Below are 208300 nucleotides of genomic sequence, written 5' to 3' on the forward strand. Positions count from 1 at the left end.
GACAGAACCCTGGGGATAGCCCCTTTAAATCTGCCTTGTGAGTTTCTGGAATGGCGTGTTGATAGATACAGATCTGTCGAAGAGATAGCTTTTAATGATGCTATAGAGGTTTGTTGGTAAGTTTGCTTTCCGGAGAAGGCCAAGGACGCTCGGCCACCAGAGCGAATCGAACGCTCCAGCGAAGTCAACGGAGATAACAAGAAAGTATTTCTTACTCTAAAGGCAACCAAACTATTATTTTAAGTCTTTAAAAATATTATTTAAGTGAGGTGACGTTAAACGAGATCTCACTGTACCTTGGCCTCCCGAATAATGAAATTCATCTGCCGTCCGTGCTGTGTATCTTATGTCTGTTAATTGCGTGTGTTCTATGGTCGATTTGTCTGTTTTGCTGAACAAAAAACCCCAGTTTCTGGTGGGGGGGACCTTACTATCTACTCCTGAGACCGAATAAATCAGCCACGGAGTGAAAAAAGCCCATTAAAGTTCCTCGCGTCATCGACGGGATTCGAACCCGGGCCTTTTCCACCCGGTGTGATGCACAGACTTACTCTAAAGGCAATAGAATTCGAATATTATCACTAACTGGGGCTTCTGGATAATACGTTTATATTTTGTAGACAATTTTGTGACAGAATGGACGACACGAATTGATACGGTTCAGTCTAACAGAAATATGGACTACAAGGAGACAAAGTACAAGGATATTGTACAAGATACAATGAGATCTCGTTTAACGTCACCTCACTTAAATAATATTTTTAAAGACTTAAAAACGAAGCTAACAAGAAAATAAAGGACACTGTTCTTCGTCAAGATACTGAGTCCATCACAGAGGCCAAATTCCTAGAAAAGCAAAATTTCTCGTCCTGGTTACAAGTTTCACGAAGACAGAATTCCGAACAACAGTAAACACTTTTTTACAACCCATAAAAAATTATGTTGTTATAACATAATTTTTTATGGGTTTTGCTGTTATAGGAAAAACTGCTAACACGAATTCTGTACAGCATTTCAAAAGCAGTTACATCACAGGTCTTTAAAGAGAGTAAAACCACTTCACATTTCGGTTTCGACAGCTGCCATTGTTCAACTCCAGCAGCTCCAGCCCCCTCATTAGCTGTAAGCTTGCTAAAATATTTTAAATGATGTCCAATAAACTGATATGTGTACAGCGCATTTATTGGAAAATTATAGAGGGGATTCAATATTTTCAGATGTTAAAATAGTGAAATTTTAAAATTTTCTTCGTTAGAAATCGATTATTCGAACTAGTCAATAATAATTAGTTCGGATAATCGACGTCCCAATGTAATAGCATAGTAAGGCGATTTTATTAATAAAATCGACGAAGTGTAACAGCAATGCAGCACACGATTGGAGACTCGAACTTAGAATTCTAGAAATTTTAATTTGACGTTGGAGAAGTAAACCCCTGAATGGCGCACTTCTGATTCCATTAATTTCGCTGTGGTGTTCCCTCATAAGAGAAAGCAGCGAGCACGTGGTTGCGTGTCAAACACCTCTACCAGCACGCCACGAACTAGTGCTGTCAGGAGAATCGAGCATTGTAAGGCTTCACTTACTACCTGAGGACGCAGCCTTGATAGCCAACGGCCCCGAAACTTTGATTGGCTCCTTCTCACGGTCAAGGAAGAAGACGACAGCCCGATCGGTGGGGTGTTCACAACTCCCGTGTCTTAGGAATGTGCCGCTACATCTCGGAGAGAAGCTGGTTCATTGCTTACGCTCTCGATTAGTGTTCGTACTTGCCTTGAGCTGGAGAAGTGTTCTCATTCGTATTAGGTGCGTCTTTTCCGATTGCTGTGTTAACTTTTCTGGACGATGGCACTCCGTACCCGCTACAGTGAGCGACACACGGTCTGGGACTATAACTGTACCGATGTCGACATTCTGTGATTCTAATTGTTACGTCATCGAAGAAAGCAATGCGGAAGATCCAGGACTTGAGGTAAGTGAGATAGGTTGATGACCTACGCTGTGACAGTGTTTGGGCCAACAGACTCGGTTCAATGAAAGCAAATTTATTTACGCGCCACATTGAGTTTCTTTTAGTGTATGTTGTGCAATCATCAACTGGTACTTGGGTAAAGGACTTTTGCTCATCCATTTGGATTTTGACTACATTACCTGACTTGGCCACCATTCATTCATGTTTGGTAGCATTAAATTCTTTTTTCAATCACAAGTTGCTCTTTGTTCTCTGGAATAAAAGGCTTTGACAGCTCTATTGAGCGCACCTTAATAACTCCTGACTGATTATCGGTTGTTATTTTCCTCGGGAAGCTTACGATGGCTAGTTCTAATGTCACCTTAGCATTGAGATAAAAGAAACTCGAAAGCTATTCCGGGGATGTGATAAATATCTTTTTAATCTTTATCTGTCGTTGGCCCTTTCTGTCTTTTTTTTTTTTTTTTTTCACCACTGTTCTCTTTCCTTTTTATTCTTTCCTGCATTCTTCCTTCATTTTCTCTTTTGTCCTCCTCACTATTTCTCCTTTTCCCCTTTTACTCCGTCCTTTCTCTCTCGACAATTTTTAGCTAAATTTTTATTATTTATAATCATCCGCATCACGTTTTAAATGAAATAAACTTAAGAAAGCATATATTTTATATAACGCCCTCGCAGTTAGCTTAGGGGTTATGATCACCAATCTTCTATGCTCAGATTCGAACTTGACTTGGCTCAGTTTGGTATATTCTAGAAACCCTTGCGAGTGGCCTAAGTTGAAATCGTTTGGATAAGGCGAAACTTTTTTAATTGTTTTCGTTATTGAGTTACAGTTACAGTGTTCTTTAAGTTACTTATATATTTGTTACAGTGAATTTTCTCTTAAATTGTGGTAATTACTATTTTTTTTATTGTCCCAATGTAGAAATATCAACTCGATTAAAATTGAATCTTTGCTATTATAAAAGTGATTTAATAGTAATAAGGTGATACACGTATGGAGGTTCACTTTCATGGGCAAGTCTTGAACGCAAGTCTTTTCGCTGAAGTCGATCAGGGTGTAGAGTGTAGAGTCTGATCGACTTTAGCGAAAAGACACTAATGGGCAAGTCATGGGCAAGTCTTGCATTCAAGACTTGCCCATGAAAGTGAATCTCCATACATGTATCACCTTAGTGTCTTTTAGCTGAAGTCGATCACTGAAGAATGGATGTTCGATGATGGACTTCAGCAAAAAGAAAGATGCATCATTAAAGGCTGCTTTGCACGCTTAGATGGCAAAGCCTATAAATATGATGTGTAAATTCATTGCTATGAGACCTCGGGATGAAAATTAGTACTCTTCAATCTTCTATATCTCGCGTTTGTTCTTTGCTATGCTGAAAAAAACTCCTTTTTGAAAAGTATTTGGGATTGAATCTGGCCTTACAAAGTTCCAGGAAGCAGCAATCATGTGTAGCATAGAGGGCATCCAAATCAAACTAATGTAACTTAGACAGCTTCATACGTGACACTATGAAGGAAAAACAACTTTCATATATTCCTCAAGGAAGTGTTTTTTCAGTTGAGTTGATAGGCGGAAAACGGTTTAGCGTGATAAAGGCATGTGACCTTGGAACTGCATCTTTGAAAAAAAAATCGAGAAAAATAGCTAGTAAGAGAGTAATAATATTTTCATTATTTGATATATGGATCCTTTCCCGGAACTCAAAAAATTTCTCGACGTAAGAACAATTTGTGGAATGGTGCGCCGTATTCAGTCATTTTTATAATATTATTGTGAAATATGATCCTAACCTTAACTATACAAGCGATGTATTTGGAAGGGGCAGAGAATTCCGCCATAAACATAAATATTGATAACTCAAAGTTACACCACATGCAGTTTCCACTAACACTGCAACTACTATTACTGCGCTTCTGCCAAGTTATATTGAGTATGCGTTAAGCCCAAAGTAACTAAGAGCATTAGTCGTCAGTATATTGTGTCTGTAACTGCTTCGGCCGTTTTGCTGGATGAAAAACCTGAATTTCTGGGAGGAAAACCATACAACGCTTGGCTCAGACTGACTAACTCGGCCATGTTTTGAAAAAACAAAAAAGCCTATGAAAATTCCTCACGTCATTGATGGAACTTGAACTCAGGCTTTTTTTCTATCCACTGCAGTAGGAATGTGATTCTAACCACTGTGCTACCAGCGAGGGTACGTGTGATAGCACTTTTAAGGTATTATTGTCTTGTTTCTAATACGGTTATGGTTTGAAAAGGTTGCATGCCTTTGATATAAAATACTTGGATATGGAGACAAATCAGAAATTAAGGTTTTCAGCGCAATTTTGAACTTTTGGATATTAATGTGCAGTGTTGTATTGAAAATGGTCAATCGTATAGACACACACGCCAAATAAGTGTGACGGGTCATTCGTTTTGGACCGAATTGTTACAGGAGACAAGACATGGGTAAACTTGTTCAGTGAATCAAGGCCAGTATCCATGATGTGGAAAAATGCCATAAACAAAAAGAAATTCAAATGTTTGATGATAGAGTTATCATTTTGCGTGACAATGCACCACCGTACATTTTGCAACCAATTTATTATTTGCACAATTGGTTGCAGATTGGTTGTAACAGGCTAAATGGAACATATCTTCGTAAAGCTCTGATTCAGCGCCATCTTGCAGGAAAACATTTTCTTAAAAATAATGAGGTTACATAAGCAGTACAACAATAGTATCATAACCCAAACCTTCATTAGGGTTTCGAAGATCTCATCAAAAGTTTAATTAAATGTTTTGACTATTCAAGGTGATTATGTAGAGAAATATATTGCATATTGTGAATTACAACTAATTTCTTTTCTGTCTCTCACCAACTTTTGAAAATAAAACTCTGGAAAAGTTGACTTTTCGATTTGCCTTTGTTTGTATAAAAATACAAAATAGATCTGGGGCAACCATCAAAAACCTTCCTACATTACCCTCCATCCATCCGCTCCAATAATTTATTTAGTTCTTCCTTGAATTTATTAAAACTGCCCACTTCCATAACAATAAATGAAAGTCAATTCCAACAATTAACCACCCGCTGACTGAAGTCAAATTTTCTCATCTATTCTGCAACCAACTTTCTCCAATTTGAATTTATGCCTGCTCATGTCCGTAGTCTGAGAAAAAGGAAGAATCCCATCAGCATCGAGACTGCTCAATCCATTAAAGGCCTTAAACATCTCAATCGGATCACTTCGCAGATGTCTAGTCTCCAGACGCTGAAATTTACAGAAATGAAGCCTTTCTTGGTAACAGCATCTCTTTATCCCCCCCCCACCAATTTGGTTGCCCTTCTTTGCATTCGTTTCAACAATACATACTTAAAAGTACAACATTTCCTCCTGTTCAAAAACGATCCGGACCAAGTCCTCTTCCACGGTGGGCTGAAAGAAGAAATTATAACCAGAGTGCTAAGGGCAGAGACAGGAACAAGTTATAGCTCAATGACTTAGTTATATATAAAAATGTAAACAAGAGAAATTACTTGGCTAAACCATCCATATTGTTACTAAATGCATTAAATGTAGACAGAATTATGGATACATCAAAAAAGTATTGTATTTTAATCATTCCGAAAATATCGTTTCTTTAATTTCCAAAGAACTGTGCGATTTCTACGACATAGCTGCATGCGCAGGCTATAAAAGCTAAGCAACATATATATCAAGTAGATAAGCAATCATTAGATAAGAGAAGGAATTAGACAGTAGAATAACTTAAGCCGGAAAATGAAACTCAGTCACATTTGAAGCTGAGGAGATCAATGCCCTGTGGAAGAGGACACGTGCATGCCATGGCTCAGTTCAAAGAGAGAGAGAGAGAGAGATGATTACATTATTATCTGATCATTCCCGCACGCAAGAGGTAAGATTACAATGCCGCATGATGAAGCTAGGAATTAGGAAGATCCATGGAGATCTCTTGGAGATATTTAAAATCACGACAGATAAGAGATGATTAAAAGTAAGCCGATTTTGCAATGCAATTATAGCACCAACTTAGAGCTGCCAAATTAGATTCCTTATTATAAATGAGCTTTCGATAGCAAATGGAATATTAAACTGAGAGATGGAAAATATGCCAGCATTTTTTATTTTTGTGCCTTAGTGTTCAGTTTTAACATTTATGGTAATCCTTTTCTTTCTTTTTGTTGTTAACAGGCACTATTCGTAAACCAGCTTACTGCATTCTACCCTGGATTATTATGGACAGAATAACTTTAAAATGCATATCGGATTTTTACAGGAATGTGCAGTTATACTAAGCGTTTACTAATGATCTTAGATTTTCAAAATTTATTGTTTAAAATTTACAAATCAACAAAGCTGATTACTTTTCAGAAATAATGCTGGAAAACTCTCGAAAATATGTAAATTGCACTCAGAAATCGATTAACCAATTATTCTAAAATTCCACAATTTTTTCCTAAGGCCATTGGACAGATTTATCGACCATCCAAACTTTGCTATTAATAGAATAAATCTTATATTAAAATTTCGGCATTTTTCTGAGCATTGTCTGTAAATCGCGTTTGTTCTGAAGTCGGTTTTCTGTTTACTGGATGAAAAACCCGAGTTTTCGGAACAAAAAACCATACTACCCTCGATTGAGACCGACTAACTACGTTATGAAAAAGGCCCATAAAAATTCCTCACATCATCGACGGGGCTCGAACTCAGGATTTTCCTGCCCGGTGTGGGGAAGACGGAAATCATTAGGCATTACATTAGGTAACAAAAATGTTTGTTTGTATTTAACTGTATACTGTATATTTTGTGTGCTGAATTTAAGGATGTCATTGGCTGTTCTCTAATGCCAATATTTTGGCGGAAATTGAAGGTTTTATATTTTTGCGACATTCATATGTCTTACATAAGTGCGTACCAATAAGGATATAAGGTGGGTTTTTTTTTTTTTTTTTAAAGGGTGCTTTGACTACCAAACGAAGTGTGGTAGCCCTACTAACTCAGCCACATTTTGAAAAAAAAGAGCCGATAAAAATTCCGCGTGTCATTAACGGGATTCGAATTCGGGCCATTCTTTCCGGTGTCAATGATTATATCCATGTGCTACTCACGAGGATAAAACATGGGGACTATTTTCGCGTGCCTATGAGTTATGAAAGCCAGTTGCAGATAAATTAAAAGTCAACATTAGAGGGATCGTTTCGTAGTAGTCGAAGTGTATGCCTTTTGCTACACTTCTCAATATGGTGAGAGCACAAACACCATCATAATGATTGCAACTTTTGTATGGTAGATACACCAAAGTTTAAAAAGTCTGCTGATCGAAAAGCTGCAGTGCATTAAAGCGATCCATTCTCTATTGATCTGGTGCCACACAATGAAAACCAGTTCCCAATCCACCTTCCAGAGAAGAATCTTCAGAATTGGACGATGAATGTCATGAAAAGGATGGTTGGGATTACACCTCAGAAGCTTGTTCAAATAAAGTGCTGCATGTCCCTAATCGGGAAAAGATGACTCAGTGAGGGACTTGCGATAAACCAAATGTAATGGAGAACTCCTGACATCTCACTAACAAGAATGGAATCCATTGCATCCTAGTTTTAAGACTTCCAACCTGCACGAAAAGATGCTACGTATGAGCGGTTTTACATTGTCTCTGAAATCTCTGTTGTTGTTTTGATTTGATTGGTCTTTATGAAGAAACCGATATTAGTCACAATTCAGAAGAGAAATTGATATCTTTTTCATAAACAGTTCAAATTAAAACTATGTCGCACTCTGTTCATATTAAAGAAGTTTCCAGAAATGTGATACATGTATTAGAAATCAAGTATGATCAACACATATGATTTCGAATATATGCTGGTCATACATTAGAAATTGTGGGATGTCGGTGGGAACTTCAAAGTGCTGGAATTCCTTCTGGATTTGCAAGGTAGTTTCACTAAGTTCCATTGCTTTCTTTGCATCTGCAACAGCAGGGCAGTGGATCAGATGGGAACATCTGCCAGAATTGTTTTTCAGCCTGGAGCACACAATGTAGTAAATAGTCCCTTGGTTTTAAGAAACAAAATCTTGCTTCCGCTACTCATATCAAGTTGGGACCGGTCAAACACTCTGTTAAACAATTGGATCCTCAAAGCGACATCTTCAGGAATATACAATCTACTTTTCCAAAGTTGTCTAATGCAAAAGTGAAAGGTAGAACATTTATTAATCTACAAGGTATGCATATGTTGGCCAACTGAAAGATAAAATGACTGATGCTGAGAGAAATTGCTAACAGTCGTTTTGCCTCTTAGTGAATGGCTTTCTTGGTAACGTTAAAAGCGAAAGTTGCAAAGAACTATTTGAACAAGTTGATTGAAAATTACGGAATAATGGGAGTAGGAGTCAATCAATCATTACATGCACTCTCTCACCTCGATTTCTTCAGAGAAAATCTGGACATGGAGACACGTATATTTTTCAGGAAAAATTTTTGATTAAAGGGAAGAGAATTTTTACTTTTTAATTTGTAATTTTTTTTAGCCTGTTTTTCACTTGTACCAAAAATTAATACTCGATAGTGTACATAATTTAGACATCGTTAATAAATTTGACATAGTATAAATGCATATTTACGTTATTCATTTGGCAAAATGTTGATGCTATGCAGAATTAAAGTCACCTTAAAGGAGTGGACAGCATGGTTTTTCTCCCTGAAACTCGAGTTTTCCAGCAAACAGAAAATCAACCACAGAACACACCTCATTTACAGACAGTATACATGGAGCAATATGACCTTAGCCGCTGATGCTCTTAAAACCCCACTGCAACAACGTTTCGAATCAACATACCTATATTCATAAAGATCAATGCAGATAAACAGAACCTTTTTGAAAATTTGTTACAAAGTGTTATAAAAGCAGGCGTTACCTCTGAACAGCAGCTATTTATGATAATTATCATTATTATGTTATTCTCCTGAGGTAACAGTCAACCTGGCTGTATGATTTGTCAATTGGGTCAGGGATTGCATGTAATTTAGTGCATTTAGAGCCAATAGAAAATTTAATCGGGCATTAAATACTAGCATGTCTTCTTCTTGTAATGGTTTCGAAAGAACCAAGCCCGCCTTTATTCATAAAAGCTATTTATCCTATCACTTCGTAACTAACGAATACTGGTACCACATACACATACGGAAAGAAAAGATTTTTCGTCGAAGGTCAAATTATTAAAGAGCAAAAATAAACTTCATTTGAGAGAAATGTATTACATATACGTCCGCTTAGCATTCAACGTTGCAAATGGATACTGAGATTGAATTCAGGGTCGAGAAGAACTCGAAAGCGTAGAATAATAATAAGAAAATAATTCTATGCATTCTGCAACGGAGAATGGTTATTCTTTTTGTTTATTTTTAGAATATTTCGCAATATTCCAAAAGTTAACAATTTCTCAATGTATTAGTTATGTTAAATTATTAATATAATTTATTTCTCATCTGTTTATTATCAGAAATATGTTTAAAAATAATTTTAATAATATCCAGTTGCCACAAGAATTAAAAAATAGAAAATTGGACACTGAATGTCCACAATCGCATTTGTTCTCCTAGACCAGGAGAGCTTAAATTATGGCCTACCGAAGTTCCTATCAGGCTCCCATAAAACATCTGCAATTCGTCCATTGTTCTGGGAACAATTTCAGGTCCGTTTTTCCAATGGAACAACAGAAAGTGTCACGTTAGCCAGACCTTATTAGTCTGCCATTCGCGTTCCACTGTTTTACTACTTATCTATTGCACAAGTCAGTTTTGAGACTGGAACGATTGCAGATTTAAGGAACAGGTTATATTAAAGAACTTGCAGACACACTGGTGTACAAAAAACTTCCTGTTGCCTAGTCTGTATCCTGCCTCGTCGTGCATTCTAAGTCCATATTCGTATTTAATTCGCATTCGAAATATTCTCCAGATCCTGTTGACTGCTTTCTTGAAGCATTCCAAGTGAGTTTGTTGAGGCTTGTATCGCAACGGTCGTGGAAGTCCTAAAAAAATGTCAGCAGTTACAAATTGTGAATATATCGCGTAATCCCGTACAACCATTAAAAGACATGAAGACTTGTTTGGTCATATTCATGGTAAAATGTGCTATCAAAACTTGGTGCTTTGCTCGACTGCATACAATGAAAGTAAAAACATCACAAATACTGAGCAACTGCTTATTTTTTATTAGAGGCATGCATGAAAACTTTGTTCTGTATGAAAAGTATGTCTGCGTTTGCGCAAGTAACACAGTGGTTATATCATTGTCCTCCACAACTGGGTGGAAAAGGCCCGGTTTCAAATCCCGTGATCCATACACATAATAGACATAATATAAACATGGGCAAATAATATACATAATATACACATGGGCTCTTGGGTGGCCCTAATAGGACAGTTTTTTTTTTTTTTTTGTTGTTGTATGATTATGATGAGTTTTCAGATCGTGCATAGCAGAACCTCGGAGAAGTTTTCAAATAACTGGAAGATTGTAGGCTTCCTTGGAAAAAATTGACAGGACTCTTTGCACATAGTGTGTTGGCAATTCGTAGCTGTCACACTGGGCTTGCTGTTTTCATTTCTAGAAAAATAAAACAGAATTGCAACTCTCTCATCACATTTGCGGAGATGAAGCGCTATCATTTCAAACAGTTCCTGGCTGATACCAAAGCTGAGTTCCTTGACCTGTCTTACCATACAGATGTTTATTGGCTGAGTTGTGGCATTGTAAAGTACAAGTTTTACCAGATTCGGAACGAATGCGTTCTTAGACGTAAAGGGAGATCTTTTGACAGATTTGTCAGATGGTAAGGCGGGTCAATTTGGTATTGGATAGTTGTAGTTGACCATGACAGGTCACACGAATGACTTGAACAAGCTCCTTCAAGGCCACGATTGCTAGATCAAGCACTTGCATTCAGTCGCAAAGGCTTTCAAAATGGAACTGTTGCTTTGGGAGCAGCAGAAAGGTTTACCACCCACTTTCTGTGTTTTAGAGAAATGGACAAGAGTACCAACAGGAAAACACTGTTGAGTACCTCTTGTCGAGAAATGCCAATGTCGAGAAATTTCTTGGAAAAATTATCCGTCTTCGCGATGAATTCCAAAAAAAAATTATTTCAGAATTTTCCGAACTTGAAGACTAAATTCAGCTATTTGATTGGTTGCTGTAGGGTTTTTAGGCGCATCAGCGATTTAGGCCATATTGTGCCGTATACAGACTGCGTGCATTGTCTGGTCGATCTTCTGGACAAAAAACCCGAGTTTCCGGACTGGTCTGAGTTCGACTAACTCAGCTGTGTTGTGAAAAAGACCCACAAGACCCTTTTGTTATTATTGAAGGAATTCGAACTGAGGTTTTTTCCACCCGGTGTGGGGTGAGACAGTGATTATACCAACTTTGCTACCTGCGAGGGCTTCAGCTATTCATCTCTCTCTATTATTAATTGAAGAGATTGGGGTTATTAATTAACTCGTCTCTTCAATTAGGGTTAATTATTAATCCCAGTTGAACTCCCAGTTGGATTAAAATTCTATCCTATTAAGAACGTACTTGAAGGCAGCCTGAAAACTCAAGAGGTTTGAGCATCCTTGCAATTGCAGATCGTGTTACAAGGGAACAGCAGAAACACTAACTTCCTGCTTAGACGATAACAAATTTGGAAATATTTTAAACAATATTTGAACAATACAAGTCATTTCAAGAAAAGAAAAAGAGTACTTTGAAACTTATGCGTTAACTTTTTTTTTAAATTCAACCATGTCATCTTTTCCAATTAAAATAAAACAAATGCAAAAATAAAGTCATCTTATTTGATTTATTACCGAAACAATGAACTTCCGAGGCTACCGGTTGAGTCATTTATCTAGATTTAAATCTGTCTTCTTGACATGCCAGTTTGAAAATCGCCCAGAGCTAAACAGGTGTGTGATACGGAAACCACAAACGCAACAAATAACACTGGATTTCCTTCCCTCGCCTATCCCCCTCACCTTTCCCCGAACTCCATTGCATTCACATACGTGAGATTATACAACTGTACTTTTTTTCCTTCTACTTTGCTTCTGATGAGCACTTTAAAGACTCATATTACCAGCTATGGAATTATTTAAATACATTGTACTAAGCAGTGTGGTTGCAAGTCTCAGTTGTTAACTAGGTGACATATTTCCGACTATTTATGTTTGCTAAGTAACCACCGTGTCACGCTTAGTTTCCTGTCCTTATTTAAGATGTGTTGCACGTTTTCCATAACTGCAAAGAAAGAAGTTGACCAAAGGTTTGTAAAACTAGCCATCTGCGAATAAAGCAGATGTTTTTAAACCGTGGTTTCGTAGCGTGACGATGTACCCAAGTTCATCATTGACGATGATAGAAACATGAGAAAGGTCACTGAATATAATTAAACATTTGTCCAATTCGTGTTTGTATAGTACGTATTCAAAGCGTGAAGTATAATTTTAAAAATACTTCCAAACATCTAATAAGGTGTACCTTCATCGTTTCATTAATGTTTATAAATTTTACCTTCGTTCTCACAGTTTTTTTGGCCTTGTTGTTGTTGTTGTAGAGTTTTAGGAGCATCGGCGACTATGGTCACATTTCTCCGTGTATACTGTCTGTAATTTGCATACGTTCTGTAGTTGATTTTCTGTTTGATGGACAAAAATCCGAGTTTCCGGGAGAAAAAAACCTCTCGGAAACTCGGGAGGTTTCTTTGAAAAAGGCCCATAAAAATTCCTCTCGTCATCAACGAGACTCGAACGCAGGTCTTTTCCACGCGGTGTGGGGAGGACGGCGATTCTTCGAACTGTGCTACCCACGAGGGCTTTTAGACCTTCTTCAGCATCTTCAAATCCGACTCGAACTGAGTGTTACCCCAGATCTATATATGAAGCAATTAACGACTGGCTGTGTTCATGTTATAATTAAGGATAAATTATAACAAAAAAGTCGTCTGAATTTTTAGATAATTTACGTACATCAAACAATTTAGTTTTTGGATGTTTCGAGCTGTTCAGTTTATTTACATTAATTTATCAAATGAAGCACATTTATACCTAAAATCTAATGACTTGTAGGTACACATATCAGTTAATAAGTTTCCTTACAGCAGTTGTGGCTTACTTTTCTCTTCATAAAGTATGTGGAACCCTGTTGGGACCAAATGGTGATGGGACCAAACCCTGTTGGGACCAAATGACCAATTGAAAATTCTAAATGGGAAGTGTTCAGGGAAGTATCGTAGAAGCTTCTACACTTTTTATACCAAAAAAGGAGATATTGTTAAAGGTTTAGCCCTAAATGGATTGCGAATCAATTGATGAAGATAGTAGAAAAGAACAAAATTGCATGGGATGATTATAAATTATTGGGGGGGAAGAAAGCTTGGGCAAGATAAAGCAGATTATGAGAAATCTTTGGTTAAGAATGCAAAGAAAAGTAGCAAAGAGCTCTTTGTATATATAACACTAGAAGGAAATGGACCATTGGTCCAACTAGATATGAATGACATAATTATTGTTGATCCTGCACAGGTCGCTGTCAAACTGAATAAGAAGTCTCAGAGATGAGAATACTAGAGGTATATCAAGTTATAACTGGGAGCTAAATGATTTTGTGATAACTGAGAAGAAAGTGGAAGAGAAATTGTTGAAGTTAAAAGTGAATAAGGCACTTGGAGCTGAAGAAATCTGTCCATTACTGTATATTAAAAGAAGCAGCAAAAGTGGTAACCATTTGCCATAATTATAAGATCATTTTCAGTTCAGGAGAAGTACATACAGGCTGAAGATGTGTAAATATCTCTCCAATTAACAAAGGGGATCAAAGGGCGAAGTGAGTAATTATATACCTGTTAATTTGACAACATTCTGTTCCAATTTAAATAATGCTGTATTCTGTTCCAGGGAAAATAATGGAATCGCTGGTTAAAGAAGTATTGCAGTACTATCTAGACAGTAATGCAGTTAAATGACAATCATAGAATAGATTTATTAAGGGTCACAAGATTTACCCTTAATAAATCTATTAAGATAAATCTTGCACAAATGTGGCACTAGGAGAAAGTTACTGCTATGGAGGAAAGGACAATTGAATGGCAGGTGACAGGGAGTTGTTATCAGTGGCTACTGATCTTCATGGACTAATACCATTAGTGGAACCTCACAGGGTTCATTGGTGTACCCCTTATCGTTTTCAATATTTATTGCTATGTTTGAGAAGGAATATCAAGTTTAATATCTAAGTTAGTTGATAATACAAAGTTTAATGCCCTCGTGAGAAGCACAGTTGGTAGGATCGCCGTCCTTCCCCACACCGGGGGAGGGAAAGACCTGAGTTCTAATCCCGTCGATGATGGGAGGAATTTTTATGGGTCTTTTTCACAACGTGGCTGAGTTAGTTGGTCTTAGGCGAGGGCAGCATGTTTTTTCTCCCGGAAACTCGGATTTTTCGTTCACCTAACAGAAATCATCCTTAATTTACAGACAACATACGTGGCCTTAGTCGCCGATGCTCATAAAAACCAAACAACAAAGTTTAATGAACCGGGATCAAGGCGTAATATTGCAACAGGATCGAGAAAATTAGGCAGTTGGGCTGAGAAGTGTTGCAGGACCATCATTCAGATGGTCCTGCAATACTTCTCAATTGAAGTTCTGAAATTGAAGTAAACATTGACAAATGCAAGATACCGCAGATAGATAGTGGTAATCCTAGAATAACACCCCATTTTTCAATGGCAACATATTGAAGATAGTCGAGAACTAAAAATAGCTAAGAATAATTGCACAGTCCGGCATTAAATTCTCTGAGCAGTGCAGCCAATTGTTAGGAATGCTCATGGGATTCTTCTGATAATATACAAGAACAGAGCAGCAAGGACAAGGCAGAGATTACCCGTTGTATAGGGGAATGTTCAGGCCCCATATTGGGTACTGCATCCAGGCCTAGAAGCTTCATTTTAAGAAGGATGTGGATCTATTGGAAGGGTGAAAAGAAGGTCAACGAGATTAGTCAGGGACACAAAAGAGTACTCTTACCTAAGCAGACTTCCATTCTGCAAATTGTAACCACTAGAAACTATGCACTTGCGAGCAAACTTGATTAAAGTGTTTAAGGCTTTAAATAATTTGAGTAACCTCAGTGCTCATGACATTCTTACTACTGCTCAGATAACACACATGAGGGGGCAGAAATTTAAATTGAGGTGGGATGGTTGTGGGATAGATGTGCGGAAATTTGATTTCACTCAGCGGGTAGTTGATTGGTGAAACAAACTTCCATCTAGTTTTGAGAAAATGGGTGCTTTGAATAAATTTATAGAAACATTGAACAAATAATTGGATGTGATAGATCATCTGGGTAGGTTTTTTTTTTTTTTTTTTTTTTGTCTCATCCTGAATACATTGTATAACTCGATTGGATCATTTGCCACTACAAATACTAACGTAACTTTTACCAAAATAGTTTTTCATCAATATACATTGAATGGATTCCGCAGATACACTTAGCGGCCCTTTATTAGGTACACACTAACGAATAGGGAGTACCGTATATTCTGCAGTACGAGTGGACTTTTGAAGAACTAAAATTTTCAGGTCGACTTATGCACCGCTTATATTATCCTAAACTTGAATTAAAGGCCTAGTTGGACCGTTCTTCGTGGAGGAACTTTTCAAGCTCATTCAGTGATGAGGGTGGAGGAAATCTGCTTCTCACTCTCCTCTACAAATATGTTCACAGTGTTTCAATAACGTTTAAGTCTGGTGATTGTGCAGGCCAGGGAGATATTCAGCCTCAGTTTCATATCCCTCAAACCAAGATTGAACACATCTGGCTGTGTGTATTGGAGCATTATCATCTTGAAACATGGCATCGTTTATGAAACACAATGTTCGCATCATGGGATGAACTGGTCACTCAGAATAAACAAGGTAATCAGTAGCAGTAATTCACCCGTTCAGAGTGAAAATAGGACCTAAAAAATGCCAAGCTATTGCTGTTCAAGTCATTGTTGATTCTCCTCCTCCATGTCTGACGGTGCACAAGACAGTCAGGATAATGCACTTACTTTGACATTCGCTAAACGTGAACTCTGCCACAATTCATCCTATGAGATTTTGTTTTTCCATACTCGGTGAACGCACACATCATTTATGATATACAATAGTTGCTCTGGATACGTCAAAAAAATGAGCAGTTTTCGTCGCTGATACTCTGCTAAACGTGCATCAATAACTTTACCTCTTTGGAATTCAGATAGATCGGTGAATTTCTTCATATATCTTTTTATATCACTAAATAACATGTTCATAAATACATCATACATCCATTACAAAAACTACTAATTTCATATCAGGTGTTTCTATTATTTTGTCCACTCCCTGTATATGAACTAAAAGTCAGGACAAGCCAACCAATGTTGGTTAGGTTGAACAGTTACTTTAACAGTACTTGTGAGAAACAGTTGTTTTTGTGTCTTAATATGTTTGTGCAACTCGTTGGCATAAGCACCCATACATTCACAAGCAGATACATTACCTTTCTGCTGCAGAGTACCTATCTGACATGAATTCGGTCAATTTTAGTCCTTGGAGACCATGCAACCCTAATAGAGCATTTAAATGTAATCCTTCATGGTCCTGTTGTATTATCGATCTAACTAACAAACATGTAATAAAGAATTAATAATAAACTAGTTTATACAGCTTTTTCGTGTATTACATTCCATATAATTATGTGTTCGTGGACCCATTTGTATGTTGGTGGTGGTGCTGAAAAATTCCGAATAAATTGCTGGGAAAATCTTACTTTCTCCAACTAAGATCAGCTAAATACAGCCTCGACTGAAGAGTCCTTTAAGAATTCCTCCAATCTCCGATGATGTTTAAACTCGCACCTCTTCAAAGGAGTGACGAAATCATTATACTGTCACGGATGATTGGACTGAGGTGTTAATAATACATACACTTTAAGCAATGACAACCCAGTCGGTATTTCGATTGTCAGCAATTTTAAGTAAACCCATCGACTACTGGAGGTTTCAACAGTCATATTTAAAGTCACCACTACAGTAAAATAATAAAACTACACTTATGGGGAGGACATGAAGGAGATTCAACCCTTCTGCTGTGTGTGTGGCGACCGGATGTGCTCCATCATTCGACAGGAAAAGACTTCATTGCAAGAATGCGAATCCATCACAGGTCCAGGTGAAAAAGTTTACTGCTTGGTAATTATATCTTACGAGAAGGGTTAATATTAAAAGGCAGATAATAAGATATTTTCTCCTCACAATTACAACTATTTTCTTTTTCTCCCCAAGTAAATCGCTACCAAACAACTATATTGAACAATTCTTATAATTGCAACAAAAAATTGTCTCCATTCTTCGACCACAACTAGACTTTGTTTTCAAAGAGACTGTCAAATACGACCTCAGGTTTGTTCAGTTGTCTTGTGGCCCATGTAGCCAATATCGATTTGTTTGCTCAATATTGGCTTGCAGGCTGGCTGTGGCAATTAGTGAAATTCAGGTGCACTACTGTGAGATAATCAGATTCGGTACAAATAACGATGTGTTCCGGTAGAAGGCATGCATAAATGCTTGTGCTATGCCCTAACAAAAACAGAAAAACGATTTTTCAGATTCTGGAACTGCGTTTTTTCATCCTGTCATTCTAGAATAACTGATCAAATAAACAAGGCTAGCTTTCTGACAATAAACTTCTGAGAATCTCTAAACCAGGTATGATTGTAAAAAAAGTTATACCAATGTTTCACTCGAGTATGATTTCTCGTTATTATTGTATCATAACTTTGCATAATATTTGCTCAAGTTTTCAGTTCTGCAGATTATTAGAAATCTTATGTAATATTAGTAAAGATATATATTTCGTAATGTTAATATAAATGTGAAATAAGTATTTATATACGAGTGTACAGTATATCGGATGTAGGACCGTGCAATGTATATGTGGACCTAGTTGTACGTTTCCTTTTAGGACCCTTTTCTTTTGTTAATATAACCATTTAAGAAACGTTTAGCAAACCCTCTGCTGTGTCAAGGCTCGGGTGTTTTGCATCCAATCCTCCCCCTCTCTTTTTCACTACCCTGAAAGGAAACTTCTACCACTGCCTCTGACCAACTAAAAAACAGAAGAAACGCATCTGAAAAACGTTCAATTTTCGAAAAAAGTCACACGGTGACCCTTGTAAATGCTATCGATGTGGAATATGACAAAATTTCTAGGAGCACCACTGCTCCTACGCTTATTTTTTTAGGAGTATTTGTATAGGTTACCACTCGTTAAATCGATGGGGAAAAACTGTGATTCTGTAGTAATTCATTTGTGATAGAATCTCTATGAATATTTAAATAATGCAAAGTCTTCACGATAAAATAAGAACGGACAAAAACCAGCCGTTACTAGAACATACATTTTTCAAAAAGTTCTGATGATGGAATGACTACTCGCAAAGCCCTCGAGATGTAAAGCAAGTGAGCTAATTCAATATTCATTCACTTTATGAAAGAATAAAAAAACCAAAAAATTCAAGAATAGCAACTCGAAGGACAGTCGATCAATATTAGCTAACCTTTAAATCCAACCAAATATAGTAGGTGATCACTGAACAAAAAAAGCTTGAATAGAGAATATTTTCACGAAGTTTATCGGTTAAGTTATAAAAGAGTTGGAGTAAGAAAGAAATAATAAGCTTTCCTGATTAATGTAAATGGATAAGGAATGAGCTATCGAAGATGGATTATTGATTCTTAATTAGTTATGAAATAACAGTAATTAAAAAGTGTTTAATATTATTGAACACTTTTTACTACTTTTCTTTTGATCTTATGGTCTGACCTAAATTCTTCATCCACTTATATTGCACTGCTAACTTTAGTTCTTTATCGTATTCCTTCTTTGGGAACCTTTTCCACCTCTGAAAATTTTGTCATCGTGGGCTCAGTCTGGTCACCGTGGTCAATATGCGTTCTCTGCGAGATAATGTCTTGGGGGTTGTGCATTTCTCACGCATGCATCAACCTGGTTTCTTGGCGTTGTGAAAGTTATACCCTACAAGGATCTTTGGAGGCTATTATACTATCGAATCAGTACATCTATGATCTCGATTTGCCCCCTAGATGTTGACCTGCGGTCGTCTACTTTGTATGTTGGTGTGTGAGTTCCTCGATTGGAACTCGCGAAAGCGCTAGTTCAATCACTCGAGTTTATTTCCCGCTGGCCTGACTGTAAATGTAGCTTAATGAGTTGACGTGGCTTTCTTAAAACATTCCCAACGCAGGAAAACAGGCCGCATATACCTGTCACTGTCAGACACGTCAAACGAACGTGCTCTTAATGTCCGCTCTGTGGTCCTAATTTTTTCTTGGCTCGTTTTAAGTACCCAGAATACTCAGCGATACGAGCATTAAGCAAATTGTACTGCGTCCCACTTCCGCATGAAGAATTAACAGATTGCAAGAGTCTTCCTGAAGTCGTAACCCACAGATTTTCGCAGAATTCTTTTAAGACTTCAGAGGAAAAAAAAATAAGAATAATTGCTTTTAATTCTGGAATAAACTATTACCAATCGGTAATTGACACTAAATGTAGGTAGCGTTTGAAGGAAATATTTTACTGCTGGGGGCCATCATTATGTGATTTACACTCAGTGATCGTTGAATTATGACCATCTACCTAATCGTGTTGGGCCACCGTTCTCACGGGTAACCAGGGCCCCCTCAAGTGGGTAAGCGAGGTAAGTGTCGCTTACGAACGGCAGCTCAGGAGGGCGCCAAAATTTTTTTTTGAAATTGCTTTGATTGGTTAACATTTATTAGTATTCAACATTTAGGGGGGGCAAATTTTATTTCGTCTGCTAGCAGCGCTACTGCTGATAACAGTCGCTATTTGTCTAGGCATTGACTCCAATAGATGTTTGAAGACGTCCATAGGGATCTGCAGGCGTGCTTCCTGCAAGGCTTTCTACTCTGTTGGATTACATGAGGGCACGGCCGCCGCAAGTGGGAAGGTGAGGTAAGTGTCGCTTACGGGCGGCAGTTCAAGTGGGCGCCGAAATTTCTTTTGATATTTTTTTCTGATTGGTTAACGCTTATCAGTATTCAACATTTAGGGCGACAAATTTTATTTTGCTTACTTGTGGCATATAGGAACGCAGCGCTACTGCGTGAGGGTTGCAAGTCCATACGCCTCACTTCCGTTCCAAAACATTCCACTGGTGTTCAACTGGTTTGAGGTCAGGCGAATTTGGTGCCCAATCAAGATTGGTGATATCTTCACTGTGTTTATCGAACCACTGCGACCCGATGATACCGCGTATTATCTTTCTTTCTATCTGTCTTGGAAGATCCCGTTTCTGTACGGGAAAAAAATGCAACATGGCAAGGTGCACATGGTCTCCTAAGAGCTGCCGGTAAACCTCACCAGTGAAACGTTGGTCCATACACCAGGGATTCCAATTCTTGACAGCAAACATGCCCCATATTAAGCAACTACCGCCACCTGCCTGGATAGTGGGCACCATGCATGATAGGATCATGGACTCATGTTGCTTGCACCATACACGAAAGTGTTCATGGGCATTTTTTTTTTTTTCATACATTTTTATTACATATATACACAGATACAAACACTTTCTATTTACAATCGTTGCATTCTGCGTAAAAAAAACAAAACAATTTTAATTATACAGCTTCACTTGCAAGCAATAAAACAATAAAAGATATACTATGTGTGTATGTATGCGGATGTACTTGTTTTGGGTGGCACCTAGACGTTTAGTCGAACTCCACCTTGCAAAGTCTGTGTTGAGAGAGAGAGAGAGAAACTGTCTACACTCTACAGCGATCAACACCCTGTCAATCACTGCCCATTTCTAGGCTTGAGTAGTTGTGCCTGCTTCTATTATCTAGTGCTGCTGCACCAATTTGTCGTCCAGTGGAAGGAGTGCAATACCAAAGGACAGGAGCCCTCAGGCTGCCCAACCCGAGGGAAAAAAAAAAAATAATAATAATAAATAAATAAATAATAAAAAAATAGAAGTAAATAAATAAATAAATAAAAATAATAAAATAATAATAATAGTAATAATAAAAAAAAGTTGAAATAAAATAAAAATATGTATAGTTAATACCATTATATACATTGAATGTTATTACTCATTTAAGAACACAACAGTTAGTTTCTAAGTTAACAGCTGTTTGACCTAGTAAGGTAGAAATATAAGTTCATGAACACATCACTCTACTGTCCACTTCTAGAATTAGTAAACAAGGCGCGTCTTCTTTTAAACACCTTGTCAGAAAAGGATTGGAATGCTGCAAAGTTCTTAGCATCTTGAATCAAAATATCGAGGTTGTCAGTCCTAATAGGTTGAGTGCTGTTAAATAGTTCTTGTCTGAAGTCGTCATAAGCCCGGCAGTAAAACAGAACATGCTTCCAATCTTCTACAGCCCCACAAAAACACAAAGGGTCAGGTTCAAGTCCAAATTTACACAATTTATCCCGTAGTGAACCATGTCCAGTAATTAAATACGACGTTGTCATTGAAGGATAAAACCATCCCATAACTTTCTTATTTACAGCAATTGTTGCATCTTCAATGAACTCCCTGGTAGTGAGTCCTGTTTCACTGGATTGCCATCTGTATTTCCACTTCTCAGTGAATTTTGTCCAAAGATTAATTTTCTCCTGCCGAATGTCCGTGGCCGGATTACTTGCAATGTCGAGGATTTGAGTTGCCAAACCTTTCTTTAAGTTAGAAATCATGCCTCGGTATGCCACATAAAGGTCAATCGGAATACAACCTGAGATCACTTGTAAAGCATTGGTTGATGTCGTTCTGCAGCATCTGTGTGTTGCCAATATCATCTTTCTCTGCAATGATAAAAGTTTGGCCTTCACTGTGACGTGAGTAACCCTAGGAAACCATATGGCAGCCGCATATACTACAATTGGCAAAAATATAGCCTTATAATATAATGCCAAAGTTTTGTGCTTTATACCCCATTCAGCTCTTGAGAGCCTAATCACATTGGCAGTAAACTTGTTAATCTTTTCAGCTAAGTTCTTTACGTGGGGGATAAAAGAAAATTTATCAATTATGAGACCAAGATATTTATTTTGAGAAACGTAAGGAATTTGGACATTGTTGATATGGAGTTTAGGAGGTCTGTTATAATCCAATTTATTGTTGAAGATCATCATTTTAGTTTTCGTCTCAGAAATTTTTGTTTATTCTAGACCATTCCAGCAAATCATCCAGGATTTCTTTCCCATGTGTTTCTAGCATAAGTCTTGACCTGCCTGGTATGCACAGCGCTAAATCGTCGGCAAATGCTATTTTATTGCAAATTTGACTTTCTTTTAGTAGCCACTGGTCTAAAACAGAATTCCAGAGGAGAGGCCCAAGGACCGAGCTTTGTGGGCATCCTCTGGAAATGAATTTTGAAAATACCAAGTGTTGTGAGATGACTTTTATCTGCCTATTTGAAAAATAAGATCTCATAACCTGATATAGTAAATCATCACATTCTGCCTCTCGAAGTGACCTGAGGGCGCTCTCCCACCAGAGTGTATCGAAAGCGCCCTCAAAGTCGATAAAAACAACCATCATGTATTTTTTGTCTGTAGTTTTGCATAGATTCACCAAATTTCTGATGGCATCTTCAGTGGAGGAGCCTTTTTTAAAGCCGAATTGTGAATTAGAACTCATATTACTTGCAGCCAAGACCTTCTGCATCCTAGGCGCTAATAATCTCTCATAAAGCTTTCCAAGATTTCCTAGAAGGGATATTGGGCGATATGCCTTGGGATCCGTTGCCAATTTTCCAGGCTTTCTGAGCATCTTTACTAATGCAATCTTCCAAAAATTTCGAAAAGTCCCCTCTAATAGACATTTGTTGAAAACATTCAACAATATATGTGGAAAATATTGGTGAAATCTTTTGATCGCCACATTTTCAACTAAGTCCATTCCAGGACATTTTGACTGATTGATTTTAGAAATTGCAAGTGCAAGTTCATCTAGACTAAATAGTTCCGTGTCATTTGATCCCCTGTAAGATCCGTTAACGAACCTTATCTGAGTTTGTTCGGTGGTGTCTTGCTCTGGGTGATCATCAGGGAAAAGTCTCTCTATAATAGCTTCAACCGTGGAGAGCCAGTCAGTAGTCAGACTTCCGTTAGAGTAAACAGAACTATATATCTCAGGAGTTGCAAGTTTTTCACGACAAATTTTGTATATTAATCCCCATGGGTCAGAATTTCCTGTCTGGGACACTAGTGTCTGCCATGAGGATCTTTTGGCTTCCGCAATAGCTTCGAAATATTCCTTACGTAATTGACAATAGACTTCTTTTAGTCGCCTAACGTCTGTTTCTGTTAAGTATCTGTGCCTCTGGAAATTCTTCCTTGCATCTATAACCCGTCTTCTCAAAACAGATAACTGGGGATTCCACCATGGGGTGGAGCCAGGTCTCCTAACTTTCCTTTTAGTGGATTCAGTCAAAGCTCTGTAAAGAGTGTTTTGCACAAAGTAAGCATATTCTACTGCAGATAAACTGTTCAATTGTGCAATTTTATCATCTGAAAATTCTTGTTGCAAGACTTGCTTAAATTTGTTCCAGTTCGTGGTTCTCATAGAGAAGCGGTTTAAATCCTGAAGGTGACCTGAAGAACCTCCATCCGTGCCATTTAATACTAAATCAAAAGTGATAGCACGGTGATCGCTATTGCATACATCCGGGCAGACCATCCAGTTTTTTACATGCTGCGACAAGCATGGAGAGGAAAGGGTGAGATCTATGTTAGACCGTCCGTGAACGTTCCAAAAGGTTGTTGGCATGTTTGGAAGATTATGCACATTCCAATGGTTAGTCAATATAAATTCTTCAAACACAGAACCTCTAGCGTTGTTGTTTTCGCTAAACCAAAGTTGAGATTTTGCATTGGAGTCAGTTGAAACCAATATATTTGCACTAGGAAAAGTGCTTAAAATTTCTTCCAAAAGATGCATTGGTACCTCGATATTATCATTTGGAGCGCAATATAAAGAAACCATGTAGAAGTCTAAAAACTGGGTAGAAATATGGATGCAGGTAGAAAAGGATGTACAAAAACGAGATATGACTGTTACAGTTAGAGCTCCATTAAATACAACAATGGCAGTTTTTGGCTGCTTGGATTCATATGCAACGACTCTAGCTACTAACGGGTATCCAACAACGTGATATAGTTTATCCGTTTGTCTATACATCGAGTAGGGCTCCTGAATAGCCAAAACGTCCACTTTATCCTGCAAACATGAAGCTCTTAGTTCATCTGCAACGCAACGTGAACGTTGCGCGTTTACCCGCATTATTTTTAGAAAGTATTTGTTGGTAGATCTATTGTAATTTAGATGGTTTATTTGTGTATTATTCATTAGCAATTTTCAGTCTTGCAAGTTCAGCTGCCTTCTGATATTCTGGGCAGAGTGGATCCCTTACAGAATGTGCATTGTCCCTGTTCCTCCTCTTACAGTTTATACATCTCGGGGGTTGTTCTTTATGGAGGCAATCTGAGTATATATGTCCCCCAGCCGCACAATGACCGCAAGATACAGTCTTGTAGGTGCAAAACTGCGTGAGGTGGCCAAATCCCAAGCAACGGAAGCATTTTGTCACTATTGTAAATTTCCTGTATTTATGGGCTGAGAATCCCAAGAAAATTCTATCGTTTTCTAAAATATGTCTAAATAATCTCGGTGAGAGACCTATCACCCAATTTGGGCATGTTGCACCAGGTATTTGGCTTAATCTGACCAGCACACTTGTTTCCAGTGTCCAACCAGCATGTTGTTCACACCCACAGCATCCGCCGTTGACAATCAGCGGTGAGGAGAGGGAGTCTCTTGGGTCATCTGCTATGGAACCCCCATACGTCTGAGAACAATATCCCAAATACAATATGGGGAATATAATACATTGTATGTCATTGTATTCCCCATATTGGATTTGGAGAATGCAAGAATAATATCCGTATTATATTTCGATATCAACTGTCACACAGTGACCTGCCATTAAGCCCATAAAACGTGCTGCACCCTTCGCTCATCACGAACTTTACACAATTCTTTACATTTCTGCCGGCAGGCGGTGGTTTTACCCATTCGACACCATTCTTTGGGCGACTGGGCTAGCCGGGTGGGTAAAGTGCCTGCCTGGCAACCCAAAGGTCGCGGGTTCGAATCCCGCCTCGGGCTTGGATCAAAGTACTGCAAAAACCTTGGGAGGTGCATTATGGCCACAGAAGCCGATGCGCCAACAACTACCAAAAAAAAAAAAAAAAACATTCTTTGGTGTCGAATGGGTAAAAATACGTGCCGTCTCCGATATGGAAACTTCCAACCTACGAGCTCTCATAATCATGCCCTTTTGAAACTCTGATATCTTTACTACTTCCCATAACTGCTACTTTATTACTTTGATTTGAGTGCCCAGATGCAAATTACTACTATTCTAGCGTACGAAGCTGTTCGGCTTTTCGAGCTATACGGCATAGTCCATTACAGATGGGGGTGGTCATAATTTAGTAATCGCTGCGTGTACGTTCCTTTTGCTACCACATCGTAATTTTTTTATGGAAAATAACTGCCACCTCCGCTAATACAAGAATTTATTTTATTATTTTGGACTAATAGTTAGTACAGGTAAATATACTTTATTATTATAAGTAAAAAAACTTGATAATAATTAATTTAACCTTAATAATTCCATTTTAATTATGATTTATTTTTTAATAAGTATATCATTAAATAATTTACATTTTTAACACCAGAAGCCGCATGGCAGTCGTTATTTTCTGTCTGCACTAATCATAGCAGCCATTTTGTGTCGATTTTACTCGTTTTGACTTTTGCTGGAGAAAGTTAAAATTACAAATTGGCGAAGAGGAAAGCGTTTTTCGTTCACTTCTGCATTCTTTTCGATTGCGCTGACAATTTCGGCTGAGCGAGGTGGGTATTTCAGGACGCACTGGTGCCACACTTAATATTTACGCGAACTTGATGGACTGGGCGAGTGAACCCTTTCGCTCGGTGCAGCTGCGGCCGAAATGGACAATTAACCACGGCCACTGTTGTCGGTGTGGACGCTCTGCCGCGTGACCTGAAGGCGAAAGCGCAAATGCCTTTCGTGCCTGTAACCAGGAAGTCAACAAACGCGTTCGATGTCCCGGAAAGTGCAAGGTTAGAGCGCGAGATGTTCGCAGCCATTTCCTGGCTCCCCCAGTGCTCCCTCGGTGAAAATGGCCCTCATATTCCGAACGAACCAGCCGTTACGGACACGTGGCAGCTGGCAGAGCACGGCGATAATACCTCGCTTTTGATCTCGTGGTTATCGAGGCTAGGAACAATGGCCTCTTCGTTATTTTCTATTTAAAGAAAGAAAGAAAGTAGACGACGTGGAATTAAACATTTCCATCCATCTTGCCATTATTTTTATCGGCATAATCCAGTGTCCTCACATTATTGTATCCAAGTCCCCCCCCCCTCTCTCTCTCTCTCTCTCGTTTTCCCAATTTTTTCCTATTTTCTGTGTTTCTTCACTTCTCTCTCTCACTTTCTTTTTGTTTTCTCTCTTTTTATTTGTTATCTATCCCAATTTTTACTTTCTCCCTTTCCTCACTCTCCCATCTATCTTTTATTCTCTCTCTCTCTCTCTCTCTCTCTCTCTCTCTTTGCCCATTCCTTTCATACCTTTCTTTGTCAATCTTAATTTTTAACTTCTCTTTTTTCTTCTTTTCTATCTTTCTTTCTTTTTTATTTTCCCCCTCTCAGATTTTACTTTCTCTGTTTTTTTCCCTTTTTCTTTCTCTCTTTTTTTACTTTCTTCTTTTTTTAATTTTCTTTCCCTTTCCGTCTATCTTTCCTTCCCAACTCTGTCTTTCGTTCTCCCTCTTTCTTTCTTTTTATTTTTTTTCTCTATCTCAAATTTTAATTTCTTCATTTTTCTTTCCTTCCCTTCTATCTTTCTTTCTTTCTCTCCTTCCTATCTCTCTTTCTTTCTCTCCCTTTCTTTTCCTTTTTATTTCATTTTATTTTTTCGCTATCTAAAAGTCTACTTTTTTCTTTTTTCCTTCTTTTTTTGTTTCTCTCCATCCCCTCTCTCTATTTTTTTCCATCTTCCTTTCTATTTTGCTGTTCTTTCCTTCCGTTCATTCTTTCTCTGTATCTTTTCTGTTTATTTCTTTCGTTTTCTATCTCTTTTTTGCTTTCTGCATTCTTTCCTTTTTTTATTTATCTTCCTATCTTTTCTTATCTTTCTTTCTTCTTCTTTCCCTTTCTTTCTTTCTTTCTTTCTCTCCATCCCCTCTCCCTTTTTTTCTCCATCTTTCTTTCTATTTTGCTGTTCTTTCCTTCCGTTCATTCTTCCTCTGTCTTTCTTCTGTTTCTTTCTTTCGTTTTCTATCTCATTTTTTCTTTCTGCTTTCTTTACTTTTTTATTTATCTTTTTTTCCTTCTTTCCTTTTTTATTTATCTTTTTTTCCTTCTCTCCCTCTTATTTCTCTTTCTTTTATTCATTTTTCGTTTTTTTCGCTGTGTGAAATTTTACTTTCTCCTTTTTCTTTCTTTCTTTCCTCTCTCTCTCTCTCCATCTTCCTTCTATTTTTTTCTTCTCCTTCTCTCTCTCTCTTTTTCTTTCTTCTCTTTTTCTTCTCTCTCTCTCGCGTTTTCTCTTCAAAAACTATTCACATAGTCTGTGTGACAAAGTAAAAACAACTAGGAACACTTCATCTCTTATATTTTTTCATTTCGCTGCACCTTTCCTCGAGGGTCCTTTCTGCTCTTGATATCCCACTCTTCTTACCTCCCAAAGTTAAGACAATTTAATTTTGTACCATAATTTCATTTTATGACAGTCGTCGCAACCCCCTCCCACCCAAGAAAGAAAGAAAGAAAGAAAGAACTCACAATCCACAGTCTACGAACCATTGCTCTATCTAGTTATTATTTAACGTAGGTTTTCCTAGCGCTTGTAGTTCAGATGTATGACCAGATCCATCAAGCTTCTTTTTTCTTTTCTTTTTTTTCTATTTTCCCTGTGTTTGTTATTCTATTGTAAGAAATATAAGCATGAAGCCATCAGCTTCAACTATAACACGAAATTGAGTTTCAGTGCTCGGTCATCCGATCCTGTAAAAATAACCGGTGTATTAAATGTGACATCGTAAGAAGACCTATCATAATAAAGAGGCCGTCTGAAATTGGTGAACGGCTCATCCACTGATCCCTGACCTAGCAACCGACTTTCATAGTTACTTCGTTATTCTATATTTATCAACAACGAATACGTGGACAATACACGAAGTCTGGAACGTTGAAACTCCATTTAGCCTGTCCATTGAAATGAGAGCATACCTGAAATAATGGATACGTTGTGGTCCTTCTTTCTATTGTCACTTCTCCATTATCCCCATTGGTGCCGTTCAAAATTACTGTTCGCACTTCCATCGAATACAATAGAATTCGGCACAACGAAACTAATTTGGTAATAAACAGAGGCACAATATCAAAGCTATTATTTTGTTTATTGTTCGCGATGTTTCTTATTTATTGACTTTTCTTTTTATCTCCGATTAGAAACATTACGTTCATACGATAACTTATCACGTGACTCGCGAATTTAGTTCCCGGTTGCAACTTAATGTACTAATAGCAGGAAAACTAGCTTTTCTTCTCTTCCTTCTTCATTGTTATTATTATTTTATTTTTTTTGAGTAGCCCGTAGGATGCCTGATTGAGAATGTTCCCTCCTCCTCCCCCTCTCTGCTTCGTCGACTGGCATAAACACTGTTCACGTCAGTGAATATTATGGGTGGCGCTAAGTGGGTATTTATATCATAGAGAGCGGTGTAAGCAACTACAAATTTACACTGAGAGCCTGATCTCTTATTAAATCTTCAAGTCGAAAATTTTCAATTAATTTAGAAAGGTTTACGCTTCGGTTGTGAACTTCATTTTCTTAAAACATGTACAAAAGAAGAAAAGACAGGCATAAATCAAACCCTGTAAAACTATTTCAATTGCAGTACACTGCAGAAGTTTCATTTAATGATTTGCAGAAGAAAAAAACGTATTTTAATTCCTACTCGGAATCTAAAATATATATACTAAATAAATAAATATTCTAGCATCTGCAGAGAAAAAAGTCATTTATAGAAACTATTTCATAGGCATACAATGAGATGATAAAAATGGTTCCAGAAATGACCACTAGTGAATGCGTGGCGCTAATAACAATAAGAAACAGATATATACAAAAATTAATATTTATTTATCAATGTTTCCCTTTTCGATTTATAAAGCTATCAATTTCGAATTACTATTTTGAAATAAACATTTTAATTTCTATTCAGAATCTAAAATATATTTACTGAAATATATATACTAAATAAATAAATATTGGAGCATCTGCAGAGAAAAAAGTCATCATACAATGAGACGATGAGAATTATATAAAAATGGTTACAAAAATCACCACTAGTGAATGTGTGGCGCTAATAACAATGTATACAAACAGATGTACAAAAATTAATATTTATTGATCAATGTTTCCCTTTTAGATTTTTGAGTTATAAAACTAATTTCGTCCAAATATTTGAAGAAATTCTGATAAAGTATAACGATATTTTATAAATATAAAATATTGTTTTTGTGGCTGTTACTATAATAGTCTCTCTCGCAGTAAGTGAAAACTACTTTTAGGCTCTCAGACACGCTCTTAACGTGAATTTTAAGTGATTTTAATAGATGATAATTTTAGCGTCTAAAAAGAGCAACTGATTTTAACAGAACAATTTTGTAGCCATTTATAATGTTTACCTGCACGGTACTTCTTCTAGTGGAACTGATGGCTTCATTATACTATCGAGATTATGGAAAAATAAAGCAAAAAATTGTTAGAAGTCCCATCGTGCTGAGTCATGGAGCAGCACCTAGTGAGAACTTACATTAGAGAAGCAGTATGTAAATTATTTCGCAAATGCAAATTAGAGTATTACTACTTTTTTCTTTCTATATTGGTTTAACGATTTAAAAACAATATTCTATTTTAAAAATAATAATTTTGGTTTTTATTTAGAACGTCGAAATTATAAAGTACAGTAGTTACAGCTATTCTGGGACTTTAAAAATGATGAAAAATAGAATAGGATTTCTTGTCCTCTATTGTGTGTGTTTTTGGCCACTATTTCAACTGCTTAGTTAAAGCAATGCTGTAGTTGTTGTTGTTATTGGGTTTTAGGAGCATTAGCAACTAAGGCAATATTGCTCCGTATATACTGTCTGTAAATTGCGTGTGTTCTGTGGTCAATTTTCTGTTTGCTGAACGAAAAAACCCGAGTTTCGGGGTGAAAAAAACCATGCTACTCTCGCCTGAGACCGACTAACTCAACGTTGTGAAAAAGGCCCATAAAAATTCCCCTCGTCATCGACGGGACTTGAACCCAGGTATTTTCCACCTACGAACTATGCTACCCACGAGGGCTTAAAGCAATGGTCTTAATTTGACTGAAAACCACCTGCTGTCTGATGTGGCACCAGTAAGTCCCAAAACATGCTATCGTAGTGGTGTCTCATCGATTTTATATTCAGCCTCTACCTGCCTCTATATATAGCACTCATATCTTATATAGAGGCAGGTAGAGAATATCCTACAGTCACTGTGAGGATGGAAATATCTGACTAGTTCCAAAACAGTCAGTGATAATTAAATTACCCTTCCTAACAATGTAGCCTAATTTGTATTCCTTACTAATAATGCTAAAAATTCCTCGTCTTCAGTGGAAAAGCACATAGTCTCGAAAATTGCAAATCTCTTCAACGTGGTACGATATAATGTATTAATTTTAAAAAAATAATTATTTGATCACAGCACGTTTTATTTTTAACTTTTAATTTAAAAAAGATCATTAAAAGACATTCAGAGCAATACAGGTATACTACTAAACGGAACACAGTATACTAAAAAATATTACAGAAAATTATTTCCAGCAGTGGCAGCAATGCTTTCAGGCATGGAAATGAAACAACTGGTATGTTGGTTTCGTCAACCCCTGATCTGAAGAAATTCGAATTTAAAACAAAATCCTTCTAGTTAAAGATCGAGAATATCATAGACAGATAAAATACCACAGCTGTATATACGAGACAATTGGTATGTACAACAGCTGTTAGACTTCAAAGAAAAGGAGAAAATTAATCATTATTTGAACGTTGTTAGTGTTCTCTGGGCTTCGAGCAGGTTGTACTATTCCGAGAATGGAAGGGGGTTAGGGAGAGGAGACAGTTAAAACTGTGGCCAGCAGTAAGTGCCAATAGGTCTGCATAGGAATCGGTATTATCTTTATATCCGTCATGAAATTTTTAAACTCCAGCACGTAAATCACACATCAAGTGGTGTACAGAGGCATTCAATTAAGAGATCAGATTCTCACTGCAATAAATATTATTAAGTACCCCATTAATGCAGTGTGCAAAAACTTGGTACTTTCAACTCATGCCTTAAATACTTCAGCTACAAGGAAGACCAAACGTTATTGATGTTATGCGTTATTTTATGGCTGAAAATCTCGGGTTATAAGACCATAAAGACACGCTTAATAAGTGCGCGAATGCCGGCTACTACAACAGCACCGTTTGTAAGTAACTTTATTGGCTGTGAGCATCCTACTCTTGACGTTCGCTTGGCTATTTAACAGTTCACTGATCTTCACCCTCCCGAAGTCAGTGGCTTTGGAGTGTTTAACCTTGAAGGGTTCATAATATGACGCTGCTGTTTTGATTTTTCTCAAAAACAACTATGAGACGTCAAGTTATTGGGCCTGTAAACTGCATGTGTTTTATTATCGGTTCGCCTATCGGTTTTGGAAGAAATGAATAATCCGAATTTCCAGAAAAAAAAAAAAAAAAAAGTCATTCTTTCCACTTAATTCGGCATGTGATTGAAAAAGTCCGTGTAAGTTCCTTCTGTCGTGATGGAAAATATTTTTCAATTTCGGTCTGCGATGAGTAGGGAATCCAAGCCTTTTTCACCTGATATGAGAGAGTAGCTGGGCCATCTACCTGTGGCCGGGATTGTCGGTCTAAATAAGAGGTTGCATGGTTTAATTCCTTATCAAAACTCGGATTTTTCTTCCAACAAAAAATAAAAACTGAACGAAAAACCGACGAAATTTATAAGCACAATATTGTGACACATCGCGACCTTAGCCACCTCTAAAATTCTAAATGCATTGTATTACCAAAACTGTTAAGGACACTAAAAGAAAATTTACAGATCACAGATTCATATTATAGCAAACTTCAATCGACGTCTCCCAATTGCTTTGGATTCACAAGAATTATATTCTGAATATATTATTGTATACATAATAAACTACCATGCCTTACGTATTTAATGATACTAAACTCACCAATGCTAGCTCAATGCATCGACATAAAAAAAATAATAAAAAAATAGGCATTCAATAATGTTGAGACTTTTCTTGACGACTACAGTATATTCATTAACGAATTATTACAAATAACCTTTGAATCAGTCTTCTGTACATCATCTATAGCAATTTCAGGCATGGAAATGAAACAACTGGTACATTGGTTTCGTTAACCACTGATCTGAAGAAATTCGAATTTGAAACAAAATTCTTCTAGTTAAAGATCCAGATCTTTACAGTTCGTTTGTTCATACGTCAGATGAATTCCAGATTGCATTGAGAGATGCAAATCCTTATGATAATTCTAAGGATTAACATAAGGATAACGTGTTTGCAGATAGTGTCAGTATAATATTACTACAACAGATTACTTTCGCTTAAGTGCAAAATGCAGCATTTGTCCTGATCAAATTTCAGGTAGTAGTAGTAGTAGTAGTTGTAGTAGTAGTGGCATGTGATGCAAGAAAGCAAGTGTATGAGCTTATGCAGCATCAGCCAAAAAAAAAAAAAAAAAAAAAAATCACACCATTCCCTCCAAATGCCTGTCCAGTTCCTCCTTAAATTTATTCAACCTATCAACTTCCACAACGACAGATGGAAGTTTGTTCCAGCAATTAGCCACCCGCTGGCTAAAGGCAAATTTCCGCACATCTAATCTACATCTGTCCTTTCTTAATTTTGAATTTATGCCCCCTTAGGTTCGTAATCTGAAGAAGTGGAAGGATCCCATCAGAATTCAGCGTGCTGAACCCATTCAAGGTGCTTATATGAAACCCAATATGAAAAAAATTATAATCTTGAAGAAAAATTAATAGTACTATCATATAATTTTACATCTTCTGCATACAAAGCAAAAAAATCGAGACGTTATGTTATTTATAAATCTATTAACAGCTACAGAACAAGATATACTAACTTCCGTGAATTTGTATGCAGAGTACCAAAACAATAAATCGAAATCAAACGAAATATTTTTGTGAAGCAGATTGCTGTGTGGAATGTGCTGTGTGGAATGTGCTATGGAGAATGTGCTCCATATAAGAATGTAAATGATAATCAGAACAATTTGTAGCATTAGCATTAGTATTGATAAATGATGCAAAGAAGAAAGCTTATACAGCATCAGCCAAAAAAAAAAAAAAAAAAAAAAATCCCATTTCATCTATCCATTCCCTCCAATAGTTTATATACGTCTTCCTTGCTTCTATTTAAGCTATCAACTTCCACAACAACAGATCGAAGTTTGTTCCATTAATCAATCACCCTATGGCTAAAGACAACTTCCGTACATCTATTCTCCAACTGTCCTTCCTCAATTTGTATTCGAATCCCCTCATTTGTGTGTTCTGAGCAAGAGGAAGAATCCCATCAGCCCTGAGCTTGCTCAATCTATTTAAAGTCTTAAACACCTCAGTCAAGATCACCTCACAGGTGTCTAGTCTCCAGACGCTGCAATTTGGAGAAATTAAGCTTTTCTTGGGAAGAGTAACCCTTTATTAATTTCACCAATCTCGTTGCCCTTCTCTGTACTCATTCTAGCAGCTCCACATCCTACCTAAAGTGGGGCCTCCTAGACCTGCATACAGTACTAAAGATACGGCCCAACCATTGCTTTGTACAAAGGGATAATCACTTTTACCCCTGATAGCAAAATTCCTGTATATCATTGACAAAACCCTATGAGCTGTCCTGGCAGTCTGTCTCCACATATCTGACTGCACAATTACCACAATGCCTTTTTAATTTTCTGCTAACCTAAGTGTAGTACCACACAGCTAGTACGTTATTCTGTGGTTACTGCTACCGATATGCATTACCTTGCATTTGTCAAAGTTAAACTTCAATTGTCATTTCCCAGCCCACCTGCCTAACCTTTCAAGATCCTGTTGCAGTAACATACCGTCATTACTGCCATTAACCACCCTGCCAATCTTTGTATCATCTGTAACCTTGGACACTAAGCCTGTCTGCGTGGGTAAGACAGTGGTATAGACACTGGCCTCCCACACCGGGTGGAAGAGGCCCGGGTTCGAATCCCGTCGATGATACGAGGAACTTTCATAGGCTTTTTTTCATTCTGTGGCTGAGTTAGTTGGTCTCAGGCATAGATAGCAAGGTTTTTTCCCCATTTTTCGTCCAGCAAAACAGGCAAATCGACCAGAGAACCGCTTATAGACACGATATGTAATAACTTAACGGGTGACCCTAATATAAATAGTTTTTTTTTTTTTTGACATTAAGCCTGATATACCCTCATCAATATCATTGATAAATACAGAAAACAACAATGGGCCCAACACCGAACCCTGGGTGACTCCACTGATAACATTAGTCCAAGAAGAGTAGTGCCCATTGATTACAACTTTCTAACTTCTCTCACTCAACCAATCCTTTATCCATAGTAGCAACTTTCCCTTAATGCCATACTACTCCAATTTTCACAGCAGTCTTTTATTTGCAACAGTATTAAATTGTTTGCAGTATTATATGAATACTGCAGTAATTTCCAGAATTTTTTTTTCACCCTTCAGGATGAAAGTTACATAGCTAATTCAGAAGGAATATAACCTTCAATATAAAATTTATAAGTTAACCGTAAAAAAAAAGAAGTTGGACAGCAAACAGCGAAGCATAGTAATCGCATTAGAAGGGTGAAATGTGACCTTAAATACTGCGCGATTTAAATTACTTTTTTTTCCTTTGCAGTTCCGTATTTTATGAGCTTACCCTTTCCTCACTTCATTTCCTTCATCCTCATACCTGAAACATAGGAATAAGGAAATGAGTTAGCTCGATGCGTAACTAGTAAACTTCACCAACGAAATCATCCTGTTTTGGTCGCCTAAGAGTAACCTTTACCATGTTTTTTCACTGAATTCCGTCCACGATCTTTAATCAATACCCTGGACAACGTTAAAATATTTTCTCCCCCCCCCCCCTCAATATTGTTATTGGTCGCCATGGAACAGTAATCGCAAATACAACCACAGGTAATTTTTTTATTCTTGCATTTATTTATAAATCTGCAGAACATGGTCAAGACAACAATTTAGACGTAAGGAATTGATAACATTTGTTTATATTAGTGCGAACAAAATGAACAGAGAATTTTAAACTAAAAATAATTTATCAATAATTCAAAAATCGCTTTCTTCCTAAACAAATAAAAGAGATGACAATATATAGATTAAAGTTATTAATTAAAGCTACGTATAATTTTCTTCTTATTATTATTTTATTTTATTTTATTTATTTTTTTTATTATTTTTTGGCTGGTGTAGTATGGCCATTGCTAATACTAATACTAATACTAATAATACCATTGGTACTAAATTTAATTCTGGTGATTTTGAAATCAATTTTCAAAAAGAAATTTAATGTGTTTTGATGTTGCAGTTAATTATTTTAAAAATAAACAAAGTTAAACAGCGAAGACTTATTCGAGACTTATTCGAGTTTTTAAAAGGTAGCAGACTTTCTCGGTGAAATATTTAGCCAATATCCCCTCTTCGTAGAATATGGGGAAGAGAAGATAGTTTATTAAAGAATTATTACTTTAATAGTTTCAAATAGATCAAACACAAGTTTTATCATTTCGAAGAAATCGTCACCTAAAAAGAAACGTTCAGTATTATGAACGTATTTTGCATAACTTAAATATTAAATGAAGCAGAAACATTTTTTTACATTTTCTACATGAGTGCCCAGTAATTCAAGACTCTTCAGATGCCATGGACATCTCAGGAGTGATTTTAGCTCCTTTTTTTTTTTAATATTTTATTCTCATTACAAATCACAAAGCAATACTCATAACGTGACAGAATTCATAAGGAAATGTAATTCGCTCTTTTAACCATAGAGGCGCTGGTGTACTTAATAATAATAATATGGGAAAAAAGTAAGATTATTATTAAATATAAGATACAAAAACGTACTGGCTTTTTATTATTATTTATCACTTACTGATGCTCATTACAAGCTGTAAAGTGAAGGGAGTGAAGTTTTCATGCTAGTCTAAGCATTGTAACGTTAATCTACTCCTGCATTAAAGCAAACAAAATGGAAAAAAAAATCACAAAACAAAATTAAATTGAATTTACTGGAATTGTCAGTTACGCAAAATCTCGTACAACTAAAAGCAGCTAAAAATTAAGAGCAAGTCATTACCATTTTGAACAGAAGCATCTTCTGATCAAAATTTATTTGATTTTGATCAGAAGTGGCATTCGAGTTAAAAATGAATTCTTTTTATTAATTGATAAGTACGGATTATAAATCATTATTAAAAGCTAGTTGCCTCCATTACAGTTGTTTCTTTCTTCATTTATTCATTTAAGATCGGATACAAGCTTGCATGACAATGAGGACACTGATTCTAGCGTAAATGAAAGAATACAATAGGCAATTACACCAATACACGATGAGTATAATGATCATAACAGCAACACCAATTTATAGTCGTAATTTGCCTTTGTAATATACTAATATATAAGTTTTTAAAGACATAATGTACGATCTAGATAATATACAAAAGATGTCACGGCTACGGCTACCCGGAATATACATTCATCTGCCCATCGTAAAAATTATGTTCATGAATTGCATGTGTTCTCTGGTCGATTTGTTTTTCTGGAGGAAAAACTCAAGTTTCCAGGAGGAAAAATCCTTGTTGTCTACGCCTGAGACCGACTAACTCAGCCACAGAGTGAAAAAAAAGCCCATGAAAGTTCCTTGCGTCATTGACGGAATTCGAATCCGGGCCTTTTCCACCCGGTGTGGGAAGGACGGTGACCATGCACTGTGCTACCGCGCTGATGCTGGATAATATACAGGAATATAATATTTTATTGTAGATCAAAATTAGGTTGAGTTTAAGTAGTAAGATCTGACTTAAAACTAAAGAGCTGTTATTTTACTCTTTATCGTTAGAAGGGAAATAGACGTAAGCATCATGTTCATCAATGCAAATAGTGCTTAAGGGCACTTATGCCAAACTATCCTCATTATCAGCAGTAAGGATCCTTATTTTCAGCATGAAGTAAATTTTCAATTGCAAGACTTATATAATAACATACTACATTTATGTGCTCAGTTGCATTAAACCATTCGAAAGGAGAACATTGGAATTCACCTCTTAAAAGTTTTAAAACAGATTGAATATTAGGTTTTATCTTCCTTACAAGCTTTCAGTCGGCTTCTCGGTAAATTAGATGGTACTGTTTTGCCCTATTTAGTTAATTAACCCTGAACGTTAAAGGAAAATATAAAACTGTTTGGGTTTTCCTTCCAAATATCTTAGTTCCTAGAATACAGCAAAGGTGAGTAATCTGCAGATCCTCTGCTAACCTAGTTAGCTGTGCGTTGGAACTTTGGTGGCTCAAGAAGTTAGATTTTTGTATTTGATAAACATGGTGCTTTTCTGCGTTTAAATGTGTTATTTATTGCCGTTTTTTTTTTTTTTTTTTTTGGCTTGAAAACGAGTGTAGCAAAGGGAGTTAGATAAAGCTGATTTCTCTTGCTCAATTGCCCTCTGACCCTTTAAAAATCAGAACATCAAGTCGCACCAATGAGAACTATGATGCTATATTACACCGTTAATGAAATAACTTTCTTCATGAAAACGTCCATCAAACTCTTTTGTATTTTTATCATTACCTTGAAAAAAAAGAAAGAAAAAAATAACTAGGAGACAAATAGGAAAACAAATTAAATCAAAATCAATAATAGAACATCATGACTTAGCATCATGTTTTATAATTTCTTACCGACTGCATTCTCCATCAATTGCGAGCAACGCCCATTATCTGAACAAGTAATACTGATTTGTTTAAAAAATAAATAAATAAACAAACGCAATTAGAAATACAAGGTGGAAAGTTTGCTAAGTAAACAAGGAAATTTTTATTTAAAAATTCTCAATCGGTACGTATTTTTTGGCTTAACCTTTTTCTGACCAGCATGATTAAGAAACATCGGCTACTTTGATCATATAAGAAACGTACAGGAATCTATTATGGCAATCATCCATAATGAATAATTTTTTTTGGAAAATAAATAAAAGACATGAAAATAAATTATTTGTGAAATGAAAAACACTTTACGTTACATTCATAATAAAAAATAATTTATTGGAATCTAAATGTGTCAGAATTTAAATCTGAAATTTAAATGTCAATACCCACTACATTCAAATGTTGAAACTAATTTTCTCATCTCCTAGACAAGGAGCACTCATTGAGGATAGTGCCTTCCTCGCACCACACACACACACACATGTGCACGCATATCCTCTTCCTTCTCGCTCACGTCTACAAATTTATACCATTACTTGAACAAACAAATAGACAAACAAAAACGTAACCTAAGGCAGAAAGCATTGGACTGCATGTTTGAGCACTCCTTGTATAACCCAGTTAGACAAATTTAATTTCGATGGTCGTTCTCTTTGTTACTTTCCGGACCTTATGATGGTGCAGAGCCTTGGGTCACATGCGACAAGCAGGAACTTTAAAATATCATTTCACAAGGCGGACTGATTGCTAAGTGCACAATGAGTAACGACATATAGACTCGCGAGGGATTCTGTACGACTTCTAGTCTTATAAATACTGTATATATATTTTTATATAAGGTGTAAAGGGAAGATATATTACCTGTATATGGAATTATACATTAATTTTCCATGTTAATATATCACTTATATTAACATGGAAAATATGTTGCTAATGATAAGCAAGAATGTAGCCCAGATTAGTATTATAGTTTGAAAGAGAAAAAAAGAGAACAGCTATATGAGAGACATGAAAATAAGACAGAAAGACTTCACGAAATAACTGGTAAAGAGGGAAGGTAAAATAAACATTACAAATAAATATCAAATTAAAATAAATATCAAAGTAAGATGGGTGAAAGGTAAGGATATTATAAATACTGTAGGTAAGGATATGTAGGTAGAGTAGAAGATATTGATTGAATGACAGATTGGTCCTTATGAATGATAAGTATTGTGAATGAAGTTTATGATTTGAGGGTATTATGAATTGCAGGTTTATGTATGTTTATGCAGGTTTGATGTTATGTAGTGTAATAAGAACTTCAAAAAAGAAGAATTAATTGTGTAAGTTTAGTATGAAATTATTCGCGTTTATTTAGAGAGGTTATCCAGAGGTTATCCAATTACAAAGAACGGATTTTAAATTGGAAGTTGGTTGGCTGTAATGATAATTGTGTTCATCTAAGAATCATAGGTGCTGTATTTTGAACTGGCAGTTTCTATGAAAGTTTGCATGATTAAGACAATTTTAAATGAACATGTAAAGTATTGGAAATTTAAATTAAGAAGGAAAATTATTATATATTAGTAATGGTTGGTTTTTAAGTGCATCAGCAACTTAGGCCATGTTGCACCGTATAATATATCTGTAAATTGCATGTGTTCTGCAATCGATTTGCTGAACAAAAACTCAAGTTTCTGGGAGACAACCAATTGCTCCATGCACTTGGTGCCAGTACTACCCATCATGGGGCGAGAAAAAATTCATAAGGAGAGAAAAAAGAAATAATAATAGGAGAACGCAATTATCCCAGTTACAACTCCAGATCGCCAATTTCATGTACCGGGATTTCATTGATCCCCTCCCACCCGAGGTCGAAGTGGCGGCTGAGGAAGCGAGTGGTGTCATCTGATGTCGCTCCCATGACTACCACCCACAACTGGATGCAAAAGCCAAAGCTAAAACAGATTCACCTCCATAGCTGCATGAAGATGAGAAGTAGAAATATTGAACATATCGCATCGAGGGTGGTGCAAGTATGGTGGTGTAAACTTTCAGTAGTTTGGGAACAATAAATAAAATTAGTTAAATAGTTACACGCTTAAGCTGAACAGTTTCCTTTTTTTGTCAATGAAATTTGCCTAACAAAACCATATATTCTCCATGTGAATGTAAGTATTTTTCACCCTTGCCGTTTGATATCGCGTTAGAAAGTTACAGACTTGAACTTCCTCTTCCCAGATTATGAACTCCAGGGGCTCAATCTGGTGAGTATGGGCTTGGCACATCCAGGGTCCTGAGCTGGAACTGGATATCATCATTCTTCTCTTTCTTGGGTAATTCCCTTTTCTCTCTCTCAGGGTAACTCGGAAATTTTTTTACACTCTATGGCTAGTAATAATAATAATAATGAAAAGCTGTGAAATTACTCCAATCTCTCATTATACAGGTGCAGTGATCCTGAAAATTGTATGCATGCTTCTTCCTGTATATTGGTGGGGGATAGAACTCGTTGCATGGGACTAAATATCTAATATGTACGTAATTATAGTAGTTTCAAGATATCAAGTAGGAAAATAGTCAAGGTACTGGCAGGATTTCCATTCGAAACTTTCTGATATTATTCAAATAGAGAGCGAATGAAACGAAAACGATAATTTGAAGGAAGTACAGGTGACAGATGGCTGATATGAAGGTGTGGCCCGCCACTCGATGTTGTAGAGATAATCTAATCTTATTCGCTTATTGAGGTGGTTTGTGACTTGTCACAGGATTCTGTGGGTTTCTGCTTCGGTACGGCGTGGGTATTTATGGAGTCCGTTCCCTCAAATTCTGCTAGGGCTTTCTTCCACTCTTCTTCTATTCTGGATATTGCGATCTCGTCTGTTTCCACTTCAGCTGCTCCTGGTTGTAGTTCTTGTAATTGCTCTTCCTCCTCCAGTTCTGGATCCGTTCTGTCCGTATTCGTTTTTGTTTGTAGTTGGTTTCACACATCTTGCTTGGTTTTTCAAAAGGTTGTAGGTGCTATCAGGTTGTTCTTGACGATGGTCCGTCTCTGGTCTGCTCTTCAGTGACCTGAACAGTCGAGAATCGTTCCAACCACCTCGTGCGTAATTTCGTCCTGTACATTATCATGTCTGTCTCTGGCTTCGTTACTTCGTAGTATGCTCGCATGATGAATGTATTCATATCGATGCTCCACTTCATACGTTAGCTTCTTTCCCTCCCCCCTGGGTGGTCACTAGCGCAATTGCGCAGGAAGCACTTCCAGGTGGTTGGGCTGGATGGTCTTGCCCTTCAGTTGTGGTAGCCATACGGGAGACAGCGCCACTTGCTCAACTGTGGTTCGCGGGAGACTGTCTCCGACTTTTCGTACCAACCGCTCTGCCTAAACCCTAAAACGCAAGCGACTTTATCCTGTGCCACAGTCGATGCAATATATTCAATATTTCTACAACTCCTCTTCATCTAGCTATGAGGTGGACTTGTTTAGTGTTGACATACAATGGTGGGTGGTAGTTATGGGAGCGACACCAGATAGCGCCACTCTCTGCCTCAGTCATCACTTCAGCCTTGGGGAAGGTAGGTGCAACGAAGCGACTTTCGCGTTTTTTTTTTTTTTTTTTTTCTCCGCGATTTTTTATTTTATTTTATTATCATTATTAACCAGACACAGCCAAGTACCAGTACCCGTCACAAGGTAGAAAAAATTCCATAATAAAAGATTTCTGTTAAATTATACCTCCTAAAACTCCAGCCATCTTTGTGGACTTTTGTAAGTATCCAAATATAAAGAATATAAATCTTGCTATTAAGATAGGAATATCACACAGGCTAGGTTGCTTATTGTTTGAATTAGAATGCCCTTTCATTTTCTTGTCTTGAAACTTTTGACTTCTAAAGAAATACTTGAATTAAAACTTTTTAAAGAAGTTTCTGAATATCGGAATTTCTTTAAAACTTTCGTTTTTATCGTTTTATTCGTGCTGCCCTTAATATTCCCAGTCATGAACTACATTTTGCTCTATTTACCACACAAAAACAAATACGTTCTTGCAAGGACATATCTCTGTCGGCATCAGCCATGAAATATGTAAATCTTAAATTTTGTTATATTTTAAAGTCGACCTCATGCCGCTATTCAACCGGTTGGTTGCGTCTTACTCTTCGATTTCTGGAATTTTTAGTCAAGAGAATGACACACTTCCAAAGTTTGCAAACAAATTACTACATTCATTTTAGTGCAGGCCTTGCTTTTGATGTACGTACGTTTAACATTGCATAAATAAATAAAAGCATAAATTACTTTTATGTAAATTGGTAGTTGGAAATTCTACTACATCAAAACTTTTCGTTTATATAAAATCGAAATTATGTTCGCTTCAATTTAAATTTAAATAATTCGAAAGGAGAATTAAATTTAAATAATTCGAGAGTAGAAATAAATGTAAATAATTCGAATGGAAAATGAAATTTAAACAATTCGAGAGTAGAAATAAATTTAAATAATTTGAAAGTAGAAATAAATTTAAATAATTCGAAAGTAGAACATTCTTTCTGTATTGTTAGAGAACATATAAACGGATTGTGCCACGATTTAAGATCACCCTTTTCGAAAAAAAAAAAAAAATCTGTTGTTAACTGCAAGTCACGTAAATGCTCCATAATTTCTGGGTGAATATTATCATTAATCTCACTCCCTAGTTTAGCTAAAAAGCGTCCAAGAAAAACATTCAGCATTTTATTTTTTATTATTATTTCTTTTCTCCAGTACATGTAAAAATGTTAACGTGGCTGAAACGACAGAGGCCAGAAACGTGATGAGATTTTGAAGAGGTGATCAACTGAAAATCATAAAATTTCTGGACGTAGTTTGAATACACGAACCTGCACTTGACCTCGAGATAACTATCGCACTCGCACTTCTATGTACTTCAGTACAGATTTCCTTACAACAAGCGCTGATCATTATTGAATTTAAAAGACTTGATTTAATACACTTTTCAACTTTTGAAACTAGTACTTGCTTCTTTGGAAGAAATCGGGTGCCACTTGGCTACTGGCTGGAAAAGTCTAAGTTCCATTTGATCATTGACACAAAGAACGTGCTGTGACCTTTTCAATTCGGTATAAAGTAGCTGGTGGGTGTACAGGGCTTCTTGCTTCTTCCCCTCATTTTTCCATAGTGGAAACAGGAGAACCAAGCCTTAAAACAAGTACCGTAGGGACACACTGTTGCGCCGTGTCCTGAGTTAACCAGGAGCTCATCCAAAACAACTTTAATGCTCACTTGGAAATCTTTACAGTATTTTCGTGATTTAACAACTACAGCGTAGCGATAAGTATAACAAACACAATATATATTATATTTCGATATTCTGACTCATGCATTGAAAGCAGGCGTTCTTTCAGCCATAACCATTTACAGGTAGTGCATAAATAAGCCAGAGTTTGCCCAAGCTTTTATTCAATTGCAAGTTATATAAGATACAACTTCAAAAGTATTAAAACATCAGAACTTTTAGAGAAATTTGATTTATGCAGAAAACTAATAACGTTGGGCCAACCTTTGACCATATTTATTCTAGCCAATTAACGATAATAGGTAGCTAATATTTCGTTGTACTTCATAGCAATCATCAGCTGCATTGTCGAGGCTTGTGGGTAGCCGAATTGGTAAAATCCTCCCCACACCAGGTGGAAAGAGCTGAGTTCGATGACCTGAAGAATTTTTATGGGCCTTTTTCACAACGTGGCTAAGTTAGTCTGTCTCAGGCGAGTGTAGTTTTTTTTTTTTTTTTTCCTCCCTGAAACTCGGGTTTTTAGCAAACAGAAAATCGATCTCAGAACACACGCAATTTACAGACAATATACACGGAGCAATATGGCCTTAGTAGCCGATGTTCTTAAAAAACCCTATTCCAACAACTGTAGTCGAAGAAAAAGGCGTTGGCTCATCGAAACATGCCACTTCAAATCTGTTTCAAGACACACAGGTCGAGATTCTTCTGAAACCACAACCAGTTTCGCAGAGTAGGTCTTGTTAATATCAAGTATCTACAAACTTGGCTTTGTGGTTCGGAGAATTATCAGGTTAGTGAACACAGTATCCACGAATGCACAACCCACTAACTAAAACTGTTCTTGGAGATGGATTATATATTATGTAACCAAACTAAAATAAACAAATTTAGTTTCGTAGATTCGTCGCAGTGAGTAATTCTAAACACAAGAATAGGTTTTGAACTGTGAACCACGCCTGGGACTGGAATTCAGGTTATGATAATGCCTAGAATAGGCCACAATGCACTTTGGAGTATTCTAGGCATTCTAACTGGAAATGTATATGATCCCTCTTGAAACTACGCTTCGTTTGTGCCCTGTAGACTTACCATGAAAACCAAGGATAAGCAACTTCTTTCTTATGGATATTGGGCACCCTAGCAGCCACTTTTGTTGATTTCCTCTCCTTTCGTTTCACTCTTTACGGAGAAGCGTATGCGTTCCCCTTTTAGAGAGGCCACTGTTGGGATGATGTAGCCACTACATCAAGAATTCCTGATCTATCTCCAAATTTTCCTTGTCCTACCGGTTCGTTTCGTTGCTTGTTGCTTAACCCTCCTGAATTATCATCGACTGTCTTTTTTTTTATCGCCCAGCGTACATTGAAACATTGAAACAAGGACAAACGTCAAACTGACAGGTTTGTCCTTGTAATCAATACACTCTTCTATGTGGCCGAGTAATTTCACAGGTAATTTTACATATTCCTCTGCTTTTTAATGCATATACTTTAATAATACAATAAACACTATTGTATTATTAAAGAGAATTGTATTAATAAACAGAAATAATGCAATTCCTAAGAGAACTATAGTGGGAACTCGATTATTAAAAATAACTGGGAAAACGGTTAAAACGCTTGATTTTGATTCCTCGTTTTCAGTTGCCTATTTACAACAGTTGCAACATGCAAAAGGATCTAATACTGGGAGACAGCATCTAACGTCTCCTAACTAAACTTATAATTTAAGCGATGGTTGCATCCGAATCTCTCAAAAAGAGTCGAATGGGAACATAAATACAATTGTCCTTCTTGGTGACACTAAGTGAATTATTAGTCGAGTTGTTAGGACAGTAGAATTTCTGAGTTTCATGCTGAGAGAAATCCAAAGTAAACTATTTATCATTAAGTTATGGTATTACAGCAGAAACTGCAATTACACAGTATTTTAAAAGAGTAGCTTCACTGATTTTATAAGCGAATATAAGCACTTTGCATTCTAGGTTTTTCACTTGATTTTCCAAGTATGAACAGTACATGTGAAAGGTGCTATCTGCGGGTTACCCTGGCGTGTTCTTATGATCAACGATTCGAGTGCTGTCCATTTTGATAATCGATTTCTCAAAAAAATCCAAATTTCATATGGTTCGTATATTTTTTCACCTTTTTTTCTAGCTGTTGGGACCTCGTGGGTAACACAGTTGGCAGAATCGCCGTCCTCCTGACACCCGGTGGAAAAGATCTAACTTCGATTCCTGTCAATGACGAGAGGAATTTTTATGGGTCTTTTTCACAACGTGGTTCAGTTAGTCAGTCTCAGGCGTGGGTAGCCTGGTTTCTCCCGGAAACTCGGGGTTTTCGTAAAGCAAACAGCATATCAACCACAGAACACACGCAATTTACAGACGTACTATATCCAGAGCAATATGTCCTCAGTTGTTGATGCGCCTAAAACCCTACAGCAACAAAAAAACCTAGCTGTTGGTTGCCGGAACTAGTTTCGGAAATATAATGGAAGTGTGTTCTAACAAACTTCCATCATCGATTTATATAAGTGGAGAGGCTGCAACATTAGCAAACTTCTCCTTAACACCTAAGAAAATGATTTCAAGCTGTTGGCACGTTAGATCTTAAGTAATGCTGCCAGGGGATTGTGGTCATGCATCCTTGAAAGTACGCTGCGAAAATGAGCCGGTTTATGGCTGAAGCAGTGGATGGAAGGCTATCCTTTTCAAAAATATTCTAAAATGTATATCCCTGAGATATGGATCTATAACTTGACAGATCGATGGACAAGTCACTTCTTTTTTTTTTTTTTTTCTTATTTTGTGACACATTTGATTCGCTTTCACTGACTACCGTTTATATGAACTGAGTTCATATGAACAAATTTGTCTAAATATACCATGTGGAGATATATCACTTGGTGATAACAGGGAGGATAAATTGGTAATTCAACTGTCGAGGGTACAGGGAGTGCCACCACGCCTGACCTCAAGTTCAACAAAAGCTCACGCCCCACCTGAAGTAACAGAATCCCTACTCCATAATTCACGTTGGGAGGCATTGTTTTATCTCTCATTATCCTTTTCAAAGCGCAGTACTGCAGGCAATAATGTGCTAAATGATACGATTGTCGTTATAGCATAGAAAACATGGTTATACACACGATACTGTAGTCTAATATCCTTATTATAATCTGGCCTCAATCTTAGCCTGCATTTACACCTTAGTTACTCATTACAGTTGTACCCAAGCCATAGCAAAGACAAGCCTATCCACCTGCACCCAAACATTATTCGTGTACCTGATAAATTACCCTGCTGGGCCACTTCTATTTTATTTCATTATTTTATTTTTTTCACGTCACGGAGATGCAATTATAAATTAATGTCAGCAACACTTTGGACTCTGAGTTCTGTCCTTGTCATCCATCACGATAAATCCTTCACCTTTTCGCGCTTTATTTGGAAATGTTAAGATAATTATATCATTACTGTAGGGTGATTTTCATTTTATGCCGGACGTTGCATGACATTATCATCACATTTTGTATTCTTCGGAAGCCAGATGCTATCAAAGAAGACAAACTTCGAAATGGGAAGGCTAACCCAAGGGACATTGGCGCCTCCGTAGCCAGGTGGGAAGGAGCAGCAGTGCGTAGCACACGCTTCTTGATTAGATCGGGATTCGAGCCCGTCACCACCAAATACGGAGGATGCGGAAAGGTCAGGGAATGACCACCGCATATCCCGGAGCAATATGGCCTTAGTTACTAATGCTCCTAAAAACCAAATAACAACAACAACCAAGGGACATTGAATTGACAAGCAATGAAGCAACCCTTGATAGTATATCTATCAAGGGTTGCTTCATTGCCTATAGAAAGAGTATCTAAGTTGCGGATCAACACGTTTTTTAAATTGCCGATATAATATTTTATACTGGGGAGATAATTTGCATATTGCCGAGAAATCAGTCTTTTCTGAAACATTAGGGACGTACCCCATTCTTTTGGTTTATATTAGTAGCCACTATTACGTAGCTGCCACATATAACGCATAATAACGTGAATTTTTTTTTTTTTTTTTCAATATTATATGCAAAACAATAGCAGAATTTAAACAGTAGTCTAACTAATAATTTTCGATACCTATGGCCGAAATATCACAAATGCATCTTTGTTTCATTAAGCTGGGTAGATGGGCTGAGAAGTGGCAACTAAAGTTTAACATTGACAAATGGAAAGTACTTCATGGGTAGCAGGTACCCAAGAGAAATGTACCAACTGTGTGGTACTACACTTAGGGAGATGGAGAATGAAAAAGACTTGTGGGTAATTGTGCAGTCAGATATGAAGTTTTCTGAGTAGTGCAGACGGGCTGCCAGGGCAGGTCATGGAGTCTTGTCAATGATATATAGGAATTTTGCTAGCGGGGACAAGAAGGTGATTATCCAGTTATACAAGGCAATAGTTGGGCCACACCTTTAATACTGTGTACAGGTCTGGAAGCATCATTTTAGAAAGGATGTAGAGTTGCTAGAACGAGTACAGAGAAGGGCAACAAGACTGGTGAGGGGAACAAAGGGGTGCTCTTATGAAGAAAGGCTTAAGTTCTGCAAATTGCAGTGCCTGGAGACTAGCCACCTGCGAGGTGATCCGATTGAGGTGTATAAGGCCTTGAATGGGTTGAGCAGGTTCAATTCTGATGGGTCTCTTGCTCAGATTACGAAACTGAGGGGGCATAAGCTCAAATTGAAGAAAGACAGCTGTATAAGCTTGCTTTCTTGCATTATATGCCTCTACTAATGCTAATGCTAACTTTATTAAATCATTATTTAATAATTACATTAATTATTAAATCATAATTTTATATAATAATCAAATAACGTAATAAATATTGCATTATGGTTATATTATAATATTAATTAATATTATATAACAATAAAATATAAAAATGAAATTATTACAATTATACTATTATTAAATTATTATTCAAAAGCTGTAGCTTTTATAATAATTGATTTAGATAGCAACAATCGTTATGATATTTTAAAAAATTATAAATTCAGGCTTTATAATTAATTATAAAATCTGAATTTATTAGGGAGGTGGAGAATGAAATTATAAAATTCAATTGAATTTTATAATTTATAATTTAAAAAATTATTTAATATAATAAATAAATATATGAAATATGTATATATACGAGATACATTATAATAGAATGAGCACAATTTTTTCAACTATGAGCTAGCTGAGATAATGGAAAAACTGGTCTGATACTGATTTTCTCAAAAAAAAAAAATCCATTTGTAGCAACCACTGGATTGGAAAAACTGAAATAAAACCCAAGTATGTGAAACAGGATAAAGAGAAATATCGAAAGAGTTCCTTTGTAAGAGCCGTAGGGAAAACACCTAAGGCTATAACTTGCTGGGTTTATAAATAAAAATATAAATTGGTACAAATAACCACACGTTTTAGTGACAAAATTGTACTTGTTTAGGAAATCCGGGGCAGCCAAAAAACTTCGGAGTACACTTATATTTACAAATGAATGTACGTGAGCATATTTTTTTACATCTATAACGTAAAACAAGTAGAGCAGAAACAAGGAAGCTTTCCAAACAGAAATCTCGTCTGGTCCAGTGATGATGCATGAAAAAAACATAAATAGGTGGCGCATTTAAATTTATAATGAAATGCATGAAATAAAATTTCATATTGCGAGGATAAACACGATATAACCTAAATATTTTTTATATCAAGTTTTCGAAAATATTTTGAAGAAAATTTAACCAAATATTAAGGAAGAAGGAAGTGGGGGAAAGAAAGAAAAAAGAAAAAAAAAGAAAGTTGTCTACACGAAACGGAAGTTACTAAGCGTGAGTTTTTTTGGTAGTCTGGTGAATGACGTAATACAAGTCGTCTGTAAAATTTGCAAAAATGCACGAAACAGAAGATGGGAAGCGAAAAACAGGAATAAACGCTAAAAAATAGCGCAGCTGCATTGCTGCACCTTTCAACCTTGACATCTGAACAGCGGAAGGAAGTAGTTAAAAGAAATTTAATATTTAAAAGCTCCCAATCATTCGGAGTTGTTTTGCAAAAGACGAACAGTGCACAATGTAAATTAAAACTGATATATGTGCTTTGCCAAACAAAAAGATGTTGGCAAAAATAGTAAGCGCATTTTATGCTTTTATCAAAGAATTTCATTGATTATGATTGTTTGTTTAGGGATTTATTAGCGCATCGGCAACTATGGCCATAGTGCGCCATCATTGATTATGAAAATATTGTAGAGGGCACTGAGGTAGTATAGAATATGTATCTATAAAATGCAGCTGCAGGTGGTATGGATTTTTGTTGTTGCGTTTATTCAATGGTCGGTTTGTCTATTTTCTGGACGAAAAATCTAGTTTTCGGGAGAAAAAACCAAATGGTGTGAGTATGAGTGTTTGCAATTGATATAACATGCAGTAATAAGCTCAACTAATTTGAAAGTGGACAGGTAGTTATAAGACAGGAGCGCAAGAAATATTGCTGGTCTAGCCGGTAAAAACAACCATAAATGATCTTGTTCTACAATATCCTGTTTTGCTGGACGAAAAAACCACAGTTTCTGTGGAGAAAAACCTTGCTATCTACGCCTGAGACCGACTAACTCAGCCACAGAGTGAAAAAAGCCCATTAAAGTTCCTCGCGTCATCGACGGGATTCGAACCGGGGCCTTTTCCACCTGGTGTGGGGAGGACGGTGACAATACCACGCGCAGTCTGGGAATGCTTCCAGAGCTATAATGCTCAATATTGTAAAAGAATAAGAGAAGTGTACCTCAATATGATATGTAGAACACTTCTGTATGATACTCTCCAGAAATATGAACTGCACCTTTCCAATTTTCAACAATTTTGATGGTTTGCGCCCTGCTTTTCACGATATGATGTTGGATCAATGTTTTTTGTGAATAGTGCTTTGCATAAGAAGTGCCTTGCAGAATGATAATTTTGTTGAACCGGAGAATAGCCCCTGTTGGCTTGGTTTGGGAAGAATTCGGTTCGCTTGGTTTGGGAAGAATAATATGTAATTAGTGGATCAGTCAAGTTAGAGTTACGATCTGAGACAAATAGCAGCACTATGGGATAAATCTGAATGATGAATGGACCCGTCCATGGAGGCTATCACTTGGTTTAAAGACAGACTTTGAAGAAGTCTGTTTTTAACACTGCAAAGACAAAGGATGTCTTTGCAGTGTTCAAGAAATTAAAGTCTAACGTCAACAAGTATCTTCTTTCATCTTCTCGACCTTGAACCCATGCACGGTACTAAGTCCCCAGCAATCCTATAACAAATTTTGTTGTAATACGAAATGCTTTCAACTCGAAAGGAAAACTTATATCTAGATTCGAACCCATGAAATGTTTAATCAATTCTCCAATTACAAATGTTTATAACTAATGCTCATACAATAGCATGAGGATTTTCTAAATATTGAGAATGTTTTCTTTCAAATCAGAAAGCATATTGCTAGAATTTGATTTCTTTTAGTATCAAGTAGGAAGTTCGACTGATAAATCGATAACGAATTTATCTAATAAACCTACTCTAGATATTTGGTTCTCCATTTGTATCTAAATAATAGTTCGAGCCATGTGTTTGTGGTGGAGTGTGATTTTCCTGTCTCCATCCAGAATCTCCTGGGTCTTTGAAATTTGCTTTAATATCTGCCCAGGCTGCATTTTGTCACTCACAGATTCTAGACCTTCTTTAATGCCCCGTGCCACTTAAAAAAAAAAAAAATAATAATAAATAAATTGCAGTTTTCTCCAAATTGTTGTCACCTTAAACTTCTGACGTTTCCCTCACGACCTCTGTACCATTTAGACCACATCGAGCACAATAGCGAATAACAAAACATTGCTCAGTCTTCCAAATCTTCTATTATGCAGCTCACAAATCGGTTTTATCCATAGCATGTAACTGAAAGCTACTTTGCAATTACCAGACAACATGTTAAAACTTGCAACTATGTTAGCGTATTCGTGGATATACACTCCTGCCGCCTACCGACAGTACGCCAAAACTTGAGTGGCAGTACGGTGGCGGTGCCATTCTGCGAATTAGTTGGTAGGCTAGAGTCCTCGGTGGGTAGTACAGTTGGTAGGATGAAAAAAGACCTGAGTTCGAGTCCCGTCGATGATATGAAGAATTTTTATGCGCCTTTTTGACAACGTGGCTGAGTTAGTTGGCTTCATGCGAGGGTTGCATGGTTTTTACTTCCTGAAACTCGGGTTTTTCATCCAGCAAACAGAAAATCGACCACAGAACACACGCAATTTACAGATATTATACACGGAGCAATGTGGCATTAGTCGTTGATGCTCGCAAAACCCTATTACAACAACCATCACCCCTGAAATTATTCTGATTTCTCGCAAAACAGCAAGCAAAATGGTTTATTGCTATAGTAATAAACCATTTTGCAAGGTTTATTAGTGCAAGGTAGTGCAAGGCTATCAAGAACTATTGTAATTCTGATTAAAAGATATTTACCGCAAATGATTGAAAAATATCAATCTACAGACCACTTAGTTCATTTAGACTTTATGGAAAAACATCATTTGTAGAAGCGTCAATATTCTTAATTTTTTCTTATTAAAGAATATTGCGGAAGACTTAATTGAAGTTATATTCGAAATGATATTTAATTCCAATGCATCCATTGGTGATTGGGTATATTGAATAAGGGTGAGGACTGGAATGCGTTTGTCTGTACGCCGATCTAGACAAACAGCTTTTTTTTTTGTACGATTAAAAAAAAAAATCAGAATGGCCAGCTCGTGCTCTCCTCCGTAACTTGTACCGTCACTTGACTGGGAAAAAATTCGCAAGGACATTCGCAAGCGAAAAAGAATGGTTATAAATGGACCACAACGCAGGAAGTTTGTTGGACGAATATGAGGTCAAGGCAGAAGGCGTAATGAGCAGAATGTGAAATGAATGCTGCGTTATTTTGTACAAATAATAAGGATTAGAACTTACCTTAGATAGTTTTGGATTAGAAAGTAGAAGAAATGCCGTTGAATGTATATATGGTTATATCAGGATACCCTCCTATGTGCAGTAAGTAAGTAAGCAGTCAATTATTTGTTTCCTGTGCTTGTTCTTTTTCCATCAGTGACACATTCTTTACTATTTCTGTATTTTATCTGCACAAGAATAAATATAAGTGTAGATATTCGTACTCTCCTGGTGACACGTGTACCACTGGTTGGAAAACATTATACCACGCGAAATGTTTATAATGGGAATCGTTATACCACGTATCATAATTCCTATTTAAAATATATTTTATATTTTAAACAGAAATTGTTAAAATGTGTAGAAAATTCAAATTTTTTCTTTCTAAAAACAGTCCTTATATGTTGAATTTATCCTTTATCTGAGGGACCAATACTCTCCCTTCTCTAGAAAGGGAGGAAGGAGGTTATAGTTGAACTAGATATATCTGCTTCAGATCAAGCTTGATACTGGTGCCACTCGTATCTACTACTTGTGTGATTCCATATACGGATCTACAAGGAAAAATTACCTTCACTTTCTTTCTTTTCTTTTGATTTATCTATAAGCCCTTGAGAAGAAGAATGGCTAGTCCCAAATCTCAGTGTTACCTTTCCACCCCCTCCCCCATGAAAAAACAGGCTTTCATTCCACTAACGATAGCACTCTTCATTATGAGAAACAACTGAATTCTCAGAACCAAATCCATGACTGTTGATCGGAATTGATCAAACCCTTAGCAATGTACTCGTAGAATAAACGTATAGTAACAAAAGTCCTTGGCACTGTTATTTATCTTAGTTTTATTACCGTGTGCTGAATCCCAGGAAATATGTGTTTCCATAAAAACAGGGTAAGTATATTACCACCGGGGGGTGATATTTTCGATTCCCTGGCTGAAATGATATGTTGAAAACTCAGCGATGTTATTCACTGCGATACCAACAAGGATTCACGAAATGAGTATTGACACGTTTCGGATTCAGTTGAATCACGTGGCACAAAGAGTACATTCTTTTAAATTGTGTTAACAAAAATGTTATTCCCAAACTGTGACTTATGTAAACAACTATACTACCAAAGTTTGTCGCAATAATATGCACGATATGGTTTCTTCAGTGTACCGCGCCTTTGCTTCGATAGCCGGAATCATAATCTCTCTACTGAGCTCCCCTTGCTACTTTGCAGTTCAGAAGCTGATTATCCCTACATCTGTTAACAGCAGAATTTTCCCAAGTACTGTACGCAATTTTAACACTTCCATTTTCTGATAAGAAAATTAAAGCAAAAAAATATTTTTATATAATTTTTCTCATTATTTTTAGTGGGCCCTCGTTCGTAACGTAGTTAATAGAATCGCTGCTTTTACACACCACCTGGAAGAAAGCCTAGGTTCGATTTCCATTTCCGGCTGGAGTTGAGAATTAAGTCTACTTACCTTTACCGTCCCAAAGGTAAAGGAAGAGTTACTGTTCCTCCGCCTCTGAAAAACTGTGGTTTTCATCCCGTAAAACTAGTTAACCGACAACAGAATACAAATAATTTTACAGACATAAGATTATAATATAATTTTCTTGTTTATACTCCGGAATGACCACCAGATCAGTGTAGTTTACAGTAAATCAATCAATACGAATGTTAATCGTATTTAGTAGTCACGGGATTGAACACTGGTCCACTCAAAGAGCGTGTGCTACTGCACTCGCGCCCTTGACCACTCAGCTACTGCTGACGCAGGATGACTTCAGTCGCTTCTGAAAATTTCAAGTGACCCTCTTGGTGGGAAATACTTCCAGGAAACGACACCTGTCATACATGATAGATGAGACAGACTAAATTGAGATTAATTTATCTTTTTATGGTATCGCAAATACAGTTTGTGACTGTCCCATATCATATACAGTATATCGAAAACTCTCGATGATATTTCATATTTTTGTTCTGTTTTTGTTTTACAGCAAAAAACGAAACAACGAACAGTTCAAGATGTTTGGAAATGCTTCTGTACGGAAAATCTTCACGTCGATCTGAAAAAGAAAAAAGTTGAAAAAGCTTAGCACTGGAATTCTTAATGTGCGTGATATTAATGGGGTTTGTTAAATGAGTCCCATAACCATAAGTATTTGTGTCTCCCCTCTTGTTGCGATGATCTATCTGATGTGGAACGAGTTCAATACTCTGTTTATTAAACAGAGGCAACGAAGATGGTCGTCCACCGTGCTTCGAACATGCTTGCTCTAGGAGTGGCTATCATCTGGACCGTGGTCCATGCGATTCAGGAGGGATACATTACCGACGTTGCCAGAGATAGCTATGGGGACATATTTACCATCTCTAAGGATTTTTGCAATAATACAGTGTGCCAGAGGACATCTCAGCTAGCAGCGTCCGTGCCAGGAGATCCATGTCGCTGTCAATGTATTCCTACACATCGTGTCTTCAGAAATGACATCAAAGATTGCGTCAAAGATATTCGTGGTAAGCTCAATTTTCCTCTTTCTTCCAGTATCGTCTAATGTAATAAAGTAAAATTATAACGTTATATATAACGTTACAAATATAATAAAATAAAATAGAATAGAATATAAAAAATAAACTTCTTCAAAATATTTCTTGAAGTGTAGATTTTTATTCTTCTACTTTTTTTTATTGATGTTTTATCATATCTCCACTAGCAACAACGAAACTCAAAACTAAATGAGTAATATAATAAACATAAGAACCTTGTTTCTTCTTTCGCAATTGCAAGAAATCAGATTACAAGACACGTTTCGAAAGGGATATCATTGTGCTTGATGTAAAACGTTATTCATTTGACAGAGAAAGGAACAGTAAATACATAAATAAAATTACAAACTGAATAAGTGGAATCAAAATAAGTAAAAAAAAATGTTCATTTAATGAATAATCATTATACTGTTAAATGTGTAATAATTTACGTTATTAATCTACAGTTACATCAAACACGTGTAAGCCAAATAGGAGCAGACTGGTCATGGGGTTGAGAAAGAATTTTCCTGAGTCGTGCCATTCAGAGTGAAATGGGGTCACCCGCTTTTCTTTTTCTTTTTTTTTTTTTATTTCTAATATAATAAACTGTACACAAATTATGCAGTATATCTAGCGAAAAAGAAAAGTAAAAAACCATATCAGAATTTAACACAATTGATACTGGTCAGTGACCCGATAACTATTGATGTTAAAATCAACGATAGGATAGATGCTGGTCAATACACAGACGGAAGGCATCGGGCTAGTTGTCGAAAGTCTTCTGGTAATAAAGTCAGGATTGGCAAAATGTATAGTACACTGGGACCTTTTCATTGAGTGGGGCAACAACAAACTCTATGAAGTACTGCCGTCACCTGTGCATATAGTGGGGAGGAGACTACATTTTCTTGCCTGCAGGGCGTTTAAAAGTCTTGACAGTCCTGTTTTTGGCGCCATGAATGTGCTCGAACTCGACAATGAACATTTCGAAAAAACTTCTCTTTTTCAGGTGGTACAGACTAAAGGACATGTATTTAAATTAAGAAAGGACAGCTGCAAACCAGAATACAAGAAAATTTCTTTTAATCTGAGAATAGTTACCAACTATATTAGCATTAGTTGAAGCATATGATGCAAGAAAGCAAGCTTATAAAGCATTATATTACACAGCTTATATTACCTAAGTTTACGAAACTGGAGAGCGTATGTAACTTTAAAGAAAGGTTTTATTAATGTTTGGATGAAAATAGGCGGAGCTGCATGATTTTGCGTTGATGTCGGGTTTTTAGGCAGATCAGCGACTTGGGCCAGTTTGTGCCGTTGTGTGTTGTCCATAGAAGTGTGCGTGCTCAAGTTCGGATTTGCATGTTGTGTGGACTGAAAAAATTGGAATAACTCACGGGCACAACCTACACCCTGCGCCTGAGATCGACTAATCACAGCCTCGAATGAAGAGGACTCCCGTTGCCGAATCGAATCCTAAATGGGTGGCAAACTACTATACTGTCACCGAGAACACACACATGGCTTAACAAAATCAGAATACCCAAAACACAGATATGAAGCGAGATACAGTGATTAATCATTAATTTCATTGATAACCTTTAACTAATCAAAATTTGAAAGCACAATACATAAACAGTAAATGCAGTTTGAATAAAGGGTTATCGTTTATTGTTCAACCATTAGTTAACATCATGTGTCGCGGTAACTATGGAGACAGAGCACATGGTGTCATAGGATGTGGAATGAGTTATTTTTAGACAGGTGGCAGAAAACGGTTTCATTGTGACGGCAGTAGTATTTGAGAAGCATTATAGCATGTATTAGCGCAGAAAAAAAAAAGAAGTTATATTCGGATTTTTATTTGTGGAGTTCACTCAATAAATTAATTTATGTCTGGAAAATATAATACTGTACTTGTCTGCACGACTAGAGTGAATTCATGTCTTCAAGCAAGGTGAACACTTCCAGCAGATAGTGTAACCGTTATAATTTAAATCTGTTTTCGTTTTTAATAAAATGTGTTGTATTTTAAAACTGGATTGCATTTTAATTGGATAACACTGAATAAACGATTCTTCACTACAATTTTTAAATACTAACCTCCCAATAATTATTTAATAGCATAATTACATTATATTTTTGTCTTAAAGTAAAAACTGTTTTACAAGTAATCTGAATATGCGGTAGTTTAAAAACATGACAAGGTTTTAAAAATATGAAATTATTTTTGACTTTCTTCAGAGTTAAAAATATATATTACACAGTGTATGGGTCCAATAAACGATATTTTTTTCATTTCTGTTGTCATCAATTCAAGTATCACAGCTATTTCGTCATCAGAACAACTGTATTCTTGAAAATAAAATCACTTATTTATATACATACACTTGATGAACTAAACAATCCAAATCCTTATCACTTATAACAGTTATATTCGAAACGATACTCTAAAATCTCATGCTAACGTATTTTGTGTTATAAATAAAAAGATGAAATCCATAGCCAAATTAAATTCACATCGCTGTCTCGTAGAGCGCCCTCTATTGTTCACTGAACGTATTATACGCATTTTAAGGCAAATTGAATGTGATATAAAATCTACTATGAAAAGTATGTTAAATAATTAATATCTTTAATTCTTATTATTAATATTAACATCTTTAATTCTTATTGTTAATATTAATATCTTTAATTTTATTATTAATATCTTTAATAATGTATTATTAGGTACTATAACTCGCTGTCTCGTAGAGCGCCCTCTATTGTTCACTGAACGTATTAGACGCATTTTAAGGCAAATTGAATATGATATAAAATCTACTGTGAAAAGTATGTTAAATAATTAATATCTTTAATTCTTATTATTAATATTAACATCTTTAATATCTTTAATTTTATTATTAATATCTTTAATAATGTATTATTAGGTACTATAACTGCCAATTTTAGCATACCAATTGATGGAACGAGAGAGTAGACGGATTGAGTAAATTATTTGCTTAGGGTGATGTAAGATCATGGTGAGATAAAAAAATTTAAAATTTTATCTCACTAATGGTGAGGTAAAATAAATCTTCCCTCCAAAGCACGATGATACTGAAAGAATTTAAACTAATTACGAGATAAATACTCCTAAACTTAGAATACTTGACGCATCTTGCTTATAATGCGTAATGTTGATTTATTATTTTAATACTATTGTATTTTTACACTAAAAACTGTTGATTTAATTGATGTATGTATATTGAAAATCTATAATGGTTTTACATCACTTTGTTTTGTTGTATACCACCAACTTTATCATATTTATTTCCAAAATGCATTGAGTACAATCCGCAGACCAAGATTTAAAAAATCACAAGTAAAAAACAGAAATTTAATTTTACAAAATTATGTTAACTAGCATCAAAATATAAATAAATTAAGGTACTCTGCATCAGTAGATTCGAACCACGATGAAGTAATCTTCTGCAGACTTCGGCACAAAGACATCTCGCAGCAAAAGAAAAATGAATTGTCAAGAAACTCACACGTACTGTGTGTCCATCAGTTCTTCAGATATCTTTGTTTAGTATGTATCATGAGGTTGATTATAAACGTTTTTATGGTGATGACATCTAAGGTTGTCACTTGGAAGTCTAAAACGCTATTCAGATCCTGCTTGGGAGTCGACAGTGCCAAAATCATCTGGTTGCACAGCCAGACTTGTGGGACAATGTGTTGGTCAGGAAGACCATGATGAAATATCATCGTTTCCAAGGAGATATAAGTTGCAGCCTTTATTGCAATCATAATCCTTGGTGGAAATTGTGCCATTCTATTTATAAATGCGTGTCGCTACAAACCAAGAATCCTAATTCCCTCGGGAAAATATATGCGCATCTCTTTCTCCAATTCATAGTTTTATTACTCCATAGAATTTAAATAACTACAGACAGTCTGAAAACAAGCAGAACTTGTTACGAATAAACACATGTTCCCAGCTTCGTAGCGTTAATTATTGCAGTGGCCTTCATGCTCACAGCAAAACAAACTTTGCTTTCACAGAGAGTTGCACTACTTTCAAATAAATTACACAACCAAAAGGTTAGTCTCCCATTTATTAAAATCTGAGACGGCGGCTAAATGGCATTTGAAGGCTGCAGAGATGTTATAGCATGGTTAAAAGGTAAATCTACTAATTGTACTTAGAAGTGTTTGAAATAAGTGCAATGCAAGCAATTCGTTGAAAAGGCAGAGTTTGTTCTGCTGTGAGCAACACGTTACATGATGAAATTAGAAAACAAACAAACAAAAAAAAAAAAATGGTGGCACCTTACCTGACGGGTTCCCTCACATTAACTCTGAAGAAACAATAAAAATAAATTCAGAAATCATACAAAGTAAAAAATTGCTAATATTTAGGAAGATGCAGAAAACTAGAGATTTGTATCTTCAATCAACGGTTAACGGCGTAATGTCATTTTTGAGAGGAACCACGCAGGTCTAGCCCCCATAACTGCAGGGTTTAACTCTTAATTGTCGTGGGGAATGAATAAGTAAGTTATGATAATGAAAAGATATTTTTCCAAGTACATTGTACTGTTTTTGTTTATGTTCATACTTAATTGATCTTAATTACTCAATAACTGCTTTCTTAATAATTATTTCTTAACTACTGCATAACTATTAAATTAAAAATAATAAACATAAATTCTTTTACTCAATTATTTTATAAAATTTATCGAAAATAAGTGATTCATTGTGAAGAGTTAATTTTTATAAAAAAAATTACACATTTCTTTTTAAATATTTCTGTTTATTTGTTTGTTATCAGAATGCGCGGTGATGGTGTTTGTCCGCCCCTTCGGTTTGGAAGCTGTTCCTTTGGTATCATTGCCTACTGCTGGACAGTTGGTGTATCCTGAAGCTCATCTGTCTCTTCCTGGTAAGTTTTCAGAGAGTTTTTATGTAATCCACTCTATTGAATTTCTCTCTTAAATTTTCGCTGCAAGCAATTAAAAGTACAGAAATAATAATATAATCGTAAAAGATGGACGTCTAAAACTCAATATAGTAAGCGAACCATTTATTTCATGGTTTAGTGAACACAGTAGCAAAATTATTTAGATTGGAAGTCACGAAACAGGATTTCCATTTAATTCGTGTTGTAGAACCCTGAAGCCTGTGTGTGAGTTGCCTTGGACAGTGCATCTTTCATTACCCCCTCAAGGTATTGTCCTATCTTGAATATCAACACGGTCTTTAAAATTAAATTATGACTGCTTTGAGTATCTCCATAAGGAGCAGTAGCTTCGATTCAATTTGCAAGTTTACTGAGAATGGAATTTACCCAATTACTAACGAACTTAGAAACAACTTGGTTACCATTTTGAAGCATATCCTTTAGTAAATCTGACATGCAGAACGCGCTTCTCTATTCTCTTGGATATAAGGCAAAAGTTTAAAAGGCAAATGAAAATGTTCTCCATATTTTGTAAAGATTTCTGTATGTTCAGAATTACGCCATTAAGTTTTTTTTTTTTTTTTTTTAATTTTCAATGCTTACATTAATTGTGCTGGGCCTATTACACTGTATTTTTTGAAATTGAAGTATAAATACTATTTGCAACTTAAATTGTTATTTAATTGTTAAGAGATTTTTATTATTAAATAAATATCCTTGAAATTATCCATCTAATATCATAATAATGTATTTTGACTTTAAGGCTGAACGTTTTTTGCTTACAGAAATAAGGCAGTTGTCTAAGTTTGATGTGATTGGACGTTTTTAAGTATTTAGATAATCTTGATATGGTCAAAACTACATAAATTTCCTAGTTTGAAAATATTTCTCTGATAGATTCTAATTTATTTCACTTTATGTCCCCTTATGCGTGTTATCCAAGAAAGAGTAAGGATGCCATAAGCATTTAGTTCACTCAATCTATTTAAATCAGATTTCCTTAGAAGTGCCTAGTTTCCAAGCCCTGCAATTTTCAGAAGTGAAGTCTTTCGTGGTAAGAGTACTCTTTGTGTCCTTGACTAATCTGATTGCTCTTCTCTGCACCCTTCCCAAGCAATCCACATCTTTCCCAAAATGTGGCTTCTAGACCTTTGTATGATGCTTAAGATGCTACCTAACCATCGGAGAATGATGACCTCCTTATTTCTGCTGACAGAATTCTTTTACGTCATTGCTAGAACCCTAAGAGCTATCCTAGCAGCCTGTCTGCACTGTCAGAGAACTTTATGTCTGACGAGACAATTACCCCCCGCCAGGTCTTTTTTGTTTTACACTACTTTGAGTGTGGTACCCCTCTAATAGCCAAAGTCTCCAGTAGTCCAAGAAGCGCAGTGTCAATTAATAACTACTCTAAGTCTCTTCTACCGCTCAATCATTCCCTTATCCATAGCAGTTTCTTACTCCTAATGTCACACTACTCCAATTTGTAAGTCTTACATGTGGAATTGTGTCAAAGCTTTACTGAAATCTAAGTATATGATAATAATATAACAAAATATATACTAAATATATAAGAAAAAAACATACATCTGCTGATGTATATGGAAACTTTGAGAGCTATGGTACTCAGGAGAGTGTTTGCTTGTCAAAGGTAGTTAGGATATAACTATAAATATAAAATAAAGCACTAAGCGCCGGACGGTCCTCCATGATAATTTTAAGGTTTGATGCTTTCTATTGATAATTTTTAATAGGGTAAACCAGTCTTGAATTCAGACTTTGGGAAATGGAGAATTTTATGTGAGAAGGGCTAATTCTCGGAATTCAATTTTTATTACCATGGTTTGTGGGGGGAGAAATTCTTATCGGAATCCTCTCTGAATTTAACACTTGTTGAAAGATTTACTCACGTATGATAATCAAAATGTTTGCGCTGTTAATGTACGAAAGTATGCTTGTTTCTAATTTTAGGAGAAGGAGAAAACATTATATCAAATATGTTGTGCAACATCACCGTCACAGAGTACATGACATCAAGGGGGTGGCTACCAATAGTGAAGGAGGAAGGAGGTCCCATGTTTGAGTTGTATCAGGACAGAGGAAAAATTTTTATTCAGGTAAAGCAATAATCATTGTACTTTTAACAACAACAACAAATATATATATTTATTTTGATCAATTTTTTTAAGATCATTGACCAGAAATAATAATAATTCATTTTGCTGCTCCACTTCCTGCTTTGGCTTTTTCTTCCTTGTTGGGTGGTCACTACGCAGTTGCGCAGGAAGCACTTCTCGTTGGTTGGGCTGCATGACCTTGTCCTTCCCTTGTGGTAACCATACGGGAACAGCGCCACTTGCTCCACTGTCTTCCTCGGAAATCTCTCACTTTTCGAACCAACACTCTGCCTAAGGCCTGAACGCGAATTTTGAGAATTTTTAAACTTTCACAAAGTTTAAAAAGGGCCACTTCTCGTCGTGCTCGTGATCTGATCAGGAATGATCGACCTTTATCTATCCTTGAAGCTGTTAGTGAAATGGATATTTCATATGGACAGTCGATTAATTTGAACACAAGATTTGGGAATGCGATGCGTTTCAGCGAAGTTTGTGCCTCATAATGCTCTCTGTTACGTATCCTTACATGGTCACAGAAAGCTGCGAGTTTTCGCATGTCAGGATAATAAACAAATAAAATAAATAGCCTTTATTACTAGTAAGTGTCAGTAATATTAGTTACAATATATTACTAGTATATGCTCATCACGGCAGCAGGACCAGCTGTACAGTTTGATTGAGAAATTATTAATATTATGGAGATAACTTTGTACACACTGATTATTATCCATCATCATGGCAGGGTTATAATGACGATGTCCATATGTTACTGACAGTTCTGATTCACACCCAAGGTTATCTGTGAGAGGAAATGTAATCGCCTTGGCTCTTTATCACGCTCATAGTTGGTACACAGTTGTTTTTACTTCAAGCCATTTACTTCTCCTGTAGATGAAAGATCTACTCTGTGAGGAGTTTCCTACATTTCTTGTCTGTCACCAATTCCTCTCGTGCTTGGAGCTTTCATTAAAAAACATTCTATAGGTCTATTTCCATTTTTTTGGAGCGCTTGTACTCATGGAAGTGCTTGACCCGGTAAGAATCGATCACGCATGTTCAGCCGGTTCTGTTTTTGTATGATTTGGGGACGATCTCAGAGACTGCTGAGGGATGTGTCACTCACATAAATTCCAAATAACTGAGACATCTATGTCGCTTGTAAGCGTTTTTATCACCATCATAGTGATGAGGTTCGGCAATTTCTGGATGTTCAACCGTTGTGCTATATCTGTAGACCTAGTCTGAGAGAGGGGGGGGGGTGGATTTTGGCAGTCGACTATTTCAAAGTCCAGTATTCAGAACTGAATATTGTCCTCTGCAGGAAAGGAGATGATGAGGCCCAGATTCTGCAGCATACAGGATTGCGGGATATACTGAGGTCTGTATGTATCTTCCGATTATTTCCGTATCGTGAAGTAGATGCTGCTTCGCTCTCCATCGAAGACTGTTAAACTGTTTCAGGAGGTACTCAATGTGGACGCCGAATTTGAGCTTAGATCAAACTATACCCCGAGATCTTTATAACCAGTAGCTAGGGGTATTGGTGATTCTCCAATTGTAGGTTGAATGGCAGTTGGTTTTCAGAGAGAGAGAGAGAAAGAGAGAGTGAATATCATAACCTAGTCAACGTGCTGCTACTCCTGATGCGCACTTCGTTTCATCAATCATTACTGGTGATGAATTGTGTGTACGACTCTGACCCAGGAACAAAGACCAAGTCCTCTCACTGAAAGACTCCATCTTCTCTAAGGCCCAAAAAAAGGCAAGACAATTTCGATCAAATATCAAATTGTGCTTATAGTATTTGTCGAATCATAGGGTATTGTCACTTTTAAAAAAAATTCATCCCGCATGGTCAAACAGTGAACCGGCAGTACTACAAAACAGTTCTACAGCGACTGCACGATGTGCTGTTCAGGGGAAATGGTCAGAAAAGTGGACTTCGGCAAATTGGCGCTTTCATCATGACAATGCCCTTGTACACTCGGTGCTATTCATTCAAGAATATCTTCCGAAGTACTTCCGCATCACTGTGGTTTCCCATCCGCTATATTCACTTAATTTAAATCCCTGTCATTTATTGAGTCAATCACATTTGGCTGCCCATTCATGTTGCATAAAGAGATTTTTGTGATACTTCTCAAAATCGTTTGGCCTCTGACCTATCCTGACTATCGTCTGTCATTTACAGAAGTCATCTTATATCACACAAAATCAACGTCCATTTAAACTTGATTTGAACCTGGGTACAGTCAGATCACTTTCAGAGAATTTTTGATATGAACCATGACTCTGTAGACTTTGTCTACAGAAGCCTTGCCAATCTTACCTATATGGTTTTTTTCGGTTGATATAATTGCTCAAACATTAAATTAATATTATGTATGTAAAGATAACTGTAGATTGGGACTTTGACTCTTCTGTGTAATCATCTGTTTTTACTTTCGTTGCAATCCGTAGTGGCTTGGAAGTGAAAAAGATCGCCATCGTCTCCAACATCAGTTCATTTTAATTCGTGTACGATGCCGAAGATTGGATGCACTTCCCTACGAAGCTTGCATTTCTCTCCGTGTGGGATGGGTATCCGGAATGACAGGTAACAATATTTGTAATAAACAATGAACAAAGATATTTCACTTTTTCTCTGACAAAGTTATTTGAATTTTATTTTTAATTGAAGTTATTTCAATTTTTTGAATGTGGTGGTTTAATTATGGTGGCTGGAATCATTTTCAGTAGCTGTAAAAATCTCTTGTATTTCTGAGAGGAACTCTCCTCTCAGAAATACATGAAAGTTCATAACAAATGTATGCTGGTATCAAGATGAGATCCTTGATCGCTGTGTTCGCCCTTTTGCAGCAGCAGTTGGTCCAAATTTTCTTTTAATGGACGATAATGCATGTCCTCTCAGAGCTCTCTTAGTGAGCCAATACCTTCAGAGGATTGGGGACAGGGTGTAGCTTGTATGGAATTGTTTACCAAAATCCGATTATCTCAATCTAGGTAGGAGAGTTTCCATCCGCAGTCCTTTTCCATAAACACGAGTCCGTATCAGATCATGAACTGATTTGCATAAATCTATAATTTGAGATAGAAATTTGTACCATTCGTCCATTACTAAGACCCATTAAAATGAATGTCTCACTAGGGCCGACCCTAAAATTTGCGGGACCCTGTTCAAGAATTACTTTAACAGGGAGAATAGAGTGGTTGAGTGGGAGAAGACAAGAGGATGGTAATCAATGGGAGCTGCTCTTCGTGGACTAATGTTATTAGTGGAGTCCCACAGGGTTCGGTATTGGGTCCACTGTTGTTTTGTATATTTATCAATGATATTGATGAAGGCAGGCAGGGTTGTTAATGATAGTAGTGACAGTGTGTTACTGCAACAGGATCTAGAAAATTTGGGCAGATGGGCTGAGAAGTGGTAAGTGAAGTTTAACATTGAAAAATGCAAAGTATTGCATATGGGTAGAAGTAACCCAAGAGGAACGTACCAACTATGTGGTACGTTCTGAGCAGTTTTCTGAGCAATGCAGACAGGCTGCCAGGGCAGGTCATGGGGTGTTGTCAATGATATACAGGAATTTTGTTAGCAGGGAAACGGAGATGATTGTCCCTCTGTATAAAGCAATGGTCAGGCCACGCCTTGAGTACTGCGTGCAGGTCTGGAGGCCTCATTTTAGGAAGGATGTAGATTTGCTTGAGCATGTACAGAGAAGGGCAACAAGATTGGTGAGGGGAATGAGGGGATCCTCTTACCAGGAGAGGCTTAAGTTCTGCAAATTGCAGCAGCTGGAGACTAGGCACCTGCGAGGTGATCTGATTGAGGTGTATTAAGGCCTTGAATTGGTTGAGCACCCTGAATTCTGATGGAATTCTTCCACTTGTTCAGATTACGAACCTAAGGGGACATAAATTGAGGAGAGACAGATGTAGAATAGATGTGCAGAAATTTGCCTTTAGCCATCGGGTGGTTAATTGCTGGAACAAACTTCCATCTGTCGTTGTGGAAGTTGATAGGTTAAATAAATTTAAGGAGGAACTGAACAAATATTTAGAGGGGATTGTTTTGTATTTTTTTTTTTTTTTTTTTTTTTGTCTAATGCTGCATAAGCTTTATAAGCTTGCGAAAGCAAGCTCATACGCTTGCTTTCTTGCTTCACATGCCACTACTACTACTTGCGTGGTCCTGTTCAAGGATTACTTGCGGGCCCTGTTTGTTGTTTCCTTATCTCCAGAAGTTAAAAACAATACAGATATTATTGAAAGTGAGTATAACATAAAAATTAAACTTTTAAATAACGTCCTATGTTCGATATTAAACGAAACATACTCATTGAGAATGAAGTATACGCTCTACTTCTAGCAATTTTCAAGTCGATTGCGCAAGCGCTATTGGAGTGAATGTAATGTGGGTAACTAGACATTAAGACGGCGGTAGGTTCGTTGATAGAAATGAGGAAAAGACACGGATGATATTATTATTTAGACTATTGAGCGCGGGGCCCTATTCGACAACCAAGTGAACGTGCTTGTGGCCGGCCCTGTGTCTAACTGATGTTTTATTATAATCTAATAAAAAGTTTCTGATTTGTTTACATTTTTGTGTTTGTCCCTTAGCTTTTGAGCACTAGTGTATTTAGATCACTATTCTATATATAGAAACTTGGATGTGCTTGTATAAATAGCTAGTAAAGTCAACTCATCTGAGTTGACTTCTGTAGGTTCATTTTGGCATTTACCCAGCCCAGATATATCCCAAGGTTGGATTGTCTCTTTGTATGATTGTGTTGGCTTTGGTTATGCAATGCGATGAGAAGAGGAGTTTTATGTTGTCCGCATATTTTGTGAATTGTAAGTTATAATGAAGGGTTATAATGCTTTTTCAAAGAGTAAACCTGAGAAAAATCCTATTTATAGGACACCACATGAGCTATTGATGTCAGCCTTGAAATATTTGAGTTAGAGAAGGTTATCTTGTAAATTTAACTTCCGTTATCAAAACATTCTCCTAGGGGGTCTTTTCTAGATCGCAATATAGTATGACAAAGAATAAGAAGACCAATGGAAATTTGAAAATTCAAATTCTGTCGTACATAGTATCCAAAATAAGCATTTTTTTCTCCTTATACTGTATATGTTCTTTTTCTACATACATTATTTTATTAAAATGCGTGTTTTTTGTTATTTTCAATAGGATCAGAAAGCTATTTCAGTCAGATGTCATTGAGTAAGAGGCAAGACATTCTAATCATCGGGCTGTGCCTTGGAATTATGGGTGTTGTGTACATTATGGGACTGCTTATCTATGTCAAAGTACGTCGTTCCAAGAGATGTATTGTGAACAGATTACCTGAGTATGGAAATCTGCGTTCTGGTCAAGATACTTTTCAAGCACATTGCAAGGTTGGTTACGCTAATGATCAATATTCTTGGTAACAATCTAAAGGAAATCTGGGATTACAGAAGGCAGCTGGTTGGTGGAAAGAAAACTGGAATTTTCACAATCGAATAACTGTTCTTCGGACCATAACAAATATATGCTGATATAAGTTTGCATTTTTCCATTTATCTACCCGTATGAATAACAAAATTCAACAGCTGTTGGTTTTTAACGCAGATATTCACATCTTCACGTATCATTACCCTCTCACTCCCGCAAAAAAGATCAGAGCTCAGTTATTGGGGTTGAAGATGCCTATAGGAACAGGAAGCATGCACTGTTGTACAACAGCTGCACAACAGTGCATGAAAGCCCATTCACTTCCAGCAGAGGAGCAAGCAATTACTCTATAATTGCTGTTCATTGGTGGTCAACCAGAATTATGTATTCTATGATAACTGGACCATCGTGGCCCTTGCTCACTCATCGAGCAATGCACCACTTTCCACTAACCATATTGTCTGTCATGTCTTTCTTCACAAAGACAACACTATTCCCCACTATTTTTATGACTTATATAGTTTTAAAAATTATTATATTTAACCATTGTTTACTCTTAAAAGTAAGAGGGAAAGTGTAACGTGTTTTTAAATAGTGCCCCATTTTGTGTGGAAATTTAATACTTTTCTGTTTTTTTCCTCTCCTTTTCGTACCGTATGTTGTCTGTTATTTAGCTCAGTAAACTAGAAACTAATAAAATGTTCCTTTTGATGCTTTCAGAGGGATGTGAATAACTTTCAAAATGAAAAGGACTCAAGGAACTCTTGCGATACTACCTCTTCAGAAGATGTAAACAGACAAAAGGTAAATTCGATTTTTACAATATATTTTAAAATGATGTACTATAATTTCATTCGTGAATAAAATGGACTTGTAATTATAACTTATTTTAATTACTCAATACTCTGCTATAATCTGTTATACAGAAATATTATTTACTCCTATACGCAAGTGAACACGCCGACATTGAGTACGCAATAATATAACTTTACCATCTGCTTTGAGGTGTAGATTATTGAACACAAGAGTCCAAGCTCATCTTAAAACTTGGTGCAGGCATTTCTCTTTTAGCGGCTAAGGTTTTTCTCAGTAATGCTTTCCATAACAAGCCCGTCTCATCAACATTATAAACGTTTTCTTTCTCATAATTTGCTTAACTGAAGCAAACTTACTTTTCAAAGGACACCCCTGCCGATTTGTCTGTAGAAATTTTCTCCCCTTGAATAGTTCACGTATATCGTGTCTCATTTTAAAGTTTTTCAGCCAACCTGTACTTGCCTTAAATTCTTCATTACCTCTTAATTTTCGATTAAAATCCAATGCTTTCTCACACAACATTGGGCCAGACACTGGTTCACCTAAACTTCGCTCTGTAGAAAACAAAAAAATAAAGTGAGTGCACTCTCTAAAGCGGCATTTTCAGGCTTCGACATCGTCTTTTTTCCTGCTTGATCCTCCTTCACTATCCGTAATCGACACAAATTCTGTTATAGCATTGGAATTTTTTTTGATGTCGTTAATATTTATGATGAACTACGTGTCCCTGCTTCTGACATTGTTGACTTTGTTTAATAATGCCAGAAGAAGTGTTGTATATTATATAATAAACTGGAAGTAAGGACTGTACTCTCGCTGGCTCTGTTGGGATGGTGCAAGCCTGTTATTCAATGAAAAGGTGGAGAGGGAATAAAGGAGTATTCTGATTTCCAATCTAAGTAGTCTGTTCCTGGTTGGTGGATAGACTTGGTTTGCTGAATTTTGGTTAGCCACCGTTTAACGGTGGGCTAACCAAAATTCAGCAAACCAAGGGAGAAAAAGACGAACATAGTTAATCAAATCCCCCCCTCCAGTACTTCATAGATCCGTGTTCACTGCAAATATGAAGGATAATGCTCTGAATGTACAGCAAGCATCTTCAACCTTTTAGGAGAGGGCTGTTATGAAAATTCATTTAAAAGCCATGCACCGCACCACTTAAAATTTTTGAAATTAAACAGATTAGTGGTCTGCACATAACAGTTGCTGGTTGAAGGTCCCCACTGATTTGTCTTATGTAGTTAGCTAATAAATAATTCTGGCAGTATTTTTTTTAAAGTCGAAATGAGTCGAAATCGCGTCCTCTGTGATAGTTTAGTGTGAATACATTATCTGTCTACTCGTTCGGGGAGTTTAGATTCGATTCCTGTCGAAGATTGGAGGAATGTCTAAAGGCCTCTTCAATCGAGATAATTATTCAATCTTAAGCGGAGAGAGTAAGATTTTCTAGATTTTTCAGCCTGCACATAATGACAGCAGTTGTTGCAGAGTTTTAGGCGCATCAAACTTATTATTATTATTATTATTAGCCATATGGTGCAAGGAAGCCTGAGGCTTATGCTGCACCAGGCAAAAAAAAATTTTCTGAATTACCCAAAGAGAGAGCGGTAGAAGGGAATCACCAAGAAAGAGAAGAATGATGATATCCAGCTCAGGACCCTGAGTGTGCCAAGCCCATACTCACCAGATGTGAGCCCCTGGGGATAAAAATGCTCTGTTGCGCCGTATGTAACATGTCTGTTAATTTAGTGTGTATATTCTGTGGTCGATTTGTTGTTTGCTGGACGAAAAACCTGAATTTCCGGGAGAAAAAGCCATGCTACCTTCGACTGAGATCGATTAACTCAGCCACGTTGTGAAAAAGCCACATAAAAATTCCTCGCATCATTGACGAAGATTCGAACTCAGGTATTTACCACCCGGTATGGGGGAGAACGGTGATTATATCAACTGTGCTACCCAAGAGGATCGCACTTAACGAAAATCGCCCATGAACAGACTCTTCTCACATCCATATAATCTTACAGACAGATCATATTGATCTGATTGACAAGTTTCGACTCCATTAAAATAAAATAATTTGTTGGACGTTATTGAGAGTTATTTGTAATTGAATCAGTAATAGCAATATTATACAGGGTGGTTATAAAGTCTTATTCCATTTTTAATAATTAATAAGTCGAAAACTAAAGATCATTTTGAAAAAAAAAAGTTTCAGAATTGTCGGATAACGCTTAAAAGTATTTTTTTCATCGACCCTCTAATTCTCCTGTCCCACAGTCATTCTTTCTTATAACGAAAGCAAAAAGCTAGTTTGTTTATTGGAATAAATAAATTGCTTAGCCACTGGTGACCAAATTTTGAACTAATTTTTTATTTAAAAAAAAAATAATAAATAAAATAACAAATATCTAATGGAAGATTTATGTTTTTCAGATGCTTACGGAAGGATCATCAAGTAATTTGTTTAGGTTTCGCAACCACAGTCAACAAGAAGAGGAGGACCTTTTGCAATACAGCATTACTCAACAGGGTAACCAACGCTTTCAGAAATTGATATACGAAGGCGAAGACAGCCTGCTGGTATATCCTAGTCGTGGAAGATTAAAGTTTAATCTTGGCCCAGAATATTTTCAACCGGATATGCTTCTAGCACCACCTCCTGCTGCTATTGAATTTTTACTGAGACTCCGAGAGTCTGTAGCATGTGCTAGAAGGCGTGTTCGCAGTTATCGATACCATCCTACTTTAGCCACTATTCCTGAGGAAGCATTCCTTAATCACAAAAAACCAGACAAAAGCAATTTAGTGGGAAACATTAAAGACATGGAGGAAATTCTTTGGCATATCATATCAGTATCAGAGAATGTTGACAATAAGCGAGCTGAGACTGTGATGAGTCCTTTTACAGAAACAATGATGGTGGAACCATTTATAACTCCTCCACAACCCCCTCCTAGGAGATTCAGGGGTAGGCGAAAAGCGAGAAAATTTTCCCGACGAGCCGAATCCATTTATCAAAAAAATTCACAAAAAAAATTAGCCACTGATGTGACTGAAAACGCATTTGCTGAAGGGCCTAGAAGTTATGAAGAAACTGATGGTGAATTCAAGGACACTTTGTCCAAATTTGACGTGTTTCGTCTTGATCTTTACGAGAAACTTCATCAACAACACATTTCTAAAATTTTGCCTTGCGATGACCGTCTTCCAGTATTGGAAGCAAAAGAAGGCATGGAAAGCGATGACTTTGATCCCGTTTTCAATGAAATTTCTGAATCGGAAGGAGGAAACCATATTGCCAATAAAGATGCTGATATATCAGAAGTTGAGTTTACCATAGCTCCTAAGATATCCAGACGAGAATTAATAAACAAACTTGAAGATGATGATCCGGCCCATTTAAGGATGGAGCTGACTTCTGGATATACAGCTGGTTATTCTTATGACAATGCGCAGTGCTCCAGTTGGGTTACCAAGGAATTAATGCCTAGATTAACATCTGGTGAACAAACTTTCGGGTATAAATTAAAATCTGATAACGAGGGTGACAATGGGAAGAAACTATTCACTGTGAAAAATGTCCTAACTTGTAAATGTGGATTGAAAGCCTTCTGTCTGCTAGCTTACTTTAGGGATTTAGTTCTTCCTATGAGTCAGACTTTCTCCAATGCTGACACCAAATACGGGCATGGTATCAACCTCAAAGAATTAAACAGTGAAAATTCTCACGATGAGGATATTGCTAGTCATAGTGAAAATAACAGCGAATCACAAGAAAAGATGGTTTTAAATTGTGGGAGTTTCAATAATTGTAATTCGTTGCGTTTTCTAAGTCCAGAGTTATTGAGCGTCCTCGAACAATACGCGAGCACGTTGACAATCGAACAAATATCAGAATTCATTAATAATGGACAGTCAGAAAGTGAAGAAGAAATCACTGAATCGGAATCTCTCGAGACCGATAGTCCACAAGAAGCGACTGAGAGTAGCGAAGATGATGTGCAAGCTCGTAATCCCTCAGGAATAACAAATACCACTTCAGTTATCAAACAGTTTGACGTCACATCTGATGCTGAAAGTATGGTGAATCATTGCAAAGAAGAAACAAATGGCTCGCAGCAAAACCAGAAGACAAATGCGACAACAGAGGGAGCCTTAGCGATTGAAGGTAGCTGGAGTATCCGGGCAAGAAAAAACTTGGACCTCACAGAAAATCTGAGATCAGCCGACTGGCAACATGTTTGTAAAAAGTTCAAATTTCTGGAAAATGGTGATGTGCTAAAACCTGACAACGGATTTGAAGAATATCCAAATGATTTAGAAAATGGGGACGTGGAGGACCTTACTGGGCGCCAAAATGGATTTATTAATGGAACTCATTGCTCTGATGTGAGTCTAAAATTCACCCAAAAATCACCAAATATTTCACAAAAGAAGTCGGAACTGTTATGCAATCAGACTCAGGAATCTTCACCTATACTCAAAGTTAATTAAAGCTCTCCGCAGTTAGTAATGAAGAACTAGGCGTAACAGATTTTTCTAGCACGCAATAAATGTTCATGAATACTAACACGGACAAAAAAAAAAGAAAAGAACAAAGTACTAACTAAACGCTAACAAACTGGATTTCTTTACCAAATGTTATACAAATTTTTCAGTATTATATTAGACTGAAAATAGAAGTCTATCAGTCCAGTCGGCAACCATTGATTGTGTATATGTGTGATGTGTGTGTGTGTATGCATTTGTTTGTACATTATGTTAATAAAATACCCTTTTGAAAAGAACACACCTGTGTTTTCTAAACACTTGATTTTAAGGGCAGGTCCTATCTTCATAATTTGAGGTGTTACAGCCGGGAGCGGTCCCAGGATTTTCGAAGGTGCTAAACCAGAATTTCTAAGGTGTAAACCAAGGAGGTGTTAGACCAGTGTCTCTGGGAACCATCAAACTTTAATCATCATGTAGTAATAAAAAAATCCAAGTACTTTGATTATAAGGGGACTATAGCCCCTTTATCCTCTACCTGGGACTGACTCCAGTTACAGTGATAACGTATATAGTTGTTACAAGGGCAAATTCAACCCTCGTGGTTAGCGAGAAAACGGTCAAGAGAGGACAAAAATTAATCAATTGCTGTTTGGAATTTGAAATTTATCTTCTACAAATCAATGTTATGTTATGTTGTTATTTTATTTATTTATTTTTAATCTTTTTCAAAGAGTGTAGAATGACTATCTAATACCTTCCCAATTAATGCATCCTCCACTAAGAACTTAAGATTAATTAAAACCCTACAAACAGACAAATACACACCAAAACTAAAAAAGCGCATGAAATCCCCGGATGCTCAAGAGAACACAAAGGGGAGTTGAGTTTATAACTAACGTTGAGGCAGCTAAGGCTATGAGATGTTAGTAGTAAGGTTTGTCCATTTTAGAGATTAAAAAATAGGCATTTTGTGAGAGATCAAATTAAACCTTACTATTATTAAAAATTCTTGCGTACGATGAGGATGATATTATCCAGGGAAGAATTGCCACACAGCAGGTGGACGTGAAGTTAGGGACACCCGGCGGCTGGGTTGTTATAGTCAGGGCCGGTGCTATCATTAGGCCAACCAGCAGCCGCCTAGAGCGCAGACCTCAGAGGGGCGCAGTACTGACCTCAGTCTATACTTCCCCAGCGTCCCCAGACTTCCCTTGGAGTCTGGGGGCGCTGACTTCATGATTTGCTCAGGGCGCCAGTCGCTGGCGGCTAATCTAGCACCGGCCCTGGTTATGGTTGCTCCGGTTCGTTATGGTTATGATTGCAGTGATCACGTGAGGCCATTTGGTGATTGGAGCAGGAAGTGGCAAAATTTATAGCTTCGCCAATGACATTATCCTAAGCAAAAGCAAAAATCACGACTTCGGGAAAGTACAAAGAAATATACAGGGTGTGGTACAAACGTTTAGGGGAGGTAGGTAACATCTAAAGGAATGTGAATCGCATAGGAACCCATAACCGGAAACGTCACGGGAAAGTAGTAGCAGAGGCACAAGAAGCAGAAATGACACAAGACATTGTTAATATTATGTCAAATATTTATTTGACATATTAACAATGGAGTACGAGATGGATGCATTTCATGATGTTACAACAGATGCTCGAAGGTTCCACCATGAGACGCGATGCATGCGTGAGACCGACGCAGCATGGATTGGCGGACACGGTCGAACACACCTGGAGTTTCTTTGACAGTAGCAGCAGCGCAGCCGAGTCTCGCCACAAGATCCATTTCCGTCTCCACAGGCGATTCATACACGATAGATTTGAGGGTCCCCCACAGAAAGAAATCAAGGCTCGATAAATCAGGTGAGCGCGGGGGCCAGGCAACGGGTCTACCACGGCCAATCCATCGACACCCAAAACCCCTGTTCAAATGGTCACGAACACACCTTCCATAATGGGCAGGCGCCCCGTCATGTCGAAAAATGTTTCGAAAAATGTTGCGTCTCACATTTGCTGGAACATCATCAAGTAACCCTGGTAGAACTTAGAACTTGTTCAAGAAAGATCCGATATTTAGCGGAGTCCGTGCGGGATGGTATGGGCCGACTAAGCAGTCACCGACCACACCTACCCACACATTTATTGGGAAGCGATGCTGTGCCGCATGGGGGCGCACACCATGTGGGTTGTCGTGAGCCCACACATGAGCATTGTGCTGATTGAATAAGCCTTCCCTTCCCGAGTGAAGTAAGCCTCATCCGTGAACAAAATATAGGCTGGAAAATTCAAGTCTTGAACACTTTCTTGGAGAAACCACTGCGCAAAAACCACACGTGCAGGTGATCTTGGAGGAGCAGTAACTGAACCCTTTGTAGATGAAAGGGGTGTAAAGAATCGTCGTGCCAGACACGCTGTACACTGCAATGAGACACTCCTAAGGCAGAGGCAACGGCACGTGTGCTGCTAGTAGGATTATTCTGGACGGCATTCAACATACTTTCTTCCATGGCGGGAGTTCGCGTGGTCTGCCTGCACTACTCCTGTTACCTCTAAATAACCCATAATCGCACAAATTTTGATGCACGCGCGCAAGCAAACCGTGGTCCGGTACATGTCTGTCTGGGAAGCGTTCTCCATAAATTCATTGTGCGGCTCGTCCATTGCCCTCTGCTAATCCATACAATAGGTGCATGTCTGCCAGCTCACAGTTCGTATATCGATGCATGCTCTTCGTGCGGCAACTACCGCGCCGTCTACCGACTTACGGTGACGTTTCCGGTTATGGGTTCCTATGCGATACACATTCCTTTAGATGTTACCTACCTCCCCTTAACGTTCGTGCCAATATTTTTGAGACACCCTGTAGAATCCAAGAATATCAAGATAAAGGGAAATCTAAGAATTTTATCGAATGTCGGATTCTTGCTTTAAAATTTCAATTAATTCTCGTTTAAAAATGTCAAGGTTGTAAACCAGAACCCACCTTTGCTTCAAATACGGTGCATTTTCAATATCCACAATTATCATTATTGGTGTCTTTCTTTCTACCTCTCTCCCTCTTCCAATTATATCTGTTATGAAATTAAGCTCCTCACGAAATGTCGTCTCAGTTATCGTTTCATTTACTTTTTTCATTCTTCATATTTCACAAAAGAAAAGACTCGTATTAATCAGTATTAATCAATAACTAAATTTATATCTACAGACCATAGTACTGTTGTTAAAATAATTGTAATGAAGGGACACTATTAGCCCAATGGTAGACGATGCCGAACCATAAATGTGATGTATCTAAATTTAATCCCCCCGCCAAAAAAAAATCGCGAAAGTCGCTTCATTGTACCCACTTCCACGAAGATCGACGTAATAGCGTATCAGAGAGTGGCACCATCTCGTGTCGTCACTTCCAATAAGTACCTACCACCTACCGTTAGATTAAAAAAAAAAAAAAAAAAATAGCCAAAGCTAAACAGGCCCGCCTCCACAGCTGGATGAAGTTATTCTTGTTGGAGTTTAAAGTGCAGAAACAACTGCGATCATAATCCGCCGAATATATTATGTCTGCAAATTGCGTGTGTTCTGTGCTTGAGTTGCCTGCCGTTCGGATGAAAAACTCGAATTTCGGGGTTTAACTTACTAACCAACTAACTCAACAATGTTGTAAAAAAGCCCATAAGAATTCCTCATGCCATCGACGGCATTTAAACTCAGGTATTTTCCGCAGGTGTCAGGAGGACGGTAATACTACCAACTGTGCTATTGCGATGGAAAACTTGTTGAAAACAGCAAATAGAAATATTGAACATACTGCATCAAGGTTCAGGATAGTCACTTGTGTTCAGGCTTTAGGCAGAGGGATCAGTTCGAAAAGTACTGTCGCCGGAGGAAAACAGTGGAGCAAGTGTAGCGTCCTCCATATGGCTACTATAAGGGAAGAGCAAAATCATTCAGGCAACAACTGGAAGTGCTTCCTATGCAACTGTGCTAGTGACCACCCAGGAATGGAACAAAACCCAACAAATGAATATTGTAGTTTTATATTGTAATTTTAAATGTTTTTCACCAACCTTATGTAGAAATAAAACACAAAGAAAACGAAAACTGGAATCTTGGTAACTATGTATTTATAATAAATTATATTTGTCTGTATTTACAATAAATTATATTTAACTTTACAACTAAAATATATGAAATATACATATAAAATATACATTAAAATATACTGGGTTAAGAACAATAAAATACATTAAAATATACTAAATTAAAATCGATAAAACCAAAGCTTTCGAAGGCTCCTGCCTTCTTCTTCAGCGGTATCAAGCGGTAATGAAGTGGAGCAGTGAAATAAATATGTTCGCCACGCGAGCATACTACGAAGTAACGAAGCTAGAGACCTGTATGGCAATGTACAGGGTGAAATTGCACACCAAGTAGTTGTAACAGTTCTCAACCGTTCAGGTCATCAAACAGCAAATAGCAGACAAGAGGTGAAGGAGGGCAACTGACCCAAGACCAGAAGGCACTCAGAAGTTGTAGGGCAACCTGAAGTACAGCGAAATTAGCCATAACAGCCATATCCCCTGGATAGACCTATAATGGAAGAAAACCAAGGATACAGAAGAAATGAAAGAATGGGACATTCAGGACATTTCCGGCGGCTCTTGTGGATATGTGGGTAGCACAGTTAGTATAATCACCGTCCTTTCCATACCGGGTGGCAAGGAACTGAGTTCGAATCTCGTCGATGATGCATGGAATTTTTATGGTCTTTTTTCATAACGTGACTGAATTAGTCGGTGTCAGGCGAGGGTGGCATGGCTTCCCCATCCTCCGGGAAATTCGGGTTTCTAATCCAGCTAACAGCAAATCGACCACAGAACACGCATTTACAGACAGTATGCACGGAGCAATATGGCCTTAGTCGCTGAAGCTCCTTAAACCCTACCACTACAATCTCAAGTTACTGCCAAATACGGAATGGAATGTCAGAGAGAAAGCAGGCTATGCAGTACGCTATCCACGAGAGCATGTTATGGCTAAGTGCTTAACATTAAAACAAATTACTATTACCTTATCCTATTAGCTATGAGTTTATGACTCCTTAACACAAACATAATGTACAAATTTGTATAATGTATTTCCAAAAGCATCTGAAAACCCCTGGAATTTGGAGAAAAATTAACCATATCTGCCATTCATATGTCAGAGGGTGTAAATGAAACTATTCAAACTAAAAGTAAGCAGATCAATTAAAAATAGTGGATGGATCGAGGAGCTGAGCTTAGCGACTTCCAACAGGAAATAATCATAGAATACCACATTAGCAATCACTCCGTTCGTGCTATTCCAACAACAAAAATGCAACACCCTGCTTCAACGTAATGTAATCATGAAATGGAAACGGCACAGTCAGGGCCATCGCACCATAATATGTCGCTTGAGTCAAGACCAGGAAATACCATCTGAGACAACAAAGACCTCTACATTGTTGACAAAAATGTAGTTTTTTTTTTTTTTTTTTTTTCGTTTTTAGTTAGCAAGTAAAGCAAGTTTTAAGTTTCTCTAAAAGCCAAAGTAATCATATAATTTAAATCATATAATTTAAAATGATACAAAAATATCATTTGATGAATTAATTTCTTCAGAATATACTAACTATTCAACCCCCAATAAAATATACACTTACAAAACCAAACCAAACTATTATATTAAGGTCACTCGGTAAGTTATTATATATACCCATGTGTATTGTGTCTGTAAATTGCGTGTGTTCTCTGGTCGATTTGCCTGTTTTGCTGTACGAAAAATCCCAGTTTCTGGCGAAAACCTTGCCATCTACACCTGAGACTGACTAACTCAGCCACGGAGTGAAAAAAAAGCCCATTAAAGTTCCTCGCGTCATCGACTGGATTCGAACCCAGGTCTTTTCCACCTAGTGTGGGAAAGACAGTGAAAATACCATTATGCTACCCGCTCAGACAAAATCACATACACACAAAACTATGGGTCCTCACCTCAAGCAGGACCCATAGCATTACACACGAGTATTCTGAATTGATTTTTACTCAAACCTGCAAGCCATTACATTATCTAAAGGCTGTTATTTTTTATGAACAATTTTCCACCGAACAATATCTCTGCATCTCAACTCAAAGTTCAGCTTTGCCTACTGTCTGGTTACCTGCAGACAGCAAGCACAGCCACGCACAGAAGGGCAAATCACAAAAAGAAATTATGCAAGATGTACCTTCTTCTACGTGGCTGCCTTCAGGTTTCAGTTCTTTTTACAGTTGACGTTTCGAAAACTCCAAGTTCCTTGTCTTTTGTCTCTTCCCGACAATGCATAATTTAAAACTGTACAGTCTGTAGCCACTTAAAGATATGGACATACAAAAGTTTTTAATTAAATAAATAAAATTTAATTTAAGTTACTTAAATTAATTCGCGTTGTTATTATACAGTTGGACAAAATTAACAGAACATGTAAAAAACGTAGTGTAACTAGTGCAGTTTGCGATGAAGCCTAACAAAAATTGGTTTGGTGGTGTATCATAGAATAACGATGAAATATGGAGACAGCGAGAAGTTTTAGACAAGTAGAAGTGAGATTTATAGGGGTTGTATAGGAATTACCAAAAAGGTTACATTACAGAACTCGATACAAAATGCTCGAAAATATGGTCACATGATATCAGTACGGCCTATGATCTCCTCCAACGGCTAAACAAGCCCGAAAACAGTGAACTATGCTCGATATACGGGTTCTATACGATTCTGTAGCAACAAATCCTATTCTTCCACCAGCTCAGACCTCAGCTCACCAGTGACCGAGGAGTTGGCTGTCGGCGTGCAATGCGACGCCAAGGGCGTCCCACAAATGTTCAATCAGGGTGCGAGGTTTGCCTGTGCAGACATTGCTCCTTAAAGCTCTTCAAACAGAGAAGTTTTTCCTGATTTATTTTCTGCTTTATTAGTTTAAATTGTCATATTAACTTATTTTCTAGAGTAGCTTTATATTCCTAGTTACGATACTTAGTTTAAAGTTTAACTTAGACAGAGATTTCGTAGATATTACTTAGTATGGTAACGGTATCAAATCCACGTGTCACAAACCAAATTTTTTTTTAACCAAATTTAGTCGATTTATTAACCAACTGTTATATCAAATTATCTTCTATAAGTAGATTATAGACCTAGTCAGGATCCTTAGTTTATTCTAAATTGAGATAGCGAGATTTGGAAGCTAATCAATACTTACGAATCCGTAGAAATACCGTTCGTGAATTCCCGCCATTTTTACACGATAGCATAAGCTTAGTGTCGTATAGTGCATAATATAATATTGTCAATTAATCAGTAAATCTATTAATCTTGATAAACTTTATTTTCAATTAAATTGTACTTTTAACTCTATATATATATATATATATATATATATATATAACGACTTAATCTAACAAATAATTAATACATAACTATAGTGGTACACGTGATACGGAAGTTGTATAAAGGGAACTCGTAGAAAACACTAGATACCGAAAAAAATATATATATAACATAACTGTTTTGGGATATAACTTAAGGATTTAATTTTTGTTTTGAATTTTATTGAATTAAATCGGAAGCATGACTCTGACCAGAGCAGCAAAGCAAAAGGCTCAAGCTAATGGGAGTGCTGTGGTTCAGGGGAGAACTGAGGGGGGCAGTTGCCCTCTGAATCACAGCATTTTAAAATGCACTGTTTGCTTGATGTTTGCGGAGCAGTCGGGTACGGGACATGATATTGCCAAGGGGGATGTCTTTGTGTGTGCACGATGTAAGGAGTGCAAGGAAATCAGGCGACAACTCAGCGTTGTTATGGGCCTTTATGAGAGCTTGAAGGACAGGGTGGATGCCCTCGAAGGAAATAAATTGAGGGGCCCATCAAGCTCTCAGCTGCCCACATCAACGCCAGAGCTTGCACTTGGTCATCAGGCAACACAGAAGCAGCCCTCTAGGCAGAATGCGCTGGTCCCACAGGAACTAGTAGTTGTTGGTGACTCTATTGTCAGGGAAACGGGGAACATACTTTGTAAAAAGGATAGGTGGAATAGGACCAGGGTATGTCTGCCAGGGGCAAAGGTTGATGACGTTGTAGAGCGGATATCATCTTTTAAGGGCACAAAAGGTGATATAGTTGTACACGTTGGCACTAATGATATTAAGAGTAGGAGACCGGCGGAATTACTTAGCAAGTACAGGTCACTGTTTAAAAAAAGCCGTGAATTAGGGTTGAACTTGAAAGTGTCTGCAATTCTGCCCAGACACGATAGGAGGGAGTATATGATGAGAGCCTTGTCGATCAATTCGGCCCTGGAGGGATTGTGCAAGGCTCAAGGGGTAGAATTTTTTTCAGCCTGGACTGTACTTGTTAACAGGAGAGATTGCTTCTACAGGGATGGGATACACTTAAATAGAAAGGGTGCAAGAATTTTTGCTGATGCTGTCGAGGCAGTGTTAGGTGGGTCGGAAAACTGCTAGTTGGGGGGGATACAAGGACTAATAGATTAACAGTAGCCAGTGGCAGAGGTGGAAGTGATTCTTGCACTGCTTCTATTGAAATGAGCAGAAGTCTGAAAAACAAGATGCAGGATATTTCAGAGACTGCTGGTAGTCATTGCGGTACAAGTAAACACATGGGTTGTGTTAGGGTAGCTAAGAATAGAAACAGGTGCATGTATACCTGCGTGTACACCAATGCTAGGAGTTTGGTAAATAAATTTGATGAATTTGAGGTATTGCTCAAAACATCAAAGGCAGATATTGTTGGGATATCAGAGACGTGGTGTCACACAGATATAAGTAATGCGGAACTGGAATTTGGGGAATACAATGTGTATAGAAAGGATAGACAGGACAGGAGGGGAGGAGGGGTTATGCTATTAATTAAGAAACACATAAAGTCCAAGGAAGTGAAGCCAGTCGACATCGATGGACAGGGCAGTGTCGAGTCAGTTTGGTGTGACATAAGCATAGGGAAATCAAAATTGAGAGTAGGAGTGTGCTATAGGCCTAATGACTCTGATGAGTATAATAAGATATTGTACAGGGAAATAGAGTGGGCCAGTAAATCAGAGAGTCTTATAATGGGGGATTTTAATTTCCCAGATATTGACTGGAATTTGTGGGTTGGTCACTCGCACACTAGCAAGGCTTTTGTGGATTTATTAGATGATTGTTTTCTACATCAGCATGTTCGTGAGGCAACAAGAGGGAGCAATACTCTTGATCTGATTATCAGTAGTGATTCTTCATGCATTAGGAATCTGCAGATAAATGAACCACTGGGTGGCAGTGATCACAGTGTGCTGAAGTGGGATTTACTCAAGGAGGTAACTACCATCAGAGGTAAAGGGAAGGGTTTTTGCTTTCGTAAAGGAGACTATGCTGGTCTGAGACAGTATTTAAATTCTATACAGTGGGACCAACTGATGATGTTACCAACAGCAAACTCAAAATGGGAAGCATTCGAGGAACTAATCTTGGAGGCTACCAGGCTTTACATACCAACTAAGAAATATTGTTCAAGGTTTAGGCCTAAATGGTTGTCAGATGAACTAATGAGACATGTGGCAGAGAAGAAAAATGCATGGGATACATACAAATTAATGGGTGACATGGAAGCCTACGATAGATATAAGTTGGTCTGTAACCAAGTCACAAAGGAGATTAGGCAGGCAAAGGCAGACTATGAAAAATCCTTGGCAAAGGATGCAAAGAAAAACAGAAAAGAGTTCTTTACATACTTGAACTCGAAAAGGAAAGGGATGAATCAGATTGGTCCACTGGATATTGATGGTTCAACAGTTGAGGATCCTGCTCAGGTGGCTAACAATCTAAACGAGTATTTTGCATCTACATTCACGCATGAGGAGTTATTCAGGAAGGAGAATGATGTAGGTAAAGTAAACATTGGCAGTGAGCTGGATGATTTTGTAATAACTGAGAGGAAAGTGGAGGAGAGATTGTTGAGGATAAACATAAAAAAGGCACCTGGGGTGGATGGGATCTATCCAGTTATATTAAAGGAGGCAGCAAAGGAAGTATGCAAACCCCTAGCCATAATTATGAGAGCTTCTTTGGACTCAGGGGAGGTACCCATAGACTGGAGATGTGCAAATGTAACCCCAATTCACAAAGGAGGATCAAAGGCTGACACAAGTAATTATAGACCTGTTAGTTTAACTTCTGTTCCAGGTAAATTAATGGAGGCACTGGTTAAAGAAGCACTGCAGGATCATCTAGACAAGAATTCAGTTATAGCTCAGACGCAGCATGGTTTTGTTAAGGGCAGGTCTTGCCTGACCAATTTGATTGGATACTATGATGTAGTCACAAAAGAACTGGATGCAGGGAATAACTTTGATATTATATATTTGGATCTTAGAAAGGCTTTTGATACTGTTGCACATGGAAGACTGCTGCACAAATTGGAGCAGTGTGGCATTGGAGGCAAATTGCTGCTATGGATAAGGGGATGGTTGAGTGGCAGAAGACAGAGAGTGGTAATCAATGGACACTGCTCAACGTGGACTAATGTTATTAGTGGAGTTCCTCAAGGTTCAGTGTTGGGTCCGTTGTTGTTTTCGGTGTTTATGAATGATATTGATGATGGGATATCAAGTTTAATGTCCAGGTTTGCAGCTGATACAAAGGTTGGCAGGGTCGTTAAGGACAATACTGACGCTATGCTGCTGCAACAGGATCTGGAAAGGTTGAACAGATGGGCTGAGAGGTGGCAAATGAGGTTTAACATCGACAAATGTAAAGTGCTGCATATGGGAAACAGTAACCCCAGAGCAACGTATCAACTCTGCGGTACTACACTGACAGTGGTGGAGAATGAAAAGGACCTGGGGGTAATTGTGCAGGCAGATATGAAGTTCTCTGAGCAGTGCAGACGAGCTGCAAGAGTAGCTCATGGTGTCTTGTCAATGATATACAGGAATTTTTCTAGCAGGGATAAGGAGGTGATTATTCCCTTGTATAAGGCAATGGTAAGGCCACATCTTGAGTACTGTATACAGGTCTGGAGGCCTCATTTCAAGAAGGATGTAGAGCTGCTGGAACGGGTACAGAGAAGGGCAACAAGATTAGTAAATGGAACAAAGGGTTGCTCTTACGAAGAAAGGCTTAAGTTTTGCAAATTACAGAGTTTGGAGACTAGGCACCGGCGAGGTGATCTGATAGAGGTGTATAAGGCTTTGAATGGTTTGAGCATGCTCAATGCCAATGGGATTCTTCATCTTTCTCAGAATAATCACCTCAGAGGGCATAAATTCAAATTGAGGAAGGACGGATGTCGGATAGATGTGCGGAAATTTGCCTTTGGCCAGCGGGTGGTTGGTTGGTGGAACCGACTTCCATCACTTGTTGTTGAAGTTGATAGCCTAAACAAATTTAAAGCTCAACTGGACAGGTATTTCGAACGAACGGAGGGGTGAAATGGGAGTGGGTTTTTGTTTTTTTTTTTTTTTGGCTGATGCTGAATAAGCTTGCTTTCTTGCATCATATGCCTCTGCTAATGCTAATGCTAATGCTAATCAGATTTCAGTCCGATGTTCCTGTTGACCACGGCTGTAATAAATATCTTCAATTTCAAGATTTCCTCCACCACTTGAGCTGTATGTGCAGCAACGTTGTCATGCATGAAAAGAAAATCTGGGCAACCGCACGCCTAAAAAGTCGCACATAGGGTTCGAGGATCTGTTCTCGGTACCTCTGCGCAGTTATGGCACTCCTCTCAAAAACATGAAGACGGGGGAGGGGATACGACTGTTGATCATTCTTCCGCCTCCACCGTAAGAGTCCAGTTCTCTGAAGCTGGAAGGATGGTGCCGCATTCCCTTTGTCTTCAGATGCAATAAAGTCTAGAATTTGTAGACTAAAATAGGACTCATCAAAGAGCAGAACTGTACCCCATTTGTCAGAGCTCCAAGTCACATGTTTATGGTACCAGTTTCGACGAGCTCTGCGGTGTTTGGGGTTAATGGGATACAAACCACTGGCTTCTTTGCTAAGCATCCACTTCAATCGATCCTTCTTAACAAAGTTTGGTTGGCAATGTTTTCACCTGTGGCCATAACAACCTCAAGAGACATTTCATGACAGGACATCGTAATGTTCTGTCTTGCTATTAAAGCCAGTTAGCGGTCTGTTCTGGTTAACGTAGTTCTGGTGCGATCTTGGCCAGCTCTTCTTGAAATGGTTTCTGTCTCCTGTGCTTCCATCGTGCCGAGACGACACTGCGTTACATATTAAGCTATCATTCCACCTCCGTCTGCGACCGCCCAGCTTCAAGTCATCCAATGACACGTCAGCTCAAAGAATCATCTAAATGATGATGACTTGCCATCCTGAGTACCGGAGATGTGGCTATTCCACTGAGCCAAAAAATGGTAATGAAGTGATGTGATCGCAACCTGCGTTTTATAGCCATGAATAATTTGCATAATGTGCGGCTCTGTAAGGTGGTAGATCGACTTCTACTGCATACTTGGAATTTGCATGCCAGGATGCCTATTATATGAAATATTCGCCTTCAGCTACACTATTCATAATAAAATATTAATGAAAAACATTTTGTTCTGTTAATTTTAATAAGCATTTAGTTCCACAATAACTGAAGTTAGTATTATTATTAGTTTGCGCGGTAGCACAGTGGTATCGTCACTATCCTCCACCGGGTGGAAAAATCTCGGGTTCGAATCCCATCGATGACGCGAAGAACTTTAATGGGCTTTTTTCACTCCGTTGCTGAATTAGTCAGACTCAGGCGTATAAGGTAGGGTTCCCCTCCCCCAGAAACTGGGTTTCTTTTCTTCCAGCAAAACACGCAAATCGAGCAGAGAACACACGCAATTTACAGACATAATATATGTGGGCATATATAAGAAATTATGAGTGGCCCTAATATATAGTAGTTTAAGTTGGAGTTTTTTTGAGTATTATTAGTAGTATCAGTAGTAGCAAATGTTGCAAGAAAATAAGCTTGCAAAGCATCAATCAATCATAAATAAATAACACTAATAATAATAATTAATAAACTTCCCCGCATCACCTGTGCTTCTCTTCAATAATTTTCCTTGTTCTTCATTGAATTTATTCAAACCACCCAGTTCCACACAAACAGATGGAAGTTTGTTCCAATAATTAACAACCCACTTCCTGAGGGCTAACTTCCACACATCTATCCTGCAACCATCCTTCCTCAATTTGAATTTATGCCCCTCATGTGTGCACCTGAGTAAGACGAAGATTGTATCAGTATCCTAGTATTAGTGTAGATGCATCTATTCTTACTGTCAGTTACCTTATCACAGCTCGTGTATTTACTAGTTCCATGATGACTCACAGCAGGGCTTGAAACCAAATCCCTGACACCTTACTTTCAAGGCTGCTGCATGTTCCAGTAGGAGAAGTGCAATAATCATTTTTACCTCTGCCTGCAGTTTTAGATAATCTATTGTATTAATTAGAACTAAAAAAAGTTCAAGCACTCGAGGATTCTCCATCTTCAACTTGTTTTTTTTTTTTTTTTTTGAGAGCAGATAATTTTTTCCTAGGAGGAGGAAGCCAGACACTGATCTCCACTGGGTATGCCATTCATATGTAATTTCATCCATTGCAGAAGATTCATATGATATTTAACAAAGAAACTTTAATAAGAGTTATAGATGTACTATTTCGGTTCACTTTTCCTGAATTTCCATGCATTATTCCAGCTTGAGGAAATCTGAGTTTTATTCATTGAGAGTAGTTTCTATCTCTTTTTATGCATATTTTCTTCTTCGGGGTTCGTTTTTCATCCCAGAAAATCTGGTCCCCCTACTCATGGCCTTAACTGTATAATCACCGTTGGTGTTTATTGGTAATTATTCCAACCTGTATTCTAGTGGTACTTTATATTATATTAAACAGAAAAACAAACTATTCATAAAAATCTCATCAAATAATATCTAGACTCAGATTCTGCATGCCGAATCACTTTTTTTGCTATTAACCAAAAAACACATGGATGCGGTTTAGCTGAGGGAGGCCGTTACACTTAAAAATAATTTTTTATTCTGTCCTACACTTCTGGAAACCGAAAAAGGGAGTGTTGTAAAGGCAGTCTAATTATTTATTTTGATTTTTAATTTTTCTGTTGTAAAATTTGCAATCTTATAAGGTACAGCTTGTTTTCCATAAGCAGTTACCTATAATTTATGTACGGAAGCCCTGTCTTGATAGGTTCCATTCGGAATATAAAAGATTTTTTTTTTGTTGTTCTAATAATTAAAAATTTAAATAAATAAATCTTTTCTTGAAATGTGGTTGATGATTTGCTGCCTTGCTCTGTCTTAGGGAATGAAAGATCAAAACAAGGAAGAAAGTTTCTTTAGCAATTTCCTTTATGGACGGCTTTTGAATGCAATGTGGAAGAATTTTATTTGTGGAATAAATAAATATACATTGACGAAGAAGTCTACGAATCACTGAACTTCGAACTTGTGTAAAATAAATAATTTCTTTGGTGGCAGCTTGAAACTTGAGTTGGGTTGTTATCGCTTGCGAGCACTTTTTCTTATCAAAATATTTACTGACTAGCTATAATTGGAAGTTTAGTCGCAGTAAACATAAGTGTGTTTCCTGTGGAACTAACAGAAGTTGTGTTCTCATCTTACTAGGTTCATCTTACTAGGTTACTGAGGAGTTCCCTAGATAATTATAAGGAAAAATGAATGAAGACGAGCAGTTGTATTTTACAGTATTACAGCTTTCAGATAGTGGTATGTTTAGAATGTTACGTTAACCTGGAAAGCATTGAATATCCAATTTATATATATATATAAAAGCTGGCTGGCCCCCTCCTGTAATCCTAACATGTATGTGCATTCTTTCTCTTTTTGTTGTAAATAGGATGCTTGTAATGGTAAAACATTTAGGCTTCACAACAAAAATGACGAGACTGAACAAAATTCATAAATAATGAAAAATCTGTTCTCTATCAGTGTTGTTATGATGAATTTAGAGCAGATTTTCAAGTTATGCACTGGAAATGCTTAAAAAAAAGTTACGCATTGGAAATGCTAATAATAGAAAATGCTTTTATATTATTAAATTTCAAGACTACAGTGATTCTCAAAAACTTCTATATATGATTTCACTTCATATTGAAGTGAAATCATATATAGCTTCTGAGTACCTTTATGTAAGCATAAGAGATTGATGTTTGTTTTGTTATTTGGTTTTTAGGAGCATTAGCAACGAAGGCCATATTGCTCCGGGATATGTAGTGGTCATTCCCCGACCTTTCCGCATCCTCCGTATTTGGTGGTGACGGGCTCGAACCCCGGTCTAATCAAGAAGCGTGTGCTACGCACTGCTGCTCCTTCCCACCTGGCTACGGAGGCGCCTGTAAGAGATTGAACAAAAGATATTGTCCAAATTTTTGTAGATCAAATTTTTCGACTGGTACTTGCAGCAATAGAAAACTTAAAAAATACACTAATTGTGCATTGCTACCCATGTTGTACCCAAATCACACAAACATTCATATTGCTTAATAAAAAAAAAGCACTTAAGGGAAAAAAAAAAAACATACACAGCACTAGATTGTAACATATAGGGTTGTCTGGTTTCCAGCCAGGCAGGCTGGTATATGAGCTTGCACTCTAACAAACAAATTGAGAAAACATTGGACATGTAATCTGGTGTTTTCTGATTAACTTTATTTTATACATTTGCTAGTTTAATTTCTATATTCAGTTTTTGTTAAAGTTATTTCTCAAGTTTTCCAACCATTGTTACTGTTAAGAGAAGACCATATTCTTAAGCCTTCATTATTCTCACATAGCCAAATAATAAATTTCAATTTCTGTGAGCATATAACAATTTCTGCATTGAATCCATACAAAGTAACTCTGTATGTTGAACCCAAATTATTTGGATGGAAAAAAATAGCATTAGCATTAGTTGAGGCATATGATGCAAGAAAGCAAGCTTATACAGCTTCAGCCAAAACAAAAAAAAAAAAAACCCTTCCCATTTCACCCATCCAGTCACTCCAAATGTCTAGTTCAGCCTTAAATTTATTTAAACTATGAACTTCCACAACAACAGATGGAAATCTGGTCCAGCAATCAATCAACTACCCACTGGCTAAAGGAAAACACATCTATTCTACAACTGTCTTTCCTCAATTTGAATCTATGCCCCCTCAGGTTCTTAATCTGAGGGGACATAGATTTAACCCCAGAGGCTCACATCTGGTGAGTGTGGGCTTGGCACTCCTAGGGTCCTGAGCTGGATATCATCATTCTTCTCTTTCTTGGTGATTCCCTTCTACTTTTGACTCTCTCTCTCCCTCTCAGGGTAACTCGGGGAAGGGTTTTTTTTTTTTTTTTTTTTTTGGCTGGTACAACATAAGCCTCGGCTTCCTTGCACCATGTAGCCAATGATAATAATTAGTAGAAAATTGGGAAGACGGAAAGCCATGTACTATTACCCTCGGCATGCATCAGATAAAAAACTCAATGCCCAATTACAGAAAACAGTCAGCAATCCATAAAATGGAAGCTTATTTAGAAGACCTTTATACCAAACATGATCAAAAGCCTTTGAAATGTCAATTCCACTGCTTGAGTTTCACCAAATGTTTGGTTTTGTCCATAGATGGGTAACATCAGCCAGTATACACCAGTGGATTTACACTGATTGATTCCGTATTGGTGATCACTGATTAGATGAAAGGTTTCAAGAGAGTTTAGGGATTGGCAGTTAATGGATTTCTCCATTACTTTAGAAAGAGTAGAAGGCTGATGCTGTATATGCTTTCTTTCTTGCATCATATGCCCCTACTAATGCTAAGTGCAATGGGATGATAACTGGCTGGGAAGGATTTGTCACCTTTTTTTAGGAACTGACTGGATATGATCAAATTTCCAAGAACAAGTTAAAACACCAGTGGAATAAGAAAGTGTAAAAAAGGTGACACAGAACATGAGTAAGCCGAGGAGCACAGGTTTTGAGAACTAGTATAGAAATACCATCAGGACCTGGAGCTTTCTGGGCATTAAGATTATTCAGATTTCTTCTGGCATCCTTTTGATGGAAGATCAGGAGTACATTGAGTGGGTTGTACTGGGAATAATAGGCAATTTACCAAGATTGTCAATATAAGAGCTAGAAAAGTGGCTGTTCACACCTGGACAGTTATCACTGCAGCATTTTGGGACTTGCACACAGGGATTATACCCAGGTTTACTAACAGTCCCACCATTAAGAGTGTCACAAGCAGAGGATTTGCTTGTGACCAAATCCTGAATTTTGGTCCACTCAACTCACAAGTGTCACCTGAATATCAGTTCTATCAGTGTTTTAGACTTTCAGGTAACAAACCTCAGCTTATCATATCTGAGAGAATGTCTGTGACAAACCTCAAAGTTAGATACATACAGAATGTTTCATAGCACGTGGCAGCATAAGACTAACACTGTTTTAACTTTGTAATTTTGTTAATTTTGCTAATGATGAGGAAACATTACCTTTACATTGTTGATAATGGGTGAAAAACCCATAATATAAATTTAATGTGCAGTTTGGTATTCCATAGCCAAGTGGTCATGAGCGGAAGTGCAGTAGCACACACTCCTTGAGTAGACCGGGGTTCAAGCCCCTGACTGCTAAATATGGTCGATCTGCCAACCCACACTGGACCAGCGGGGCAGATTGTGGTCCATTTTCCACAGTATGAATTGTTGAGGAAGCTTTCATCCTGCAGTGGGTTGATAATGGCTGCAGTTTACTTTTTTTTTTTTTGTATTTTTTCTTTTCATAATAATACCTACATTAATTAATAGGCCCTTCAGTTACTTACATTATTAACTCATATTTTAGAAATGAATCCATGGCTCAGTCACAGATTCCCTCTCTTCCATGATAAATTGTTTACCACGTGTCACTCATTTGGAGAGATCTGGGTTTGAATCCCATCAAAGTCTGCAAGTATTTTTAAGGCACCTTCCATCATGACTGTAGCTAACTGATCTCAAGCAGAGGGAGCAGGGTGAAAATCCCATAACCCTGTGACTTATGGGTTTTCAGCTTACCCATGTGAAAATTGGCCAATAAATGCAAAAGAGACAGTATAGACTACAAAATGGCCTTAGATGCTAACACCCTAAATGAATCATCATAATAACGGTAACAGTTTCTTGCAGTGAAATGTAGTTAACAATTTCCAGAATTAAGACATTTACAGAAATGACAGTAAATATGTATCTTTGGATTTTTATATCTGTAAAGAAATAAAATTACACGTAGAAGGTGCAAAGTGTCCAAGAGTCCCAAATAGTGAAAAAATTAACAGCCTTGACCTTGTCTTCTACAAGGAAATAAGGTCAAACATACACTATTAACTTACCAGAAGATGGCTATTTGGCTTTAAGCTGTTCATATAAATTTACAGTTAAATGCAGTGCAACTGCAGTGTGTGTTCTCTGCTGCCATTGAAATCTATCAACTCAGACCATGTGAAATGATCATTGCTAAAAATGACTTTATGCTAGCCAGTGCTGCTCATCACTGTAAGACCACAGGGACTGAAGTAGACCAGTAATCATGTTCTCCTAACAGGAGAATCCATGTTAATTGCAACTTAATTATTAATGCACCTTTTTTGGAAACTGCAATATTCCCTTATGTTTTGTAGGAATAATGTCATTTTAGTGGGGGCGCCTCCGTAGCCAGGTGGGAAGGAGCAGCAGTGCGTAGCACATGCTTCTTGATTAGACCGGGGTTCGAGCCCGTCACCACCAAATACGGAGTATGCGGAAAGGTCAAGGAATGACCACCGCATATCCCGGAGCAATATGGCCTTAGTTGCTAATGCCCCTAAAAACCAAATAACAATCATTTTAGTGGGCAGGCTGTTGGCAGGAGACGTCAGTGTTGTTAGGAACAGTCTGTTGACAGCTGAAAAGCATAGAGATGATTTCTGAGATTAATAATCCTTCCATGCATTACAGTTATTGGAGGAAGATTTGTTTTGTTATTCACTGCCTCATTTAATTTACTTACTGATTGATGATCATATTGAGTATGTGGACTGGCTTGTAGCTAATCTTGTCATAAAGCTCTGAACTTCGGTTCTGCAAATTGCCGTGTCTCGAGACCAGGCACCTGCGGGGAGATCTGATTGAGGTGTTTAAAGCCTTGAATGGATTGAGTAAGCTGAATGTTAATGGTATTCTTTCACTTACTGAGACTACACACATAAGGTAGCATAAATTCAAGATGAGGAAGGATGGTTGCCTTCAGCCAGCAGGTGGTTGATTGTTGGAACAAGTTTCCATCTGTTGTTGTGGAAGTGGATGAGTTGAATAAAATTCAAGGGAGAACTAGACAAATTCTTGGAGGATATGGATGGATGAACTGTTTTCTGGATTTTTTTTTTTTTTTGGCTGATGCTTTCTTGTATCATTTGCTATTACTCCTCTTAATACTACTATTTCACCAGCTAAACATGAACAAAAATACAGACATTCACATTGTGTGTGGGTTTCAATCTGAGGGATCAGTGACCTTGAAAATTCTAAAAAAAAAAAAAAAGCATTATTAGTTTCTCCCATTTATTTTCATATGATATTTTTAACTGGGTTTATCAAATAATAATGAATAGATCACCATTTTCACTTCGGTAAAAAAGCTAAAAATTATTTTTTTATAATTAAAACAAAAAAAGAGGGTAACACAGATGCCATGCGAATGTCTTTGTTAAAACTGAGGGTGTGACTGGCAGAAGGTTAAAGAAGATATGCTAATTTAAGTAAAATTCATAACTTATATGAACCTTCATAAACAATTGATGATCATGAGATCACATTTTTTCGTTCAAGTGGAACTATGTAAAAATATATTTCTGTCAGTGGTACCACAGGTGTGCTGTTTGCATACAAGTGCCACCTAGGAGCTCCTCAAGAACATTTGCATGGCCATGTAGATCTCTAAGAGCTGTTTATATAGCCCATGAGCACTGCCGAGTTTAACATCTCTGATTTAGACATATATTTTTCTTTCTGTTTATTGTTAATTAGATTATTTAAAAATATTTCTTTATAGCTTTTCCAACTGGAGGATTTTCTCACAGTGGAGGGTGTGAAGCTGCAGTGTCAAAGTCATATATTTCGAATGTAGGTAAGTGTATTTTGTAATATCATGGAAACAGTTGTGTGAGGATAAATCAGAAATATCTGCTCAGAAAACTATGAATTTTGGTCAGTCACCATATTAAATAATATAATTTAAATGCCCTAGCCAACCGATTAGCTAACATCTCAAGCCAGCTCTGGCAGTAACAAAGTGAATTCAGTATTACTTGGACCTTTTTGTATAATAGGGAGGGTCAGTATTTTTTTTTTTTTTATCTAGACACTTAAAAACCTTGACAAGGTTCTGTTTTTGACTCAAGTATAGTTCAGCAAAGACTGGTCATTCTGTGTCAGCTAAATCCTTATACCTTTATACTAGACATTTATAGTACTTTTGGACCTTGCACGTGGAATTGATACCCAGGGTTACTAACATTCCCACTAGTATGAAGTTGCAAACCAACCTAATCAGGAATCAGTAAAATTCGTGCCCTACAGAGGAAGCTGTGTAGGGCATGAATCTTTGATACTAGAAACCTATTATCTATTCATCTATCATCTAGTATCAAAGAGGCTTGGCCTCTTTGATACTAGATGATAGATGAATCTTATCATCCAGTGCAGTACTACCACATTTCTCGATGGAAACTTAAAATGGCCAGAACTAAAACCACATTTGGTTTCTAGAGCAAAGCTCTGGCCTTTTCCCATGTGTTGCAGTGTTGTTTTTCAATGTTATGATGAATGGTATGGTGACATCCGACTCATTACAATTCAAGAGTTTAGCACTTGTTTTGTTTTGTGACAACTTTCAGCCCGTCGATTAGGCTTATCGTTCACAGTAACCATCTCAAGAAAACGACTTCCATATTAATATATGGATGATGATGACAATACACTACATTCCAGTTTGACAAATTTTTGTTTTCTTTGTACAAACAGCCACAACTTCTTGAGTCTCATCCACTGGTTCTTTAACTCATAATCTCCAGGTAATTCTCCAATGAAGAAGTGCAATGTAAAATTTAAAAAAAAAAAAAATTCTTTTTGAACTGCAATACAGCCCTAAGGCAGCAAGAGAAGTTTACAGCTCCATTGTAGCTGCTTCTGGCTATTAATATGCTAGTGTCATAGTTATCAATTGGCTGAGCACTTTTTTGTGGAAGTATATGGACTCTAGCTCATAATGTGGGAATTTGCATCCACATGTATTACCCCTGGACCTGGTTAACTTCACTCCTTTCACAATCTATTTGTGTCTTATTTATTGCAAATACTCCCAAGCTCATCCTCAACAACACTCAGGTTCCTAGATAAGACTACATAACTTTACTACAGATAACCTTAACTTCCATCCTTGAACAGCATAAGAATATTACAGTTATTGCTTCCTCAGCATCGAAGAAACAGAGCTTTCTTTCAATGTTACTTTTCTCTGAACAGCTTCTACTCTGTGCTAATCACAAATATGTACTTCCAGAGAATATTTTTTTCACATCTAGGATGATATCCCCAGAACTTTTCTACTTTTCTCCTTGATTTTAGGCCGACTGGGCTAGCCGAGTGGGTAAAGTACCTGCCCGGCAACCCAAAGGTCGCGGGTTCGATTCCCGCCTCGGGCTTGGATCAAAGTACTGCAAAAACCTTGGGAAGTGCAATATGGCCACAGAAGCCGATGCGCCAACAACTACCAAATCAAAAAAAAAAAAAAAATCCTTGATTTTATCCAAAATAGAGCAATCAAGTTAATTAATGACCTTGTTTTTTTTCTTACTCATTCGACCCCTTCTCTCAGATATTCGTTTTCTATTGCATGCCCTCTCTCTCTCTCTCTCTCACACACACACACACACACACACACACAAATAATTTGATATTATAATGATAATACTAGGCAGCTTAGGAAAAGCATTTTCAGAGGAAAATCATATTCCTCAACTTGTATAAAAATTGAAGGGAACCAAATTTGGTTAGACATGACAATTTTCTATATATTTTATTTTGTAGAAATACTCTTTCCTTAGTATAAAGTTAAAGGGGGCACAGTGCTTGGGAAATAAGATTGTCAAATTTTTAAATAAATGACTGTCCCATTTTTAGGTGGTTCCTCATATAGTACCAAACTTGAAAGAATTTTTATCTATGCCAGTTAAACAGAAGAAATTGCTGTAACCCATTTAATTAATAATAAAATATATAAAATTTTAATTATTAAATGATAAAAATTTAAACCATTCACTTACTTTACTTTAATTAATAGTTTACTTATAATTTCTTCCAGATGATTTCAAAATTTTCATTATTAATTGCTTGGAGAATGCAGGTTAGTAAATTCAGTCTTTTTTGTGAGAAATATTGGATAGTAATATTTATTTCATTAGTTTTATTCAATTATTAAATTTAATGGAATTTAATTTAACTTTGTTAAATCCAAGGGCCGATGTAGGGCTTAATCACCCTTAGGCACAAAACAATTTGTTGTCCAAATTTTCAAATAAAAAATGATGTCCGGTAAATTTGAATTTTTGCATATAAGCAACACATTTATTATTTTTTGATATACAGTAATGAATATAGCACAGTAATTATGTTCATTTTTGTTCATTGTTTTTCTGAATTAAGTAAATTCTATAACGTTCTCACTGCCTGGATAGTAGTTGCTGTTGTTATTGAGGCAGTGTTAGATGGGTCGAAAAACTGCTAGCTGGGGGGAGATACACGACTAATAGATTAACAATAGCTGCAGGTAGAGGTGAAAGTGATTATTGCACAGCTTCCGTTGGAATGAGCAGCAGCCTTGAAAGCAAGTACTGGGGATTTCAAGGACTGGGAGTCATCATGAAACAAGTGCCTTTACTAATGCTAATGCATCCCCAGTTCACAAAGAGAGATCAAAGGGTGACCCAAGTAATTACAGTCCTGGTGGAAAAGACCTGAGTTTGAATCCCATTGATGATTGGAGGAATTTTTATGGGTCTTTTTCATAATGTGGCTGAGTTAGTCAGTAGCATGGTTTTTTTCACCCAGAAACTAGAATTTTCTTTCAGAAAACAGAAAATTGACGTCAGAACACACGCAATTTACAGACCATATACATGAGCAACATAGCCTTAGTTGGCGATGCTCCTAAAATCCAATAACAACAACAATATGTTGGTTTAACTTCCATTCCATGAAAAATAGTGTAGTCACTGGTAAAAGAAGTAATGCAGGATCGTCTAGACAAGGTCACAATTATACTTCAGACACAGCATAAGTTTGTTAAGGGGAAATCTCATTTAACCAATTTGATTGGTACTGCGATGTGGCCACAAAGGAACTGGATTCAAAAAAATAATTTTGATATATATTTGGATTTCAGGAAAGCTTTTGATGCTGTTGCACATAAAAGACTGGTGTACAAATTGGAGCAGTGTGGCATTAAGGGCAAGTTGATGCTATAGATAAAGAGGTAGTTGAGTGGGAGAAGACAAAGAGTGGTAATCAATGAACATTGCTCTTCATGGATTAATGTTATTTGTGGAGTCCACAGAGTTCGGTGTTGGTCCCATTGCTGTTTTTCTATATTTATCAATGATGTTGATAAAGGCACGTGAGGCTTAATGTCCAAATTTGCAGATTATACAAAGGTTGGCAGGGTTGTTAATGACAGTAATGGTAGTGTGCTTCTGCAAGAGGATCTTGAAAAGTTAGGCAGATGTGCTATAAGAAATAGCAATTGAAGTTTAACATTGATAAATGCAAAATTTTGCATGTGGGTAGAAGTAACGCCAGGGTAACGTACGAATTGTGTGGCAGTGGAAAATGAAAAAAGACCTGGGGGTTGGAATTGTGCAGTCACATATGAAGTTCTCTGAGCAGTGCAGACAGGCTGCTGGGACAGTTCATGGGGTTTTGTCAATGATAAACAGGAATTTTTCTGGCAGGGATAAGGAGGTGATAATCTCTGCCAGAAAAATTCTGTCAGTGGTCAGGTCACATGTTGAATAGTGCATACAGGTGTGGAGGCCTCATTTTAGGATGGATGTGGAGCTGTGAAATGAGTACAGACAAAGGCAACAAGATTAGTGAGTGGAAAAAAGGGATGCTCTTACCAAAAAAGGCTTCTGTTCTGCAAATTGCAGCATCTGAAGACTAGGCACCTGTGAGGTGATCTGATTGAAGTGTTCAAGGCCTTGAATGGTTTGGGCAAGCTCGGTGCTGATGGGATCCTTCCTCTTGCTCAGACCACACACGAGAGGGCACAAATTCAAATTTAGTAAAGTTGGTAGCAGAATAATGGAGGTTTGCTTTTAGCCAGCAGATGGTTGATTGCTGGGACAAACTTCCATCTGTTGTTGTGGAAGCTGATAGTTTAAATAAAATCAAGGAAGAAAACAAACTGTTGAATAGATAAAATGGGAGGTGTCTTTTTTTTTTCTTTTTTATTGACTTATGCTGTACAAGCTTGCTTTCTTGCACCATTTGCCACTGCTAATGCTAAAACTTCTTCCAAACTAATATTTTCCAGAATATCATTTTTGATTTTGTAATGAATGTACCAATTTTTCTTGATTTAAATTACTTAGGTAGTTTTTTAGTCCTTTTTAAATGCATAAAAAAGACATTTTTAGTTTTTAGAACATGTTAAAGGATCACTATGATGCTCAAATAAATTATAAATAAATTATAAATAAATTAAAACATTTTGAAAATTCCGTCTAAGTTATTTTTCTTCAGAAATTTAAGTTGCTAATGCTAAAACTTCTTCCAAACTAATATTTTCCAAAATATCATTTTTGATATGTGTAATGAACATACCAATTTTTCTTGATTTGAATTACTTAGGTAGTTTTTTAACCCTTTTTAAATGCATAAAAAAGACATTTTTAGTTTTTAGAACATGTTAAAGGATCACTATGATGATCAAATAAATTACAAATAAATTAAAACATTTAGAAAATTCCATCTAAATTATTTTTCTTCAGAAATTTAAACATATCCAAAACTGAAAACTTTTTGCTGATATTATTATAATTCTTAAAATACATTATGTAGATCGTCTTCTGAATCATTAACATAATAAATGTAATTTCTTTAGATTTTATATAATGTCACTATTTTTTTTTTTTTTTTTTTTAATTTTTAGTAAGCTCAGTTTTTCTTGCAAAAGTCTCTTTTTAAATTCCTATATAAGCACTTCTGTTATCTTGGAAAATGTTCCCCTTCCACTTACTAACTTTTTGCTCTCACTAACTGAAATTGTAATTTCATTTCTTCGTGCTACGTACATTTTTGCTTATTCTTATTTGTGATATGTATGCATTTTATTAAATAATATAAAATACACTTTTAATGCATAAACAATTTTTAATTAAAAAATAAATGGATTTTTGTATTAAGTAAAAATTAATGTAATAGTATTGTTTACTAGTATAAGTTTAAATGAATTACAGCATAGAAGAAAGAGAAAGAAATAATATATAATAAATAATCATAAACGAAGATACACATTATCTTATCAAGAAGCCATAACATGACCAAGGTTTATGGAAGCACAAAATATTTCAATTAGCAAGACAGTTTAGTGCAAGTTCAGCAAAATATTTTTGGAAAATTATTTTATTTTGAATTTGGTAACATTTTCTAATTAAAATTTTGTATATCTAAACTAAATGGCAGTTTAGATGTACAAAAATTTTATGAAATACAGCCACTCCCTGGCTTACGTAATACAGTACTTAACGGAAATTTGACTTTACATAAGTTTTTGCCAGCCAGTGCAAACTTAAAAAAATTGTGGAAATGTATTTTGCATCCCATAGAAATAAATGGAGGTATCATGAAAATATAATGTGAACCCAATAACAAATTGTTTATTTTGGAAATTCTTTCCAAGACCTCAGAAGTTGAAATTTTCACTATATAACTAAGCTATTTATCTCTCTAAAAGGTCATTTTTATAATGGAAATTGCACTACACTTTCATAGTTATCATATGTTCTGTTATAAGAATCAATTATGAATGCCTTTGTTGATATTTTTATAAAACACATTTCTGGAGGTCACTACCATAAAATAAAAACAATTTGCACTTTCCAGTTTATTGGGCTTTTCTGTTAGCGCAATCTGTTATAAATGGGTAGTAAACTCGATCTTATTGCATTTGTGATAATAACTGGATAACTGGAATTCTCTGGGTTTTTACGCTTTTATTGTGAAATGTGTTCCCCTTCACTGAAATCTTCAATCATATAAAAAACAAATAAATTTTCAGAATCTTCTCTTCATACCTATTTACTTATTACAATGGTGAGGGAAAGGGACCAATAGAAAGTGCAAGTGGTGGCAGTGCTAAGAAACGAAACAAAATTGATTTAGAAATGAAGATGATTAATTAAGAATTATGAAGCAGGACAAAGTTTGTCATCTATTGCACGGAATTAGGTCTCACCTGCTTCAACAGTGAATACCATTTTAAGGGGCAGTGCACGTATAAAAGAACATGTTAAAGGATCAACTCATTTATGATCAACAGTGATCGCAAAACAGCGTTCAGGTGCTATATCGAAGATGGAAAATCAGATTCAGAAGCAAGTGCCCTTGAATCCAATGGCCATTCAAGCAAAAGCAAGAAGTATTTATGAAGATATTAAGGATAAGTATGGCAAACCCCAAGCCAAATTCGAGGCAAGCAACGAGTGGTTTAATAGGTTCAAGCATTGCGCTGGTTTCCAAAACATTAAAGTATGTGGTGAAGTCACCAGTGCCGATTCTGCAGCTGCAGAGAAATTTTGTGATGTTTTGGAAAAGCCCCCTTCTAAATCTCCACAGCCCTCAAGTTCCGCAGTGGCATACTTTTCAGCTGGAGATGCTGATTCTGGCACAATGCTCAAAAAGTAAAACTTGCTGACATTATGCGTGTCTCCTCTCTCTTTCTGAAATTTTATCATTTTTGAATTTTTTAAATTTTGTACACTTTTGTAATTTTTCCTGCACGAGATAAAAAAAAAATTGAATAAATAATTTTATTTACATGTTTGTCGAACATTTCTTTTTTGCTTCAATCAAATTTGCAAGTGCTGCATAAGCATTTAGGAAAATTCTGACTTACGTAGCGTTCCACAGAACAAAACCCTTACGTAAGCCGGGGAGTGGCTGTATGTATATTTCTTATTTAAACTATATACATTAAAAATTAAATTCCCAAAGAAAAATATTGCTATTTGCATGGAATATGGTCTAAGTTCATAGCACATTGTATGTATGGAAAAACTGTTTTGCCTTGCACTTAGTTTTCCAGGAATGCATCATTGAACACGAAAGTGAGGATTTTTTGATTCCTTTGATTGAAATTAAATTTTGAATAACCTCATTTTATCTCATTACTTTTAGCTACCTCCCTCATTTAAACAATCACAATGTTTGTATGGTTAATAATGTAATATCTTTTATAGGCTCTCTATGTCTCCCTTATCTGAAAGATGCTTACATGATATCATTTAGTATAGAGAAACTGTGTGCTTTAGACAACCGATTCAACTGCTGCATGGTGAACCATGTAGCAAGAAGAGCAAGTATACAACAGGTATGTAGAAAATATAACAATGCATGATGCAGGATGAAAACATCTGCCTCAAAATAGCTAAAATAACAAGTTGCCATGATGCTTATCAGTCAGTCTTGTCACCAGTAAAACCGTATATAAGATAAAACTGTATTTGATCTGCAAACTTTTTCTTACCTGTGATTCAAAAAAGTCATTCTTGAAAGACTAGCACTTACATCACTGCAAAGGAAACACAGGTTTTGATCTGAGTTATCTAAAATATTCCAGCACATACTGTTATAATTGTAGTATATGACTAATTACATAAAGTGGATGTTTTTACACATCTACATAAATACATACACTAATCATGATACTGATTTGTGTATATCAGTATCATGATTAGTGATCTAAAGGGAATAGCACTCTTGTAAAACTGGAGGAAAAAAAATGCTGTTGGTTGCAGGTATTTTCATTTTATATTTTACTTTATATTATTTTCTTTTAAAAATAATTCCAGTATAATGATATTAGGGAAGCAAACATCTATTTTGGTAGATGTTCAAAATAAAATCTCTCTCTCTCTCTCTCTCTCTCTCTCTCTCTCTCCCACCCAAAGAATTTATTTTCCTGAAAGCCGAACAGTTTTCTTGTGATTAGTTTTCACTTACAGCATTTTAAACCTATTTTTTTTATTATTATTAATTATTTCAGCAAACATCACAAATACAACAAAATGCAGGGAAGTACTGTGTTTATTATAGTTTTTAGTGGCCATTTGTTTTCAAGTTTCCTTCATTTTGATAATTCTGTTATCAATGAACAGAATACAATGAATAACAAGTTAGTTGGTGTTAGAGGTTGGACGGTTTTTCAATGAGCAGGTAGGCGAACCAATTACAGAATTCAACACTATAAGAATTGTACCATTATAAATGTAAATGAATAGCAAATGCTAATTTTAATGACTGTGCTTGTTAATAAATAAATCAAAGGAAAGAAAAAAAAAAGTCTTTAATATGTAAATAATCTTTTTAAAAAATTAATTCTATTTATCTACCCAAAGAAATGATCTCTATATTGTATTTCACAGTACATTAATGCCATAAGTAGTTTCTTTTAGTTCTTTGCTTTGTTTATTAAAGGGTGATCATTTTATGACAATCATAAATTTTGTGGTTGAACTATATAATAAGGAAGGTGTTCCCCCTTCAAAAAGAGGACAGTTAAGTTAGAGAATCGGTTACATGAGTATCAGTTAAGAGAATCCCATTATAATTCTATATACCAGGATCGGCTCACAAACCAGAAAAACCCTGAGTCTGACCAGTTAATTTGAAGTTCCTTTCATTTTGGCCATATCTGATATTCATTGAATTTTACTAACCTGTAAGAAGACACATGGTGAATTTTTATTCCACCAGTGCCAGTAAAACTTCTCTGTCAAATGAGAGAAACAATGTATGCAAAATCTGTTGGTGGTAACTTATTTTTGTCAGCTAGACATGGACTCTTTGTATAAGTTTGTTGTTATGAACAAACTTCCACAATTACAGAAAGTCAAGTATCACTAAGTGTTTTCTGTCTTATCAGCATTCAATCTATATACAGTACTAAAATTATAAGTTCTAATATCTGTCATGCCTGGGATCACTATAAAAAAATGCAGAAAAATGTTTTAGCAAACTTAGTTTGTTCCTAGCTACTTACAAAACCAAGACTTTTATCACCTCATGTACAGTAAGTTAAAGTAAATTATATGGACCAACTAGTAACTAATCACTGATGTGAAATGTGACATTGAACCAATTTGTAGCCATCTTCCAAAATAGTTCTCATTTGAATGATAATTAAAATAATGAATAATGTTTGATTATAATCAGTGATCGTTGAAAATCAGTGAATTTCCTTGGTAGTATCACTACACAGAATTGGTTCCGATATTACTAAAAATAAAATATTTGTCTTTCTAGGGAAGATCTCTAGTATCTAGCTCAAACCAAGTATTTTGTGTACCTGCCATAAGGGAGCTTCAAAAAAGTATTGAAGAAAAGAAAATGCATGGTCATCAGGTAGGTCAAATGTTAGCTATAATTTTAAAATATAGGGCATACACCTAAATTCAGCAAATTGTTTAAATGCTCAGTAACTGAAGCCAAACACTGATTAGTCAAAATATGTTTTCTGTTTTTTTTTTATTTATATATATACTAGGAAATACAGTTTTCTACAAAGAAATTTGCTTATATATAACTTAATTGTGCCCTGATTCTGTTAGCAAGCTGCTGTTTCAGTCATAGCAGGCCGGATTTTCTGGCATAATAATGATAAACTACCTCTTTTACCAACACATAATTTTATAAATTGTGAATGAATTTGCAAAATTTCCTTACTTTACACTAAAACTAACAAAACAGATATTTGGATAGATTCAGAAGATAAAAAAAAATAACAAAAATAAAAAATAAAAACTACCTGGTTCACCAATAAATTGAATACATTGAAACAGTGCACTGGGTTTTTCCATCTCTTGCATAGTACAGACTAAACAACGTCCACAATATCATCATGGACATATGCTACCCTGTTATAGCGCGAATTCCGCCCTTTTTCTTTATTTTAAACTTATGGTAAAGTTAGCGACTTAATTTTCCATACCCCTACTACCTAAATCTTTTTTCAAAACTCCGATTTAATAGTAATATTGAGTATCAAATAAAAGGTATAAAGTAAAGCAAACATCCTTAAGCAAAAGCATAGTTATCTCTCTAAAGAAAATGGCGAAATTTGTCGCTATAACTGTGTAATAGATACGTGTTAAAAAGCCTACAGTTGTTAGCCAGCAACAGCTATATCGTTTAGCCACTCACAAGTGTAAAGTGGAAGAGTTCTGTAAACACCAGATGGATTCGTTTACTTCGCTATGTAAATTAGGTCAAAAGGGGGGGGTATGAAACAGAGATACCCGTGTGAACGGATATCCAAGATTCCTCCCAGCCCATGTAAACTCATCATAAACTCAAGAGCTACAGCTCCACAATGACCTAATAAGGAGATGGAAGAGTGGCTACACGTGTAATTGGAACATTCATTACGTATCATGATGAGGGGATGAGAGATACCCCTTTAACTAAGGTTTTTCCATGACATACAGTCCGAGTGTCTTAAGACTTGGAGTTCTCCAATGGGAGAGCAGTTTTGCATAAACAACATGCGACGGCTTGGGATATAAAAGTGGGTCCTCATAAGCAGAAACAGAGAGAGAGGGAGCCGAGCTAATCTTTGAAGATCCGATCATTGAGAAGTGTCGAGCCATTGAGATCGTTGGCAGAAAAACCATCTACCGAGAGCCAAAAAAGAAGCCATCAGTGTCTGTTAAGACAATGCCCAGAGCCTCCGAAGTAACGGAAAATCGAGGTCCATCAGCTAACCAAGCCCAGGCAACATCTTAAGCTGGTGTGTCAAAATGGCATAGTATGAAACGTTGGTAAGCATGAGGTCAAAAGATGGTTTCTTTCTAGTTTCATTAAACGTGTGTAATCTTAAATCTTAATCTTATAATTGCTGGACTATTTTGATAAACATGAAATATCATAATATTCATAATATACCTATATTAATGGAAAGAGTGAAGCATATAAGTTCTCTCTTGTAAGTTCTTTCTTGTATTAAACCCTGTTATGTTTTGTATTATAGAAGTTTCTTTTTCTCTGCCAAAACCTCACATTCAATCACTAAAGTAGTAGAGCTAAATGCTAAAGTATGATTAGAAGTTAACTGCGGCGTCAAGTTAATTATCCACATAATTACTCGATGATCAACACAACACGAAAGTCCAAACTGCAGGATGGAGAGGGGAAGTAAACTTCTCCCTCTTTATTCGGAGGGTATACGAGACTTTGTCCTATAAAGACCATTAGACGATAATAGCAGATATAGCAGAACAAAAGTTGGTACCAGATGATACCAATAGGCGAATATGTTAAGTTAGAATAAGATATCCTAAAGCAAAAAGTCCTAACCACACTAAGAACAAAAATATGAGTTACGCATAGTCTGGCTATATCTGTTACAGCCACACCCTAGAGTTCACGAAGGTGAAAAGAGTGCCGAAAAACGGGAAGCCTAAGTAAGCTAGCAATGAGTGGTAACATGGTGCCTCATGGTGATGAGAAACTGATTAAAACAAAATAAGTTTCACAAGACTTAAATCAAAAGAGAAATGGACGTTGGTGTTTTTTTGAGATCTTGGCAGAGAGAATTATATTGTACTACTTTTATTTAGTCATGATCAAATACCAGTATTATTATCATTATAGTTATTGGATAATGCTTAGCAAAAAGTAGCAACACATTACAAAGCAGTCAGCTGCATACATTTTGGCTTGGGAATATACACATAAATAAAATTAATAATATAAATATACTGTATATAGTAACAAATGGGCCTGGTGTACTGGGTCCATGGTTTTTTTAATAACATACACGTATAAGAGACACGACGGTCTCGAAAGCTACTGTTAGTATATATTTGTATTCTTACATTAAACTGGATTTATAACTTATACGTATATGTTATACTGTATATGTTTTTTGAAAGTAAACAGAAGGGAATTAAAAGTTTCTGCTTGTTGCTAATGAAATTTTTGCATTTCTTATTACTTTTGGAGTGATCTTTCTTTATATTGTGACTTTGTTTTAAATTTTTGTGGGTTATAAAAATCTTAGAAAGCTGGGATTATTATCATTAATGCTTAAAATGCCCATTTGCCATAAAACTGCAAGTATATTGGAATAATTTGTAAAACTAGGGACTACACAGTAGATACATTATCATTGTCTTAATATAAGGGATTAACATAACTAGTATAACAAAAAAAAAAAAAAAAAAATGGAAGGTCCAAATTTAGAAGGGTTGAAATATCTGAACCCTTATTTCCCACCCAACCTGAGGCAACACCTGCGAAGGTGTATCCACCTCAAATCGCGGGTTTTCTTAATCTGGTTCCAATGTACCTTGGGAAAGACGATGAAGGCCTGACGGCCCCTTTCTTTTTTGAATCATGGGAAGAGACTGCGAGCATTGCAAATCGGTCAGACAGGGAAAAAATAGCAGTGGTGAAAAGCCGACTGAAAAATTCGGCCACTGAATTTCTTTCTCATTCAATTGAGTTAAGATCAGAAAAAGATTGTGAGAAATTTAAAGAAGCGTTATAAGACGTTTTGAACGTTCACAGCCGCTCATATCACAATTACAACAGTTTAGCACTGCTACACAAGATTCATCAAGGTTATTCAGTTTGGCACTTGCTTAAACAATTTGTGTAGGGGAGCTTTCAAGACTGAGAGTGAAACCCCAGAAATTCTTACACTCAGAGATCAGACACTATTAGCTCAGTTTTTGAACGGAGTAAACCCGAGATTGAAACATTTGGTTCTGAGCCAAAATCCAGCCACTTATCAGCAGGCATTATAAATCGCTATTCGGGAGGAACAAAACAAAAAATTAACTTAAACTAAGCAACGCGTTACTATAAATTTGGCCGAAACTGCTGACAACCAGTTCAAACAAGTGTTAATTCCAGTTCAAGAACAAATACATTCGTTACAACATTTGCTAGAAAAATTATCAATGAACAACACAAATTTACATAGCTTAGAAAGAAACTTGTCTACCCTTACCAACAAATTTCAGAACTTTGCAGCGGGGATTGACCAATAGTTACAAGAAATTAGACAAAATCAGTATAAGCAGGGTTGGATAAGCCTAATGTGCGAGACACCGCTGTGAGGCCAATTACTGAGTGCACTCCACACAGCATATACAGAGGAACTGTTTACAGAGGAACTGCGCGCGACCAAGGGAGATCAAATTACAGTAGACACAGCGGGGAGTCGGAGCTACTTGGGAAAAATGTAAACAGAGAGAGGAGTGGAAATTTTACTGGAAGACCACGCGTGTTCACCCTGGGTCAAGAGTCTGCTTATCGGCAGAGCTACCGGAGACAAACGGTAGCCAGAAATAGTTACACTAGTACTCCATGAGCTAGGGCGTCCTTTAATAACAGAGCAAGAAATCGCTTTCAAAACAATATAGATTCGAACACTTTTTATGCAAGACCTAGAGGAATGTTATGTGGGGATAATATGGAATACAGACAACTAGGGCATTAAATCGTAGGCAGATTAATCATATGGGAATCGCTTCAGACAGACAATTCAATCGTAGATTGAGTTGACAACCAAAATCTTTTGAGCAGATTCCAAAATATAGTAGAGCAGAACATGGGATTTTTACAGCTGAGAACGACACAGAGTTACCCTTAGTGGCAGGTTTTATTCAAGGTGTCCCAACGATATTTTTAATTGACAGTGGTGCATCAGTAACTTTAATTAGTGCAGAAGTTTTTCCACAAAATTAAACATGACAGGTCTTTGAAACAAAGACTGCCTGATGTTAATTACAGTAAATATATTATTTAAGATTGGAAGCATAGTATATCTCTATACTCCAAAGGTTAAACCAGGTAGAACACGCAAGTTATCACGTCAGAGTAGCAGACCATATCGAGTGATATCACAAGCATCCAAAGTCAACTACCAAATCTAGCACATTTATCACCCTAGGGACAAGCAATTAGTTCATGTTGATAGGTTGACTAAGGAGAAGAACGCAAACCGTTCCCAGAACTACATTTAGAGCCATCAGAAACTACTACCTCACCTGAACGAACCTCAGAACACACAAAACCAAAAGAGGTATATGTAGTAGAATCAGAGACAGAGGAAGAAGAATGGATTGAACCAATGGATGTTTACAGGTCACCAAGTGTGCCTGTTTCAATTCCATTAGCATATTTGCCAAATAGGGGCCAAAGGCAATCAATAGTAGTAAAGCAAGATCAACAGACAGTTCCACAGAGTCGAAGACAAGAGGATAATGTCACTTTGCCAGGCAGAAAACAGCAAGTGCATTCCCACACCAATACAATCTACGGAGTAGAAGTCACAAGCCTCATTCTATATCAATGCCAGAACGTAAAGAAGTGAAAATACTTCCCCAGTCACAAAATGAGATAATTGCTCCTGAAATAGTTCGAATGATAGATGAAGAAATGAAACATAGCACTCCCTCTGAAGATATAGAGAATGACGTTGAACCTCAGACTCGGTCAGCTTAAATTTGCTCTGAAGAAAGCACAGAACCAGCACCGCTGTGCTCTGAAAATCTGAGTATTTTGGATTGGTTCTTCCAGTGGGTGATACAACCTGAACCTCAAGAGAATCAGCAAAGCTCGGACCAACACTCAGGAACCACTGCATACGATCTTGTGCTAAGATTTTCCGACGCTTTAAAGTGAAATGCCGACCGGGCTAGCCGAGTGGGTAAAGTACCTGCCCGGCAACCCAAAGGTCGCGGGTTCGATTCCCGCCTCGGGCTTGGATCAAAGTACTGCAAAAACCTTGGGAGGTGCAATATGGCCACAGAAGCCGATGCGCCAACAACTACCAAAAAAAAAAAAAAAAAACATTTAAAGTGAAAAAAAAAAAAAAAAACCAGCCGTCTGCTTCACATACTACGATTATCTTTGTGTTAGCTTACATCGCACGAGGCTTATCTATAAGTGATGACGTGGCCATAAGTGCTTTGAACTTTTCGAAGCAGGACGTTTATTTTGAGCAGAAAATTAAGAAATATGATACACATAAAGATTACATTCTTAGTTTTTTTGGTGGAAAGGTCGATTTTTCTTCTAAAACTTCTGTCACCTGAGAGCTCAATTTCCCAGGTGGTGATTACTTATTCAAGAGGAATTCGAGGTTCAAGACTGATAGATGTTTTTCTTTCTTGTCCTATGCAGGTTATAAACATTAACAAGGTCATTCAGAATGAAGATTAGTTCGAGAGGAGCACTGCTGATTTTAGTCCACGTGATTTGTGAACTAATCACTCATGCCACTGTGTAAATATGTAAAGTTGAGCAAGGTGCCTACAAATGTGGTACAGTGAATCCGTCAGCAGCTTTACTTAAAGTAATTCCTGCTGATAGTTGCGTCAAGACAAATTGTAATGATTGTGTCAAACAATGGTTGTTGATGTTATTTCTTGCTAACAAGACCTTAATACGGCAAAGACATTTCATTTTGAAACAGTCACTAAGACAGAATGGAACTTCAGTTGTGTACCAGTGTAAAAAGGGAGACGAAGATTGTGAATGCTCTAAAAATAGGTGTAAAAGGAGTCTGGAATACTGTTATGAAAATGAGTGTGACCAATTATTGTCGTGCACATGTCAAAGACTGTCAGCAGAGACATCTTGGTTAGTAGAAATAGGTTCGCAGGTCATTAAAAATCTGCCGATTATATCCTATAAAGTTTTTCTTTCTTGTCCTATGCAGGTTATAAACATTAACAAGGTCATTCAGAATGAAGATTAGTTCGAGAGGAGCACTGCTGATTTTAGTCAGCACCATTGGAGAGAAAAATACAGCACGTCAAGCATCAAAGACATTTGTTGTCAGATGAGACGGCTCATTTCGAAGAACGGTTTGAAGGTAATGTTTGTGGATTCCATTTTTACTCTGACACACAAAGGCACTCTAATTATAAGAAAGTTTGGGGTAGAGAAAACCTTTGTTATAGATAAGGATCCCCTTCGAGTAAGTGTTCCCCAGGAGTTCTTGCTGACCCCAGGACCCTTGAGGTTCCTGTTTATTTCACAAAAGGGAAAGATTATCGAGGGAGTTATACATTTACTGGGAAGAGACGAGTGTCGAAGATTGACTTGTGTTATATGTTGAGATTTGATTAGGAACAGACATTGTTTACCCAAATATGTCACCTATGCAGTCTATGTGACAGTTGGAATAATTTCAGCAATTATTCTTTGGTATGCGAAGCTCATTCTTATGTCAGTATGGCAGGCGATGAAAGGTCTGTTTTTAATGTTGAAGAGCACTTGGAGAGTTTTCAAAGCAATGTGGAGATTGACAGTATTAGAACAGTATTAGAATCGTGCACGGTTGAACCCCAGACCGGAAGTGAGAGTGACATTGTTGCAAGCTGCGGTAATGTTGTCAGCGATCATTTTGTTAACTGAAGCCACTTGCATAAACCATCAGATTCTGCAGCAGAGGTGGAGGAATGTGATGCAGATTTATCACGACCATGCAAAATGTACACCAAAGCTAGGGTCACCTTGATGAATTTAGATTATAAACAATGCCTTTGGTTTGTTTCGAACACCCAGCAAACACTGTAGTTTTCCTATAAGACTCATCCAATTATGTAAAATCGGAAGGAGGAAAGAAGCAATTAAGGTAGATTCTGTCTCTCACTTTGTATATCTAAAGTGCTAAGAGAGATGAATAAAACTAAAGTGTAACATCCAGATGTTGGGTGAAGGATTCTTCTTTTTCTTCAAAAAAAAAAAAAAAAAAAAAGAGAGAAGAGAAGGGAAGAGGAAGAAGTAACAGAGGAAGTTTATAATTGTCTTCTCACTCCTCCTGAAAAATGAGCCTATCAAATTAGACCAAGTAAAAAAAAAAAAAAAAAAAAAATTTAATACAAGTCCTTTCTCGTTTCTCACTAGGCTGGCTGTTTGACTGAGATCCCTCTAGTAAAGATGGATATCTACAATAGATCACATCTTCCTGAGTTATTCTTTACTAAGTTGTCAATCCTAGTGCATTCACCCACTAGGACGTCTCCGGATAGTACAGCATTTGATATATACAGTCCAAGAGAATACTTCGTTCCCCCATGGTCAAAGGTGACCATTCAAACAGATCTTGAAATTTGCACACCAGCTGGTTGCACCGGGAGAATTTTACCATGGGTAGGCATTCCTTTGAATCATTACTTAAAAGTAGGCGCCGGAATGCGAAGTTCCGAATATTTTAAAAACCTCGAAGTTAACGTACTCAACCTTGGAAATACCGGATTTAAGATTAACCATTGAGATAGAATAGCACAATTGGTAGTCAAACAGCTAGAAGCTACTAGATTGACTGAATTGCTAACCTTTTTTCCCACAGGTGGGAACCTCAGACAAATAAGAGAGCCAGCAATCCCGTTTCAAATGCCAATGCAGAATTCAATGTATTCTATGACACATCTCTGGAGAGGCATCTGTATGATATTCTGCCATAAAATCTTCCACCAGTGTCCCTGGTTGAAGGACAATAAATCAATGGAAAAGGATACCATTTGACTAACCTCTTGTTTCACTAACCTTGGTTTTGACGTAATCATACACCATGATTTTACAGTTAATGAAGTATTTCAAGCCCTGAAACAGACCACAGCCCATAACCACTCAGAAGCAGACTGTTTTGTATGTTGTGTTCTAACACGGTACCTACGGGATTTTGTGTGCTCGAGATGGCAGGTTCAGTTTGGAGCGGCTATTTACCCCTTTTTGGAATAGTACCTCCCCAACCTTGAAAGAAAAACCTAAGATCTTCATAGTTCAGGTTTGTCGAGGAAGCGATGTGACTATGGAAAGTCCGATCATCCTAGATGACACCATCGTAGAATGTTTGAAATCAGAGCCCACCTTGCAGGTTAATCTCTTGGTTGTGTCCTCCATGATTCCTGATTGTTGCTCATGGCAACACTCAAAAAAATGGTTCCTGGTATGTTAACAGTCTTTGTGAGAGATAAGATAAGACCGACTTGCTCAGTCTCCTTACGATGGTAAATAAAAAAATGGTATACGACGCTAAGCTCATGAAGTGGACAGCTAATAAAATCATGGAATGGGTCCCAGTAATTACTTCTCTCTTGAGGAATATTTACTTTTTCCCTGAGTGGCGACAAACGGTGCCTTCCATGGCATTAACACCCTCCAAGACTAACGTAAATTGAGCTCCTTCTACACCATATCATGTAGAGACTCCGATTCAAACATCAGCAGAAACACCCAGCGGGAAGACAACAGCTATCGAACCAATACCGTCCACATCTAATTGGGGGGGGACCCCATTATCCCAACTTTATTCATTACTGCGAGAAGTTTCAAAATAGTCAAAGCATTCATTTTCAAAAAAAAAAAAAAAGAGAGAAAACTTGATCTTTAACAATCTTGCTCACACTTATATATACATATACAAATTATGTATATCCATATACAAATTTTTAAAGTGTTTTATTTGTCCTCTTCAGAAAAGAAAAGAATATATATAATATGGAAGCCGGCCACCTCGTGAGACAATTAACCTTATGGGTAAATTGGATATGGAAAGGACTCTGGATACTTCTCGGTGTCAGAATTGGGTGGTTGTTCGTTACCACCTGGTTGGAAGCGGAAGAAGAAAACCTTACGGTTATCAAACACGAGGAGTCCACCCTGCATGATCTCTCTACAAAAGAAATACCGGAGAAAACCGAGTCTGTTAAAGAAGAACCTGTCATACAATCCACTCCTTTTTCCCTACCTCTCTCTTCACCTCGTGTTCAAAACGTCGCACACCAGGAAGAAGTAAGGAAAAGTAATCTCACGAAAGGAGAAGATAGGAAGGAAAACAAGGATGATCATTTCAAATCACAATCCAGAGAAAAGGTAAGAGGCTCTCTTTTTACTACCTATCAGGAAAAAAGAACTGAAAGGTACGGACACAAAGTTACGCCCGCAAAAACTCGACACCCAAGCAGATACTACACCCTTGCCTTTTCCAGACCATATAACAAAAACCCAGTTAACTATTATTATAAAGAATACAAAGGAATTAGTATGGAGGAAGAAGATTGGGACCCAAAACCAACAAAAAGTCCCATTTTCAAAGAAAACAAAGGAATTAGTATAGAGGAAGAGGATTGGGATCCGAGACCATCTACTAGTTTTCCCACTCCAAAATGGGTACAAATACCACCGGATCATGATAAAGAACAACACAACAGCCCCGTTCTTTCTGCCTCGTCGTATACTCCCCGGTTGATTAAGGACAGGATCAGTGATATGACATCGTGACGAGGATCCACTACTTTCCCAACCCCTACGCAGAATTGGGGTTGTATGGATCTTCAGTTTTGTCGGGATGTCCACGGAGATCTTTCCCCCAAGGAGGCAGCCTTTATAGGATGTGATGGGTTGATGAAGAACACTGTTTTGAAGGGGGAGGGAGAATTTTTTGTTACCAAAAAACCTCCAAGCAAAAAATTTGTGGACATGTGACAAACTATTGGGTCTCCCTTGGAAGCGAGGGGCATTTTTCTGTGCGACTATTCGGTCCATGGATCCGAGTCATAGCTCAGCCCTATCAGTATGTCTTCAAGGGATTTGAGAAGTCCCGCTGGTTGAAGAATGTATTACCAGACAAGCAAATCATTAACCTAGACGATTTGGGCTGTCCGAAAAGAGACCAGTTGCCAAGAGAGAGATTCCAGTTTCGTTGTCACTGGGATCATCCCATGACTTTCTGTTCAGTAATGGCAGTCAACCAATACGTCAAATGGCTTGACCAAGAAGGTTTTGTGAAAAGAGAATTTAGATAAGTCCAAGGAAGGATGAAATTACTTATAAGACACGTTGGAAAAAAAAAAAAAAAAAAGAGACAGTTCAACTCTAATTCTATTATTTTAGGTTCTCGAAATTTGTAATTCCTGAAAAAAAAAAAAAAACCTTTATCTCCCACTTCAAAATTTTATCTTGCTATAGGCAGAAGAATAAAATTGGCAGACAGAAATTCATATTAGAATATTCATCAGTATGATTGCTCCAACACAGACCACGCTTGTACTAGTTATACTGGCCGACCGGGCTAGCCGGGTGAGTAAAGTGCCTGCCTAGCAACCCAAAGGTGGCGGGTTCGAATCCCGCCTCGGGCTTGGATCAAAGTACTGAAAAAACCTTGGGAGGTGCATTATGGCCACAGAAGCCGATGCGCCAACAACTACCAACAAAAAAAAAAAAAAAAAAAAACTAGTTATACTACTTGTTCGATGTACAACTTTTCATACAGCTGTCTTCATCCTTCAGCCACTTGATAGAGAGGCCATTGCTGGTCAAACTATCATCCTCCCATGTAGACTAGTTCCAAATCTCACAGCCACTGTAAAATGGTTTTTCAATGAAAAAAGTATAGACAGTTATTACAGACCACAAGGTCTTCCTGATTATAAAGTCATCGGATCACCTAAAGAGAATGATTTTGCATTGAAAATCACCCAGTTGCAGTTGTCGGACGAAGGTAAATATTTTTGCCATGTACAAACTAAGGATGAACGTCAATTCCGATCCAGTACAGGTGTTGTAACAGTCTATGTTACACCTCTACCACCTCTGATCGGAGAAGGTTCATTTCTTAGTGGAAACAAAAGAGATCAAGCCACTCTTACATGTAAATCTTTAGCAGGAAAACCACCCAATATTTTGAGATGGATTAATTTTGATGACTCCCCTATCAAAGGATCAGTACAGTCCAACTCAGAGTTATGGTCAGACAAAATAAGAGTGAACACATTTGAAATGGATAACCACTTTATCTCCAGTGTACGATAAGAAAGCATTTACCTGTGTCGCTAATCATGTAACTTATTCTCACCCCGTGATGATCTCAATATCAATTATAGTGAAATATAGACCAAGGGTCGCTATGAAGGTAACCTCAAAAGTCACACGCGAATATGATCGGTTTAGATTAAAATGCAAAGCTACAGCCAATCCAGATGTTTTCATTTATCGATGGTTTAAAAATGGAGAACAGCTAATAAAAGAGGGAATCGTAACTCTGGTAATTAAAAGTGTTTTGAGAACAAACCATAACGATGATTTCACCTGTTTAGTTCGGAATGAACTAGGATCGGCTCAAGCTTCCTTCATAATGACTGTATCATATGGCCCTATCCTGTTAACAAAATTAAATGATGTTGCCATACCAAAGGGAATCCAGTTTTGCTACAGTGTGAGGTTAGAGGAAATCCACTCCCAGTGGTGAAATGGTATTTTGAAGATAAGGTTATTCAAAGCAGTATCATTTCCATCTTAACGATTCCTAAGATGTCACATCAAACGTCAGGTCGTTACACTTGCACAGCGGAAATTCCAGATTATCCGTTAGTGAAAGATGAAGCATTGGTCTATGTGAAGGATCCACCAGAAGGAAACTGTAAAACGCATCTAGCAAGTTTAGGAGACAACGCTCAACTACAATGTTTTTTTAAGCATGTTCCACCCTGGATAATGTCACCTGGAAAGTGCCATGGCAAATGCACTGTTAACCACTCATTTGGAAGTATGGATCGACGAGAGGTTACCAGTACTCTTAGGATCAAGTCAGCTCAAGCAGAACAATTTGGGTTTTATGGATGTCATGTGTGGAATCAGTGGGGATAATTAAAGTTAATTGTTCAATTAGAACGAAACTGGTCTCGAGAAGCATTATACTTCACTGTAGGAATTCCAGCCATAGGAGCTGTGCTGTGGAGATTGTGCAAGCGAAAAGGGGTCAACACTCCAATTTCTGATCAATCTCATACCTATCAAGTTTATTATAGTGGAAATGACAATGATGGTGGAAGCAGTGAAAGCATAATTAGCTTAGAGTGAAGAGAAAAAAAAAAAAAAAAGAGCTTCAGAAGTGTTTATATATCAAGAGTTTCATAAAACAGATTAGTTCTCCAAACCTTATCCAGTTCTTCAATGCTAGTGACACTAAAAGCAGATGTTTTTCATCGGATGTGATGGGCAACCTTCAATTTCGGACATAATGAAACCTCAAACTGTGGGTGCAGGAATTCATCATCCCGCGGAAAAGAAGAAACATTCAAGTGAATTAGGACATTTAAGATTTTAGACAGATTAGAAATACTCCTATTAACAATCATATAAAGTTTTTAATGGAATAACCTTTGTTAGAATGAAATATTTGTAATTATGAAATAATTATAGAAATATTAATGGTTAATTTCTTGAAAGGTAGTTCTGTTCTTTTTGTACTCTTGTTCAGTGTTATTTGTAGTTGCATATTAACCTTTTGGTAAATACTTATATAAATACTTTGAAAAGAGCATGTACTAACTCTTGTTTATTTTGTTACATGATCAATGTGTTATGCTTTGAGAAAAACAAGAAAGTAGTGTGTGAATCCTAAAGACAAAGAAAGATACTACAGCCCAGCAGACCAACAGAATACTGTTAATGTTGTTGTTTGGACAAACTAGATAGCATGTGTAATATGAACACTTGAGAAGACATAATGAAGATAAGAAAAGAAGTGATACATCTTGTTTACAGTGTGCGCGATAATGTGTGAGGGTCATCAGCTGATGATACCCAGAAGAAAGATCAATGTTACCATTATTGGTTATGTCATAAATATGATATTATTTTCATATATTAATTTGTGTTATTATTTAGTATCCACATTATAAGTTATTTAATTTAGCATTCATAGCCAAGTACCAGCATCATTTAAGGTCATACTGACGATAATAATAGAGTGATTCAGTTGTAAAGAAAGAAACCATTTTGTTAGGAGGGATTTGTCTGGTTGCTCAGAATTGAGAAAAGTGATTTTTATTGAATCCCAGTCTCAATTCTGAAAGGGGGGGTAGAAGAAGATGTTATAGCGCTAATTCCGCCTTTTTCCTTTATTTTAAACTTACGGTAAAGTTAGCAACTTAATTTTCCATACCCCTACTACCTAAATCTTTTTTCAAAACTCCGATTTAATAGTAATATTGAGTATCAAATAAAAGGTATAAAGTAAAGCAAGCATCCTTAAGCAAAAGCATAGTTATCTCTCTAAAGAAAATGGCAAAATTTGTCCCTATAATTGTGTAATAGATACGTGTTAAAAGGCCTACAGTTGTTAGCCAGCAACAGCTATATCGGTTAGCCACTCACAAGTGTAAAGTGGAAGATTTCTGTAAACGCCGGATGGATTCGTTTACTTTGCTATGTAAATTAGGTCAAAGGGGGGTATGAAACAGAGATACCCGTGTGAACGGATATCCAAGATTCCTCCCAGCCCATGTAAACTCATCATAAACTCAAGAGCTACAGCTCCACAATGACCTAATAAGGAGATAAAAGAGTGGCTACACGTGTCATTGGAACATTCATTACGTAGCATGATGAGGGGTTGAGAGACACCCTTTTAACTAAGTTTTTTTCCATGACGTACAGTCCGAGCGTCTTAAGACTTGGAGTTCTCCAATGGGAGAGCAGTTTTGCGTAAACAACATGCAGTGGCTTGGGATATAAAAGCAGGTCCTCGTAAGCAGAAACAGAGAGAGAGGGAGCCGAGCTAATCTTTGAAGATCCGATCATTGAGAAACATTGAGCCGCTGAGATCGTTGGCAGAAAAACCAGCTACCAAGAGCCAAAAAAGAGGCCATCAATGTCTGTTAAGGCAACGCCCAGAGCCTCCAAAGTAACAGAAAATCGAGGTCTGTAAGCTAACCAAGCCCAGGCAACATCTTAAGCTGGTGAGTCAAAATGGCATAGTATGAAACGTTGGTAAGCATGAGATCAAAAGATGGATTCTTTCTAGTTTCATTAAACTTGTGTATCTTAAATCTTAAAGCTTGATCTTATAATTGCTGATATTTTGATAAACACGAAATATCATAATATTCATAATATACCTATATTAATGGAAAGAGTGAAGCATGTAAGTTCTCTCTTGTAAGTTCTTTCTTGTATTAAACCCTGTTATGTTTTGTATTATAGAAGTTTCTTTTTTCTGCCAAAACCTCACATTCAATCACTAAAGTAGTAGAGCTAAGTGCTAAAGTATGATTAGAAGTTAACAGCGGTGTCAAGTTAATTATCCACATAATTACTCGATGATCAACCCAACACGAAAGTCCAAACTGCGGGATGGAGAGGGGAAGTAAACTTCTCCCTCTTTATTCGGAGGGTATACGAGACTGTCCTATAAAGACCATTAAACGATAATAGCAGATATAGCAGAACAAAAGTTGGTACCAGATGATACCAATAGGCGAATATGTTAAGTTAGAATAAGATATCCTAAAGCAAAAATTCCTAACCACACTAAGAACAAAACTATGAGTTACGCCTAGTCTGGCTATATCTGTTACAGCCACACACTAGAGCTTGTGAAGGCGAAAAGAGTGCGGACAAACAGGGGAAGCCTAAGTAAGCGAGCATGAGTGGTAACAACCCCAGGGACTCACAACTGGTGAGTATGGGCTTGGCAAACTCAGGGTCCTGAGCTGGTTATCAGCATTCTTCTCCTTCTTGCTTTCTTGGTGATTCTCTACTTCTGACTCTCTCTCTCTCAGGGTAATGCAGGATTTTTTTTTTTTGGCTGGTGCAGCATAAGCCTCAGGCTTCCTTGCACCATATGGCTAATAATAATAATAATAATAACTGAAGGATTACTTCCAGAAACACACAGCAGCACTCCACCAGGCCATAAGCGATGTCTTTAATGACATTAAACATACACGATCTGACGATTTGTTGGGAAAATACAGGACCATGCTGAGGAAATGCCACGAGCTAGGCCACAATGTCTGTGTCCGCAATTCTGCCCGGACACAATAGGAGGGATTATATGTTAAAAGCCTTGTGGATTAACTCAAGACTTGAAGGACTCTGCAAGGCTTTAGGGAGGAAATTTCTATCAGCATGGCCCACAATTCTAGGTAGAAGGAATTTGTTTTGTAGAGACGGGATACACTTAAACAAAGGTGGTGCAAATGTTTTTGCCAGTATTATTGAGGATACCTTAAAGGTTCAGGGAAACTGCTAGTTGGGGGGGATGTGGATAATACTGACACGCATTGATCTGGTAATATTGGTCAAAGTAACTCTTGCACATACCTCAAGAGTTCTTCTCTGTTACCCCAACTGGACATATTATCTAGATGTTCTGGGGGCAGAAACGTTTCAAGTGAGCGGGTAGCTAATGCCAGGGAAGCGAGCCTAAAAAACTTCAAGGGTTGTGTTAGGGTTGTTAAATATACAAGAACAGTAAGTCTTAATTGTTTATATAGTAATGTTAGTAGTGTTGTAAATAAAATGAGCGAATTCGAACTGTTGGTTAAAACAAGTAACGCAGACATAATAGGGCTTACGGAAACGTGGTGCCACCTGGAAATAGGGGATGAGTTCCAGTATGGCTTGTATAATGTATTTAGGAAGGATAGGGTAGATAGAAGGGGTGGTGGGGTAATGCTTCTTATCAGAAGCAGCCTGAGTGCGACGATAGCTTTCCCAGATTCAGACGTTTCACATGCTAGTATAGAATCTGTATGGCGTGAGATAGTTGGAAACAAAGGTATAATGCGAGTAGGAGTAATCTACAGACCAGGTGATTGTGAAGATTATGATGAAAGCCTCTACATGCAAATGGAATGGGCAAGTAAGTGTCAATGTCTTATTATGGGTGATTTCAATTTGCCTCTAATTGATTGGAGTAAATGGGAAGGAAACTCGACATGGGGAACAAAATTTTTAAATCAACTAGATGACTGTTATTTGTATCAACATGTCAGGGAAAGTACTAGAGAAAAGAATATCCTAGACCTCATCATCACCCATGAATCAGATGACATAACAGGGCTGACAGTAGAGGAACCAGTAGCAGGAAGTGATCATGGAGTTCTACGGTGAATGATGGCGAGAGAGGTAGCAGTAGAAAAGGCAAAGGAATGGGTTTTAATTTCAGAAAAGGAAATTACGATGCCTTAAGGTACTACATGGCCTCTATTAACTGGGTAGATATCGCACAGAGAATGAATACAATTGAACTGTGGTATGCTTTTAAAACATTAATCACAGATGCCTTGAATGCGTATTTACCGTTAAAAAAATTCTCCACGAGGAGGGTTCCAAGTTGGATGAATAGTGAAGTTGCCACATTACTTGAGCAGAAAGAGGTGGCATGGAAAGGTTACAAAGCAATAAAAAGTACTGAAGCCTATAACAGCTACAAGATGATCTGTAATAGAGCCACAGAAAAGGTTCGACAGGCAAAGGCAGTTTATGAGAAATCACTAACAAACAGAGCAAAGAGATAACAGCTACAAGATGATCTGTAATAGAGCCACAGAAAAGGTTCGACAGGCAAAGGCAGTTTATGAGAAATCACTAACAAACAGAGCAAAGAGGGGGGATAAGAAATTCTTCACATATATAAATGCCAAGAAGAGCAGGACAAACCAGATCGGACCTTTATGTAAGGGAAAGGGGATAGTATTAAATACACCAGCTGTCGTTGCAGATGAACTCAACAGTTATTTTGCATCGATATTTACAAATGAAAAACCTTTTGTGGCAATGGGAAATTGTGGGAGCGAAGTTGAAAAATATGTAATTAATGATACTGAAATTTCGCAAGATTATTTAATGAAAAAACTTAGCATTAGCATTAGTAGAGGCATATGATGCAAGAAAGCAAGCTTATGCAGCATCAGCCAAAAAAAAAAAAAAAAAAAAACTTCCACTTCGCCCCTCCGTTCGAAATACCTGTCCAGCTAAGCCTTAAATTTATTTAGGCTATCAACTTCCACAACAAGGGATGGAAGTCTGTTCCACCAACCAACTACCCGCTGGCTAAAGGCAAATTTCTGCACATCTATCCTACATCTGTCGTTCCTCAGTTTGAATTTATGCCCTCTCAGGTGATTATTCTGAGCAAGAGGAAGAATCCTATCAGCATTGAGCATGCTCAAACCATTCAAGGCTTTATACACCTCTATCAGATCACCTCGCCGGTGCCTAGTCTCCAGACACTGTAATTTGCAAAACTTAAGCCTTTCTTCGTAAGAGCAACCCTTTGTTCCATTCACTAATCTTGTTGCCCTTCTCGGTACTCGTTCCAGCAGCTTTACATCCTTCTTGAAACGCCTCCAGACCTGTATACAGTACTCAAGGTGTGGCCTGACCATTGCCTTATACAAGGGAATAATCACCTCCTTATCCTTGCTAGAAAAATTCCTGTATATCGTTGACAAGACACCATGAGCTACTCTTGCAGCCCGTCTGCACTGCTCAGAGAACTTCATATCTGCCTGCACAATTATCCCCAGGTCCTTTTCATTCTCTACCACTGTCAGTGTAGTACCACAGAGTTGATACGTTCCTCTGGGGGTTGCTGTTTCCCATATGTAGTACTTTACATTTGTCAATGTTAAACTTCATTTGCCACCTCTCAGCCCATCTGCTCAACCTTTCCAGATCCTGTTGCAGCAGCATAGCATCAGTAGTGTCCTTAACAACTCTGCCAACCTTTGTATTGTCTGCAAACGTGGACATTAAGCTTGATATACCATCATCAATATCATTTAATGAAAAAACTTTCGAGCCTACAGACCAGTAAAGCTCCTGGAGTTGATGGAATATACCCTATAATCTTAAGGGAGGCGGCAAGTGAGTGCATTGAACCATTGAGGCTAATTATGCAAGCATCACTAGACTCTGGGGAGATTCCCTTGGATTGGAAAAGTGCAAAATCATCTCCCATACATAAGGGTGGCTCTTAAGAGTTAAGTGGGAAATTATCGACCTGTCAGTCTGACTTCAGTGGTAGGGAAAATCATGGAAGCGCATAGGATGATAGGTTTAATTTCCTTTTTTTTTTATTAATTATTATTATTTATTATTATTTTTTTTTATTTATTTATTTTTTATCATTATTTTGTTTGGATTTTTTTTTGGCTGCTGCAGCATAAGCCATAGGCTTTCTTGCACCATGTGGCCATTATTAATGCTAATTTATAAATACAGAAAACAATAACGGACCAACACTGAACCCTGAGGGACTCCACTAATAACATTAGTCCACGATGAGCAGTGTCCATTGATTACCACTCTCTGTCTTCTCCCCCTCAACCACCCCTTTATCCATAGCAGCAATTTGCCTCCAATGCCACACTGCTCCAATTTGTGCAGCAGTCTTCCATGTGCAACAGTATCAAAAGCTTTTCTAAGATCCAAATATATAATATCAAAGTTATCCCCTGCATCCAGTTCTTTTGTGACTGCATCATAGTATCCAATCAAATTGGTCAGGCAAGACTTCCCCTTAACAAAACCGTGCTGTGTCCGAGCTATAACTGAAGTCTTGTCTAGATGATCCTGCAGTGCTTCTTTAACCAGTGCCTCCATTAATTTTCCTGGAACAGAAGTTAAACTCACAGGTCTATAATTACTTGTGTCAGCCTTTGATCCTCCTTTGTGAATTGGGGTCACATTTGCACATCTCCAATCTATGGGTACCTCCCCCGAATTCAAGGAAGCTCTCATAATTATGGCTAAGGGTTTGCTTACTTCCTTTGCTGCCTCCTTTAATATAACTGGATAGATCCCATCCACCCCCCAGGTGCCTTTCTTGTGTTTATCTTCAACAATTTCTCCTCCACTTTACTGTCAATTATTACAAGATTACTTGTAATAACTGGGAATTTTCGAGCCTACAGGCCAGTAAGGCTCCTGGAGTTGATGGAATATACCCTATAATATTAAGCTAGGCAGCAAGTGAGTGCATTGAACCATTGAGGCTAATTATGCAAGCATCACTAGACTGGGAAGATTCCGTTGGATTGGAAAAGTGCCAATGTATCTCCCATACATAAGGGTGGCTCTTAAGAGTTAAGTGGGAAATTATCGACCTGTCAGTCTGACTTCAGTGGTAGGGAAAATCATGGAGGCAATGATCAAGGGTGGAATTCAGGATCATTTGGATAGAATTGAAATTCTCAAGGATACTCAACATGGTTTGGTAAAGGGAAAATCATGTTTAACAAATCTGGTTCGCTATTTTGAAAGGGTCACTCACGAGCTGGATTTAGGGAATAATTTTGACATTGTTTATTTAGATTTCAGCAAAACTTTTGACTCAGTCACATATGAGCGGTTGCTTTATATTCTGGAACAGGTTGGAATCACTGGGAAAATCCTTAGATGGATAGCAGGATGACTTCAGGGCAGGAGGCAGAGGGTTGTGATAAATGGCTATTCCTCAGATTGGGATGATGTAAGAAGTGGAGTTCCCCAAGGATCAGTATTAGGCCCACTGTTGTTTTTAATTTTCATAAATGATATCGATGAAGGGATAGAGGCCGTGATGTCTAAATTTTCGGATGATGTTAAAATTGGTAGAGTAGTTAATGATCTCTGAAGAAGCTTATCTTCAGAGAGACCTAGATAGACTTCAGGAATGGTCAGAAAAATGGCAGCTATGCTTTAATCCAACAAAGTGTAAGGTATTACACCTGGGAAATAGTAATCCCAAAATAACTTATTCACTTGGTGGAGTTCAACCAAACCCAGTACTGGAGGAAAGGGACTTGGGTGTTAACGATACGGTCAGACATGAAATTCTCTGAGCATTGTAAACAGGTTGCAAGGAAGGCCCATGGTGTCCTATCGATGATCTATCGAAGTTTTGCAAGTAGAGATAGGGACATGATAATCCCATTATATATGGCTTTTGTTAGACCACACTTGGAATACTGTGTTCAAGTATGGAGACCGCACCTAAAGAAAGACATTGAGCTTCTTGAAAGGGTGCAAAGACGGGTAACTCACCTGGTGAGATCGGCAATAGGGTGTCCTTATGAAAAAAGACTTCGAATATGTGGGTTGCAGAGTTTGGAAACTAGACACCTTAAAGGAGATTTGATTGAGGTGTTTAAGGCTCTGAGAGGCATCTGTAAAATGAATGAGGACGAAAATTTCAAGATTATGGCCTTAGTTGCTAATGCTCCTAAAAACCAAATAACTAACAAACTAACATAACCATCCTTCAGTGGATTGACAATGGCTGCAAATTTATTTTATTTATTTAGAGTAGAGAGAATTTTATTTCCAATATTAAAAAGTAAAAATGTTGTTGTCTCTAAGCTGATATCTTTAAATGTGATCCTGATAATAATGTGCTGATATAAGAACATTACACTGTTGCTCATAATGATTTAATGTTAATAATAGTAATTAACCACTTCATAACCCAAATTGTGATGAAGTGAATTTTATCGTGCAGAAATATTGCACTAAGTTAAACTCCCATACAATATTTCTTTTCTCTGTACAGTTTGTTTTCTCTTTGAGTCTTTCTTTATTAGGCTGATGTGTGGGAATTTAATGTATTTATTGCAAAACTTGCCCACAGTAAAATTCACTTGATTAATAAGGTTTAATTAGTTATTCACATTAATCTTGATGCCATTTAAAAAGACAGCTTCAGTAATAATAAGCAAAATTCAGAATTGTCCTTAGGATATCAGTATTAACTAGATCGTATGTATAGCTTATCTTAATTTCCAGCACCCACCTCATAGTAATCCACTTAGCTGGTGGAAATTTTACCACATACATAGTGGTTATAGGATTCTAATAATTTACAGGGATTATGGGTTTAAAATTAAGTTATGGGCTATAAAAAAATTTTTAAGAAAGGAAAGTGCACCTTCCATTCTATGGTTGCCTAATTAAATTAAATTAAATTAAATTAGATGAAGAAAAATAGAAGCTAATAGTCGTGCACGAGCGACTTTCGAGATTCCTCGTCTTCAGTTAGCTATAGTGGGGGAGCGTGCTTGTGTTATATACGGGTTGGGTTCCCGAAATGCATTTCAGTGCATGTGGAACCCAACCCGTATATAACACAAGTGCGCTCCCCCCCCCACTATAGCTAACTGAAGACGAGGAATCTCGAAAGTCGCTCGTGCGCGACTATTAGCTTCTATTTTTCTTCATCTAATTTAATTTAATTAGGCAACCATAGAATGGAAGGTGCACTTTCCTTTCTTAAAAATTTTTTTATAGCCCATAACTTAGTTTTAAACCCATAATCCCTGTAAGTTATTAGAATCCTATAACCACTATGTATGTGGTAAAACTCTCCACCAGCTAAGCGGATTACTATGAGGTGAGTGCTGAAAATTAAGCTAAGCTATACATACAATCTAGTTATTACATTACAGCACATAAGGACTCCTTAAAAAATCAAGATATCAGTATTAATAGTGGCATATGATGTGAGGAAGCAAGCTTATTAGAGCATTATCAAAAAATATATATATATTTTTTTTTGATAACACTAGATGGAAATGTGTTCCAACAATCGACTACCTGCTGGCTGAAGGCAAATTTCCCCACTTCTATTTTGCAACCATCCTTCCTCAATTGAATTTATGTCCCTTGTGTGCAGTGTGCACAAAATGAAGGATTTCATTGGCATTAGGCTTACTCAAGCCATTCAAAGCCTTAAACACCTCAATCAGCTCTCCTTGAGCTCTGCAAATTCCAAACACTGCAATTTGCAGAGCTCAAGCCTTTCTTGGTTAGGCCACCTTTTAGTTCCCCTCATTAATCTTGTTTCTCTTCTCTGCACCTGTTCCAACAGATCTACATCCTTCCACATTTTTAGGCTTCCAGACCTGTATGCAGTACTCAAGATGTGGCTTAACCATTGCCTTATACAATGGTTGAATCGCCAGTTAACTGGAATCTTCCTATGTTTTGTCAAATATACACATGATTCACAAACATACGACATAGCTTCAGGAGCTAATTTCTAAGGCAATCTTGAGTTAAAAAGTGCGTATAAACATTGGTCTGATTCTGAATGATTACAGAGCTAAGGCTGTTTGAATCTTATTAGGAAAAAACAAAGCAGTTATGAGATATAAAATAAACAGCAATAGATACATAAACATAACTGATAAAATGTTTAGTTACTTATTTTTATTTAGAAAGTTATAGTCTGTGTTTATAGATACATATGCATGTATGGTTAGAGTAGATTCTCAAAAACACCACCTTTGACTTCAGTTCATTTCACAGCTTGTGTGTGCTGCTTGCCAAAGCTTATTGTGGCTGTCTTTTATGTGGGCTATAGTATTCCATATGCAATCAAGTAATGCATCTCATGTTTGCACTTTTGTATGATATACAATATCTTCATTTATGCCCATAGGCAAATATCTGAAGGATTTAGGTCCAGTGACCTAGATGGCCAATTTTGTGGACCACTGTGACTGATCCATTGCCCAGGGAATCAGTTGGTGAGTTCAGTAACCACTGCACAGAAACAATAAGGAGTTCCATCTTGTTGGAAATATATTCAATGTCACATAGCTAAAGGTATATCTTCTACAGTTGCAACAATTCGTTTTGCAGAAATTGTAGACAGACTTGTTCAGTAAGATGACCCTCAAAATTAAACAGACCAATCAGCTGATCATAGAGTATTCCATACACTACATTAACACTTAACTGGTGATGAAAATTTACTCTCCATAGTGGCATGGGGATTCGTTTCCAATTAAACAGTGGAATTGTATGTATTGTTGACACTGTCTTTGGTGATTGAGCTTCATCACTGAATAGGATGTAATGATGCAAATGGCAATTGTCATTCAGACAGTTAAAAAATTCCAGCAATCAGGCAGAATCCTCAGGTTTGTGATGTTGAATAAGCTGCATGTGTTATGGATGTATGCCTTCTTTATGCAATTCTCGATACTCTTGATTGAGAATCACTGAACTGCATAGATATCCCTCACATATTAGTATGAGGACTACACTTTACCTCGATGGTGTTTTCTTGCTTAGCTACATCTTGTCTGACCACACACTCATATGGGATGTGACCACCGGGAAGTGAGGAAGTGATCCAGTATCTCTCATAATGTTTTTTTAAAACTCAGCTAATAACTTTATTTGGAACTGTGCAGTTGAGAAAATGCCGCTGGTATTCAGTGACAGCAGCATTTCCATTACAAAACCCATAAACATACACAATATTGGTAAATTCAACACTTGTAAAAGGCATCTTGAAAGTAACAATGGAACACAAAAGAAGAACATTGTGCATGGCACTGCTCTGCACACTTCATCAGCTATGTTTGATCAAGGTCGTGCAAGTGTGCATTACAAGTGCAATTTGCAGTGGTGCATTGTTGAGAATCTGAACATTATATAACTCCATAATTATTCAGAATTGAACCCATGTTCTTAAGAGCTTTTTTACTCATAATTGCCTCGGAAATGCCCTCATGAACCATCCTGCATATATAACTGCCACCATCTCTTGTAAATATGCAAAATGTAATGATTCATACCCATAATATAAAGATACCAGATATTCATGCTGTATTGATTGGGGTTGAATAAACATAGCTTAACTAAACTGATTAAGTAAATAAAAATTTTTGTTTTAACAAAGGTGAATACTATTGTGTATATTTTTTTGAAAATAATTTGAATTTGCATTGCAGTGCACATGGATGATTAATTGCTGAAAGGTTAATTGACCGTTTATATAGAAGTCAAAATATGGACATAAAAATCAGAAGGGAGAATCAACTTCACACAAACAGGTTATGCTGAATCATACCTGAAGATGTTAAAATGCATTGTATGGTTAATTAAAATAAAATGTAGTGTTTTAAGATATCTGCAGGACTGCCTTGCCCTTTCATGTGTTTTCGCAGCCACTGATAGAATTTAAACTTCTTAGATAATAGAGTGGTATTAGTAGTGGCAATTAATGCAAGAAACAAGCTTATACTGCATCTGCCAAGAAAGAAAAAAAATGCTTCCATCACCTATCCATCCCTTAAGGAAGAATTTGTCTAATTCTTCCTTAAAATTATTCAAACTACCCACTTCTACAACACCAGATGGAAATTTGTTCCAGAAAACGACTACCTGCTGGCTGAAAGGAAAATTTCTACACACCTATCCTGCAACAATCCTACCTAAATTTAAATTTATGTCCCCTCGTGTTTTGTCTGAGCAAGGTGGCATCACCATTGAGCTTACTCTGTCCATTCAAAACCTTAAACACCTCAAAGAGGTCTCCTCACAGGTGCCTAGTTTCCAGCCACTGCAATTTGCAGAACTGTAGTCTTTCTTGGTAAGAGTACCAAGCTACCATTGCTTTTCTCTGCTCCCATTCCTACGGATTTGTGTCCTTCCTAAAATGAGGCTTCCACACCTGTGTAAAATACTAAAGTGTGGCCTTACATTAGAATAATTACCTCCTTATCCTGCTGGCAAATTTTTTTGTATATCATTGTCCATGAGCTGTCCTGGCAACCTGTCTGCACTGCTGAGAGAACTTCATGTCCGAGTGTGTAGTTACTCCCATGTCTCTCCACCTGTTATTGCTGTGCTGTAATATCCTGATTTATAATGTCAGTTAATCATTATTGCAGAAGCATTGATTACTTAATATCATATTTAAAAGTTAACTAATTAAATTTTGGTTAATATCATAAGCTGAGATATTATATCATAAAATTCATGGTTGAGACCCTTCAAATGATATATGATTTATATTTTTAGGTGCAAAACCTGAGGCCAATATAATTTGTTGTTTTTATTTTTGTGAAATGATTTTAAAAATTATATTTTTATAATTTGTGATCAGAATTTTTTTAAAGATTTTAGATGTATATGTTACATATAATTTAAATACTGTATAAAATATATTTTGGTGAATCTGCACTGAAGAGATATTACATATTGCACACCTGTGCTCTAAAACAAGTCTTCTAACATGCAAAGGATTCCCAGTTTCTCAATTAGACCCTCGAACATAATAAATATAATAATTTTAAAATTACAATTTTTCTCATTTGTTCTTGCATACCTACGCAACCCTTTTTTAAAGTGCCCCTAAGATACTTCCAAATTTAATAACAATTGATAACCACAGAATATAGATACTTAAGAGGAAAATATTATAACTTGTTAATACATGTCGTAATGATTATGGACAGAATGTCTTTATTAAATTTGAATTTTCTTAATTCAGACCGTTATTTTTGGAGCTGTGTGCTCATATCTGGGAGTACCTGAGCATCTTGCTATGAATATGTACATGTTTGGTGTTCTTCGTACAGTAACTGCTGGTATGGTACGTCTAGGTAAAATGATAGGAACAATGCAGGTAAGTAATTCATGTCCAGTTTGCTACTCTGAAAATCAAACAGTATAAGTTTGAACAAAAATAGATAACAAATTTGAGGAAATAACTTTATCTGTTATATAAAATATTAGTTTAGGAACTATTAGCCATAATTTAATTATGTTAAACCTTTGCAGTGTAGTTTAATCAATATATGTTGCAGACATCGAATAATTTTTAAACATGGTCTTATTAGTAAAGGTCGCTAGGGTATTGCTGATTCATTAAGTGCATTCACATATAGATATGAACATGCACATATTGTTTTCACTATGTCCATTCATCTCCCAAGACATTTCAATTAATCAGACAAATAGAAATCTAGCAATTGTTATTTAATTTTTCCATACAATTTGTATTTAAAAAAGAAACTCGTAGATTAAATGTAATTTTAAGGCGGTATTGTTAGCTTTAGGCAGTCTGTGCATGCTTTATGTACATATACTGTTATGTAGGATTCGTGAATGCAATGTCCCTTGTGTAGGGATACATATATATATAGAGAGAGAGAGAGAGAAAGAAAAGAAACTTGAAAGGTATATGAGAGAAGTGTGATAAATATTATACAGTTGTAATTAAACTGAATGGTTAAGTTTAGAGAACATAAAACTATTAGAGTTTTATTAAGTGTTCTATAAAGTTATCATCTTAATAATTAATTGATAAGGAGATAACTGTATTTACTTTTCACTTCTGTTAATAACAGGAAAAGGGAACAAATTTCAATTTTTTCAACTAGCAGAATTTAAACTAATAAATTCAGTTTAATGGTCGTAGTTATAATTTTAATTAATTTTTTGGTAGTTGTTGGCGCATAGGCTTCTGTGACCATAATGCACCTCCCAAGGTTTTTGCAGTACTTTGATCCAAGCCCGAGGCGGGAATCGAACCCGCGACCTTTGGGTTGCTAGGCAGGCACTTTACCCACCCGGCTAGCCCAGTCGGCTTTTAATTAATTAAAAGTAGTTGAATACCAAGGCAACTTATGGAAAAGGAGAAGTTCATCTGCTGTGAGCATCAAGATCAATGTAGAAAAACTGATGTAGAAAAGGACAACAAAGCTTCCAGTTTTCTTAAATACCTGTAGGCAACTTTCCTAAGATTTTGGAAGGAAATTTTTTCCAGAAAACACCTGTTAATGAAAGGCAATAAAAATACATACCCACAATACTCTACTTGAATATAAGCAATTTAAATTGTTTGAAAAGTTATTAATGTAATAAGTAATACTGTTGTTATTCAGACATCACAGTACAAATGAAAATTTGTGAATTGCTTCCATTTTGTTGATAGCAAATTAAATAATGGATAGCTGAATGCCACAGCTGGTTGGAAGCCTACAGTTCATCTGCAGGAAATGTAGCACTAGTATAATGTATAATCATTTTATCAACAAAGCATAACCTTCTGTGAAGGCAAAAATGCTTCTGAGCTGTCCATACACAGATTGAAAGAGATGGTTGGATGAAGCTAAAAAGAGATGAAAGCTCTTGAATGGAAGTATAGTATAATTTATGATTTTTTTTGAGTAACAAAAGAAAACATTCTGCATAGGCAGGATATTACTTCTCCAAATTGAATAAAAGAGGCAAGTGCTGAGGTTGGTTGAAAGGAGCTTTTGTTCACAATTAGTATTGGATTCACACTTCATAATTTAAACAGAATGTATAATTCTATTTAAATTATGAAGTGTAATGATCTATGCAAGCAAGGAAACATGGAATTACTCCTCAACTTTTATTAGAACAGTCATTTTTTATATAAACTTCTAATATATTTTGAAAATTCATGATTTAAAACAAAAAAAAAACTGACTTTTATGTGTGAATTGAGAACATTTTGTTTCTGCACATCTGCCGGTTCATGGTTATAAACATACTATCGGTGCTTCATCTACAATGTACAATATTGTATGTTGTAGCTGAAGTTATATGTTATAATAATTGCTGGATTTCTATTGGTCCAATTTTCTTGAATATTATTCCAGTTATTAGAGGTTACAGTTTATTTCAGTTATTAGTTGTTATTACATGTGGACAGAAAAAGAATTGATAGTTGTCTGATTTTAATGAAATTTGGAATGGCTTGACAAATATTTTTAAAAGGCCCAATATAAAATTTGACAAAAATCTATCAATGGGAGTTATTACGTGAAGACAGGAAAAAAAAAAGGAATAATAATTGGTGGTTCTGGCTTGGCAAATCTTTTTAAAAAGTCCTATTAAAAAATTTCATGAGAATCTGTCCAGTAGCAGTCAGTTGTCACATGCAGATGTATGAATGGATAGATAGACAGATGGATTGTCTGTCTATCTATGATAAAGACAATTGATAAAGACAATGGACACATTATGCATATATGCTAATGCATCTAAAAATTAGATAAAAGCTTTATTTAACTTTGATATTGGACAAAAATCTAAATGGATACAAAGTTAGAACTGTTATTTTAATTCCTATTATAAATTACCAATTAAAAAAAATGTAAAAGAAATGTGTTGACTATGAATCACATAATTAAGGTTACAAAGGTGGATATACAAAAATGTAATTGTCTATTCATTGTTTGATAGAATCACATTTTAGAGGTCTCTGTAAAGCTGTCTAAGGGATGGAGCTACCCATAGTTTTTTAAGGAATTTTTAGAACTGTAGATGCTACACTGAATGCAGTAGTAATGGCAAATGATGCAAGAAAGCAAGCATATATAGCATCAGCCAAAAAAAAAAAAAAAAAACAGTTCACCCATATGTATCATCCAAGAATTTGTCTACTTCTTCCTTGAATCTATTCAATCCACTTCCACAACAGATGGAAGCCTGTTTCAACAATCAACTACCCACTGACTGAATGCAAACTTCCACATATCTATATTGCAACCATCCTTCCTCAACTTGAATTTATGCCTCCTCATGCATGTAGTCTTGGGAAGTGGAAGGATGCCATTAAAATTCAGCTTACTCGATCCATTCAAGGCTTTAAATACCTCAATCAGATTGTGTTCAAATAAAACATTTTAGAATTTTTAAAAATATAGTGAAACCTTTATTTTAGGTTATTTTCGCATATTTAATTTGAATTTCACAGATTATAAAAGGAATACTGTTAAAATAAAGCTTATTAATATAATAAATGTTCAGTTAATTTTTTCTTTTTGGAATAGAATTATTATTTCCCTAATTTTTCATTATAATTTTTGAAGGGACCAATTTTCTTCGTCCCTTTGAAAATGAAAAAACCAAGAAAACATGGTATTTTCAAAGATTATACTTAAAAATTGAGAAAATAATAATTGTATTCCAAAGCAGAAAAAAAAATGAACTGCACTAAATTTTATTAATTTTAAAATATTGCAGTATGCAATTTTTATAATTTGTATAATTCAAAGTGAATGTTTTTTTTTTTTTTTATGAAAACCCCAAACACGAAAGGTATCAAAACCTATAGTACTTAGTACTGTGCATGGGTTGAAGAAGAAGTATGGGGGGGGGAGGGGGATGCCGGAAACTTTGCTCTAGAGACTAAACATGGGTTTCACCACTTCAAGCCTCCAATAAGCAAAGTGGTGGTATTTCACCGGTTGATGAAAGTCATCTACTACGACGTGAAAATAACCATCTTGCTTGTGATAACAGAAAGGGATACACTTAAGCTTTGTGAAACTCCAGGTTATTGGCTGCATATTACTTGTAGGTCATGTGAATAGTGAGGTAATTCAGGCAGTTACAGTTCATCAGTTATCAGTACCATGTTTCAGTATTACAAATATCTTGCTACCAGAATGATGGCATTCGAAATGCAGACTATATATATGTGTATTATATTAATTAAAATTATACTGAGTATTTGTTTTATTTATTCGCATTATAATTTTCCTCTATTTGTTGAAGAATAAAGTTTTTAATGGAGATAGGAACTGCAGATCAAGTACAGTACTACAGCTGTTCTTGATAAAATGCCAGTACAAATAATAAACTCTGCATGTAATTTGATAATGCTAATAACTGAAGCACTTTGTCATTATCATTTTTACTCTAGCATTCTTAAAATTTGGCAACTGAATGCAAAATTGAGGATACAAAAGTTATGTTTCTGATTAAGGATAACCAGAAACATTATTTCAAGAAATTTAATGTTGCTCCTAGGAGATTTTAATTAGTCTGATAAAAATACATGGGAACTTAAAAAAAAAAAAAAAGTGTATAAGCAAAGGGAACTTTATTTCATTAAGTGATTTTGAAATCATTTTCCCAAATCTTAATGTACTGTTAAGTGAGCGATGAAGTTTTGTATTTTTCAAATTAAAAAGAAACTTGGATTTATTTGCAGACTTGGACTATTTTCAAGATATCCAAAAAAAGCAGTTTCACTGATGTAGGAAATGCAAGAAATACTCGTCTAAGTTTTGTGATGGTAATGAGATATTGGATATTGCTGTGAGGAGAAGACAAAAAAAGGATGCTAAAGTAATGCTCATTTCCAAGTTTTATGGATTAATGAAAATGAAGTCATACTGTTGAGTATTCTCTTAATATACATATTGTATATTAAGAGAATACAGCAAGTGAGGCTGTTTGTTCCTGCACATAAGAGCAGGTACACTTCTGTCTCTTACCTATCTAAACTGAACCCATTGTCAAATCATCTATGGATCATTTTGATTATTTTTTAGCATGGCAAAACCATTCTGTTCACTCAGGAATGACTCACAATGCTTTTCAAGGCCTTCAATAAATTTGTATCAATATAAGTTTATTAAAAATGCCAGAAATCAATGTGATTAGGGTCAAAATGGCCCTTAAAGACACAGGGACATATGGCAAGGTACACTTCTACTGGGTTAAGAGCATTCTTAGATATACAGATCTCAAGACAATGGGAACATGTAGCAAAAAAAAAAAAGAAAAAAAAAAAAGATAGAATATCTTAATTTGACATTCTGGTTTAATTATCCTATTAGCTATCATATTTAGAACGTGTAACATTACGAGATCCTCAAACCTAAACAGTTTGGCATTATATTAGCACATGAATTTGTGGAAATATTAAATACAAAAAGAATACCCGATTATTATTATTATTTTTTTTACAAACAATAGAAGTGGTTGATTTAGATCTAATCCATTTCATGTTTTTCAGGCACAACATTTGCAGTATGAATTTCAAAAGCTACTGTCTGATATAATAAAAAAGTAAGTATTCGTAAAATGGTCTGCAGTGCCTTATTCAGAACAGGTTTGTTAATTGAAGGAGTTTGTTTATGCATGGGTAATGCACACACTTCATTTCTACCACCAAGGTAGTTTTAATGCATTGTTTTAATTATATCTCATATTGTGAATACCTTCACAATGAGGAGTTTCCATGGTATTGCACTACCTTGAATAAGTAACGCTTCACCTATGGAGAAGACTTGTTACTTATTCTCGGCGGATACCACCGTTTAGGCTTTTTGGCTCCTCACTATTGCAACAACAGGTTACGACCCACCGAAGAGGGGCCAAAAATACTTGAAACAGTGCCATCTGAGTGGTGGTATCCACTAAGAATAAGTAACAATAATTTTCTCCACAGGTAAAGCGTTACTTATTCAAGGTAGTGCAATACCATGGAAACTCGTGAAGGTATTCACAATATGAGATATAGTTAAAACGATGCATTAAAACTACCTTGGTAGTAGAAATGATGTGTGTGCATTACCCATGCATAAACAAACTCCTTCATACTCTTAGGCATTTTGCCAAGAAATATCTTTAAGGTTTATTAATTCCTAAATCACCTTCATGTAGCTATTAAGAAATTTAATCTCTAAAGACCTTATTTAATAGAAGAAATTAGTGCAGCAGTATAATGTTACCTGCAGTAGTAGTGTATCTGAATTTTAGTTACCAGCTAAAGATTTTTTTTTGTTTAAAATTTTAATGTATCGTTACTTCAATAAACTTAAGATACTGATGTCTATTATTCAGAATTAAATATAAAAGCACTTCCTCAATATGAAGTAGACATGATACAAATTTACATACAATAGCTGTTTTAATAAGAATTTTAGCTAACTAGTATAAGAATGATTGGTTTTAATTAAATTAAGTAAACCGATATCGTTATTGATATAGACCTCCATCCCAGGCATCGTTATGCAGAAAGCAAACGGAGATGCCATTACTATTTTGAATTCCTCTGATTATTACTATAAAATTATCACTATATCTGAAAATATACTGTCAGTTTTAGTTCTGGCTCTTCAGAAGGCGTACCAACAACTGTTTAAAATAGTCCTTCAATATTACACAAAGCCACTATCAGTGTCTGCTTTCTTCTGACAAACTCCTTTTGACAGTTAGTGGGTTTACCACTCAGATGGCATCTCCTTTGTTGGCTTTCTGCATAACAATGCCTCTGATGGAAGTTTGTATCAATAACATACCAGTTTGCTTAACCCATATGGTATTAATTACCATAGTTGTCATAGGGAAAAAAAAAAATGGAAGTTTTGATTTAAATTGCCTCAATTCTTAAAAGGTCTTTTCAATTGAGGTTGTGGTTGGTGTCAACTAGCACAGGCCATGCTAGTGAAAAACAAAACAAAAATCCCCTGTGAATCTTTCAAAGTCTCCTAGCCACAAGACAATGCACTCATATCATATACTATTTCCTGTAATTAATACAATCTAACTCATCCTCTTTGTGAGGTTATTTGCTTAATGATATAAATGTGTAGCCTCTTGGATAAATCCTTTAAAAATATCCCAAATTCATTTGTATTCAATCACAAATAATGTCATTCGATAGCACCAAAAAGTACTGTAGTCTGCTATAATCCTCCCCTAAAAGTTTAATTCCTTAAAGACAGATCCTGTATACAACCTATTTCAGAATAAGATTGCATGCACATTTACATCGACCTAACTCACATTAGCATTAGTTGAAGCATATGATGCAAGAAAGTAAGCATCGGCCAAAAAAAATAAAAAAACCTTCCCAAGCCATCTCATTAATTCTTTTAATAAACTGTTTTGTTAATGGTAAGTATATAAAGATAATAGTCATTATCAGTTAGTTAAAAATGTTCAAACCATTTTTAACAGACCAGTAATGCTAACAACAATATTCAAGATTCTTGACCTATTGCTTATTTTTATTATTCTTAATATTTATTCTTTAAGTGTATTAACTCAGATATTTGTTCACTTGTGATCCACTAACAGATATTTAATCCTATTGGACTATCCCAGACTACATCTGCTGCCAAGTTAATATTTGTTTTTAATCCCTACTTTCATTTTCAAAGCAGTTTGCTAAAGCTGATTTCATGCTTTTAGTACTCTTATATTATTAAAGATATGTTAATTCTTTTGATCAGGTCTACCTTGATAATTTCATTACAGAAATCAGAATAAAACAATTGAAGATGCCTGTATCTCATTTCCCCTTGTAGATATTTTACAGAATTCACATGATACTATGTTTGTTCGATTATTCTGTTCCTAATTTACAGGTGAGTTTTTGTTACTGTACCAAACATTTAATTAAATTGTTCAGATTACATTATGTAATCTTAATGATAATATCCCATTCTTTGCCTTTAACTGCAAAAATTAGTGTGCGTGAGGTTTCTGTTTGCAATTAATGTATTTGCCCATTGCGATACTGTGTAAATGTGATGTCTAGTTTCAAATATTTGATGTTTAATCAACGCTTGTTTCATAAGAAATTTCCTCTGTAAAAAATCTTATTTGCAAAAGTTGAATGTTTTAAGGCAGCGTTTCCCAAACTGGGGTCTGTGGACCAGTTCCAGAGGGTCTGCAAAACGTTCAGAAGGGGTATCTGAACGTTTTGCAAACTTTTTTGATTTTTAAAAGGGTCCGCAGGTCTCAATAGTTTGGGAGCCACTGTTTTAAGGTATTGTTTCTTCCAAACAGGTTTTCTCCACATCCATGAAAAATAATAAGTGATGGAAGAAATTTGTATATTCAAAACATTTATATTTATATATATATATATATTTTTTTTTAATATTTAATTTTGTAGTTTGCATTTTTATGAAAAATAAATGTTTTCCAAAAATTGTGGGCACTGGATAAATTTTCTCCCCTTTTTGAAACCAACATAAACAAGCCAATGTAATGTATGTTAATGCAAGGTAACATACACATTGCTTTATATTTCAGGTGTTCAACTATCAAACAGGAGTTAAAAAAGCAGCCTCTCCTCACATGAACCCAACAATCCAATTCATCCCAGAGGTCCTCTATAGCATTGAGGTCAGGGTTCCAAGTTGGCCATTCCAACTTTTTGACAATGTCAGGAGCATTTTCCTGCCAATACTGATATGGACCTTCCACAGTGTACTACAACATAGGTAATGCATTGTCCAGGATGTCTAGATAGACCTTAGCATTCATGGGTTTGGCAAAAACAACCAATGGTTTCCAATCTAAACCATCATGCTGCCTCTGCCAAACTTAATTGTTGGGATAATCCAGTCCAGCAGGTAGCTTTCTCTGAGCAACTTGCCAGACCACATACTGTGACTCATCAATTCAAAACGCAGCTTTTCATTGTTATGCAGTCCAAGACTGGCAGGGCTTACACTGAGCTAGATGGTATTGGGCATTAGACAGCAATCAGTGGACAGCATAAAACCATTGTAACAAACAGACTGGTCTTAATTTGCAGTGTTCTCCTGTCACATTCCATCTGCTTCCGAGGCTTTCCAGGTTGTTTTGTGGCAGTTTCAACACCAGTCAGTATCCATTTCCAGATCTTCAGTTCCATTGAACTGTCTCTTATATATTGACTGCTTATGTAGCAATCTATTATCATATCATGATAATAGTTTGGCAGAGGCAGCATGATGGTTTAGACTGGAAACCATTGGTGATCATGACATCATGCATTCAAAATCTTACTACTGTTTCCTCAAAGGCTGATGAGCATATTTAAAAAGTTGTCGGAAATGGTACTTGGGTAGGACACAACCAGCTATCAATGCAGAAGTTTGTGGATATAGGGCAATTTATATATACACACACTTATCTAATATCGGATTTTTGGTCTTTTTTACACATGCGCCAATATAATCTCTATATTTAAGAGTCAAATACACACACAAACACTTCGTGATATTCCCATCCTATGAACACGGCAATCAACTGAAAAGCGTGGTCTGCTTAAGGAAGGGAAACAGCTGTGCATTTCGTTTAATTTGAGTATTCATCCAAATCGTAACTTTTAATCTGTTTAATTTTAAGTAGTTTTTAATCTTTTTAATTGTGATTTTAATTAGTGATTTTATTTATTATCGGAACCAGTTTTAACTAATTATTATGACACCGTCTTCTCGCACTCATGATCTTGCTGCGGTGGTTTGATGTGTTTTTCGGGGTAGGGCTCTCGATTCTGTTGCGCATCGGATTTGGTCGTATCTCTATGAGTGAGGGAATTCATTAATTCGTTTTTTTTCACTTTTTTCATCTTATTTTATTCGTCACATGAGAGAATTGACTGGAAGCATTCCACGAAAAAAAATTGAGGTAATCTCTTACTTTTTAATATATTAAAAAATCGTGGACGTTATTGAGCCCTGTAGCTCTGAATTTTTTACTAATATACACACATTGTAGGTATTACCTCCATGGACATGACCGAATTGTATTGTTACACCTTCTGATTACTGGTCTTAATAAAGATAATTTTTATATTTTTGTGAGGGAAGTGGTCATTCTACATGAGATATTTTCATGCAGTTATACTGTAAAAACTAACATTTGACTTCACAAACTGGTCTAGTAAAATATATATATTTTTTTAATGAAACTCCCCAAACAAGACAAGAAAGGTATTAGAACCTATGGAACTTAGTACCATGCAAGGGCTGAGGATTGAGAAGAGGAAAGAAGATACTTGTTGACATTAGACTTGAATTTCTGTAGATTTTAATTTTTGAGATTTTTTTTTTTTTTTTTTTTAGTTGTTAGTGCATCGGCTTCTGTGGCCATAATCCACCTCCCAAAGTTTTTGCATTTTATTGAGGTGGGATTCGAAACCGCGACCTTTGGGTTGCCAGGCAGGCACTTTACCCACCTGGCTAGCCCGGTCGGCCAATTTTTGGGAAATGTGTGAAGAAGTTATCCCTTCAACTTCAGAAACTGAAGTTGAAGGGATAAATGAGGAAGAAGAAAAGTTGGTTTTGCGAGTGCAAAGTTGGACAGTATATGGATTTTGACTGGTCGTAGCACATGTTCAAACTGGTTTAGAAGAGAGTGGGGGGGGATCAAAGAAGTCAATTCAAAAGAACAATGCCCATGAAAGTATCTATAGAAAAGGCACGCAGCAGAAACAGAAGTCTGTAAGACAGAGATTGGAGAGATTTTGTAAGAGAAATCATTAATTAACCTGACTGCCCTCTTTTGAATGGAGTCCACAAGCCTGAGAGAGGTTATGGAGGAATCCTGCCAGATGTGGGAACAATATTCCATTCCTGGGAAGGTTTGTACAGAGTGAGCAGCTGTTCAGAAGAAGCATAACACCCACAGGAAGCAATACTTGTGATGTGTTTGTGCCAATAGAAATTAGAAGTCAGGATAATCCCTAATAGTGATATGTGATCTTGTCTATAAATCTGAGTGCCATCCAAGATAAGCATCAGAGCAGAATACTTTACACAACATAAAAAACAAGACTGAGTTTTAGGAGTGAAATTAGCTTAATTTTTGCCACATTGGGGAATTACCTGGGGATGAGCATTTAAGGAATTGGTGGTATATATTTGAGAAGGTGAAGCTGTTTGAATATGGCAAAGTTTCTCACACTAGAAGGTAGAATGCAATGTGCTAATCATTAACAAAAAATATGGATAGGATTTTCAGTCAATGGAAGATGGTCATTAACATACAAGAGGAAAAGAGTGGGAGAAAGAACACTGAACCTTGGGAAACACCACATTTGTGGAGACATTGGAAGACCCATCTACCACCACCTGAAGTGAATGGTCAGAGAGAAAACTGGATACTGACACAATCAGAGAAAACTGACATAAAAAGATTTAAACCAGTAATCCAATCAAAAAAAGAATAGAAATCTTGCAATCATCCCATTTTGCTTTCTTGTAATACCAAACAACACAAGGCTGAGAATGGCTACTGTTTAAAAACGGAGGTGTCATCCTCTAAGCACCTCAGATCACCAAGTTGTGATCTGAAGTGCCTAGAGGATGATTTAGAAGGGTTCATGAGAAAATGAACAAGAGTGTTGGTTAGAACTCTCTGGAATTCTGGTAGGTTCATTTACCTACCAGAATTCCAGAAAACCTATCTAATCTCGACCCTTAGAAAACTGAGCTAGCTGGAGCTGTGAATGCTAAATTCACCAAGTGAAATTACCTCACTGTTAGTAAAGTTGGACTAGAAAGAGTTCAGTTACAAAAAAAAAGAAATCAAAGAGTTCCAAGTGGTTAGCAGAACTGGAAGGTTAATAGAAGCAACAGAGGAATTTGACAGATGGGGTAGAGTGATTTTAAGCCACAGAAGTTCAAAAAGAGGAAATTCCATGTTGTCTCAGACAAGGAATATCAGAGTGGACATATGCACAAGTATCACTTTTGAAGCAAAAGGAAACTTACAGCAACTAATTAGGAAACTGAGATAAGCAATGGATTATAACAGCATATGACAGTAAAAAGTATTAATAACTGTGTAAAAGTATGAAGTACATGTTTAAAACATGCCAAGAAACTAACAAGAAAGTGTCGTTTTTTTTTTTTTTGGTTGAAAATAAAATGATTATTTGGATGTTGTAAAAGAAGCATCTTTACCTCAGTTTTGGTAGAACAATTTCAAGGGATATGTACATATTCTTTATGCTGGATTTCTTTTTATATCAATATTTATTTTTGTTAGTGGTATTAATTATTTTGGCCTTGGCCTTTACATATTAGTGTTATTGGGGGTGGGGGGGAATAGTTGATCTATTTCAATTGTGCATTTCATAGTGCACAGAGAAATTGATCAACCCATCAACAAAATTTGGTGAAAGGCCTTAAAATAGTATAGTTGCTTTTCCAAATTTATGGCAATGTTTCTGTAAGGGAGAAAGCTGGCAGAGGCTACAGAATCAGACAAAATCTTTCCAGGGGCCAACAAATAAGGCTGAAAATTTGTCTTTGGTTGATAATCCATGAACTTGTAACTGATCCTAAAACCTTCCCAGCAACTGAATATACACTGAAAATTTGGCTGATCTTGCTTTTCCTTATATGCCCGAACACCTAATTTATATACATAGTTATTTGTAATTTTGTGTGCACAATGGTAATTTGCCTGGTTTCAACTGGTCCAACTGTAATAAAATTTGGAGTAGCTCAGATTTTTCTAAAACAAAAATGTGGGCGAATTTCACAAAAATCTGCCCACAGGAAGTCATAAGCAGGCAGTGAATACAACAGGTGCTTTACAAACATGCCTAAAAATAAAGTATTTTTAGAACATATAAACAAAGCAAATAACTAAAATATGATTTATTACATCTCACAATATACATAATTTTTCTGTTGCACCATATGACAATTATTATCAATTTAGATGAAATGCTCTAGCGAGGCTGTATCAAAAGTTTTGCAGATTCAGATTTCTAAGTTACCATGTATGCATTAACCCTTTCAGCAGTACATAAATAGATTTTGTTTACTGTATGTACATAGATAAACATTTTTTCAGGTAATTTCAAATGTGTCTGTTAATGTATGAATTGTCTTAAAATATTCCAGTATGTACTATCATCTTATCTGTGTTTCCAACTAATAATAGACATTTTTTTTTTAACTAGATGGTAACATTAAAATAGGTGGAGGCTGCAATTGTTAGCCTCAGCTGTCTGATTTGTGCCCAAAATTGAAGTAATTCTGTGGAATTGAGATCCATAAGTTGATGAAATTGAATCAAGTGATAATAAATAGATGCAATGGACATTACCGCATCAATAATTGTGACTTGGTTTTTGACAATTTCACTCAATGTTTGACATTTGAGTCAACATAAGAACAAAATATTTAAAACCATTTATGTACAAAGTTTCATTTCTTTTTTGCATATAATTTTTACAAAATTTTAAGAATTCTGTTAAACTCACTATTATGAGCAAACATACATTTGGCAAACTTACTGCTGAAAGGGTTAGGTGAACCCTGAATATGCTTAAATCATCAAAAATCTACATTACCAAGAGCATTTTTTACAAGATTTTAATTCAATTCTATTGCTCAATTTTCAGCATTTCATGGCAGTTAACCTCTTTATGTTAGTGGTATCCAGTACTATCAAAACTTCCAACACAACCCTGATATATATCCTTGCAATCTTGGAATTTTCTGGATTTTGGGTGGTCATATTATAGTCAAAAAAAGCTGCAAAAAATATTGCATTTCTATGTGGCAACTTATTGTACATAGTACTAAAAATATATTATACTGTGTATAATATATTTTGGAAGAGGAAAAGCACAAGTTTTCACACAGACTTTTCAATGATGTTCCAATGCCAAGCATCTCTGACAGCAAAACCTTTCCCACAATAAATAATCTGTGCACCTGTTAGAGACCAGAGAACTGAAAGGCCACAGTTCTCAGAGCTACTTAATTTTCTTTTAGGCAGCATGTGAACAATTACAGATGGATGAAAGTTGCTGTATCAATGTTGTAAAATCACAATCTAACAACTCTAAAACATTCACTAAACACTATACCTTTTTTAGTGAATCATTAGTTCAGTCTAATGCTTCATATGCAAATCATGAAACTCGGAAAGTAACCAGTCATTTATTATTGACATGAACAATGTTAGCATGAACAGCAACTAGACAATTCCATAGCCTAAAAATTTCTTGTTGGGCAGTAAAAACTTGACTCTGAGGTGAAATCGACACCTTCCAAAATCAGCTGACACCCTGCTTTTGCAAATGGACAATCTCAAACTAAATTTTAAACACAGACAGAAAACGGGTGGTGGAATTTGCAAAGTTCAACTGCACTATACTCTCACAACATTGGCTATTTTTTCAGTTAATAGTAGTCATTTTTTGTCTATATGTTACTAACGTTGGTCATCAAGATGATAACACAGCTAGATGATGAGTTTCATGTTTTATACATAATCTAAATTTCCTATAAATCCCAGTGAGATGGATTATTTAAAAAAAAAAAATCTCTTGCCAGATAAGACCATGAGGTATACATCTCATTATGTAAAACCTGCATACATTCTGACTGATCTACCTGTTTTGTTGGATGAAAATCAGTTTCTTGGATCAAACACCATGTAACCCCTTTGTATATAGATCATTCAACTTGGTTACACTGTGGAAAGCATCTCATAAGAGTTCTTGCCAAGATAGAATTGAATTAGATCTGTTCTGCAAAGTGTGGAATAATAACAATCCCACTTCCCCTGTGACTGTATGCAGCTACACTACAAGCTAACGGATAGAGTGGTTTAACAAAGAACTTCAAACCTATCATGTGTTATGCCATATTGACTTCAGACTGTCCCTTTCATATTCCCAATCAGCATGTGAGGTCTTAGCCAAGCTGCAATTCAAGAAGTTATATCTGTTAACATAACCACTGGTATAGAATGTTACTAAGTGTAAGAAAAGTTTGGATATGCTTCAGATTTGTGTAATGTCAGAAGTGAGATCTTCCAAAGATTGTTTCTAGAATAGCTATTTCTGATTTTCATAAATGACATCAACAAAGGGATAGGTGTGATGTCAAAATTTGCAGACAAGACAGACTGGTAGAGTCATTAATGATCAGTGCCAAGTAGTGCTCCTTCAGGATGACTTGGACAGGCTTCAGGAAAAGTCAGAAAAATGGCAGCTAAGTTTTAATGCAGCAAAATGCATGGTCTTACACTTGGGAAATAGCAACCCAAAAATAAATTATACACTTGATGGGGTTGAATTAAAAACAATAGAGGAAGAAAGGGATCTGGGAGTTATGATATGGGCAGATATAAAGTTTTCTGAAAAGTGTAAAGGGGGGAAGCCCATGGTGTCCTATCAATGATTTATCGAAAATTATCCTGTTGAGATAGGCAGATCTTAATCCTACTGTATAAGGCAATTTGTAAGACCACATTTGGAATACTATGTCCAAGTATGGAGATCACATGTGAAAAAAAAGACATTGAGCTTCTTGAAAGTTCCAAAGACTGGCAATTTGCATGATGAGATCGGCAAAAGGGAGACTATACAAGGAAAGACTATGTGGGCTACAGAGCTTGGCAACCAGGCACCTCAGAGGGGAACTGATTGAGGTTTATATAGCTCTGAGAGGGGTTAGTAAAATAAATGAAGGTGAACTTTCACTGTTATAAAGAATTCCAGAACTATGGGCCATAAATTCAAATTACTGGGGAAGAGTTTTAGACTAGACTGTAGGAAATTGTCTTTTACCCAGTGAATTGTTGATTATTGGAACAAGTTGTCTTCACAGGTAGTTGAGGCTGATAGTTTGAAGAAATACAAAGGTATACTGGATAATTAACTTCACAAAGAAGGAAATGTGTAATTTTTTTTTTTTTTTTTTTTTTTTGGCTGGTGCATCAAAAGCCTGTGGATTTTTTGTTCTATTTGGCTAATATTAATACTAAAATAAAAAGTAGTCTCTAATGTGGGGATAGGGAAAAAAAATTAGGATTTTTAAACACTCCAATAGTTTTTCTACAATTTGGATTTGAAGTGAATGGGAGGAGCTGTCACTATAATCAAATCTGCAAGCTGATAAGCATTTATGCTGATACTTTTGTGACATCTTGTGTATCCATGTGGCCTTTGGGAACATTTTTACTGTAAAAAAAAAAAAAAATGGCTTCCTACATTTAAAACTGACACAAGAACCAGAACCACAAAAGTCAATTTTCCTCCCTGAATCTGTTCAAGAGAACTAAATATTTAATATTTAAATAATAATAGCTTAAAATGAGAAACAATTCACTTCTAACTTATTTACACATTTATTGTGCAATTTCAATCAATTTACAAATTTAACATATTCTTGTTTTAACTTCTACAAAAAACAACAAATTAAAGTCTTATGGGTGCACAAGGTGTTCTATTACAATTTTGACCATTAGTTTTGCTAACTGTAAATACAAACAGCTGTTTTTATACTGGTACACTTCACTTCTACATGCACTTTTAAAAGAATTACGTATCTTGTAATATTTTTCAATAAGCATGGGGGGCAAAACAGCACCACTATGTAGACAAAATGGAATACAATTTTTTCCTCCCAGAATAGTGTAAACACGAATTTTAAAGTCTCAAAAAGCCTTTAAATAACAAATCAGCAACTGATTATGTACTGGAACATACCAATACTTTTAGCCACTGCATACTCATCTACTTTATGAAATATTACAACATTAAAGAAAAGTGCTTTTAAACAGGGTTAATATATTTTAGGAACTTAATACATTTGATGAATCCCTTCAAATACAACATCAAATGCTTTCCAACTTTTTACAAATTAAATTCCAAATGAATATACAGGTGTGTGATGTGCTTGTATATTTACACATAACAAACACACATTGTCTTTTGGCAACTTTTTATCCTTATTTTACTATGCTGATATAAAAATAGTTTTCACACAACAAATCAAACTTTCACTACCAGGTAATCTTTACAAAATCTTCAAGAAGAAACTTTTCCTATCACAGACCATATCCATTCAACAAAACCTGGGGACTAGTACAGAAGGCACAAGATTTTACATTACTCCAATCTATACAAACAGGTTTGCAGATTTAGGATTTTGAAGAATGTGTCTGGAGGTAGTTCTTTAGGGAAAAAAGTGCTGCTGCTGAAATAGCAGAATCCTGTACCCATGTTTCTGCTTTTTCATCTTCCATTGGTTGAACTTCACCATCTGAATCTTCTTCATGCACTGTTTCTGAGGTACTATCTTCTTCATCTTCATTTCCAGACTGAGCTAAGAGATTAGTCAGAAATTGACTAAGAGCAGACATGGCATTAGTAGCTACTGCAGAATCTTTATACCACTGGCAAGCAGTGTCCAGATCAGGAACAGAGGCATCTACAACCACAACCTCTTGGGGCTGGGGAACCAACACAACGACGCCATTGGCAAGCCAACTGATACCTTCAGAAGGAAGATCAGCAACAATCACTGGACTTTCCAATCCAACAGACTTACCTTGTTCAATAACTAAAACTTCTGTCACAGGTACAGCCACATGTACTTGTCCTAGCTGTGCATTTGTGGTATCTAAAATATAGGTAATTTCTCCTGTTGGGCTAAGAGCCACAATTTTGGGGGATATGTTTGTTGACATCCCCATAATGTTTAATTGCCTGATAATGAAAATCTGTTATGGATGGTTGAGAGATTTGAAGAAATATAGCCAGAGTTCGTTTTCCTTTCTCTAAATTTGATAAGGAAATTCCCTAAAAGAAGTAAACAATGATTAGTTACAGTAATGTTAATTAATTTTTTTATCTAAAGTAAAATTTTTAAACAATGAACATCTCTTGAAGTAAAGAAAAAGGATACTGAATATTTAAAATTGATTAAATACAGTACAATCATACTGCAACAAACTTTCCTCGGGACCATGAATTATTTTATTATACTCAAATTTTATTCTATTGAATATAACTCACTTATTTTCTAAGGACCTCATTTTAAATTGTTCTGATTCACTTTTTAACATAAAAAAAAAAATACAACTCCATTTTATTTTACTTGAATATCAACTTTAAAATCAATACTAAAACAACATATATACTACAAAAGTAGTTTAGTACAGAGATGATCATTTTGAAAGTTTTTTTTTTTTTTAGGGCACTGCATTTCATCATGCTTATTCAGTAATGCGAAAAATGTAGAGGGTGTAATAAATTCTTTTGCAACATCCTTCAAGACTTCCATTTCCTTTTAAGCAAAAAAAAAAAAACTTTTTTAATTTCTTCCTTATTTATAATACTGGAATGCACTTAATGTGGTTGATGCACTATGACCAATGTATTAAAAATAGTCAAACTCAATCACTGTTATAGTTGATGAGTTTGGGATATGACTGACAAAACCAAACTAGTGTTTATTTATTCTTAACTTTCAGAAAGAAGTTTTCTTCAGAAGGAAACTCAGCAACAATCACTGGATTTTCTAATCCAACAGATTTACCTTGAAAAGTCCAATAAATTTTGTGCAAAGTAGACTTTAAAATAATTCTCTGTATTGAATTTTTCATCAGAACTAATTTCATTTGAATGAGACTTACAAGCGACTAACAATAAGGGAAATAAACTAGACCTGAAAATATTTTATTTTAGCAAAATTTTCATTAAAACAACAATATTTGCTGTAATGGAATTTTACTGTATACGTACAACGTTGGTACAACGTACCATCTAAACTACATACCAGCTGATGTTATTACTGGATTTAAATATCTAATTAAAAACTTGTACTCTACAAGTACAAAAATTATTTAAAACTATTAGTTAAAAAATATACTTCATATTAACTTTTCACCTCTTAAACAATAATAAAATATGACCTCAACATTAAATAGCAATACCATGAATTCCACAAGATCTTCACGATCTCTTCAAATAAAGGGCCATTCATAACCTACAAAATGCAAGGAATAGCAGGGGAGGCAATACTACATAACAGGTTATTTTAAAAGAAAGAAATAACATGACTAAGCTAGAATAGTATTATTGATCATTTATCATTTGTAACTTTGTAAGATTATCTACCATTATCACTTTTGAATCACAGAAGACAGATGCCATGATATTGCCTGCAAAGGGGGAGGGACTAACTGTGGTCTTCTTTGGAGGTGGTGAATCAGAATATTGCAATCAAAAATAAAAATGTTTTGATTGCAATTTTAACTCTGGTTGTTAGTGACAAAGCCATGTTTCATCCATAGTTACACATCTAACCAGAAGGTTTTCAGGATCTGCTTGATAATGAGCAAAAATCTGCTTTGAACTTTGAATCTAAGACATTTATAATTGGGTGTCAAAAGGCAGAGAGATCCATCATGCAGATACCTTTGTCATACCTAATTTCATTTGACAGAATGTTTTGCTATTCAGTTAAGATGCCTATAACCTCTATTTTTATAACAGTTACTTGCTGATCATCCATCATCATGTCTTCAATTCTGGTGAAGTTTTCTGGGGGGTGAGCTATTGATGGAAGTCCAATGTACTGTTCAACTTGGATGCTGGTTCTGTCATGTTTAAATCCAGCTACCCATTTCTGACAGTTACATATGGAGCAGATTCTTCTAATATAGTTCTCACATCTTCAGGAATATCCTTCCTTGATAACCCCTTTTTTGTAAAAAGATTTTATTATGGCTCAGTGTTCACTTTTTTCCATTTATGCAGATTCAAACTTCGTTGACCTTAAATTTAAAAATATATATATATATATATTATGAACTATAATTTTTCATGCATTCATATAGAGCCGTGGTACTCAAACTTTCTGGTCTGAGGACCCCTTTACATTCTTAAAAATTATTGAGGACCCCAAAGTCTTAGTATTATTATGAAAATAGTTTTGACCTCAGGGGTCTGCAGACCACACTTTGAGAAACACTGATATAGAGGATCAAATTATTGAAAAACAATATATGCACCAAAAATTAATCTCCTGTGTATGACAGGCTAGAAACTTATCAAACAACCTTGTGGATTCAAAAGTTGATAAAATTCACTTCATAAAATCAGGGAAGGGCTAACATTATATAAAAATTTAATGGATTTTCTTTATATCTGATGAAAAATGCAAGTAAAGCCACTGTTTCACTAATGATAATACACTGATTACAAAGAAAGGAATTTCCACAATAAGTTTCTTAGCTCACTTGCAGTCATGTGAGTCATACAGATGAAGTCCTGACATTATTGAAAGACAAACACCAAACTTACTACGAAAAACATCAGGGTACTAAAAGCAAACTCATACTAGTACAGAATTTCATATAATTATAATAGAAAATAAAAAAAATCTCAAAATTGAAAAAGGACATTTCAACAAGGCAGTATAACTGAAAAAAAAAAAATAGTTAAGTCCAGCCAAATATACTATGTTAAAAAGGAAAAAAATCTGCATGAGAAATAAAAGAATACCCAAGAAGGATGGATATTCTTATATTGATTTTTAAAGCAAAAACATTAAATAATGTAGTCCTCCATTTCTTTCTAGATCAGGAAGTCCATACATTCAGAAAACTCACTCTGGGAAGATTCATTACAAAAGTGGTACCAGTATGAAGAATTTCAGTCAAATGAAAAACAAGGAAATTATAAAATAGAAATTAAGTCTCATAATAATACCTGAAGGAAACAAGAGCACATGAAATCCAAATTGTTATTCTAATTTGGATAATTTTATATTGAAATTTACAGCTATTCAATAAAATAAATTGAATATATCAAAAATAGTCTTTTTAGATTTTTTTTCACATAAATTAGTGTAAAAACATTTAATCAACCTCAGATTTTAAAAACAAACTACTCAAATGGTGCGAAAGGTGAACAGACAGGTGCAGTTAAAATAGAAGGGATGATTATACTGTATAAACCTAATACAAATAGTATACCAAAAAATAATATCTAATTCAGGATAACAATATAAATTTCAGCATTTGTACACAGAATGTTAATATGAAATTTCACAATCTAATCAGTGCTTCACTTTTTTTTTTTTTTTTTTTTTTGCCAGGCTTTGTACAAATAGTGTTTTAAAAATTTGTGGCCTGAAGATGAGGGGTTTTTATTCAGGAGTCTGGTAACATGTTACTTTTCAACATAGTCCCACTGAGTCAATACATTTTTGCCACCGATGGCCACAATGTGTTAATTCCAACTACAAAGAGTTTTTCTCTTGGGCCTCCACGAATGTATCCACTGCAACGCTCACTGTCAGTGGGGAAATGGATGCCAGCCATTTATTTTTTCAAATTAGGAAATAGGTGAAAGTCTGATGAATATGGGGAATGGCCCAATATTTCAAAGCTGTGCAGCCATGGCAATAAAAATACTTGTGAGCAGGTGCAATTTCCTGGTGGAACAAGACTCCTTTGCCCAGTTTTCCTTGGCATTTGTCTTTGATGTTTCCATGGAAACACCTCACAAGGTCTGTGTAATAATGCTGATGGAATCTTGCACTAGCAACACTTCATCAGCATCCTAAACTGATGCCATCACCTTGCCAACAGAAGGAATCAACTTTGCTTTTTTTGAAGGTAGAGAAGAAGCTTGTTACACTGTTTGGGCTGCTCCTTTGTCTCTGGTTGTAGATTATGGAATCATGTTTCATCAGTGGTCACAAACCTTGCAGGGAATTTGCTGGATCTACTGTGAACAACTTTGGGACCAATCGTGCTGACACTTTTTCATAGCAAGAACCTCTGGTAAGTGGTAATTTACTGAACTGTCACTTGTCTATCACTCATCACCAGATCATACACACTGTCAACTTCTGGAGTGATGGATGTTGTAGACCTTCCACAGCATGGGTTGACTTCCAGGCTCTCCCACCCTCATTTAAATACCGCTGCCCACTTCTTAACCATGGAATAAGAAAGGGCATCCTCCCCCAATGTTGTAACCATATTCTCGTGAATTGTCCTTGCCGTTAGTCCCCTTTTCCTCATTTACACAAAAAAGACATTATTGAAACTGCATGAAACTTGGTGGGTTACTATTTGACGTGTGATACATTTTTTAAGAACAGAAACTTTTAACACTATGCCACTACCATTTCTTACTTAGGCCACAAACTTTTTGAATGCCCTTTGTAAATAACAATAAGAACTAATCAAAGTCCATAGTGTCTAGAGACCAGTCAATGATGTTTAGCTTCTGAAATGTTCAAAGCTGAATATTTAGTCTCACAATTTTTCAATTTAATATTCTTCTTTCTTCACCTAATTCAAGAAGTGCCTGATATAAAATCATGAATGGAACTACAAATTTTAAAACTAGATATCCCATAACATCAATCACAAATGAATTATGGAAACAATCTTTGGTGTTCCTTCTAGCATAAAAAATTAAAAAACAACAGACAACAACCACCAAAAATGTTGAAAACTCATTTTGGACTGCACTAATGAAATGATTTTGTCTTTAAGTGGTCTTGGTAGCTTTTTCCTGTTATAGTTCACTCAAAAAAAAAGGTCCAAGAACACCTATACAAATTCCAGCCCAAACTGATACCCAATTTTGAAGTCAAGAGAATTTAAATTCCTGTTAAAGAATAAAAGGAAGTTGGAAAGCAAGAAATAAAGACAGTTATGGTGATTGACAGTTCCATTTAGTTTAAATGTGGTTTCACCAGTCCCCAAACATTGTCAACAGTATCTGTATTTGTAACACTAATGGTTAAAAACCATTTGGCAAATTCCAAACTTTTATCTGGGTCATCCTCAATTCAAACTTTTGCAGCAACATGGGATTATGCACCTTATTTTTAAGTTGCTTTAAGATTCTATTTAAGCTTTTGCTCTCTCTCTCTTTTTTTTTTTTTTTAATGAAAACTCCAAGCATGAAAGTTATTAGAGCCTGTAGTCCTTAGTACTGTCCTTACACTGAAGGTTGAGACGATTACAGATATTTGTCAATATTAGCTTTGAATACCTGTAGATTGTAATTTTCAGGAATTACGTATGAATGGAGGTAGTTCCAGAAAACAGAAGTTGAAGGAATAAATGAAGAAAAAAGTTGACTCTATGAATTTGAAGTTGGACAGTAAAAGGATGCTGACTGGTTGAAGCATGTGTTCAGAGTGTTTTGGAAGAGTGCAAGAATTATACAAAGGCAATTCATAATAACAGTGCCCATTGAAGTATCTATAGAAAAGGCATGCAGCAAAAACACAACTTCTATAAAATGATAGTAGAGAGCCTTTGTTAGAGTTGTCACTAATTAACCTAAATGATTCTTTTGAATGGTGTCAAGAAGCCTGAGACATGTTTTTGGGGGCACAACCCCAAATGTAGAAAAAATATTACATGGTAGGGTGCATTTTGAGATTTGTATACAGTGAGCAGCTGTTTGGAAGAAAAGTAATGCCGAGAGCAAAAGAGAAAACCCAGTTTTTTAGATGTCGAGGAAGCATTTGTGATGTGCTTATGACAAGAGAGATTAGAAGTTTTAGGCATCTAAAAGAGATATGTAATCTTGTCTAGAAATCTGAATGTCATTGAAGATAAATATGGACAAAAGAATTCTTTTTTGCGAGATTAAGAAAGTACTGAATTTTAGAAGGATTGAAATCAACTAAGTTATCTTCGCTTCAATGGAAATCAGCATTTAAGGAATTGAGCAGTGGATATTTGAAAAGTTGCAGATGCTTGTGCAGAGCAAGATTTCTCAAATTGGAAGGTGGAATGCAACATGCTACCATCAGCAAAACTATGGATAGGATTTCTTGTCAATGGAAGAAGGTCATTAATATACAAGAGGAAAAGGTGGGAGAAAGAAATGAACTTTAGGGAACACCAGCATTAGTGAAGAAGTGAAAAGATAGAGAGCCATCAACCTGCAATGAGCAGTTGCAGAGAGATAAAACTGGATACCCAATTACAAAAAACGGTTAGCAAACCATAAGATGGAAACTTATTTAGACCTTTATGCCAAACGTGATCAAAAGCCTTTGAAATGTCAAAGGCAACTTTTTGAGTTTCACCATACTTTTCCAATGAATTTGTCCACAGATGGGTAACATAAGCCAGTATATCACCAGTGGATTGTCACTGACAGGAATCCCTGCTGGGAATCGTTGATCAGATGTAATGTTTCTAGATAGTTTAGGAGTTGGCAGTTGATGCATTTCTCTATTACTTTTAAAAGAGTAGAAATAAGTGCAATGGGATGATAATTGGATGGGAGGGATGTCACTCTTTTTAGGCTGAATATAAGCAAATTTTCAAGCAGAAGGGAAAACACTAGTGGAATAAGACAATGTAAAAAGGGGGCACAGGTTTTAAGCAGAAGCAGAGAAATACCACCTCAGGACCTGGTGCTTTCTTGGCATCAAGACTGTTCAAAATTTTTTATTTTGACAATGACCACAAGAGGCATTGAGTGGAGTGTACTGGGAATGGTAGGAAATGGTTTACCAAGCTCAAATCTTGAAAAAGCACGATTTATCAATACAAGAATTAGAAGAAAAATAGGATGCTAGTTAAATCGGATTTATCTTTAGCTACAGTGACAACAGAAGTATCAGTTTTTGACAGAAGTGGGAGTACAGATGGGAAAAGGCTGCTGATGATAGCTTTAACAAGAGACCAGAATGCTCAGCTACTGTTTGGACAAGAAGCAAGTTTTCTACTCGTACCTTCTTCAAAATCTAGTTTGAACTGATTAATAACTGCTCTATGATTGTTGCAAGCTTAGGCAGAGAATAAACCTGGAGATTTGAATGCAAGCCAATTGTGACAAATTGGCTTGCATTTAAACAAATAAAGAATGGGATTTTAAGGTGGAGTGTGGAATAAAGGATTTCATCACTACAAGAATAATTTCACTGACACAATCAGGATAAACATTAACATAAAAAGATTTAAAACAGTAATTCAACCAAGGAAAAGAAATCTTGCAGATCATCTCATTTCGCATTCATGTAATGCCAAACATCACTAGGTTGAGTATGGCCATAAGAGAAAGGCTACATTGGAGAAGAGAGCATCATCAAGTTGTGATTTTAGGTGCCTAGAGGACCACTCACCTTGCCCATGTACTTGGAAGGGTTTCTATCAAATATAGTCATGCAATGTGTTTCATTCTGTTAAAACTTTATACCTGTAAAGAGACATACTATCTCACTGGCTTTTTAGAATTTTCCCTTTTCTTCCAATTATTCTATGTGCTTTGTACAGGGTGTTTCAAAAATGATGGTCAATAATTTAAAGGTGAAAAGTACAAACTAAAATAAGCAAAAAAGTCCCAGTGAACATCGGGCTGCAAGTGAACAGTTTTCAAGATAATGCACATTTTCTGTTAAGAACCGCCACTGACTATGGGAACACTAGTTTAGCAAAAAGCTGTGAATCCTTTGCTAAGGGTGGTTTTATTAAACATAAGATAATACATTTTTCATTTTTGGTTTCAACACCACAGGATTTTACAGCTGTTACAGGAGTCCGTTCTAACACCCTTTCCTCAACATCAGGTGTTATGCTTCTGGGCCTACCTGCTCATACTCCATGGGCGAAGCACCCATGTTCTCTAATGCATTGATGTACCCTGATGAATGTGTGCCTGTTGGGCTGCCTTTGGCAGGGAAATTCTTCTTGGTACAAACATGCAGCCTCGAGTGCACAGCCATTGGCTTTACCATACATGAAGTGCATGTCCGCATGCTCTTCGTTGCTGTAACCTCTTTCCATGTTAACTATCCTTTGACAAGTACTAGTATGCCTGCTACGTCTCAGAGCATTGAGAGAGGGGAAATGGAGAGAATGGTGGATCCCAACTAGAAATGTGCAATATCTCGAAAACAATTCGCTTAAGGACCCATGTTTACTAGGTTTTTTTTGGCATATTGTAGTCTGTACAGTTCACCTTTAAATTATTAACCATCACTTTTGAAACACCCTGTATATTGGCAGACTATTTTTCATTTCCATAAAAATTGGTATCAAAGTTAAGTCAACATAGAACACACTGTCTTGGTTGACTTTTTAAACTTCATTTCCTGGTTGTTCATGTCAACAAGAATAGCATATATATATATATATATATATATATATATGATGAAGCTCACTGCTGATGACTTTGAGTAATGCTGCTTGACCTCCTCCAAAACTAATGTTGATTTCCATGGGGGGAGAGGGGACTGAAGAGAACTAAATCAGATTAATGCTAAAACATTCAGAGGGACTAAGAGAAAATCTGCCCACTGGGAGTAGAGCTTTTACATGCCAAGAGATAGCCATGAACACAATGTGTTTTATATTTATACAAGCATACCTAAAACAGAAAACTAGAAAAAAGGAGTCTTTTTTTTTAAATTTAGCACATAAACATTGCTAAATAAAAATAAACTTATAAAACACAATAAATTAATAAAAATGAATATTCTAGTAACAAAAAGCAATACACAAACTTCTATGAATTTTAAAATGTTATGCATAACACTTAACAGATGTTTCATTTCTTGAGCATATTACAAAATCAAGAACCATTTCTAAGATATCTCTGATAGGCTTCGACAAATCTGTCAAGGAATAGGAACAATTTCCCAAATCTAAAAGCCATGTCAATCTAATTCTAATTGATTGACAAACATGAATATTACCACAATATAATACTGTAATATTTCAATTCAAAAATGCCTGTTTCTGCCAAGTAAAAGTGAAACTCTGAAAAAAAAAAAGAACATTCTACAAAAACTGTTTCAGATCTTACAATATACCTGACAATTAGATAATCACAGATTATGCAGCTCCTTAACTGTTCAACTTTAAGTTGGAAGGGGTCCACAGGTGCTATGTGCCTGAAGAAGAAGAAACTAATAGGTGCCACAAATTATTTAATGATCCATTTGTGGATCATCAAATAATTCCATGAGGGACCACGATCTCATTCATATAAATTATAAAATTTTTATAAAAACAGTAATAACTTTTTGCAAACTTTTTTCAATAGTGTTGCCCTAGTCAGTAGACTTTGCTGTCACCAATTATTAACACATTTGTTTACTTACCTTGAATGCCACATCTAATTAATCCCTTTCTGAATACTACTTTTGATCTTCTTCCTGTCAGTAACCATTCAACTATAATGCATGTGCCAGCTCTCCTCAGGATAACTCAGGTTATAAACTTTCTTTTCCAGAGATTCCCTCTTTCCTACAACCACTGTCAATCATATATTGTTTAGCATTATAAATGCTGGATGGGTCAATGGACTCTTGCTGTTTCACCATATTCTGGTCCATCAACATAAAGTAGCAGGCATCACAATTCATCAGACCAGGCAATATTTTCCAAATCCTTCATTATCCAAGTGATGGTGTCCTTGAGCTTACTGTAACGTCTTGTTCTTTTGTTGACAGGAATGGAACTCATTGTTAGCTATGATATTCCATCCACGACAAGGTACAAGTTTGCATTCTGAAACCTCTTTAGTTACCACTGTTGTAGGTTTTTTTTTTTTTTTTTTTTTTTCCCTTGTTAATTGTTGGCGCATCAGCTTCTATGGCCATAATACACCTCCCAAAATTTTTGCATTTTACTGTGATCCAAGCCCGAGGCAGGATTCGAACCCGTGACCTTTGGGTTGCCAGGCAGGCACTTTACCCACCTGGCTAGCCTGGTCGGCCATTGTTGTAGTAGATTACTGACTGACTAGCTTTTCTGTTGCTCTGGCCAACCCTTGATAGCTGTATTTGGATTCTTACATCAACAAGTTGTTTCCAGGATCACCACTGGCTGGATGTTGTTTGCTAGACCAATCTCAATACACTTGCAATGAAGTTGCACATTAAATCCCAGCACAGATGCAGCTTCAGAGAATAAATAAATGCACACACAAGAATCCCTACATATATGCCCACCTGCTTGATATTACACATTACAAACATGTGATGTTCCTGAAGGAGTATTCCATTTCATGAAAATGATAGATGTACCTAATAAAGTAACCACTCAGTGTAGGTAACTAATGTAAATTGGGATCAGCCCATATTGTATTATGTTTTAAATATTTTGATTAAATGCTGTACTAAAATAGTAGCCTGAACTAATATTCAATATTTATAATGCATATACACAATATGTAAATTAACAATGTGCATCATATTTAAAATGGCAACAGAAACTAATGAAAATATATCAAGAACATCATTCAACAGTTGAAGTGAGCTGAGTCCTGACACAATAACGATCAAGTGATGCAAAATCTTGTACCAAGAATCTAAACTATACAGTTGAAGAAAAAGAAAACAGATAGAATGAAAATTTTGTCACTAATGTATTTAATCATAAACCACAAAAATGCATTAATGAATTCTAATACTTGATCAAATATATTACCATCAATCACAGCATTTATTTTTGAACTGCCACACATTTTAATACAATTATCAGCATGTTTTACCTTTTAATAATTATCCAGATCTTTAGTCATTAAAATTAACTAAATGTAATTCAATAGTACAAGTGTCCAAAAACACTTTTTCTCCCGATCATGGCTAGTGCAGAATCTGGAAAATGTCCTCCCCCATCCCAAAATTATTGTTGGTCTAACAAGTTTTGGGACCTGAAGGGGGAAAAAAAAATCAATTGCAGACACTTGCTCAAATATTTTAAGGAAACAGTTTGCAATCTTTCGAAAGTTGAATGCCAAATTTACTCAAATACTGTGTGCGTCGTGTCAAATTCGCCTCAAATGTAGGATCTCCACATCCAAAATCCAGCCAAATAAGGTCTTGCACAAAAACAAAAAACACACACCAAATGCACTTTAATATCCTTCTGTGTCAGTAATAAATATTAAAATCACAAAAAGAGGTAGACTTTTAAAATACATTTAAAAAATTTCACTTCAAAATAAAATTACAACAGCCATACTTGCCTTTGTTACAGCCCTGATAATACTTAAGAATAATTTAAATGAAACAAATTGTGTGCAACTAAAAATCATCACGAATACCAGACTGCTTGCCCCTGAATTAGATCAAAGTGCCACAAGAGTATGTGAATTTCTCAGTTAGGCCACTCTCAAGAAAAAAAAATTTTGATTTAAGAATACAAAATCTCAAATCAAAAAGAAAATGTTTGGTTGGAGAAAAACTAAACATTTCTTGGGTGATATGCCCAACTATTTTCTTCTGTGTACTGAGAGATATATATGCAAGTTGGATGGAGAAAACTAGAAGTAACAATACAGGATATTTTCAGTTTGCTTAAGAACCAATTCATTTTGTAGCTTAATCCACAAATATTCAACATTTATTTTGTGTTTGTAAACATTTGAAAAAAAAAAAAATACATTTTTGCATTTTAACTTGGGTGACCCTCAACAGTCATGTCTAGAGCAAAAGACACTTCCACAGCAATGCTTTTGTATCCAGGGGTCAAAATGGGAAATTATGAAACTGAGCACTCATTACTAAAATATCTCATTTTTAATAAAGTATACATAACATTAGTATGATGCATGTGATGAAATGGAATGGCATTCTGGTGTACTCTAGTCCATTCTGAGCTTTGCTTATATCAGACAAAGTTGTGCATCTAGCAAGATGAATTCTGAAAATTTGATAACTTCAAAAATGTAAAACATACTTCATTACTTAAGTTTTTCTCTAATTTATCAAATGTGTTTCAATTAAAAGGTGGGGGGGGGGGGGAGAATGCTATCTTACTGCTTATGTCGTGCTTTACAATTTCTAAATTTAAATTTTGCCTAATCAATAGGAAAGTTCTTTTCTGCCCCCAGCTTAATCTAAAACTGCACTGGTGTACTTCTGAAACAAATGTAAACAGATTTTATCTAAAGAAAAAAAAAAAAGAAAAATAATACAAATAATACAAAAAATAATAAAAATGTGGCAAGAGGAGACCCAGCAAAAAGTGTAACACTGAGCCAGCACAGCTAAGCAAATGTAGTGAAGAGCAAGCAATCATTATTCCCCCTTTAAAATAAAATCAGCTTACATTCCTTTCAGAGGTGTATCAATTATATTTTTAAGCTAAGATGAGGTGGGGGAACAACTTTCCCACTGAGAAAAACAGCAGTTGACTAACTTCTAGATTTTTAGAAGTTAAAATTGGATGAAGTAATACTTCATCCAATTTTAACATTGGATTTAAAAAATTCAGTAGAAAGTACATTCAAAAAATGTTACGATAAATGGCCTAAATCAAAAAATAGGTGAGTAGATCCTAGTGCCTTTTAATTGAAACACCCTGTAAATATTCATTAAGTGAAAGTTTAGTACAATTTGCCTTTAATATTGTAAAGAGAATGTTTTAGTTATGTTATTCACAAAATTAATGAGGAAATAAATAAGAAAACTCTTGATTAACTGTCATTTATGACATTTAATATGGGACACTTTGTCATCGTCTGTAAAAGAACTGTTCATTTGCTTGTTCGCTGTTGAAACAAGGACAATTGAATTTTAAAAAACAAATATGGCATTAACCCAGTGATTTTCAACCAGGGTGCCACGTAATTTGGGTTTATGTTACTTAAACTTATTATTATTTTTTTAAAATTTATATGTTTATTTCATTATAAAAAGGTGTACAGTATCTTTTTAATTTTGTGGTGATCTATAATTGATGTTTACTTAGTACCTCTATATAAAGAATAAAATTATTATATACTGTACATATATAATTTGTATTATGAGATGTAATTTTTATAACTATATTTTTGTAATAAATATCATATAACATATTTTTTAATATTAGATATATACGAGTACACACACACACACACACACACACACACACACACACACACACACACACACACACACACACACACAGGGAGAGAATTGGATCTAACAGGCAGAAAATTGAGTAGGGATGCCGCAAAATAAAATAAATTACTTAGGGGTGCCGTTATTAAAAAAAGGTTTGAAATCACTGCTAACCTCTAATGTATTGCCTAATTATTAATGACAGCTTTATTCCATTGTTGTAGAAACAAATTTTTACTCTTTCTTAACAGTATGCTATACACTGTTTACACTATATCAGTGCAATATATGACACATACACAAGTTCTTTCACACATAATGCCGAAGTTGAAAAAGAAATAAGAATACGAGGAAATAGTTCTGATGCATGCTGTAATAACATATTTCAATGTGCAACATTGAATGCTCAAGAAAGAACAAGACAAACTATTGGAGGGGATGGATAGGTGAAATGGGATTTTTTTTTGGCTGATGCTGTATAAGCTTGCTTTCTTGCATTATTTGCCACTATTAATACTAATACAGTAGACTTTCAGAATAACGGCACATTTGGGGATTCAAGATGCTGTTATTTTGATTTTTCCATTATCTAGAAAGTTTTATTTTTAATATATTTAATGCAGAAATGAGGCTAAATAAGAAATAGAGAGATTAAGAATGCAATTTTATTAACTGCACATAAAAAACAAACATGTTGATGATCCAATGTTATATTCTGCCATTAAATACACCCCTGCTTATGCCCTGTTCTATTTTCTTTATTATATCAAGTTTAGTCTGCGTGGGTGGCACAGTAGTATCGTCATTGTCCTTCCCAAACCAGATGAAAAAGGTCCGGGTTCGAATTCTGTTGTTGACGCTAGGAAGTTTTATAGACCTTTTTCACTCCATGGCTGTTTGTCGGTCTCAGGCATAGATAGCAAGGTTTTTCCCCTAGAAACCGGGGTTTTTGTGTCCAGCAAAACATGCAAATTGACCAAAGAACAACACATGCAATTTACAGACAAAATACACATGGATATATGAATTAACTTTTTGAGTGTTCCTAATGTAATAGTTTGGATTATATCAAGTTTGTCACTAAGCTTTAATGCTGTTCTTCTTTTCTTCTCTGTATGAGGTTTATTAACTGTAAGAGCCATAGTGAGGGGTTTTTAACTTAAAATAAATGTAAAACAGCAGTATAATCCGTGATATCAGTACAGAATTCACTTTCAAAATGGCGAATGTAAACAAATACAGTAATCTAGTGACTTGTCATTTTATTTTTTTGGCACTGCAAGACATCTGTACTGTACTTAAACATCCGATCTCAATGGGCAGTTAACTCGAATATTCCGTTATTTGGGGTGCCGTTATTTCGTCAGTCTACTGTATTATGCCAATAGAACTTTGAAAGAAACATCATGCTGTAAAACTAAAGATGGCAAGAAATTATTTAATGTAAGTTTGTTTTATGTATGCAGTAAGCAGCAACATATATTAAAAAGAACTTTAGAAAAATGGGAACAAGTAGATAAAATAGGGGATGAAAACATTGACTGTATTAAAAACAAGAATTTGTGTTAAGGATAACTCAGGTGTATCTGAAGTTATCCTTTTTTTGGAAACATCTAAGCCATTTCCGAGAAAGGAAAACTAATAACCTATAATTATAGAGGAGCTATTGGCTACACTTGTCATGTTTAAAGGAATACTACAAAAGTATGTCAAAGGCACAGGTGTAGCACTTCTCAAATATATGAACTATAAGTTGAAAAATATTTTTATATTTTTCAAACTTATAGGTTCAAAAGATATAAATTATGGAAGCAATTTCTGTGGGCTTCTAGGAGGGGGGGGGATGAGTTGATGTAGCTGCTTCATCTGCTTTATGGTTATAATGACTGTTTCTGACTGAACCTGAAGGTATATTCAACTGATGGTAATCTGCAGAATTTAACAATAACAGCTAAAATAACAAGAAATGTAACAAACTGCAAAAAAAGCGTATCATAAAAATCCCACAATGATCCAATTTAGATCTGGAGCCAACTGTTCCTAGCCTAACTATGCCGATTAGTGTCTTTTACCATTAACTTTAGCACACAATTGTCTAATATTCCTAGACTAATAAAATCCATGGACAACTGTCTTTTCATTTCATTATCTATGCTTGTTATTTGCATATCACTGTATTTTTTAATAACCAACAAACCAAACATATTAATGCAAAACTAATATCCACAAGGCAAATTAAAAAAAGGCCTGTGACAAACAGCAATAGCACTAAAGAGTAATTATAAGCTGAAAAAGAAAAAAAATGATATCTCCTTATAAAGTAGACAATGGTCAAGGGTGGAATTCAGGATAATTTAGATATAAATGGAATTCTAAAGGATACTCAGCATGGTTTTGCAAAGGGAAAATCATGTTTAACTAATCTTGTAAACTATTTTGGCAGGGTTACAGCTGGACTTAGGGAATAATTTTGACATAGTTTATTTTGATTTCAGCAAAGCACTTGACTCAGTCCCACATGAGCGGTTCTCTATAAGCTGAAACAGGTTGGAATCACAGGGAAAATCCTTAGATGGATAGCTGGATGGCTTCAGGGCAGAGGGTTGTGATAAATGGTTATTCCTCAGATTGGGTTGATGTAAGAAGTGTGGTTCCCCAAGGATCATTAGGACCAGTGTTGTTTTTGATTTTTATAAATGACATAGATGAAGGGCGCATGATGTCTAAATTTGCAGTTGATGTAAAATTGGTAGAGTAGTTAATGGTCACTGCCATTTGCTGGTCAGAAAAATGGCCAGCAAAGTGTAAGGTATTACGCCTGAGACACAGTAACCAAAAATAACTTATACACTTGGTGAAGTTGAATTAAAGCCAGTAGTGGAGGAAAGGGACTTGGGTATTACGATACAGTCATCAGACATGTAGTTCTCTGAGCATTGTAGACAGGCTGCAGGGAAAGCCCATGGTGCCCTATTGATGATTTATAGAAAAATTGCTAGTAGAGATAAGGACGTCATAATCCCATTATATAAGGTTATTGTTAGATGACACTTGGAATACTGGGTTCAAGTATGGAAACGGCACCTAAAGAAAGCCACTGTGCTTCTTGAAAGGGTCCAAAGATGGATAACTCGCCTGATGAGATCAGCAAAAGGGTGTCCATATGAGAAAGGCCTTTGAATATGTGGGTTGCAGAGCTTGGAAACTAGGCACCTTAGAAGAGACTTGATTGAGGTGTTTAAGGCTCTGAAAGGCATGAGTAAAATGAATGAAGATGAAATTTTCATGGTTATAAATGGTTCTAGAACTAGGGGTCATAATTTCAAGTTACGGGGGGAGATATTTAGCCTGGATTGCAGGAAGTTTTATTTTAGCTAGCAAGTTATAAATTACTGGAATAAGTTACCTACATGGTTGGTAGAGGCTGACAGTTTGGGGAAATTCAAAGGTCAGATGGATAATTACCAGCTGACCTTTGAATTATAGGTTGTCTATTTCCTTTTCTCTTAATAATTATTTATTATTATAATTTTATTTATTTTATTTTTATTTTTTTAATGGCAGAGAGGAAATGCATAGGTTGTCTATTTCCTTTTCTCTTAATAATTATTTATTATTTTTTTAATTTAATTTATTTATTTTTAAAATTTTTTTGGCTGGTGCAGCATAAACCATAGGCTTCCTTGCACCACATGGCCATTGCTAATACTAATACTAAAATTCTCAAGTAATATTCTTGTCTTTGAAAGGTGAGGGGTGGGAGTGCCGGACTGTTTACATTTAATAATTGCTAAATATTTATTACTTATTCATCAACAATAGTGGCTGACAACTAAAACTAAAAATAATGATAACCTCATAAACCAAGTGAGCAAATGTTTTATTCCCATTATGTTGATTGGTTGGTTGTGAATTCCTTGGCACATCAACTATTTTGGTCACACTGCACGACATTCACATGCCAATCTCCATATGCAAATTGAAAAATCTGTAATAAATCAAAGGGGAAATAAAAATCTATTCCATTCACCCGAGATCAACGAATAAGATCAACCCAAATCTCTAAGAGTGACGAGTGATAAATTCACTGTTATGATAGCATACCCCTTACATGAGTCTGAATATTATTTCAGTACAGTAATACCCCGAAGTTACGCGATAGGTGGGTCCTACGAAAATCGCGTAAGTTGAATTCGCATAAGTCGGGGTACAACTTTGCATATAAATACATATAAATTTTGCTTAATTGGGACCAAGGACTAACAAAAACACTAGTTTAGAAGAAAAATATTAATAAAATTGCAGTTCTTTATACATATTAATACAAAATATGTATTAAAAAAAACAAATGACTTACGTAAAAAAGTTATTTCGATGTCGATGGCTTCATAAAATCTAACAAATTCGTCTGACGACACAGCGCGTTCTTTTTTTCACGCAGAATTTCTTCGTAGCAAGGTAATAATTTTTTTATTCCTTGCTTTGTAGCTATAACGCGTCCTTCGTTGGAGTCTATGTTTTCTAAAATTTTTAAGCCCTTTACAATTGAGCCCTTTTCAATTTTCAACCTGTCAAGTTCGCAATTGTCATGTGCTTTTCGCCGTTGCTTCATTTAGGCCTGTAGCACGTGCAATATCACATGGTCTTTCATTTCGCTCAAAGCGTTTCACAATTTCATATTTTTTCTCTATCGACAGAAGTGGACTGGCCATAAGCCTTACCGGGGAAACCCCGGTGGGCCAGTGTGATTTGGCCATAAACCATAGTATGACGCCACTATAAATTTTCCCGGGTAAGAATTTTTGACCCAGTCCGCCTCTGTTTATCGATAATTGCTTTTCTTTTTCTCTCTGAATCTGCAGTGTCTTCACCAGGACGCTTCCTTTTCACACCTTTTAATTAAGTATTTTACTCATTTTTAGGGAATAAAGCACAATTACAAAACGAGGAGGCATGCTTGATACGCATAAACAAAGCTGCGCGCATGTAGCAACTGAATAAACAACACCATAAAGGCAGAGATACACTATTAACACCTCACATTTCTAGGGGTTACTACCATAAAACAATAAAAATCCAGTTGCGTTTCTGCTAGTGAAATCTGTTATAAACTGGTAGTAAACTCGATCTAATTGCATTTGCGATTATACCGATAGCTGGAATTGTGTTGGTTTTTACGTTATTATGGTGAAATGTGTTTCCCCTTCACTGATATAAAAAACATAAAAGCAGCAAAGTTGAATTTTGTTCATCTTTCACTCTCATTCTCCGCCGTCGCACCGTATATCGATAACATATGAAAAACGACCTTGAAGATAGTGGGCGGCAGCGTTGCCAAACGAAAAAAATCAAGAACCGCGTAACTCCGAGTTCGCGTAAGTCGGGGTATTACTGTACTGCTTACATGACAATTTTATTTTATTTTTATTAATTTCCAGCATGGAGTGGAAATTGATTAAACTATACATATGCTGAGTTTCCTCTGCATTAGCAATACCCCTTGTGTAGAAATGGACTGGTCTGTGACTAGTGAAGGCTCAAAAGTCAGGAATGACTGATATAATATTGTAGTTTGCACACATGGAAATCAGTTTTTGAATGTCAAGGAAGAATGGGTTGGCAATGAGATCTTTCCAACTTTGAACATGGAATGATTGTGGGAGCAAGATCTTAACAACAGCCAACATGGTTAAGTGCTCGCACTCTGTGGTGTCAGAAGTCTACCATGACTGTACAAACATGTTACACTGGGCGGCGGTCGATGATCATCAGTTGCCCAAGCTCATTGCGAGACACAAGAAACTGAACCTTGCATGAGCAGTTTCTACCAACATGTGGAAATCTGTTACCTTGTCTGACAAATCCTGTTTATAACTCTCATTCCGAAGGGCATATCTGCATTTGTAGAAATGCAACACGGCACCATGGCAACTGTTGGTTTTTGGCAGGCTGGAGGCAGTGTTATTGTTTGGGGACTATTTTTGTGGCATATCCTGAGTTCTTTGAATATCATTAATCAACAGCTCAATGGGAATTGCCTACCTTTCTATTATCACTGATCAGTTACACCCCTTCATGATGCCCATGTACCCAGACAACTCTGGCATCTATAAACAACACAATGTGCCAAACCAGAAGGTTTGGCAGGTTGCTAACTGGTTTCAGGAACATAATGAATTATCAATCCTACCATAGCCACTCAACCCCACTGAGCATATTTGAAACTTACTGGAAAAGGACATTCAATGGCATGATAGATTACTGGATACACTGTATCCAGTAAGCTGTATCATTTATGCATATTTCGTTTATGTGGACGCATAAATAGAATTTTAAGTTAAGAAACTTAAACTTTTTTATACTGTCACACCTAATGCTGACCCATCCATTTTCAGGTTTAATCAGAAACTAACTTTAAAATAGTATTTATAGCAAACAAAAGATTCGAAATAAATTTCAGAGACAATGTACCTGGTCTAATCAGTATAAGATATGAAATTTTCTTGAATTATGAAAGTAACTGTGTTGTATACCTTAATGTGAAATGTGGAAAATCATATCATAATACAGCAAAATTAACTCAAAACTGATTTTCCCTCAAAATTCATATGCATCATTTACAAACACTGTACATCTTGTACAAGAAACAAACAAGATGTACTAATTTTAACAATGTTTTTGTTCTTAATTGAAATAATGCTGTCTTCATTATTCAAATTCAAAGACCTGTCTGACCTGTTAGTCTGATGATCACCACATAATACCTAACTGGTTTCACATTATGGAGGCAATGTTCAGTCTCAATTCTCCTGAGAATGTTTTTTGGAATCACTTCTCATCAGATAGTTCTTGCAAATCATCTACAACAAACATTGTATATTTTATAAAAAAAATTCAATAAGCAAAAGTAATTATTCAAAAAGATTATAATAATAAAATAAAACACACTGGCTAGAACACTAACAGAATATTCCCAGACTTTTTATTTCCACTGGCTGAGGTAATATGTATCAGTTCTCTCCAGTTTAACTTGATTTCAACAGATTTTAGGAAGTAACAGTTCTGAAAAAGTCAGCCATGTAATGACATTTCAAGGAAATGGGTGAAACTTGACAATACAGAACTAGTTGACAATTTAACAAAACCTTAATTTGCTCCTTAATTTTTCATATCCAAGAAATCTAATTATTAAACAAAAGTAAAGTCTGATATCCAAGACTACCTATAAGCATGAACATGATGCATAGTAATCATGGAATATACAATTTCTTAAACAGTGATAGACCTCAACCTCAATTTATAACAAAATATTAAAGCAAGTCATTCAAGGTCCCTTAGGAATACAGTGACTCCATGGCAAAAACAATGACATAACCTGTCATTTAGCAAGTTATCTACAGTTACACTCTACATTAAGACCCAAACTTCATCACTGTTCAGTGACCCTAGCTGTTACCCCTATTTCCTATTCTTCCATAAGTTGCTAGAATGGAAGATCACATTTAATCAGTTTATAGTAAAAGTAATAATAAAATGTGTGCAATCCTTAGACCATGCAAAGAATAAAAAAAAAAAAAGAACAATTTGCTGAAATTCTCCAGAATGAAATTTAATATATAAACCAATTAGTAAACATTCATCTATTAGATACAAATTACATCTTCTATATTAAAAACTGGCTTCATATCAGCATTTTTATTCTTTTAATTACTTTGGATAATATATATCCAAAGCATGTGTATTTATATAGCACAGAAAAGAAAGATATTACTGTGGATAAGCCCTCAACAATGTTTTTCTAAAACACAAAACAATTTTGGAAATTACTGCCAGTCAAATTAAACATCCTAGAATCAAAATATGGAATTAACTTCTATTCAGCTTTGCATGACATCAGTCAGATTCAAGGTCGTTAAGACTGAGCATGCATCCCCCAATGATATATGTGACACGGGCTACATGTAAGTGCTTTGAGATCATTTCTAGAAGTTATAGTAATTTTTTCTTTCACTGATATTTATAATAAAATAAAATTCAAAAATATTTTCTTAAGCTTACACATGCTGCAATTATTTTTCAAGAAGACACTGTCTTCATTAGCTCTTACAGAGCAAAACAATGACATTAAACCAACCCTTGAGTCTCTAAAATGGCCAATCAATGCAAAAGATTAAGTACAGTACCAGTAGTCTAGGATATACTGAATATTGGCTTCTAGAAAATGCTTTCTTTTTTTTTTTTTTGTGTAATCCAATGGCTTAACTGAGCATAATTAGAATTCACCTTTGAGAATTTTACCTGCTGCCTTTGGTCTATGGTGGCTTTCAGTACTAGAGTGTTCTGGCCAGCTCTTTGGTCTGGTGAGGGACTATTTGTCTAATTGGACTGTAGTTGTGCAGACCAAGTATAATGAGGTAACAAGAAAAGCTGAGTATCTGCAAGGGTCTGTCCTGGTGTCCCATTTTTTGGACTATGGTAATGGACAAGTTGCTGGATGCTGACCTGACTTTAGTTCAGATATTTGCATATGAAGATGTTTTATGCTTTAGCTGAAGCAAACTATCAGTCAGCCAGCCAGAACAAAAATCTGAATAATTTAAGAGATATCTGAAGTAATCTTAAGTTAATTTCATTAATTTTATGTGTCAAACCTGCTTAGAGGTAAGCTCAATTCAGCTAAGCATTCAACAGTTCATAGTAATGAAATATACTTAACTTATGTGAATAAAATGAGGCATCCTGGCATAACAACTGAAAAAAATTGTCATTCTTAGAACATGTTAAATATTTAAAATAAAATTAGGAATCTGTACGTTAAATTGGAATGGGAATTCAATGGGGGTCTAAAGGAGTGGGCCCCTGCACATGCTACATGACCATGTATTGTAACTTATGCCATGTGTGCTTGAGATCACATGGTTTCAAATGTATTAACTAAAACAATACTTGTCTGTACAAAACAATACTTGTTTGACAATACTGTCAAAGGTCAGTCCTATGTATTACTAAAACATGGAATCCACCAAAGCCATACAGGGAGGGGGGCCTAGAGACCTCCTTAGAACAGAAAAGAGAACTGCTGTACTTCAATATATATATATATATATAAAAAAAAAAATAAAAAAAAAAAATTGTGGAATGGTTTCATGTCTGCATTATGGAGTAGAATACAGCAGACAACTCCTTATGAGAAATTTGACTGCCAATACAGTTAGAGATCCTGTGGAAGCAAGGAGGGGCTAGAAGGAAGACCTACATAAGTTTATTCTGAATACTGATACTGTATTAAGATGCAGCCTTCACTGAATTTCAGATTATCAACCACTTATTTTTTAACTGGTCACAAACCCTTTAAGGCTAAATTAAAGGAGTCTGGCCTGTCAGGTAATGAGTACGTACTTGTTGAACCAGAATGGACTCCTTTCATGTGTTGGTTGAGTGATTTGTCAATGTAATTTATATGAAATTCGGATTACTGCTGTTTCATAGAGGACAAATAATTTTAGAAAATATCATGAACTGATTTAATAGAAAGAAAGAGAACTTTAGAATAATGGCAAACTGACGGTGGAGGGATACCTCTCCACAGCTGTGCACAGGAAACCAAAGGATACCTCATGAGTTAAATTAGTCGTGTGCAGGTCCACTGTATTAGACGAACATCCACAGTAACCAGAACAAACCCAACTCACATTGTTTGTACCTGAAACCCACAAAAGAGAATAAACTAAAATAATTAAATATGAAGAAATAACATATTAAGAAAATTTGTCTTAAATATTAGTTAATTAAATTTTTTAATCAAAAACAATTAATTTTACACATTTTTTGGTAAGTTGCTGTACAGAAAGAGGACACAAACAGTTTTGGGTTCATCCATGTTCTTTCTTGGATTAGAAACTGGTGCAGAAAAATCTCTTTCACTTGCTATACTGCTAACAGGTATGGCAAGAATCAAATAAACCAAACCTTGACTGCAAGGTTTGGAAATCCCCCCCCAGAAAAGATTAACAACTGAAAATCTTCTCCATCGTCAGAAACTGGTTTTGGAAATTTCATTCTGATATAATTTTGAACTTTGTCAGGTTCAACATTTTCATCACTTGAATCTTCCATCATCGTCATCATCAGCCATTTTCAATCCACTGCAGGATGAAGGCCTCTCCGGCAACTTTACAGTTCCTTCTGTTTTGTGCAATGGTGTCCATTTACTGCCCACAAACCCTTGAATTTCATCTGTATCTCAGTTGTCTTCCGGTGCTTTCCTTTAGCTCCTCTTGGGTACCATTCTGTTAATTTCTTAATTCATCTGTCATAATGTCTTCGAGCTGTGTCCTACCCAAGTCCATTTCAGTTCTTTAGTTTTGATAAGAATGTCTATTACTTGAGTTTGCTGTCTAATCCATGTTTCTCTTCTTATCCAACAGTCTGATTCCTAATATAATTTGTTCCATTCTTCACTGTGTAGTTTTCAGCTTCTCTTCCATTCTTTTAGCAAGTGCCCAAGTTTCATTTCCATAAGCCATGGTGGGGAGTATACATTGGTTCATTATTTTACATTTCAGACAAATTGGAATATTGCTCCTCAATATGTGAGTATTTTCCTCAGTATTTCCTGAATGCTATCAATCCGAAATTTATTCTTCTCTTGACTTTCTGCCATTTATCATTATTACAGCTAATGACTTGTCCAAGATCTTTTCAATTTATGCTCCTTCAATGATTATATACTTGTTCATCATTACTTTTGTTTTAACCATATTCATCTTTAGTCCGAAATCCTTACTAACTATGCATAACTGATTAAGAGTTTTCTCTAATTCTTCAGGATCGTGACTCATGATCACAATGTCATCTGCAAATCGTAAATGGTTTAGGTACTCGCCATTCACATTGCCTCCTTTCTGTGACCAGTCCAATCTTCTTGCAGCAGTAAACCACTTTGGAGATAGTGTCCCCTTTTCAAGCTCCTCTTTCAATTTTAAATTTACTGCTGTCTTTGTCTAGGCTAATAAAGGTAGCATTCTCATTTATTTTCTTCAAAATCATAATGTACGGGATGTCTAAGCCTTGTCTTTCCAGTGCCAGCCAGAAACATTGCCTTATGTTGTATGGAGTCAAATTCCTTTTCATAATCCACAAATGCCAGGCATTAATGGTGTTTTATATTCATTTGCTTTCTCCATTAGCTGTGATATTATGTGAAGGTGATCCATAGTTGAGAATCCTATCCTAAAGCCAGCTTGCTCTTTCGGTTGATGCTCATCAAGTATTCTGTCTAATCTGTTAGCAATGACCCTTGTGAACAACTTATAGATGTCGGACAACAAGCTAATTGGTCTATAATTTTCAATTTCTGATTTATCTCCTCTGTTGTGCAGCAAAATTATGATTGCATTATTCCAGTCCTTTGGCATCATGCCTTTACTAATATATTTTGTGAGGAGTTTTTCAGTTTCTGTGTCATGTCTCTTCCTCCTAATTTTAATAATTCTGCAATAACTTCATCTTCACTTGGTGCTTTTTGATTATTTCCTTCAATGCCTATTTTACCTCATCAGGAAAGATACTGGGTATATAGTATGAGTTGCTAATTTGTGATCCATCTTCCTCACTTTGGCATCATTCCTTGCTCCTTATATAATACTTTACAGTAGTCTTCTGCATATTTGAATTATAACATCACTATTCTTCAGATTCAGTATCATGTCTTTCTGTATTATTGCTGATTTAAGTCCTTTGTTTTCTCTTAATGCTTGTTCAATTTTTCTTGTGTTAAATCTTCTTATATCCTCTATGAGTCGCTTTCTAATGGCTTTTCATAAACTCAATATACTCAATTTTGTTCCTTGTCAGTGTTTATCTTGTTCTTCATTTGTCATCTTCGGTTAATCATGACAAGTGTTTCTTTACTAATTTTTTTTTCTTTGGATTTCTTTTTACCTAGAGGTTTCTTGGGCTTTATCACTTTCAGAAAGTTGTATTCTTCACTGATATCTTGGTCCTGAAAGGTCTACAGTGGCTCAAACTTGTTCCTAAGTTTCAGCACATACTGCTTTTTCCCATCTTCTGTTATCTCAAAGACCTTTGTACTATTTACTCGAGTCAGTTTTATCTTTTCTTACATCTATATCATCAAGTGTGCATCTTACCATTCTGTGATCACTTCCAACATTTACCTTGTTCAGGACGGTAACATTGTTCACAATATAATTTGTTAGTGAGGATGAGGTCAATTTAATTAGTTGTTAATCCACTTGGGCTCTTCCATGTCCATTTTCTGTTCACCCTTTTCTTGAATAAAGTGTTCATTGACATTCCTCGAGATTCTGCAAATTTCACAAGTCTTTCACCTCTTTCATGGTGCCTCCGTAGCCAGGTGGGCAGGAGCAGCAGTGCATAATACACGCTTCTTGATTAGACCGGGGTTCGAGCCCGTGAGCCACTAAATACGGAGGATGCGGAAAGGTCAGGGAATGACCACCGCATATCCCCAGAGCAATATGGCCTTAGTTTCTAATGCTCCTAAAAACCAAATAACAACAACTCTTTCATTTCTTTCACCAATTCCAAAATTTCCTATAGTTTCCATTTCTGTGCTGTTTTGCTTCTTTCCAACCTTAGCATTGAAGTCCCCCATAATGATGGTGTAGTGAGTTTTCTGTTCATCTAGAAGTCTCTCAATTTCGGTGTACATTTCTTCAACCTCTTCATCATCATGGCTCAATGTTGATGCACATATCATTATAACCTTAAGTTTGTACCTCTTAGAAATCCTGAATAGTAGTCTTGACACCCTTGGTGATGTACTTTTGAATTTCAAAATGTTGTTTTTAATATCTTTATGGACCAGAAAGCCAATACCACTTTGATGTGGAAGATAACTCTACTTGAATCTTCCACATCAAATAAATAGTCCTTTTTCTTTCTGTTGAACCTTTTAATTCCATTCTATTGGTGTTGTTAGGCAATAATGTAATTCCAGCTTCAAGTTTCATATTAAACTGCTTTTCTTTATGTTCATTTATTTCTATTCTTTCCACCTCATTAACTGAAGGGTGGAACCTTTTTGGATTTGGATGAAAACACAAAGAAATCTTATGTAATAAATGTAGTCAAAATTTTCTTTGTAGAATACATACATTTTCTTTTAAGTACAAAAATAATTTCTCCATCCATAAGTGAAGGCTGGAGGCACCTTTAAGCTTCCGCCCATCTAGAGCTTTTTTAAATTGCTCCAGAAATGCTAATTTTTTTTTTAATTAACAGAGTTTAAAATCAAGACAATGCTTCTCAGATCCTTCCAGCCACATTTCCTTAATTTGATCATACTGCATGGAAATAGATATGAATGTTACAAACATGCTGTTCTTTCAAATAATGCCAGCAGTTTAACAATTTTGTAGATTTTTTGATTGCATTTTCTAAATTTAAGAGATTATCTGTATTTTCTGCATTTAAATTCAAATGTGCAATGAAAAATTATGTTTTGCAGTATGCAGAACAGTTCACACATTTAACACTTCTTAATGATGAAATCATATTTACACTAAACTAGGGTACATGAACTAGGTTAGGACTGCTAAAATCCAATAGGTTTTAACACCAACAATGCACACAGAAACTGTGCCAATACATGCTGTTTGCCTGCTTAAAATAAGTTCTTGAACTTTTCTCTCATATTTACAATGGTTGATTCAAATCAACCATTTTAAATATGATGAAATAATGGCATTAACTGTTTTACCATTAGCCTTCTGCTAGTGTTGGAAGGGGGAAAAAAATTTTAAACCTTGACTAGAAATACTCCTTCACTTCAAAGCATTTTGACTAATAAACATTGAAATTATGTGAGGTCTGCATTCTATACAGCTGAATAATTAAAACAGATGTTAATGACAATGACAGATAGTTTCAGACTAGTTTCCCAAGTCATAAATCAGGTGCCTCCATAGCCAGGTGGGCAGGAGCAGCAGTGTGTAGCACATGCTTCTTGATTAGACTGGGGGGTTCAAGCCCGTGACCACCAAATACAGAGGATGCGGAAAGGTCAGGGAATAACCACCGCATATCCAAGGAGCAATATGGCCTTAGTTGTTAATGCTCCAAAATAAAAATAAAAAAAAAAAAACCAAAAGCCATAAATCAATTCAAAACATGTGAAAAGACCACTGGCTTTCGGTAGAAGTGAACATTCTATACTTGGGTCTCAGTTCATTCGATAATTATCAATCATTTGTTGAAATTTTAACAAACTATCTGCCAACATGGTTACAATTGACCACCAACACTGGAAAGAATTTTATGGAAAAACCAATCCAGTAAAAACATAGTTTGCACATTGGGCCAAGTATTCATGAAAAGCTATACCTAGATATGCTGACATCTTCTGGCAACAACAAAATGGAATACTTCTTTATAATACAGCCAGATAATGCTTTTGTGAATATAAAATTAAAACACCTGTAAACCAAACCTGAAAGTTCTAGCTTTTTACCATTTCCATTAGTCAAAATTTTATTCTCTCCCTCTATATATATAAAAGAAACATTCAATGGCAGCATTAATTTGTGGTAAGCATAATACATACTACTCCATTTGTTTTAAATTTTCACAAAGCACTTAATTTTACAAAATATGTAAAAATTCATTCACCTATCTCATATCAATCAACATTATTTTGTTGTTCAATCCTGAAATTCACAATATTTACATAGACTAAATATGTCTGTCTAAAACAGAAGAATAAAGAATAAGCATTACTGAACACTATGTAATTATTATTGTGGATTATTGTGACAGAGTGAAACAGAAGACAGAATAAATAATGACAAGTTTAATACTAACTGTAAACACACATATATTAAATACATACAGCAATGTGAGCAGGCAACCAAATAACAGATAAATTACTCATTAAGACAGGATACAGTTTTATAAGAAATATATAAGAAACAACAGTGACAAGGAGTAATAACATGAATTTGAGTTAAAAGTGCCAATTGCAAATTAATTCTGCTTTTCCTGTCTTTGTGCCAGGTGGAGTTAAGTGTGAAAGCAAGGCAGAATTTAAAAAAAAAAAAAAATGGGAGGACTTCTGCAAAGCAGAGTAGGATTTGCAAGCAAGACAAATGGTCACTATAAAAGTAATGCAAGTGTATAGCAATGTTATGCATAATAGTTGTCTAAAGAAGCATCCTCTTTCCCTTTAATATCAATACAGCAGTAACTGTAAGAAAGATGAAAAGGATATACTACTCCAGTGCAGGAAAAAAAAAAAAAAGAAGAAAAGAAACAGACATGAAGGAGCAAAGTAGTGTAATTTCTCATTTTCCAAAACCAAGAGAATGTGAAGAATCCCCTGGAATTATAAAAGGATGTCTAATTTTTCTACTTTTCACATCTGGACAATATTGAGAGGGGAGGGGAGTGGATATATAAAAAAGAAAAATTTAAATCTATACAGTGTGGAGTAGTATTGTGTATAATTCAAATTACACAAAAAAACAACACACACCTGTTGTATATTTAATATTATTTAGAAAAAACTAATTAAAACAGCTATTTTATGAAGCGATATATTAATTTGATATTGTATTAAATTAGTTACATTCAAAAACTGAAACTACACATGACCTGTGAACCACAAAATTACCTGAAACCTGACCAGCCTGGAGGTAACAAGCAGGTTTCCATTAGTGCTTGACATGATGCAGGGCTCTAGGCCAAATGACCAAGTTTGAATTCTATGTTACTTGTTGAATGTTGACATTTTACCTTGCTTTATATAATACTTATACAATTAAGAGTTTAAAAATTTCATGTATAAATTTTGGGTGTGAGATTATGCCTCAGGAGACACCTTAAGTAGGTTCAGAATGAACAAACATACAAACAAAAAAATGCCCACAAATCTGAGGCAAATTCAACCAACTATAATACACTAAATAAATTTTAGTGGAATTGTTATTTGATCCTAATACTCAGAGGAGGAAGAAAACATCTATAATGTTTTCAATGGAATTCCTGTCAACAACTCCATAATCAGCTAAAAATTTATATTGGTGGCTTGTATACCTTATCTTTAATTCCAGAAGGGTATAAATGAAATTCACTAAAACCAGACATTTGGGGGAACATCGAAATACAGTTAATATAATAACTGGAAATTTTAAAGGTTTCACTATTATGGCAAACAGAAACAATTTAAAAAAATCTTAAAATAATTGTATACACATTCCTCTAATCATAACTTCAAAAGAATTGTTTCCTTTGTAGGTTATTTCCATTAAGAAATAACCACCAATTAATACTATTAATTCTAATTCCAGATTCTACTTATCATCCTACCTTTAAATTTTTTCTTATATACATGGCTTCTTTAACTATTCTTTTGGTAAAATCTCTTTCCCTCCCTCATCTTATTTAATTTTTTTTTTTTTTTTTTTTACATTAAAGTATAGGAGAATCTGGAAATGCATTCAGCTACCCCTCTGATTTCACAGTATCTTGCCTTTAAGGAAATTATTATTAATAGCCATATGGTGCAAGGAAGCCTGAGGCTTATGCTGCACCAGGGAAAAAAAAAAGTTCCCGAGTTACCCTGGGAGAGAGAGAGAGAGAGAGTCAAAAGTAGAAGGGAATCACCAAGAAAGAGAAGAATGATGATATCCAGCTCAGGACCCTGGGTGTGCCAAGCCCATACTCACCAGATGTGAGCCCCCGCTATTCGCGGTATCTGTATTCGCGGTTTCGCGATCGCTGATTTAATATAAAATGAAATCTAAAAAAATGTGAATTTTAAAGCGCCGTGAATATTATCCGCCATAAAAAAACATGGGCGTGGCTAAAATTATCTTTCCCGGTCAAAACAGCGCTCAGTGGGTGGGGAGAGAGGGGTGACAAAATCGCGAGCGTGGATGTTTTTCGCTAATCCTTGTTCAGTATGTGTTATGCGCTTGTAACGGAAGTTTTCGTCGTTTGCTTTTAATTTATATGCTTATAAATTGAATAAATTTATCAATTTATAAATTGATATGCTTACAAAAGTGATAAATCTACCGTTTTGCAGTGTAAAACAGACTTTTTCGAGAATGTTAACAGACGAAAGTGACTTTATTGTGGACAAGTTCTTTCTAACCCGTACAAAAATATGGCTACGAATAACAAGAGAAATGTGAAAATATCAAAGAAGGTGATGACATTAGCGAATAAAATTGAGTTATTAGACAAATTTTCTAATGGTGAAAGTGTCTCCTCAGTGGCGATTGTGATTTGTGATTTGGTAGTTGTTGGCGCATCGGCTTCTGTGGCCATATTGCACCTCCCAAGGTTTTCGCAGTACTTTGATCCAAGCCCGAGGCGGGAATCGAACCCGCAACCTTTGGGTTGCCGGGCAGGTACTTTACCCACTCGGCTAGCCCGGTCGGCTCCTCAGTGGCAAAACATTATAAAATCAATGAGTCAACGGTACGATCAATAAAGAAATCGGAAGAAAAAATCCGCCGTAGTGTCCGTGAAAACGCGCTAATTGCTTCAAAAATTTGCTCTGTAACTCGTGATGTTAAATTAGAAAAAATGGAAAACGCTTTAAATCTGTGGATAGAAGACCGAACTCAAAATAAAATTCCGTAAGTTCACTCATCATTCGTGAAAAGGCAAAACTCCTTTATTAACACTTTAGCGAAACTAGTGATAGCACTGGCGGGATAAGTTTTTTTTTGCTAGCAAAGGCGCTGGTTTGAAAGATTTGTTTGAAATTTTAATAAATATTACATTTAATATTAAATTTTCTTATTTTCATTTCGATGCCATATGCTTGCATTTCACTATGTACATAGTCGTATTATGAAGGTACATATAATACATACATAGACAAAATTTTAGACTAGTTTTTCTTATATATTTCATACTTTGGAACGGAACCCCTTTATTACTATGGGAGCCATAACTCAGTATTCGCGACACTTCTCAGGAACGTAACTCCCCGCTATTCGCGGGGGTTTACTGTACTAGAAAATCAAAGACTGCTGAACATGCCTACATATGCTCCTGTGCTTTTAATGTACAAAACTTTGATTTTCAAAATAATTAGGGTGGGGATATTTTATCAAAGAAAAGTTAAATTTTAGCTTCCACCAAATGCAAATGGGAGGCCATAAAATTACAAGAGAATCTTTGCAGGTGGGGTAGTGTGGGGTTACTGGGTTCCTCTAATTGACCAGTAAGGGATCATCTGACTATGACAATTCTTTTCTTTTCTTTCTTGAACATTCTGATCACTGATAGGCATAGTGCATGTGACCAAAGGATTAGCAGAAGTTCCAGCAATGTGTTTTTAAGATTAAAAAAAAAAAAAAAAAGTGTAACAGTGTATTAATTCGTAGTTATCTCTTAATACGTGTAAACTGTTGACATTGCACTGAAGATGTTTACCGAATATTAATGTTTAACATAGATACTGTTTACATTCTGAATAAACTTAATGCATAATTATTCCACTCGTGTACAATATCCAATTCCATTTATTCCTAGTAGCACTTTACAGGAATTTTTCCTTTTCGTCATTCAGGCTTTTGAAGCAATGCAATTTAATTAAACCACCCTGTATTTTAGCCATTATGTCAACAACTTAAATATCAATACCAATTAATACTGTTAATATCCTTTTATCTAAGTTCAATGTACATCCATGCATACAAGATTCCAATGAAATGGCTCAAATTTTCTTGGTTCCACAAACTCTAGAACAAAAATCAAATTACTATCATGAAAATTTATCACTATCAACAAATAACAGCAGAGACATTACTATAGTTACATCCAATTATTTTGCTAATGCTCCATAATTTAACCCCGGGGGCTCACATCTGGTGAGTATGGGCTTGGCAAACCCAGGTTCCTGAGTTGGATATCATCATTCGTCTCTTTCTTGGTGATTCCTTTCTACTTCTCTCTCAGGGTAACTTGAGAATTTTTTTTTTTTTTTTTTTGGCTGGTGCAGCATAAGCCTCAGAATTCTTTGTACCATATTTTTTTTTTTTTTTTTTTTTTATGTGAACCCCAAACACGAGAGGTATTAGGACCTATAGTACTTAGTACCGTGCTTGGGTTTGAGGTTAAGAAGACGAAAGAAGATATTTGTTGACATTGGACTTGAACTTCTGTAGATTGTAATTTTCAGGAAATACGTATGAAGGAAGGTTGTTCCAGAAAACGGCAGTTGAATGAATAAATGAGGAAGATGAAAAGTTGGTTCTGTGGGTTTGAAGTTGGACAGTAAATGGATGTTGGCTGGTGGCGGCACGTGTTCGGACTGTTTTGAAAGAGAGAGCAGGAATTATAGAAGCCAATTCAGAAGAACAGTGCCCATGGAAGTATCTGTAGAAGAGGCATGCAGCAGAAACAGTGCGTCTATGAGAAAGCGAGTGGAGAGACTCTGTTAGAGATGAATCATTAATTAACCTAACTGCCCTCTTCTGAATGGAATCAAGAAGCCGGAGAGAGGTTTTGGGGGCACCACCCCAGATATGGGAACAATATTCTATGGCAGGGCGAATTTGCGATTTATACAGAGTGAGCAGCTGTTTGGAAGAAAAGTAACGCCGAGAGCGAAAGAGAAAACCAAGTTTTTTAGATGCAGAGGAAGCAATATTTGTAATGTGCTTGTGCCAAGAGAGATTAGAAGTCAGGGTAATCCCCAAAAGAGATATATCATTCTGCCTAGAAATCGGAGTGTCATTAAAGATAAGCATAGGAGTAGAAGAATCCTTTTTGCGAGATATAAGACAAGACTGAGTTTTAGAAGGGTTGAAATCAACTAAGTTGTCTTTGCCCCACTGGAGAATTACCTGAAGATCGGCATTTAAGGAATTCGTAGCAGATTTTCGAGAAGTTGAAGCTGATTGAGCAGGACAAGGTTTCTCAAAATGGAAAGTTGAATGCAGTGTGCTATCATCGGCAAAACTATGGATAGGATTTCCAGTCAATGAAAGAAGGTCATTGATATACAAGAGGAAAAGAGTGGGGGAAAGAACTGAACCTTGGGGGACACCGGCATTAGTGGAGAAGTTAGAAGACAGAGAGCCATCTACCATCACCCTCAGTGAGCGATCAGAGAGAAAACTGGATAACCAATTATTAAAAACAGTTGGCAAACCATAAGATGGAAGCTTGTTTAGAAGACCTTTATGCCAAACACGATCAAAAGCCTTTGAGATGTCAAGAGCAACTACTTGTGTTTCATCGAACCTTTCCATTGAATTAGTCCATAAATGGGTAACATAAGCCAGAATATCTCCAGTGGATCGACACTGACGGAATCCATACTGGTGATCGTTGATCAGACGGAAGGTTTCTAGGTAGTTTAAGAGTTGGCAGTTAATTGATTTCTCCATTACTTTAGAAAGAGTAGAAGTAATTGCAATGGGACGATAATTGGATGGGAGGGATTTGTTACCCTTTTTAGGAACTGGCTGGATATGAGCAAATTTCCAAGCAGAAGGAAAAACACCTTTGGAATAAGAAAGTGAAAAAAGGCGGCAAAGAATAGGAGTAAGTTCAGGAGCACAGGTTTTGAGAACAAGTGGAGAAATACCATCAGGACCTGGAGCTTTCTTAGCATCAAGATTCATCAAAATCCTTCTGATATCCTTTTGACGGAAGACCACAGGAGGCATTGAATGGAGCGTGTTGGGAATGGTGGGAGGTGTTTTACCAAGATCATTAATACATGAGCTGGAAGAAAAATGGGATGCTAGAAGGTCAGCTTTATCCTTGGCTGAAGTGGCAACAGAACCATCTGGTTTGGACAGAGGTGGGAGTAAAGATGGGCAAAAGTTGCGGCCAATAGCTTTGGCAAGAGACCAGAATGCTCGGCTACCATTAGGGCAAGAAGCAAGTTTTCTACTCTTAGCCTGTTCAAACTCTAGTTTGGACTGGTTAATAACTGCTTTACAACTGTTGCGAGCTTTGGTGTAGGCAGAAAATGAAACTGAAGAATTAGAAACAAGCCAATTACGATATGCAACATTCTTCTCTTGGACAGCCTTAGCACATTTATTGGAAAACCAAGGTTTAGATAAAGGACAAAATTTTAAAGTGGAGTGTGGGATAAAGGATTCCATTCCTGCAAGAATAATTTCACTGACACGATCTGAGCAAACGTTGACATCAGAAGTTTTGAAACAGTAATCCGACCAAGGAAAAGAAGAAAAGAAGTCTCGCAGGTCATCCCATTTTGCATTCTTGTAATGCCAAACAACACGTGGTTGGGAATAGCCATGAGATAAAGGTTCCATTGGAGAAGAGACAATCACCAAGTTGTGATCTGAAGTGCCTAAAGGACCTCTCACTTCAACCTTGTACTTAGAAGGGTTGTTTGTGAGAAAAAGATCAAGCGTATTGGCTGTATGATTAGGATTGTCCGGTATTCTTGTAGGTAAATGAACAATCTGTGCTAGGTCATTAGTAATTGCAAAAGCCTCAGCATCTCGACCTGCTGGGTCGGTGTGACTAGAAAACGGAAGCCAGCTGGAGTTGTGAACATTAAAATCACCAAGGAAAATTACTTCACTGTTAGGAAAGTTGGACTGGAGAAAGTCTAGTTGCAAAGAGAGGAAGTCAAAGAGCTCCAAGTGATTAGTGGAGTTGGGAGAACGGTAGAGACAACAGATGAATTTGACACAATGAGGTAGAGAGATTTTAAGCCAGAGAAGATCAAAGAGAGTAGATTCCAAATTGCCAAGTCTCTGACAGGGAATATCAGAACGGACATATGCACAAGTACCACCTTTGAGGCGAAAGGAATCATACAGCGAATAATTTGGGCATCTGAGATGAGCAGTAGATGAATCAACTGATAACTGAGATTCTGTCAGAAAAAGTACATGGGGTTTGGCAGACTGCAAGTGGAAATGGACATCGTTGAGATTAGAATTGAGACCACGTATATTTGTGAAATGAATTAGGAAGTCCTTGGGAGGTTTAGATCTTTTCGCAGATAAGCTTGCTCTATTAGTTTGACAATTCATGGTGTATTCAATAGTAAGGAAAAGTAGGTGGGACATGCTGTATGAAGTAATGAAATTTTTGGATATGGCGTACATGTGGTAAGAATATACCCAGATCCTTGACATAACGTGGCCTCGACAATGCTCCCCGCATACACACTACTCGGACTCCCTCCAGTCACTATCTGGCAGAGTAGAGGCAGCAAGATTATACACTAGCTGATCCGGAAGCTTCCTAGAGAGTTACCAATAGGTTCAGTCCGGTGTACTAACTAGCGGCCGGCCTGCGAACACCGTTTTAGAGCTGTACCCTCGAAATGTAAGGAATATTGGATCTCGCCACGACGTTCATCATTACCTCAAAAGTCATCAATCATACTGCATGATGGAAGAGATAGGGAAAGGTTGACCGGAACTTAGCTCTAGAGACTAAACATGGCTAATAATAATAATAATCTAAATACCTGTTCTCTGAATAATGGAGCCAGTACCATTAAAGATCAACACTGAAAAAAAAAAAAAGATTAAAAGATATTCTACCAAAACACAGAAACAAGCTTTACATCCCCTAAACCAAGTGTTTCTGTCCTAAATGGTGGATATAATCTATAATATCATAATCACCTATCAAGAGATGGAAGCATCAAAACAGTAGCCATTTTATAAAGGACTCCCATGGACATTTTGTGCATTCCACATCCAGTAACTTGCCAATGTTTTAAGCACCAACTGTGAAAATCACGCTTGAAGCATCACTTAATACACACTATGCAGCTTCCACCAGGTGCAAATGGGAGGCCATAAATAATGTGGCAGAATGAATAATTAGGAGACTTCATACATCAATACACAGATTATAGTAAACTTTAATCTGTCCCACACATCTAAACAGGTTAGCGGAATAATTCCTTGAAAAAAAATTGCATCACGGGCCAACAAAAAGACTTGCAACCTAATCCTAGCCTTCACTTGTATCACATCTAAATTCCATCTGGTTTAGAAATTAAAGTACATCTAAAAGTATTTTTAATTAATCTATAATTAATTTTGATTAATTTTGGATTTTAAACCAAAATCCAGCTTCCCATCTGACTGAGAAAATCATATTCTATGTAACTGATTTCAATGTAGAAATGGAAATATCCACCATAATATCTCCAAAGTTAGCATTAGCAGGGGCATATGATGCAAAAACAGCAAGCTTATATAGCATCAGCGAAAAAAAAGAAAAGAAAACAACCACACCCTTCCTATTTCACCCATACATTCACTCCAAATATTTGTCTAGTTCTGCCTTGAACTTATTTAAGTTGCTGACCTCCACTACAACAGATGGAAGTTTGTTCCAACTATCAACTACCTGCTGGCTAAAGGCGAATTTCTGCACATCTATTCTACAATTGTCTTTCCTCAATTTGAATTTATGCCCTCTCAGGTGAGTAATCTGAGCAAGAGGATGAATCCCATTAGCACTGAGCTTGTTCAATCCATTCAAGGCCTTATACACCTCAATTAGATCACCTCGGAGGTGCCTAGTCTCCAGAAGATACAATTTGCAGAACTTAAGTCTTTCTTGGTAACACCAACCCTTTGTTCCCCTCACCAATCTCATTGTCCTTCTCTGTACTTGTTCCAGCAGCTCTACATCTTTCCTAAAACGAGGCCTACAGGAAGAGAAGGTCATCAGCATATGCCAGAACATCAATTCCAACATAGTCCTGCATCAAAAACTTATGTACCAAGCCCTGAGGACATCCTGTTACCTCTCTTTCTGTCTCTGTATATACAGTTCTTACAATTACTTTCCTTTTCTCAAAATACTGTCTAAAGACAGTGTAATTCTTAGCCTAGACAGGATCCCCTCCCACCACAGCCTATCGGACACACCGTGAAAATCGACAAACACACCCAGCACTTACCACCCATTGTACTCTTGTACATACCTCACCATCTGGCATCTTCTGTTGATTTCCCTTTCCTGTAACCAAACTGATTACAAGAAGACAACATTCTTTGCTCATATCTATCATCCTACTTATACATAGGCGTTCATATGTTTTAGCCAATACCGATAACAAGGCAATCAGATGGTATACACCAGGCTCTTCTGGTGTCTTACCTGGACTTTTAACTATCAATCTCAATAGTGCAGTTCTCCAGGCCAGGGGAAAGGAACCCCTATCCAGACTTTTGTATACATTATACGTTTATATAATAAATGTCTTTTTTAAAACTATATATATGGCTCAAAAATAGCTGAACCAGATATCATAAATTTAAATTGGAAAAGAATGGTTGTAGATTAGATACGCAGAAATTCTCATTTGCCAATAGATAGTCAATTGTTGGAATAATCTTTCACCTAGTATTGTGGAGGTGGATAGTTTGAGTAAATTTAAGTAAGTTTTGGACAAATTACTAGAAGGGAAGTATTTTTTATTTATATATATATGCATACTTTGGGCTATAATTTTTATAAACATTTTTTATGAGGATGGCAAAAGTTTACTCATTAGCCAATTTGCCAGTGAATGAAAGATTAAGAAAGAAAACTTGCCCACTGTATCTGTCTTAAATCTTTTGGTACCAGAAAGATCACAGTTTGAGTAATGTGCATTCATAGGCATCAAGTTTAGAGATGCATGTTTCAAAGTTCGCTGTTGCTCCTTTTAGCCACGGAGGTCAGTTTTACTTTCCAAGTTTTCAGTACTGCTACATGCAAGCAAGGGCATTACCACCAACTAACCAGGTAGCTTTTGATGGATTAGTAAAAGTAACAGACAAAGAGAAAAAAAGTCAAATTCCTGCCTAATCTTCTACTAACTAGTCAAGAGCTCTTGATACATAGAAAACAAAAAGATTTATTGGTGCATCAACAGCTCTGTCAAATTAAATGAAAAGCATATGGGGGAGGGGTCCCATCTTATTTTAGTAACAATCATATGGTGCAAGAAAGCCCCAGGCTTTTGTCGCATCAGTCAAAAAAAAAGAAAAAATAATAATAAAAAATACATATGTATTAAAAAAAATAAAATTAATTAACTATACTTTTCCATCCTCACATAGATACCTACCCAGCTGACCTCTGAATTTCCACAAGCTGTTTTACCTGAATTACCCATGAAGGTAATTTATTCTAGTAATTAGCAACTTGACTAAAAGAAAACATCCTTTACTCAATGGCCAAAAAATTAGAAACCTTTATTAAATATCTAGTAAAGCCACTTTTTCTGCAAATTACAGCCCACACACATCATGGCATGAATTCCACTAGATGTCTTGAAGGAGTCTAGCTCCAGACTTGACCAGTCTTCAGACATCATTCAAAACAGTTGTTGAATAAAGCTGTCTTATATTTGTTTCCATTTGAAATTACCTCAGCTGCAATAAAAGTATACTAATTTTGTAATAAAGTTTAACAGAACCTTATCTTTCCATAATACCTTGTTAACACAAAATGGTAGCAATGAGATAACACACCCACCACTTGTAATCACCCATTCACAATTACTTAACATATTTGCTACCAGCTTAACTTCAATGTACTGAATTCAAAAATCACAGGACCAAATCAACCTAGACTAGGAAGAGCAGAGAGACATCTTTGGACTTTCTTCTCACTATGGCTGAATTAATCAGCCTTTGGCAAGGTTGCTTGATAAAAATATCTGTTTTTTTTTTTTTTTTTTCCCAGCAAGAAAATGATTCTTAAAGTCAGGAGATTTTCATTCAGGCAGATTAAAAATCCCTTTGTGGGAGGTGATTGATTGATTTAACAATCCTTGGTACAAGAGCTACTGTGGCTAAAATGTGCCTGGAAGGTTGTGGGGGGGGGGGGGAATCCCCAAGCAAATTGTGATAACATACAAAAAAGAAAAACCCATGGTTCAGCCTAAGTTGGAGCTAGATATTCTAAAGTGAGCAAAACTTCATAACCACCCTATAATAGCCATATCTGTTCAACAGACCTGGCCATTACAGTTTAACTACATATTTGAATAAAATGTTTTCCTTTCTAAAAGCTCTAAGTTGTTTTTTTAATTCAGTATGACGTATTTTCCCCTTACTTCTACAATTAAGGAATACGTGGGAGGTGATTGATTGATTTAACAATCCTTGGTACAAGAGCTACTGTGGCTAAAATGTGCCTGGAAGGTTGTGTGTGTGTGGGGGGGGAATCCCCAAGCAAATTGTGATAACATACAAAAAAGAAAAACCCATGGTTCAGCCTAAGTTGGAGCTAGATATTCTAAAGTGAGCAAAACTTCATAACCACCCTATAATAGCCATATCTGTTCAACAGACCTGGCCATTACAGTTTAACTACATATTTGAATAAAATGTTTTCCTTTCTAAAAGCTCTAAGTTGTTTTTTTAATTCAGTATGACGTATTTTCCCCTTACTTCTACAATTAAGGAATACGTTTTTCTTGTGTGAACAGAGGCACGTATTCACAAAATTATTAAAAAAAAAAGTTTATAATAACAATGACAATGTTACGCAGTACAAGTTGAAGCTTTGCCATGTATTTTATCTTCTTAATACTCTGAAAATTTCCCTTAACCTGCCATAACAATGCCAAATAAAATCACGTGTAGATGATTCTCATCAACTAGTGCAATACAACCACTTTGCTCATCGGAGGCTTGAAGTGGTGAAACCCATATTTAGTCTCCAGAATCCCCTCCATCCCCATCTCCTTCAACCCATACACAGTATTAAGTACTATAGGTTTTGATGGCTTTCATGTTTGGGATTTTTTTAAAAAAATAAAATGAATTCCTTTTTATTCTCAATAGCTAAGTCTGGAAAAGTTTACTATTCATTGTGACTGCATATGTATTGAACTTATTATTATTAAATACAGCAACATTTTTGATGCCACAGTTCATAATGTGCTCTTGCACTTATCATGGCAGCATATAGGCTCAAACCCACTATCTCCTTACTTATAATCAGTGGTTCATGGCAAGCTGGGTATTAAAAAAGCAGATGAATATGTTAAATATCACATAACAAAAAGTGTTACAATGTCATCAGAACAAAAGTTATTCCCAAATGTTAATTGTCACAAAAATGCCATAATCATTGATAAATTTCCAACTTAGAAATCAAACTCTATTCTCTAATCTAAACATAAATATATGGAGTAAGGCTCCCATTGGTCAGTTGCTAAAAAATATAGTGAAACTTTGGCAAATGGCCAAAAAGTGCTTTATTATTATTAGTAGTAGTACTGGAAAATGATGCTTATACAGCATAAGCCAAAAAAAAAAAAAAACTACCCACCTCATCTGTCCATCCTATCTAATAATATAATATGTGTGATTCTTCCTTAAATTTATTCTAGCTACCCAATTCCAGATGGCAGTCTGTCCCAACAATAATTACTCTCTGGCTGAAAGAAGTTTTGCACATTTACCCTGCAGCCATCCTTTTTCATTTTATGTCCCCTTGTGCACGTTGTCAGAGAAAGAGAACACCATCATCATTATATATATATTTGTTTATTCATAAAATCATCAAAAAAAGTTTTTGATAAACGTTATGCAGCAAAAGTTAAACCTTTGCCATGTATTTTATCTTAACATTATGAAAATTTCCCATAACCTGCCAAGACAGTGCTAAATAAATTCACATTTATTCTCAATACGGCCATATTCTTGATGCCATAGTTTACGAATGTGCCCTTGCACCTTTTGCAGCAATGTATGAGCTCAAACCTATCTCCTTACTTGTGACAATGCATGCTAACCACTGGATCATGGCCAGCTCGGTATTAAAAAAGCAGATATGTTAAATATCGCATAATAAAGTTTTGCAATTTCATGACATGATTAAAGTTGCAATAAACAGAGTTGAGTTTCAAGATAGAGGCATTGTGTACAGCAAAATCAGTAATAGCAAAAAAAAAACTTCCACTCTGAATCAGGATCATTATTTACTCTTAAAAACTGTTACCTTAAACATTGCTTGAGCAACAGAGTGCATAGGTAATGTAAATAAAAGAAAAAATACTACTATCAATATGTAACTAAATATCAATGACAGAAATCACTGAATAAATTAGTATTAGTAAATTAGTAGTATTAGCATTAGTAGAGGCATATGATGCAAGAATTTGGTCCTTGAGGTTATCGCAGACATTCTCTCAGATATGCCAGACAAGCTGTACTTGCTACCTGGGAGTCTAAAATGCTGATTGAACTGATATTTTGGGTGACACTCAAAGTCAAGAGGACCCAATTTCGGTGAAGTCTGGTAGGTCTGTGACAGCCAAATTCTCTGCTTGCACCTTCACGATGGTGGGACTGTTAGTAATCCTGGGTATAACACCCATGCACAGGCACACTGTGGGTGACCACCCAGGTGTGAACCAATGTAAGAAGGGGTCATGGTGTGGTGCCCACACCACATGGAGAAATGCCGCCCTCTGTGATACCAGGCAATACTAGGTGGTAGATAACTCTACCACCAACCAGTGCAATATCAACACTTTGCTTATTGGAGGCTTGAAGTGGTGGAACCCATGTTTAGTCTCCAGAGCCAAGTTCAAGTCAAACCTTCCCCATCTCTTCCATCATGCAGTACGACTGATGTCTTTTGAGGTTATGATGGATTCATGGCAAGATCCAAACTTCCTTACATTTTGAGGATAGAGCTCTAAAATGGTGTTCACAGGCCAGCCGCTAGTTAGTACACCAGACCAAACTTATTGGTAACTCTCTAGGAGGCTTCCCGAGTAGTGTGTATGCAGGAACATTGTCGAGGCCACGTTATGTCAAGGATCTGGGTATATTCTTACCATGTGTATGCCATATCCAAAAATTTCATTACTTCATACATGTCCCCCCCCCCACTTTTCTTATCATTGAATACACCATGAATTGTCAAACTAATAGAGTAAGCTTATCTGTGAAAAGATCTAAACCTCCCAAACACTTCCCAGTCCATTTCACATATATATGTGGTCTCAGTTCTAATCTCAACGATGTCAATTTCCACTTGCAGTCTGCCAAACCCGGTGTACTTTTTCTAACAATCTCATTTATCAGTTGATTCAACCACTGCTCATCTCAGTTGCCCAAATTATTCGCTGTATGATTCCTTTCGTCTCAAAGGTGGTACTTGTGCATATGACCGTTCTGATATTCCATGTCAGAGACTTGGTAATTTGGAATCTCCTCTTTTCGACCTTCTCTGGCTTAAAATCTCTCTACCTCATTGTGTCAAATTCATCTGTTGTCTCCACCATTCTCCCAACTCCACTAACCACTTGGAGCTCTTTGACTTCCTCTCTTTGCAACTTGACTTTCTCCCATCCAACTTTCCTAACAGTGAGGTAATTTTCCTTGGTGATTTTAATGTTCACAACTCCAGTTGGCTTCCATTCTCTAGTCACACAAAGCCAGCTGGTTGAGATGCTGAGGCTTTTGCAATTACTGATGACCTTGCACATATTGTTCATTTATCTACAAGGATACCAGACAATCCTAACCATACAGCCAACACGCTTGATCTTTTCCTCACAAACGACCCTTCAAAGTACACAGTCAAAGTGAGTGGTCCTTTAGGCACCTCAGATCACAACTTGGCGATTGTCTCTTCTCCAATAGAGCCTTTATCTCATGGCTATTCCCAACCTCATGGTGTTTGGCATTACAAGATGCAAAATAGGATGACTTGCGAGATTTCTTTTCTTCTTTCCTTTGGTCGGATTACTGTTTCAAAACTTCTGATGTGAACGTTTGCTCAGATCGTGTCAATGAAATTATTCTTGTAGGAATGGAATCCTTTATTCCACACTCCACTTTAAAATCTCGTCCTTTATCTAAACCTTGCTTTTCCAATAAATATGCTAAGGCTGTTCATGAGAAGAATGTTGTGTAATTGGCTGTTTCCAATTCTTCAGTTTCATTTTCTGCCTACAGCAAAGCTTGCAAGCTCGTATTAATCAGTCCAAACTAGATTTTGAACATGCTAAGAGTAGAAAACTTGCTTCTTGCCCTAATAGTAGCCAAACATTCTGGTCTCTTGCCAAAGTTATTGGCCACAACTTTTGCCCATCTCTGCTTCCACTTCTGTCAAAACCAGATGGTTCTATTGTCACTTCAGCCAAGGATAAAGCTGACCTACCAGCATCCCATTTTTCTTCCAACTCATGTATTAATGATCTTGGTAAAACACCTCCCACCATTTCCAACGCACTCCATTCAATGCCTCCTGTGGTCTTCCATCAAAAGGATGTCAGATGGATTTTGACCTTGATGCTAAGAAAGCTCCAGGTCCCGATGGTATTTCTCCACTTGTTCTCAAAACCTGTGCTCCTGAACCTACTCCTGTTCTTTGCTGCAATTTTTCACTTTCTCATTCCAAAGGTGTGTTTTTCCTTCTGCTTGGAAATTTGCTCATATCCAGCCAGTTCCATCTCATATCCCTCCCATCCGAATTACGTCTACCCTTTCTAAGGTAATGGAGAAATCAACTGCCAACTCTTAAACTATCTAGATACCTTCTGTCTGATCAATGATCGCCAGTATGGATTCCATCAGTGTCAATCCATTGGTGATATTCTGGCTTTGTTACCCATTTAAGGTCAAATTTAATGGAAAAGTTCAATGAAACACAAGCAGTTGCTCTTGACATCTCAAAGGCATTCGATCTTGTTTGGCATAAGTCTTCTAAACAAGCTTCCATCTTATGGTTTTCCAACTTTTTTTGTAATTGGTTATCCAGTTTTCTCTCTGACCGCTCACTGAGGATGATAGTAGATGGCTCTCTGTCTTCTAACTTCTCCACTAATGCTAGTGTCCACCAAGGTTCAGTTCTTTCCCCCACTCTTTTCCTGTTATATATTAATGACCTTCTTCCATTGACTGGAAATCCTATCCATAGTTTTGCCGACGATAGCACATTGCATTCCACTTTGAGAAACCTTGCCTTGCTCAATCAGCTTCAACTTCTCGAATATCCACTACCAATTCCTTAAATGCCGATCTCCAGTGGGGCAAAGACAACTTAGTAGGTGCCTCCATAGCCAGGTGGGCAGGAGCAGCAGTGCGTAGCACACGCTTCTTGATTAGACCGGGGTTCGAGCCTGTGACCACCAAATATGGAGGATGCAAAAAGGTCAGGAAATGACAACCGCATATTCCCGTAGCAATATGGCCTTAGTTGCTAATGTTCCTAAAAACCAAATAACAACAACAACTTGGTTGATTTCGATCCTTCTAAAACTTAGTCCTATCTTATATCTCGCAAAAAGGATTCTTCAGCTCCTATGCTTATCTTTGGTGACACTCCGATTTCTAAGGAAGATGATATATCTCTTTTGGGGATTACCCTGACTTTTAATCTTTCTTGGCACAAGCACATTACAAATATTGCTTCCTCTACTTCTAAAAAACTTAGTTTTCTCTTTCACTCTCGGCATTACTTTTCTTCCAAATAGCTGTTCACTCTGTACAAATCGCAAATCTGCCCTACCATGGAATATTGTTCCCACATGTGGGGCAGTGCCTCCAAAACCTCTCTCAAGTTTCTAGATTCCATTCAGAAGAGGGCAGTTAAGTTAATTAATGAGTTATCTCTAACAGAGTCTCTCCACTCACTGTCTCATAGACGTACTGTTTCTACTGCATGCCTTTTCTACAGATACTTCCATGGGCACTGTTCTTCTCAATTAGCTTCTAGAATTCCCACTCTCTCTTTCAAAACAGTCCGAACACATGCCATCACCAGTCAACATCCATTTACTGTCCAACTTCAAACTCACAGAAGCAACTTTTCATCTTCCTCATTTATTCATTCAACTGCCGTTTTCTGGAACAATCTTTCTTCATACGTATTGCCTGAAAATTACAGAAGTCTAATGTCAACAAATATCTTCTTTCGTCTTCTCAACCTCCAACCCAAACACAGTACTAAGTACCATAGGTTCTACCTCTCGTGTTTGGGGGGGGTTTCATAAATAAAAAAAGAAAGCAAGCTTATACAGCATCAGCCAAAAAAAAAAAAAATTCATTCTAATTCACACATCTATTCACTCTAAAAGTTTGTCCAGTTCTTCCTTGAATTTACTTAAGCTATTTAATTTATTTATTTATTGAATTGTACCACAAAATGCATGATTCAATATGTATATAACTGCAGATATTTAGTGTGTACACAGTAGAAGCACCTGGTTTCAACAATCTTTACAAATACAATGAATGCAAGTAAAAATGTGTTCTCATAACTTTTTTTCTGATGTGTTTGTCAAGATTTTCCACCTGATATTGATACACATGCACCATGGAAAGCTGCTGTTCCAAACTGGTAAAAAAAAATAAATTTTCAATATACATATTAGATTAATTCTATTATTTTAATTTTTAACCACTGATGAAAGGGCCAAAACACCCCCTCTTAACATATGGTCCTACTTCAATTTAAATTTACTATAAATTTAATTGTCAAAATCAAATTTTTTTTTTTTTTTTTTTGAAGTTTGTTCAATATTCCAATGCACTTTTTTTTAATATATTTGAAAACATCCTGGTACAATTTTCTTACATCATATATATTTTAATGAACATATTATAATATTTAAACAATTTAATATATCCTTGGCTTATTAAAATAAATATTAAAAATAATTTTAATCAATCTCTTAACTTTATAAAGGATTTAAAAAAAAAAAATCCTTCATGGTCCACCAATGAGTGAGAAAGGGGGGGGGGGAAACTGCTGTGGTATTAGTATTGGCAAATGATGTAAGAATGCAAGCTTATGTAAGCAAAAAAAAAAAAAAAAAAAATAGAAAAAAATTAATTAATAATATTTCAAATAATAGACCTTAAAACAAGGCGTGGAATGATGCTCCAATTTATTATTTTTATTTTATTGGCTTTACGCAAAATGCTTTTTGAAATGAGTGCAATCAATGATGATAAAATGCAAATTAATGCCAGCCTAATTTTGGTGGGATTTGTAATATAATCCAGTTATTCAATATAAACTTTCAAAAATCATATATGATACTAAACATGAGTCAATACCACAATATAAAGCCAGAGGCTGTTTAGCAAGCTTGTTCTTTAAAGGTCCGTTTGCACGCTGAACCGTATTATACACATTTAGAAAATAATTATTGCATAGTCAATTACTCTATACTCTGAAATTATGGAAGGGGGAAAAACGAACACTATTTGACACACTTCTGATGTCCCGTAGTAATTTAATTACTGTACCAATGTACGAAAAACCGTTAGGAGCTTAGCAACCACACAACGGAACTTCGTCCTCGTGTCACCACTCACGATAGATGTTATCAGCACACTACGTACGTGTACACACACACACATTATATTGTATTCACATTTCGAAACTTTGCCAACGCAAATAAATATTAAGCTAAAATAATGCACGTGATGTAGATGTGAGACCTCGAATTCTTTGAAACTATACAATATACAAAATGAGAACAATAAACCTTATGCACTTTGCCCATACGTAAAATAAATTTCTACACAAACCAGAATTTATTACACCAGAATTTTATATAATGCATATCTTTCATATAAACTGCGTACTAAATACTATAATTTGAAAGTGAATTATTGTTAGTGTACTACGAACTCCGCATGCAGAGTACAAATAAAAATGTCGACTGTTCCCGACATTTAAAAAACTACAAACCGTTTTCAGTAGCGAACAGTAATTCATGTATTACGCGATAAAAGTATATTATCACTAACCTAACATTGCTCTTCTAAAAGCGTCTTTATAAACTGCAAAAGATAGTGACTGTCAACGCATTCCAAGAAAATTTAAAAGGTATTCTTTTTAATTTCTAGCATAACCTCAACACGTCTGTTCAACTTATGATCATGTCGTCACGTGGTAGCGTCCTCTATGCTCCTATACCACACAGCACACGAGCAAATGCTGAAAACAAAACATATTAAAAATAAATGGCATAAAACGTTTCAAGAATATAAAAAGCGTAAAGACATTAATTAATTAACAGCAGACCTTATGCTTTTTTACTTTCTTATTTTTAGGTCACCCGAATAACTAAATTCATCTGCCGTGCAATGTGTCTTATGTCTGTTAATTGCTTGTGTTCTATGGTCGATTTGTCTGTTTTGCTGGACGAAAAAACCACACTTTCTGGGGGAAAACCTTGCTATCTACGCCTGAGACCGACTAACTCAGCCAAGGAGTGAAAAAAGCCCATTAAAGTTCCTTGCGTCATCGATGGGATTCGAACCCGGACCTTTTCTACCCGGTGTGGGGAGAACGGTGAAGATACCACTGTGCAGACTAATTTTCTAACCTGCTAAACTTAAGTGAAACTGATTGTTCGGTTAAATATTTTGTCATAATAGCATTATCATCCATATTGCAGAGCGCTTGACTTATCCCACACGTTGCTGTTGTAGAAGTTTTTTTATCTTTTTTTTTTTTTTTTTATGAAAACCCCAAGCACGAAAGGTATCAAAACCTATAGTACTTAGTACCGTGCATGGGTTGAAGGAGAAGTATGGGGGAAGGGGAACTTGCAAGTCATTCACATTAAACCCCAGGGGCTCACATCTGGTGAGTATGAGCTTGGCACACCCAGGGTCCTGAGCAGAATAACATCATTCTTCTCTCTCTCTCTCTCTCTCTCTCTCTCTCTCTCTCTCAGGCGCCTCCGTAGCCAGGTGGGAAGGAGCAGAAGTGCATAGCACGCGCTTCTTGATTAGACCAGGGTTCGAGCCCGTCACCACCAAATACGGAGAATGCGGAAAGGTCAAGGAATGACCACCGCATATTCACACAGCAATATGGCCTTAGTTGCTAATGCTCCTAAAAAAAAAAACAAACCAAACACTCTCTCTCTCTCTCTCTCTCTCTCTCTCTCTCTCTCTAACACACACACACACGGGAATTTTTTTTTTGGCTGGTGCAACCTAAACCTTAGAAGCTTTGTACGTTTTTAGACGAACATGCTAATCTAGGGTGAAGGAACATCATTATTATTTAGGAAGTTAAAGAGCTCTGAGTGTGCTTCATTTTTACAAGATATGCTTCATTACAAATATAAGTTCGAATCGTTCTCAGGAGGAATGGTTTATCTCCCGGAAACTCAGGTTTTCTTCCAGCAAACATCAAATTTACCATAGAACACATGCAATTTACAGACATATTATATACGGAGCAATATGGTCTAAGTTGTTGATGCGCCTAAGGCTCTACCTACCAACCATTATTGCAAATATTGTTGTGAAGAGCTCTTTTCTTGTAGTCACTTTTGTAATTTATCTATATGTTCTTGCTTCCGCTCTAAAATAAACCTATTCGATGACGATGAATGATAACAGAGATATCGTCAAAGTTGGGAAACCGTGCGGGAGGGAGGAGAGGGGTATTAACTCGTATGAGAGGGTTATTAGGGACGTTTTTACTATTAATCCACTTATGTCCAGAGTATGTATAGTCTGCGCTCGAAATGGTCAGAAGTACAGCAGAATAGCATTCCGGTCTCTTCATATTCATTGGTACTGTCACGTACACACACTTGATTATTAGAAATAAAATATTTTATTAAAAACGTTCCGTTTCGTAAAATTTTCCATTTTGAGCCCGATATATAGTAATTACACTCTTAGCACTTAGTTCAGGGGTCGAAGTGAAAAGTTTTACGAAGCGGAAAGCTCGTTTATAAAATATCTTTTTTTTTTTTAAATAATCACGTATGTGTGATATTATCGATATGAAGAAATGTAACGGTGTTCCGATGCATTCCACATTATTTCGAGCCCTGTCACCATGTTACTATTTATGGACGGCCCCCTTCACGAAATTTCCTAACTAGCTCACTACTTTTTAACAACAGAAGTGCCTTGATTTTCTATAATTATCGTTCAGTTTTCATAATTACCATTAAATGCACTCATTTTTAGAATTAATCAAAGAATATCCATTTATTGCATCACGACAATACAGCGTGCTTAAGAAACAAACTACAAGAAAAATTGCGAAAACACAGATTGAGTAAGAGCAAGAACTGTAAAACTGAATTTAATAACTTCCACTGCATTTCCATCAGCTCCTTTCTGTAAAGAGATATTTGGGAAATTAACACAGCCTGCAATAGCATAACACTGGTTTGGTCGCTGACCTACACATCTACATCCAGTTATCCTTCAGAGGTCAACGATCACGGACCTACTGGACACCCTGTTTCGACTGAAACGAGCTCAAAACAACAAAACTCAGACAGATGTAGTCTTCTTCAAAATAAAATCGGTGTACTATAGGGTAACCATACCAGTCTTCCAGCAGATACTAAAAACCTACCTCACAATGTCTGTTACCTTTCTAACAAGAAAATAATTATTTTATTGAGCCACAGAGAGATATTAGTTAATGATGGGGCATACCTGGTGAGCCTCTTGAGAAACATTTTAGATACAGATATTTCGCAAGGCGGATTCCACCCTTTTCGTCGCAGTATTAGAACCATTTTTGGCAGCTAACTTTGGCTTCCAGTCCTGTTCCAACGACCTTAAGTAATTTTTCGCCTCAGATGTCCGACACAGAACCCAAGTCATCAAACAGCATGTTACAACACAAATAAAGTTTCTTAAAATTTATCTTGATTGATATGGATAACAATTAAACCATGAAAAATCTATTCAAATTAGATATATTCAACCAGGCTGCCCTTCTGCTTTTCAGCAGAAGAGCAGCCTGGTTGAAAAAATGGAAAAGCTACCTGGTTGAATAAATGGAAAAGCTACCTGGTTGAATAAATGGAAAAGCTACCCTTCTACACCAAAAATGGCATGGAAGTGTTTATTGTGGAAACTAGTCCGAGGAGTCTACCCCACACTAACTTTGGTCTAGTGGGGGAAGAAGGGTTCATGTTTTGGATACCTCAAAAACACGAGGAAACGAATTATGCGGGCTTCTAGGATTTCCGACAGTAGACTGTGGAAATAGCAATACTACTGTGATAATTCAGTAAGTGCAAAAGTGTCTCTCTCCCATTGTTCTTTATACCTGTAAGATATGCCCACAATGCGATCCACTTACCTGAATAAATTCTATGGAATTTAACATTAAATCATAATATGATTAAATAGATTCTCGGAAATTCGCTCACCATCTCTAGATCAGTTCTCTGTGAAAATAGTTCGCATCCTGGTGAATGCTCATCCTTGCCGAGCTAACCACTGGCCAGTCTGACACTCAGAATAGCGGGTTCCAGGATTACAGACAGAATCCAAGCTCACACAAGACTTCCACTACGCTTGTCCCTTTCTAATATAGACCGACTTGGTTCTAACTCTACAAAGATATCAGATGCCTTCTCACGCAAGCACTATTTGCGCGAAGAGAAGTCCTCATAGCAGCAAACTCGTAACTCCCGAAAAGGACCGTCTAGTGTACGCCCGCTGTTGATTGACCAAAGGGGGATTCAACACTGGACTACTCCGACTCCAACGCTACACTGCACAATGTACGGGTGGCACAACGGCCGGGACGACTCAGAATTGCCACAAGAATGGAGTCCATGGACGGGACAATGTTCCCATGAATGAGCAAAAACCAACTCTTAGATGGGCCTGCACTGTCCTAGAAACTGCACCCGGACTTGACCTACTTGATTTCACCATGACATCTGCAGCTTTGCTGCCGGCGCCATTCTGGCGATCCGTACCGACTCATTTGCTCAGTACCTTGGTACCTTTATTCCTTCCGCTGGGCGAGGGGGGCATGGGAATCTGTTTCCTCCTCTCCCAGCCACCCCGTTCTTCCTCTGATGGGGCATGTCCCCGCTGATCTGTCTGGGGTCGCCTTCTCTATAGTCCTCATATTTCTGTCTGTCTCCCCAACTCTAACTAAAACGACATTGTACGCCCCCTAAATTAACACAGTCAAATTACCAGGGTCAAAATTCCAACCTCACACTCATTAAAACATTTCGGCCTAATCAAACTCTAGCGCTTATGCCATTTTTTTTTTTTTTTTTTTACAATAGGCCCTTGCCACTCAAATCTTCCGAACCTAGTTGGCAGGGCCTGAAAGAATACGAAATATAATCTACTGGGTACCTGATCTGCCTCCTCGTGGCAAGTGTGGGCAACGGTGGGTCCCATTAGGGGCCCAACGGCTAAAAGGTCAGAAGATACAACGCACCGCAACATTACACAACAGAACAATACCCATGTATTTTTTAAATCTCTGGCCTCCGCAGAGTACTATGTTTCACAAACTATGCATGCAACGCCGAGATGGGAGAAACCCCTGGTGCCGTTAGACCCTAAATAGTTTACACTTTATGTTCCCGGCCAATTCTAACCACAGCATTTCAGCATTTCTATTCACCGAGAGTTGTCTTTTCACAAGAAGCGTCGTCGTCGTCTTGTTCCCTGACATAGTCAGCCGGTGTATCCTGCTCCAGTGATGCAAATCACCAATCTAATATTCATGTTCTATGGTCTCTCTTCCACTGTGGCGTTAAATAAGTGTAAGTGTGTTTAGGGTGTCAAGCGGCACCAGGGGTTTCCCCCATCTCCGCGTAGTTTACATTGTGGTGTGTTACAGTACGCTGTAAATACCAGAGATTTAAAAGTATGTGGGTTTTGGATCGTTTAATGTCATGTACCGTTGTTCTTCTGGTCGTTTAGCCGCTAAACCCCAATTGGGGCCCAACGTTGCCCCACTTACGCCCCGTGGAGGCAGACCAGGAACCCAGTAGCTTATATGCACTCTGGCAGGTCCTGCCACCTAATTTCCTGAGATTTCAGTGGCTAGGAACTTAAAAAAAAAAAAAACGGGGGCACTTAAGTTTAGAAAAGCTAGGAGAGGTTAATATGGTTCAGTTTTCAGTTTAGAAATCGTTAATTTTGATTAGTTATGTGTGGTTTACGCTGGCGTATAAGTCAGAGTAGGGGGAAGAGACTGAAGACTGGGGGGAAAGACAGAAGTATGGGGTAGATAGGGAAGGCAACCCCAGGTGGTCAGCAAGGTATGCCCATGCCTCACCAGGCGAAATATATGGGGTAGTAGGGAAGGGAGGAAACAGGAAGACCATCTCCTCCTCCCCCCCTGCCAGGGATAGGAAAAAAGGTACCAGGCAAGGGAGCTGGTAGAGATCGCCATTTGGCTACATGGCAGTGAGGCTGCATCAATCGTAGTGTAGTCATAAGATAATGTTCGGTAGTAGAGTCACTCGTGGGATAGTGTCCCGTCCAAGTTGAATGTCTTTGTTTTTGGATCTCTATCTTCATTCAGTATATTTGTCAGTTTCACTTAGGTCTCATATTTGTTGGTACATAGGCAGGGTTTCTTGATAGACAGCTAGTAGCTTCGACGTAATTTTCATTCCAGGGTGTGTCCTAAAGGATGTTTTGATTTGTTATCTGGCTGGTCGTCTTTCACTCCTGGTGTACACTGCATATAGAGTTCTCCTTCTTGAGAAGAGTTCTTGAGCGAAGTTGGTCAGGGCTCTTTATTCCTCCTCTGAATCCAGTAGGTGAAACTCTTGCCGTCTGGGGAGGTATCTTATACTCGTGATTAGAATTGCGGACAGTCGTACATGAGGTGTTCCCAGGTCTCGATCTCTCCACATGTACAGCATGGGTCCTCTACAAGGGCGAAGTCCATTAACTTTGCATTAAAGGGGCCGTGTCCAGTTAGCAAGTATGTTGTTTGCAACCCCGGAAAGAACCAAGTAGGCGATTTTGGATAGATTTTTTCAAGTTGCGGTAAGAACTTGTGGGTGATTGCTCCTTTGGTTGTTTCTGCCCACCTGTCCTGCCTCACATGCAGCAGGTGAGACTGAAGCCGGATCTTTTGTTTGTTGGGTCTATTATAAATTCCAAGAAAGTGGTGGTTATTCCCTTAGATAAGTAGTAGAGGAGTCCTGTTCTTGCGATTTCAAGATCAAGTGGAAGTACTGCTGCGATCACCTGAAGCACTGGGTTACTCACCGTTCTGCAGGCGCGGGTGGTAGTGAGGAGGATGGTGAGTTGAATTGCATCCAGGGTTCTCTTATTTACGACCAAGGCAGTTTTGTCATTCCAGATTGTTGAAGCGTAATTATTGGGAGGAAGGTTGTCTTATAGTATAAGGCTAGGGTACGCTTTTTGAGACCCCAGTCTCGCCTTGTGACCCTAGCTACCATGGTAGAGAAGTTTCTGATCTTTTGTCTTAGGAATTTGAGATGTGGTTGGAAGGATAAGTTATTGTCTAGCATGACACCAAGGTGTTTTAGTTGACTAGCAAACTTGATAGTTGTCCCATCAATCTTAATCTGGGGTGATCGTCTCAGTTGTAGGGTTCCTTTGAGCAGCGCCGACAATGTCTTTGTCGGCGAAATTGTTAAGAAATTCTTCTTGGCCCACTGTTGGAGTATCTGCAGGGCTTGATTAGCTAGGATTTCCAATTGGGCTCTGGAGTTTGCTTGCACTGTCAAAATCAGGTCATCTGCGAAGGCCTGCACCCCCACTACGCCTAGGTCCATTCTCAAGAACTCATCAAATACCAAGTTCCAGAGGAGTGGGCCCAATACAGACCCCTGTGGACATCCTCTGTGTACTGTTCTTGCGATCTTTTTGTATGGAGTGTTTATTTCAATTTTATTTTGTTAGAGATAGGTTTCTATGACTTTATAGAGGTTAATGGGTACTTTAGCTTTCCTGAGTCTGCCCAAGACGCTCGGCCACCAGAGTGAGTCGAACGCCCCGGCAAAATCAAACTCTATTACGAGGAAATATTTGTTGTTACATTCTTTGACCTTGTTAGTTAGGTTTCTGAAGGCTTCTGTTGTGGAGGATACCGGTTTAAATCCAAACTGATTCCCAGCTAGGAGCGAGCTGCTTCGTAGTGTTGGAGGATTCGTTTGTGCAGTAGCCTTTCAAATAATTTGCTAACTATTGAAAGAAGTGCGATGGGCCTGTAGGGGTCCGGGTCGGATTGCGAGTCTAAACTTCCTGTATTGTGTTCCACCGCTTCATTCAGTAGGTTTCTGAAGAGCTCCCAGTTGGCACTGGTGATAGCGTATCTGTTTGTCATCTGCTTGGCTAGTGGTGTTCTTGTTAGGACTCTTGTTATCTTGTAGGTTATGACCCGGTGGTCCGAAGTCGTCCACGAATCTTCGACCCTCCAATCAGTCACGAACCCAGCAAGATTTCTTGTTGCCAGAGAGAGAGAGATGTCGATCGTGGCCTCCCACAGGGTATTACAATAGGTTCGCAGATGATGTGGCTGGTTTAGAACAGTAAATTGGGAGCCCATGAGGAAGTCCTCCAGAAGTTGGCCGTTTCTGGTGCCTCTTCTGTCTGGTGTAATACTATGCCACGCTGGCGAACGACAGTTGACATCCGCGCCGATGATAATTTTTTGGTTAGGCAGTGTATCCAAAAGTCGTTGTAAGTAGATTATTGCGAAGGTTATGTCTTCTCCTGGTCGGCAGTATAGCGCCACCACGTAGAAGCCGCCCAGGGCTGTGATAAGGTGCGCGCATGCGGCGCAGGTCGTGCAGAACTGCGTGATCCTGGTGGCCGTGATGTTCTGATTTCTGATCAATATGGCCTCCCACGGGGTATCCTCATCTGTCTGAATAATTTTGAAGCGCAGTGAATAGCCCCTGACCAGCTTTTTATGTACATATGGCTCCTGGAGTAGTATAATGTCTGCATTTTCCTTCTCTGCTTTTACTCTGACCTGGTCGACCACCGCTCTGGCCCGTTGTGCATTTGTCTGGAAGATCTTTATCATTGTGGAATTAAAGTTTTTAATTCGTGTCCCCATAGTTAATTCTTCCTTGGTAGACACTCTTGGCTTTCAGATAGATCGGGCATTTCGGGTCTCTGATGGAGTGATTATGGTCTAGTTTCTGCGACTTACAGTTTGCGCATACAGGGTCTTGGTTCTTGTTTGGGCAAGCGTTGTAGTCATGCCCCTTTTAAGAGCAGTGACCACATGTCTTGATGTCCTGTGCGCAAGTGTGGGAGGTGTGGCCGAACTTGCAGCATTTGTAACACTTTACCAACCTACGGGGACATAAGTTCAAATTAAGAAAGGACAGATGTAGAATAGATGTGCGGAAATTTGCCTTTAGCCAGCGGGTGGTTAATTGCTGGAACAAACTTCCATCTGTCGTTGTGGAAGTTGATAGGTTAAATAAATTTAAGGAGGAACTGGACAGGCATTTGGAGGGAATGGTGTGATTTTTTTTTTTTGGCTGATGCTGCATAAGCTCCTACACTTGCTTTCTTGCATCATGTGCCACTACTACTACTACTACTACTACTACTACTTTGGCGTTGTGGACTGTGTCCTGGGTGGGGTGAACTTGGTACAATAAAAATAAGTTTTTAGAAGGCTGCGAATCTCCTTGTGGTGTGTGGTCGCTGTTCTCATGGTGTCTCCCTGCGGCACTAATATCATACTAGGGCCACCCGGAAATTTACTTTCATCTGCCCAAGTGTATTTTGTTCGTGAATTGCGTGCGTTCTCTGGTCGATTTAGCTATTTGGCTGGCAAAAAACTAGAGTTTCTGGGGGAGAACCTTGCTATCTACGCCGGAGACCGACTCACCCAGCCACCAGGTGAAAAAAGCCCATAAAAGTTCCTCGCGTCATTGTCGGGAGTCGAACTCTGTTGTTGACAATGCTCACATCTGGTGAGTATGGGCTTGACACACCCAGGGTCTTGAGCTGGATATCATCATTCTTCTCTTTATTGGTGATTCCCTTATACTTTTGACTCTCTCTCTCTCTCTCTCTAGCTCAGGGTAACTCGGGAACTTTTTTTTTCCTGGTGCAGCATAAGCCTCAGGCTTCCTTGCACCATATGGCTATTAATAATAATAATAATGGCACTGTACTACAAGCGCCGACCACTAATGGGTGAGTCCTGTCTTAGCATGTACAGTGGTATCGTCACTGTCCTCCCACAACAGGTGCAAAAGGCCCGGGTTCTAATCCGGTCGATGACGCTAGAAACTTTTATGGCCTTTTTTTCACCCTGTGGCTTAGTCGATCTCCGGCGTAGATAGCAAGGTTTTTCCTAGATAAAAAACTGGGGGAGGGAGTTTCATCCAGAAAAGCAGGCAAACCGACCAGAGAACTCACGCAATTTTCAGACACAATACACATGTGTAGTTGAAACTAATTTTCCAGGTGAACCCTGGTATAATATATGTATATAGTACAGTGACGGTAATGGTAACATCTGTCAGTTCATCAGTATGAACTTGTGCAATGGGGAAAGAGCAAGACATGACGGAGCTAAAACCGGGATTGGTCTGCAGACTAGGAAGGCAAGCCATCATCTCAGCAACTGCAAGCATTATTAGCTGTCAGAAGCTAAGCAAGGCGTGATGGGAATAGCCAAGAGGGACACACCATGCAACATGCCAAAATTGGGACACCACCATTCGTTGACAGTCGAGGTGAACGGCGGTTGACACGTGCCATCTGTGCGTGTAGCAGTGGTATCGTCACCGGCCTCCCCACACCAGGTTGAAAAGCCCTGGGTTCGAATCCCATCGATGACGAGAGCAACGTTAATGGGCTTTTTTTCCTCCGTGGCTGAGTTAGTCGGTCGGGGGCGTAAATAGTAAGGTTCTTATTCCCAGAAACTGGGGTTTTTCGTCCAGCAAAACAGACAAATCAACCATAGAACACATGCAATTAACAGACATACGAAACACAGCACGGCAGATGAATTTAATTATTCGGGTGGGCTAAAAATAATAGTTTGGTTTTTTTTTTTGGGTGACATGTGCAGTCTGCAGCGGTAGCACAGTGATATCGTCACCATTCACGCCACACCGGGTGGAAAAGGCCCGGGTTCAAATCCCATCAATGGTGCAAGGAACGTTAATGGGCTTTTTTCACTCCGCAGATGAGTTAGTCGGTCTCAGGTGTATATAGCAAGGTTTTTTTCCCCAAGAAACTGGGAGTTTTCGTCCAGCAAACAGTGAAATCGACTAGAGAACAGACGCAATTTACTGACAAAATAAATATACGGGTAGATGTAATCATTTACGAAGCACCCTAATATCATATTTTTTTCCTAGGGTTTTGATTAGCAACACAATTTGCTGAACGAAGGGTACAATGTTCTTTTGCCCCTCGTGAGTAGTGTGCTCACCAGTTTAAGACCTAATATGTCTAGATGTCTAGGAATTAGAAAATGTGAATTGGAATATCATCGGTTTGGCTGAAACAAGAAGAAGAAGAAATGAATCACTTATAAGTTTATCAAGTGGAAATCTACTATACACCAATGGAAACAGTGAAAGGAGTGAAGGCGGAGTTGGGTTTCTGGTCATTCAAGATTTAAAAAGCAACATTTTGGAATTCAAAAGTACATCACCAAGGGTGTCAAGACTAATACTCAAGATTTCAAAGAGGTACAAGCTAAAGGTTATAATGATTTATGCACCAACATCGAGCCATGATGATGAAAAGGTTGAAGAAATGTACACCGAAACTGAGAGTCTTCTAGATGAGCAGAAAACCCACTACACTATTATTATGGGCGACTTCAATGCTAAGGTTGGAAAAAGACAAAACAGTGCAGAAAGAGGAACTATAGGAAATTTTGGAATCGGTGAAAGAAATGAAAGAAGCGAAAGACTTGTGGAATTTTCAGAATCTCAAGGATTGTCAGTAATGAACACTTTTTTCAAGAAAAGGGTGAGCAGAAAGTGGACATGGAAGAGGCCAAATGGATTAACAACTAATGAAATCGAGTTCATCCTCACTAACAGAAGATATATTGTGAATGATGTTACCGTCCTGAATAATGTAAATGTTGGAAGTGATCACAGAATGGTAAGATGTACACTTGACATAGATGTAGGAAAGGAAAGGAAAAAACTGACTCGAGTAAATAATACAAAGGTCTTTGAGATAACAGAAGAGGAGAAAAAGCAGTATGTACTGGAACTTAAGAACAAGTTTGAGCTTCTGCAGACTGCTCAGGACCAAGATATCGACGAGGAACATTAAAACTTTCTGAAAGTGATAAAGCCCAAGAAACCTATAGGGAAAAAGAAATCCAAAGAAGAAAAAATTAGTCAAGAAACACTTGTCATGATGAACCGAAGACGACAAACGAAAAGCAAGAAAAACACTGACAGGGAGAAAATTGAGTATACTGATTTATGCAAAGCCATTAGAAAGAGACTCAGAGAGGACATAAGAAGATTTAACCCAAGAAAAGTAGAACAAGCATTAAGGGAAAACAAACAACTTAAATCAGCAGCCACGAGCAGTAATACATAAAGAAAAATGATACTGAAACTGAAGAATAGCGATGGTGTACTTATAAACAGCAGAGAAGGCGCGTAATTCAATTAGCAGAAGACTACTATAGAGAATTACACAAGGAGCGAGGGAATGAGGCCAGCAGTGGGGAAGCTGGATTGCAAATTAGCAACACATACGACATACCAGATATTCTTCCTAATGAGGTAGAACATGCATTGAAGAAAATGAAGAATCAGAAAGCCCCGGGGGAAGATGAAGTTACTGTAGAGTTGTTAAAATTGGGAGGAACAGACATAACACAAAAAATGGCAAGGCTCTTCACAAAGTGCATTAGAAAAGGTGTGATGCCTAAGCAGTGTAATAATGCAATCATAGTTTTGCTGCATAAGAAAGGAGATAAATCAGAAATTGGAAATTATAGACCAATTAGCTTGTTATCCCACATCTACAAGTTGTTCACAAGGATCATTACTAACCTTCATGTAATATCACAGCTAATGGAGAAAGCAAATGAATATAAAACACCGTTATGCCTGGCATTGTGGATTATGAAAAGGCATTTGACTCCATACAGCATAATGCAATGTTTCGGGCACTGGAAAGACAAGGCATAGTACCCCACGTATTATAATTTTGAAGAAAATATATGAGAGTGCTACCTCCTTTATTAGACTAGACAAAGACAGTAGCAAATTTAAAATCGAGAAAGGAGTTCGACAAGGAGACACAATATCTCCGAAGCTGTTTACTGCTGCCCTTGAGGAAGCTTTCAGAAGATTAGACTGGTCGCAGAAAGGAGTCAATGTGAATGGAGAGTACCTTAACCATTTACGATTTGCAGATGACATTGTGGTCATAAGCCACGATCCCAAAGAATTAGAGGAAAATCTTAATCAGTTATGCACAGTTAGTAAGGATTTTGGACTAAAGATGAATATGGCTAAAACAAAAGTAATGATGAACAAGTATGCCACAGGAAGGAAAATAATGATTGAAGGAGCAGTAATTGAAAAGGTGGAGTCATATACTTATCTGGGACAAGTTATTAGCTGCAATAATGATAAATGGCTGGAAGTCAAGAGAAGAATAAGTTTTGGATGGATAGCATTCAGGAAATATAGTTACATACTGAAAAGCAATATCCCAGTTTGTCTGAAACGTAAAATAATGAACCAATGTATACTTCCCACCATGACTTATGGAAGTGAAACTTGGGCACTCACCAAAAGAATGGAAGAGAAGCTGAGAACTACACAGCGAAGAATGGAACCAATTATATTGTGAATCAGACTGTTAGATAAGAAGAAAAACACATGGATTAGGCAGCAAATTCAAGTAAAGGACATTCTTATCAAAACTAAAGAACTAAAATGGTCTTGGGCAAGACACATAGCTCGAAGACATGATGACAGATGGACTAAGAAAATAACAGAATGGTACCCAAGAGGAGCTAGAAGAAAACCTGGAAGACAAAGGCGGAGATGGATAGATGAAATTCATGAGTTTGTGGGTAGTAAATGGATGGCCAGTGCTCAAAACAGAAGGAACTGGAAAGTTGCTGGAGAGGCGTTCATCCTGCAGTGGATTGAAAATGGCTGATTATGATGATGTCTAGATGCTGACTCAGTCTTCTCTTGGGCTCCCAAGAGTATTTGGAAGATTGAAATTCCCACATACGTGCTTCAGTGAAGAATGGAGATGATTAAGCTGTCAATTGAAGAGTTCAACTACTTGTGCATCTAGAACTGATGGGATATACACTCCGACAATGTCACGAGAAACGTTCTGGCTGTCAGTGTTTTTAGGTTTTAATATGCCTAGAATTGCCTCAAAAGAATCAGACTGGCTCGATACTGAGTGGAGGATAGAAAATATCTGCTCATTGAAAAAAATTGCAACTCCTCTTCCTCTGTGTGGTTTTCTCTAGATATGCGCACAATCTGATATCTTTCAGGCCAAGCAGAAGAAAGTGTTTCTTCACTGGGGTCAAGCCATGTTTCTGGGAAGCAAACCACTTCCATTCAACTGGACAGCAAGAGCTCTCAACATCATTCAATTTCTTCTTCGTGGATCGTTCATTTTGAAATATAAGTTGGAATGAATCTGTTCTCTCTTGACCGTGATGTATGTTTGTTGTTTATTTGGTTTCTAGGAGCATTAACAACTAAGGCCATATTGCTCCGGGGATATGCGGGGGTCATTCCCTGTCCTTTCCGCATCCTCCGTATTTGACGGGCTCGAACCCAGGGTTATGACGAGGGATGCGGTCTGATCTGTCTGTGATGCATAACTGGTTTTCGATACGTTGAAACCATGACAGGGATCGTAAAATTTGGAAATAGAGATGATGGATATTTTGAGTAGTTTTCAATCTCATTATTTTTAATCACCATTGAGAGCTCCCCTTTCCATAGGTACGAGGTTTCCAAAAATTAAAGAAACATTTTTTTCTTAAAAATGCGGTGGACAGATAGACCTGTTAATAACATTCAAAAAGACCTGCAGTGCAGTTCTGAGGCACTGTCGCCTCACAGCAGATTTCAGTTGCAAAATGGCGGCTACAGTGCGAATGTGGTCCAAAGCAGGTATTCGTTAAGTTATTCGCGTTTTGCAAGTAAAGGGTCTTCACCAAGTGACATTCACCGTGAACTGGTTGGTGTATGGCGAAAAGGTGATGACAAAGGAGCAGGTGTTTTTGGTGCAATGAATTAAAGAGGGACGTGTTGACATTGAAGATCGACAGAGGTCGGGCAGGCCTTCCTCAAGCAAGACAGCAAGAAGACATTTCACGCAATAAGGGCATCGTTTTTGAAAAGAGGTGAGTGAAACTGGACAAATAGTAAACGTGAGTAAGTCGACTGTATTACACAAATGAAACTGTGTGAAATTGCACAAATAGTGAAAAATAAGATGATACAATTTTTCACTATTTGTGCAATTTCATGCAGTTTCGCTTGCCTCTTTTCAAGAACGATGCCCGTAATGCGCAAAATGTTTTCTTGCTTGAGGAAGGCCTGCCCACCCAATGTCGATCTTCAATGTTAACACGGCCCTCTTTAAATTCATTGCACCAAAAACACACCTGTTTCTTTGTCATCACCTTTTTGCCATACACAGCAACCCCTTCACGGCGAATGGTGAAGACCCTTTTGTTTGCAAAAAAAGCAAATAACTTCACGAACACCTGTTTTTGATCACACTCGCACGGTAGCCGACATTTTGCAACTGGAATCTGCTGTGAGGCGACAGTGCTGCAACACTGCCCTGGCGGTCTTTTTAAACGTTATTAACAGGTCTATTTGTCCACCGCATTTCATCTCATTCCCTTTCACCATTATTAAGAAAAAAAAGTGTTACCTTACTTTTCAGAAACCCCTTGTGTGTGTGTGTGTGTGTGTATATATATATATATATATATGTTTGTTTATTTAATAAAAAAGTTTACCATCAAAATGTGTATTGTTTCTGACAGACTGTACACATTGCTCAAATTTATTTTTATTGACTGCAGTGAAGCATTTATCTTTCCAGTTAATCACTTGTGCCTTTCAGTGATAACGTAATTTTTGTAAAAGAATAAGAGATGTTTATCTCAATATTATGAAAGTGATAATGTAATGAATTTTTTTAACTGTGATTCAAATCATTAAGTTCTTCATCACTGATATGATGAAAGGCTTTAGTATAAGGCAATGGTCAGGCCACACCTAGAGTACTGTATACAGGTCTGGAGGCCTCATTTCAAGAAGGATGTAGAGCTGCTGGAACGAGTATAGAGAAGGGCAACAAGATTAGTGAATGGAACAAAGGGGTGCTCTTACGAAGAAAGGCTTAAGTTTTGCAAATTACAGTGTCTGGAGACTAGGCACCAGCGAGGTGATCTGATAGAGGTGTATAAAGCCTTGAATGGTTTGAGCATGCTCAATACTGATGGAATTCTTCCTCTCGCTCAGAATAATCACCTGA

General features: G+C 36.7%; 4 protein-coding genes across 5 annotated transcripts; 3 read left to right on the top strand and 1 right to left on the bottom strand.

Annotated features, from left to right (window-relative positions):
- The first annotated feature begins 1683 nt into the window (after nt 1-1683).
- Nucleotides 1684-73079, top strand: sha (shavenoid). The gene is made up of 8 exons (XM_090388156.1): nt 1684-1972; nt 54609-55128; nt 59963-60073; nt 62063-62208; nt 64669-64804; nt 67409-67617; nt 68375-68458; nt 70907-73079. Exons 2-8 carry the CDS (start codon nt 54855-54857, stop codon nt 72965-72967), a joined length of 3021 nt encoding a protein of 1006 aa, XP_090244282.1. The 5' UTR covers nt 1684-1972; nt 54609-54854; the 3' UTR covers nt 72968-73079.
- A 14627-nt stretch (nt 73080-87706) lies between these two features.
- LOC150076025 (uncharacterized) lies at nt 87707-136786 on the top strand. Its single transcript, XM_090387239.1, has 8 exons — nt 87707-87777; nt 93110-93184; nt 95420-95461; nt 100575-100705; nt 102640-102738; nt 128414-128548; nt 133706-133758; nt 136738-136786. The coding sequence occupies exons 1-8, from the start codon at nt 87726-87728 to the stop codon at nt 136784-136786; spliced, it is 636 nt and encodes a 211-aa protein (XP_090243365.1). The 5' UTR covers nt 87707-87725.
- Nucleotides 113533-115186, top strand: LOC150076026 (irregular chiasm C-roughest protein-like). Its single transcript, XM_090387838.1, has one exon. The coding sequence runs from the start codon at nt 113533-113535 to the stop codon at nt 114166-114168; it is 636 nt and encodes a 211-aa protein (XP_090243964.1). The 3' UTR covers nt 114169-115186.
- Nucleotides 136787-144664: 7878 nt separating the features above from the next.
- LOC150076027 (uncharacterized) lies at nt 144665-192940 on the bottom strand. 2 transcript variants are annotated; one of them, XM_090387024.1, is made up of 3 exons: nt 192809-192940; nt 165795-165919; nt 144665-146032 (listed from the first exon to the last, which is right to left on the bottom strand). In XM_090387024.1, the coding sequence occupies exon 3, from the start codon at nt 145924-145926 to the stop codon at nt 145372-145374; it is 555 nt and encodes a 184-aa protein (XP_090243150.1). In that variant the 5' UTR covers nt 145927-146032; nt 165795-165919; nt 192809-192940; the 3' UTR covers nt 144665-145371. The 2 variants fall into 2 exon arrangements, with proteins under 2 accessions (XP_090243150.1, XP_090243151.1); XM_090387025.1 differs by lacking the exon at nt 192809-192940 and adding an exon at nt 192110-192166.
- Nucleotides 192941-208300: the final 15360 nt, after the last annotated feature.

Source organism: Mastigoproctus giganteus, chromosome 13 (assembly GCF_048544385.1).
Source record: "Mastigoproctus giganteus isolate SK-2022 chromosome 13, ASM4854438v1, whole genome shotgun sequence".
Lineage (NCBI taxonomy): Eukaryota > Metazoa > Arthropoda > Arachnida > Uropygi > Thelyphonidae > Mastigoproctus > Mastigoproctus giganteus.

What these genes read in the sequence shown, in the direction of transcription:
- LOC150076025 (XM_090387239.1), top strand. Translation starts at nt 87,726, where the DNA reads ATGAATGAAGACGAGCAGTTGTATTTTACAGTATTACAGCTTTCAGAT. An exon ending in GTCATATATTTCGAATGTAG is followed by an intron (nt 93,185 to 95,419) that starts GTAAGTGTATTT and finishes AATTTCTTCCAG; the next exon opens with ATGATTTCAAAATTTTCATT. An exon ending in AAATGATAGGAACAATGCAG is followed by an intron (nt 128,549 to 133,705) that starts GTAAGTAATTCA and finishes CATGTTTTTCAG; the next exon opens with GCACAACATTTGCAGTATGA.
- LOC150076027 (XM_090387024.1), bottom strand. Translation starts at nt 145,926, where the DNA reads ATGGGGATGTCAACAAACATATCCCCCAAAATTGTGGCTCTTAGCCCA.
- LOC150076026 (XM_090387838.1), top strand. Translation starts at nt 113,533, where the DNA reads ATGGCCACAGAAGCCGATGCGCCAACAACTACCAACAAAAAAAAAAAA.
- sha (XM_090388156.1), top strand. Translation starts at nt 54,855, where the DNA reads ATGGTCGTCCACCGTGCTTCGAACATGCTTGCTCTAGGAGTGGCTATC. An exon ending in TTGCGTCAAAGATATTCGTG is followed by an intron (nt 55,129 to 59,962) that starts GTAAGCTCAATT and finishes GTTTGTTATCAG; the next exon opens with AATGCGCGGTGATGGTGTTT. An exon ending in AGCTCATCTGTCTCTTCCTG is followed by an intron (nt 60,074 to 62,062) that starts GTAAGTTTTCAG and finishes TTCTAATTTTAG; the next exon opens with GAGAAGGAGAAAACATTATA.